Raw genomic sequence first — 288358 nt, forward strand, 5'->3', positions numbered from 1 at the left:
GGTTGAAATAAGCCTGACTGGGAATGAGAGGCAAAAGCACCCTATTGTGACTGGCCCAGAGGCTCCATGTGTTGTTGGCATCGACATCTCAGGGGAGGGTATTTTAAGGACTGAAAAGGGTACCAGTGGGTTTTTGGTATAGCTGCCTTGGAGACAGAGGAAGTTAAGCAATTGTCTACTTTTCTCAGTCTCCTGAAGGACCCTTCTGTTGTGGGGCTGCTGGAGGTCGAAGAACAACAGGTGCCAATTGCTACCACAGTGGTGCACCAGTGGCAATATTGCAACTGAGACTTCCTGATCCCCATCTATAAGCTGATCCATCGACTGGAGAGCCAAGGAGTGATCAATAGGACCTACTCACCCTTTAACAGCCCCATATGGCCAGTGTGAAAGTCTAGTGGAGAACGGAGACTAGCAGTAGACTATCATGGCCTGAGTGAAGTCATGCTGCTGCTGAGCGCTGCCGCACCGGGCATACTAGAGCTTCAAGATGAACTGGACTCAAAAGCAGCCAAATGGTACGCCAGCACTGATAACACTGATGTATTTTTCTCAATCCCTTTGGCAGCAGAGTGCAGGCCATAGTTCGCTTGCACTTGGATGGGTGTCCAATACACCTGGATTTGATTGCCCCACGGTGGAAACAAAGCCCTGCCATCTGCTGTGGACTGATCTAGGCTGCACTGGAACAGTGTGAAGCTCTGGAACACCTGCAATACATTGATGATATCATTCTGTGGGGTAATAGAGCAGAAGAATTTTTTGAGAAAAGGAAGAAAAAAGTCCAAATCCTTCTGAAAGCTGGTTTTGCCATAAAACAAGGTAAGGTCAAGGAACCTGCACAGGAAATCCGATTTTTACAAATAAAATGGCAAGATGGACATTGTGAGATCCCAATGGATGTAATCAGCAAAATAAAAGCTATGCCTCCACCAGCTACTAAGAAAGAAACACAAGCTTTCTTAGGCATTGTGAGTTTTTGGAGAGTGCACATTCCAAATTACAGTCTGATTGTAAGCCTTGTCTACCAAGTGACCTGGAAGAAAAACAATTTCAAGTGGGCCCCTGAGGAACACAAGCCTCTGAATAAAGTAAACAGGAGACAGTTCATGCAGTAACCCTTGGGCCAGTCCAGGCAGGGCAAGATGCAAAAAATGTGCTCTACACTGCAGCCAGGGAGAATGGTCCTACCTAGAACCTCTGGCAGAAAGCGCCAGGGGAGACTTGAGGTCAACCCTGAGGCTTTTGGAGTCGAGGGTACAGAGGATCTGAGGCCCACTATATTCCAACTGAAAAAGAGATAGTGGCAGCTTATGAAGGTGATTGAGTTGCTTCAGAAGTGGTTGGGACTGAAGTGCAGCTCCTCCAGGCACCCTAACTGCTGGTGCTGGGCTCTTCAAAGGGAGAGTCTCCTCTACACGTCATGCAACTGATGTTACATGGAGTAACTGGGATGCACTCATCACACAACAAGCTCGAATAGGAAACCCCAAACATCCAGGAATCTTGAAAGTGATCATGGACTGGTGGAAGGCAAAGATTTCAGAATGTCATCAGAGGAGGAGATGACACGTGCTGAAGAAGCTTCATTGTAAAATAAATTACCAGAAAATGAGAAGCAGTATGCCCTGTTTACTGATGAGATCTGTCATATTGTAGGAAAGCATTGGAGGTAGAAGGTGGCTGTATGGAGTCCCCTGAGAAAAAGACTGTTGTGGTTTAACTCCAGCCAGCAACTAGGTACCAGGCAGCTGCTCACTCATTCCCACCACCACACAGTGGGATAGGGAGAAGAATCAGAAAAAGGTAAAACTTGTGGGTTGATATAACAACAGTTTAATAATTCAAATAAAGTAAAATATAATACTAATACCAATTGTAATTAAAAGGGAGATAAAAAGAGAAAGAAAAGTAAAGCTCAAGGAAAAGAAACCCACAGAAGTGGTACACAATGTAATTGCTCACCACTCACTGACTGATGCCCAGACAGTCCCCAAGCAGCAATCTGCTCCCCCCAGCCAACTCCCCCCAGCTTATATACTGAGCATGATGTTGTATGGTAAGGAATATCCCTTTGGCTGGTTTGGGTCAGCTGTCCTGGCTGGTCCCCTCCCAACTCCTTGTGCACCCCCAGCCTGCTCGCTGGCAGGACCTGAGAAACTGAAAATTCCTTGACTTAGTGTAAGCAACAGCTAAAATGTCAGCGTGTTATCAACACTATTCTTATCCTAAACCCAAAACACGCACTCTACCAGCTGCTAGGAAGAAAATTAACTCTATCCCAGCTGAAAACAGGACAACCCTCAAACCACAGCACCTTGAGATCTGTGTGTGTGTGTAGGGGGACTGCCATGCATTGTCTTCTCCTGGTTGTGTGGAAGGGAGTACATACAAATTGTTTCAGTGGAAGAAGGAAGAACAGGCAACTGGTCATTTTCTGAGACTCCTTACTGGTGCTAAGGATGTTATTATTTGTTAGGCTTTACAGAACAGACTAAAAGTTTTCCTTTGGTAGCAGTCCCTTACTGCAGTGCAAAGCAAGTGGCATTAAGTGTAAAATGCACTGCTTCGAGCCAGGAGCCCAACATACCCACCTGGTAAAGGCTTAAAAGCACAAGGCTGTGACCAAAGTTCTGGCTTGCATTGCAGAGTCCTGCCCATGGAAACCTGATCAAGACCCCCCAGCTGCCATCTTTGACTCTGAGGATAAGGGAAATAATTGTGAGTTGGAGTAACCAAGTATTCTCATGGCTATGTGAGGAAGAAATGGAGCAGCTGGGACTTGATGCATATGCAAAAGAGGCCAGACAAGTGTGCACCTGAGGGACTGGATGGGTGTGTGAATGGCTACATTACAGAGCGGGACCTGGAGGTTAAACAAATCCAGACTGTAGCTCCATCCCCTGTTGTACTGCACACCAGGAGTTCTGCAAAGAGCTTTACATTATTTATCTTCCAGACACTTCTAGTCAGCACCGAGAGGCAGCCACCCTGCAGTGAAGTACATCAACATGACCGCAATGACTTTCCTCCAAATCTGCCAAGAAAACCCACCTTGCTAACAGCACGCTAAGAATGCTCAACAGCCTTTGCTGCCATGAAGGGAGCAGAATCTGTGAAGGTGATTGAGTTGCTTCAGAAGTGGTTGGGACTAACCCAAATCTGGCTATTAATCAGATCTATAACAGAAACGCAGACTGTTTATTTAGTGAAGTGATGGAAATTAAAAATGTGTAATGCAAAAATATGTTTTCAGAAGGTAGGGGGATTTTTCAGGCACAAATGTTTCATAGCTATTCACCCAGTTTGCATTTATGTATCGACCCAGAGAGCTGCTGCTGCGGTGAGAAATGAGCCTGGAGCTCTCAAAGCATCAACTGAGCACATCTTCAGCTGAAAGAAAGAGCTGAGAGATGCAAATTTGGAATGAGGGTGTAAACAGCTATATGTAAGCCCAGCTAGTGCTATAGGAGGGCAGGGTACTATTCTAAGAGACGTAAATTCTCCTTTAGGTTACCAGTCAGATAACTGCACATGCACTGCTTGCAGCTGGCCAGTGATGTTGCTTTATTGTGGTTTACATGCACACCCCCTCAGTGACTGCATGGGCAAAGAAGAATACCCTCATGCTTGCATTTAGCATGTGCACAGATGTATTATTCATGCACAAATATACAGGCTTTTGCAAATGAAACAAGTACCAGGATTTTCTCTTTGAAGTGAGAAAAAATAAAACTGAACCCCCCTCAGTCTGGGGGTGGTACGTGGCTGACTTTGCAGAACCACATCTGTGCCTCCTTGTTGCTGATGAACAAGGAAGTGGCTGCCCCATTTTTGAGGCCTTCTGGTGGAGGGTTAGGTTATCTGAGAAATCAGATACACTCTGTGGTGCCTTTAAACAAATGTATGTATCGTAGGAAAAGAACAGAAGAGGCCAGATTTCTCTGTTTTATTATGTCTGAAGTTGGAAGTATCACAGTATCACGATATTACAGTATGGTCAGGGTTGGAAGGGACCTCTGGAGATCATCTAGTCCAACCCCCCTGCTAAAGCAGGTTTGCCTGAGCAGGTTGCACAGAGTCATGTCCAGGTGGCTTTTAAATGTCTCCAGAGAAGAAGACTCCACAGCCTCTCTGGGCAGCCTGTGCCAGTGATCTGTCACCCTCAAGGTAAAGATGTTTTTCCTCACATCCAGGTGGAACCTTCTGAGCTGCAGTTTGTGCCCGTTGCCCCTTGTCCTGTTGCTGGGCACCACTGAAAAGAGCCCGGCCCTGTCCTCTTGGCACTCACCCTTAAGATATCTGTAGACACTGACGATATCCCCTCCCAGCCTTCTCTTCTCCAGGCTGAACAGGCCCAGCTCTCTCAGCCTTTCCTCAGAAGGGAGATGCTCCAGTCCCCTCATCATCTTCGTAACCCTCCACTGGACCCTCCCCAGCAGTTCCCTGTCTCTCTGGAACTGGGGAGCCCAGCACTGGACACAGCGCTCCAGATGTGGCCTCACCAGGGCAGAGCAGAGGGGCAGGATCACCTCCCTCACCTGCTGGCCACAGTCCTCCCAGTGCCCCCCAGGATCCCATTGGCCTTCTGGGTCACAGGGACACACTGCTGGCTCATGGCCAGCTTGCTGCCCACCAGCACTCCCAGGTCCCTTCCCCACAGAGCTGCCTTTGAGGAGATCAGCCCCCAGCCTGTGCTGGTGCGTGGGGCTGTTCCTCCCCAGGTGCAGGACCCTACACTTGCCTTTGTTGAACTTCATGAGGTTCCTCTCTGCCCAGCCCTCCAGCCTGCCCAGGTCTTGCTGAATGGCAGCGCAGCCTGCTGGTGTGTCAGCCACTCCTCCCAGTTTGGTGTCATCAGCAAACTTGCTGAGGGTGCACTCGGTCCCTTCTTCCAGGTCACTGATGAATAAATTGAACAGGACTGGGCCCAGCACTGACCCTGGGGAACACCGCTGGCTACAGGCCTCCAGCCAGACTCTGCATCGCTGATCACAACCCTCTGAGCTCTGCCATTCAGCCAGTTCTCGACCCACCTCACTGTCCATTCATCTGACCCACACTGCCCGAGCTTACCTATGGGGATGTTACGGGAGACAGTGTCAAAAGCCTTGCTGAAGTCAAGGTAGACAACATCCACCACTTTCCCCTCATCTACCCAGCCAGTCATTCCATTGTAGAAGGCTATTAGGTTGGTCAGGCGTGATTTCCTCTTGGTGAACCCATGTTGACTGCTCCTGATAACCTTCTTTTCCTGCATGTGCTTAGAGATGACATCCAGGATGAGCTGTTGCACCTCTGTTCCAGGGGTGGAGGTGAGGCTGACTGGCGTGTAGTTTCCTGGGTCCTCCCTCTTGCCCTGTTTGAAGACTGGAGTGACACTGGTTTTCCTCCAGCCCTCAGGCACCTCTCCTGTTCTCCATGACCTTTGAAAGGTGATAGAGAGTGGCTTTGCAGTAACATCTGTCAGCTTCCTCAGCACTTGGAGGTGCATCCCATCAGGGCCCATGGATCTGTGTGTGCTAGGTTTGCCTAAATGATCTCCCGTTCTTTCTTGACCAAAGGAAAGTCTTCCTTTCTCCAGACTTTTTCTCTTGCCTTCAGGGTCTGGTATTCCTGAGGGATGGCCTTAGTAGTAAAGACTGAAGCATATAAGGCAAGCTATAAAGGCTGAAGCAAAGAGGTCATTCAGTAACTGTGTTCTCTGTGTCCTTTGTCAACACAGCACCCACCTTATTCAGCGGTGGGCCCACATTTTCTGTAGTCTTCCTTTTCCTGCTGATGTACTTGTTGTCCTTGAACCTTCCTCACCAGATTTAATTCCAAACAGACCTTAGCCTGCCTTGTCGCATCCCTGCATGCTCTAACAACATCCATATATTCCTCCAAGTGGCCTGTCCTTTTTTCCATATCCCATAAAGTTCCTTCTTCTGTTTGAGGTTTACTAGAAGCTCCTTGCTCATCCATGCAGGCCTCCTGCCCCCTTTGCTTGATTTCTTAGCCATGGGAATGCACCTGTCTTCAGCTTGGATTAAGTGATGCTTGAATATTAGCCAGCTTTCTTGGAACCCCCTTACCTTCTAAAGCCCTGACCAATACAATTCTTCCAAGCAGGTCCTTGAAGAGGTCAAATTTAGCTCTCCTGAAGTCCAGGGTTGCAATCCTACTTACTGCCCTGCCTCCTCCACGCAGAATCCTGAACTCCACACTCCACCATCTCTCATGGTCACTGCAGCCCAGGCTGCCTCCAACCTTCACATCGCCAACCAGCCCTCCTTTGTTTGTTAGTAAAAGGTCCCACAGCACACCTGGCTTTGTTGGCTCCTTCAACACCTGCATCAAAAAGTTATTATCGGTGCTCTGCAGGAACCTTCTGGACTGTGTGTGGCTGGCTGTGTGGTCTTTCCAGCAGATGTAAGTGTGGTTGAAGTCCCCCATGAGAACCAGGGCCTGTGATCATGAGGCGCTCTCCAATTGTCTGTGGAAGGTCTCATTGACTTCTTCTTCCTGATCAGGTGGCCTGTAGCAAACACCCACAACAGTGTCACCCATGTTAACCTGCCCCTTAATCTTTACCCATAAGCTCTCGACTCACTCTTCACTAACCCCTAGGCAGAGCTCGATACATCTGTGCCCATGTGAAAGAGCAGCAGTGGATAGTAATCTGTCCTCTTGGCAAGCTGTGCCACCCTCTCAGCAACACCTTGGACCTTAAGTATGGTCTGCCTTCTTTGGGGAAAATTCAAGGCAGGATTTTTGCAAGGAGTTTCAAAGTGAGCTTTGTAAGACCAGGTAGGAACTATGCTAAGAGATGTAATGCAGCTGGCTTTGCAACAGTCTGAAGGAAAAACTAACATACATGAGTTATATCTGATTTGTGCATCTTGTATGTTGGAAATATATTTCTATGGGAGATTGTGATGGAACTGCCTACTGGCTGGGTAAAGGCAGCAGGGAGTAAACATGGTTACTAGTAAAAGATTAATGAGATGGACGAATATTTAATCTCAGTGTTCACACTCTAATTTGTTGCTCTTATTTTCACTTCACATTCACATAGCTCAGTGAAATGCCTTGCCAATGAAAGCAGCTATATGCTTAGAAGCTTGAAACAAAGAATTGATTCTCTTCAAGAGGCTAGATGCTACACTATCAAGAAACTGTGGGGCTTGACTTTTTGTTTGAAAAACAGAGAATGAAAAAATGTCTACTGAGGGAATTTAAAGGCTGGAGTTCTATGTCTTGTGTTATGCAAGGGAGCAGGCTTTTGCAATAGTCTTTTTCTGCTTATAAAATCCATAAACAATTTGCAGCAGGTTTAGTTAATTGTGGCATTGCCTTTTTTCTCCCTTGTAACCTTTTAATTGGACTCCTATATATTTCTTCTGGCTCCAGTTCTGCTTTTTTTTGGTCTGCTTCTAGCAAATTATAAATAATCTTTTTGTTTTGGTTTACCAGTAATGAAGTGGACCTGGTAATACCTAATCATCTCACAAGAGCATACTGAAAGTTAACTACAATTTGAAAAGCAATCTTAGATCCCCTGGTTCTTAATTACTATGTAGTAACTGCACAGCACTGCAGACTTAAAAGTGATTTAGTAATGAGTTACTGAAGACATGACCTCATTTCATTCCTAGCATCAATTTTTAGAACATGAAAATGTTACATTTAGTCCATTTTCTGGAATAGAGTATTTGTGACTAAACTAATTAGCAGCAGGTAGTTGACACAGATGCAGTTTAGCGAAAGCTTTATCTACAGTATATTTACTACAGCAATAAAGGTACCCACTGCAGATGGTAAAGCATGTGACAAAGAAAGGACTGTGCTCCCCAATCAATATATTTCTGTCATAACTGGAAACAGCTTGGAGTCTTGAGAATACTTTATCACATCATTCGAGGAGCTATAATTGAGCAAATGTTATTAAAGGAAGTTGTGGTACAAAAGTGAGTAAGTATTGAGAAGTTAGAAACATTTCTTCTGCTTACAAGATGTAGTAAAGAGTGGGGGTGGGAAAAGGAGAAATACAAAGTATTCCTAGATATACATGCAGTTTAGTAACTCTGCAAAGGAGAAAAGTAGTGACATTAACATCAAATTAATAGTTGCATTATACCATTGTCTTTCATGTGATGAAGTTTACAGCAGTCGCTGCATCTGTGTGCTGAATTTCTTGTATCTCATGCAAAATAAGCCCTGTTACGAGTTTTGGTGTCTTAATTGAGATAAGCACTTAGGTACTCTTCCTTCATTGCAAAATGATGAAATAACCAGGGGACAAAATCTAAACCCATAGGGTGCTCTAGCTCTCCCCCTAGTGCCCCTGCCGCAGATTTAACAAGGGGTTTGAATTTCTATTTATTTTTTTATTTATTTATTTTTACACCACACCACATACACCCCAGTTTGTTTATCCCACACTTGCTACAGGTAACAGGCTTTTGCATGCACCCAGCCAGATTAGTTACAGGAAACGAGCTTCATTTGAAACCATCTCCAACAACCCTAAATGTATCGACACCCAAATGATTAAAAACTGAAGGGTAATTCTCTTCTAAAGCACTTAACCATTCAGAAAAGTGGCCTTGGACTTCAAGACACTCAGGCATTCAAAGAGGTAGAAAGGCATCCGCAGATATTTTTGGCAACATACTGTAGCTTGTGGTGAGGTGGGAGCCTACGGGATTTTAAAGTCCCACTGGGCATCTGCTTATGCAGATACAGATATGCACACACAGGTATGATCTTGACCCTTAGACCCAAAGAAGTGTGAAGGCTTTATTTTCCACAAAAGGCTTTTAGCAGGAAATACACAAGTCAAAACCATAGACTCTTTGACTCGCTAGGCAGCTGATATCCAGCCTTCAAGAGGCACTTACATGTTCAGTGTCTCTTTTTGACGGCACAGTTAATTTGGCACAGGCAATTCTGCTTCTAGGGATTTCTAATGCTGCCTCAGGTGGGCCATATTGCATAGGATTTCTGATCCAACATATGCCCCTCTCTGGCTGCCAGGACTTTGATCTATTAAGTGCTTTAGAGGGAGGGAGTGTGCTTGCTTGTCTCTTTTTTCTTTCTTTTTTTTTTTTCTTCCCTAATATCCCAGGGATATTCACTTAGAATATGGCAAATATAGGGTTGTTGAATAGCTACAGTTTTTATTTGTCTGTGATACTGGTGGTTCAGTATGTACTTGTTTCCCCCGCCCGCCCCCCTGAAGGGGTTTTGAACTTGCACTTTGCAGGAGAGTGGCCTAAGCCAGCAGGCTGCGAGGAATGGGCTACCAGTTGAACCAGAGAGCAATATGGATACTGCTTTGACATCAGGACTGTCATGTGGGGAGGGAAAAAACCCTCTCTGTCTTTAGCTACATCACACAATATTTAATGAAGTCCTTAGTAGAATGCAGCTGAGTGACCAAACTTTTCTCTTGCTAAAAGTTAATATCAGACTCCTTTGATCCTGTGAACATTTTTTTCATATGCAGTGGAACAACAGTTTCCATTGGAGCATTATTTCCATTGGAACATCATCCTAACCTCCAGCAAGGTGCTTTCCCCTGAGCTTGGGACAGATTTATGGGAGATAAGAGCTTAATTCCTTGCCTAGAAGAGGTAGCTGAACTCAGGTTTAGGTTAACAAAATCCTTCTAGGCACTGACTTACAAAGAAGCTAAGCTGATGGTGCTCTTTTGCTGCATTTTGAAACAAAACATTGGACATGTTCCGCTTAGGATGGATTTCTCCCAGATTACTCAAGGCTGTGAATGAATGGAGGACATTTTGTGCCAAGTAAAGTACTACAACCCTGGCAAGGCAAAGGATTTGGGACAGATATCTTTAGCACTTTCTAGTGCTTAGATTATGTGATCTCCGTGATTCAGGTCTAAAATGTTTTGGGACATAGCTCTCTCAGTAGACGCAGCCCACCCAGCACCCTTATAGCTGTACAGCCTTGTTTGTGTATGCCATTAGATGAGCATAACAACTATCCTGAACCAGTGTAACATCCTCATCTGGTTCAGCTCTCTGTCCATAGGAAGGTATCTGTTCAGAGGGAATTGCATTTGTAACTATGGCAGGAAAGCTAAAGGTCGCCAAGGTTCTTTGAAAACTAATTAGTTCTCTTAAATCTGGATTCTTCAATGAATTTGGCAGTATTAATTCTTTGAAACCTTGGCCTTAATTCACTTTGGAATGCCTTGCCTGTTATTTTCAATAAACAGCTGATCTAGGGGGAACATACCGAAAAACTGGGCTCTGACTCCACAGCAGGAGACCTAACCTATCTGTACGGCAGAGCACTGGCAATGCTCGTATGTTGTGAGTGTGAAATGAAATGTGACGTACAGCTATAATGTGAGCTGCTTCTGCATTTGCTGCTCTATGTCTATTCACACATAATACACGTCCCTTGTACAGGACAGGCCCAGTCTCACTTAGGACAAAGTATTTTGAAGTCCTGTATTTAGGTGGGCAGTCCAAGTACAAATAGGCTTGCCTTCTACACAGGTATGTGTTTGGCTGTTTTTTTGATAACTGACTGGAGGAAACAACAAATCACAGGCACAAAGCTCAGTAGTTCAGTACACCCCTAGTCCCATTGTCCTTCAATTTTGTCCTTTGTAGTAAAGACTACAAGACCTTCAGGGCAGACTCAGTCTTTTCTTCTCAGTTCATGTCTTTGTATCCTATTATCATAACTGGAGCTCATAGGCAATATTTGTACTACTTTTAATAGGCATCGGTTTGAGTAACAGATGCTTATTTACAATGATTCCTTCTCCTCACTAGTCAGGGCTATGTGTAAAAAGGGAATTCATCATTATATTTGGAGATGGTGGGTTTTGAGTGTCTCTCTTCTGGACAGTACAGTTGGGAACCTGGTTGGGATCCAGTCCCACAGGTAGCCCCATTGCAACTTTGTGTGGGCCACAGTTGTTAGGGAACGTGCACTGCAGAATGCCTAAGGGGACTGGGAAGGGGGGATTTCTAAACTTAAGAGACTGTGTTCAGCAAAACACGGTGCAAGACCGCTTATGTTAAGGTTACACTTGCATCGAACAGGGCATGCCTCAGCCAGGCAGGTGGTGAGCCAGCAGTGGTCCACTCAGACTCAGATGGGATGGTGGGAGTGTCACTGGCAGAGGGCACTAAATCAGCTCTCTGGGTAATACCTGATCACTAGCTCTTGCTGTTTGGGATGTGCTGGTGAAATATCCCTGCCCCTAAAAGAAGCAGTGTGATGCTAGCAGTTTCACAGCTCCACAGGTTGGTTCCTGACAGGCATTTCAGCACTGCCAGGGCTGCTGCTGCTAGTGTGAAGTAGCTGCAAAGGAGGGCAAATTTTAATGCTGCTGATATTCTTCCACTGTGATTACAAATCATGTATCACATATCAGCTTCTCAGTGGGGAACCTTGGGACTTCAGCTGGAGTAGTGTGGGAAAAAATCTATTATTTTCTTTAAAAATAAAAAGGTAAATGTACCATCTCAAATATCCATTTGAGTTTATTTTTTGAAAGTCATAAAACAGATGTGTGGGATGAGCTTGTGGTGAGAATCGTATGTATAAGCAAATTAATTTCTGTGCTACAAGATGAAACAAGTTATAAACATGTAGGGATATATTTTGGTCTACTTGTTATTTTTATGGCACCATCAACACAACCTCCTGCTGCAGCTGTGCAGATCCTAGAATATAAGCAAGCGTTCTTTTCCCTACCAAATCTCATGTTCCGCAGCTGCCTTGTCGATTGAAAAATACCTGGATTTGCTGCTGCTGTTTGTTATCCAAAGCAAGGACATCCTGAGTTGGCACCTCCTGGCTCTCTATTGTGCTCTGCTCTGGCATGTGACCGCGCATGCTGGCCGCTGGTGACAATTTAGCCATTCACACAGCCCCATGCCGCGGAGGCCTTGCCACTTGTTCTGTGCAAACATTGATCTGTTGGAACAATCAAATCCATAGACGTCAAGGCCGGGGATTTGAAAAGGTGGAGTAAAAAGATCTATTTGGTAGCTTAGTATTCTCGGTAGTCTTGTAAAGCAAACTTGCTGGGCAAACTATGTAATGCAAACTTTTCTGCACTTAATGTTATTTTAGTAGAAAGAGCTCAGATTGCAGCTAGGACAGTTGCTGGGTTTCTCTTCAGCTGTTACAAGTCTGTTTAACCCGGCCACCACGCGTCGGCTTGCACGGTGTAGGTGCTCGGGAGTCCCGCAGGGGTTATTTCCCGTAGCGCCGCGCCACCGGTGAGGGTGCGCACGCCCCGCCAGCCAGCGCCCCGCACGGCGGAGGGAGCGGGGCCGGCAGCGCGGCCCGCACGGCGGCACGGCTGGTGTCTCCGGGGCGCAGCCTCCCCGAGCGCGTTACGGCAGCAGGTTGTTCGGGTCGCTCCTCAGCCCCTGCAGAGCCGGGCCAGCAAACGCAAACGGCAGCGTCGCGCTGGTTGCAGCGAGGGGCAGCAACGCTGCCGAGCGCCAGGCGCCGCCCCGCAGTGAAAGCTGCAGCGGCGTGACCGAGGGGGAGCCCTGCGGCCGCAGAGACGCTGGCTGCGCTGGGGCGGGCCCCGAAGCCCAGGTTTAGGGCGCCCGGTACCGGACTGAAAGCGCTGCGGGCGCCTAATGCGAGGACCCGATACACTACAGGCTCGCCGGGCCAGGCGGCAGCGGCTGCGGGCCCGGGTGGGGGCTGGCCCCGCCCCGCCCCGCCCCGCCCCGGCTGCGGGGCTGAGCCCCCGGCGCTGCCCGGCCGCCCTCACCTGGGCGGGGCGGGGCCGCCGCACGTCAGTCAGAGGCGCGCCCCGCCCCCGCGAGCACGGGCGGCGCCTCCGCTGCCAACCAGCGGCGGGAGGCGGCGGCTGCCGAGCCGGGCTGAGGCGAGCTGGGGCCGGCGCCGGGGCCGCCATGGAGCCCCCGAGGGACCAAGGTAGAGTGGCGGGGGGCTGCCGCCGCGCCTCCGGCGGCTCTGCGCGGCGGGTGGCGGTGCCTGGCGCTGCCGTGCGGCGGGGGGGGGACGGGGGCTCCTCTCGCAGCCCTTCTGCCAGGGGCACGCTCGGCCCGGACCTGCCCCGCCTTGCCCTGCCCAGCCCCGGCGGCGGGCCCGGCGCGGCCCGTGTAGCCCTCCGCGCCCCGGGGCTGGGCGAGGGGCTGAAGGCACCCCCGGGGTAACTCCCGTGGCGGGCTTGGGTCCCCCGCAGGAGCCGAGCGCGCCCGGCTGAGGGAGCTGCGCTGGAGCCCGGGGTCGGTGCCGGAGAGGGTCCCCGGCCTGTGGCGGGGCTGCGCCTGCAGTCACGCCGTCGGCTCGGGAAATGCGGAACCGGGGGCGGGTGCTAGCTTCGTGCCGGGCGGGCGGCGGAGCACGGGGCGGCTGCGGCCACCCCGCCTCCGCCGGCGGTGCCGCCGGGCCGCGGGCGCGGGCAGTAAACCCCGACTCTTCCACCGGCGTTGTGGAGGAGAATAAACTTTCTGTTTTCCCTCTGGAGTAAGGGCGGACCGCTTTCGTTTTACGAGCGTGCGACTTTTGATTAACCAGCACTGTTGGTAGGGTTTGCTCCCTCCGAATTCCCTGCGTGTCAGGGCTGCTCAGCAGCTGGCGTGGCCGTTTCGGCGGCCCCCCCGCCCCCCCACCCTCCAGCTGCCGAGCGTGGCCGGGGTGGCACCTCGGGCGGGCGGCCGCCTGTGTGGCCCCGCCGGCGCGGCAGGCGACGGTGCTGGGCTGGCGCCCTCGTGCTGGGGGAGGCTGCTGCCCTGGCCCCCGCGGTGGCAGCACGCTCCTAAACTTCATGGTTTATTTAAAACCCTGACCTTGGGGCTGCAGCCTGAGAGAGTAGTTGGTGCCTTGATGAGGGCTGACCTGAATGTGGGCCAAGCAGGATCTCTGGCTGTAAAAGCTTCTCCCACAAAAGTGTGTGACGTATGTCCTACCGATCTGTGTATCCACCGGGAGTCTTTTGTAGGGGTGTAGTACTGAACTAGACACCGGCTGCTTTCCACCGGATGAAGCAAGGCTGGCTGGGGTCAACGAGCTACTTTGTTCGAGTAAGCTGGTAGGGCTGCTCGGCCCGGCTAGGCATCCGCACCCTTGGACTGATTGCGTTCAGCATTTTCCCACTGAGCATGCTTGGGGTGGTAGGAGGTGTTCACTCGCAGCGGCAGTGGTGTTGGAGGCGTACAAGGTGCTGGAACCCCTGACTCTGTGTGGTCCAGCTTTCTGCTCTGCCAGCTGAGCTGCTTCAGGCAGCAGCCTCGAGCTGTCCATGCTTTTGTTTTAAGTGCTTGGAGGCAGCTGTAGTACACTTGTACAATTATCAATTACTTCTGTGTTTCTCTATATAAGAAAAAAGGGCAAGTTATCTTTGCCAGAGCAAAAGATAATCTGGTGAGGGGCTGAACCTCCTCAGGGTGATTCCTTCAACCATTCTGAAGTCCTGCGTCTACCGTCAATATATATAAATTAAAAAAAAAAAAAAAACAACACACCCCAAACCAGCAACAGAAAAAGCCAACCAAACCAAATCCCCAAACCCTATTCTTAGGGACTGACAAACAGAACCGTTCAGCCAGAAAACAGCACAGCTGTCGGTTTGATCTGTATTTTAATTCCAATTGCAGGAGCGTTAACAGATTTCAGTGTTTTTCTTGAAGTTTGTTCTTTGTATTTGAGCCTATTAAAAGGCAAACACTGTTACTGCAACTGCAGGCTCGGTTTTGAACAGCTTCTATTGGAAAAGGAAAGTAAAATACTGTGATCTTTTGAAAAGCTTTAGTGACAATGCTGACACTTTCTAGAGGCTTGTTTTGCTGTTAAACTAATTTTTATATAAATACTGCTTTGTATTAAGAGGGAACCACACCTCAGGCTGTGTATCAGAATAGTGTATGTAGTGTGACGTAAGTGACTGTTATGGAGCAAACATGGTGCAACACCTTCTTCCTCTATTGCCTTTTTGGATGAGGTGGAGACCTGTGGGTACAGCAGGAAAATCTAGAATAGCCAACACACTTGTGCCTGTTCAACTAATGGCTTCTAATACCCTGCTATTTAACCCATTTCCCTGTAGTACTTGTATTGGAAATTGTGCTTGATGAGATGGTATTACATACCAAAGCCATGTACATGGCTAAAATCCAAGCTGCCAGGTCCTGTCTCTGGGGCTGGCTTAAACATCCTGGATTGCTGCCTCTAACCAGAAATTAATTTGTTTAAAAGTGTGAGTCAGAGGTTTTACTTTCCATTGTTATGATGACAGCTTTCTCAGATAGCTAAAGTTAGGAGGTGGGAAGAAAATCTAGATTATAGTTAAGACTGCAGCCAAACTAGACAAGGCTAATGCTATAGGTGTATAATGTGTTTAAGTCTTCACTCTCTCGTGAGTGGTCAGGTACAGCAGCATTCCTTAAATAGTTGTTACTAGCCTACTATCATCAGCATCAGAACCGCTGAGCAATTTTTCATTTGAAGTGTCTTTGTTTTCAGCAAAGAGATGTAAATCTGGTCTTCCACTGTGTGGACTCAGTTGCAGAATGGACAAATAACTGCAGGTGTGTTTTCTGTTTTCACAAAGATTCTGGCTTCCCACCCCTGCTGCGCCATCCACACACCCCCCCCCCCCCCCAAAAAAAAAAAAAAGAAAACCAAACTAACACACCCCCACTAGTATACCTGTGGTATACCTGGTTTTGCTTGCAAAAAGAGTTTCTCTCTGGCTTGCCGCCACTATTACTGTTAGCACTGGTACAGTTCGTCACTCACTGGAGAAATAAGGATGAAGCTGCCCCAACAGTAGAAGCAGTGTGCTGATGTGTTCTGAATAGGGAGATGGTGCCACTGAGCAGTCCCATGAAGACATGCAGCATAGCACAAACAGTTATCTAGTCATACTGCATTTCTGACATTGTGCTTAGGGGGTTCCTCTTAAGCTTCAGCAGCTCTTCGCTTATGTAATCCAGTGTCTTTCAAAATCTTCTGGCTTTGTGGGACTTAAGAGTCCCAAAACACTACACATGATTGTTTGAGAGAGTATGTAAGCATTTCTTTTCCTAGAGCCTTGACTTGCATTTCTGCTGACAGAATGAACTTTAATGCTCCCGTTGTGTAGAAATTACTTGTTGCAGGCAGTAGGACAAGATTTCCCCCATTGTTCTGATGGGTGAAGCTGCACCTTTTTCTACAGCTTTGTTTTCTTTATCACTAGGTACTTGCAGTACTGTAGATAAGAATTGTTTTTTCCTTAATGTACAATTGTGAAATCAAGCACTTGTAAGTAAATACAAGTGGACAGCTGTTGTCGGACCTGCAAAGAATTTCACTGAACTGAGTGTCTGTAGCAGTGACTTGAAAGAGGAAAAAAACAGAACAGTTACATCAGAAGTCCCTTGATCAGCAGCAAGTCTTCCCCTCTCTTGCATGTAAAATTCTGGGGGTGTGGGCGGGAGAGTCTTGTTCTAACTCAGGCTGAGGGCCCTGGCTTGATAGGGTGGTGTTACTGGCATTGCTATCCTCCCCCATCAGCTGGTGCGTGAATGAGGTACTGGAATGGCGTGGGGTGGGCAGCTGGAGGCTAGAGCAGTGTCAGCTGTTCCTGCCCTCTCCAGTGCTTGGGCATTGAAAGATAGCTTAAACTCTTCATTCATGCTTGCAAACACACTTCAGGAAGAGGTGGAGGAGGGAGCCTGCCCAGCTTTCCAGCAGTGGAAAGAATCTGTTGCTTGTGGCATGTGTGGATCTTCTGTCCCGGTTCCCTATAACCGGTGCTGTCACATGCAGACAAGACAATCCTTCACCCAGCTAGAGTAAAGGCTGCTTTCAGGCCTTTTGGGGTAGGGAAGGCTTAGCTAAGGATCTGCTTCCTTTGATCCTCTGATGAGGCCAAGCTGTAACTGCTCAGGGCTTTTAAAATCCCAGTGACATGAAATTGATGCAAGTCCTGCTTGTTCCGGTTTCCCACACTTTGAAGCCCTGTGGAACAGCCCCTATGTTCCCCTTTCACCCACTGCAAACAACCATCTAAGCAATGGGAGACCTTGGAGGCTGGGTCTGACCTTGCTGGCTTAAAACAAAGCGCTGTGCCTTGGCTCTGGTTTAAGAACTGTGCTGGTGCAGCCTGGGCAAGTGCCTTGCTCTGCTTGATCTGGGTGCTTTGTGGGTGAAGTGGGAACAGCTGATTTTTATGGCTGAAGTTGGCTGCCATCTGTTAACACCTCTCCTGAAGCTGGCCTGGGTATGAGTGCTATTGAACTGCTTTCAGCTGTGCCTGGAGACTTCTGAGCACAGCCCTTTCCATCTGGAGGGGCTGGCAGTAACCACGTACTGCACTAGTCTGCCTTGGGAATTTTATTTCTATTCATCATCTTGCTCCTGTCTATCTTGTACATGCATTTCTTTTTTTCTTGGCTTCTACAGTTGCTAAATACAGTACCCCTTGACTAACAGCCTCTGCTTCATGAGCCAGATTTAGCGTAGTCCTGGGAGGAGCGGGGTGATGGGGAAACACATGTAGGGGCTTCTGATGCTTTGTGTCACATGCTGACCATGCTGGGTGAGGGCACCCCAAAAGCTACTTTGGCTGCCTTGAGTGCTGTAAAGACTGGGGTGTTGGGTAGGCTTTGTCCTCTTCAGTCACAACAATTTGCTCCTTTAATAGGAAGGGGTCTGGACAATTTTCATGGGGAGAGAACCCCTCAGCCAGCACCAAGAAGTCTTGTGTTAAGTCAGGAGACTAATTTGCGACATAAAATCAGGGAGCAGTTTGTGGATTGCTGATTTCTGAGGGTGCTGGACATTACTGCAGGTAAGGGAGGATATCAGCTGTATCTCTTAAAGTGATGTTTCCATGGCAGCAGATCCAGTACAGGGAGTCTTCTTGAAAGCCAATGTTTGCTTGACCAGCTTTCAAAAGGAAAAAAAAAAAAAAACAAACCCAAAAAACTTCATCTTTAGTTTAATAGAAAAGAACAACGGTGTAGGTTGCTGAACCCTGTGTAGCAGATATCTGATGTGTATGGGGATTTTCATGTTTTTAAGAGAAGCTCACCTCCAGGTAGGATGATGATGACCACACTGAAGTCTTTGCAATATGGGCACTTCTGTTTTGAGATTTGCTGGATGGAGGAAGGGAGGTGTTTACCCTTGTCCTTTTAATATCCTGCAGTGAATAAGCAGAAAAATATCAAACAAAGGGTGCCTGAAAGGGAAAGCAAGCATTAAGTGAGATTAAGCACTAAATTGAAATGCTCTTGTTCAGCCAAAACTGTCACTCTGTGTCAGCTTCAATTTAAGACTCCAGAGGGACAGCTTTCTCTGCTGTTAAAGGTAACAAGCATCTTCAAAGTCCCTTGTATCTGAGTGTGTATTAGCCAGAAAGATTAGGAGCCTTCACTCAAAAACTTTGTATTGGAGGGCAGGCTTTCAACCACAAGCCTTCTCTTTTGAAAAGGGCTGCAGTAACAGACCAGCTGCACATAACTTTGTAATCTGGATCTCTCCTGAAGGTTCAGTGTCACTTCTGCTATTTCCTCTTGCTCGTCTTCCTCCTCAGCCTGTGGTGAAGGGAGGTGAAAGAACATGCAGCAGTGTGTTGACTTTGGCAGTTTGGGAGTGGTACCACGAGCTAGGGTAACTGAATACTGCTGAATGCTGGTGCCTGCTGTGAAAACACTTCTCTCTTGCAGAGGTGTAGACAGATTTTTCTGCTATTGCAACTACAAGTGGTGGCAGTTGTCTGCATGAGTCTGCAGCCATTGTCCTGGCAGGGGAACGGTGCAGTGGAGGGGACACTGGCTGCCAGTGAATGGTGGTGTGTGGAAAAATGCTTATTGTGCTGTTACTTGCTTCCGAACAGAAAGGGGGTAGATTGAAGCTATCTAGCAAGAAACCAGCGCTACTATTGTGGTGTGAATGCTGTCACTGAAAGAGGCAGCTTTCCCATTTCACAAGCAGACTTCTCTATTGCAGAGTGTGAGAGCAGAGCAATAAATGTCCTGGATTCTCACTGACAGTGGAGTGCTGCAGCAAATGTGTACCCTGCCTTAGCTGACCCTGGGACACTCAGTTTCTGCAGAGCTGAGGTCTGTAGGAACATGCTGTGCCACACATGGATTAGAGTGATAGGCTTCTGAACTGCCCCCCTCCTGCTTGTAGCCTACCAGCAGCACAAAAGTGTGTGCTATGCTTAAAAACTTCATAGGCAGAGAGGAAGCATGCTTTGTGTGTGTGTGTATATATATAAAGCCAGTAATTTATTGTTTGTGTAACTGGAATTTTAGCAATCTAATTCAAGAATGATTATTAGTTTAGCTCTTGCTATGGATAAAGACTATGCAGATGAAGTCTTGGTAATAATAAAGGTAATGTTGTATGCACTTAGTTTTTACACCTTTTCCTGGTGTTATTCTCATGGCCACTGAGGCTGCTAGCAACATTTTGGTGTATTATAGCAAGTTGTCAGTGTTATCACTACTTTGCTGGGAAGAACAGGATGTTTATGGCTGCTTCTTCCTCACTGTATGATCCACTGGGGTACCTCTTTCACATTTGCTTTTTACACATTTGCTCTTTCTTTTATTGTCCTGTAAGCTCCATGTTGTGTCCAGATCTACTATAGAAAGTGCCTTTAAATGTAATGTTAGATGTTATTTCTTTGCTGTCTTTGTTACCTCTAAAATAGTTTTGTTCAGCTGCAGATCTCCATTGCTAATTGATTACTTTCTTATAGCTGTAAGGTCACCAGTGTTGACCCTGTGCCCTGTTACTTATACCACTCCTTTGTCACATCCCATGTTCTACTTTCTGAGGTACACCAAGTAAAACAAAGCTGCAGGCAAGTCAAGAATAGTTCAGACAGAGTAAACCTGACAAACCTCTGGTCCTGAGGCCTTGTAAACTTGGTTCAAAGCTTAAGGCCTCTTACTAGTGATTGGCAATATGGTATTGTGGGATAACAAAGAGTCTGGTCAGCATCTGTAGCTTGTTGGGAGTGGTGGGAGAGGCTAGCAGAGGCAGAGCAGCATTTTTTTTTTCCTGTTTTGCTTTCCTTTCTCTAGCAGTTAGAGGGGAACGGAGTTTCATGAGCCCACTGAGCCCAGGATATAGATGAAAAGATGTGCCAAGGGAGGCAGCCTGGGCTGGAGTAATTGGTTTTAGTCAGGTGTGTCCCCTGTGCTTTGCTAGGATCAGAGCCCATGCTTGGCAGTGATCTCGGTTCATGAGAAAAAAAGTAAAAAAAGGTGAAAAAGAAGCTTTGTGAGTAATGCTGCTTAGCTGCTCTTTAGCATGGTAAAACTGTTTCAGCTGTGCACCCTGGGGGTGTTGCTCATGCCTGTTTTGCTTTGTTTACTTTAGAAAAAAGTACTTTAATTAAACTGCTAGCAGGAGTCCCAAGATAAGCAAAAAGCAATCCTATCATTCCTCTCTCTTTGGCTGTTCTCTGCCTAAACATATATCACATCATGGCATTAGAAAGTTGATTAACTTGATTAGGATAGCAGAATTTAAAAGAAAGGAGTTATCAGTGTCTGATGATCGTTGCAGTGCTCTACAGCAATCCAGTCCCTGGGAATACTCATATAATAGTGGACATCTGCAGACGCTGGTGGGAAGGGCTGCGTTTGAAGAAGGCCATTTCTATAAACTTGCATCTTCTGGTCCCCTGTAGTCTCTGCCGAGTAGTTTAGGGTCCTGATATGTCGCCTGCTTTTCCTCACACAGGCTTCCGAGAATGGAGCTGTACAAGGACTTTCCTATAAGCATCTTTAAAGAAGCTGTCCTGTAGGTAGGACCAACCAAAAAGAAGGGTCAGGGGTATGAAATGGGCACAGCTTGCACTTGCTGAAGTGCATCTTGGTCTCTAGTCACTGTATTGGTCTGTAGAAGACAAATCCCTTCAGCACAGTTCAAAAGTGTTTTGCCTGCATCTGAGGAGTTTCGAGAAGCAGGCTGAAGGCAGAGCAGAAGCCCCCAAATCAATTGCTGTTTTTAACTAGACTGCTGACTCTTCTGTGGGCTTTGATTACTGTTTGCGAAGCTTAGTTTTATGCCTGAACATAGACAGGCTTCAGTCTGCATGAGTGGATCACGTGCTACTGCATGCTGTTTCCATAAAACCACTCGAATCTGTGCTAGGCAGCCTCTAAAGAGGCTTGCTGAGCAGCTGATGTGTGCTCAGGGATGAGGAGCATCAGGAGTAGTACCAGCCTAGTGCACTGGGTGGGGAAGGAGCCTTATTTAAATATTGACTTTCCTTTTGCCAGATGTCACTGTCTTGGCAGAAGGAAAACAGGCCATTTTACTGCAATGTGCTTTGCTTGGAGCCATGAGCTCTTAAAGGCACCGTTCATGCTGTGTGTTTCATCTCCTTGACAAGCTGCTTGCAACGCTGGGCTCCAAACCCTTTTTTCGAGAGGACACTTGATCTTGAGTAAAAGGATAGACCTGCAGTGAGTCTTTCTCTTCTCCCAGGACTGCTCCGGTGCTTGCCTAGCAGGTATTTGTTTTACCTTCTTGTATTCTGGACTGTGACAGCCTTTGTGTCCGCTGCCTGAGCAGACTCTTCAGGTGCTGCGCAGCTATAGTGCCCGGAGTAGGTAATGTACGGATCCTTGAGCAAGGGATGCATCCTGGATGTGTCCACCTGCCGTATGCAGAGTGTTGGCATGTGGTCTGTCACTACCTCCAGAGGCACTTGAAGGAACAGGGAGCAGATGTTACTGCAGAGATAATTTGTCTGGACATCTGAAGAAGGGTGGGTGATGAGTCTGAAATGGCAAGCTGGGGTTGTGCTGCTGCCTGCCAAGCAGTTGCTCATCCCGGATCTTACTGAGCACAGCATGGATCTGGCGTTGTACGTCTCCCAGGTCCTGGGCCATGTTTGGACCCCTGCATTCTATCTTTCCCACCAGCTCCTGCTCCAGGGTGTGTGGGGACCTCGGCCCAAAGCTTGGGCTGGGGACGCACACCCCAAACCCAAGTTAAGGATGTGTGTGTGGGGATCCAGTGCTCCATAGAAGTTGGCCTTTAGTTTATGTAGCTTAACTGCTGAAAACTCTAGTGTGGCTTCTAGCTGGCTACTGCTGTTGTATGATTTAAGTGCAGTAATTTGGAAGGAGGGGAAGACTTTAAAGCTTTACTGCTGTTTTCTCCAATAAGGCAATACTTAACTGCAGTGAAGGTGTCTTCAGGACACCCATGTTAAACCTCCTCATCTGAAGACTGAGGAAGGAATAAACAGTCCCTGCTACCATTCAAATAACTGTTTTTAGGAATCAGTGTTAAATACTAGTCTTTTCTGAAGTACATTTGCATTTCTTAATGCACGTCTAGCAAATGCTGAGGTACAGTGGTGAGACCTGTCTATCTTGTGAACCGCTCCTTGAGTTTTGTCTACTGATCTTGATGCTCTGCCAGGGCTGCAGCTCAGTCTAAATAATGGTCCTTTCTGGGTTTGGTGCCTTGCTAAAACATGTTTAGCACTTTACTCAGTCTAGCAGAACGAGTGTGAATACTCAGGATGTAGTAGTAAACTTCCTTGGAAAAGTAAAATGCAGTGGCTGCATGTCTTTTTTTGAATAAGATCTTGATTTCTAGACACAAACAAGTCCTGCTTTCCTGCTCTTCATGTGAATATCTAAATACTCAGTCAACTGTGTTTTTCTGAAGGCATCTCTGATTATGTAATAATAGGGGCAGAATTCAGTTTTGGACTGCATTGTTTCCAACGGTTAATTTGTTCAGAGAAGTGTGTCCACTGCAAATGCATCCTTTATTACTTAGTTCCAGCAACCAGTGCTGCTGTTCGATATAAACTTGTTTAGTGGTGTTTCCCATCAAGGGAGGAAAACCCCAGAAGTTCACAAGGCAGGTAACAGCTGCTAGAGATGCCGCATATGTTGCAAGGCCCTGCCACCATGTGCAGTGCCGCACAAACTGCCCTCTGGTTAGGTTGGTTAGGTAGTACAGGGTGATTCTGTAAAGAAGCAAGAGTTTCATGGCTTTGCTGGAGTGTGTATGGGGGTACTTGTTCAGTATGTTTCTCCATGAGTCGTGGTTCTGAAGACTTGGTTTTAACAGTCCAGCAGTCCCGCAGGAAAGGCAGTTGGTGCTTTGAGAGCATGACTGGAACAGCAGGGGTGACCTTTTTGCTTAATGCATCTCTCTGGGTGCATTGCTTAATATCAGCTTCTGAGCTGTAAGTTGTTTGCATTGTTAAGTGTATAATTTGTTCCTGCAAATTGTTCTGGGTCGGGCAACCCCTAGTATCAGTACAGGCTGGGAGATGAACGGGTTAAGAGCAGCCCCGAGAAGGACTTGGGGTACTGGTGGATGAAAAGCAGGGTGTGAGCCGGCACCCGGCAATGTGCACCCACAGCCCAGAAAGCCACCCATCTCCAGGGTCACATCAAAAGAATCCTGGCCGGCGGGTTGAGGGAGGTGATTCTGCCCCTCTACTCCACTCTGGTGAGACCCCACCTGGAGTGCTGCGTTCAGCTCTGGAGTCCTCATCAGAGGAAAGACCTGGACCTGTTGGAGCGGGTTAGGAGGAGGGCCACAAATATGATCAGAGGGCTGGAACACCTCTGCTTTGAGGAAAGACTGAGAGAGTTGGGGTGGTTCAGTGTGGAGAAGGGAAGGCTCTGGGGAGACCTTGTTGTGGCCTTCCAATATTTCAATGTTTTTAAAAAAAAAAAAAAAGAAAGTTGAGGACAGACTTTTTAGTATGGCCTGTTGCTGTAGGACAAGGAGGGGTATTGGTTTTAAACTAAAAGAGGGTAGATTCAGACTTAGATACAAGGAAGACACCTTTTATGATGAGGGTGTTGAAGTACTGGAGGAGGCTGTCCAGAGGGGTGGTAGATGCTCCATCCCTGGAAACATTCAAGGTCAGATTGGATGGGGCTCTGGGCAACGTGTTGTAGTTGAAGCTGTCCCTGCTCGTTGCAGGGGGTTGGAACTAGACGACCTTTAAAGGTCCCTTCCAACCCAAACCATTCTATGATAAATCACAGACACTTTCTGGATCTTTAATTGAGAAACTTATGTTAGCCTTGAAGAGTATTTTCGGACATCCTGCTTTGATACCTTTCTGTGTGGATTGCAGATGAATGCTATGGTTGACAAGAGCAGTGGTGAGCAGAGAGATTTAGTTTCTGCATATTTCTAAATGAGAGCAAGTGAAAACTGTTGGAATTAGTGCTCTGAAGCTGAAAGGTTTTAGTTGGCTTGCATGCCTGTCACTGAGCATGTTTTCTGGCATGGAAGATTTTTGAAGATTATATAAGAAAGCAAGCAACTTAAATGTCAGTGGAATCATCAGAGCAACCTGTTGAGTGTTTCTTGTAGAGATGAGGAAGTGTTTTTTGAGTAAACAGCAAAAGGGAGAGCTTTACCAGAATAAATTTACCATCATCTTAAATTCCATTCTAGCATGCTGGTACACGAGGTCTTTAATATGATTCTGTTTTTTATTTACAACTCGAGAACAAACTTTACTTTGGTGAATCACAGAAATGTACTTCCCTCCCATCCCTAATGAAAAGTACTTGCCTATTCAAGAAGCATCTTTTGAGAAAGTGAAAATATGGAATGGCAAGAGGGGATACCGAAGTCAAAGGAAGACCTCTGCATGTCATGAAGAGGAGGTGAGAAGACTTTTTAAGCTCTTAGGGAGGGAGAACTGATAAGTTGAGGACAAAACAAGTTTCGGGTGAAATGACTAAACTTTTATAATCTGCCTGTTTTAAGGCAGTGTCACTAGAGAGGTCTTGTTTCGCCTTCATGCAAGGTGGTGGCAGCAGCATTTCTGAGGGGTGTGATGGCTCCTTAATAATAATGCCATATCACAGCTTCCTAGCTAATGTGCATGCTAGAGGATTGACAGCTGGGAACAAGCAGTATGCAAGTCAGTGCTTGGACTTTCACCTCTTCAGTATCCTGGTCCAGTTTTTATATGACAATGCAGAATTAAAAAAATTGTGAATTACATTATTAGTAACTGTTTAAGCTCTGAATTATTCAGAGTGTTTTCTGTGCTGATGGATGAGCTATGATGTGCCAAATGTGATGTAACAGTAACCTGCTGGGTTTCAGCTAGACCAATCCTTACGCATCAAACCTGAAAAGTTTACCAGGCTAATCCATTAGACTGGAACATGTCCAGGACTTACAGTGGCTATGAATGTATGATTTTGGTTTGGTGGGGTTTTTTTGTTGTTTGTTTGATGTTTACAGTTGTGAAATGGGGTGTATGATGGGTTAGCTTGTGCAATAGAGAATGATGCTGAACTTAGCAGTGCAAAGCTTTATTCTTAGAGTTAGCAGTGATGTTCAGTTCTTGGTCAAATACTGTGAGGAGGCAACTTGTAGAAACAGTGCAGTGCAGTTTTGGACCAACTGCTCACTAAAAGCAGTGAAGGTGTGCTTTCTTTAAAAAAACCAAACATAAAAAACCAAACCCAAACCACACAGAGCCAAACACATCCCCCCCCCCCCCCTTTTCTCCCCTGCCCAACTTCTAGAGCTGAAGCAGTTTCCTTCAAGACACACTGTTCAAATTTCAGTCCTTCAAACCCACTGCACTTCTTCCCTCTCCCTGTAGTTTCCATCATGCTGGCTGTACCAGAATCAGGAAAAACGTCTACCTGACTTTATGTTCATCTAGATGTGTCTTTACAATTTGTCTACTCATATACTTCAGTAAAATGTTTTAACTTGCTCTATTTACACCACTGTGAAACGTGAGGAGTCTGGAAATCAGTTTATCCAAGCATAATGGTGATAGGAAAATTTACCTTTGTATAGAATGGACTGGGACACAATTAGATCATGAACAAATATATGACTACTGCTTGGAAATCTGGAGAGATTAGTACTTTTCTGATCTGAACCTGTGTAGGCTGTAGAAAAGCAAATACAGATTGTCTGTAGTGTCACCCAGAGGCAGAACGTGATGCCTTGTGTCCAAAGTCTGATCTGATGGAAAGAGGTATGCTCAAGTTCTTCTAGGACCTGGAGATCTTTGAAAGCTTTATCTCTTTGTAGGGAAAAATCTCTGGACAAACTTTCTTGACCCTTTTCCTTGCTTTCCTCTGGTTTTGGAGTGATTAGTGTTCTGTGACTGTCTGTTGCTTTTGTGTGACAGCAGTATCTCTCCAGGCTAACAGTTTAATTTACTGCCCTAGTCTGACTTGGAGTAGGAGCAAATGTCTCTTAACAGGATTTACTCAGCTCAAGCAGCATTAAAAGTCATTCGAGGACATACCAATCAGATAAAATCTCAGAGTACTTATTAATATAATGGAAACTTCAGTGGTCATAATACCTTAAAGGTAGTGCATTATCTGCTTTATATTAGAAAAAAATAAGCCAGTAGTGCAGTTGGCTTGTTAATGAATTGCCTGTGGTTCATTGCGTGCACAGTTGCAGAATTCTCCCTTTTATCTTTTAAATGAGATTTAAGAGCAGTTTGCAGAAATGTTCAAGCCCCATGTCTTGAGTTTGACCAATTTGCAGCCCCGGCAGAATGCGGTTCAAGGTCCCTTTGCTAGTGACAGCCATTGCTCCAGATCAGTTTGGAAGCACTGCAGGAGTTAGTGCTGCCCAGCTGGGCATGCCCTGTAGCAGTATGGGCAAGTAGCAGCCAAACCCCATCTGGAATAGGGCAATTCAAGCACTGCGTGGTTGGATGGGTGACTGGTAAATGCTGGACTGTAGAGGAATAGGTAATGTATCTTGTTTGATGCTGCAGAGAAAACAACACAACTTTGTGTTTTCAAATGAGAGATACCCAGTAATAGTGAACCGCTGCATCAATGTGCAAGAGTTCTTCATACCAGCAATCTGTTGGTGTGCCATTAGTACTCCTGTGTTGGGCCTTTCTTATGTTTAGGCGAGCTCACCAAAATGCTGCAGTGGGTGAGAAATGTAAATGAGTAATACAGGCTTGTCTTTGTTATGGGCTCATCTGCTCAGATAAGGTATGTAACTGCCTCAGTGTCTATTGTTGGCTTTGAAGTACCTCATGGACAGGCTGGTTCTCTGAAGGGTTTGTGGCAAAAAGCATTGCTAGTCTAAAGGTGTGATTTGACTGGTTGAGGAAGGGAGGATCAGTAGTGTGTTCTTATGACTTGAGAGATTTCTGGGGCACGTATGATTGCATATTTATTGTACCAGTGCACTTCAAGTTAAGCGAGGTTTTGCGGTTTCATGGACATTTTGCACTATGTTCTCAGATAAGGAAAGTGCAAAAACGTTAATAGGGTTTCTACACAGCTTACTACTTGTGATTGCTTGTGTTGGAGAAATTATACTTTAAGTGTTATGCAATTACACTTATTTGAAAGCACCAGTTTAAGATTTAAACTTGGTTAGTCAAGGCCTCAGAAGAGAAGAGAATATCAACCTGATGGTTGCCGTCGACATGTTACATTATTAAGCCAAAAGTTTGTCTGTCACACATAACTGAATAACTACATGTAGCTTAAGCAACGCATGTTTGGAACGTTTTGTGCCAGCTTTTGTCTGGACTGAAGAGCTTTGCTAGGAGAACCTGAGAGCAAGCACTAGGGAAAGTTGCTGGAGGAGTAAAGGATGCTGCACTGGAGTGGTGAGGAATAAATTGAGGAGACTGAGAAGGAAATTAAAAGACTTCAGACTAGTTTCCCCAGGCTCTGTTTAACTGATAATTGAAGGGTAAGAGGAAGAGAGGTTCCTGATATAAGGTAGCTTTAGTGTAATGACACTGATGCCTAATTAGTCTGCTTCAAGCTTTTCTTTGTATACAAGGGTGAACTCTTCCTGATGCAGAGGCATACTTTTCATGTTCCTCTGGGGGAAGGCAGGGTCAAGCAGTAGCGGATGGCTTTATAAAACGTATTTTCTAAGAGCTTCTTCTGTGTTAAAGGTTTGGAATCATGTGTGGTGCCCAAGAAGTTGCTTGCTCATTCCTCTTGTGAGCAAAATGTAAGCCAGTCCCTCCTACGCAAATACAGGACTTTCCCCCCTCAGAATCTGGCCCAGTTGATCACTACCTTTTCCCTGCAGACTTCTAACTGCAATCAAAATAGTCTCTGCCGTTGTAAATCCATTTGCCTTGCTTGTCAGCTGTCATAATACTCCTGTACACTGGGGAGATGTGTGGAAGTGCAAAGTCTCTTGCGAAGTCTCTGCCCATACCTCAGTTTAGAAAGGATAGGAGAAAACTGAACTTCATTCTGTCAATAGACAGGTATTTGCAAATCTAACTCATAAGATGAAGGGCTGGCCACAGACCTCCTATGGGGCAGGACACCAGGACTCGCTTGTGTTCCTGAACTGTCTCTTTCAGGGTTGCAGACCTTGGAGGATCTGGGTGAGCAGCCTGTGACTTTGTACAGCTGTTGTCTTAATCACAGAATGGTTGAGGTGGGAGGGGACCTCTGGAGGTCATCTGGTCCAACCCCCCCTGCTCAAGCAGGGCCACCTAGAGCCGGTTGTCCAGGACCATGTCCAGATGGCTTTTGAATATCTCCAAGGATGGATCTTGTGAAGTACATACTCTAAGCCATGTTGCTTCCATCAAATTTTGTGCTGCTTAGGTGCTTCTGTACTCTGTACTTCTGTCCTCAATAGTAAGTGGTGCAAATTCTGTGCTACACCAAATCCAGGCACGACCTTGGTAATTATGTGGTGGGAGCTAGTGTGTACTTCAGCCATTGGAGAGTGCTTGCTGGTATTACTAAGGTGCTTTGGGTCATATTACTAAGTGCTTGCTAAGATTACAGATGATGCTTTTATTTAGTGATTATCCTTTCAGATACCACAGTACATGATTCAGCCTAATACATAATTACAGCCTAATCAAATCTGCTGTGTTTTTAAAACTGCAGTATCATTGTCATGGTGGGACCTGATACAGTGGTGTGGGAATGGTGGACTTTTCTGGAGCTGCTTTTCAGAAATAGAAGCTCTGAGGTACAGTGTTGAAGAGGAAGGTTTGCTTTAAGGGTGCAAAAGAGCAGACTTGTCTTCCAAGGTAGGTTGGGAGTTACTCCAATCAGTCACTCAAGTAAAACTTTTAATTAGATTGCAATGTTACATACTAAAACTTTGTTTAAAACAATCCCTTTCTGCAGTACTGCCTTTTCTTTCTAATCCTTTTCCAACTGTCATCTGGCTGCAGCTCAGCACTGTTTCTTCAGCATTTTTGACAAGTTCAGTCTCTGGCCAGGGATCAGACGCTAGAGAATGGCAGTGTAACTGGGGTAAGTGGCTGAGTCAAATAAATACGTTCCTCTAAAATCTACCTGACTGTTCTAACACTCTTATCTCACTGGGAAATGTTTCTGTGTATTTGCAGAGTTTGGCTTGACTTCTTGGAAGTCAATGCAGTGCCCTTCCTGATCACTGGTTTTGGAGTGCTGGGTACTGTGTCCTTTGTCCTGGACTCTTCCCACAGTCTGGAAACACTTTTCACCTGCTGTTGCTGGAGCTGACAGATGTGGCTGCTTTGGCTGCTGTTTGAGACACAGAACTTTGCCATAAGTCTGGGATTTCTGCCTAATGAAAACCTTGTCAGTGCTGGAGCAGATATCTGGTGGTGGAGAACCTGTGCAAATGCAGAGACTTTTGTCTGATATGAATGGGTTGAGTCTTACTGTGGTATCGGCTTGTCCAGTGGCAAAATATGCTGGAGTGTGGATCTATTCCCTCACAAGACTGCAGGAAATGAGCCTGAGTTTATAATTGGATTGGGAGGAGAAGAGAGCAGAACTGCTGCCTTTGCTAAGATGTACATCAGCTGTCTGAAAGGCTGTGGGCTGAGACTTCGGTTTAAGAAAAGAGCAGTACTAGCAACCCTGTAATCCTTAACTGTAACGCTCAAAAGTGTTTGTCTTGCAGGGTGATACATCTTGGGATAGTACTGATCATTCTAAGAAGGTTTTGTTTGTTTGGGCTTTTTGGTTGTTGGGTTTTTGTTGGTGGTTTGGGGTTTTTTTTGAGTAAGTGAAGGCAGCATTTAGTCAAGAAAATGCTGGAGAAGATATTTCTATATGAAGAATCATACTGGACAATGCTGTTGCATCATGGAGAGCTAGTCTAGAGGAAGCATGTCGGGGGAGGCTGAAGAAAGGAGGTTAATATGGTGGTGTTGAGTTGGACTCTCCTAGAAGATGGCAAATGCCTAAACCCTTAAACCACAGTGTGCTGACTATTACTAACAGGGCTGCAGAAGCCTGTACGCTTACTGTTCAGGAACTGGTATAGCTGTGTGGCTCCATTCATGTAATGCATAAATCTCGGGGCCTGAAAGCATTATCTGCTGTTAAAAGGGAGCAGAGAGAGCACAATATGGGAATAGGAGCATGAATGTACTAATTTAAGGCTTGCTTAGTGTTTGGGCTTCTGTCCTATTGCTACCTGGCTTCTTTCTCTCTTAATGCAGTTTTAAGGCCTTGGATCAGGTGCTGAAAGGCTTTAGTTGTCTGTAAATTGGTAAGACTTTGAAGATCAAAATGATGCTACACAGAACCTAGATTGGCTTAAGATGCTTAAGTAGCTTTATAGCTCTTAAAATGGCTTATGCCCTGTAAAACTCGGTTGGAACGGGGAGAGGACCCTGACTGTTGCTGCCTGATTGGGACCTACCTGGGAAAGATGGGGTGGGGGAAGACCTGGCTGGAAATCTTTACCCCAGCTGCAGTTACTGGAAGGCCTCCAGTCAGTCTTGCTTGTTAGCAGACTGTAGAATATTCAAATTCAGACCATGTACAGGCTGAGCAGGCAACTGAATCTTAACAGTCAACCTTGAAACGAGAGAGTGAATCTTTTTGCTATGCCTCCCAAAAAGAGCAAGTGTCTCTTCCCCCTCTTTGGCAACAAACTTTTCCCCTCATCTTCCCCCATCCTCTTTTGCTTGCTGAATTAAGTGCTGGATAATGGTAGCCATTCCAAAAGTATGGGCAGTGGCACACAAGTTTGGTCTCTCTGTGCTTAAACAGGACACAAACACAGGATGTCCAGGATGGTGAAGGTGGTGTCTGTGTAGCAGCAGAACTCTGATTTAATTATGCACAGATCTTGTGGATTCGTTCAGGTAGCTTTATCCAAAGTATTGTTTGGATCTTGTGCTAGGGTAGTCTCTGCACTCCTCTAATTCTGAGGCATTAGTAGTAGCCTTTGTATTGTGAGTTTAACTCTTTGTATGAAACACTACTGGATACATAGCTTAGTTTCTTCAAAGCCCAGAGGTGGTATTTAGTCACACTTGAACTGGATTTGGTTTCTTTAGGGTAAGAGTGATATAACTTTTTCATGTATAAACTATTGTTCTGCTAGACCTAAATGTGGGAAAAGCTTCCTTCTCTCCAAGGCTGCCATAACATCTTATCCTTGCTTAGCTACCAACAGGGTAGAAATGCTCTAATACTATATTATTTTACTTAAATTGCTGCTAGGACCTTGGACTAAGGTGGAAGCTGCTGACCTGGATAGCAGGTGGTATCTGAAGAAAGAACAGTGTCTGAGACTAGAAGGCAAATACCTGCTTAACAGTGTTTGCTCAAACTTAACGTCTTTTCTAGCTGTGCAGTAAGGTCCCTCCCTTTTGATTCGGGACATGCACAATCTGTGTTGGCTGTTGGTGCTAAATAGTTACCTGGGAAAGCTTTAAGCACACTCTAACCTTAACAGAGGAGATTACAACATGATTAATGATAGGAGTTGTAATGGTAACACTTTGCTGAGGCTTGCTCAGCCTTCCTGAGCCACTTTGTGACATTCAGTTGAACTTGTCAGTAATTGGTTCAAGCATCCTTGACAGAAGTTATCTACCTCAATGCCAGTCTTTCAAACACTAGCTTCTAAAATGGCATAGATGACTTCAGTACCAATCTCTTAGTTATCCCAAGTTGTTAAGGCCAAATGAGTACTTGTTCTGGAACAGAAAAATCTTTAGTTTTAATCTCTTACATAGTAAGCACAATCTCACTGCTCCTTGTCTGTGGAGCAGGTGCATCTTTGGGCTTCAGGTACTGACTTGCAGCTGATACCTGCAGTAACTACTAAGGTACACCTCTAACAATTGAATTTAGTATGCAGGGCAAAGATCAAAGATACTTGAGCATCACAGTAAGTACTCTAAGCCACGTAACAGAAGTCTAAACTTAAGCTACAGCTCTAAAATGTATGTTTTGCACTGGGAAGGCAGAGTACATCTAGGAAGGTATGGCTCTACAGCCTCAGTTTTACCTCAGGCCAGCTGCATGTGTTCTGATTTACCATGAGCAGTGAGGAGGAATGCCATGCAGTGGGATATTTGGGTCCTGGGAGGGCCCTTTAGGAAGGCCTCATAATGAGCCTGTTTTCATAGTGCAGACATAGCTTGGTTCCTGCCATTGCCTAGCTACGTTCAGACTGAGAGCTGTAAAACTCGTCAAAAAGCTTCACGCTGCAGAGCAAAAACTCTTTTCAGTTCCATGTGGTTGCCATGTGTCATCCCCATCCTGCTTTGTTCCCTTGGGGCCATCACTTTAATCTGGAAAGTCCTTTGGAGAGATTAATTCCTCCTCCAAATGTGCCACACTAACAGCTAGCAGGACCTATCTTCTTCTGTCCGCCTTTAGGCAGTATAGGAGAAATTCTGCCTTGCTCTGCCCGGGATGCCTGCGTGTGCTAAGCTGCTACTGGGGAAGAAGCAGATAAACTGTTACAGCTACTAAGGCAGTACTTGTCTTGCCTGAAGTGGATGAGGTAGGAATGACAGGTAGCCTAGAAGTTGTCCTACAGCAGGTTTGGTAGGGTAGACTGCAGTCCTTTTTCTTACAGCTAGGTTGGCTTGTACTTGAGTGTGAAGACCATCAAACTTCCGTAGGTGATAAAGAAGAAAGTTGTTCTGCATGACAGCTTCCTTTATAACCAGGTAGGATGTGTAGCTGAGAGTAAGTGAGGAGCTATGCTCCTGTAAACTCCTGCAAGTAAGAGAGCCGAGGCTGATGTGTTTAGGCAGCTTGTTTGGGAGGTGCTATAACAACCCAGCTGTATGGCCACTATAAGGTAGATTAACCTGAGCAAAGAGGGCAGTTTGAAGCAAGGAGTGCTTGCAAAGGCCCTCTCTTGGGAGGGATCTTAGGACAGTAATATTTCTAAAAAACAGAGAATCGTCTTGCATGACTTCTGGGCTCATGCTCAGGTTATGCGTAAGCCAGGGCAAAAGCAGAATTCAGCTTCTCATGTGGAGTCTTGGGCTTGTAACTCAGCAGACTTTCCCTGTAAGCCGAAGTTATGTTCTAGTGTTGGGCAACGTCCTGTACTTGTGTCTGCAACTACACTGAAGATGTGTCAGAGAGTTTGGCCCATATGCGCTTCCTGTGGTGATGACAGACCAGGTCAGCGGTCTCAGATTTGCAATCCAGATGTTTCTAGGGAGATAAAACCAACTTTTGCACAATAAAGATGCAAAAGAGTACTAATTTCTTTGAAGGGATGGTATGAGGTAAAATTGAATGCAGAGAGTTTCCTGTAAATCACAAGAACATACGTGTTGACTCCAGTAAGTGCCCTTGGCCAGGAGATGGTAGTGCTGATTGTTAGCAGGGATGAGCAAATCTTTGTAAGGGCTCTTTTTCCTATGGTAGCTACTTTCAGGCATTGTAGCCTGCTAGCATTGACTGGTGTTACATTGAATGATTCTCTGGGGTTGGGAAAAGTTGTAGGGGGTAGCTTTACTTTCACACTTTTTCTGTGTTGGGAGAGTGTCAGTAGAACACACCCAGCTCTTCCAGTGTGCCACATCTGATAAGTTGTCATTTTGTCTAATCCAGTTAGTACAATTACTGCCCAAGCCTTTTGCAGGGAATGCAGTCCCCGCCTGCTGAGTTACAGGAGGGAAGGCTGCAAACCAGAATCAGTAGCTATTCTTACTAGTGCGTGTGGTTGATAGAGAGTATATTAACCCTGTAGCCATGTTAGTTCTCTGCTGCCTCTGGATGCTTTAACTAGAATCTGTGACCAAAGCTTTGACCTTTGTCAGGTGAACTTTGTAGTATTTCTGGCAGATGCCACAGTCATGTGTCGGAAATGCAGAGGGGCATTGCATTTTCCTCTTTTCAGTGGGTTCGGAAAATGGCAGAGACCTGTGTTTCTGGTTCTGGCACTCTCATTGTCATGAGACTGCAGGGAATCTGGACCAGAAGCCAGTGTAGGTCGGCAGCCTAAAGGAAGTGTTCTTTAATTAGCTGGAAGGTCAGTGAGCACAGGAACAGACTGCAGTGGCAATGGGAAGTTAAAACTTCAGAAGTGGTATGCTTTCTTCCAGGGAACACATTGTCTAGGCTTGACATGGGGTATGCTGCAAGGCTCCTTCACTTTCGCAGCACTGAACAGAGGGTGGTGTGATGCCGCTGACTGTCTCTGTCTTAAAACATCACTCTTATGGTGGAGAAAAAGATTAACTTCCATTTGGTTATGCTTTTCTGTGTGCAGGCTGAAGTGAAGAGCCGAGGTGGAGGTGTGAGGCTGAGAGGAAATTGTTGCTCAGCTGTAAGGGCAATCTACTTACTGCTAGTAAGGTTGTTTCTCAGTGAAAGAAGCTGGCCTTGGGGAAAAAAGAAAATAGCGAAGCACTGCAAAACTGTGCTGAGTGCCTCTTTTAGGTAAGAAGCACTTCCGTTTCCCAGAGCTAAATCCTGTACCCCCAGCATGAAGTCAGATGGTTTACATAAGTTGATCTTTCTTCATGGTATACGTGTCAAAACATGAATACATTTCATCAGGACAATGCATTCCAGTGTTAATGGTTCATGGCGTAACTGGCTGCTCTGAATGACGCTGGCTGAAGCACCAGGGATATAGGGCAGTGCACTTCAGTAATCTTTTTTGGAAAAAAACCCAATAAAACAAAAAATAAAACCAACCCACAAAAACCCCAAAACCTCTCGCATATGTTTAGCCTCATGGGCAAAAATCATAGTGCACATTAGCATGTTCATTACAAAACCTAGACAGTGGTTATAGCATAGCCTTCAGAGATGAGCGCTGCTTTCCTCTATTTTGAGCTCACACTAAAGCGTGATACCTGGGCAGCAGAGACTGGGTTCTGGCTACTGATAATTACACTGGCAGAAGCAGCTGGAGAAGTAGTTACGCACACAGAATTTTCCATTAATCAGAGGAAAAAGTCCTACACAGATGGTATATAGGATAGATTACGGCTAGTAATCCTTTTGTGTCCTAGAAGATTAAGAATATCCTGGTGTAGCTGCAGTCAGCTGACCTTTTTTTACTTAAATCATTGAAAATTCTTGATGCAGTTCTGCAGAGGACCAAGGCTTTCCCAGAAGCCACAAACGGTGTACTGTGAATGTTTGTTAAAGGAACGGTCTGTTCAAGTCCAGCGCCGGATTTACAGGAACTTAACTTTGTGCCGTGTAAACAGCAGCAGCTACAAGATGGCTAAGAAATCACTTGCTAGATGGCTCTATCAAATCTAACAGAGGCATAAGAGAGCTCAGTTTTACAAGGAGGTATAGCGAGTGGTCATGTGAAGGAACAGAGGGTTTCTGAATCCTGCTGTCTGGGTCACCCAGAAAGCGAAGATGAGCGTTTCAGTGGAAGAAGAGGATGGCTGCGCGTTCTGAATTTTCTGGCATGGATCTGTATGAGGATTACAAATCACCCTTCGATTTCAATGCTGGAGTGAACCGAAACTATCTTTACCTGTCGCCTAGCATAAACCTTTCTCCACCTGGATCGCCTACACTGGTGAAGTCTGGTAACTTCCTTCTTTTTTTTTTTTTTTTTTTAAAAAACCTCTAGATGGAAAACTTAGATTAATATCTGTAAAAAGGAACTTTTCAAATTAAGAATCTATAAAATTTGGCTGAAACACCAGTGTAAATGAAGGTGAAAGCTGATCTGCTGTAACTCTGGTAGTTTATTAGCTTTGGTGTGTCATGTAGGTAGTATCTCATGCTATGCATTTACCAGCTTTACCTTATTTGATACTTCTTAATTCAGTAGAAAGGCAGAAAGGAAAACAAGGTGACCCAAAAAATTAGGAACAAAAGCACAGCTTCTGCAAGATTGAACTATTTGGCTTAGTTTGACTATTAGCTTTTTTGTGGAGAGGTTAGGAATTGCATACTTAGTATGACTTCAGAGCACTGAATAGTCTAACGTCTGCTCTTGCCTTAGTACTGAAAATACACTGATTAATTAAAATGCCCTCTAAAACATTTACTATGTTCCACCTAGTATTTAAAATGCTGTAAATCTTGTGCCTGCAGATACTAACTGTACTTGCACTCCCCTGAGGAAGTGGCTGTTGTGTGTTGTGCTGGAGCAGCGTCCGTCTAGTGCTTAACCCTACTAGTTTCTAGCTAGTAAATTGTACAGAACACTTATGGCTGTGCCCTCCAATGCATCCTAGTCTGGTTTTACCACCTTTCCTTTCCATCATGTGCTGCCAGACATGATCTTCCAGAGTAATTAAAAATATAGAAAGCTTAGTCCTACTTCAGGTGTGACAAGGCAAAGCAAAATTACGTTTATTTAATGGGCTTGTTCTTTAAAATCTTAAAGAAAGGTGCATCCCTTGGGGAACTAAAGGAAACCTCTGAATTTGTGAACTGGGGCCTCTGGGAAACAGTGGTCAGCTTTCACTTCTGCAATTACTGTATCTCCCATCTCTTCTAAAGCAGGGGGGAGCAGTCCTTTGTATCTGGTGGTGATGCATCACCAGAAGCACTAACCTTTGCTGAGCTTTTTTTTTTTTTTCCTTTTTCATTCACTTTGAATGAATGTATGATTAGCGTTTGGGAGAAGCCCAAGAACTTTTTCCCCTGAGCTGAAGAAGTATGTCTCACTTTGCCTTTTTCACTGAGATAAATGTGAAGCACTTCAATTTGATCTTTCTTATATGTTGCAAAATAAATATCCTCTGTAGCACTGTATGTTACTCAAATGTTGGAGTGATCTTAAACCTTGTAACAGCTTGTTCTCCTGAACTCTGAAGTGCCTTTTTTCTTTGGCTTTGCCAACTGTATAGTGATAGCCAAAATACTCATTCTGAGTGTCTCACAGAGAATGTGTCTGAAGATAAACCTTTGTGAAGGCTAACCCTCCCCCACCCCAAAGGCTGCTCATCTGAAATGACCACTACTTCCTTAAACTGCTAATGTTTACTGCTGATCTCTGAATTCAGGCCAGAAAGAGGTAGGAACCTCTGGTCAAAATAGGGCACGAACTTTGGTTGAAACTAACCAAAGCAAATGCCAAACCAGGAATGACTCCAATGCTTTGCCTACCCTGGAAGAATAATAGGCATTTAAGTGCCGTCTCCCTAAACGTAGTCTATGGAGTCCTAATCAACTAACCTTTTCATGTCTTTATTTGGTTCATATAAGTAGATCTAATAAACTGCTGGGATAATATGTTAGTATTAGAAATACAGACACCTAAAAACTGACCTTAAAACTAGTTACATTTTCATAATACTAGATAAGTCTTCCCATTTTTCCCCCCCAATGACATTTTTACTCTGTTTAAGAGTTTGAGATGCAAAATGTTCAGCTAAACTTGGTTATAGCAATCAGAGTACCAAATGACTGAATTTTGAGTCCTTTGCAACCCTGAAAATGCAAAAGAACTAATGTAATGAAAGGTAACAAGTTGGAAGCCAATAACAACAGTTCTGCTGGTGAGCAGAAGACCACAATTGAGAAATGCTCTCTCAATAACAGACTGAGTTGAAGTATTTCCATCTGTTGGCTGACTGCTGTTTCCCTTTGTGGTTTCTTGCCCCAAACCCCACAAAAATGTCTAAGGTAAGCTGTGTACCTTTCCTTATGAAGCTTGCTTAAAGCCAGGATCTTACTGTCTGTCAGCCCTAGCTGATGGGTTGCAGCCACACCATTGTGGAGGTCTGTGGGTTGTTACCTTCTTGGTCAGGCTGCCTAACACTGCCTTCCTGTAGCACAGATGAGCTCTGTGTTCTGCAAGTATTGAAATGAACAGAGGAATGGGAGCAAAGCAAGCAGAGAGGTGAACAGTTACAGGGGAAGAGAAGGGAGATGACAGAATAAAGATTTATGGAAGGTGTTTGCATACTTCAAGTGCAGCTAAAGGAAAAGTAATAAATGGAAGGGTGGCGGAAGGCAAAGAGGAGAGGAAGGCATGGTCAGATGTACAGAGTGAGGTATGGAGGACTCTTGAGTAGCAGTGATTTCCTGTATTCCTGAAAGATCTAGAAATGGGAAGGGGAGGAGAGTTCATTCCCTTGCTTCTTACCATTGTGTCCTAAGTTCAGTGTAGGCAACAAGCAGCACAGACTCCCTTAGAACAATAGTTTTACAAAGGGAAGAAGGTGCATTCCCCAAACAGAAGCTATTGCTGCAGGAGACAATCCAGCATGTTTTCCTACTGCTGGATTGACTTGATCTATTTTTGGTAAGATAATCCAGATGACTTCATAACCAGATTTAACAGGCTCAGCTGGATGTGCTAATGCTCTTGGAGTCAGCATGGGCTTTTGTACTTGCAGACTTTCTGAAATGGCTTTTGCAATGGCAAGCTCTGTAGTCCTTGAAGGGCCTGCAGATGGACAATAAGGTCAGGAGTCAGAGGCCAGCCTCCTGGGGGTCATACAGAGTGTCAGGGGAAAATGCAGTTTAAATGGTTAGTGTTCCTTCAGTATAGGCATGTGTAACTAATAGGATAAATAGCAATTTGACTAAAAGGTATGGCATTCTTAACCATTTGATGTATAAAACAAAAATTATCTGATTGTGAGACATAAGCTGTAATCCTCTTTTTGGTGCTGTAGTGCTGTGTTTTGGTTTGGGCATTAAACTTGAACTTTTCTTCTGCCCTAGATTTCTGCCAGAAAAATAATGTATTTGGAAACCTGTAGGAAAGATGTCATGTTTGTGTAGAAGACAGACATAAATCTCTGGGGAAATGTGGCATAGATTTTACATATAATTGCAGAATGGGGTTTCATTTGCTTTCTGTACACTTCCTTCTTGGTGTGCTCTGTGGTAACTTAACATTTGCAAGTGTTCTGCCCATGTAGCGGTGTGCTTCTAGAGGATGAATGTTCTGGACACAAAGGCAGAAAACATACTGTTTCAGAAAGAACTTGTGGAATTGAGTTTTAACTGAGTTCAGTAACTTGATCGAGAACTTCTTTTCTTAGGCTTCACCTGCCGCTAGGAGCATGTTTCTTAGAATACCTACAACTAATTGCAGACTTACAGAATTGTTTTTTCCCTAACTCTTCAGTTGATTGTTATGCAGCTATTTGATGTCAAGCCTCATAATGAAATCATAGTGGTGGTCTCATTGCACGTTAATGAGTTTTTGGATTCCCAGACCAAATGGTAGTATGGAGTGCCATCAGAAGCTGCTGAAATGAGAATGGAATTTTATCTGGTTAATTACTATAGTGATTAGTAAGGGAACATTACTTAATATGTCCTCAACTTGTCTGAATTATAAATTTATATACATATACACACACTCACCCTCTCTTACAAACAATCAATCCTCCTGGGTTTTTTTTCTTCTATTTTAAGATTTTCTTTTTTACTATCTATAAAGCTATTTTACTTCTTGAACAGAGAATTAGTTCTAGGAATCCGTAACTATTCCACCACGCAGTCTCTCTGCAAATTAGAACAGAATTCCTTAATTCTGGCAAACCATGTTTAAGTCAGCTACAAGGATTCAAAATGGGGAGTCTTTTGCTGGAATATCTGTTTGTTGCATTAGAAGATGTTTAAAGTGATCTTACTGCAACCACTGAGGACTAGCAATAAATGAATCTTTAAAGCAAGCACATCATAGTAATACAAATAGTATTGTTCTCTCTCCTTTCCCTGAAGCTGTGAAGCTGAAATTTGAGGAAGACCATAGGGATGTTTGGGATTCATACAGAGTTTGGCAGTGTTTTAGTTTCTGGATTTGGAAGGGGAAGAGGCAGCAGTGTGAGTGGATGCACATCCCCATCAGTCCCTTCCCAGCACTCCACTGCTTTGTCTGAAGTGACAGCCTTTTGTTCCCAGGCTCCTTCTCTGGGCTTCTCACCTGTCTCAATGTCCAGGTGCAAAACCAGCAGCTGACTTCTAGTTCCGTGGTATCTGCAACTTTCTAGCCACAGTGGTCCCAGTTACTAGGGTCAGAGAGATTGTGCAGGGTATGGGGGAATAGGGGAATAGTTCGTACTTGCAGTGCAACCCTCTGCTGTTGCTGAGCTTGCTTGTCACCATGACTGTTCCCAGTGTGCTCAGAAAGGGCATTTTTTTTTTTATCTGATCCGAAGAGCAGTGAGGGAGGGAGCCTCAGCTTTGGTCTTGAGCGCTTCCAGAGTTTCTGTGCCACATGAGCAAGACCGAGCAGAGTGTGTAAGGACTCCTGGGCAGAGGTTGTATAGGAACCATTGGTTGGGACGTTGTGTTCTGCACCTTGCTTTCTATGGTAGTGGGCTGCATTGTTCTCAACGTGTCTCCAGTCTCCTATTATAGCAGCAGCTGCAATTATATTGAGCCTTAATACAACCTGATGGAACGAAACAGCCAGTAAAATGCCTCTGGTTTCCTGTACGCTGTAGTACTTGGGGAATGTGACTCTGGTGTCACATCAGGTTTTTTTGTCCACTGGCACAAAAGGGCTGCGTATTAACATTACCTGCTATCTGGCAGACTCGTGATGATCTGACTCTTAATGGTTTATTCACCTCAAGGGCTGCTGAGAAGTGACTCTATACCTGAGGTTGGAGAGGATGCTGCTGCTACAGTCGGTATGGCAGAAACACTCTCAGAAGAAGAACAGGATGAACTAAGAAAAGAGCTTGCTAAGGTAAACCTCTTGCAAATAGCTCTTAAACTGGTTTTGAGAATGAAAATCTGGGGTAACGCTGTCTCTGAACATAGAGTTAATGCTTTGCATATTTATTCTGTGAATGTCTAAAGCTAGATATGGCACTCCTGTGTATTGTGGGGAGGGAAAGGGAAGGTGTCAAGGAGGAAAGAACAGCCAGTTCTGGCTGTGGGGAATTAAGCTAGAAGTACTGAGCGTGCAGATCTTAAACCAAGATGTGTAAATGCCTAACCCTTTTTTTTCCTCAGGTGAGAAGGGAGTAAATAAGCTGTCACACAGAACATGGTTGGCAGCCAAAACCAAGTGTGGTCTCAACTGGTGTGGAGTAACTAAAGCTGTTGTTTTCATGAAGGATATTTTGTAATAATATTGATGTAGATACTGTTATGCTAATATCTAACCATGTAACTATTCTTGTCGGTAGTTCATGTAACAGAAATTTTTTGAGAGGGTTAAAGTAGTAGTCTTTGAAGGACAGTCAAATATTCAAGCCTGATACATGCATTTCAGAAGTTGTCAAAGTCAACCTTTGAGTCAGTCCCTTTTCTTTTGTAGTTTTGTGTGGCTTTAGGACCCTAATAGAAGACACTGACTTAAGACCAAGATTGGTAAATGAAAGTTAGCTGTGAAATAAACGCATTTAATGCAGTCATGGTTTTGGTAGTCCTGAGTATTATTTCATGCCAAAAAAATCAGCGGAAGATGAGGGAAATCTAGTCCTGCTAGGGTTTGTCACACTGGATGTTGAACAGGTATCCGAAAGAAAGGTGCATTGAAAATACTGGTATTTCCTCAAAGGAGCTTGAATGAGTGGGCAGCCTGATACTCTAAAGTAGGGTGGTCCAGTCTGGTTGAGGAAGTAGGATTGATGTATGCCCTTCACCTTTGTACTTACGACCTTAGTGCCTCTGTAACATCTGTATAGCCCACAGAATGGCATCCTAAAACTATTTTTGACATGTCTGGACGTGATCTGGTCATGCTTCTTTGAGAGACTGAAGTAACCATATGTGTAAGGAAGGAAGTATATAAACAATAACATGTTTTCTAGTTGCTGAGCAGGTGCTGTGTTTTTGTTGTTGTGTTTTTTTGGTTAGGTTTTTTGTTTGTTTTTGTGCTTTGTTCTGAGTTTTTTTGGGGGTGGGTGGTTTTTTTTCTTGCTCTTGTTGTTTTGGGAGGTGTTTTGTTTTTTTATAATTGCTCAGTCTGCCACCATTTTCACCCCTGCTCTGGGGAAGGCATTCCTGTAGTTGGATGCAGCCTGCAGTTGTTGGCTTAAGCCACAAAAGAACCTTTCTGTTCAAGCAAGGAAGCAAAACTTGTGTGTGGATCAGACATGCTCTGAGCTTCCTGATACTTGTCATACATTGGTATCTCTTCTGACGTGGAAGGAGAATACAGGCTTGGCAATTGTCCCAGGCTTGACTAATCTTCAAGCTTCACATAGGCTAATGTTGTCTGAAGGTAATGACTTCTAACTATATAATCTTTTAGTTACCAACTTCCTTGTGCATATCCCAGTAACAGAGCTAGCTGCTTGTAGATTGCTTTTTCACTGGCTCTTGTTGTAGACTATATTGGATTTTCCTTTTAGTGTTTAGAAACAACTGTGAGGCAATGTTAAAAATGTTAGCCCTCTCATTACTGATGCCTGGTAGATGTTTTAAAAAATACATTGTTAAATAGCTGGGTATATCGCTTGTTAACTGATCTCTCATCAACTCTGCTGGCACAGGTGGAAGAAGAAATCCAGACACTCTCACAAGTGCTAGCTGCCAAAGAGAAGCATCTAGCAGAAATCAAGAGAAAGCTGGGAATTAACTCACTACAGGAGCTAAGGCAGAACATTACCAAAAGCTGGCAAGATGTGACATCAACCACAGCGTATGTACCAGTTTGTGATGATCGTCTCAGCTGTTGGGGTGAAAACTATGTAGTTCTTGTGTGATGTCTAAACCCTCTGTTCTTGTGAAATCAGATGAGTGTAAATAACAAAGTTAAGTTGCACTAAAACTTACCTGGATAAATCATTATCGATTACTTTAAAGAAGGCCACTATTAGCTATATCATCTCATGCAAGATAAGAATGATTGACCGTAATATTCTATTACACTTTTTGGCTGACGGATCTGAGATACAGAGGTGTCCAAAGTCCAGCAGAACACCCTTCTTCTCCAGCCTGCAAAATTGTTGTAAACTGAGCTCGTGCAGGAAGAGTGCAAAGTCACAGTTAATGCTCTTGCCAAACACAGCTGTTAGCTTAAGGTCTAGAGTGAAACACCTTCTGCAAGTAATGACTACACAGAATGTAAGAGGATGTACCTCAAACTTTTTATGGTGAAGTTTCTTGACAAAACCGTTTGGTACAAGATTTTATATGCCTGGCACAAAAACCAGACCTTTTCTCTTTTTTGTGTGTGTTTTTGTTAATGTCCTACAATAGCAGATCGCATCTTTTCTGCAGGTGGGGTAGTAGTACATGTTGATAAACCTGATATGAAGTCTAAGGTGGCAGAGATACTGTAGCCAGAAGGGACTGCAATGGCTCAAAATAATCTCTTAAGTAGCTTGTCCATTTGACCCCAAAGCTGAAGTACACATCTGGGTTTGATGTGAATTTGCGTACACTAAAAGGTTCCTTATGTTTTCTATTAAAATATCTACAGACTTAATTTTGTTTGAACACAGATACAAGAAAACATCAGAAACCCTGTCTCAGGCTGGTCAGAAGGCTTCTGCTGCTTTTTCATCTGTTGGTTCAGTCATAACCAAAAAGTTTGAAGATGTCAGGTAGGTTTCTTCAGCTTTTCCCAAGTATTTGCACTTTTGATTTAAGCAGGTGATCCCTGAAATTTATGCTGTTAATGTATCTAGCACTTCTAAGAGTTAATCTACCAAGAGCCCTTAGCATCTCGTTTAGCAGAGCTGAGCAACTTGCTGCAAAATCTCCTTATATGTCCTCACTGATGCAGAAGAGTTCTGTGGTGTGTACTTTATATAAGCATGAGAAGCAACTCCACTGCTACTCTTATTTTTCTGATAGGGTTACAGGTGGCAGTGTGTCTGCCTGCCTCTGTGTGATGCATGTAGCATTGCCATTTCTGTTCTCTGACTTTCTCAGCATGTGGAATACTACATTTAAACAACTAATGTCTTTCACTCTTTGTGGTTTGGTTTGTTTGGTTGTTGTTTGGGTTTTTTTTTCCTGTCTTGTGTGTGGATTCCTTTCAGGTGTGTTTTATTTCTTTGTAAGCTGTTTTACCTCATAGCAGGGGCTTGATTTTATTACCTTTTTACTAGACTATTGGCACATTAAAATTCTTAAATATGGGCATACAATGTATTTTGACTTGTGTCAAGTGACACAGCCCTTCATGCAAATTGGGTAAGTGTGGTGGTCATTTTTAGCACTATTGTGAGCTGCATGCAAAACTCTATCTGGATGCAATCCAATCATATGCTTAGCTTACAACTATTTCTTTGATGATTTAATTCTTACTTTAAGTTTTTACTTTTTTATTTTTACTTTTTATTTTAATGGAACATACAGAAACATTCATCTCTGCTTGTAATTTGTTGCGAGTAGTGAATCAAACATATTTTTAAATTATTGGACAAATAAAAATTCATGCATTCTAACAGAATGTTGATGCATTGGAAAGCAGTGTAATAAAATCAGCCCTCTGTTTTAAAGTGCTGCCATTAACCTCTTTCTTGCTTTTGAGGTCTAGTGAGAAAACACTTTGAGGTGCAGCTACATAGTTACATATTTTTCTTCAGATTTATCAGAACTTCCTTTCTCTCTTTAATGCTTACTCTGGCATTGTGCAGACTACAGGCATTTTCACATTCCTTTAGGTAAGGTGGGCGCAAGAATTGTTTCTGAAACTAAGCATATAGTCAGACTGTCTCCATTAAAATCTTTAAATAAGTTTTGTCTGTAAAAGGTAATTTCTTTTTTTCTCCAGTGTTAATGTAAAACTGAAGCTCTCAATGTCAGGGAAGATGTTTCATGTTCTCGTGGTAACTATCTCAGAACATGAAATCATGAGAATACATAATAATAATTAGTCTCTCGTCCTTGTAAGAAAGGAATCTGTTTAAATGCTACTGCATGGTTTTTTGTAATGAGACAGAATATGGTTTTGAGGTCAATGGCATGCAGCATTCCTCTTTCTCTTTGTTTGTACACTGTTTGTGCTTTGACAGAGTAGAAATTTTCCCTTTTTTTGTGTCTGTTACAGTGGCTGTTTACCATTGTGATTCTAATCAAATCACTAGAGTCTAAATGTAAAATAATTTATGCATTCTCTGTTCATAGTTTGTCTAGTGCAACAGTAGTTATCTTTGAGTTGATTACTCGGTGTCTGGAGCTGCTGAAGTATTTTAGTTACCTTGTCTGCATTGCCCTTTATCTGCCTAGTCTAAGCAAATACTCAGTGTTAAGTTTTCAGTAGTTAAATTTCCTGTGGCAACTTCTGTCCATTGCCTCTCATCCCCTCTGTGCACACCTCTGAGTCTGGCTTCATCTTTTCTGTACTCTCCCACTAAGTAGCTAAAGACAGTGGGATCTCTAAAAAGATGTAGGGATCTGGCTTCTAGAATGCTAACTAGGAGCTGTAGCCTCAGGAGCGGTGCCTGGGGAGGAGACGGGCAGGGACCAGGGACGGGATGCTGTCAGAACTCAGACTCTGAAGTGAGCTGTTTGCTCAAGTACAAGAATAGCAGCCTGTCTGAAACACTTCCCCTTTAGCATCAGTGAGACAAACGGAGCCTGAAAGATGTCTTCTGTAACTTTTGGATGCAGAGCTTGACTGCTCACTTAACAGGGTTCACCTTAACAGGGTTCACCTTTCTTCCTTAAGGCTATGGTGTTCCGCTACTAGTATTAACTATTGCATTTGGCAAGGACAAGCACAGACTTATAACCCACTTCTGGAATTTAATACTTCAAAAGAAGAGTGTCCCAATTTCGCAAGTTAGTAGCTAGGTGGGTGTTGAGAACTCTTAATCAGAAACTGGGCCACTGGGAGGGAGTCCACACTGTTGGTGTGCTTCTTGGGAAGAATCTTGGCAATGGAAATTCAAGGTATTTTATAAATTCAGGAGCAGCTGAGTTTAAAACAAAGCAAAAAAAAAAAAAAAGTGGGAAGAATTAGTGCTGTTCAAGATCTAGTTGCACTTAAACAAGAGATTTAAAACCCTTGAGTATTTTTGCTTTCATGATGACCAAGTTCATCTGGGATTCAGTCAGTGAATTCAGTGTTGTGTTGACCACTCAAGTGGCATCTATCTTTAAGACTGCACAAGTCTGAACTTCAGAAAAGTTTATATGCCCGAGTTCTTTCCTGGAAATGAGAATCGATGGGCCTGATACTTACTTGAATAAATACTGAATATCCAGGTGAATATTTATTCTTAAACTCTTATGTAGCTTCTTCAACATGGCTTTTCTTTTCTTCTACTGTTTTAGCTTAGGGACTTCTCAGCTTTAATGGCATGACTTCTTCTGTGTTCAGCTACTTCCGCATGTTCCATGCAGTAAACATCACATGCAGGTCTTAATTACTTTGCACTGCAAGAATGATGTTGGAGGGAGTTGCGAAAGGGAGTAAGGCAGCTGGTGGAGCTGTGAATTTGGAAAGTACTGAAACAGAAAGGAAGAGAGAGGACTGGTGGTGTGAAGTCTGTGCATTATTGCTTCCTCTGTGTGTGTTTCTTCTGCTTTTTGTTGTGCTGAAAATGCACTTTGTTCCTTCTTAGGTTTCTCTTAATACCTTCATTCTTCTTTATAAGAATATCTTGAACTTGTGATGAGCTAGCTTTCCTTATATAGGCAACATGAGTATTATGTGCAAAACAGCAGTAGTACCAAGATTGTAGAATCACAGACTATCTGAAGTTGGAAGGGACCTGTAAGGATCATCAAGTCAAAATCCCTGCTCCTTGCAGGACTACCTAAAACGAGATCATATGACTGAGAGCGTCATCCAGATGTTCCTTCAACTCTGACAGGCTTGGTGCCCTGAATACTTCCCTTAGGGAGCCTGTTCCAATGACCGACTACCCTCTCAGTGGAGAGCCTTTTTGTAATGTCCCATCTGAAGTTCCCCTGGTGCAGCTTCATTCCATTTCTTTGTGTCCTAAGTCAACTAGGCAGTCACTAGCATCATCTAGTGGAATGCTAGTCCTTATGGAAATATATGCATCAAATAGCAATTAAAATGATGTAAATTGTTGGTACCTCTCAGACTGATTTTGAGAAACTGTAAGTTATAGTGGATCAAGATAAAAACTAAATTCTGCAGATCTTTTGCAGTTGCTTTCAAATCACCTTTGGGTCTTTCCTCTAGCAATCTGCAAACTTCCTGAGCAATGACTTTGTAATTAGCTCTTCTTGCACTGCATCCATACTATGGAACAGAAATCCATCTTTGCTGTGCTCTGAGATTGCAGAATAACTTTCTTTGCTTGCTTTGGAAATCTGTGAACTGCTGAATATTATCATTTATCAGCGTATCAGCTGAAAACCTATCTGTGAACAAAAGCAAATAACTGGGGCTTACACAGTCTTTAAGCCCCTGTTTTCCAGGCAGGGACTCTGGTATACCTCCTTGTGCATTTTCAAAATGTGAGGCAATGTAGTAGCTATAAAAAGTAATTGTATAAAGGATAGGAAAACTTTCAATGCAACACAAAATACATGGAAGGCTGGAGAGCAACTTTTTGGGGTTTATATATATATATATTAAAGCTAGGGGCTTGCTCATGAGCACTGTAAAAAGGGCTTCTCTTTTCCAGACTGCCCAACTTGATAGCTTACTTGAGTAAGTGCTTTGATGTGGCATTCTGTCATTTATGAAAAGAAATTAAATACAGGTTCTCTTCTTAAGGCTTTTAAAGGTTTAACTGTGCTTCTTTGCACTACTTGAACAGGTGATTTGATGTTTAAAAAAGATCAACTGCATTTATCTAATCCAATTCTCTTGCAAACCAGATCATTCTGTGATAAAACTATATACTATCTTATGGTGACATTTTACAAGATGGATATGGAGTGTATGTAAGTGTACTGTACAACAGCAAGTAAATCCTTCACAATGTATTAATGGTTCTTCAATTAAATAATCTCTATGAGATTAAATTTCCCTAGACACCTGTTAAAAGATCTGCAATACACCACAGGTTGTTGCTTTGCAGTGTAAGCATGCCTCCAGGTTGTAAATATATATGGGGAAAAGAAGGTCATTTTCACCCTCTTTAGCCTTAAACTTATTCTGGTGGGGAGGCCCTTCTTGCAGGGTGAGGGGAAGCAGCTGATCACAAATGGACAGAGAACTGTTAGTATCAGCCTAATGCTGTACTAAAACTTCGCATGTAGCAAGACCAGAACTTGTAGTAATCGGCAACACAGTGAGGAATACAAATTACATTCCGAAAGACAGTCAGTTTCTACGTGTTCTGGAAAAGCTTGTGGAAGCCAAAGCATCTGTGAAGATGAAACAGCAGAAAAGGGGTTGGGGAAGTGGAGGAAACACGGACATGCATTACTGGCGAGTGTCAGGACAGCATCTGGCCTTTGCGTATCTGATCCCCAATACACTACCTACAAACCAGCCTTCAGTTGTGCACCTGCCGTAAGGGATCCCAACCTGAAGGGATCTTTTTATGTGTATAGTTTTTTTTCTGTCACTGTATTCTACTGATGAGCTTCCTGAAAGCATCTCTTAAAGCTCATTTTGCAATGAACACAGAACCTTTTTGCATGTGTGAATGTATCTTCCGTTATGCTGAAATACGAACTGGAGTTTTGGAGGTGCAGCAAATGTGAGTGTTGGGGTTGGATTTTTGCGCCGCCCCCCCCGAAAGTATTCTCTTGAAAGACATCATAAAGCCCACTCGAAATTTCATTCCAAGTATATTTATGAAAAATTGTGATCAACAGTTTTTCTAACATACTATTGTGGAATTTGACAAGAAACATTTAACGTGTAAGAATAATTTGTATCAAGAGCAAACAGGGATTTTCTAGAATATGAAAAAGAAATTAAATTCCAGGTGGTCTTGCAGTTATTTGGGAGCTTCTTAATCCATATCCAGTCACCTTCCAGGAGTAGGTGTGTGTTGTCGCTAAGCAAACGGTAACTGTACAGCCGCTAGCAGGTTACAGAAATCCTCAATGAATTTCAGAACAAGGTTGAGACAAGGACTTTCTCCCTGCCCCCTGCATAAACCTGGCCTTGAATACAGATTGAGGTGACTGCTGTTGCTAAATAATTTATATTGACGAGTAGGTAATTTTTATTGATGAGTATGGAAATATTACACTGAATTGAAATGGAAGCCTTCTGAATGGAGGAATAATTCTTTCAGTAGGAAGACTAGTTGATTGGTAAGACTCTTGAATGTTGACTTTCTACTTGATATTGTCAAAACTGTAAATGCATCATGACTCTCATTGCTTGATAAACTTAATGAGTAGGCAAACTGTTGCAGCTAAGCAGAATGCGTACTAACAAGCATGGCACTTGAATCCTTCTAAAAAGAAAAAAGTTGTTGCAGCTTTTGCTCTGATGTACTTGTGTGTGTGCATGGCTAAGCAATTTTAAAAAAGCAAACCCAAGCAGTTACTATAGAAGACTGTAAGACTGTTCAGCTATTTACCAAAGATAGTATTCAGAAGTCAGCTCTCTAAGACAATTTCTTCTCAGTCTGTCTCTCAAACTAACTTCTCGCTTTCTTTTTTCTTAATGCTGGCATTTAGTATACGCTCCATACAGCATTCAATTAGTATGCCTATTATGAGGTAATGTATGCGTAATCCAGCTGTTTTGTTTGTTTATTTTCATGTGTGGAACCAAATCGTATTGAACTTAAGTCAACTACTGTAGATTTAAAACAAAACCGAAAAAACCTACCCAACTTTGTAATGGTTTTCCTGTACGGGATAAAATTTGTTTTATTTCTGCTTAATGATGGTGGTTATCACGCATCTGGAATGTGACCAAGTGCACTTCCCTGCTGTTTGGAGAACTATGACAACTTTTCCCTGCCTGTTAGAAACGTAATGCTACTAAATGATACCAAGTTTAAAAGGCAATATCTTGGCATCTGTTTTAGAACAATGAAAGTGGACAAAAACATACTGTGGTTTCACAAAAAGTCTCTTGCTGACTTGAAGTGCTTGCCTTTTTCTCTCCTCTTGCTTGGCACTGTGTCCCTCCCTCTCCTGAGAGAGTCTGGTTTGAGAGAGAGATAGATATGTCACTGTGTGCTTTCCCAAATGAAAGAGTTCTGCTAAGTGTGGGTGACTTGCATAAATACCAAGCAAAGGGGTAAGGGAAGCTTAAGACCTCTTCTGAAATAAACCTCTCATCTTTACGTAATAATTTTTTTAGTCTGCTATGAATCCCTAGTCCTGGTCCACTGAAGGCAAGCATCTTCCATCCTGCATAAAGGCAGAAAACGCGCACAAGCTGTTGCACAACTTGCAAATGGCAGTGACAGAGCAGAAAGCTGCTCTTCTGACCCTACTAAATAATAAACTGGCCCTCAGAATTGAAGATCCCAAGCTGTCGTGCTCTTCATATGCAGAATTTACCATTTGTCATCACAGCTATCTCCAGCACTTAAAAGGCAAGGGGGAGTCTCCCTGAAATTTAACGTTAGCAAAAAATGCCACTGCGAACCATGTTTTGTTAATTGAACACATACCCTATTAAACTAAACTGATTTTCCTCTAACAAGTGAAAAGCCTCCAATTACAAGGCTTTCTTCAGCAATAATGTACTAGGCTATCCAGAAGTGGTGACTAAGCTTTTCCAAACAAATCCTTTAAGCCAGAAACCTGTTTGAAAACATGGGAATAAGTTCTCCCTTCCACGGGGTGATGAAAGATCCTATTGCTGAGCTTGGCAATGCTTAGTTGCCAAAGACACAAATGAGCTGCAACTTGAGTGTGTTTGAATTTTAGTTTTGTAGTACTTTGGGCGATCCAGATCTAAATTATTTTTAGGCTACTCTTAAAATAAGGAAAGACCCCCAAATAAACAAAACTCATGTTGACACTGGGAAAAGTAACTGCTTGTTTTCTGATGTTCATAGACTAATCAGATACATTTTTAATTTTGTGGTTCCTTTTATTATTTTCCTAGAAATTCTCCTACTTTCAAATCCTTTGAGGAAAAAGTTGAAAGCTTAAAGGTAAGCATTACTAAAAAGCTTTGGGGATTATGGAGCTGTGGATGTGGAGAGAAGACTGAAGTGGACTCTGGGTATCCTGTTTTTTAGTTACTGGTAAACTGCTGAAGGTGCTTAGATGATGTCATTTTAAGTACTATGGAAATGGTTTCTCTGCCTAATGATTTGAGAATAAAAATGGGCTTCCTGCACCTCTTACAGGAGGATGCTTTTAACTAGAAGGACTAAGAGCTAGCTAACCTGCACAGCCAGTATAACATATGTAGTAGTATGTATCTAAAATGGTCTAGGCTTTTATTTCTGTGCCTTCCTAAGGACTAGTTTCCTACACAGGAGAGTAGCTTGGGATATTTCTCTTATTTCTGGCATAAAATACGCAAGGACTTTGTACCTTAATTTAAAATTTACTCACAAAAGCCTCAAGTGCCAGAAGCAACCATTAATAGCTTCTCCAGGTAAAAAAATCATGGTAAAATAACTAATACATCTAACTGGACCAGATTTGACTGTTCTTGTGTACACACTGGGTTGGATGAGAAGGATGCAAGTGATAGCATGGGCAACTAGACATTCCACAGGGTATATACCATAGAAGGAAGCGGAAAGGCAAACCCATTACCTGGAGAAAGTAAAATAGTTGCTGTGCTCCACTAAAAATCTTGGGAATTGCTGTTGAGACTGCAAACTGTTCAAGGCTATTTCTTGAGCAATACAGAAGCGAGTTATAACTGAATCTTTCAAAGGCTGCATACCTGTCTCCATTTTTAACTGCGGGTGTGTCAATCTGCAGACTCCCTGGAATCAGGGCTGCTTCATGTTTTGTGTATCTTGAAGTCAGAGGGAGGCTGCTATGTTGATCTGGTGCTTGTTTTCTGCATGATACGTAAAGACTTGTCTGTAGAGTATAATAGAGGTAGCTCAGTCCTGAAAAAAGCCGTTCTGCTGAAGGGAGTTACTAAACTTACTCATGCACAGGTACTGATTTTATGCAGGTGTGTGTGTTTGGCATGTCAAGTAACTGCAATTTTATGTTGAGGTGCTCTCTGTGTTCCAGTCTAAAGTTGGAGGAAGCAAACCTGCTGGGGGAGACTTTGGAGAAGTTCTTAATTCTGCTGCCAATGCCAGTGCCACAGAAACTACTGCAGAACAGACACAGGAGGAGACCCACTGAGATTCCTGCCTCTGTCCTGCTACCCACTGCCAGATGCTGCAAGCAAAAACTAAGCACACTTGTAACATTCTTTGCGCTCTTTCCACCAGATGTGCTTTTATTTAGCACGTAGCTATTTTACCAGATTAACTGATACCAAGCTTGTTTGTTGGGTTCAAACTATTTTTGAAACTAAAATCCATTGTTTGGGGTTTTGTGTGGGAAGGGGAATTTTTATGCCTTTCAAGCGTTTAAAGGACTTATCTGTAATTTGAAGGCAACCTTTAAAATATAGCAATGAAAAAACCCTCTTTTGAGAAGTTAATTATACTGTACATATACTGTGGATACATAATTTCTTTTGAATCTGTAACTACTGCTCAACTTAATCATTATGAATCTACTGCCACTGCCAAACTGAAGCTTGTTACTTCACTCCCTTGTGATTTTTTCAGTTAAGTGTTGCCTGCACAGGACACCGAACTAGAAGGATCACTCCCAGCTAAAGAAAGGACTTCTGCTTCAGCAGGCTTTAAACAAGTTATTCACAGCAGGATTACACATGGGTAGGAGTGTACTGTCTTATGAGCGTGTTCCTCATACAACAGATGCGGATAGGATAACACATAACATCTAGAACTTACTGATTTGTCTGTGGCTTATCCACCTAGGAAACTTCTGACCATCACAAATGGAAGCAAGATGCCTAATAGTACTGGTTTGGTTCAGTTACAATAACATTTTTAGTCTTGCTTTTTGTACATGATGATAATGTGGCAAGAGACACTCTTCTGAACTTTTGATCAGTCTTGAATAGATTCATCTTAGTTCACACATGGTGGCATCACATTTGCACCAAACAAAGCATGGACTGTAAAAATAAGCCTGAACACAAAAGTGGTTCTTTCTTGGGCATCAAGGGAATTGCTCTCAAATGCTAATGTTGTTTCCCTTGTAGGCTGATCATTGAAAACATCTGCTACACAGTTTTGGGGTTTTTTTTTCATGTGTTAAAGGCTTGTACCACTAGCACCCCAATCCCTGGTTAAGACCCCAGAAATCTGTTTCAAGAGGTGCACAGTGTCATACCGCAGCATAGCTCTTACAAGATCTGTTCTCCTACCTGTTGCTTTATCTGATGTACTTTTCCAGGTTCTTGCATTTTGTATCTTTCTGGCACATGGCATCAGTATAGTTAGAACTCCCAGCAAGTGTTTTATCACTGTGCTTAGAACTGGAACCAAGTTTTGAAACGTTTGTGTGAAATCCATGGAGCTTCAACTGCCACAAATGTCTGGAGGGAAAAACGTTGGCTCCTGACAACCATATTAGCATGTCAGATGTAGTATATATGTTTAATCAAGTATGAGAAGCTTAATAAAAACCTGTATGTGAGGAATGTATTGTGTTGTGAATATGGAGGCTTATATAAATAAGTTGGTTTTATTTCTAGTTGAAACAGTCCTTTTGAGTTTGGTTTCAAAGTAGTGCTGTACCAGGGGGAATGTGCATGGATGAGCTTGGCATTTCTGGAAGAGACTAGGCCTAGGTTGACTTCTAGTAGTTTACAGAAAATTAAACTGCCCTGATTACACTGGGAAGTTCAGAAAATGGTTTGAGATATACCCTCAGCCTCTGACAGATACACCTTGACAAAGCAATGGAGAATGGAATGACACAGTGAGTGGCGCTCTTCCTCCATAGGGCAGGTCCTTCTGGAACATGGGCCTTGTTCTATGGGTTCCTACTTATCTGATTAATTAGGGTCATCTCATCCAGAGTTGGGCTTTCAGAGTTGTGGAGTAATTGATTAATTATTTTTTTTTTTAAGGCCAGGTGCCTGTATCGTTGGATCTGTAATGTAATTCACTCAGCTTTGCAGCTGCGGCCTCGTGTAACCTTCGGCTGCATCTTCCTCTGCCTGCACCTTCCCCTGGAGTGCAAGCAGCCTTCGGGTGGCTGTTGCAACTGAAGTTTTTCCAGGCTGTGCGTGTTAATGTCGCAGCCGCCACCTACTCCCTGCTCCCCGAGGCAGGCCTGTCGCCGCCTCTGCCTCTCGGCCTGCCGGGCCGGCTCCTCAGGCGGCTGAGGGGCGGCGGGGCTCGCTCCTTCCCCTCACCCGCAGCCCTGCGGGCGGGAGCGGGCACGCGGCCGGCAGCGCCTGGAGCGGCACGGGGCGGAGCGGGCAGCCGGGTGCGCCTTTCCCGGCGCTGTGCGCGTTCCCCCGCAGGCCGGTGGGGGGCGCCGCGGGCAGACGGGCCTGGCCGTGCCGTGCCACCGCCGCAGGGCGGAGCCCAGCGCCCCTCAGCCAAGATGGCGGCCGCCCGCCTCAGCAGAGCCCGGTGCGCTTGCGCCCGCCGCGTGCCCCTGACCCGGGCGTGACGCGGGGTCAGAGTTCACGCTCCGCCCTCCACGCGGACAGCCATGGCGGCGCCGAGATGGGGCCTCGCCGCTGTGCGGGCCGGGGTCCGGCCGTGGCGGCTGCGGCTGCCGGCGGTGAGGTGGTGCGGCGGCGCCCCGCCGGCGGGAGCGCCGGGTGCCGGGACCCTCCCGCAGCAGACGGAGGAGCGGTCGGGCACCGGGACCGCGGCCCCCGGCCGCCGGCAGGTGAGGGCGTGGCGTGTGGGCCGGGCCGGTGTCCGCGGGCGGGCCTGGCCCGGCCGCCCCGGCAGTGCCCGCCGCGGGCCTGCCGCCGCCGTCTGCCGCCGCCCCCTCTGCCCGCTGGCCGGCGCGGGCGGCCCGCTTCCCCGCCGCTGCGCTTCCCCCTGCTGCGGCCCTTCTGCCCGCGTGCCCGGCTGATTTCGCGTGGTTTTCTCTCCTCCCTGCTTCACCCTGCGTAGTAAACATCCTATGGATGCGCGGAGAGTTTTTATGCTTTGTTTTTAACGTACTCCTACAAAAATCCGGTCTAGAAAGCATGCAAGTACTTCTGGTTGTTTAGGAAGCAAGGTACAGCTCCGTGGGCAAAACTGCGTTGTGACTGCTAAAGTCGGGCAGGGAGGATGTGGGAAATCTTTAATTAAACAGTTTCAGCAGGCCAAATCAAAGAACTGGTAAACCGGTACTCGACGGATTTGTGGTGGAAATATGAAGGCTGATGTGAATGAAACACCTGTGGAAATGCATACGTGTGAAGGTATCAAAGAAACAGCAGGCCAGGGGTTGAAACAGTAGCGTGTATTGGAGGCCACAGTTCTCCGGGAACTTGTTCATGGGAGTAAAATTGAGGCTCATGATGTTTTTGCCAAGGCCTGTGCTGTGAGTCTGCAGCACAGATGATTTGTCAAGAGCAGACCCTGCTTCCAAACAACAACAGGAGGGCAGTAGGCTTGTCACATATCTTATGTGCCATTTGCTTTCCTCCATTTGCTCCAGCGTGAAGACAGGGAGAGACACAGTGAGCAGCAGCCTGCTGTTATTGAGGCTGCAGTGAGATTCTGGAGCAAAGGGCCACCCTGTAAACAACTGTTGGCACCTGAAGGGTGTGAAGGGTTTGTCCAAAACCTAATTCATCATTGCCAAACAGGAAGAATCTTGGAGCTGTGGTGGGGCCTTGATAGCTGGCATTCTTTGTCCGTGGTGCCAAGTGGTCTTGCCCCAGACCACTTTGGTTATACACTTCTGGTTGTGAGTCAGTGGGTATGAGAATATGAGCTAATGAAAGTTGGGAATGAATTAGCCGAGTGGTAAGATGAATGTAGAGATTTTGTGAATAACCATCACTTTCTCTGGCTGTTGACTTGGTTTTCATCGTGCTGATTTTTCCAGTGCCTGTTGTGACAGTGGCCGTTAGCAGATGTCTAGGGAAACAGAAAAAAGCTCTGTGTGTTTGTGTACTAGCACATCGCAGAATATCTCTTCCAGGGTGAAAAATCCTGAGCTCTGACTTTTCCTCAAGTGGAAGTGATTCCATGCTGCTCTTGATCCTTGTCACATCTTTTTCTAACTTTTCCATTTCTGTTTGACGACGTCAGGGGCTGGGGTTACTTGTACTGTGCCCAGTAGGGTATGGAGATTAGTGTTGTGAATTAATATTGCTGGAGTAGTTTAGTGCTGGGAGTATAGAACTAGAAATGTCTGTGTCACTGAATCCAGGACCTGATAACCCGAAATTACTGCATAAACTGTGACACTTTTACAAGGGCGTGTAGTGATCAACAAGAGATAATGACTTTAAACTGAAAGAGGGTAGATGTAGTTCAGCTATACGGAAGAAAGTCTTCACTATGAGGGTGGTGAGGCACTGGAATGGGTTTCCCAGAGGAGCTGTGCATGCCCCATCCCATCAAGGCTAGGCTGGCCAGGCTGGGTGGGGCTTTGAGCAACCTGATCTAGTGGAAGGTGTCCCTGCCCATGGTAGGGGGGTTGGAACTGGATGATCTTTAAGGCCCCTTCTGACCCAAACCATTCTATGATCCTGTTTTTCATTGAATATCCACGCTAGCAAGGCTGGCTGTGCAAAGACAAAAGGTTTGCCTGAGCAAAGGTGCTGGCTCAGGTGGTGTCCAAGGCAGATGTCCACAGAAGAGTTTAGGAAGGGATTCATTTGATCTAGGCGTGGAAGAAACTGAATGCTACTTTGGGGATTTGGGGAGTAATTTTTTTGTTTTCCTTTTTTTTCCCCTTTCTTTCTTTTGAAGTAAGAAGCTAGGAATGTATTCTATTCTGTTTCTATCTATAAATAAATTGTCATTAAGCCTTTAAAGGTTCTTAACTGACTTGAATGCTACATAGTGTTTACAGCATCTTTTCCAAGTGGAATTATATACACAAATATAAATAATTCACACAAATATAAATAATTCAATACACAAATCAAACTAGGAAAGTAAAATGAAGAGCTGGACTACAACTCTGCATTGCTCTACACTTTGCTGCATTATTTTCTTACTCAAACAAGAGGAAGACCAGTAGCTTGCTTTACAGTGTCGTGGTGATGTTAAAAGCATAACAGTGAGATGAAGAAGATTGTTATGAATCCACTTTCGTGCTGTTCTTAAGCCAGTTAGCAAAGTGCTCAGTGAGCCCAAGTGTGATTGATGTTATTCACTGTTTGCTCTTTTAAGAGTGTGCAGGAGAGGGAGTGGGGTTTGGTGAGAATGAGTTAGCAGTGGAAGATGACGTACTGAAACGAAGAAAATGAAAGGGGTCTGATTTGGAGTGTAATCTGTTGGTTCTGTGTATTTTTCTTGAAATCACCTTTTCACCAATTTTAACTGTTTTTTTGATTGCTAGGGGTGTACTAAATAAACTTTCCACATCTGGGAGCAATCCTGATACTAATGTGGCATAAAGCTGAGCAATACTTACGGGAGGATGTACTGGATGCTGCTGGAAAAACTGAAAGCATTAGAAGACCTTTTGAGAAAATCCTTCTGAGGGGAGCAACTTGCTCTCCTCAGGAGAGGGTGCGGTGGCTCTAGCTACAGTCCCTTTCGGGTGCCACGCAGCTGCAGGATCTTCTTTTTCAAGCAGGAGAAAAGTGGTTGTGCTCATCCCTTATCTGAGCTGCAGCCAGAGGAAGGTTTGTGCTCCTTATCTCTGCAGGCAAGTAGACGGGTACAAAATGCTGCCTGGATTTTGGTGTACTTACACCCTTCAAGAGCGCAGAGATGTTATTTGGGTCCTTAGTGTTTCTGTTTCATTTTGGGACGAGGGGGGAGGCTTAATGTTTTGGTACTGATGTCCTGTGTCAGATGTTTTTCCCTCATTTTTGAAATGGAATGAATACTATGATACTTGGTAGGCAGTGGCTTATTTTAGGCAAATGTCAGGAAACTTCATAAATGGGTGTGTTGAGATGTGTTCGTCTAAGATGATTCAGAAAGCATGATGATGTTTTCCCTAGGTAGCTTAGTAAGTTTTTTGGGCACAGCAGCAAATGCGTACTGCGGATAATGCTTCATAGTTGCCTGGTGGTATTTTCTGCTGTGTTGGTAATTTTTTAGGGTTTTGTGTTTTATTTTTCACCTTCAGTTTACAGTTCTGTTGTTATGTTTTGCAAACAGAGCAGGCGCTTAAATATTGATTGAAATTGTTAAAAATGAACTTGGTAGGCAAAATATTCTGATAACATCCACATGATGTTCAACTGTCTACAGCAGGCAGCTTACTTCTTACTGCTTTTTCCTTCTGCATTTTTATAATGGCTAAATTTTGTATTCTAAACTGAACAAAAAAAGGGCAAGTTTAAAGTTCTTTTCTTCACTGTGGAATTGTTTACAGAAATCTTTTAGAAGGACTGGAAATGCTTTAGGTGTTACCTGTATTTGCAGATTGAAGCTGCCTGCCTAGCAAAATGGGAAACCTTGACTTTTAAAAGGAAGGATGTGATGATTTTTGTTGATACAGGTAGAGAAATGGTGGTTGAGCTACTTTCTTAGCTAGGTTACCAACATTTGAAGAAAATGTTAGACTTAAATAACTAATTAAGAATAAATTGCACATTTTCGAGTACTGTGAACTAAATAGTCTAAAAATGTTTTGAAGAACGAGTGGGGAAGTTTGTCACATAGATTTTTAGGTAGAAATGGGTTATCCCTATGTTACCTTGCTGCTGGTCTGCCATGTGTTACAATGTGCTAAAACTCTGTTGGTACCTTTTTACTTTACAGTAACAGGGTACAAACCATCAGGTGCGTGTCAGAGATCAGTGATGTGAGCAGAATCAGTGTCTTTGTTTCAGAAGCAGAGATCTTCAGCCTCTCCACCAGGCTGCGGGTCCCACCGAGGCAGGGATGCTGCGCTAGGGTTTTGGTGAAACTCCACACCCGGCACAGCAGAGGGCATTGCTTGTTTCTGGATCTCAAAGAAGTAGCATGTTTGAGGAATTTCCTATTTAGTTCCTTGAATACCGTGTTTTAAGGAAAGCATTTATTAAGAAGGAACATAACTGGCTTTGTCTAAAGTTCAGATGGAAGGGACAGGGTTGGTATCAATACATGATAATAACTAATTTCTGAAATAGGTAAAGTATTCTTGCAGAAACATAAGTATTTTTAAATTTACTTGTGTCAGCTACAGGTTCTTTCCTGAAAGGATTCAGAAATCTGAGGAGGGTGTCTATTTTAATTTCTTGTTACTATTAAAAAAAATCAATGTTCATAAAGAGAAGAAAGTAAAAACTATTTTAATAGGTGATATAAAGAATTATCATATCTATTTATGTTTTAGGGGAGAGATTAAAAGCTAAAATACAAGTGAGAATTTTAAAGAAGTGTTCTGTTCTGAATATTCTGGATATTCTTTATAAGTGATGTGTATCTGCCTTGCTTATGCAGAATCTTGGCAACCTTGGTTTAAAATAATGTATAACACTGGATGTTTTGAAATCAAACATTAAAAAAAATAAGAATTATTTTTAATGTAATTATAGATGGGAGGTATTTCTTTCAATCTATCTTCCCACTTAAGTTAACATTTAGAAGATTATTTTACTGAAGTTGCAGTTATTTGAGAACAAAAATACTTAGTTACACTTGGTGCAATTTTCGCTTGTAATTTTCACAGTGTAATATGTCTTAGGACACCCATAATCTTTGTGTAGATGGAGTGCATTTCTAGTGTTAATGAATAACTTAAAAACATTTTTTGATTGATTACAAATATGTATGTCAAGCACAAGGTTACTCTTTCTGGCTAGCATTCAAATATTGGAAACTGCTGACTAACTGAGAGTGAGTCCTGCCAGTTGTGGGAACTGGAATGAGTTTTCATTACCTGGAAGTTTCTCTTGGCTTACTTTGCCAGCTTATACAGCTGTGCTTGAGAAACTTGGGTTATGTCTGCCCCTGCTATGCTGTGAACGCATCCTGGTGCCTTCAGGTTCATGCTAAATAAGGACTGCATCGCAGGCTTCTTGCATTGTCTCAGCTAGATCTGCCTGAAATGCTGGTTTGCATTACAGTGGGAATGAGCCTGTTTGTCCTTCTTTTGACCTCTAGGAAGGAGCAGTTCTAGCTTGTGAATGCTCTAGCTGAGGCACCAAAACTTGGCTGTTCTGACTTGGGTTTGGCCCAGCTGTGGGTGCAGCTGAGTCTGTCGGATGACCGCCTTTGCATATGACAGAAATGCCTGCACAACAGAATTTTGTAAAACTCAACATGGTGTTGGAGCAACAGTCTCTGAAATGAAGTAGACAGACTTCTAATGTTGTTGGACAGCAGAGGAATGGTGCACGTGGCTTCTTTGGAGAATGTAATTATACTACAGTGAAATTGTACACAGTTGCGATAGGCAGCAGTGACTCAGGAACACAAATCCACATGGGCAGGCCCTGAGCACCTGGCACTGTTCTGGCCTTGGTTGGCATAAGGAAGACCACAGCGCTGGAGAAGCAGCGGATGCAGTTGTCTTCTGGAACTAAGTCCAGATAGCTCTGGGTTGGCAAGTGATCACTTTGGCATGGCTGGAGGTCAGTGAGTGGTAGGCACGTGTGATATGCCTTGGATGACTGGCTGGCAGAGTGGAATCCGAAAATTCAAACTGTCTTGGCACTGTCAGAGTCATGGAGAAAAGCAAGTGAATGCCAGCAGCCTCTTTTTTATCATGTGAGATATCTAGAAGAAGGTGTATGGAAGCATAATGTAAAGGTTAAATGGGCACTGAAATCTGTCCTAGTGCTTGTTATCAACAGGATATTTACATCCACTGTTGCTGTGGGAGATCCCAATTATTCTCCTACTGTGACTATTGAAACAGTATCCTGCCCCCCAGGAGACTGGAAAAAAAGAGCCTGGAAGGGCAGGATTGAGATAAATGGAGAAACTGTCAGGCTGAAGATAAGAAAGTGCTGTTGTGTGGCGTTGCCAGTGTCCTGTTTCAGCATGGCAGCCCTGTAGAGCAGCCTAAAATGCGAGGACACAGATACCATTGCTCAGAGACGTGATGCAGAGTTATGTCTAAGCAATCTAGCTGCACAGGCAGATGTTGGGCCCAAAACACTGTGGGCTGTTCATAGGACTGTGTGTGCTGGCATGATTTTGTTTTTGCTGTAATCCATGCAGTAGGTTCACCTGCTTTCCCTGATAGAGAGACTAGGTGATTTCTGTTCAGAGTTGCACTGGAGGAGAGTTAGACGCTTTGGGTGTTCCGCAGGCTGTGAGTTTTGGTAAGCGCACACTGGCAGGTGTCTGTGTGCTCCTCAGCGTGGGTGGGAATCATGCTGTTGAGATAGCTGATCCCAGCTCATTTAGGAACTGGTGCAGGCGTAGGGGAGGAGTATGTGTAAATTGGAGGTAGGTGGGAGGAATGTGAAAAGCCATGGACATACAGGTTCTGGGCATTGTAGGAATCACCTCCTGGTTCCTGTTTTTTTTCATCTCTTTCCATATACATAAAGTAGTAAAAATACTTAAATAAGTATAAATTAACTGAATTTGTTTCCTTTCCTGTTACTAATAAAGAAATTGTAATAAGACTCAGCTCTTCTTTTATTCCTTAAAGCAGAACATCAATAAATTTTTGTCTGTACTGTTGTCTTCACCTCTGTGTTTTCATCCGTTCTTTCTTTCCACCTTTGTGAAACCTTCATGTTTCATTAATCTTGTATTGATACCATTGCAATGTTCCGATTTTTTGCTATAAAGTAATCCTTGAAAGAAAGACATAAATACTTTTTGTTTTAAGTTATGGGTAGAAGTTATTTAAATTCAAGAAAAATAAGCAGCTCTATTGTGACCAGATTATGTACTATTTTGTGTTATGAAATAAATCCCTAGCTTAGCATTGTTTAGTAGATGATCCTTCTGGCTAGCCAACAGCATATTTGCAAAGCTGCATTTGAAATTCTTTATGGAAGTCTTGGTTTGCAGATTCTGCACTGTGTACCCAATCAAAATGTGAAGGTAATTGGAAAAGCCTTCGTTTTACTACAAACACAAATAAGTTGGTATTGAGTCAACTAGTGCAGCAGATTGTACATTTATAAGATTTGTGGGTAAGCAGTGGTGATTTGGGTAACATGATAGTGTGTTAGCTATATGACTTTGCTGCTTTCTAGTATTTTAAATGGGCAATTGATTGATGAAGAAGCTTTAAAAAAGGGTCTAGAAGCAGCTGTAGATGGTTAACTTTCTTGATACAGCTGTGGTATCTTTCCCCTCCCCAGATGTACCCTATTGTTTTATGCTATTCCTCCTAAGGACAGTTGCATAAAGTCACAGGAAAAAGTAGTAAAGTTTTAAATTTTAGTCACGTGTGGTGGTGTATGTAATACCACAAAATTCAGACTCAAACAAAATAGAGTGTATCTTTGACTCTTCTGATAAGGGGCAGGTATAGCCATGATTGACTAAAAAAAATCACCTGTCTTCAGATTTACTATTATACTGCAGTATGTTGTAGGACATACAAGGTTAGTTTATTAATTCTATTAAAAGCAATGTATGTTTTTTGTATTGTGAACAGTCTTGATTTAGCAGCCTGTAATAAGACACTGGTGACTCGTCATTTTACGAAGTATTCTGAATAATTATGCTCTTTCATGAGTTTGAAGAGCAGTTAATAGACTTATCATCTAGATGCAGTACAAGAAATATCCATCTTCAAGTAGAAAGAAGGTGCGGAGAGCCTTAACAAGAACTTAAAGAGATTTCTAGACAGCAAAGAAGTTTGGATACAAAAGTGCAGTTCAGGAAAACCTGTTAAATATTATGCATGGTGTACAAATCCCCTTTCTGTGACTTTTTTACTTTTGAGATCTGCATGATCCTACTTGAAGAATGTAATTGAGAGACAAAGGTTGTTTTCATCATGGGTATTTTATTGGTTAATGTGCTCCATGTATTTGGTTAATTGTTATTTACATCTCTTTGAAAAATGTGCTTAGTTCACAAGATTACATTGTTCATTATTATGAGGACAATATATATACAAATATATACATACAAGTATACTGTGTGCTCTCTGCACAGCTGAAATACTTTTAATTAGAAGTTATTCTGTATGCAAAAATAAAATTAGGTTTGGAATATGCTGTATTCATTGGTCAGCATTGCAATGCGTATCAAAAGTTGGAACTTGATGGAAGGGTGTGGACGAACATAAACTGGTATCAAATAGAATATGATGAATCTTGCATTGTTTTTAAAATACAGGTGTAAAGGAGAGTAGGTTTAGGTTGGACAAAAGGGAGAATGGTGAGGGTGGTTGGACACTGGAACAGGTTGCCCAGGGAAGTTGTAGAACCCCCATCACTGGAAGTGTTCAAGGTCACATTAGATGGGGCTTTAAGCAACCTGTCCTAGTGAAAGATGTCCCTGCCCATGACAGAGGTGGTTGGACTAGCTGATCTTCAAAGGTTCCTTCCAACCCAAACCATTCTAAGAAAAAAGCATCAATTGTAATGCATGCATGTAAGAAAGAAGCATCAGAGTTCCTATTCCAGTATTACTTTTGATGTTTTTGACTTCTAAAGACAACTTGGGTACCCACTTAATATAACTGTCTAAATGGGATTTCCTAGAGGCTCTTTTTTTTTCAGTAGTATTATAGTTTACTTAGGACTATACTGAAACATAAAGTAAGATACTCTTCATTTTGCCGGGCTTGTAGCTCAGCTGGTTTCAGATAGATCGGCAAGAGCAGCTTTAAGTTCTCTGGTTTACAGCTAAGGTTTAAAATATTGCCAGATTGTTTTGTCCAAGGCAAGCTGCACAGAGGGCTTACGGAGTAGATCATGCTCTCTCAAATGTTCCACAAGGGGAGAGGGTGCTCTTCTCCAGAACTTCAGGTGTGTTCCCAAGTTGCACTGGGACACAGACTTCTTTCTAGCACATTGCATGCAGGAAGGTCACTGCCAGATTTTACCTTCAAGTTAGCAGTGAGTGTTGAGATAGCTTAACTTCTGTACCTATGCTCCTTAAAGTCTAATCCTGCAGCATTTAAAAAAATGAGCCAGAGTTTTAATGAACAGGTCTTTACAAAATGCTGTTAGACTTGCACGGTAAATTAGTCATCAGAAAACCTAATATCTACAGTGAAGTTTACATGACGCTTTGCCAAAACACTTAGTCACTGCTTTTCACCAAGAGATGCTTAAATGCCTAATTTCAGCTTTTTGCTTCCAGCCTTTTTGGCTGAAGAGTTTTGATTTGCTTTCTAAGATAAAACCATGTTTCTTTGCTGCGCTGAGGAGAATGTATGGATGTTCCTCTTGATTGAAACAGCAGAAGTTTGCTTTGCTTTGTGGTAGTTCTTTGGGGATACTTGTAGTTTTAAGATTGTGATGGGAAATAACTCTGGACAGTTAAAACCCTAAGTATGCAAGGGTTTTGAAGTTAATAAAGATTTAATAACGGTAAGAATGAAAACATAGCAGTCAATTTCCCTCATCCTCTTCTAGGCAAAAAGAGCTGTTTTCCTTTGCTTTTTTCCAATCATAAAGTCTGAGGTTTTTTCCCCTCTAAACTTTGAAGTTTTGGAGGAAAAACTTTCAGTGCTCACATGCTGCTCTTGAGTACTGGTTTTGTAGTACCATATTGTATTAAAAAGTGGTTCTGTTTTCTTCTCCCCTCTCCTGCTTTTTTCATAACTTTCCTTTAAAAAGATGGTTATAGACACTGTTTATGTTTATTCCAAAATGATGTAATTTGGGGTTTGCTGCCATTGAGGGTGCAATTCAAATCTCTACTCAAGTATGGGCGGAAATTAATGAATATGGCATCTGCTAGAATTTTTAGTTGCACTGATATTTCTTCTATTAGATTGTAGATATTAAATAATCAATATTAGTATATATTAGAATCCTTATAACTACAATAATTCCCTTAAAGGGTTCAGGTCATCATAGTGTAAATTGGTGTGCAAGTGCTGTCTTTACAGAAACTGAGCCTTGTAACAGTCTTCGCGTAGGAAGTGATTCATATGAAGCTTTTTATAAATATCTTGCTTACTAGCAGGGAAGCTTCTGGTTTTCTCCTTGACTGCTTTCAGAGCTCTTCTTTGTGCCTTTGCAGTCATTAATCTTAGATTTTTCCTTAAATCACTGCATTTTTTTCTGGTTTGAGTCATGGATCCTCCTTTTATGCTTTCTCTTCGGACTATTTTCCTTCAGTAGGTTTAATAAATAACACAAATCTTGGTTTTGTTTCAGCTTTGTATAGTAGTTAATCTTCAAGACCTTTTGTTAGCAAGAAGTTTACTTAGTTCTTTACTTTTATCTGTTTGTATAGAATAAAATGGAGAAATCTCTTGTTCAAAGGAAGCTGAAGAGAGCTTCCTCATCTTTGTGGTTGCCCCATTTGGGTTGTAAGTCGAATCTATTGGGCAACAGTATGAATGTCAGTTGTTTGGGTTTTGGTTTGTTTTTTTTTTTTTTATAAGGCAAAACCTCAGGCCACTAATCGGGGAGGAAAAAGCTAGATTATGGTGGGGAAAAAACGCAAACCAGTGGACTTTAAAAGAACAAGCTGAGTTCATGCTGTCTTTGATTGTAACTGTGTGCTGTAAGTGGGATGATGTGCTGTCACTTACGAGCCTTGGGTGAATTTTATGGCAGTTGTATTTGATGACTTGTATACTAGTTAAAACTTGTGTCCTAGTTTGCATTATGCAGAGTTGTATAAGAATAACCTACATGTTTTCTGTTACATGCATAGTTTCATGTCTGCTTTATCCATGAACATTTGGGTTTTTTAAACAACAGCATTTTAATACTTGCCTTAGTATATACTGCAGAGTTAAACATCAGGCTTCAAAAAAGGCTAAATAGCCTTATACACCTCTTGGACACTGGAGCATCAAGATGGTGTCTGTGGTGTGTATTCTGCATGTGTGCATAATGTATATTGTGCTAGCGATTTGCAAATTGTCCTTTTTAATACTACTTGAGACAAATGCTTTTTGCAAATAAGAGGATAACAGGTAATTTTGTATTTTCTGCGAATGTCTCTTTTTCAAAGGGTGGAATGGAGATGGAGAAGAGGAGGTGCATGTCATACTGAAGAGATGATTCCTGTCTTTGTATAACTGTTCACATGAAACTCCAAGTGATGCTCCAGAGTTCTATTTTGTCTTAGACTTCTGATTTCTCCCAATACTACAAAATATAAGCGAGTCATGTACTGTATATGGCAAGTACAAGTATTTTTCAGATTTTGTTTCCTGAATTGATTTGGTTGAGGGGAGACTGAGAGCTGTACATCTCTGAGATAAGGGCCTGAGGCCTAAAATTTGAATAATTATATTCTGAGACCAGAATAAGATGTATTTGACTTCTCAATAAAGAGTCATCAGCATTAGACCAAATAGTTTAATGTATGAAAAGGTGGCGGCACCCAGAGAAATTACTTTGAGCTGTAATTGCTTGTATGTTGAAATTTCAGTCACTGTAATCATGTGTCAGTCCTCTCAGTGCTCCTCCTGAAGGCTTCGCCCTCATTTCTTGCAACAACTTCAGTGTGCAGGGAAACCATGGTCGTGAAAACAAAGCTTGATGCTTGTTCTTTGATAAATTTAGGAGAACATTTGAGCTGGCAATGCTTGTTATGCTGCTTCTGGATGGAAGGCTGTTGACTGTTGGATGTCAGATTTTTGCAGTATACTGAGTTGGTCCTGTTGCCTTTAAGGTGATATCCTTCTGCACAGTGGAGTTTTGACTTGAATGCAACAAGCCCCCTGAGTAAAAAAGTATTAAAAGTACACCCAAGAGGAGTTTGGTAAATGAACTGCATGAATCACTGTGACCTGTTACCCTAGTAATGCCTACAACAACTTTTTTAAAAAATCCTGGGATTTAGGTGCGCAACATCTAACATCTAAGCAACTGCACACTTTTAGTAGTTACAAGGTATGGAAAACTGAGGTCTGGTAGGCTCGTAGATTGTGAAATTTCTTTAGGTTGCTTGGTTGAATTAAGTGCCTTATCAGTATATACTTGGTCAGAGAGTAGCTTAATGTATTGGGTTTTGTTTTAATATTCTTTATAGCAGGCTCCCAGTCTTCCTAAATTAAATAAGTTGAAAGTGATCTCAGGAGGTCATCTGTTCAGACCCATTGCTCCAAGCAGGGCAGACTTGGTTCAAGTGGCTCAAGGCCTTTTCCAGTCAAGTTTTGAGTATCTCAAATCCATTGGGCCTCTACCTATTGTGGCATTGTACTAACTTGTTGCTGCAAATCAGTTTTCCCATTTTGTTGTTTTGTGTAACTAGTTTTGGACAGAAAAATCTTTCTAGCTATGGATGACAGTGCTGAGGAACACAAATTTGCTAATTATGGAGGGTTGTGTTCTTTGCATGCTGTTTGATGTCATTCACCCATTAACTGTAGCAGTCAGATTACCAATCTCCCATCCTACTTCCCCATGTTTATCCTTATCTCTCACATTCCAACATACATGATACTTGCCTTTGCAAGCAAACATAAAACGTGTAGCTAGGGTTTTAAAAACTTATTGCTTAGTGGGTGGGATAGGACCACCCTGTTCGTATAGTCATAGGTTTTGCTCCAGAAATAGTATGTTACATCCTCCATTGGAGTAACTTCTTTCATTTGGATCTTACTGGGGTTTAGATCTATGACTTTTTCCACTCTCTGGTTAATATATATCATCTTGCAGAGTATTCTGTTATTGAAAGGGTTACTGGTTTTTACTGCACTATGCACACAGAAAGTGAATGGCATCCAAGTATTTGTGAAAAAACTTAAACCCGAGAAATTGGATGGAAAATCAAGCAAGTTAGGCATTTAAGAAGGAGTAGGGGGAAAATGCCTTTATACTTAAGGTTCTTTAGAAGAATGTGCCCTTTGTGTGTCTGAATTTTGTAATATTCTTCAATTTTTGCAACTTGACATGTTGTTGATGCATTATCTATCACAGCTGTGTGCCTAACGCTCCTTGAGAATCAGAAGAGTGCTTAATAAAGTATGTTGCCCTGTTATCTTAAAGTCTTCTTTTTCTGTAGTGCTAATGTGGGAAGCCAGTTAAGGAGATTTAGAAATCATGGAGGAAAGTACTCAAAATGTCATTAAATCTCTTTAAATGCTTGAGGTAATTACTGTTTAATGAGATCTCCTTGAGGTTATGTAGAAAACTGTAGAAGACACTGTGTTTTAGCTCACTCTATTTCTAGACTGTCCACAAAAGAATCCTTGATGGCAGTAGCCAGTGGAGTTTCTTGAGAATTCTTGTGTATGTAAATCAGATACTTCTGCTATTGAGAATTTCCTCTCCAGGTGGTGGAATGGAGAATGCTGCAGACTTGTAGAGCTGTGTTAGAATTCAAACAGATTCCAGGTGGCTTCTTGGAAAACTGTCCACAGTGAAGAATGACCAAGGATTTATTTGTACATAACATCTGTATCTTAGTGAGTTTAATCTCTGTTCTAATAAGGAATGACCACATCTGTCAGTGTGTAAAGATGGCCCTTGTGGGTTGTGTACAGAGATTATTTCATAGGCAAGTTTGCAAATGGGAAGAATTTTGTATCTGTATTTTTTCCTGCCAGAGAGATAAAGGAGAGGGATGTTGTTAACTAGAATGGACCATTTATAGGTGATAAAACCAGGAAATCCATAGGATGTTGGTGTAACCGTCTTCAGGATGTGGAGATAAAAATTTCACAAGCAACATTTTTTTAGGGTACGGAGCCTACTGTGTGTGCCACTGTATGAAGGCAACAAGAATGAGGTGAATGCCATTTAACAAGTATAATTGCCGAGAGATGAAGGAATTTACTGTATATTGTTCTGTTGGTTAAAAAAAGCCTCACTATTGCTCAGCATGTTCAATGGCCATTACTAATGTCATCTTTCTAGATAACTTAGGAAAATCTTCAAACTAAAATCAGAAGTTCTCTTGATCCTCTCTACTAGCTCACTGTTTGTTTGTTGGGTTTTTTTTTTCCAGTTGATCTACATATAAGAAAAAGCAGTTCAGTTAATGGAAATTGATCATCTAGCGTAGTGTGTGATTCTGCTAGCATTCATTAAATTAATCCAAACCATGGGTGGACCTCCTCACATCCTGTTGAAATATGAAAAGAAAGACTTGAACTTAGTGGGGAGTATATATGCATTAGCCTACAATGGTAACATCTGCCTTTTTTGGTGTTTTTTTTATAATTATTAGTAGTAGGATTTTGGTGTGTTTTTTTCCCTAAACCAATTTTCTTATTAGTTTGCCTTGCTATGAAGGATAGCTGAAAATATTCTGGGATGAAATTATAGTAGTCTGTATCATCCTGAGTTTGTATGTTGCTGCCTTGTTCTTAACTTTGTACTTGTTTGTGGGCACTCTCACACTCTTGTTTGTTCATTCTGATACTCGCTTGGTCCTTTGGTGATCTAGTTTGGAACTGAGACCAACAGAAAACCGTCCTTACAAGAAAGTAAATAGCTTCTCTTTGTTACATTCCTGAAACAGGCTTACTCTGGGGTAGTACAAGTTTCAGTGGTGGCATAAGGGGACAGGAGTTGTCTTGGAGGGAGTAGAGAGGGCAAGAGAGGGCATGGTGGTGGTGCCTGCTTGGTTGGTTTAAACACATAGACTTGTATTCTAAATTTAGAAGACTTAACAGAGATTTTGGAGGACTGCAGAAAGATTTTTGTCAGATGTTTGGTCTCATAGATGGAGCAGCAAAAGTATTTGGAAAGATGATTTATTCTGAAACACTGGTTCCTGAAAAGCCAGCATCTCTGCCAGCTGATGATACTGTGCTTGTGTGCATCTCTTCAGTATCGTATATGCTGCCCTTCTGCATTTACATATGTGTATTTCTTAAGTCCCTGCAGGCATCTCCCTTTGATAATGTTAACTCTTAATTGGGAAGTTGTTTTTGTTTGTAGCACTCAGCTACATCCATCTGAGAGACAGAGCATCTACTAGAAATCCTCTGCTATGAGCATTCCTGCTATCACTTTCTGGATGATTGTTTTCATTGGCATCATCTTCCCTAGACAAATTGACTTAAGTCAGGTGTGAAAGACAGAGAAATGCGGTAACACTGGTTAGGGAAGTGGGGAATTGAACAATCAATTCAATGGATAAAGTAGTTGACCATCGAGTTTTGTTGTATTTGACTGCAGTAACTTGGTGTTGAGTGGCAAGGCATAGTCAAGATGAGATGTATCATTTTTGAAAACAATGATTATGTGCGTACAGGATAGTGGAAAAGTGTTCTGTTACTTTACAGGAGCAAACAGTTGAGTTCCAAACCAATCGGATGATTCTGCAAACTCACTAGAGTTCATAGTGAAAAAGCTGGTGGAAGACTATTACATTTTGCACTTTGTTGTACCTCAGTTTCCTTTAAAACAGGTTTTGGCATTTCAGTATGAGGATTGATTTATGATCTCGTGCCCAGATGGAGTAATTTTTAGGGGGTGTTAATTTTGAAATGTTTACTTTTAGCTTATGGCTTATACATGGATTTAAAGTTGCATCTAGACTGCTGCTGCCCCCTCAATTCATATCATGAATCTCATTTAAATACTTCCTTTTATTGCTTCCACTGTTTTGCATGTATTCTTGGAGCACTTACAAATGCATCCTGTAAAATTAATTTTCATCTATTTGAATTTAAACTGCATTGTGAAATTCAAACAAACCTATGTTTGGAACCTTATCTGATACTAGCTTTTCTGTTTAAAATCCTATTGCTCTGTTTGTGTTCTACTGTCACCCTTGGTTTTGTGGTGTGTGTGCATACACCTGTGCAGACGTTGCACTTTGTCCAGCCCTTGTCCTTGGGACGCTACATTTAATAGTTCCTGTTTCTAAAGCAGCAGATTTATCAGGTGTCAGATCTCTAGCTTGTAATTCCTGAGGCTATGTCATGTCAGAACAACCCATGCTGTTTGTGCCTTCCAGCAGAGGTGTAATTCAAAACTGTCTCTTGTTTTGACTTCCCCAAGAACAAAAGCTTCCAAATGTACAAGTGGAAAACAATGGCATTATTCTCTGTTCACACAGAATATAGATGGATTTTCAGCATTCACTTGAAGTGGTCAATGGGAAAGTGTGTCATGGAAGCCAACAGATCTTTAAACGTTCAATTGCTTGATTATTTTTTTTCTTATTAGCTCTTCTGCTGGCTTGAAATTAGTCTGAAATTTTGCATGAAGTAATTATTGGATCAGTTAATTACCACCAGATGCGGGGGGAAATTAATTTCATTTTTTAATCTGTTTATCCATCTATGGAATTATTTCCTTAGTTTCACTTTCAGATTTCAGGTACGTGTTGCTTCCAAAATGTGTTGACCCTTTCATTTGTTACTGGCAAGAAGGTTTTTCTTACTAATTGAATTTCACATCTTAAAAAGTGGTCAAATTTAGTCTGTCAGGGAAGGTGTATCTGAGAATGAGTCTCACTTAGATACAACTGGGTATTTTCACCTAACATACAATGCGTAGCCTGTGATAGTCAGGTTTTTCAGATCACAGGACAGAGATGTCTCCATGAGAAAGAGCAGGAGGATTTATGTTCTTCCATTTTCCAAAAGCTCTCTTAAGAAGAAACTGGCATTTTATTTAGTTAGTTAATGAATTAAAATATTTACTTTGATATTGTAGGTGAAAAATGAGAGAATCACAGAATGGTTTGGATTGAAAGGGACCTTTAAAGGTCATCTAGTTCCTACCCTCCTGCCATGGGCAGGGACACCTTCCACTGGACCAGGTTGCTCAAGGCCCCATCCAGCCAATTCCAGGGATGGGGCATCCACAGCTTCTCTGGGCAACCTGTGCCAGTGCCTCACCACCCTCACAGTAAAGAATTTCTTCCTAATATCTAATCTAAATCTACCCTCTTCTAGTTTAAAGCTATTACCCCATTTTCTGTTGCTACAGGCCCTACTAAAAGGTGATGGTTTAGAATTTTTTAATGTGTTGTATCAGTCCTGTGCATGCCTTCTACTTTTGCTGCTTTGCCAAAATGGTTTTGTTCTTTAAAACAAAGATTTAAGTATTATTCATTATTAAACAGCTGCATGAATAGCTGCAAGGTACTAATTCTGTTTTGGTTTTCACCAAAGACATGACAGATGTTCTTTTTCAGGAGCATCTCCTAACATTGGGAATGCATTTTCAAATCAACTTATGTAATCAATAGTAGAACTGGCAGATGTTTTCAGGAGATCCAAATTATGTTTTTGTGTGACTGAATTAATGAAAGCTTTACCTTTAATGGGTAAAATGTTTGGGGCTGGAGAAATGTATCAGGTGCCTTCTTAGAAGTCTTTACTAAAAATGTGCCAGACACTTGAAATCTTTGCTTGTAATTTAGTGAATAAATTTTGTGTGTTAAGTTTAATTTACTTCCTCCTTCTGAGAGTATGTTTTCTGAAATGTTTTTTTATTATTATTTATTTGTAGGTTCCTTCAGAGAAATCGGAATCCTTTGCATCTATGTTGAGACGCTCTCCTTTAATTCAGATGGGACCTGCCAAAGATAAAATTGCCATTGGTCGAATATTTCATGTTGTGGAAGATGATCTTTATATAGATTTTGGTGGCAAGTTTCACTGTGTGTGCAAAAGACCAGGAGTGGATGGGAAGTAAGTAATAAACTTATGGTAAGCAATTAACATATGTGAATGACATACTGAAATTCTTAGTTAATGGGATTTGACCATCTTCTGGACTGAGCTTGGGTAGTTCATATGAATTTTGTGGTTTAAACCGTAGAAGTTAACATGTTGTGCAGAATAAAAGTATGGTCACAGACAAATCTGGATAGCTCAGACATCATCTTGAATGCAGATTCCTTTGCAAGTTTGCATTGTTGCTATCTACATTTTTCCAGCTTATGATGACCAAGGGAAGTTACTGGGTGTTTTGTCACTGAGGAGAGGGGACATCACTATCATCTGAGTTGTTAAAACAAGCACTAACTATTGAAATACTTGAGAGTTTTGTGGATGTGGAAATTTAATCCCATGTAAATGGTAAGCCTCCTTAGGCAAGAACTTTCTGTGCTAAATGTATATACGTGAGGTGATGTACTAGGGAGTTTACACATTATTTGTGATAATACTGTTTATAAGAGATGATCAGTGCTAATGTGGTCAAATATATTGTAGAAGAAGATTTTGTATAGACTTTGGTGGCAGGTTCCACTGTGTGTCCTGAACTAGAACAGCTGTGGTGGAACTAGAACAGGTGTGCTGGGGAATGCAGTAGTTAGAGCTAAAAGGTAAGAAAGCAACAAATTCTAGTGGAAACGGCATTTGTAAGGTTACTAAACTGTCTTTAGCGCCTCATGATTATGTACTATTCAAGAATATCTTGTCTATTTAATTTGTCTCCAGGTTGCTTTAATGCTTAGTTTTTAATATGTAGGCAAAATACCATGTGTTCGAATTCATAACATCACTATTATTGGTCCATCTCTTTTTCCCTCTTTCTTTTTTTCCTTGAGAGAGGAGGAATATCATTGTTAATCAGCAAGGTCACTGTGTCTAAATCGTGTTCCTGTGATAAGCAGTTCTGAAATAGTTGGGTTTTTTTTTAAAAAAACAAGATTTAACAGAAATAATCACGTTACTGTGCAAGTTTGTGATAGTATTTTATCAGAGCATTGTATACTCAACTTCCTTTTTTGGATAGGTCTGTGACTTTTAAAGCATATGTGATTGATGGCCCAGGATGAGCAGTGTCCTTTATGCCTGTCACATTTGGCATCAGCAGAAGATTTTCTGTCTTTTGCTGCTGCTGTAGTGGTAAAATCCTTGTTGCTCTTTGTATCTCTTGCTATTCTAAATCTAGATAAGCTTTGCCTTTCCCAGTCCATTCTTGCACGTCTGAGGAATGCTTCTGCATTCATCTCAGTCTGTGGCCATTCATTTTGTTTTTATGGTAGAGTTCAGACTGAAGCTCCCTGTTCAGCTGAGCTGTCCTTCTGCCAGGCCAGCTCAACTTTTGAACGTTGGGGAAGACCACTGTAGAGCATTGATGAATTTATCAGTTCCTTATGGATCAATGGCCTCTCTCTGGGCACCTTTTCAAGTCGGGAGAGCTTCTTGTCATGGTTTAACCCTAGCTGGCGACAAAGCTCCACATGCTTCTTCGCTCTCCCCACAGCGGGATGGGGGAGACAAGGAGAAGAATAAAAGTGAGAAAACCTGTGGATTGAGGTAAAGACAGTTGAATAGGTAAAGTAAAAGCTGCACATGCAAGCAAAGCAAAGCAAGGAATTCATTCACTGCTTCCCATGGGCAGGCAGGTGTTCAGCCATCCCCAGGAAAGCGGGGCTCCATCACGTGTAACCGTTATTTGGGAAGACAAATGCCATAATTCTGGATGTCCCCCCCTTACTTCTTCTAACCCCAGCTTTTATTGCTGAGTATGACATCCCATGGTATGGAATATCCCTTTGGCTAGTTTGGGTCGCCTGTCCTGGCTGTGTCCCCTCCCAATGTCCTGTGCCCCTCCAGCCCTCTCGCTGGCAGGGCCCGGGAAACTGAAAAGTCCTTGACTGAGTATAAACATCACCCAGCAACAGCTTAAAAGGTAAGTGTGTTACCAACATTGTTCTCACACCAAATCCAAAACACAGCACTGCACCAGCTACTAAGAAGAAAATTATCTCTGTCCCAACTGAAGCCAGGACACTTGTCTACCCTGAATAAACCAAAGTAATGTCCTGGAGCCCAGATCTCTCTTCTGCCACTTGTCTTTCTCACTTTCCTTCAGTTTGTAAGCTCTTGGCATTGGTGGTCACTGCAGCTGAGGCTGCCATCAGCTACCATGTTCCCAGACAGTGTTCTCCTGCCCTGAGTAACGTGTCTGGCGGGAGACCTGCCCTGGCTGGGCTGTCTGGCACTTGTGGCAAAGGATGATGCCAGGGCACTCACTCTGGATTGCTTGTTCTGCTCTGTGTTTGTTTCTGCTTGAGCAGACATCAGGACATCTGAAGTCCCCTGTGAGAATCAGGGCCTGCAGTCATGAGATGGCTTCTGGTTGTTTGAATGAGGCTTCATCCACTTGCTCTTTCTGATCAGGCAGCCCATAGCAGACATCCACTGTGACGCTGTCTGTCTTGGTCTCCTCTCTGATTGTGACCCATAGCTCTCAACTGCTTCCTGGCATGGTTCATAGCAAGGCTCCATGCACTCATGCCCCATCCTTGCTTCCAGTGCTGCCCCCTTTGCCTTGTCCCATGTTTGCTTGCGTGCTTCCTCCCAGGTTTGGGGAGCAGGCAACTTTGTACGTTCTCTTCAAATCCCTAACTACGATTCATGCTGAGCCTGCTGCTTACTTGTTTCCTTGTGTGGTGTTAATAGCTCATTTTGTCATGGTGCTCTGGGATACTTGGGTGGCAAGACAAATTGGGGGCCAGTGACGAAATAGGTCTTCCTAAAAAAGCTCCCAGGCAGACAAGTGTCTGTCAACTCCTTCCCTGCTCTCATCTTCTTCCTAATTAGTGTTGTATGTCTTTTTTTTTGTGGTGCATGTTGGAGGGTACAGGGGAAAATGAGGCCTGGGAAAACTGCTGTTGGAGCAGATGCCTCAGTCAGTTGTCCATTGATGCTGGGAGCGTAATAAGGCTGGGGCTGAGACTGTCTTAGGCCAGTTACATTTTTGGCCGCCTGTTACAATGATGAAAACAAGCAGATCCACCTAAGGCTTGTTTCTACTTCCTTCTCACTGCTTTTGAGCGGGAGTGGAGAGAGGGTAATTAATAGCCTGAGCATTTTTTTTCTTATGAAATAAAATTTGGAACTAAAGGTGGTAGTTCACAAAACAATACAGACAGCATTTACAACATTGAGAATGTAGTGGCAGTGGAAGTGGTAGTGATGATGCTTTGGGTTTGATGGACTTAGAGCATTCATTTGAGATGTAGGTGACTGATTCAAATCCCTTTTCTCCTCATTTCAGTCCAGGAACCTGAATTTGTCTCTGACTAATTAAGTGTTTAAATGCTATATGGACTTAATCCTCTAAATAAAAATATTTGTGTAAGAAAATAGATAAATAAAACTTGCCACCTTTTCCAATTCATTGTGTTTGTGGAATTGCAATTTCTAAAATTTACCTGGATTTGCAAAAAATTGCAGTCACGTGCAATCTTTTGTTCTGTTGTTTATCTTTAGCTTGTCATAAGGTGCTGTGTCATAAACACGGTTGTACCAGTTCCTTTCTAACTGGGATTTGTAACACAATATTTGCAAACTACTCATGGAATCAAAAATAAACACAGAAAACTGCTGTCTTGGCTAGCTGTGTATGTCATCAATAGCATTCAGGTGCTGCTGAGTTTGGGTCTCCTGCTTATTAAAAAGTAGTGGGAAGACTTATGCCTTTGCTTGTACAATTGCTTTGATCTGCTTATAAAGGCAGCAGCTCATGGATTTACAGAGTAAAGTTTGTCTAATCAAAACAAATACAGTCTTTTCATATGCCAGTGTCTTAGTAAGCGTGAAGGCTTAGAGTCTTTTGATGGACACTGGCTTCTCTTTGGAAGGCAGTAACTGCATTTGATCATCAGAATAAAGGTCAAACTAGTGCTAGAATATCTTCTACCAAAGCTTGAAAGTAACTGGGTGGAATTTGCAGTGTGTATTTAGATCTATACCAGCTTAAATTGGTGACTGCAGTAAGACTTTGTTACTGTTATTTTAGTTAATTCACTTGCTGACAAAAGTGACCTTATCACCATATTGTATGTGATGTAATCAGAACTGTTCACTGGTTTATTTGCAAAGTGTTTATTGTTCGTGTCAAGGAGAAGAGTGGGCATTTTAATTTACAGATAACAGATGATTTCTTGAAGGCCATCAGTTCAGGACAGAAGAACCAGATTTAATCTTCAGACACAGAACTTCATGATATCATTTTTATGAAGTCAGTTTTGAGAGCATGGCTCTTCGAGAACCTGTATTCTGATGCTGATCTTTGGGTTTACTGTGTTGTCTTTTCAGGTATTTGGCAACTCCTTCAAAATACTAGTTTATCATCTTTAAAGGAAAAAAAACTCTTGCATTTATGTAAAAAGGTATCTTTACAAGGACATGTGCTGTTGATATTTCCTAGGTTGTTTAGCTTTTTCTCACCAGAACTCAACTACTTTCACGATACTATAATACAGTTTTCTTTTTGTTGTATAATGTCCTTCACTCTTTGACTAGAAGTTACTTGAAAATAAACAAAAAACCTACAAGAGGTTCTTGTTTGTAAAACTTGTTCTCTTAAACTGCTGCGTCCTGATCCTGACAGTTGTGATTTCTTGGAATGTCTAAGTGAAAGACCCTGTAGCATTACCACCATGTGGCCATAAGAAAGGATTCTTTCTTTCTCAAGACTGTCTTGTGTAAAAGAGCAACTACAAAAAAAGGTGTCCCTCACTTGGAAGATTTGAAGTAACTACATAATTTTTTTTTCCCCATCAGTTCTTCTAAACTTCAGCCTTTAAAAAAAACCAAACCAACACAAAAACAGACAAAAGAAAACACCACAAACTATTAAGTATAAGAAACCTTAGAACAATAATAATAGAAAATTCAAATCGTATAAACATTTGAAGAACCTGCTATTTCCTTTTGGGTTTCACTGTTTGTTTCCTTCTTCCTATCCTCTCTGGGAAAGCTGTTTTCACAGGATGGCAAAGAATATATTTCATTATCAACATTGATGGTATTGAGATAGGAAGCATGCATCAGTTTGCTTAGATAAAAGATACTGGCAAAATCTCACAGGGTTGGACAAGGGTGCATTTGATTATAAATATCAATGGCATTTTGTTATTTATTTAATGTGACAAGAATATTTATTACCCTTATGATTTCAAGGTTTTATTTAATATGTGCTGTACTAAATATACTGTAATTAGTACAAACATGCTTCTTTAATACACTTTGACTTAAATGCTGTATTAAGTTTGCATTTTATGCCATCAACATACAGCAATTCTGTAAAGCATCCAGAGTGTATACAAATGAGAAAGGGTCTGTAGGAAGTAAGGGTGAAGTAACTTTTCAGCTATAGGAAGAAAGTGGTGTATTTTCTTTTTTCTTTTAACATGCAGAGGAAATGAAGTCCTAAAGAGGAAAGTGTCTGCCTTAGATCTCCAATTGAGCAACAACTTAATCCATGGCAAAAAGGTGCTGTTACAGCCTGCTTCTGCCATTATCAGATGGAATTCTTAAGAACCAGAAAATGTGGGAAGGGGTTGTGCTGACACTGCCTGTTGCATGGTCTGCACCTGTACTGTTAATGACCAGTTCCCATCAAAAGCACAATGGCTTTCAGCAATTTTCTGAAATGTAGGATTGCAGGACCAGCTTCCAAAGGATTAAACTGCACCTCTCCATGCCAATGTAATGAAGCTTTATTTTCAAAGACTGCTGTAACCCTCCAGCAACTCCAGTATTATCAGGCTGTAGGATCAGAAAGACACTTCCTTTATGTTTTGAGTATGCAGCTGGTGCAGGGATTTCCAGTATATCCTGTGGCAATTTTACTTGACACCTTTTATACAGTGCGTATTTGCCAAACTTAAGTAGTAGAGGAGGGAAGAAATCATTTGATGCCAGTTGTGATTTAGAACATGACAGCTTAATGAGCGTCATAAAACATTACCTAATGCTGTTTCTGTAAATTATATCAAAATATTTACGCGGTTTGAATGGCTGCCAGGGTTAATTTTATTTGGGAAACGTTTTAAATTCTTCTCTTTTTCTTCTATTTTTAAAATATTTTATAGATAAGGCAGAATGGAATCCAATTAAAACAATGTTTCTTTTTAGACTGGGTAATGTGAATAAGGCTGCCTGTTTTCCAGCACATTTGTTTGATTAAGACAGTCTTTAAATTTATTAGTGATAGTTGAAACTGTTTAAAAGATCTTGTAAGATTAAAAAAAAATCAATTTCTGAAAAAAACCCAGAGGTGCATGGAGGGAGATTTTGTGCAGGAGGGAGGCACAAGAAGGCACCATTTGGTTTAGTTCCAGTTTGCGTATTAAATAAAGTCACGGCATGTTAGGCCGGAGGGTGACTTTGGAGCCAACTATCCCATTTTGATGCCATGTGAATATGCTTCTGGAACAATTAGTGCATCTTTCAACCAGAAGGAGCTACCTCGCACAAAGCACCAAGTAAACTACTCTCATGTGCAGCAAAGATACTTGCACATGGGAAGATGTTGGTGTGTGGTAAATTCACCCTTTGCCTGCTGGACCCTAGTTTTCCTGACTTTTGTGTAGATAATGGTGCAAGATTATTATGGAAAGGTTTAGAGAGACAATGTTAAAGACATAACCTTTCTAACTCTTTCTTTTAAAATTAAGTAAAGACCAGACAACTGGCAGGAGGCTGGCTGATAGAGAGACCCGGCACCCTGCTCCCTTCCTCAGGGCCTTTGCCAGAGGAATCACAAGCATCAAATTTACGCTTTAACCTGGCGTCTGTGACTAATTGGGAGAAAAGTCTTTGAGTAGCAGTATGGGCCATCTGCAGGATACAGACCTGGTGGCAGTGGAGAGATTTAGTGATGTTTTCCTTAGAATATGTATTTCTTCCCTATCCTATACTTACTGGAGTGTTGCTGTTCTGGCAGGCTGGTACATGCGACAGCTTTCATGTAAAACTTTAAATGTTGATGGAACTATTACTGCTTAAAAAGAAAAGTAATTACTGTGATAGATACAGGAGACATTTCTTGCTGCAGTAATGCTGATTTTGGTTTTACATGTTTGTTTTTACAGTGGTCTACTTCCTTTTTACTGTCTGTTGCCAGCAAAATAGCATCTATCTGTTATGTGTAATTCTCAAGGGGAAAGAGGAAATTGCTAACCAGCAGTACAAGTTATACAATAAACGATGCTTTTGCAAGTACAATTTTCAGACTCATGCAGATGCAGAAAAAACATGTCATATGAGACTGAAAACCTGTTGAAACTTAGTATTTTTTTTACATTAATGCATGTTGAAAGTACTGATGAAGTGCACATCATGCTGGGTTGGTGTGCAAAATTGCTTCTGATTTCCATTGTGTAGTCTTGCTTAGAAGAGGCTCAAGGTCTGCTGAGGAAAATTATTTTTAACTCCCACTTTTGGTAAGTGAGAAGAATGAACACAGTAACTGTACTAGCAGTATTTTCTGGTTTTATTTATGTGTACAAATTGTTGCTGTTAGCTCATCAGTATTAAATCGGTTGTTTCCTCCTTCATTGCTTTCCTTCTGTTGCAGTTTTCATTCCCAACAGATTGGTCTTTTTTTCTCACAAGCCTTTCTAGTAGTAACCACACTGTAGAAAAAATCTTGTAAGGTGATGGAGAAAATGTGTAACCAGTCTCTTACAGGGAATACATTATCTTCCTTCCTTCCATCATCTTTTGCTGCCATTGCCTCGTTCATGTGCTCTGTTGTTTACTACTTGTACCCCTTCCAGGCTTGTTCTCTGCATTCTTTTTTCCAATACCGATTGCTAATATATATTTCAAATATAAATATGATTTTACATTTATAATTAAAGTTTTATATTATTATATCTATTCAGTATTATATAAGTTAGTAAGCCTTTTTAGCTTACATATTACTGCTCAGCTTTTTACCACCGTTTCTCTACTGAACTGTTAGAATTTGCAGATTTGTTGTGTGTTTTTAAGCAGTTGCCATGTTTTAGAGGTGGCCGTGTTATAGCAGTATGTGGTATGTTTCTTCTCATAATGCTGTTGGAAAGCTTTATAAGTAATTGTCCTGAGATTTGTTCATTTATATACATAATTAAAGCAGAAATGATTACTAAAATACCTATTAACATAATCTTATTTAGTCAACATGAACACTTACCTGACCAGGAAAGCAGCCTGGGAGAATCTGGTCGGTTTATATAACAGGGATTGCCTTTGTGCCTATAACTTCAAACAGTTTACATCCATCAGTGTCATGTTGCTAACATGTTTTTGATACTGCCTTGCTCCTCCCTCACCCTCCTTTGGTTCCAAATTATCCTGCCTACTAGAGGGCAAAATTCCTCTGCATTTTGAAAGATGAACTTAAATATTGTTTTTGAATTGTTGAATAATTATGACCTGGTAAAATTTGCTGAAGTATAATACGAAGTGTGCACATGCTTTCCTGAATCTCTTCCAGTTTGTATCTTCTGTGGAATACATAACCAGACAGCCAGTCTCCACACTGTGAAAACCAGTCTCTTTCTGTGATGAAAATCACCAGAATGTTATGTTGAAATTCTCTAAGGACCAAGGTGGTTTGCACTAGTCATCAGCAAACTTGGGCTTTGGCATTCTGGTCAGCCTTTGGTCTCAAACTGTGCCCAAATTCCAGGGAGAAATAGTAAACAGGACTGATCTTGTTGTCCTGTTCCCACATACCAACATTGCAACTTAAAAAGGAAGCCTTATTGTTTATCTTGAAGAGGGCTAAATGCAGGGAGGTGGGATGAACTCCCTTTTCTACAAAGCTTCTATATAGTGCAATTCGCCATTGCTCCGAGCCCAAACAATACACACGGTGCCACTCTGTCTGCTGTCAGAACAATTTCAGCTCTCTTTATTTTTTTAAAACAGGCATGCAGAATAGCCATGTGATTGCAAACTTCATCTGTGTACTTCAGCAAATAACCTCTAACTTATTTATAGCAGCATGAATTTTGGAAATTATAGCATTTTTATCCCCTATGGACATAGCTTGGTTATTATTATTTGCTTGGTTACTTTACAATTGTGACTGTTTTTGCCACCCACTGTACATCATTCTTCAGTGGTTATTTTCAGCCACAGATGGAGGTATTGGCTTTGTGTGGTTCTGTAATGCACAAGACTGTGCTTCCAGAGTTCCTGGAGCCCAAAGTCTGTAAACATTTTTTTTACTATACTGTAAATTTTTCATCCCAGATAGATACTTTAGAGTTTAGTTAATGTAATAATACCGCAGGTTAGGTGTTGGGTATCGAAAGTACAGTTAATCCATATTAATGAGGCACCCTACACAGCATGTGGTATGGAATAAACAGCATAGACCTGGGATTATGGCCACAGCAGTGCATGCGAGCCTGCCAGTCACTTTTTCATCTGTATTTTCACTTCTATAATAAGTTTAAAGTAGCAGAGAGTTATGGGATTTAATTGCCTTTGGAGGAAAAAAAATCTCACAAAACTCGTAGCATTTACTGGTGAAAATTTTGTGCCAGCTTTGTCTTCCCAGGGCATAATGATAAATGGGATATGGAATATGCTGTATAAGACATCTTGGGAGAACAAAGCAGTCCATAGGTGGCCCGGAGCTTTTCTGGCAGTGTCAAAGTCTGTAAATACTCTTTAAGCCACACTTCTTCTCATATGTGGACGTGCACTCATAATAGGGAAGAAAAGGCTTGAGAAACTTATTACTGCATTGGAAGGCTTGAGTGTTGTCTGTAAAAGTTGAGGTAGGTTAAACTCTCTCTTTTTGCCTAATCCAGCTATTGGCTGTCAAGAACCATAGAAACTAGGATTATAAAGTCATGTTTTGGCAGAAGAATTGAAATTGTTTCTAGTATTTTGTTTTGAAATCGGTGAGTATAAATGACTTGAATCTCTATATGCAGCATATTTGGAAATTCTTTTTTCTTTTGCCCCACACTTTAAGAAAGCCTTGCCATTTGCATGCAGGAAGATCTGTCCCTTAAATACTTCCAGTAAAGTATATTAATTGCCTCAATAGCTAGACAAGGCTCGAGGAATCTCAGCCATTCTAGATGCAGAAGAACATGAATTTTAGTGAAAACCCTAATGGTCCCCAACATGTTTCACTGACCAGTGACTCTGGGTGACAACAGATGAGGTAGGGACATGGTAGTTATATAGGTGTGTGGTACTTTTCAGGCGTACAGGGAACTGTACTTTATTAAACTGTGGAGCAATGTGCAGATGTTTCTGGCTTAGTCTGGTCACTTTGACCTGTTACTGTAACAGATGTAAGGGCTAAATGTGTAGGTTACTGAGGCAGTATAACTGCTTTATTAGGTTGGGTGTAATTGTGTGCTAAACCCTCTTCTGAGGATAATCAGTTGAGCTGCAGTGTTGCGCTAATGTGGCCTTTGATTTCAGTTTGGGAGCCAGCTTGGTCTAAACTAGCTCATGGCAATCCACTGAGGTGTAAACTTGCCCAAAGACAGAAGCTATTTAGTTTCTGGGTTGAGAAACCATATTAATGATGGTTTGGACCAAATGTGAATTATAAGTCTTCATATAAAATAGATCTTACCCAGGAAAATTAATGCTATCATATAACCATGGTGGTAATTAATTATTCATCCCTCTGGAGCAGTTTCAGTAAGCAAGTCTGAGAAGGGAATTAACACAGCTAGGGAAACACTCTGCAGGTAATACATCAACCTTGAGCTCTTCAGAAGGCATGAGTCAAGCCTCTCACAAATCATGACGTTAAAGTTGGTTTTATGTTTTGTTTTATTACTTTTGGGGTTCTCTAGTCTTTGAGTTCACATCACTTCTTTTTTGACTTGGCAGAATAGGAATTTTTAATTAAACCAACTTTTTTAAAAAGGCAATTGAACTTCTTGTGTAGCTGTACAACTGCAAGAGCCAAGACTTTAGGACACTCAATAGCAGAAAGATAGGATAAAGTTGTTAATATTGGCAAAACTAGAGATGATGTACAGAATTATTTTACTGATAATTCTTCTCAGTCTGCTATGTAATACTAAGATTACTCGAGCTGGAGGTCGGTAACTAGCAGTGTACGGCAGGGCTCGATACTGGCTCCAGTCCTGTTTAACATCTTCATTAGCGACCTCGCTGATGGGATGGAATGTACCGTCAGCAAGTTTGCCTAGAGTACAGAACTCAGAGGAGTTGTTACAAAGGGTGGTTGTGCTATCATCCAGAGGGACTTTGACGGGCTGGAGAGATGGGCGGACAGGAGCCTTGTGAAGTTCAACAAAAAGAATTGCAAAGTCCTTTCTCTGGGGAGGAAAAACCCCAGGCACCAGTACGTGCTGGGGCTACCAGACTGGAAAGCAGCTTGGCAAAAAAGGCCCTGGTGGTCCTGGTGGACACAAAGTTGAACATGAGCTAGCAGTGTGCCCTTCTGACAAAGACGATGAGTGGTGTCCTGGGCTGCATTAGGTAAAGCATTGCCCGTGAGTGGAGGGAGATAATCCTTCTCCTCCACTCAGTCCTGGTGAGGCCAGACCGGGAGTGCTGGGGCCAGTTTTGGGCTCCCCAGTTCAGGAGACCGTCCAGTGAAGGACCCTAAGATGATGGACTGGAACATCTTTCCAATGAGGAGAGGCTGAGAGAGCTGGGACTCTTCAGCCTGGAGAAGAGAAGGCTCAGGGGGGATCTCATCAATGTCTACAAATACGTGAAGGCAGGGTACAAAGAAGACTGAGCCAGGCTCTTTTCAGTGGTGCCCAGTGACAGGACCAGAGGCACTGGGCACACGCTGAAACACAGGAGGTTCCCTCTGAACACTTTTTTACTGTGAAAGTGACTGAGACTGGCATGAGTTACCCAGAGAGGTTGTGGAGTCTCCATCCTTGAAGATACTTAAAAGCTGCCTGTGGCCATTGGGGATTTAGTCATGCATTTGTATTTGCATCAGCTGTCTGTACAGAGGGATGGTTCATCAAGGGAGAAGTGGGTGTTGACTGCCACTTGGAATAGGCCCAAAAGGCTGATAAAATCAATTCTGTTACTCCTACACACCAAACCCCTGACATGGTTTTGTTCCCCTGATGCTTTCTGTAACTCCTTGTCAGCCTATTTAGATGCCATTATCCAACTAGGGCACAAAGGCAGGTAAATTCCTACAAAGGAAGGTAAGAATTTTAAGGCTGAGTGTTTCCAAGCTGTGTAGGGGATTCAGCCGCTTTGCCAGGCAGCTCAGCAAACCTGAATAAAAAGGAAAAGTGGTGTTTAGAGGCAGAACACCCCTCTTAACATTTTATTGCATGTCTGATATTTAAGAGAAATTTATTTTTCTTTTCTGCTTACTAATATGCTAATAAAAGCAACACAGTCCTTGCTGCTTCTCTTTTCACATGTGCTTGTGTGGAACAAGGATGGAAATAGCAATTTATTATAATTTTTATATCAAATGTTTTGGAGGAAGAAGCAGAGGCAATAGAAGAACTAAAGCAACAGTTAGGTTGTACGTAGTTGCCCTTACTATGTAAAGAGTGTGTGATAACACAGTCCCTGCTATTGTATTTGCTTGCCTGATTTTTCTTAAGTTGTCAAGATTAAATTTAAAAACCTAGGCAGGTATGCTGTTGTGCTGAAGGAATTGCGGTGTATGTAAAGACTGATATATTGGGGAGAAAAAAAAAAGTGTTACTCTTCTAAGAGTATGCAGTAGCTGTTAAAACTTGCCTTAGTAGATTTTTGAGTCTGTGTGTGGTCACTGCTGCCATGGCTCTGTCAGCATTTCAGGCATGATAGCAGCCAAGCAGGGATGCAGATGTCTGCTGCTTTGTGAACTTGCTGAACATAGTCATGATTTATGGACGCTGAAATAGGAGGTATGATGATAGTCAATCATGGAGCATTTTTGTAAAAAATCCCAAAGCTCTTTACTTTTTCCTTTTGTGATAGCTGTCAAGAGGCAAATTTTGTGTTTTCCTGTCTTAGCATTTACAACAATTTATTTTTTTGTCTAAAGAACTCAAAATCCAGCTGCCCAGCTTGGGTGAGAAATAATATGCACACATGCATGCACACAGCCCCCAGTCCTCCAAATCCTAAAGGGATTGTTCTGAAGAATACTGAAGGTGTATTTTAAATTATCTGGTTTGAGACTTGACAGGCTCTGATCACATGGAAAAGTGCACATAATGTGGTCACAGTGCATGAGCACGTACCCACTTAGCTGAGAAATTGCGATACGACTCTGAAGGCAGGGAAATAACCACTGGGTACAATGAAAAATGCCTATCATTTACTAGTGTTTGGTGACTTCCCATTAGTAGGGTAAGAGAAAAAGGGCTTAAGCAATTTTTCTTTGATTAATTATTTTTCTAGAAGGAATGAAGGATTGCTTACTTGTTTTCTGTGAAACCTCGTGTTCTTTATTTTCATAGTAGGTAGTGGGCTCTTCCAAAGGCAATGAGATCTTATGAACCAGTTTCACAGTTCATACAAACCTATATAAAGCATGTCATTATAGAAATGCACAGTGCACATTTATCCCTTCTGAAATCTTCTGGAAGTAATGGAGTGTTGATTTTTTTTAAAAAAATAAATATTTAAACTATAATCTCCTACAACCTGAAATCCCAATCAGACTTTCCAGGTCTAAAGTTCATACTTATGAGGAGATGTACGTAGTATACAAGTTTGATTTATTTGTAATTTGTACTCATTAACTTCAAATATTCAGGCAGAGATCTTAATCTGAGTGGTAATTCTAAATTGATTGCTAATCTGTCCTTCTACTTAAGGAGTTCAGTCATGTCTTTTCCTATGACTTTATAGAAGTTACCTAAAAGTGTTTTAGTCTTTCAGATCAGGTAGTGCCTGCTGCCCTTCACTCATCTTCGGGTCCTTGGTGCCAGACTAGTCTACTTGCTGCCTAAGTACTAGATTTTGCTCTCTCCAAAGCCTTTCAGGACTGTTCTTGGCAGCTGACTTGACAGGGCTGCTGCAGACGAGACTGAAATGTGCTCTGCTTCCTCCAGACAGGGCTCAGTAAACAAGCTGTGATCCTCTGCTTGACAGGAGGCAGAGCTGCCACGGCTGCCAGCCCTGGCGCGGGGGGGATGGAGCAGCGGTAATGCGTGGCAGCAAATACAGTATCCCATTCTGGGTCTTTTGGTGACTTGAATCACATGTTGCTGTAAAGTGAAGGTTTGAAATACTACTCTGCTTCTACAAGATTCGTTAAGACGCTAAGCTTTGGCCTGCTCTACACACCGTTGCATTTAGCTAAAACTAAATTATAGTAAGCCAGTGGAAGGGAATAGCATTGCTGGAGTAGGTTAGGCTAGGTTTAGCTTGCTAAGCAGTCATTTAAGCTTAGAAAAAAATGAAAAGGAGTTTTGCAGCGATTTATCATAGCATCATAAAATGGTTTGGGTTCGAAGTGACCTTAAAGAACCTCTAGTTCCAACCCTCCTGCTATGGGCAGGGACATCTTCCACTAAACCATGTTGCTCAAAGCCCCGTCCAACCTGGCCATGAACACTTCCAGGGATGGGCCATCCACAGCTTCTCTGGGCAACATGTTCCAGTGCCTCATCACCCTCATAGTGAAAAATTTCTTCCTAATATCTAATCTAAATCTGCCATTTTTCAGTTTAAGCCATTCCCCCATGTCCTATCGCTACATGCCCTATAAAAAGTCCCTCTCCAGCTTTCTTGGAGGCTCCCTTTAGCTACTGAAAGGCTGCTCTAAAGGCTCCCTGGAGCCTTCTCTTCTGCAGGCTGAACTACCCCAACTCTCTCAGCCCGTCCTCATAGGGGAGGTGCTCCAGCCCTCTCATCATCTTCATGGCCCCCTCTGGACTTCCTCCAACAGATCCATGACCTTCTTATGTTGGGGGCCCTGGAGCTGAATGCAGTACTCCAGATTTGGTCTCATGAGAGAGGAGCAGCGGGGGAGAATCACTTCCCTCAACCTGCTGGTCATGCTTCTGTTGATGCAGCCCAGGATATGGTTGGCTTTCTGGGCTGCAAGTGCACATTGCTGGGTCATGTTGATTGAGCTTCTTGTCCATCAACACATCCAAGTCTTTCTCCTTGAGGCTGCTCTTAATCTGTTCTCCACCCAGCCCGTATCTGTGCTTGGGGTTGCCCTGACCCATGTGCACGACCTTGTTGAACTTCGTGAGGTTTGCACAAGCCCACCTCTCAAGCCTTTCAGGGTCCCTCTGGATGGCATCCCTTCCCTCCAGTGTGTTGGCTGTACCACACAGCTTGTGCTGAGGGTGCACTCGACCCAGTGTCCGTGTTGCCGACAAAGATGTTAAACAGCGCTGGTGCCAGCACTGAACCCTGAGGAATGCCGCTCATCACTGGTCTCTGCTTGGACACTTAGCCGTTGAAGCAACTCCTTGAGTGCCACCATCCAGCCAATTCCTTATCCACCAAGTGGTCTATCCATCAAATCCATGTCTCTCCAGTTTAAGAGACAAGCATGTCATGTGGAATAGTGTCAAATTCTTTGCACAAGTCCACGTAGATGACATCAGTTGCTCTTCCCTCACCCACCGACACTGTTACCTTGCTGTAGAAAGCCATCAAATCTGTCAGGCATAAATTGCCCTTAGTGAAGCCATGTTGGCTGCTGGTTGTCACCAGTCACCTGCTCATTTTCCATGTGCATTAGCATTGTTACCAGCAGGATCTACTCCTTGATCTTTCTGGGCACAGAAGTGAGACTGAGCAGTCTGCAGTTCCTGGGTCTTCTTTTTTCCCTTTTGTAAAAATGGGGGGTATGTTTCCCCTTTTCCAGTCAGTGGGAACTTCACCAGGCTGCCATGATGTCTCAAATACAATGAATAGTGGCTTAGCCACTTCATCTATCAGTTCCCTCAGGACCTGTGGATGCCTCTCATCAGGTCCCATGGACTTGTGCATATTCAGATGCCATAGATGGTCCCGAACTTTATCTTCTCCTGCAGTGGGTGGTTCTTCATTCTCCCAGTCCCTGCCTTTGCCTTCTGTGACTTGGGCGGTGTGGCTGGGGTACTTGCCACTGAAGACCAAGGCAAAAAAGTCTTTGAGTACCTCAGTCTTCTTCATGTACAGGGTAACCAGGTCTTCCATTCCTTCCAGAGAGGGCCCACATTTCCCCTGGTCGTCCTTTTATCGCTGATGTACCTATAGAAGCTTTTCTTGTTGCTGTTAATGTCCCTGGTCAGATTTAATTCTGTCAGGCTTTAGCTTTCCTAAACTGATCCCTGGCTGCTTGGACAATTTCTGTGTTCCTCACAGGCTACCTGTCCTTGCTTCCATCCTCTGTAGCTTTCTTTTTCATGCTTGAGTTTGTCCAGGAGCTCCTTGTTCACCCTGCAGGTTTTCTGGCATTTTTGCCCACCTTCCTATTTGTTGGGACGCATCACTCCTGAGCTTGGAGGATGTGATCCTTGAATATTAACCAAGTTTCTTGGGGTACCTGCTCCCTCCAGGGCTTTACCCCACGGTACTCTACCAAGCAGATCACTGAAGAGGCCAAAGTCTGCTCTCCTGAAGGCCAGGGCAGCAAGCTTGCTGTGCACCCTCCTTGCTGCGCCAAGGATCTTGAACTCCGCCATTTCATGGTCGCTGCAGCCAAGGCTGCCCTTGAGCTTCACATTCTCCTCCAGCCCCTCCTTGTTGGTGAGAAGAAGGTCCAGCATAGCACCTCTCCTTGTTGGCTCCTCTGTCACTTGGAGTAGGAATTTATCTCCAACGCATTTCAGGAACCTCCTGGACTGTTTATGCCCTGCTGTGTTGTCTCTCCAACAGATACTGGTGTGGTTGAAATCCCCCATGAGGACCAGGGCTTGTGAACATGAGGCTTTTCCTCTCTATCTACAGAGGGGACGCATCCCCTCAGTCTTTCTGGTCAGGCAGCCTGTAGCAGACCACCACTATAGTGTCACCTGCCCCTGTCCACCCTTGATCCTGACATGTAAGTTCTTGGTCTGCTTCTTATCCATCCCCATCTAGAATCACTCTTTTGAAAGATTGGGTGAAACAGTTTATGTTTCCATTTTCCTCTTCTGTCGTCATAGGGCAAACTTGGAAGGTCTTTCTCTGCTGGGAATTTCCCGTTTATTATAAAAAAAATAAATAAATGTGCTAGATGTTAATTCTTCTAGCTTTGCTGCTCAGCCTTTAGATCTGTGAGTATTACTGTGGCAGGGTATGTTATAACCCTGATAGTAGTTGAAAAGTGAGGATTTTTGACCTTTAAAGTGAACTCAAAATGTCCATTCAGGATTGTGATTGATCAGATCCTTGGTAGGCTTGCAGGCATGCTTTGGCATTTGTACAAAGGGTTGGCCTGTTCTACATACATAGTGCTAGTGTGCTCAAGTGCAGTCATATGTCTTATAGCTAGTGTTCAGAGCAGGTAGGCCTGCTTTCTTTAAGGAAGGCCATATGTAGATACAAAGCGTAGAAATTCTTGTGCTGTTTTAAAATAAAATATCTGAGAATAAGGTGATGGTCTTCACGTATCTTTCAGGTTACTAGCACAAGTCGTTTGCCAAGAGTGAAAGTCATGGCTTCAGACTCCCCAAATCCTTATGACTAGTTCATACATAACGAAACTTTCGATTTGTGGGATTTATTTTTTTTCTGACATTAGACAGATCGATTTCTTTAACCACCTATAGAAGAAAGCCCCCAAATACTAATGTGATAACATTCCAGCATTTCGAGCTTAAAAAATAGAATTGAAAGGGCAGTAGAAAGCATGCTCGTACAGTCTTGGCTATTAGTGGTAAAATGAACAATGTTCTTTGTGTTCCATTTATGGAAATCCAGGGATTTGTTTAATTTAAAATGCAGTTTTCTTCTTCCCACCCCACCCCTTTTTTTTTTTTTTTAAAGCAATTCCCAGTCTTAAAACATGTTAAACAATTTTTTCACTCCAACTTTATCATGTATGACTTTATCTGCAGTATAGTCTGCATGAGTTAAAGTGTAGTTGCTATCTCCCTTATTAGCTTCATGCTAATCATTCAAAAGTCTAGTTACCTTTTGCAAGCAAAGACTTCACTCCTTAGAATAAAGTATGTGTCTTTTGTTTTATACTCTACTGTATGAAGCAGGTGAAGGTAACAGTTTTGACGTTGTGCTAGAGGGCTACTTCTGTTTCTTAAACTTGCTTATAAGGATGGTAATGTAAATAATAGGAGTACGGTTTCCATGAAGGGAAAGTTGACCAAAATAATTATTTGAAGAGTAGCAGTAATCTCTGTGAAGTGGTTTTCTTCTCTGCTAATAGTTAACTAATGTACAGGTGCATATGCAATGATATGTAATCATATGTCTATGATAAATTTTCCCTGACCCTGTATTTGCGCAGTCTTTGCGTTGTGTGAAATACAGATGCATAACTATGGTTGTTTTTTGCTGCTCTCTCAGTTCCTTTAAAAGTCTTTGCAGTGGAGATTTAAAAGGACGCCTGCATTGTTACCATCTTTGATGCACCTTTTGAAGGGTTGTAGGACTGTTGTAATTCCATATCCGACGCGCAGTTTTTCTTCTTGGTCGTTGCATGTTGACGCAGAAGGCTCAGACACAACTTATACGACCAATGTGATCAAGTTAGTGCCATTTTATTGAAAGACTTGCAGCAATTTATACTCTCAGCAAAAGATACACACGCTACGTAGGCTTTGTTATGTAAAAAGTGATAGGTTAAAACTACTCGTTCACACGCTTCCACCTCCCTTATGATTGGTCCCGGTGTGGTGCCCACATGCTGCTCCCCCCTTGTGCAGGCATCCTGTTTTTTCTCATCTTTCCATCCAACTCCCCCATCTCTCCGAGAACACACAGCCTCCCTATCTCCCTTGGCCTTGCACATGTCCTTCACAACGCCTGCAGCTTGTTAGGGCTGTGGCCTGTTATTACAACCAAGTTATTCGGTCTGGATTGCTCATAATATGCCCGTTTTCTTCCAGCCACTCCACAGTTGCAGCCACAAATTGGGTCATGGTGGGCGTGGGGCGGTATGTTGCTGTGTTCTTGTTTTTGAGGGAGTTACAGTATGTTCCTCAAAACCCCGGCACGGCGCGGCGGCTTTGCCCGCGGTCGGGAGCCAGCAGCGCACTGCCGTGCACCGGGAGCCGCGGCTGCAGCTCCGGGCTTCCCGGCGGAGCTGCCCTGCGCAGGGGGATCGGATCGGATCGGCCGCTGGCTGCCGGGGCGAGTGTGGAGCCATTCTTCCGCCCTCACTTCCTCGGCTCTTTAGCCCCCATTGAGCGGCAAACAGTGGCGGGGGACAAAAGCTGTATACACTGTACAAACAGAGCACTAAAGCGGCAGTACACTGACTCATTCTTCGCTCTGTGTGAGAACTGAGGGGGACTCTATTCACTGCCTTTGTGCCGGTGTCTGTCAACAGCGCTGTTTGAGGCCAGCCCCATTGTGCCGGCCAGTGTTTCTTATTGACCCGAGTCTGTGCCCGCAATGTTCCCAGGGTCGAAGTTGCGAGCGAGAGAATGTTTGAAAAGGGGTAATCGTGGGCTAAATGCGTTTTGCTGCATTGTCGTCTGACCTATTAAATCTAAACTGCGGTCCGCGTTCATGCAAACAGGTAATTATGTAGTCACAGCTGCGGCCATTGACATCTGGTTACCGCCCCATGGAAAAAGGGGATGGGGCGCTCGGCTCTCCCTCCAGGCTCTCAAGCGCTGAACTTTAATGATATTAACTGAAAATAGAGGGTGGATTAGTGAGACTGACAGGTCAACAAGGTGGATACTTTATCCATGTAGGCAGGAATAAGTGTGAGCGTGGTTGCTTGGGTATTTCTGTTACCTTATGCATCAGATTTTTCCCATAGCTGTGAGCTTGGCTGGGCTCTAGATCCAGGTAATATTTAGCAGTTTTAGATCAGGAGAAGCTGCAAAATACTTTTGTCTTCCTGTCTTGCAGAATAGCTCTGGAAACAGCCACTACGTTAACTAATTTAATTTTATTTTTTTTCTAAACCAAGAGACTTACAGTGGCTCTGATCCTAGAGGCTGGGTTGCCAGGATTTCCAGATGACAAACCTTCATTATCAATAGGCCAGCATTTCAAAACTTAGTTGGTAAGTGTACAAGGGTAATAAAACATTGCAGGCCATAAATTGTTTTAGGGCAACTGCTTTTTCTTTTAATGTACTTTGGAACTGAGGCGTAGTATTTGCATGTAAATTAGTCTGACACATCCTCTCTCTCATCCCCCTCTGCTCCCTCCTTCTCCCGGGAGGGAAGAGGTCTCTGCTTAACATACATAATTATTAAAACAGTGTGCTTTTCTGTCCTGTGCAACTTTCAGTGACAGGGTAGACAGCAACCACTATGGAAATTAGGGGAGAGGGTTACATGGCCCTGGGTGACTTTCATGGCACATCAACGCTGGGAGCACACTCAGTGTTGGGCAGCTCTGTCTGCAGGGCAGGAGGGGAGTGCAGCCAGCTGATAAACCCCTGCTTTAAGGGATCTCTTGCAGGAATGAATGGTTAGCTGCTTCTCCTTGCATTTGCATCCCAGTGCTGCTCCTTAGGAGGCAATTATTCTGAAGAGCTATTGCAACATGGAGTGTAACGCAACAGGGAGTGTAGGTGCTACATGTTATGGCAAATATATATTATATATATGTGTGTGTGTGTGTATGTATAATACTTCATAGTTATGGGAGGACTGTAATTGCTAAAAGTGCGAAACTTGCTTCTGCAAAGGCATGTCTGCTGTTTCAGAGTGGAGGGCTGGCTCCATACTCGTGGAGCAGGGAGGGAGGAAAGCTGGTCTGCTCAGACTTGTGGGAATCTGCTTGTATTGTGGATCTCTACAATTGTCTTGTACAAGCATCGGTTATGTAATTAGCTTTTTCTTTTTTCTTGTTTTTTTACTTGATTTCTACGGTTTTCTGCTCCTTATTCTATAGAACTTACTGACTATTATGCAAGAAGCAAGTGTAAAAAAGCAAAAACCAAAAAGATTTCAAATGTTTCCAGAAATGTGTTAGCATTAGCATCTTTTTCAGGCAGTAGACAGTAAGGAAAGACTAAGTCACTGTACCAGCAAAAGTCAGTTAAAGTGTATCTTCACAATTATCTGATTCTGTGGCGCTCTGATCTTACTGCTGTAGGAAGGAATAAATTTCCTTAGAGACTTTTCTAGGATATACCAGGGTTATACACAGTCTCTCTGCCAGTCTGTCAAGACAAATTTTTCCAAATGTGCAGAAAATTCTATCTATGCATTCCCCATCAGATTCATGAACTTCATAAAAATACTAGATAGTCTTAGGGGTTTGTTGTTTCTCATCTATGTATCTTTGTCTCCTAAACAATTTGCTCATTTCTCTGCTTAAAAACAGAAAATAGTCAAAACAGTATTTCTCCTTTAGCACCTGCTGGTTTTGGTACCCTAAAGGGAATACCAAATAATTATATGTATCTAAAGGACTCAATTGTCTAAACCAATGTCTTCCTCAGGTGTGTTACCTGTAGAGGAGATAAATAAGACTGAAGATTTATCCTGTAGAAGTCTGTAAATGCCTTACACTCTTTAAAATGCTTCTATAACTAAGAAGACCTTTTTTACTCCAAATCTGAAAAGCAGGAAGAACTTGAAATGAGAATTCATATCAGAGAGCAAGAAGCTTCCTGGCTAAATTGTTTTGACCCCTGACTTACTTAATAGTACAACTTGAGCAAACTTTTAACTGGGGTGCTCCAGTTTTGACGCCATGTGCATCCTGTGATGTCTGAGCTGTAATTCTGAGTGTTTTTAGGTAATTCAAAAGGAGTTATAAGAATACATTTTCCAAGAGGCAAGGTCTTTAGTATGTCATCTGACTTATTGAAGTAAGTATTAACCACTGTAGCATTCTCTTATGTTTGGAAGGTAGTGCTGTATAATGAAAGGAAAGTTGAAAACTAGGTGTAGAAATAATTATGTTCTCCGTGGTTTGGAGCATTAAGGTAGTAGCATCAATGTAATCGGGGGGGGGGGGGGGGGGGGGGCAGGGAAGCTTGCATGGTATGTGCACTTGTATATGTACTTTAGTTTCATACTTCAGCAAACAAGGTATTATAGACAAATTTCTTGCAGTTCTAGAGAAAATAAGAGAGCAGAGAATGTAGACTTCTTGGATATGCACTGAAAACTGCTTACCTGCGCATGCAATATGCGTACTCAACATCCTGGCCTGCACTTCACAGAGAACAACTTCAGTGTGGGCTTCTAGGTTTTTCCAGAATGAAAAATTCATAATGACTTTGTTGGTCTAATTAATTTTAATGAAAAAGCAGTAACTTACAGAATTAAAATGCAAATAAGCATAAAGAATTTCAGTTAAAATGAATAATGAGGGGATTTGTTTGGGGGTTTTTTCTTGGAGGTGATAGTACTTGAAATGCTTGCTATTAAATGGGAAACAAGATTATCTCTGATCAACATTTAACAGCTTTTCCATTGTCTTTCATAGCAGCAGCATGTATCACATGAAAAACAGCTATTTATTATACCTTCTACAAAGAATTCTGCTTGATTTTTTTTTAAGATTTATGTAGTGGATTAGATAATGATTAAGTTTTAATGTATATCTTTTCCTATTTTAGTTTAGTATGAGTTAGCCTATGTGAGACTATTCACAATGCAACAATATTATCTATCAGTCAGTATCGTATCTTTATGCGTTGGAAGTGGAAATGAATAATATTCTTCCTGAAATTAGTATACTTACTGGTAAAGTCAGTCCTAAATGTGATGCATATGTAGCCATGATCTAAATGGGCATAGTTCATGTACCTTTCTTAGAAGGAGAGTGAAGTGTGAGTCAAAAAAAAGAAAAAAGATTTCTAAGATAAATTAGTTGGCTTGTTTCAACAAAAGGCCCCAGGATACCATAACCTACGTGTAAAAACAACAGTATGCTTGGCATGCATTGCCCCTGCGAGTTCAAAAGAACTCCGTGGAAACTGAAACAACCTTTCTAAAAATATATTCGACGGCATACCCTTGTGAGTACAGGAAATAATGTTCTGATAGCACAGTGCAGGACAACCCTTTTCTGATACATAGCGTCTGTGGGTTACAGCTATAAAGAAAATTAAGCATAGGAATGGACAGTACGGATAGATGAAGGCTTACCTGTCACCACTGCTCCTTTTAGGCTTTGTCTTTGTACAGCCTGTGGGAAAGGAATCATGGTCCTATGAACTTGCAACACAGCTGAATGTTAACCTTTTTCCTTATAAAGATTTTTTTTCAGATTTTACAAAAGTACGTTTATTTCAGCACTAGATCTTGTTAGCTAGAATAGTTAATATATAGCTATTCTATATATTATATATATAGCTAGAATAATAGAAAAGCTAGAATAGCACAAAACATTTGAAATTAATCTTACTAAATTTTTAAAACATTTAATAACTCTTAAGCCCACTAGATAGTTTATTTATTTTGGTTTAAAAATGTGCAATACCATTTAATACTGAGACAACGTTATGAGCACGTTCATGTAGCATGTAGTTTTCTGGATGTGTCAAAATGAAGGGCTCGGATGCTGCTTTTACAGAAACACAGCTACAGGGAGGATCAGGTATTTTAGTTGCTAACATACTGTCTAAAGGAGAGAATTTCACTGCAAAAAGGAAAAAATTGTTCACAACCAAGATCAGATCAGTAACAGCTTTGGAAGACAGCTCCGTTTTTCCTGCCATGGGAGCTAATGCACAGTTAAGAGCAAAGAAATGGGATTGGTTTACAAATTACCTCATTTAGACTGTGTAAAATTCAGATTTATTGCCCCAAAGTAATCAAAGCCTCCATTATGAAATACCTTGTTATACTGTGCAATATGTGGGCAGTTGGCTAGTCAACTACATTTGCTGGTTTTGTAACTCTTTAAAAGTTGAAACAGTTTGCTTTTTCCTATTGGTTTTATTGCATGTAGACATTTCTCAATTCAAGTTAAGACATCCCCCTGCCCCCGTTTACTAGAATGAAATTAACTTAGTTCATCTCTCAGTCGCATTGTGGCTTATATTGCTTTTCATGGGGGAAGATTTCTGTGTATAGACAGGATGCAGTGGTTAAACGGGGTTTTGGAACAAGAAAATACAGATAACAGTCGATGCAAGTCATCCTCGACATGGGCTTCCATTTACCCTCTCTGACTATTGTCACAGCTTCCCCTCATTCAGGTCAGTGGTGGTTATTCTTCTTGAGACCAATAGATAGTACTGATAGATCAGCAGATGTTGCATCTATATTTGATGTGTTGTAAAATAAAATGCAGCTCTCGATCCTTCAGAGTTCCTCATTTCCCTTACAACAGTGTTGCTGCTCTGCAGCCCTCAAGAATGAAACAAAAAACTACTTGGAGAGTAAAGAATTTTCAACAGTTTTGTTTTTTTAAAGGAATTCTGCTCTGTGATAATTTGTGACCCGTCTGTTTTTCTTTGAAGGAAAATGGACAACAGCAGTACACACCAAATTCATGCAGGAGGAATACTTACTGGCTTTTAGAAATGCTGCTAAAAGTCATAGTGCCAACTACCTGCTTAATTCATCTTCATTTGTAGAATTGGTGAGCTAAAAATGTGGAGGGCTTGGAGCCCTCAAAGTGCCAGTAACGGGAAAGTTGCTCTGGTATTTCTAGAAGGAAGATGCTTATACCTTGATTGCTTCTGGAGAAGGTGGGTGCAGCAGAGGGTTAACTCTCTGACATACTGAAGTGTCTTAATTAGAGCTTGGCAAAGAGCCATGGTCAATAGAAAATACGCTGAGCCTGAAACGGCAGCAGTAACTAGTGGTTTGAGCCTCTGGCGAGGTCTCCTGCATTCAGCAGTACTCTCTGCCTGTGCCTACCTGTTGTGGGAAAGCAAGATGCTGCCCAGATCAGACACAAAGCAGCTGAGCACTTTCCAGTCCTGCTTCACCACTGTAGCCTTAAAAAGAAAGGACCTGGGGATGCAGAGGGGAAAATGCCTGTCAATAAAAAAAAATACATTATTTTTGCAGTGATGCCCTGCACATCGTGGCCTGCAGTTGAAGGGGTGGGGGGGGCGGGCTAGTTAAAACTGTGAAGGAAATGTGGGTTTGCGCACTGTAAAGAATGAGTACAGTATTTCCCTTACAATGGGAAAATGGGAGATTCTGAAATTTGAGGCTGAGAAGATTTTAAAATATTGATGACCTGTGGTGATGCTTTTCAAATTGGGAATTACTGGTTTGGTTTTTTTAAGAATTAGGATGATTTACTTCTAAGAATTATTAATAGATACTGCTTTCCCAAGGTTATGGCCTATTTATGGTTCTGGTGGGAAAAATATACTATCAAGTTGCCCAATTAATCTTATATTGTCACAGGATGGATGATACAGATTAAACGTAAAATGAAACACCAAACTTGTTATTTAAGAATGAAACAATAAGGCTGCTTATAATTTCAGGACTAGGTTACTGGATCTTACAATAAGAAATACAGGTACAGATTGTGATAAAATTGAGCTGATAACATTGTGTATGTAGAGGCCCATATTCAGAGACACAGTAGGGTAGGTACTCCTCAAGCTGGTACGTTTATATAGTGTGTGTAGAAAGGCATGTATTTTTACAGGTTTTTTAAAAAAAAAGAATTTGTAAGACTGCTTCTTGGGGTCTGTGTGAATGTTGAGATGCCCCATACCTGTATGTGAAGGGAAGAAAAATGTGTTGTAAGTTTGAGAGAGTTTCCAGAGGTACCAACAGTAGTTGAGCTTTTCTGTGTCTTGCTGAATTTCAGTAGAAACTAAACACCTAAATCCAGTCTGTGAAGGCCTGAAAGTCATCTCCTTTTAGGTACAACAACATTAATAATGCATTGCAGTCTGACTCTACAAAGCCACACTACCAAAAATAGTCTTTACTGGTATTAATATTTAATAATAAGTAACAAGATCAAATAAAAAACATACTTGTGTACCTTTAGATCTCCAGGTAGACCCTATTCACTTCAGTGGGACTCTGCGTTATATAGTAAATCCTATCAGGAGCCTTGCAGGTCACAACAGGGTAGAAGTCCTGCTAATTAGTTAGGCACTGAATAGTCATTTAATCCATGCCAGTTGTGTGCATAACAATAATCTGTTATTTCAGCACCTCGCTGGAGCATTTCTCAACTTTATAACTCTACCCTTGCCTGTTGAGCGATGGCAGAGTGGCAATGCTAGCGCTGGCGTTTTGTGTGCCAGGCTGGTGGGTACCATTATGGACCTGTTTCGCGCTGTTTGATTAGATTTTGGCTATATGGAGAGAAATCTAAAAAGTCAGCTGGGAATTACAGTCTGCACTTTCCTTTGATAAAAACCCACTTGGAGTAAGGTGTTAATGGCCCTGGAAAGATTACCTCCCATCTTATGCTTTCTACTCACAAATTTGACTTTTTGCCTGGGATCAGGCATCACTTCAGAGGAACCCATCAGAACCTTCCAACAGTGAAAGTTCACCCTGCAAAGCAAGAAAAAGACCTGTTTCCATAACATTCAATCATAGTACAGGCAGCTTCAGAAGAGAAGGACCTTCGTGGAGGACACCACCTGCTTAGGTCTTATTGCATGAAGAAGGGTTACCTTCTGCTTGGAAAAGGTGATGTCTTTTCATTTATAGAAAGCACAGATAGTAAAGAATTCCAGGTCCAGTGGAAGGCTTCCAAGTACATGTATGTAATTGGAGTATAAATTGAACTTCTTGGGTTTATTCACGGGCATTATGCTTCTGAGACAGCCAGCTCTTCCTGTGTGGGCACTCTAGTTGTATGCCATGGATGGTTAAGTGTCTCTTCCCTGCCTAGTGAAGACATGGGTTATTCCTTCCAAAGGAACCACATGGGAAAACAGACAGTGGCCTTGAGGATGGAGATGTTTTCTTCTGACCAAACTGGTCTTGGAAGCATGCAGCTACTGCCAAGTTAATTTTACTGCAGAAGTTATGTGTTTACATTTTCTGTGTGTTTTCTAGGAGAAATATTTGGACAGTCAGTGATCTGCTCTGCTTTTCCAAATGTCTGTGCAATTATATTAAATAGAAATATAAGAGCAAAGCCAATCCTTAAATGTATTACTGTAAACAGTTTGCATGCATGTTTGTTTATTTTAAGGAATGTAACAAGTCTGTGTAAATTTGTATTTAGACACTTGTAAACATAACAGCTTGACCCAGTTATTTGAGAACAGTTGTTTTATGAAAGAACTGTTGAGGATCAGTTAAGATCTACCATGAGAAAATACATATTGGAATGCATAATTAATATTTACAGTGAAAAATTCCATAGCTAAATTATTTGAAAATTAGGTATATAGCACATACGTTCCACTGATACTTTCAGTGTTTAATGTCACTCTCTTTAATAAAACCCTTTTACTTGTAATTCTTGTAAACCAAGAAGAAAGGTTCATATTTGAGCCTTAGCTTGTAAAATATATTAAGGAATGAGGCTGAAATTTAAGAAGTCCTAAAGAGAAAAGTAAGTATTTGGAAAACTGTTTGCTTTTTAGATATACTTGTCAGGGAAATGTTTTGCTCATTTTATTATATTGATTGTGGGGAAATTGTTTTGTAGTATTAGAATCAGGAAATCGTTTGTGTAGCATTAGAATCACAATTAAGTTGCTCAGAATTGTATGTGTGCATATATAAATTTATATGTAAATGTATTCTGCTCAGATATTATTTCTTGGATTATGTGTTTTATTTCAATCTCTATTGAACAGAGGATAGTGGTAACTGAACTATTGCCAGGTAAGGGAACGAGTCAGTTATACTATTAAATCGTAATGGACGTTGCATATTTTCATATTTCTTGTTCTGCAGCAGTGTAGTCATACGAGTTTGTAAAACTTGATGGTGAGTGAGAAACACATCTTATTGCTGTTTTCACCTGCTTTTGACATGGTAAAATGGGGCACAACAGGTTGCAAGAATGAAATAGGGATCAAGATCCTATGTGCAGTGTAGGTGTTCAGCATCAGCAGACATTTCTGCAGCGTGCCTTTGCATTTTAGGGTTCCTCTCTGTGTTGTGTTTTATTATATGCTGTTCAGAGACTGGTGGAATAAATTTATCTGGATGTGTAACTGAGCATGGGACCATTATGGGCCAAAATTGAGTACTTGAAACACTGTCTTGGTATTGAGATTGAAATGTTGTTTCGCTTCAGTGAGGCTTCACAACACATAAACTCGGGCCAATCTGGCCCTCACAGAGGGCTGTGGGTTTTGAGGTAGTATTGTATTCGGGTGACTTCAGTTAACATTAAGGGGAAGTGAATTCGTAGGTTAAAAATTCAATACTTGATCTTTGGATTTGTTGTGTGATTGCACAGTATTTTATACAGCACTGTTGCTGCAAGTTTTCGCTCCACTAAGAAAATTAATTCTTCCCTGTCCAGAGCATTTTCTGTTTAAAATCGTATATGTAAAGCAAGGACAGCAAAATTAGGAGGACTGCAGTTTGAAAGGATAAGTAAATCTCTCTACATTTAATCAATTCACTTTTAAATCTAGTAGAATCTCATTCAGCCTGTCATAGGTGACTGTAAACTTTTAGAAGTGGAATGTAATTTACTGTATGATAGTTGTAATTTTTTTAATTTAGGAAATGAAATAATTTCCTTGTTTGCATTATATCTTGCAAAACCCCAGAAGACAAGGAGGTGAGTAACAATCTCTTTGGATTTGTTACAAATTGTGTAAAATGAATTTAGTTTTCTTTAAAAAATTAGTCATTGGGGTCAACAGGTTTTGTGGACAGAAGGGAAACAGTACATGTCAGAAGCTTGACATTAGTTAGTATTTTTATGCCATCTTGGTGGCCGCCTGATAGCAAACTAGGAAGGTAGGAACTAAACAGTACATGCAAAACCGTAGTGCATCAGTATCAGCAAATGGTTCATTGTCTGAAGAAAAAGATACATTGAGTTTGCTTCCATAGGACACTGCCTTGGATTAATGGTAGCTACCGGCATTTTCATTAATGATCAGAGTGATGGAATACTGAGTGTGCCCATTAAACATGTAGGTGATACCAAGCTGAGAGAAGCTGCTTATCCAGTTTCAGATTCCTTTAAATGTAATATGGCCTTAGGTTTCAAAATTAAGTTGACAAGTTGGAGAAGGGGTCTGAAAAAAATAATACTGGCAATTAGAAGGTGTGGTTACAAAGTGTTGGACATCTGCATACATCAGTTATGCAAATGGGGATCAAATGGTAGGCAGTAGTTATGCAGTATATAATTTTGATGTTACTGTAGATATGAAGCTAAATATGAAGCAAGAAAGTAATGCCCCGGCCCCCCAAAAAGAAAAAAAAAACAACAACTAAACTACCCAAAGTAATAAGGAATAACTTTTCCAGATGCATAAAAGGTGGTCCTTTTTGTTAGTGTTATTATTTTGATCCATTGTGACTTTTTCACCCTTCCTATGTTGGTGATCTGTACAGCTCCCTTTTTTCCATCCTCCCTGCCCACCTCTGGTCATCTGAGAAGCCAGTGAGTCTATTCTTTTGTTGAGATGGTTTCTTAGGCCTGGTGATAGGACAAATCCTTAGGTGTGATAGAACATGTTGGATTAGGAAGGTGGCATCACCCTGCCTTCGTTTTGTTGGGGAGAGCCCCATAGCTGCCATCATTGTGGTGTATCTGTGATGCCCTGTGGTCGGGACAGAGAGTCACTGGTCAAGAGACACTTTTGTGGCCTCTCAGGGCACTCTGTGAGCACGATTTTAATTCACTGAAGCACTGACACTATGCATGACCTCCTCCCATACCAGATGAAAGTCAGTCACAATGTGTTTTCAGTGAATAAAGTATGTTATCGAGGGTTTCCCTCAGTATAAAAGGATTAACTCTGTTTTTTCTACAGCTATTCAGTGACAGAAAAGGTACATTTTTAATGTAGGAACTCTTGGTTTTGATTATGTTGAAAGAAGTGTTGAGTCAGATGCGTGCATTTTAAAAGGTATAAATACATGAAAGGAATGAGTTTGGCTTGCAGTTTTCAGTCACTTCTTAGGTTTTCATTACCTCAAATGAAAGAGGCTATACAGGCATTAAAAAATCTAAACAATTTAAAAAAAATAAAGCAAATTAAAGCAAGGTTGCATTCCTTGTGAGAAGCATGAACAACTTTTTGCTGAATTACCTTCAGTTTAGATTCAGGCTTATTTTTTGCATTGTTATTTTTAAACCAATTATTTTAAAAACTTTTTCATGTTTGTTTGAACAACAGAAAGTTTCCAGGACATCTGTATTTTCCTTTTTCAGTGACTAAGTTTTGCTTCCAGGTAAGTGATGAGATTCCTGGTCTTTGGGTATTTTGGTTTAAGTGTAGCTTTTAGAGACTCTGCATTCCTCTAATCACAGCTATTTAACTCACGTCTGGGGATATTTGAAAATATTTGAGGTTTCTAAGGTATTTTGAATGGATGCAGAACACAGAACTGAGAGGAAGGGAAGGACTTTCCAGCTGGCTGAGGACTCCAGGCTTTTGTTGGATTTGCCTCCCTCCAGCCTGCCTACCACCTGATCTCCTTCCCCCAAAGCCTGTGGCTGTGGTTGCCTGTGGCTTCTGGTGGCAGAAACAAGAAAGTAAAACCAGCTTTTTGGGGTAAGGCAGCAGTACCTCTTGCAGGACGTGGTCTGCAGCAGTAGCCAGTGCCTGGGGAAGCTTTATGGGCGTGGCAATAGCAGAACGGGGCTTTTGTTCAGCTTCCAGCCACCTGTGGGTGGAGGGACTTCCTGAGCAAGAGGTAGTGTCTGCATGGTTAACAGCCCTTCAGCGATCTCTCCTGCCCTAGCAAAACACTCCTGGAACCTCTGTCAACTGCTTCAGCGTCTGCAGTAACTAATGACAGAATATCCCCACCTGTGTGATAAATGAAGGGTTTTTTTTCTTTGCTTATCATGCCGGTTGTATTTAATGCCCACTTATTCCTGCATTAGAAGCAACAACGAAGCATTTTATCCGCTCACTGCTTTCCGTGACTCAAGACTCATATGTATTCCTGTTTGTCACACAAAATTGAAGTTTACCAGGGGTCAGGAGCAGGGAGCACTGGTCACACCATTCAGTCCTTTCTTTTTGAGGCTGAACTGTCCCAGCTATTTTTTCCACTGTTTTCTGAACACTTGGAAGATAACTATATCCTTTCACAGGGAAGAGGATAAATGAAAGGGACACTTTTTAAGGCCATTAATTTGTACAGCAGCAAAAAATATTTTTGGTTTAGTTCTCTTTTTTCTTATGTAAAGCCAAATACTCAATTTGCTTTTTGACTGAAGCAGAGTCCAAAGCAGGTGTTTTCTTTAAAATCATCTCTTGTAACTCCACATTCCTGCGCAATAGAAAGTAGTTTAGCATGAATGTAAATTTTGGCTATTTTCCCCTTGATGTGCAGCGCTTCACACTTACCTGCATTGGATTTCATTTGTCACTTCATATTCCATTCACACTACTCAGTGAGGTCCTTATGAATCTGTGACTAGCTTTATTTTTACTAACATAAATAGTTGTAACCCCCTTTCTGATTTTAGGCGGAGACTGCATACAGGTTGCAGTATTAGTTTGCTGTGGGACTCGACTGATGATTTCCCTGTATTGAAAAAATATCAACCACTTCATTCCTCATTTTATTTCCTGTCTTTCCCATTCCTCAGTGTGATGATTATCCTTATTCCATGACAGCTTAGTGTGGTGTTCTGTGTGGGGTGGGTTTTTTTATGGTCTCCTTTGAAGGGACCTTCTGGAAATCTCTGGAAATCTAAGTTAACTGTTTTGGAGTGATACAGATCTATAGTTTGGCTCCTTTCAGCCTTGCACCAAACCATCTGATCCCAGTTACGTAGTCTCTCTTAGTTTTCCCACTGAAAAGCGAGGCAGGAGGCCATCTGAGAACTGCCTCTCCTTCCCTGTAGCAGCTGGAGTAGCTGTCAGTACGCCATCTGGACTAGATTGTGATAGTCTGACAAGGTAACCAGTGCTCTGGGCTAGGGGAAGAGGTAAATGAAATTTGAGGTCAATCCAGTGAGTGGGAAATGAGACACGTGAAAATTTAGAAGGATGTAAATGGGATGCTGGCAATCGTCGCTAGCATTCTATAGAAGTAGCCTTTTTCTTGGCACCTGGGCCATTCTTGTCCACATTTTAAGCAATGTTGCGTGATACAGGACTGTTTGGGGAAGCTGGAGCAGCAGAGTCTTTGGAGTAGTCCCAGTGACTCCACTGGAAGTTTGATCATGCCGCACATCAGAGGTTGCTGGATGAGTGAACCCACCTTGTTTAACTGCTGGCTGCTGTTTTAGGCTAGCCTGTCTGGGCGTCCGTCTTCTACAGCATCCTGCTCCATGCTAGCCTCTGTGCTGGGAGTGTCTCTGTCTCTCGTATACTTGCAAGGGTGAAAATGTGTATCTACAACTTTTGCTATCAGCTTTTAAAAAACTTAATTACTGCTTATTAGAAACTGTCAGTAAGAGGCGGGAGGGATACAGGCACGCACGATAGGCTCCGTGTGCGGGATTATTTTGAAGGTGACTGTTAAATTAACACTTGGATCAAGTAGAACTCCAGGGTATGGCACAATATAAGCTGTGAGATCACTAATGTCATATCAGTGATACAAAACAATGATGATCATAATTCTCATGTTGTAGTAAATAAAAGTAAATATCATTCTTAACAGATAGCCGGTCTGAAGTAAAGGTACTCAGAAGAAATGAGTATGATTAAAGCAGTGAATTCTTTGCAGTCATAAAGCCCAGGTCATCACCTTCATATTTTCTGTCTGATTAGTTCTGGGATTATTTCTGGTTCTGTTATGTCTGCTTTCATTTCATTACAGACACAGCTTCATCAAATATTAATAGTAAGGGGTGTAGGATAAAGTCTTTCTGTCTGGTTCCTTGCTGCCTTGTCAGCAATGGGAGTGTTCTGGAAATCATGGTCAACTGCTGCTGCAGAGCCAGCAGATGGAGAACAAGAACGCTACTCTGTTTCTATGTGAATATGAAATAAGAAGTCGCTATTGCTTGATGAGGAAGAGGGTTAAAATCTAATTAGACAGTCAATACCATGAATAGAAAATCAGCTTTCAGAAGGTTAGATTTTGGAAATTTGACCCCCCCAAATTCTGCCTCCCCACCCTCCTCAGTCAGTTATTTTCCCCATTAAAACAGTAAATGTACTCAAAACTTTCTGGCTGGGCAGACAGACAATTAATGTAACATGCAGTCTAGCAGCGTGGCTAGCTGCTACCTGAATAGTTTATTTTAGCTTTTTGCATCCTGCAGCTGATAGAAGGATATGATTGCAGAAGTACTGCTGGTAAGAATGGTTTTGTTTTAACTGGGCTTGAAATTGGCACCTGTCAGGTATACATTGGGAAATGATTGTACTTATGTGAATAGTGGTACAGCCTCTCTCTGAAGGCAAACACCACGACCAGCTGGCAATATAGTAGATACACCATTTTATCAATCAGTAATTTCCCCAGTGGAGTATCTCCTGTTCTGGTGGTACTCCTTTCTTGATTTGAAAGTTCAACTTTTAGTCATTTTGCAGGAGGTTGCTTTGTAGCCAACTCAAATCATAGCAGAAAGCATTAATTATATAGTGAACTACGTGACATATACTGACAAAAGTATAAAATCTTTCCCCAATATTCTTATCAATAAATCAGGTAACTTCTAGGATAATAAAAAAATGTGTATTTACAGTCAAAATTTTGATTAATGAGAAAGGCATCTTTTAATTCAGGTAATAATGAGGCTGTTAAAAATTCCTGGTTGGAAACAAACAGTCTACAAACTTCCTCGGGATTCCTACTTATGACCAGATTATTTTTTTATTTAAAAGAGCTCATCTGTGGTCACTCTCTTTATCAAGCCTAAAACTTCTCAGATGGAGTTTTAATAAGTATTTTGTGGGCTGTTCATAGCAGTGAGCCTTATCTTTTATAGTCAGTGTATCCAGGCTCAATCTCTCATAGTTTATAAACCTATATTCCCTTAAGGTTTTAATCACTTTGAATATTAATTAGGTATGATGGGATAATGATCCCAACTGCACTTTGAAGATTAAAAGCAAAGTTTTGCCCATGTCCTTCTGTAGATCGAGTTTTATTCTGGTTAGGTCCCATCTCCTGCACCCATTGCCATGTACACATGCACATTCCAACAACACCATGAGAGACGTGGCTAACATCTGTCGCATGCAATCTGCTCTTTGTTTCTCTTTCCTTTTCCCAGGGGTAAAGTTTCATATGGAATTTTGTTTTTACAGATTTTAATTTGTATCTTATTTAAGTTTGCTTCCTAGAAGGAGCCTCAGCTGAAGGAATGCAACTTGTATTTGAAACACAAAGGTATGCTGTGAGGTGGTTCTCACGTAGGCAGGCACTCTTTGGAGCCTGTGTCTTGAAGACTTAAGTTTTGTGAATAAATACTTCCTTTGCTTCAGCTTCAAAAATACCTTTAAATAATAGAAATCTGCCTACTAGAAAGTCTTTTATATATCCAGGCCCCGTGTCTTGAAATACCTCTAAGCCCAAAGGATGAAGATCTTTTAATACAGTGCTATGTTTTATAAGTCAGTGTGCTGATCAGAGGAGAGGCTTGATATGCTCCTGGTAACCTCTTTTGCGAAGGAACTTCTAGCTGTTGATTCCTCAGGAGTGGCTTGACGCCTGGAGGAGTGATGATACTGTTGTCCAAATGCCTGTTACTCACCTCTCTCCTATTGCCTTGACGGCTGGGAAACTGAGACTTCAGGTGGTTTGATGCAGTCCCAGAAATTAGCAGGAAAATGCTGTTCACAGGAGAAGGCAGAATTCAAATGCTCTTCTCAATTCCCACCACTTAGAGGAGATCTAACTATTTCGTCATCTAAGCACTGGTACCTTTGAGAAACAGTAAGAAGGCAGTGTCTGAAAGTTACTTAAGAAAAAGGCAGTAACCCTGCTTTCCTAGTTTAAGATGTATTTATTTCTGAGGTCAGACCAGGATCGATGATCACGTGACTTTTTTTTCAATATTTGGTTATAGATATCACTAAGTATTATTTGAAATTTTATGTGAGACTTCAGTGGAGGTGAGACTTTATCTGTAATCAAGATCTTCTTCAAACCAGTATCCATTCTTCCAGTCAGGAAATGCCCTGCTTGTACAAAACCAGGAAACACATGTGCCAAATTTGTAAAAGTTGGGTTGAACTGGAGGAAGCTTGCCAAGTTGTTTAATTGGTGGTGGAAGGATGGGGTCATGGCACCAAAGGAAAATTTTGGATTGTGTGTGATGAGAACAGGTCTTTGCAGTGCATTGGGCTAGACCCTGCAGTGAACTGTAATCAGAACTGATGAGGAGTGCTGAGTAATGCTGAGGTGCTGAGCAATTCTTTAAACTCTGTTTTAGTAACTCATAAAAAAAAAAAAAAGGTGTCCTTTTCCAGTCTCTCGGTTTCAGAATGACCTTTCCATAAACAGTGATTACATTTGCATTCTTTTTTATTTTAGAAAATTAGGCTGCTCCAAGGTGCTGTGAGGAGATCGCTTGGATGAGAAGCATGGTGGCTAGAGTATTGTCACCACGGATATACCAACTTCTTTACTGATCTGCAGACAATACTGCTGTTGTCCAGTCAATTTAGGAGTTTGAGTCTTTATGGACAGATCATACCTAGTTGAATTGCTGAGAATTGTGGTTTTTTGAACGAATGCCTAAATCAAAGGCATTATTCAGGTTTTCCTTCTCTGTTGAGTCTGTTGTTTGTCAGGTTTTTCACTGTGAGTTGATATTGCATCTGCATTGCATCTTGGTTAAAACATAAAAATAAGTTTGCTTACTCTCTGCCTTCTACCTTGTATTTTAAAAAAATCACACCTTCAGATTAAAGATAGGTTAGATATTCAGCCAGATATTTATGCTTTAATGACTAATTTAGTATGATTAAATAAGTTTCTTTTTTGCTTATTGATGTACTTTTCAAATTAATTTTCTTTATTTTCAAGGGAAGAAAAAGCTTAATACTTTCATTAATTACATTGTCAAATACCTGCATTTAATTGGATTTGGAAATACCTTTACATACATCTTTCATGCTTCTTATCCCATGCACAGGGTGGGTGCAGGTTTTTGGCCTGCAATTTGACTAGAGGACATTGGGTTTCGTCCTGGGCTTGAGCAGCTTTTGAGCTTGTGAAAAACTGAGCTCAGAGACAGCTCCTTCTCACCAGGAACGAGGATGATGTACAAGTGTTGTGCAGTGTGTATCCAAAGTGACAGTAAAAAAAAACAACAACCAAAACCCCAAAAAACATAAAAACAAAGGAGGGGAAAAAAAAGAAAATAAACAAACAAACAAAAAAAACCCAAAAAAAGGCCTGGCTGCAGCCTGCTGAGCATAAGCAGCTGCTGCTCGCTGTCTTGTGCTGTGAGAGCACCTTTCTGACAGGTTCTCAGGCTCGGCTCCGAGGTCAGTGTGGGATTAGGATGGGAACCCACTTTGCCTCTCCTGACAGCTGCAGTGTTTAGTCACTGCACAGTGACTTCAGCCCTGTGGCTTCTAAAGAATGTTTAATTAGTTTGCCCGCTATCAAAAATTATCTCAAGCAGAGACACAAACATATGCTGGAATTGGAGAAGGCATAGTAGGGGGCTGGTGAAGGATGGCATCCAAAATAGTAAGAATAATTTTTTATATAGGTTGATAAACTTCAGTTCTGATCTTGTGATTGCGTGTTTTAGTGATCTATTTATTTACTAATTTTCAGTTTATTTGAGATTAAAGTCTGCAGCAAACCAGTGCTGTTTTCACAGATGTAGGTTTAATTTTCATGATTTGAATCGTAATCTAAGTGTTGTAATCTGGTATTACCGTGTTCTGCATGGTCTTTGTTGTGGAAGTAAAATTTAAAGTTTTCATAGGTAGTAATCCCAAACGGAAGAGGTGCTTTTGTTCGACGTAATTATTTTTGAAATGACCCCTGAAATCAACATTTCTTCTCTAATGAAAAAGTACGCTGAAGTGAACAAGTATGCTGCTGTTCTCTCCCGCGGAGCAAGAGGTTGGTGGGAACTTGAGGAGCCTTGAGAAGACACAAGTGCCGTTGTGCGAGGAGAGCCAGCCCGCCCCGCCAGCGCACTGTGAGCACAAGCCAAGTCGAACAAGTTTGTTGTAGATAAGTGTTGGATCTCTCCTGCTTTCCCCTGGGACTAGCAGTGTCTTGCTGTAAATTGTACTCCATTGCACCCTGAAATACTTCCTAAAAACCTGATTATTTTCTGAACAGCTTTTCAAACTGCACAAAATGTATTGGCAACCCCTCCTTTGGATGTTTTCTGTAAGAAAACAAACGGCATTTGGAGAGTAAAAACCTTTTCACTTGCTTAAATGTTTAGCTGCGTGGCTTGCGGTGGGAGCAGGGATGTGAGAGGCAAAACATGGCAGCACTCGGCAGGTTTCACGACCGTGTATGAGATGCAGCCTGCAGCCACTGCTTCCACTCAGCAAACCCCCAGAGAGTGATGCTCCTGTCCAAGGGTGTTCTCCCACCAGGAGATTAAGAGGAGACTAAGGAGAGCTCATTGGCCTGCGGGGTGAGTTGCTGAATATTTGGGTCACATTAGACCAGCAGTGATTGCAGTACAGAAATATATGGATACACATTCACAGGAACCCTAAAGACATATGCCCAGCTACTCTGACTGCAGAACAAATTTGGGTTTTTTTTTCTATCTTTATCTCTTTTAACTTTTTTTCTACCTTTCTTTTATTGACTGATCTTAAGAATGGGGTTTTTTTTCCTATCATTTTAATTGTAGTCTCCTTGTGGTGTGGATAATCCCTACAATGAACCTCAGTCTATATTTATCTTTTTTAAAATTGTTCTGAATTACCATGATCTATATTTTTAAAAATAAGTCCTGAGAAACCTCGTGGCTGGTTTGTCATCTTCACTTGTCCTTCCCTCCTGTTTTAAGCTCAATTAATTTTTCATTAAAAATATGTTTGTAGGCTTTCAGGGTAGGAATTGTATCTTCTTGCCTGTTTTGTGCATCCCTGTAATGAAATGCCTGCTGCTATTCATGATCTTGAGCTTGTATGAAGGCTTGATGACGTTCTAGGGGAAGCAGTAGTTACGTGTACGTACTCTAGCTTGTATGAGTAAATGTCAATAAGATGTGTCTCTGTACGGCTTGTTATATCACATTACTAATTTCTGTTGCTGACTTTGGAATCCTCAAGTAGAATGTTGTAAATATTAACGAAGTATGTTTTTCTGCTATAATAAATTATTATTCCCATTTTATGAAAGAAAAAAAATCACAGCACGGAAACTGTAAGGTACCCATGAATACAGGCTTTTTTGGGCAGGAGTAGGAAGTAAATGAATTTATTATTTCTGTTTTTTAGCCAGGAGACATTATTCTTCCTGGCTGAAATTTGTTGACACACATCATAATTGAAAAGGACTCTACTGATAAATGGCATAAATGTTGCTATGGCTTCCCAGTATCTGTTTTCTGGCAGTCAAGACTGCGAAGCAGCTTGGAAGCTAGTGAAGCATCTACATCTGCTTGTGCCAATTTGCAGAACTGTGCTGTAATGGAGGGTGTCAAGAAAAATTCAACACTACCTTGTTCCTTAGTGTTCAGATTCTTACCTTGCTTAGTTGAGACTTGTAAGAATAAATTAAGATGTAATATATTAATTAATAATTTATGCGTAACATACTACATAAAAGTATGTAGTTATATCATACCTCAGCCAGTTGCTGGAGTTAAATGTTGACTGATGTTTTGCTTAATATAACAAATATTTCTGAATGCTAAGATAAAATTGCTGCGTCTAATCCTGTATACAGATGTTTTCTTATGTTTTGAATAAAGATGTACAGAGAATTGCATTTTGTAAAAAAAGTGTAGATTTCATTATTAATCCCAGTATTTATTGGCCATTGTCTACTGCAACTGTTTAGTGGGCTTTTTCTGTTTAAGACTTGTTCGGAAAGGTTCCTGTTAAAACCTTAATTGCTTTAATTTCAGAAAAGTAAAAGCTGAATAAGAGTACTGAACTCCTCTGAGATATATAGAAACACACAGTACCTAGGGAAAGAAAATAGAGGAAGTCAAATTGTTCTCCCAGTTTGTGTACAGATTGGAGTTGCCACTTGTAGAATATAATGAAAACAACCTGTATGAAGCTGTATAGTAATTATGCTATGAATAGAGGAGTAATAGCTTAAGACTGTTCTCTTCTCGACAGTGCATGTTGCTTGTGTGCATAGTTGTTGGGGATTGGCCCATCTCTGCAGCGCATCTGGGAATATTTCTTATGTGAGATTTTACTATGTAGGGCTGCATATTCTGCTGACAGTCGTTTCAGAGACAGGCAGAAGAGTTTTGTTCTTATTTTTTTCTCTATCCTGTACATCCTCCAGTTCCACATCATCTATACTGTAGATATGATAGTCCACTACCTGTCTGATGGCACTCAAAGGGAGAGTCTTCAGGAAAGTAGGAGAGTACCTAACAGCAGGATATTCTAGCCATTATTTCTTTAAACCTAACTAAACTAAATAAAACCCTAAAATGTGCTAAAAATCTCCAGATCCTTCACTGGTGTTTTGAGTGTATGATGGAAGTAATCCTTTTTGTAACACTTGTGTGTGTTGGCTGTCATGTTAGGAATCTGGTCTGCAGCTAGGAGAATCATACAGTTGTAGTCTGGTTTGGGTTGGAAGAGACCTTCAAAGATCCTCTAGTTCCAACCCCCCTGCCATGGGCAGGGACACCTTCCACTAGACCAGGTTGCTCAAAGCCCCATCCAGCCTGGCCTTGAGCACTTCCAGGGATGGGGCACCCACAGCTGCTCTGGGCAACCTGGGCCAGTGTCCTGCCATACTTGTCATAAAAATTTCCTCGTTATGTTCAATCTAAATCTACATTCTTTTAACTTATCCCCTCGTCCTGTCACTACTGGCCTTGGCAAAAAGTCTGTGCTTATCTTTCTAAGAAGACCCCTTTATACATTGAAAGCTGCAATAAGGTCTCCCCAGAGCCTTCTCCAGGCTGAACAATCCCAACTTTCAGAGCCTTTCTTCATAGGAGAGGTGTTCCATCCCCCAGTCATTTTCAAGGGCCTCCCCTGGACCTGGTCTGACAGATCCGTGTTTCTTGTGCTGGAGGCCTCAGAGCTGAACGCAGCACTCCAGGTGGGCTGTCACCAGAGTGGAGTAGAGGGGGTGAATCACCTCCCTCGACCTGCTGGCCACCATTGATGTTGTCTTTTAGCTTGTGCAGCTTGCCATTCTTCTTCTGCTCTAAATCTTTGGATTTGGAGATATTTTGAAAGTGTCTGCTTGATTTCCTCAGACATTTCAGTCTACATTCGCATTCAATACAACAGATGTATCGCAGAAAGAGGGAAATGCCATCACCATTTTGGGAAAAAATTACAAGAATCTCTTCATTTACTAGAGTCTTGGGTAGGGGGCAAGGAAGTTCTTGACTAATAGAGCAGTGGAGGATAACATTATTGGTAGTGAATTAATTTTACCTTTGTATATAGGGTATTGATAAAATGCAGCATGTCACACACCAACGTATTCGCTTTCATTAGAGGTTTTGTGTGAATGACAGGGAATTGAGTAGGAAGCACTAATTATCAGCCAGGGTTTTAGGTATAATTGAGCCTATCATGAGGTGTGTGAGTGGTTTGTTTACCGTGTGCTTCAGTTCTGAAACATAGAAACACATCCAGCAGCACAACAAAGAGCTGTCTTCATAAGTTCACTCAATTTGATACCAATATTAAAATTTATTTGGTATTGAAACAGTACGTTGCAGGCATCCATAATGGTACCAGTCATTTAAATGTATGCATTTTATTGCAATTTTATGCAGTATATGATCTTCAAACTTTGCCAAAAGCCTAGAGAAATTGAGGAGGGGTAATTAGGAACACTGTGAGATTTCATTTTCTTTTATCTTCTGCTTGTCTTCTTTAATAAAGTGGTTGAATAAAAACATTTGTAAGACTTCTTTATCTAAAAGACTTCTTGATCAATTTATTTTTTCTTAATAATGCTGTGTGGAATAACCCAACAGGATATGGAGTATTTCTGATGATTTTGATGTAGATGGTTTTCACTGTGTATCAGGTATTTCTTTCTTATGGGAACTTTTGAAAGGCTCGGTTTCTAGTAAATACACAAGTATTGGCTGTTACTGTGTTCTGTCAGCAGTTACAGTAGCTGTTAAATTGCATTTATACCATTGCATAGCCAGGAACTGGCTAGTTGAGAACAGATACGGCAATTTCTATATGGTTGAGGTTGTTGATTTTTCTTTCCCCAGACATTTGCTTAGCAATTCAGCCAGAATTAGGGCATCTCAGCTTAAGTTAAATAAAGTCTGAAATGTTCTAGAGAGCAAGGGGAGACATGGTGTCAGTACTGTGGAGTACGCTGTGGGCCTGAGTCAGAGGTACCTGGCTGCATGGAGACCTACTAGTTGTGCCAGCCCAGTGCTGGTTCCCACAGAGGCACTGGAGGTTCTTTGCACCTGATTCAGAGCTTTCTAACCCAGGAGCAACCCCTTGGTCTCACTCTGGAGATGAGACCCAAAGTTAAGAGTTGGCACGAGATGAAGAGCTGGTGCTGCATGAAGCTCTTCATGCCATCTTCTGCCCCTAGATTTCCCTCCACTTCTGATTCTTGTCCTGTGTTTGGTTCCTCCCTTGTGCCTCATATACTGAAGCCCACTGCAGCAGAGATCCTGTGTTTCTGAGAGATACTGCTATTTTCCACTTCTGTTCTCTTTTTACCACTTCTTCCCTGCTCCCAACTGAAAGAGTCTGGTCAGTTCTGCTGGCCCTGTAGTTGCCCTTTCAACAAAGAAGGGGATCTGAAAGCCCCTTGTGCTAGTAATTGCATGCAGGTTCTGTACCACTTTGAGAATACAGCTTATTCAGTGTTTGTCGTCAGCTGCAGCATATCGATGGAGATTGCTTTTTCCAAAAGCGATATAAGCTGCTTACGGTATTTATGCTATGCAGTGAAGTACAGACTGCTACATATGCCTACTGAGTCAGAGCAGGGAAACCAGGGCATGTTTCTCTAGTATGTGTGTGTGGTGTACAAAGTCTAGCTAGCACTCAGAAGTTGAAGAGTGCTTAATTTGCCTATCCGTGCTTAATTTTCATCTTAATTTTTTCTGAGTCTTTAATATTATTTAATGTATAGAACGAATGGTATTTATGTAATGAACAACTATGCCGTGCTTTGAATAGTTCACAAAGAAGATAGAATTCCCTATTTCTTCTTGGCATTGGTGGGATATCATTATATTAATATGCTTCACAGTCACAAATGAATTTAATTTTTCAGGATCCTATGAGCAGGCAGGCATAGTTATCCTATATTTATCTCAGTTCACAAATGGGTAGCTGAGGATCAGAGATTAAGGATGCAAGTATCTGTTATAAATTCTGGGAATTAGATTACACAGCTTGAGCCATTTCATCTTCCATTTCTCCTCTGATTTTGATACCTAGCACTCTTCCTGCAGCTGTATGAACCGAGCAGCTGCCTTTGCAATCAGTGCCAGTATTAGATACTGGCCTGTGCCTCCAGCACTTTTCCTTCAGCTGCATAGGCAGGCAGGCAGCTGCTTTTATGTATTAATATGTGGAGTTGGCATTGGTTATTAAGGCAGCTGCTCAACTGTCCTTACAGCTGGAGGAAGGGTGTTTCCTGCTAGGAACAGCTCATGAGTAGAGAGACTTCAAAACAAGGAGGGTATGGCCAGCTTTTTCATCGCTAAGCTATATTGCTTAGAGCTGTGAAACTATTTGATTTCATTAGGAAGTGTAAACAATTAATGGAAGTAATTGAGTACATTGAACTTACCTACCGTTTTTTTCTTCTCCATTTTATGGGTTTAGACTGGTGACAGAGTCACCATGTGACTTGATTTTTAAGCAGAAATGTTTTTATTGCTTAATTCTAACCAATTGAGTTGAAGTTTTGTACCGAATTTAAAATCTTGTAACACCATCTCTTTTAGTTGTACAATGATACAAGAAATGGGATCTCTTCACAAAAGGTTTAACATTTTTTTGATGATTTTCCTACACAGAGAGGTAAAACGGAAAGTAGTGCGTGGCTGTCCTTGCTTGTAGCACTTGGCTCTTTGTTCAGAGAACTTCTGTGGGGTTTAAAGACTCAAATGAGTTTGAACCTTGAGCTTTTACTTCTGCCCTTGTTTGGAGAAAAAGAGTAAGAGCTTGCATTATGGTTTGTGCAGCCTTTGACAGATGAAAGCTCTACTGTGCTGTATTTCATCTGGTCAACAACCAGTGGCAGCTTGGTTTTGGAAGGCCTTGTCCATATGAAACTTCCTCCTGTCAAATTCTCAAGTAACATAAGGCTTAGAAGAAAAGAATGGGGATTAGTGAAAAGCCTGAAAGTGCTGTGTGTGACATAAAGCCATGCCATCATCAGTAAATGACATAAAGCCCACCACTAAGCTACTTCAGACTTTGTAGATGGTGTTGAATGAAGTAGCAAAATTCTGCAGAGAGCACGAAAGTGTTTCTTGAAAGAGGAGAGCAGCAGGGAGAGAGCAGAGCGATATTTAATATTCTGCTGCGAGTGGGCAAAGCAGGCTTCAGTGGCGCAGCACTGTGTGCCTCTTGAGTCTCTAGCAAGCTTTCATATAGGGCTAGTGGAATAAAGGAGGTGTTTGAGGAGTAAATAGGAAAGTGTGAGAGGATCTTGGTACTGGTGGGAGCACATTCCTCCATGCAATTGGGAGTCCTACGCACCATAAACTACTCTGGGAGCGTAAACAAACACCTCTTGGAAGAATGTGGCATGCTTGCCTTTGATGTTGCTGAGAGGTTTTGGAGTATGTGTAAGAAGTAGTCTTCCTTTTTTTCACACCCACCTACTCATACCGCATAGTTAAAATTAGTTTCTGTTCTTTCCTATGATATTTGCAGTATGCAGCGTGTGTTTTCTTTTTCTTTTTTTTTTTTTTGGGGTTGGGGGTGGGGGGAGCTGTTACGGAAATCTCTTCTCCCTTCAAAAGTCTTCAGACCAAAAGTTAGGTTTGTCCTATACTGTTTTTAGGTGACAATTCAAAAAAACCCTTATTATTGAGTGTAATTTCTCCTTTGATATACAAATTAAGTTCTTTTGATGTGGGGTGGTTGTTCCCATAGTAAAGCAGCTCTTCAATGCAGTTCATTATTAGCAAGCAATTGTTTAATGTGCACATCTGTTTATACTACGTAGGCAAAACTGATTGTGGTGCTCCCTAAGGGAGCTTGCCTCATACACTGTGTTTTATATCTGCTGTTACTTGTAATGGTGAATTCTGCAAGGTTTTGAATGCTTGGAATTAAATTATCCGTCATCATTTTTCCTTGACTCTGCTGTTTGTTTATTTTACTTTCTGTATTGCAGAGAAGTTTCAAGCATTTCTGAAAGTGCGTTGCTGTGGGTGTTTTTTCATGGAGTGTTACCTGCCCTGCTTCTGGGCAAAACCTTGAAGTTTGGCAGGGGTAGCCTTCATTGGGGGGGTGCCTCATGCTGCTTGCTTGACAATCCACATAGACTGAGCTAAGATAGTGGGTATTTGGACACGCAAAGAGATTTCATAGGTGCTTATGGTGAGGGCCTTCAAATGCGTCAGCTTCTCTAAGCAATGCTCATCTCCAGACAGCTCTCCATTATTTTAGTATCTTTCAGTGTCTACTGGTTCTTCTCCTAGACCAAAGGCAACGTGAATGCTGACAGCAGAAAGACATGTCCTGCAGCCTGGTGAGGGAGGACTGATAGTAGTCAGGAAGAAACAGTGATTTCTGGACTTCTTATTGTTTTATTTCTCCTGGACAGAAAAATGGATTTGCATTTCACAGTCCTTCGATCACTGTGCCAGTCATCAGTCTTATGATTAGAGAATCAAGTGTCTTTTTTTGTGTTGGGTAATAGTTTGCTTTGCATGGAGTGATTTCTGGTAGTGCCAAGAATAACAGCTATTGGTAGTGCTGATTTTCTCAGGGGAGGAAGAGAAAACTGAAAACTGAACTGCAATTTTAAAAAGTTAGGCTCTTTTTTCTGCTCTATGATATGCTTCCCATAGCAGTACAGCCAGTGATGTTGATCAAACTTGAATGTATACCTAAGGGACTGAATTGCAAATTGGAGCAACCTCATCTTTAGCTTTTCAAAAGCTTATTTTTGCCACTTTCTTACAGCTTTCCTTCATGTCATAAATACCAGAATTAACAAAGTATTAAAGAAAGTCTTGTATTTCATCATTTTTTTAATTATTTCAGTATGAAAATAATTAGTGCCTGTATTTGAAACCTATTTCCAGTATAGAAAATTATTCAGTCATATCTTTTGATCTTTGCTGGAGGAAGAACAAAAAAAAATTGGCATGGTTTAGACAATTAGCTTAAACAATTAGCTTAGATATTAGGTGAACAAGTTCAACTGTTAGGATGGTGAAACTCTGAAAGGGCTTACCTAGGGGCTGTTTAAAAAAAACTTTCCTTTGTGGATGTTTCTTAAAAACAAGTTTGATAAATATTTGTCAGGGGTAGACTCCTTTAGTGTAAAAGGTAAGACTGGAAGTCTCCTCCCACCTTTAATTTTTCTGATTTTGGTCAAGCGTTTAAAAAGTGGCTGATCATTAAGGAAGACTTGCTTTTGAGACACTTCAAGACAAGTACTGTAGAAAAGCCAGCTTTCCAGTACAGTAGGTGCCAATAAACACTTCAAAGTTCCTGAAATAAATACTTATGTGTGCTGCATATAAAATACTGGGGTTTTTTTAAGCTTCTTATGTTCCCTTATAAGTCACCCAGATGGATGAGAAATACTCATAAATACAATCTCAAAGTAATTTGCTCAACTTCTTTTGTAAATGGCCATGAAATAATGGGGAGTGACATGGGAAGCTTTTGGCTGAAATACTGATACAGCTATTACCCAGAATTGATTCTGCCACCTCAGTCACAGTTTATGCATTTCATTCAGCTCTCATTCCTTTCTATATGCTTGATAATTGTTGGAAGAAGCTGAGGTGGTCAGTCATATGACCTTACCTCTAAAACAATTTACTAGCAGGCTTTGCTGAACTGTAACTTGAGTAAATATATATTTTCTGGCTCACCAAGAGCTTGCACTGTTTAACAATAACCTCATGATGTGCCTTCTCAACATCTGGCCCTGTAATTTCCTATTTTTTCTCATCTGTGCTATGAGGAAAAGTGGGTTTTATTGAAGAATGAACTGTAAGTAACAGCTTTGTACCTGGGTTGTTTTCTGTTCAAGCTAGAAAATGGTAGGGGGGAAAAAAAGAAAAACATGTGAACATCCAGTATCACCATCATATGGGAGTATTTGGTATGAGCCTACACACACATTATAGTTTAATTAAAATCTGTTATTGCTTGACTGCTTCTGTGTGCACATATGCACAAAAAAGTTGACTCCTGAAAGGGAAGCTCTTTAAGAAGGTATCTTGTTATTGCCAGATATATCAATTAGTCATTTCATAGAAGTTATTTAGATATCAAAATCAGGAAATAAGTGTTGAAAACGCAAAAGATTATTAGCTCAGAGTTACTTTCTGTCCATCACTTGCTATGGCATACTCTAGCACGTTGAGTTACAGCACTGTCACTTCTATGTGTTGAAGGATGGCATCTTTAAGACTAACATACTGCTACACTGAAAAATCTAAATATTTTTAGTCTTTTGGGGCATGCAGTTTAGTTACCAGTATTTGATACCAAACTGCTAAGCTGTGTATTACTGTGCAATTACTGTGCAAAGCAGTTTGCTGTGAAACATTTATTGTGAAACATCCAAGGCATGAACTAAGGATAAAATCCAGGTGTTTGAATATTAAATTCTTTATTTGTGTTAGTCCTCACCTTTTTTTTTTTTTTTACTTTAACCAGATTTCTACAAAATATCAGTATTATAAGACGTTTTTAGTCCAGTGTTACCTTCAGACTTGCTATGTTTTAATATAAACATAGGTTGTAGTAGGAGTGGTGCTTGTACTGTGATACCAAATGACGCAAGTGTTATAAATTGTTATTTTTCCATCACAAAGATGGATGAGCATGTATTTGACATGCCGACTATGATGATGGTGTTCCAAGAACATTCAGTAAACAATTACTTGGTCTCTTCTCCAAACCCTCCAGCAAAATTAATTTTGTTTCTTAAGTAAGGCTGAAACATTGGAATTACGCCTGATAAAGCTGAAAGAAAACCACTGAAATAATTATTTGGAGGTAAATCTGTTCTCTATATCATTATGTAACAAGAGTGTGAGCTACTAACTGTTCATATAGTGAAAGGGATCCCGTGGAGTTCCCTGAGCCACTTCACTAACACTGTTGCAGCAGTGAGGTCACGGTAGCTGCTGCCTTACCATTACCCCAGCTCTGCAGGGGTGAGCCTGACTGCCAGTCCCCCACTGCCGTTCAGAAATGATGCTGCTGCATCTCTTGGCCACAAAAATTGCTCTTGGGGCAGAGAATCAAATGCACAGACAAATCTAGGTCCCCTTCCAGGGATTTCCAGATCCCATCTAACAGTAATTGCAGTGCTAGCTGAACTGTAGAACTTACGTGGTTTCTTTCTGATTTTTGCTGCAGTTGATGAAGCAAAGCCATTGTTCTGGCATTTATTTGCTGTTTTATTGGGTGTTAAGTGTGGCATGTTGCTAAAATCCTATATGAAATAAATCTGACTTTTTATATATTAAACTTTATGTATATTTATGTAAGTTTTATTTATATATTCCAAACAACATGACTTTTCATATACTAAAATGATTCCTATGCAAAAAGTGATACTTGAAAGTTTAGTTAATTACTCCTATTTTGTCACGTCTTATTATTGAGATGATTTGATTTGATCAAATCTGTTCTGCCCATAGATGAAAGGCTAAACAAATAGATCACGTATTGTAAAAAGAAAGTTAATTCAAGTGTTTAAACATTTTGTTTTAAGACTTTAATTACAGTGTGGAACAAATAGTTTTTAACTGACATGGTTTTCTTTGTGTGTTACTGGCGCACATCCATCAGTACGGAGTTTGAATAACTTCACCTTAACTAGCACGCTTTCTTCTAATAGTTCATTTATTCCTAAGTGTGGTTAATGCTGAAATGGGAAAGCATGAGATGTGGCTAAGATGGGGTCTGAAAGGGTGCAGCTGCAACGTGCTTAAAGAACTTGGTGGATCACAAGGATTCAGCATTACTGGAGCTGAATTTAAGGTTTCAGTCCATAAGCACTGCGGCACAGTGGTGGTAACGGTGCTGAACTTACATCTGTCCATGGGAGGACGTACGCTGTGCGTCCTGGTTGCAGGTTAAATTTCTACAGGTGATGAACAGCCAAGCAGGTACTGGGGATCAGTCTTGTAACGATGTAAACTTGTACCTGCCTCCTGGTGTTCAGCCATGCTTTGGGCACTGTGGGTGTTTTATCACTCACGTAATCCGAGTTTATTCCCAAGTATAAGAGAAACTGAATTTGACCTGGGTGACTGAATGCCTGGTTTTGCCTTGTATAGTCATTATTGTGATAACTAACACCATTAGCTTCAAAAGTGTGGTACTGCAGGCATAATCTTTTAAAATGCATAAGTGAATTCTTTCAGAGTAGATGAAATTTTTCAGTGGAATTGACCCATCAATAGGTAAAATCATTTATGTGTATTTTTTTTTCCCTTTTCCTTGTGTGAGAAAACTTTCAGAATAATTCTTTCCACCTCCAGGGTATTACAGATTACTTGGACCATCAATACTTTCCTTAAATCTTTTGTGGAGTACAATAAACCTCCCTGTCCTTTTTATAGAGAGAGTGATAGAATTTCACACACACACCCCCACACACACCCCCTTTAAAATGCAGATAATACATTGTTTGGAGAAGTTTGTTTGAAAAGGTAGGTTAAGCTGGAATGAGTCGTCACCTAGGCACCCTCTGTGTGTGTGCATGTATCGGGAACTTGATACTGTGGGAAAGCTGCAAGGCACCTTCTGAGGTGATGGAAAAGAAATACTGTACTACAATTAGTTTTACTCACAAACAAGAATAGGATTTTGTTATCATGATTAATTGTGTCTTACTGTATTCCACCAGAAGGTAAGCAATAGCAGGAGCTGAAATTCTTGAACGATAGAAAGAAAAGACTAACAAGTGAAAGGTATGGAAGCAGTCTTGAGGTCTCTGTCACTTTTGCTAACTAATATAACCACAAACTGGCTTCTGAGATAGGCAGAAGTGATAAGCAGGTCCCTTTTCAATGACCAAGCTTATTTGAACATTGATTGGGACAAAACCGTTCTTTGTTTTGTTGGTATTACTAAATCTTTAGTACAAAGTTGGCATTTAAACCAAGGGCTGCCTTTATTTACTCAAGGCAAATACGAACATTTTGGGTGCCCCTTTTCTTCTAGGCTTATAAACTGAATTTTCCATTGGCTTTCATATGCTTTAATGAAACGCCTCCAATATGATGCACTGGCAAGCCTGTTGTCTTTTATCCTATTTCTCCATCTAACTAGTTCCTCTTGATGTCAGTTACCAGTGGACAGAGGGATGGAGGGAGTCCCAAATTGTTTTTGTGGCCTCATTTTCTGCTGTGAGCAGACGCAGGCAGGGCCCACGCTGGCGTTCCCTCAGCCGCTTGCACTGGCCATCTCCCTTGTGCAGCCGCCTGTAGAGCTGGGGCAGGGAGCTGATGCAGAGGAAAACTGACTTTTTTTTTCTTTTATTAGTTTTCACATGAATCCAGTTCCGGATCTGGTTGGCAGCCATACAGCTTGCCCTGTCACAAGGACACAATCAGGAGTGGTCAGGTGCGGGTTAAGGAAGAAGGCTCAGTCTGCCCTTTCAGCAGCTCAGGTTTGTGCTGGGCAGGCAGTCCCAGCCTCATGGGCTCCAACATTCCTGCCACATGCAGGGCAGAACAAAAATTAGAAGTGCAAGTGAGTCCTTGAGCTCTGTTGAGATAATTCACCACAGCAAAGCCCGTGCATGCACAGCCTCTACCACAGCTCTCCACAGTGCAGTGCCTAGGAGTCTGAGGGTGGTAAGTTAAGCAGTCAAGGTTTTCAAGGCAGCTTAGGGGAAAAAAAAGAGAGTAAATGATTAAAAATGGAGAACAAAAAGGTGCATGACCTGGAGAAGTGTGTGGAAGGGTGATGGGTGCATATGCTGGGCTTCTTTGCAAGTATTTCCAGAACCGCTCTGTGATGTTCATGTGTGCCACCGCTCATAAGTCTGCAGTAATTCACTGGCAGAATGTATTTGGTTTTCTATTCCTGAACAGCTTCAAAACCTATTAAAATACAAAACGCATTCTTACTTGTCAGAAACTAAAGGTGAGGATACCAAGCATCTGATCACAATTTGCTTAGAATGGTTTTCTGCGTTTATAGAAAGGTGTAATGCATTTTACAAGTGTTTGGAATCTTTGGAGTCTTGAAATATCTTTCCAGTGTTTTTAAGAGTATAAATGTAAATATTCAGTAGAGTATTCTGCAAATGAACAATATTTTTTATTCTGCAAATTAAAAAAAAGAAAAACGGGGAAGGGGCTTGAAGTCTGTTTCTGTCATTTTGCAGATAATTTGGGAGAAACCTTTCAAAGCTACAGCGCAAACAAATTGTGATTGAACAAGTGAAGACCCTTGCAGAATTACTGCACACAAAGGAGATGTGGACTGTTTTCTTAAGTAGCGAGCAGTTTTACAGTAGGGCTTTAAAATCAGGACTTAGAGGCAGTACAGAGTAACTGCAGTGGTGAATTAAGGAGATTGTGATACAAGGTTTTAATATTTTTTGCATATTGTCAAGGGTCGGGTGTAGAATGTACAGCAGTAGTAGGTAACAGAGAGAAAATGAGACAGGATCTTAACAGCTTCACTTTTTCACTCCTATAATACAGGATATAGGCCAAGGTGCTGGGTCTTCTAGGAGTTGGTGGAAGCATTAGCTAGGAGCAAATGTTTTCATGGAATGCTTGTATCCTATGACACCAGCTAGAGAAACTTTTGGTGCCTTTTTTAAAATCAAATGAACGCTAATAAGGAGAAGGAGGGCAGAGAAGTTACCTGGGGAGCTTCTGTTTAACTACCTAAAGTTTGGAGGAAAACAGGAAAAGTAGAGTAGAAATGTGTTACATTTGTAAAGAAGAGTTACTGTTCTGAAAAAGTCCAGCAAATGAGAGATGTTGTCTCCTTGTTTTGTTCTATCTGTTCTTCATTATGTTGTTGGTTGGGGGTTTTTTAGCCCCAGTTCAGCAGCCACTTGTGCAGGCATATTGCACAGCTGTACATGTAGTCCCACAGAAATTAGTAAGCTTATCTATGTCAATGACATGGACCAGAACTCTTGAATGCAAGCACTAGTTCACAAATATTTCAGGATTTGCACAGTCATGCTCTGAAACTGGGTCGAGGATTTGGCAATAGCAATGAGGGGAAAAAGAAAAAATCTCCAAAAATTGTGTTTCTTATCTTTGATTGAATTCAACATTTTAATCTTGTTTTCATGAGCATTTATATCAACGTACTTTCACTGGAAACTGCAAAATAAGAAAATATATTGTCTGTATGTGCACAGATGTTGTATTAAGCAATTATCTTTATTTTCTGGTGATTTTTATTCATGCATACAACAGGTGAGTTATTTTTCTTTCACGCAGTACTAAGCTTAAGTAAATACTCAAACTCTATTCAAGTATTTAGTTGTGTTTTAGGGAAATGAGTCCTAGTTTGGACTTAATTCTTTGCAGTCGCCTCTTCTACAAGGTGATTGGGCTGTTTAGTCCATTTGCCAGGATCTCAGGGCTATCACAGGATGCACTAGGAAGGTCATCCAGGTGGTTTCATGCAGGAGGTGTTGCTACCCAGCCACCTCAAGCCCCTTCATATGTGGGCTGGTTTCTTGCAGCGCTGTGTCATAGCCTTTCATGTCCTGAGTTCCAGCTGGACATACGAGCTTAAGTGCAACGCCGAACTAGAGCCGACTCTTCCTATTCAGGCAGCATTAGACCTGGGTCAATAAGAGCTTCTGGAAGTTGGAGCCCAATGCAGAAAGGTGTAATCAGTCTTGATTTGGCAGGATCAGGGCTAAACAAGAGGTAAAAAAAAATTCCTTGTCCTTAGCTGGCTCTCTGAAAAGCCACTTTCACTGTGCCCCTTGGTGCCTCTGATACTGGGAGTCTAGCGCAGCTGAATCAGATCTGGCACCGTGGAGAAACAGTTTAGGTCTGCATGGTGTGTAAGTCAAGATGTGCCCAGTAAAGGTGCTTGGACTGCTTCCACACCCAGGGAGCTCTGCTAGACCTGAACTCTGCATGCCTGAGTTCAGCCGTCCCTGCACTGAGCTTCCTGAAGTGGAAGTGCTGGTCTGGTGTCTCCACATCCAGAGTAAAATGCCATGGATCGCTCTCCTACATGACAGAGCTGTTTTATTCCCTTTCCATGTGGACAGGAGTTGTAGGAGGTCCTGTAACTCAGTTTCCTCTGGAGAAGGCACACTAAGATAACACTGCACACCGTGAACAGAAAATACCATATTCTTTGTCTAATATGTAACAGGTATATCAAAACCTGCCTGCTTTGCTCAAGCGCGTTCCTCTCAGCTCTTTGAGAGGCTTTTAAAGGCAGAGCTCTGTTCCAGATTTACATCTCCTGGCTCCTTTTTCCCCAAAGGGATGGGGATGTAATTTCAGACCCTTGGTTAAAGAGTTACAGGTATTTGGGAAAACAGATAATTTGCTGCTAATTGATTCCCTGGGCTGCTTGTTCCCAGTTTTGGAGGTACTGCAGGCATTAAAGATGAAGCATGGAGCAGTCTGAGTTAATGGTCTCTGTCAGATGATGAGTTTGTACCACACAGGTTGGGAAGGAGCAGCTGGAGAATGGGAAGGAAGAAAAGGAGAGTATGGCATGAGTAAGCATAGCTCCAGGGAAAAAAAATTACAGTTTCTTCTGATTTTTGCATGTAGCCACGAACTTGAACATAGTTAAATGTCACTGGGCCAGGGCAATCCCACCACCAGAAAGTACCTTCTGAAGTGGAGAATACAGCAGCATTTTTCAATCCATCAGTAAAGAATTGTTGGATTATTTAAATAGTTGATTGAGTAGGTCTTATAAAAACAAAATATAAATGCTCATCAGTAAGCAATGGTCTTTGCCCTCTGTAGAGGGTCTTTCTATAATCACTTGCGTCCACTGGGCTGGTTTCCATTGCTTTACAGTTCTAATTTCACGGTGGTGCAAGTTCCTGGTTCACATTGTCTTACACTGCTCTCCAAATGATTGACCCAACATTCAAAGGCAGCAGTATCTGTACTTCTTTTGTCTGATTTTCCCCCCTCCTTTTTAAACTTCGCTTTGTTCATAACCAAAGCTCACAAATGCATCCGTCCTGTAGGAGACATTTTATGATCTGTAGTTCAGAATTTCAGGAATGAGGTTTACATTACAGTCATAATAATTTGTGCTAAAGGGACAAGTAGACCCAGAATCCTCAGATTAGTTGATGAAAAGTAGATATAAGTGTTTTAACACCTAAATAAATCCTTTCTGGTTAAAATAAATCGAGGCTAAAACTAGTAACATGGGAGCAACTTAACTCTTTTCACTGGGCTTGGAGAAGTAGTTGATAACTGCTGCGGCTGTTTGACTCCCTTGTTCGGATTAAAAAATAAATTAAAGGAAGGAGGAAGGGAATGAAAGAGCATTTCCTTACCAGGCAGTCACACAAGCTATTGTCCGTGAGCTCCCCGCCCCCACTCTTTCACCCAGGCGCGCGCGCACACACACACACACGCACACAAAAAGCCAGTTTTGTGTCCTTCTGAGCACACAGATGTTCCTCTTGGCATCCCTACAGTATGGATAGGTTTTTTTGCAGGCGCAGAATGTGAGGCTTCTTTGTTGGAGACAAAGTGTTGCCTGTGGTGGGAATTGCTGCAGTGATGGGAAAGTATCGTAATGTATTGTTGGATTACTGTGGCTTTTTCCCCAGTGGAGACAGTACATTAAAGTAGCTTTGTGGGCAGGGAATTGTTTGAGCCAAGCCTGGCTAATAACACTCTCCCCTTGGCAAGCAGTCGTTCAAGGTATGGTTGGCATAGTTTGGACAGTCACGAGGTTTGTCCCAGGCATGTGCAGCGGTTTTGCTGCGTTGAGTAGAGGTCTTACCAGCCGTCTTTGGTGAGCTAGCAGAAGCGGTCTGGCTGTGAAGACAGAGCTGTCGTACTTTCAGCCCTTAGTTTTTTAGTTGTATGAAGGTCTGATATGATACGTGCCTTCTTTGAATAATTGTTAGGACATCTGTTCTGGGTTTTCTATATAATGGTTCAAAGAAAACAGCTTAAAAGTAGAAACTGATAACATTAGGTGTTTTCCTGAGCTTTCATACAGAAAAGGATATAGCCCTTTAAAATTGTTTCTTGTACAACAGAATCTCTCTGCCAGAGAACATGGTGCTTCTTTGGGCACAGTTGATGACAACTTTGCCCAACCCAAAGCTCCGAATCCAGTTCTTCTGTTGTTGATGGTACCGAGCAAGAGAAATACAGACTTGTCAGCTGGGGTCTAGATGAAGTTCCTTTTGTCCATATTGTGTTATTTTTTTTATCTCCATTCCTGAAATACACACAGATTTTGTCATGACTTGAACTCTTTGGTTGACAGTTTTATACCCCCTTTATAAATATATTCGGATATGAAAGGTCTGCCTATGTAAATTCAGTTGAAAGATTGCACAGTTTAAGACGGAGAAAATGAGTTATGGCTCCATTTCAAAATGGCTCAAGAAATAGCTTACAGATGAAAAATTCCTTGAAGAAGCTGCTTCTAGGGAGAATTTGGAGGGGAGGCTATAGAGGAGAAAGTTACTTGACTCTGTGTAAGAACTATTGTTTTGTTTCCTGGTTTGCTCCTCTAATGACAGAAGCTCTATTCCTTCACTTTTTCTCCAGATATTTTTATCTATCTCTAGTTCCCTCACTGTGGACAAAGATGGAGTGATTTAATTTTCTGTAGAGCTTTCATCTTTCCGCATCTAGAAATAAAAGAACCACAGCTTTATTTGGTGTGTTTTCTCAGTCCATGTTTGTGTATTGTATTTAATGAGAACTTACCAGTGATTCTCTATTGACCAGAAGACAACAAAAGTTACAAAAGAGTGCATAAGCCGACCAAGTAGATCAGGAAGATGGTTGTTCTCCTCGTAGGTGGCAGTTGTTGCTAGTTCATTTCCAGGTGTACTCTGCATACTGGATGCAGTTCTGCTGTCATGAATACACCTACTTTTTACTATTCTTAAATAAGCTTTCTTCATCCCTGAGACCTACTTCTTGTTTGTCTCTCCAGTTTCACTGAATTGCTTAGATTGTACTGACTCTAAGCCTTTCCCTCTTCTTTCAGTCCCCCTTTTAAAACTATAAGCATGCTCCTTTTTCTGTGTCAGTGTCCCCTGAACAGAATCCCCTTTGGAAACCCATCCTACCCTTCTGCTGCCTGTGGTTTCAGAAACCCAGGACACATTCTGCTGCTGTAGCCAGCAACACGGTTTCTTTCTTAGCTTTCCTTGGAGGTACCTCCTTGTCGACTTGCAACCTGCAACTGCTGGATTTTGTCTGCATGTCTCTTTTGATATATCCAGCTGTTCATTTCTTCTGCATTGCCTCCAAAACAAAATTTTCTGATGTTCCTTCTAAATTCCTTTTGATAGTTATGTTCAGGGATAATCTGTATTTTCTTAACCTCAAGCATTACAGCATTAGGTTAACCTTTGTCATTTCTAATATCTTAATGGTGTCTGGTAGTACCTTGTTTCATGCTATTTTGTATGCTTTTTCCCTCCCTTTAGTATTTCTAAAAGCTGCCCTTAGCAGTCTGAGCTCACTTCTGGCATCACTGCAACAGGTGAGTGGCTTGCTAGCTGAGCTGTCTTACTGTTAACTCCTTGCCTAGAGCCACCATGTTCTTCATGGATATTTTTAATATGTTTTCCTCTTTTGTTTCATAAAAACACATTTTTTAAAAAAACTGAAATACACCTTTTGCAAATCTGTCCCTCTCCAGACTCCAGTTAAGATCTCTTAATATTAGTTATTTTTAGCAGAAAGTGGAACCATCAAATATTGGGTTTCTCAGACAGGCGCATGGCATTCTGCAGAGGAGTGAGCCTTCCCCATGCTTCACACTCTTCCTTGCCAGTTTTTGAAAATCAAACTGACAATGTCAAACTGGTTTTATTTTTAAGGTGCCACTCCCCAGTAGGATTTTCATGTTGTCTCTGAATAGGCTTTTATTAACTGTGAAAGCCATTTGAATGAATAATGCAAGTGTTAGCTTACAAAGAAACGTTCCTGACCAAATCTGAAAATGACCCTTTTACAGGAGCTCCATGACCTCTTTTTCATCAGAAAGTCAGTTCAGCATTAGTCGCTATTGTTCGTTCATAATGTAAATAGATGAGGTTGTTCTTGGGACATTCAGATTAAATGGACACTAACAAGGAATTGACACTTAAAGTAAGTATTACTTGACATACCTTAAAATGGTGGGTAATATTCTGTGCTATTTATATGCAGGCATATATTCTAGATTTGTGCGTTCAGTGATGCTTCAAGATGATTTGCATGTACTGGAAATAGTTAGGTCTGTAATCTATAAGAAACGTTACAGTGGTGCTTTTTCCCTACAAGATCCCATTTCATCCTCTTGTAGCTTTGTCAGACCATAGTGTTGATGCTGTCAGATATTGTTAGCTAAAATCTTCAATTACTTCTTCACTGCGTGTCTTGCAGTTGTCTGAGCAATCTGCATATGCTTCATTTTATAGACTTAACTGCTACATAAATGTGACTTTACTTTTGCCACAGGGGAGCAGTAAGAGTGACTGAGCACACCAGAGGGCAGGTGTTACAGGCAGTGCTTTTGTGTTGGCACCAACAGTCGAAAGGAGAATTGGGAAAAGACATAGGAATAGGGAGGTCAACTGAAGAGGCTGGTACTTCTCAGCAGTCCTTTGGGAAGGAGCAGCCCTCCTGTGGCCTTAGCTGATTGATAAAGGGGAACCACATGGGTCCTCCAGCTCCTCTTGGCTTAGAGTCCCATCCAGTTCTTCCTCTTCGCTTAAGCCCACCAAGTCTTACCAACCCAGTATTCCCCACAAACCTCACCCACATTCTCCAAAGTTGTATTCCTCAACCTACATCTCTTCTAGACCCCCTTCCCACCTCCCAGGCTTCCTCTGAGACCCCAGATCATTAGCATCCAGCCTTCCCTCATCATCAGCATCTTTCCCATCTCTCCTGTTGGAGTCATGTGCAACTGAGAATCCAGCTCTTCAGCAGCTCATCTTCTGTCTGTCTTGTCTATGCCAGCTCTTAACATGAACATGGTTACCAGCACTCAGTGCCCCTGGAATAGCCTCCCCACTCATCTTCTGTATCCAGCTCTCCCAAGAGAAGAATAAATCTAATATATAGCTATGATGGGGTTTAAAGGCAAAGGACATGGGCAGTACTTGCTATCAGTGCAGATGGGAGTGTCAGAGCAGGGTTAGAAGACATGTCTGCAAAAACCTGCTGACAGTATGTGAATTATCCTGGTTTGCTGAAGTTTTTCCTGTATGACAACTTCTCCAAGCTGTACAGACCTTGAGGGCTGAGCACCAAGGCTGGGCAGGTTTTTAAATTCATTGTCGTTGTTCCCTTAGCTAGTGTCATTACCCAGTCAGGAGGAGAAACGGTCTGATTTGAATGTTGATAACAACCATGTTTGGATTTTCAAAACCTACTATTTTAATCCCTTGTAAGAGACTTGCCAGGATGGCTGGTGCAAGGGGACTGGAATCAGCTGAGGGAGAAAACTGAGAAGCACTGCAAGAAAAAGAAGACAGTTGAGCTTAGTGGTGAAAGAGAAAACTTGTGATGGGGTAAGAAATGGACTGGGACTAGGATCAGTGAGGAGGCAGTAAGTAAGAGAGGACAAGAAAAAATGTCTTTAATAGTTTTTCCTGGGGTAGAAAAAGAACACCGGAAATCCCTGGTCAGACACCCCAGGGAGAGGGCGAGAGATTAGGGAAGTTATGATTAGGAAAATGGACTAAGTATAGAAAGAGAGTAAGATTGAGACCACGTGTATCAAGAGGAAAACTAGAACAGTATTGTGGTAACTGCATTTGAAATTTGGAGGGCTGAAGGTTTAGGGCTGTGTCCATGAAAAGTGTCTGACTGAGACAAGGTCCCAGTGTGAGAAAGGGAAGGAGCAGGAACTGCAATAGAGATCACTTGCAGAAAGATGGACAGAAGAGTGTGAGCTAGGGCGTGCTTCACATGAGTTTGTTCATTTTTCTTTCATCTTTTAATCAATTTTCCTGGCTTCTGGTGCCCATAAGCATGAAGAGCTATGAGGTCTTGTTGATGTTTTGTAGTATAATTGAATACATTTTGCATATATTTAAGTATATAGTCTTTATTTGTGAGCATTTTGTATATAAATTACAAAGCAATATTTTAATCAAAATAGTTCACTGAATAAACAGCAGAAAAATATAACGATTTAGATTAAATGCTCAGATTTCTTTTATTTTAGAGTTATGTTTCCTCTCAATATGTTATGGACTGAGAAAGCAACTGGCATAAATTACTGTGTGATGACATAACTATATCTGATACAAGTTCTTAGATGACAGGAGCCACCTATGGCAAGTTTCGTTTGTCAAGGCTTACCTCACCATCCCATAGAGAAAAGGTTATAGTGTTCATCTTTGATGGGATATGAAGTAAATTTCAAAATCTAGATTATTCTGAGGATTCCTTCTCTGAAGAAGGAATGATCCTGTCCCAAAAGTTTTAGTGAATGCAAATTGATTCTTGCAGAAACTGTAGCAAAAATTACAGCAAGATTTTTTTGGTCTGTTCTAGTAAGTATTGGAACTTTGTTTTTTGTCTGAATCGAAGGCAAATGTGTTACTTCTTAGAAGTTTTTCACAACTAAGAAGCTCCACTGAGAGTTTTGACTGTCCATACTGAGTAGAACAGAATTAGATTTAAATATCTTGATTATTGACATCATTGTAACAGCAGAGCTTGGTAATGTCTTCACAGTGGTTTGCTCAGGGCTTTTCCATGAGAACCATAAAACAATGCTTGTCAGGCTTTGCATTTACCTTCTCTTTAGCTATAGGAATGAAAACTTCCATGTTTCATTCACCTACGTCTGTGCCATTTTCAAGGGGCCACCAGTTGTCTCAATGGCCAACAGTGGAGATGCAGGAAACAGTGACAAGGCCCCTGAACTTGGGTCCCACAGAATGAAGATGCCAGGGTTTGACCAATATGTACAGTTTTGGGCAACTCCTTAAGCATAAGCACCCTAATGATGGGGTGACCCCCAAATTCTGCTGCTGTCACCAGTCTGGTAAGTTACCTGCCCACCAAGTGTCAGTATGTGCAGTAGTGTTAATGTGTGTGCTTGCTTCTGTAAGCTCCAGTTGACCAGGGGTATATTAAAGTGGTTCAAGGGTGTTCTTCACATCAGGATGTAGGTAATATCCCCAAATTCTTTCTGGCATTCATTTCAAATTTCTGCTTTAGCAGTGGTCAGACTAAAGTGGGGTTCGGCTTTGGACTTCCTCAAGGTGCATAAAAGCACCTTTTGGTTTTAGGGATGCTTGCTATAGGCTCTGCTTATGCACTGTTGTTCAAAAACACAAGGTGACAGTGGCTGTTGTTTAAGCTTATGGTTTCACACAGGCTTAGAGCATTCTGTTAAATGCTTCCGTGGATATGAGAGGCTTTTATCTGCTTTTATCTAGTAAAGTATCTAGATCTGTGCTTGTATCTAGCAGAGTAGAGCCTTCTTGCTTGTGGAAGGATGGCTTTGACACAAGGAGCAAAAATATTCCGAAAAAATACTAGGCAGGAGTCATAAATGGTAAATGTTCAGAAGAAATGAGTGCATATTTGCTTGCTTAGCTCATGGAAAGAGGAAAACAAGCTGAGTAGGAAACAAATAAAGCTGAAGTGGCAGTGGGTTGATGAGTCACGAGCAGAAAGACTGAATTTTCCCATGGAATATAACCAGCAACTTTGGAGCATTTTTTGTGAACGGTTTGATTGCAGAGAACAGAGGTGCTTTGAAAATCCTAATTTGAATATCCATCCTTTATTTGAGTGACGGGGTACTGTGATAATAAATAATGGTTGAATAAAATTTAAGCCAAAAGGGATCTTCAGGTCACCTCTCAGGACTTCACTGTTTCACGAGACATGACATTTCAGCACGTAATTCTGAACTGAACTAACACACCTGTTTTGACATCTCTTCACTTGAGGCCGTCAATGGCTGGAAAGTCTCAGTGCTTGGAGATTTTTTCTAGTGGTTCATCAATATTATTGGCAAAATTGTGAGTCCCATTTGCATTTGATGGACTTTGTTTTCCTGCTGTTACATGCTTTTCCCAGATAGATTTAAGCACCTTTTAATACCAGTATTTTCTTTCTGTAAAGGTATAGACAGCTCAGTCTTTTTAATAACATAACAGATCAAGATCTTCACATGGTTATTCAGTGTTATGCATGTTCTTTGTCCTCTCTTTAATAGCCTTTAAAGGAAGGTAGGCAGCAGGATACTACAGTCTCCTAGTATCTCTTGCCATCCCCTGTTCTGCTTTGTGCAGAATTCACACTGCCTTTCTACCACCACTTTCTGCTGTCTTGCTCATACATGCAAAGCTGGAATTTGGTCTTTTTGCCCCAGCATTGCTTAAGAGCTCATACTGAGGGCGGTGGTGGTGTTACATTATGATTGCTGATCCAGCTGCTGGAAGCAGGATTGCCATTGCTAGATGCACGGTGTGTACCTGGCTAGAAAAAGCCACTTGAGCAAGATGTAGATTGCTGCACAGAACTGCGCTGCCTTCAACTTGACAGCAATCTGCTGATCTAATCCGTGTTTCTTCTGAACAAGAATTTTATATATACTGGCAGTGAGTGAGGGGTTGCAGGGAATTGGTGTGCTCTTGTTGAGCTCCTTCCCTGTAAGGCATCAGAGGGTGACCTATACAGAAATCCTATAGATCTGTGCCAGGGTAGCTCCCTAACCAGCTCTATGGCCTCTCTTTGCTCATGAAATTGAGACCAGTGTGGGCTCGGGCAGCATCTGTGAATGCTTGAAAATGTTTTTGAGGTACAAGATTCAAGTGTTCCACACACAGCTTTGTTCCACCCCAGCTGCACTGCTTTGCTGCTGGCTGGGGTCAGGTAGACGTGGACCTGCTTCTGGAGGTGCATCGTAGTTTTGGTATGACTAATGGGGAGCTGCAGGGTGATTTTGAGTGGATTTGAACAGTGGTAGGAAGAGCGAACAAAAAATCTGGAGAAAAAGTGATGGTCAAATGTATTCCGTTACCTTTGTTGTTGTATTTTTTCTGAGGTTGATAATGTGATGCCTTCCACATAATAAAAAAAAAAAAGAGAAAATGAAAAAATTAAGAATTTATAAACTGTTCTGTACTGGACTCTGTTAAGGCACTGAAACAAACCCTCCTGAATAATAGGTCTGAAAACCACATTTTGAAATTCTCATGGTACAAAAGTGAAAGACATCAAGACTTCTCATAGCATTCTCTGAGAGTACCATGGCTCAACTCTAACCCTGTCTTTGGAATGTTTTATATATTAATCTATTTTGTATGGGAGATAATCCAGGGGTTCCTTTTATTGCAGTTTTCGAAAGCCATCGTTAGAATGTGTTGGGAGATGTCAAAACATAATGTTGCAAAAAACGTAAAAAATTAGAATTAAATGTCACCCTCGGTATAAGAATTAAAAAACAGATTTAATAGTTGCCTTCCTGCTCCATTCAGAAATGCATGTTTATGAGAGGTGGGACAGGTGGCATGGAAGAATGAGCGGTGGGTGAGAGTGGTCATGGCCAGCCCTTGCTAGTTTGTTCAGCTTTGCATTGCACAAGTTGCCATTCCAAAAGCAGTAACAAAATAGAGGGACTGTAAGCTAAAATATTCCATTTGTCTCAAAATAGAAGTCCTGTATTTTTATAGTATGGAATAGGGGATATCTGTGGATGCTTTAAAATCCACTTTTAAAATGAGTGGGAAATACTAGCCAAGACCTAGTGAGACTCAACCATTTCTGTAATTGCGCTGTTATTTTTGTAGCACTGTTTCCAAGACCAGAAGGTTTGTTACTTTAAATTTTAAACTAATAACTTGAGTAGTTTTAATAGAAAAAGGACTGCTTGCTAATTTGTGATCACATGTAGTTTTAAATATTACATAGTTTAACAAAATCCTTTAATGCCTACACCTATAATTTAAAGTTTGAATAAAAATTTTAATGCTGTGTAGTAACGAGGATACTTCCTCTACATGTGAAATTGCACACCTGCAAAAACTACTGTTCCATTTTGGTAGCAAATGGTATAATTAGGATCAAAACCCCATTTTTAGTTACAGCCTCCTTGTTTTTACATGCTCATTGCTTTCCAAGTTAACTCCCTTTGTAAACCTTCTGCTGTAGCCTGGAATGACTTTTAAATTAAAAAAAATTAAAAAAAAATTACCCCCCAGCATTCTTTAAAGTTAGCAAAAGCTGAAATATGTCATTCCATATCTTCCCCCTCCAATTTTATTATGTAAAAATATTAGGGGTTTTTTGTTTATTCATATATTTTAAGGGAAAATAGTAAAGTGACTTACTTTTTAAAAATCACAAGTTTAAAATCCTGACTAAAGAGTTTTGGGGGTTTTGGCTGTTTCCTTTAATTTATCATCAGGATTTTAAGAGCTTTAAAACTTCTGTGAAAAAGGGAAAGGATCAGGAGGGGCCAAGTTGCAATAAAAGGGATATAGTCAGTCAGAAGGAAGCTTCCAAGCTGCTTAGGTGTGGAAGTATATGCTGTGCTATTTATGTGTTCAGCAAAGAGAAAACCTACTTGATGTAAGTTAGGACACAGTAGTTTGATATTTGTGTGCAAAGATAAAAGACCCTACTTCTAATGTAGTGAGAGGACATAAACGCTCATTTTTTTGTTTGCTCTTAAAGGTTCTTTAAGCGGCATTTGCAAGGCTGTACTGTATGCTTTCTCTGTGCTCTTACATGCAGTATGATGTTGCTGATGTATGGTTGTACAGACTTACGGTTCAAATAAGAAAAAGGATTTTCATCTTGATTTTTTTCAAATTCTTTTCTGTGGCAGTCCAGAAATTACAAAGAGCAATTATTTAGGTTGCCTCCAACATAACTTAAAGTCATCTTCTGGAAGTGGATGTTTGAGGAAAGGTGCACCTGTACCCAGTGCTTTGCCCACTCCAGAAGAGATGGAGAGAAGCCTGCAGCAGCACTCATTCACAGCAGAGAGAGTTTTTTGGAGCACACTGATCCTTGACTGAAGTTCAGGCAGAGGTTTCTGGTGGGTGTTTCAGTGGGTGCTCCGCCGACACTGGCCTGAGATGGGGTCACGTCTCAGCAACAGCAGCCGGTGGAGTCCCACCTCTGAAGCTGTGTGTAAGACAGAGTCCTCCCATGCAAAACTGGTGTTCCCAAAGGGTTAAAATTGGTAGCTCTTGTCAATAAATTCTATAGAAGTGGAGAAAGCTTTGACTCTGCTTGCAAAATAGTTTTTTTAGGTTCTGTAGAATATTCCTATACTTTCACTTATATATGAAACTAAACTACCTTTGTCTACTTCAAAGTGAATTTAATACTCTTACCTGGCAATAGGAAGCAGTAGGAGGAAAATGTGCATCTTCAATGGACACAGTGCTTGGGAGTTGGGTGAAGGTTAATGGTTCCTACTGATGGTCATGAGATAGGATGATCTTGAATACCAGCATTGTTACTTAAAAATAAAGCAAGTCCTTTTGCAAAATGGGGTAGATGGTTTCTTTCCTTTTACATTGGTGTCCTGTGTCTCCTAGGACACCGTTGCTGAAAATAATAAAATGCCTGCTTTGTTTCTGGGTCCTGCTTCAAGCTTCTGCCATAACCATAGGATAGTTTTATCTGTTGAAAGGATAAATACCTTCGTGGATAAGAGTATGCTTACTATGCATAGAGCAACCTATAATTTCCTCTTGTTCTAAAGGTGTTGAGTAGACCACCACTGCATGCTGTGCTCATCTTGCTACATTTTCTACATCTTCCACTTCTCATTTATTGTAAAGTGTTCTAGCTGAACAGAACATCTGCCACAAAACTAAATGTTTATATCCATACAGGTTGGCAGTTGTGGCAGCTCCATAAAGTGATGTTCTTCAGGATCTCTTTGTAAGCAGATATGCTGTGCCTGGAAGACCTTCTTTAATAATTAAGTACGATTAAAGTATCTGGAATCAGAATAACTGAAGCAGCAATGAAGGTTGTGGTGCTTTCTATGAAAATACAATTGCTTGGATTTTGCATTACAAGTGTATGCTGAAGTCGTGTCTGGAAATTTGAGCAGAGTTCTCTGCAGACTGTACAATGAGCAAAGTCTTCATAATGCTAAAACAGGAGGAGTCATGCTTAAGATTATTAATTTATTATTAGATTAGATTAGATTAATCATGAGAAGCACAGTTTCTTCACAAATTTTCCTCAGATTTTCCAGGCTCTAAATAGCACTTTAAAGGTTTTATTAGAAAAATAGCGGTTTCATCTATGCACTTGCAAAACACCTACCACTCTAGTCTAGCAATCAGCCCAAAAGGAACTGTTGCATGATGATAATGGTTTTTATTTTGGTTATAAAGATGGAGCTCAATCTCTTTCCCACTCTGTGCTGTCAAATAGAGAGAGGACTTCTAATTCAATTTAAAACTTATTCAGTTCAATCTTCAGCAGAAAAGTGTTGGACCCTGAAGCCAGTTTTCACAATAGCGTCCTGCTTTCTGTTACCAGTAAGATACTTTTCCTCTAGGAGGAAGGAGAGAAGAAAAAGGCAGAGGCGTGGATGGTCTTTAATATTTGTCACAGAACCGCTAGTTTTAGTATTAATTTTTATTAGGTTAAAAGCATGTCCATCTTCTTAAAAGCAGCACAGAATGTTGTTGTTCACAGGTCCGAGTTTAGTGTGACTCAAGCTTTAATAGTTTTATGCAGTCTTTACTTTTCAGTGACTTTTTTCCTCTTCTGTGGCTCTACTTTGTATATAGTTTCCTTCATTTCTACACTGTTCGCCTGCAGTCTTTTCAGTGCTTTTTCTCACCTGCTTTATCAGTTATCCCCTCTTTCAAATCTTTTAAGCATGTTTTTTTTCTCATTATAAGGTATCGGAATCATAGAACCATAGAATGGTTTGGGTTGGAAGGGACCTTAAAGATCATCTAGTTCCAACCCCTGCCATGGGCAGGGACACCTTCTGCTGGACCAGGGTGCTCCAAGCCCCATCCAGCCTGGCTCCCTTTTTCCTGTTTCCACAGACCATTTCTTCCTTTCAGATTTCCTTCTCTCCCTCTTATTTTGCCTTCTCTCAAAACCTACTCTTTCTCTCTCTCTTTTTTTTTAAAAAGTCTTTTCTCATGCCCCATGAACTCCTCACACTCATTGATGAAGGCAAAAAGGTCTGAGAATTTATGCCAAAGATAGTGTTAGGGATCAGGATAACTTAATGGTTGGACGCAAAGGCAACCCATCTAGCCAGTAGCTCTTGGAAAGGTAAAGGTTTGGTTCATGCTAGAGAATTTTCTGGAGATTTCTCCTATATACCCAAATGGCTAAAATCATGAGTCAACTGGTGTCTTCATTTAAGATTTGTCAGTGAGAAGCTTTCCTCTTCATTCCCCTTCTTATCTCAAAACGTCCTGACTCCTTTGGGGAACTTTCTCTTTTAAATAAGTCTAACAAATCCCAGAAGGTACCGTCCATTTTTAAGGTCTTACACATTGTCTTTTAATTTTGTTTTGCCCTTGTCTTACTCCTCTGAAATGTTGCATATTAGCTTTCGTGAATAATTATCGTCAGTTGTGAAACTGTTCTGGTTTGAAATGTAAGTATTTCACAGAGAAAGGGGCAGAATTGATCCTTTCCAGCTATTTAGGAACAACCAAACATAAACTGTTCTCTGTCTTTGGTAGCTGTGCCATGCTCTTTGCTGCAGCAGTGGTTACTTGCATGTTGGACAGATGAAGGACTTCACATTTATGTTTTTAAGAAAATGTGTGGTGTTTCAACTGTGTTGATTCATGCAGATCGTCATAATGTTCATTGGCAGAAATCTTGCTGGCTGAAGTACCCTATGTTAGCTACTTGTTCAGAGTGGAGGTATCAAATGATCTTCCTTTGCACTTTTAACATAACAGTATATTATCTGGGATTAACCAAGAGCCACAGGAAATTAATGTAAAATAGAATTGACAGGGGAAAAAAAAGATAAATGCAAGGCCAGCATCTTTTCTTAAGATGTTTAGTTTTCCAAAAGGATCTTGGTTTGATGTGCCAAAGGCAGTTGAAACCCAATTCAGTTTTGCTCCATGCTAGAAAACAACTGTCAGACAGTAAAGACTGCCCAAGCTGAAGGTGAAAGTGAGCAAGATGGAATTGCATGCAACCAGGCTTCCCTGTTACACTTTCCCCAGTCAGGAATGGGAGAATGTTTCAAGCTTTCTCTTGCTTTTCCTCATGATGGTCAAGCTTGATGCATTTTCAGCTCTTCATGCTTTGACTACGGAAAAAAAGTGTGGCTTGAACTTTGAAAAGCATATTTCTCAGTTTTATTTCTGGACTTTGATCAGTAGCTCTCCGGTAAAAAAGATGCTAGTATTTAAAAAATCTTCACTAATCTGGCATGGACATCTTGACACAGGGTCTGTTCTTAAAACACATTGAATGCGCGCATCTTCTGACTTGAAAGGAAAAAGGAAGAAAGAAGAAAAAGTGTAAAACAGTAGAACTCAACCCCATAGGCAGAATGTTTCTTCACAGCAGTTGTGGGGTTTCTCTTTAATTATATGTAATAAAAAACTTGCAGATGATACCCACTCTTCAGAGGAGGGGATAAGACAAGAAAAGTCCCCTTGCCTGAGGCCCAGAACTGGAAATAAAAACCATAGTTAGCTGGCATTATGCTTTTTGATTATAGCAATGTCACCAGTGATCTAATGATGACTTGTCATCCCCTTTAATGATATATCATCCCACAGATCATTGTGTGCATGATAGCAGATGATACAGTAAAATATTTTGATGGAAGACACGAACAGTTTCCTATAGAGTAAACTGCTTTTCTGTAGAGCCTGCGTTCCCTCAGCAGGATCTGGTGGTGCCTGCTTTTCCATGGGCAGGACTGTATCAACAGAGACTGGCTCTGTGGTGTTACAGAGTGTGTCCCAGCAGTTCCAGTGCTGAGGCATCACAACAGTGTTGGGCTTCCATTGCAGCACGTTGTTTTCTGTGGGGCTGCTGCTTTGGTCTGCAGACAGGAGAGCAGCCTTAGGAGATGCAAAACCGTTGCCTAACAAAACTTACCTTCTTCTCCCCTTTGCTTTACAGAAAGTATCAGAGAGGAACGCGAGTACGCCTGAGACTGCTGGATCTTGAACTCACATCTAGGTTCTTGGGCGCAAAAACTGATACAACATTGCTGGAAGCCGATGCGGTGCTTTTAGGGCTTGCAGAAAGCAAGCAAACAAAGCAAAAGGAGTGAATTTCATGTAAATAAATGCGCTTTGTGCTCTATAGCAAATTACACAAATGTTTCCTCAGGAATTTAAAAGTGTCTGTCTGCCTGGTTATATAAATAACGAGATCAATAAAAGAATAAGCACATTGTACCTGATTCTTGCTCCGTTTATATTCACTCATCTTTCTCACTTTTTCAGTTTAGATTTCAATGTGAAAGGTTGATTGAGCTTCCATGGGTATTATTAATTGAATGTTTACATATTTTTGTGTAAAGAATTCCAGAGTTCAGCTTCCCATCCCAAAAGGGTGTTGATCTAAGGCATTGTACTTCCATGGAGGAAATCCGAAGCTTGCTGTTGTGCTCCTTCCAGTATGGTGTTTCCTACAGAACTATATCAAGGGTTCCTGATTTCCAAGTTGCAGTGCAGAATGTTTTACTGCAGATACTGGTTTTAATCTCTGTTATAATACATCATGCTTTTCTCTGTATCTGCATGAAGAACTAGAGGTAATTCTTTGCTTTGACTGGAGCACTCATTTCCAATGCATGTTAGTAAATTTTCTCTGGATGTTAATATAAACAAAAAGAAACTATTGCAATGTAGTAGGCCAAGCGTAGGTCTTAGGTTTCTGTAAGTGTATTTAAGATAAATTTAATGGGTATCTGAATGCACAACAAAAGAATCATGCTATGCTATTTCCAAATCTTTCAGAGCTTTTGCTATCAAGAGACCATTTCTTTTGATTTCTAGTATACCCACAGCTGAATTCTGCACAGTCACTTGGCGATCTGCATAGCGCCTAGCAGGTGTGCTGAGGGCAAGTGAAATTTGCCATTTATACCACTTACAAAAGAAAGCCTGATTAATCTTCAAGTATTTTGCCCAGATATTGGAATAAAATGAAATTTTCTAAGGTGGTATTGCCTTGTTTGTCCGTAGTGACTATGAAATGACAACACGTTTCTCGCTGTATGTACTAACTCAGCAAAATGTACACTGGCTTAAGTGTGTATTACACAAATCCACAGACACCTCATCTTTCTGCTGGAGCAGGCCATGTGAGCAGTGATGGAGCCACTAAAGGATGGTGGCTTCTGCCTCTCACGACTGAGTATATTGCTGTTTCAGCCACATGAGGGAAGAGGAGATAAGGGATTCCTAAACAAGCAGGGTACCAGGGAGCCAGCTCCAGGCTAACATGGCTCACACCCCCCTTTCCTTGCCTGCATCTGAGAGATACTTGGATGAGATGGCATCAGAGAGCAGAAACTGTGAGCAATTCTGCTAGATTGTAGCTGGCCTGTGGGTCAGATCGCCACCCAAACTCTGCAAGTCTTCATATGGCCCCAAAAAAATCACTCAGAACAGGATGCAAAAGCTTTAATCATTTTAGAATTCTTTTCCTAAAGCATTGTCATTTCTCTTTTAAGGGTACCTGCTGTGGGTAATTTCCAAAATACGTCTCATGCATGATCTGTCAAGGAGAATATTTCTGATATATATTTCTGATATAAGGTATTTATTTGCCCAAAAGATGAGGAGGACTCATCATGGATAATGCCTAATCATTCTGAAGGGAATGGGCATGTTTTAGCAGATCCTGTTATAGTTTTGCAGACTGAAGTTCTGTTTCTGAAATCAGTAAGGATCCAAACAAGAGAGAGGAAACAAGCAATGTGAGTTTGTTTTGTTGCTTTAATTTGCTCATTCATCTCAGTGATCTTGGGGGAGTTTGAACATGAATTTCATTGGGTGTTAGCCTCCAGGTGAAGAGTTATCCTAGCACTGGAGTAGGAAAAGAAGGCCTTTTTAAGAAGTCGGAAGGGATTTAAAGTATCAAAGAGAAATCCTGTCTGTTGAACGTAAACTCATCCTACATGCTTGATCAACCCTAAATAAGAGTGATTTGGGAGGAAATACATACATTAATGTTTTGGGGGCAGTCTAAGAGTTATTTCACAGTGGGTATCAAATAGTGGTTTTATCAACTCTTCCTTGGCTAACATTTAGAGAAGTGACTTTTAGAGACTGTAGAAGTTGCTGTTTCAGATCCAGCTTAATGTTTTATTTGGAAACTCGCAAGTTCACATAAACTGATCATCTTACATATTGTGTGGTTGAACCTTCAATGGCTTGAGGCTGCTGCTAGCCTTTCTGGCCTTTGGAGAACCAGCCGTTCTCCCAACTCATCTTTGGTGACCTTCAAGGCCATTGTTTATTGGACCTCTAAGCTGTTCAGACAAGAGTTGTCCCAGGGAGTCATCTCTGGGGTAGCCTAAGCCCACCACACATTTCCTCAATTCTGTACAACTCCCAAATGCAGAACTGCAATGACAGAGCAGGGAATTCTGCAATGTCTTTGTGGTGTGCAGCTGGGGTTGTGTTTCATACTTGTAATACCTGCATATGCCAAGAATATGTGTAGACCAGAGGTCCTTAATGCAACGTAAGGAACAACCAACATTTGTTACTGAACAACTACAATGGCACAACTGCATGGTCCTGTGCCTATTGAGACTATTATCATTTTTCACTCCACTTTTTTACCAGAGTAGAAGTTGATAATGCAAACAGGTATTTCTAGGGCCATCCATACAGAAGAATGAAAAATGCAGACACTTTTCTGCTGGTTGCCACCTGTCCCCCGGAGTTCACTCTTTCTTTATGACTGCATGCCTTTTTGCTCCTTCTCTGTATTTTCTGCTGCCAGGTGCACACAAGCATATGTACAACCCATTCCTCTAAGTCTCCTTGTCCACATAGTTCGGATTCCTGAGTGGCCTTGCATGTGTCTTGGTTTGGGCAGTCACATGCATCTTTTTGTTTGGAGGTCATTCTTATCTCATGTGTGAAGACAGTAATTTCTGCTAACATAAAGGGGGGGTAAAGCCACACCAGCAGCTCCTGTGGCACTGTGCCTAGCCTGCACCACCACCTGGAATACTCCTGTCACTTAAGTATACTACATGTATTACTAGTATTAACCAAATGAGTGCTGCTGAGTCAACGTACTGAGTCAAGTGTAAATCCGTCGTTTTGCTGAGAATCCTGAGGCCAGTATAAGCCGAGTTCTGCAACTACATTCATCAGACTGCCAAAATTGGGAATTTTTCTATATATCATGCTATGTTTTATTCTAAATTTTGTTATTTTTGTCTCACTCTGAAGCACTGACCAGATGAGCAAAGATAATTACTAAAATCACATGGATTTAACCTCACACAATTGATTTTTTTATTATGGAGCTGAGAAGACATTTGGTGTTAGCAGGTCGCTGTTTCTTGATCTGTCAGAAGAGGTTTTTTCCTATAACAGTCTTGATATTTGAAAGTGTTGAAGGTGGTTCTGCTCTGAAAATTTTCAGCTCTGAAAACAGCACAGATCCCACTTCATTAGCAGATACTCAATTCCTCATCTTCCTGTATCGGGTACTGCTTTGCATGATGCCCACATCTCTTAAAATTTCCCACTGAAATTTGGATGAATGTGTCAGATTCGCTTCAAGTAGTTGTAATTCATGCTTGATATGAGGTAAAATTTATGCTCGGAGATGTGATGGTGAGTGCTCAGTGAACAGCCTGGAAAGCATCCTGAGCAGAGGGGCCGGCTACTATCCCAGTCTTGCCATCCCCACTCGGTCGGCTGCTGGGTGATTAGTCGCAAGTAGCTGTGGGCAGCTACAGATCTTAACTTCTACACAAGCGAGAAATGTTTCCACCCATTCTGCTAGGACACTTTTTTTAGGCCTGTAACTGAAGTGTCCGTGAACTTCACCCTACCCCACATCCACTTCTTACTCCACCCAAGTCTCACACCTGAATGTCTGTAGTGCTTTCTGGTTTTACAGGTGTGCTTGTAAGCAAAGTTAGCTTTAATAAATACAGAATCCAAGCTGTTTGGGGTTTTAGCTGAGTTTTAGCTGGGGTTTTAGTTTAGTTTGTGTTACTCGAGTCCTGTTTTGAAGGTTTTAATAAGTTTTCCTGAAATTCTACCATTTATTTTATGAACAGAACATTAAAACAGTTCATACATACTTGGAAAGCAAAACAGCTTGATCGTGATGGGGAGCTGGAAGAAAAATGGAAATAGTTCAGTGTTCTTTTGGTGACTGATGTGCTATAACAAGACCTGGTAAATCCCCCTGGGCTTGTCTGCGCTTTCATATTCCAGGCCTTTAGGTGATGAGATGGGGAAAAAGGGAAATGCTCAAGAAATCAGGCCTGCCTATTGAAAGCGAATCAGCATCTTGCCACCAAAGCTTTGGCACGGAGCTCATTTCTAAGGAAAAGAATACTTCACATTTTGCTTTTCTTTAGGGCATTCTGGAAAGTTTGGGTTCCTCCTCATTTCTTAATACTGCCACATTTATAAATCAGGCAAATGATTGTTCGTGCTTTTTTTCTGACAGCATTATTCCCTCGTGCTCAGAAAGCTTTTCAAGTCGTCTGTTTTGGCTAGAGAGCATTTCTGCTAGATACAGCATGCACTCTGCATGTATTTTTTAGGGAATTATGCATTCTGGGGAAGGGTTTATCACATATGAAGGGTCTAGACTGCCCAAATGAGGCTATTACATTGTCAGCTGGCCATAACCCAAAATAAATATTATCCTCGGTATGACTGCATTAGACTAACATCAGTAAATACGCTTCAGTATTCTTATTTCCTTCTGGGTTGTGTCTTGTTCAATCAAAGTTGAGCAGGCTGGTGCGCTGGCTCTGTATGGCGGCTGTGAGGAGGACACGGGCCGTTTGTTACCGCTGCAGCCTGTCTGCAGCAGGCTGGGTGCCAAGTGCAGCCGAGAGGGACACTTCTCAAATGGGTTAATCGATCCAAGGCAGCCTTGGGGTGGATGCTGTAGTCACTCTGCAGCTTTGGGTTAACTGCTGAAAGTGGCAGCATATTTAAATTACTGAAAAATGTTGACATTTAGAGTAAAAAGGGTCTTTTTTTTTTTTCTTTCTCCTGTCTTGTATGAGAAATCAAAGAACTACTGAAAGAATCAACTCTGTTGTTAACTGCCTTTCACAAAACAGCAGCTCAGCCAGTTGAATCTTTGCTCATCTTCTCAGCCTCAAACCTCGCTGATGTATAAGACATAACGCATATGGGAATGTGGTATTGCACGGTCTCAGTCCAGTAGCATGGGGGAGAAAGGTAAGGGCTTAATACTTCTCTTCCCAGGGACAGGAGTTGCCATTTTCATGTCAAAATGACTAAATTGAATACAAATAAAACACAGAACTAAATGAAGTTGAAGGCCACAATCTAATGTGCCAATTACCAAAACGTACAGAGACGTCAGAGAAGAGAGTTCAGGGTACATCCCGACCTGCCTCGCAAATGGGTGTATGGGTGTCTTGCTGGTCATGGTGACCAAGAGAGGTGCCTGAGGACTGGAGGAAAACAAATGTCACTCCTATCTTCAGAAAGAGGCCAAAGGAGGACTCCAGTGGTGGCCAGTGACAGGAGCAGAGGCACTGGGCACACACTGAAACACAGGAGGCTCCCTCAAACATCAGGAAACACTTTTTTACTGTGGGGGTGGCCGAGCACTGGCACAGGTTGCCCAGAGAGGTTGTGGAGTCTCCATCCTTGGCAATATTCAAAAACCACCAGGACACAGTCCTAGGCAGCCAGCTCTAGGTGGTCCTGCTTGAGTAGGGGAGCTGGACCAGATGACCTCCAGAGGTCTCTTCCCACCTCAACCGACCTGTGATTATGTGATCTGTTGGCATCTTATTTCAGATGCCGCTCTGAACACTTTCTTTTCATTTCTCTAAGATTGTAAAAGCTTAGAGCTTCTTCTGTATGCCCTGGCATGGAGGTGATCAACTCCTGAGCTAGGAGGGTATGGTCTTCACTTTGGGATCCAATTGCTAAAGGACCGCAGGAAATCAGGGACCTCCAGAAGTGGCAAAGGTGGAAACTGGTACCTTCTGCATATCCTTGAGGCTGTCTTGCTGTTTGTTCAGCATGGCTTTCCCTGCAGTGGAAGAAATACTGTGGCTACTTCACGTGGCTACTGCCATCTCCCACCAAAGGTATCATTCTTCCCGCTTTATTCCTGCTGCATGCATGGACAAACTGGGAATAGGTTCAGTCAGACTTAGATTTCCTTAGGTTCAGGCCTGCGTGCAGTGTGGTAAGGGTGTCCATCAGCTCAGAGCTCGGTGCCAGCCCCACCAAGTTAAAGGACAGTTTTGTCGATTTGACTGCCAGCAGCATCTTGCAGCTGGCAGGGCTGTTCTTCAAGGGTGGTTTTTCAGAGCAGCAGTGATCCGTGGACTCTTATGTTTAAATGTCCTCTCCTGCCCTGTCACTGCTCACTCCTGCCTTCCCTGTCTGCCAAAGCCCTTATGTGAGCTCCCCTGGCTTGTTGCAGGCTAGCACGGATCTAGCTGTTAAATAGCCTGACCCGGAGAAGGAGGCACAAAGAGGCCTGCTGTGGTTTGCTCAGGATCACGTAGCTGCCAGCAGGCGCTGGCATGTCGTTTCATCGTCCCTTGAGGGCCAGGCTTTGCTGCCTGTGAGGGAGGGTCTCACACGCTGGTTTGGGTTCCTGTTGGCTCCCAGCAGACCACCACTGAGTTCACAGCAGCATTTGGGGTGGCAGAGTCTTCAGCAAGCTTGGGAGCGATGCGCTGCCCCGGCGCCCGGGTTTCCCTCGCCCGGGCGAGCAGGGGAGGCGAGGGCAGGAGCCCAGGGAGGCGGGCGGCTGCCTGGCAGCTGGAGCTGTGAAAGAGCAGCGTCGGCTCGAAATCTTTCTGCCGTGCCCTTTGCACCTCGGGCTGTGGCTTCTTTGCACACGCTGCATCACCGGGGAGCTGAAGTTTCATTTACCGACTCTGATAAAAGGTCCCCCCAATCCCAATTAGCGTTGCCGGTCATCCGCCTCAATGGCGGGTTAAACGGAGGTGCCCGCTGGAGCGGTGGGCGCGGGGCTGGGCGGGGGGCAGGCAGGGGAGCCGCCGGGCGGGCAGGAGAGCCAGCAGCGCCAGGGGGGCTGGGGGCACCCGCCCCTCTCCGGGGCGCTGGACCCTTTCAAGCGAGCTGTGGCGCGCCGGGTTCTTGTGTGAAAAACAAGGGGCACAATGCTGGAGTCGTAACCTCCTCACCCCTGACGGCATGGGAAAGTGCACTCCTCAGCTGTTGGGTATAGAAAGGCTGCTGCAGGCATGAGAAATGTTCATAAAAATGCCGTTTAGAGCCTGCCCTTCTACTCTGCACATGTCATCTTGCCTATCAAGCTGCCTAATTGGAAAATTAGGCTGGCCTTAATTTAGAGCCTTGAAAGCTCATGCCAATAATTTCCCAGAGACTTTTTTTTTTTCCCAATTATTATTATTAACGATTTCAGCACATTGGAAATCTTTATTTGGGGGGAAAAAAAAAAAAAAGAAGTACAGGCGGGAAGAGCAGATCTTTCATTTCAGAAAGACTCTCTGATTTCTGTGTGTGAGATTGTATTGTTGTGCATCCCGTGAATGATCATCCGGAGATGAATGCGAACCTCTGCTGTTTTCCATGCATCATTCCTTATTTGACTGTACGCAGATTGCTGGGCACGTTTTAATTTACAGCCTGTTATACTCTTCTTTTGGAGCTTAATGCACCTGCTATTTTCTATCTGCTGAGGCTCTGAAAACAGCAGTGAGCTGAAGCTGCCTTGCAGCTGTGAATGCTTGCCCCCCAGGGTCTTTTGTCTGCTGGCACTGCTGATCCCGAGTCACCTAAGGAGACCTGAGGCGATGTGCAGGATCAGGCCAGCTAGCTGAATCCTTCCGGACTTGGATTAGGGCTCAGCCCTGCAGTTGGCCACATCCAGATAGCTGCAGTCTATCTCAGAGACCTCAATTTCAGACTCCGTTTAGATGACGTGGTGAAGATCTCTCTGTGCCTGGGTACTGTCCACCTGAGACACCCCATGGGGTGAAGGCAGCGGTGACCATGCACACCAGGCTGTCTTGTTTATCTTCGGCTGTTGGGACAAGGAAGAAGGATTTCAGCTGACTCCCACTTATCCTCTGTGACAGGAGCTGTGCTCCATGGCCAGCTGGTCAGGGGCTGGTGGCAGCAGCATGGCAGGGCACTTTTGTCGCTCCCTCCACGCGCGTCAGCAGTTGGCCGCATCGGAAGCTGGATGGGCTGACAAACCCTCTTGCCATGTCTCTTGGCAGCAATAGGAGCAGCCGACGTACTGTGGGGACTAAAGCACAACTTGATAAACTTGTTAGCCCTCCGTTTTTTTATCCTGTTGCTGGAAGCTGCACGCATGAAGCATGGGAGTGGGAGAGGTCTATATCTAAGATGGTTTCCAAGGTATTTCCACTGGATACCTTAAGATAGATGCAGTGTGCTAAGGCCATGGACACATCCTCCCTAGGTCCTGCTGAGCCATCTGGAGAGGCCGCTGCTCTTGCACAACTGCTGTGCTACTTCACACCCCAGAAACTCCCTCCTGAGTGAGTTTCCAACCAACTTTGACCCTGCTGTTTGTACAATTTAAGGCTAGTTATCGTTCTAGTTGCTTGTTTTGGAAGATATACTTCCATGGACAGGGGCAGGAAATGGAAGGCAGTTGCCTCTCCATCTCCAGAATAGTGCTGCTGAGCTCTGGGGCAAGAAGGTGCCTGTGGGTGAGGCCACCAGGCAAATCTTAAAGGCAGGATGCAACCCCAGGGTTAGGGTTTGGCAGGTTCAGCCCTTCTCTTAGTGAAGCGAAGACTCCAAGCCTTCATATTCCACTAAAACTGTCACCACACACAGACTGGGGCTGAGAAACAACGTTGATGCAGAAAGAAGAGTTCAGCTAATGAATAGCCACCACCAATTATGAGGATGATTTTCCTTGAACTGTCCTATCCATCCAAGCTGTGACAGCCCCGTCAGCCTTGGTTAGGCTCTGGCAAGGCCATGGAATTAAATTTTCTGTGAGTTATACTAATGTCAATACAGCTTTCTACATTGCTGTGACTGACCCACAAATCAGAGGGGAAGCAAAGGTTGGGTTCTTATGGGTGAAACCCAAAATATTAGGGTAAAGAAAATACAGAGAACAAAGGGAAAACAAATGAAACTCCTGCTCATCTTGGTCTCTATCAACCCTCCCTGCAGGCATATAGCTTTGCACTGGAAGTCTCCCTGCGATAAAGTACCTGTGTGTCCCTGAAAGAATCACTGCCGTTTCACTCCTGCTGGAGGGCAAAGCCAAGCCCAGATGGGACACACAGAGCACGTGGTCCTGTCTTCATGAGAAATAAGTGTCATTATAGTTCCACCTTTATTGAGTGGTTTTGAAAGGGCAGAAGGTCTTCCTGGAGCAGAATTGAGTCTCAGGTGCATGGACCTGGGCAGATCAAAAGCATGGTCCTTTGTGCAACCCAGAGAGGTCTGTAGCGTACAGTATAGAATACAACTGTGCGTGGGTACTGGGTGGAGAAAATCGGATGTAAAAGGCATTTTTTCTTCAATTTACACAGAAAGATAAAAGTATGCGGCTAGCTATCTGTAGCAGTGCCTCTGGCAGCACCTTGCTTGTGTCTCCCTTCAACGCTGTGGTAGGACCCTGAGCTCAGCCGAGTCCCTCCTGTAAAAGGGCCAGTTGCAACGTCTCTGACCTTATTTTGGATGCCTTGTTTGATGGTAGCAGTGGGAGCGCCAGGCTGGAAGAGCTGCAGCTAAGCACCTGATGCAAACCACAGTAGCACCCTGTGAGCTCTGAAGATGGGCAGCTGGGGAGGACCTTTTGCCACTTGTTAGCCCCAGTTTATCGCTATTTATACAAAAGCACAGTTATATGTACATGTTACCCTATTTGAGCTCCTTGACACAAGACTTGGTGGCCGTCCCTGCCAGGGATGTGCCCCCTCTGCTGCCCTTCCTCTGGGCAGTTTTGCACTTCACCAGTGTGCAGTTAGCAGGAGTTATCCTCCCTGCCTTCCGCCACTTACAATGGAAATTAGTTCAGCAGGATGAAAGGTTGATGGTGGGAAAGCATGTCAGAAAATACAATGCAGAGAACACAACTCTTGGGAGAGAGCCGTTTGTTTTGTTATTTGAAAGGGCTCAGGATTTAGCCAAGGGGGCGTAGTTATAATTTACTTTAAGGGATGCTGACAACTGCATTTGTCAAGTTAGATTATGGTCATGCTGTCATAAAGGATCACTCTGTTGTTTTACTGCTGGTGTATATATGCATAACTACCTTGGGCCTCAATGAGGATAAAAATATGGCTCTGATGTGCGAAAACCCATACTGCTGCCTGATTTCCATGCTGCTTCATGGCCCTTTGGCCACAGTGGGACTATTCAGTGCATACGTTTGAGCACTTGAATGGATTTTAAGTCTTTGTAGATCTGAAATAGCTTGACCTTCTGACAATCACACTCTCTTAATTACTTGTCCTAAATACAGGCGGGATGAATGGAACATGCCCAGACATTTTCAGACAGATGTGAGCTCAGTGCTGAAAAGACTGGGCTGACACAGGCACCTTGATCTGCCCGTACGCATGTTCAGAGGTAGGTACTTGTTCAGCAAAGTGACCTCGTGCCTTTAAACTTACGTTTTGCTATTCATTACCATGATTTTCCTACCATGATTATGCTACTGTGCTTATACAGAATATTACTATTTGCCACCCCCCTTCTTTTCATTTTTAATTTCAAACTCTAAAAGTCTGAGGATCGATCAACATTTTTTCTTTTCATTTCCTCAGAAGAATGCCTGTCACTATTTATATTTCTTAATCAGATGCTTTCTTTCTACTAAAAGACATGCATATTTGAAAAAGCCAAGTACTCCCAAGAAATCTGCCAGTACTGCAGCCCAATACATTTGCTGGGGGGATGATGCTTAGCAAGGTGCTTCTGGGGCACTGAGCCATATGGGACAACTCTGAACCATTTCAAGCTCCTAACGTGAAACGCAGCCCCTCTCAGTCTGCGCACCAGGCCAGTGAATGCGGGCACACGGCTGAATACAGCAAGTCTGATTTGAATGTAAATGACAGGATTTAGCTACAGTTGTCCACACTGAGGTGCTAGTGAAGAAACAGCTTGGTCCTTCCGAGTCTGGTGTTGTGCTTGTGCCAGATCTCTCACTGTCCCTTCTCTTCATGGGAAACAAGGGATGAAGAACTGGATCGATGCACGGGTAGACAACTTCCTGTGCTATTTTTTTCCCATTACTTCCCAAATAATTCTGTCCCTTCTGCCCCATGTTTGTTATTCTTCATGCTGTGCCGCTGAAAAGCAGTAATTCAGCTTAGGATAGTTAAGTCTTTCCACCCTAAAGGGTTATGCTAAAAGAATTATTTCTGCATAAGGGTGGGTACATTCAAACACACCTCTCACAGCTGGATAGGCAGAATGGGATGTTGGCAGTGCACACCTTGTTCACCCGGAGTGGTCTGTGGATGCTCATGTCAGGTACCCACTGCGTACTCTCCTGAACTGAGGCCCTTCTGGAACACTACCTTTGGACTTTCAAAATCAGGTTTAGTTGATGAACCCTGAGGTTGTTATATGATGCTACATTTTTAGTATAGGGATACTCCAATTTTGAGTCCGGCCATGCATTTGATCCCTGTGGAACACTTGGCCATGGCTGCAAGCACAGGTAGGTTTAATCACTGGAGCTTGCTCGCTGGCATCCAGCATTCCCCATCTTCTCAACTTCGTGGTCCCTTGAAACTTAAGCTAAATGAGAAGGTGTTGGGCTTTTCCTGGCTTTTTGCTACCAGAAGGACATGTCATTAGCTGAGCACAGGCTGACAGGCGGGGTCTGGCCAGGGTGGCGCGGGGCCTGCTGGGGCTGTGCCGGTGGCACAGCTGTGCCCCTGCCCCAGCACAGAGCCAATTCTCCCCGGTACGGGGGCTGGTGGGAACACCTCAAATTAGCCATGTGGCCAGTGTTTAACCGCAACATTACCGATTCGCATCCGAACAGCTGACAGCCTGAATTATTTACTGCATGCAAATGGCAGGACCTGCTGTCTCTGTTAGTGCCGGGATCCGATTGCCACAGCCCATTAATCGTAATTGCTAGTTTGTGCTGACAGGAGCAGGGCCGTCACCCTGTGAGTGATTAGGCAGCTACTGGGGAGACCGTCCACCTCCTCACCCCCCCAGAAGGGGGCTACAGCTTTTTTCTTTCTTTTTTTTTTTTTTTTTAAATTTAATTGAACTGCAAGGCCAAACCCAGTGACTGCCATATGCTGTGGCCCCCAGACAGCACAGAGGAAGCCCCCTCCCAGGGGAATGCGGTTGCTTCGGGGCCTTATTGTCACCTGGGGTTTTTGTGAGGGCCACCCTGGAGGTGGACAGGACACTGTGTGCTCATGGGAGAAGAGGTTCCCCGGCACAAGTCCCACTGCAGGGAATCAAGGCCATCTGGCTTGCAGGGGACTGTCCCCCAGGGCATCCGTGCCTCTGCAGTGCCGCATCTAGCGTGACCGTAGATCCAGTTTTAAATGGCTAAAGCGAAGGAGCATCCACTCCCTGTCCTGTCTCTTAGATCTCTTCACCAAGAAGCTTCTTCATGACAGTCCAGCTTCTCTTTTCCATTTTTTCTTTGCCATTTCCAACCTAACTTTCCCACCCTTAGCTGGACCATCCCATACAACTGCTCAGACATCCTCTCTGCATTGCTCAGGTACATCTCTATAAACCCCTCAGGCTCTTCTGCAAAGCACATTTGGTTCTCACCCTTTTATGTTGATCAATCAGCCCTTTGTGAACGCACTAACTTTCAGGTTTGGGTGCTTTTGCAATGGGGAAATAGCAGGTTTAACTCCCAAAACACAGAAGTTATGTTGTCTTGGGGTATTTGTAGCTGCTGCTCAGCTATCACAGCCGTCGTGAGTGCCTGGGAGGATGGATTGCCAGCAAACACCGTTGGAGCAAGGGGGAGATGCAAATAAGAGGGGGGAAAAAGCCTGTAAAAGCCTGGCAGAGTGGGCTAGAAGGAAAGGAGGGAGGGAGGCAAGACTGTACAATGGTGGGTGCAGGGAACATGGAATGAGGCAGGAAGAGAAGGAGGAGGACAAATCAGAGGGACCAGGTAGTGGAGCAAGAGCACTTGAGCCTGGAGCAAGCCCAGGCCTGGGGAAGCTCCTCATCAGAGCTGGGCATGAAGGAGTAGGCCTGCTCGTTTTGGCTTGCAATGACAAATGACAGTTTTTCAAGTCATCGCCTTCTAATTGATGACTGCGTGAGAGTGCAAGCCCACATGAACAACTGTTGTTTGAATGGCTGGGGGATGAGGAGAGCAGGGGAAAAAAACCTCTGGAAATGGTGTAAGGAGCCTGTTTGGCATCTCTTAAGTATGTGAGCTATTTCAGGTATGCTTGTTAAACTTCTCCATTACTTGCCAGCACATGATACAACTATGCCTGTGTGCATGTGCATACAGTTTGTAAGAGGACATGTATCCTGGTGCAATGGTATGCAGGTTTCCTTTAAATCTATCATGTCAGGCCCCCATGTATAGCAGATGAAAACGAGATGTGCTGGTGGTTTGCTGCTCTTGTTGATACAAACTGTATTTAGTCTTGACCAGCTCTTGGACATTTGAGAGGTAGGAATTCTTTTTCTTGGTCCTTTTCTTTATGTACTCTCTAGCACAAATCACAAATAGCACAAGCTCTTTGTTACCCACCTCCCCTCCCTGTCAATCCATGTGCTTAGAATATGCAGATGAATCCAGGTTAAAATCTTGGAAAATCTCTGCTGGGGGGAAGACATCATCTGATCCCTTCCTTGGAGCACAGGCTTGATTTGTCTATCTCAAAATATGAAAGGCATTTGTATGTTAAGCAAATACTTAGCAAATGCTTATTCCAACCCTACACAAACATATGCAGCTCTCCTACCTGCTCAGTTTTCCCGGGTATATGAGCATTAAGGTTGAGATGCAATTGGTTTGTTTCCTTCTGGTGCTGAGAAAATGAGATGGCTGAGGGCAGGTGTGACTGATAGAGGTCTGTAACATTGCTTTATGGTAGGGAGTGATGGTTCTTCCAGTGCAAGGAATAGGGGCATCCAATAAAGCCAGCAAGCGGCAAGTTCAGAGTGAGCAGAAGCAAAACCCTTCTCCAGGTGATGTGTAGTCGGCTCCTTGCTGCAGGATGCTGGGGAGGCTGAAAACATGCACAAATTGAAGGGCAGACTCCAGAAACTGAAGGAGAGCAAAGCTGTCAAGGGTTGCTAAATGCACAGAGGCTGCTGCTGGCTGAGGCAGATCTGCCAACAGTTGGAAGCTGGGCAGTACTGGTCTGACCCAGTACAGCTGTCCTTGTCTCAGTCATCCACCCCAAACAGGGGACCTGATCTCAGATGAGGCGCCTGGGCCTCATCCTATGTGCTGCATCAACCAGCTCCGGTTGGCTAAAACTGAGCTTCATCCATGACATTCATCTAACTCCACCGTTCCTCTGGGTGGGCTTCAAGAGCACTGCATCCTCCAAGGCATTTATCAATGCCTATCTGTGTTTAACCTAGGTAGGAGCAGTGACTGGCCTGAAAAATTACTTTGCCTGAGCTGACTGATGGAGGAGAATGGGCATCTCATCTTCCTGAAGAAAAAAATAATGAGGAGGAAAAAAAGAGGTCACAACATATTGAATTTGATGTCCTCTTTACCTAGACCTCCCACCTCTCTGAGGCCTGGCACAGACACTCCTGAGCAATCTTCCTTCAGTCAAAGCTGCTCTGATGTCTGCGGGTATTTCCATGGCTGAGGTGATCACTTTGCCCTCATGTGGAGGAGGAGTTTGTCCCCAAAGCCCTGCTGCTCGTGATGCCTGTGGGACTGCTCTGGCTCAGAGGAGCTGTTTCCATCACACATAAACACTGGTCATGGAGCACCAAACTGCAGATGCCACCTTGTACACCTAGGTCTCCTCAGAAAGCACCATCAAAATTGCTCTAAAATAGGTATGAAAACCTACTTGGGAAAAACAAACCAACAACAACGAAACCAAGCAACTTTTTCAATTCAGTTATCAGATTTCATGATTTTTCATTGTTTTGATCTCACACAGCTTATTTCTGAATGATGGACATGGCGTAGACACTCTAGAAATCTCATTTGAAATGCTAGAAAAGTCTAATTCTCCTGAAGCTATTCCAGCTTCATCTTCCACATTGGTGTTGTGCTGGGACCTATTGTACTGGCCAAGGCATAGAAAGCTCCTCAGCAGCTCTGCAGGTGCACAGGCTGCTAAACAAAAATGTTTTTACAAGGACAAATTCACTAAACAATTTTAATTTGGATATTTTTCTCTCTTTACATGAGTGACCTTGTGGTACGACCTTCTGAAATGTAGCTCTGTGGTGGTGGCATGCCCCATGCTCCTGCCAGCTCTGCAACGTGCCATTTTTTTGCACTTTTCAGCACTTTGCTTCTCCTTTATGCTTGGCTTTTATAAGGAGCTATGCAGCAGAACAGCCTGGGAGGCGGGCAGGAAGAAGTGACACTTTGATTGACCATTTTACATAACCTTTGACAACAGAAAGGTTTTAGTGACTTGGTACAGCCTGTACTCAACATAAAACCCAGTCTGTTATCTAGAAGTGCTTCGATGGTGAGATAAGCTGTTAATGCTAGTGGAGGAACATTACTGAATAAGAACACAATGATGATTATTTGTTTCCACTTCCACTCTTTTTTCTTTATTTAAAACGTTCCCTTGAGCATTACCTGATAGACTTGAGTCCTGCATCAAGTCATTGTTTTGGTTGGACAGGCTAAGATCTTTTCCTCATTTTAGCTGATGCTAAAATCGCATTTTTTTCCTTCTTTTTTAAGTAACTCAACATATAAGCTAACCAAGACACAGAAGTGTTCCAATCTGATAGAAAGAAGCTTTTACATCCTAAGAAGTAGGCCTTTGTTCCAGATTACAGGGATATGTATTAACTAGAGATATTAATACTTAAGTAAGAGAAAACTTTATATAATGAAAATTTCCCTTTTTTTTTTTTTTCTGAAACTCTTGCTGAACTAGCAGCTGGTGTACTCCATGCCAGGATGTACGCTGATGGCTATCTAAATAACGTTCACATTATGTACATCACAGACGAGAATGATACTAAGGCATAAATCTATCACCAGGGCCATCTTTTGGGGCTTATCATGGAGGAATTAGAAAGAAACCTATCTGTAGTCACCCCAGAGGTGCCCACATTTTCTGACTGAGTGGTGGGAGAGCAGGGAGCAGGGCTTTTAGCTTCCTTGTATCCAAAGGTGAGGGGAATGGAGTCAGGCTCCAGCATCTGTCCTTTGCATGTGCACCTTAGTTCCCAAGTCTGCTGGTTGTCCTCAGCTCTGCAGAAGGAGGATGTTCTGCAAGACAGTGCTTCTGCTTTGGCATCAATGGAGGGATTGGTGCCCTCATGAAACTGGCCCTTCCCAAAGAGGCCCTCCATGAAGTCAGGGATGCTTGTCTACATGAAGGACATCTCAGCAGGTCTGTCACACCACACATGCATCACCTTTGTGTCAGCTTCATCCTGCCCTGCCAGGAGGGGAATGTGGGGTCTGGAGGGCACCAGGGGGGACTTCTGCAGAGGGGGCTGGTCTGGGTGGGAATTTCATTTTTTCAGGGGAGAGGGAGGTGTCCGTGATGCAAGACGATGTGTGGAGAGATATCTGGGTTGGGGAAGGACTGGTGAGAAGAGGCTGGCCCTCAGGAGCAGCAGGTTTGAAGGAGTGCTGCCCAAAACCTCAGTGCTACAGAGGAGCAGTTGTGAAGCCCCTGGGCCCAGTGGCTCTCCAAACTTGTGATGCAATGAAGTGCAGCTATAGAGGAGGCAACAGTTCTGCCAAAATGGCATTGCAGAGGGTAGCAATTCAGCATTGTCATGTTGTGGCAGGGAAGACAAGTGTCCTACTGGGACGTGTAAAAGGAGAATAGCTTGGCAGGATCTACAACCTCATCCCTCCACTATGCTCACACTTGTGTGGCCTCCACTGGGGCAACCAGTTCCAGGGGGGTCAGTTGTTGGGAATGCAGAAGAAAACAGTGCTCAGGGGCCTGGGGTATGTTTCTGAGGAAACACTGAGAGATCAGCATTGTTTGGATTAATGAAAATGTGGAGGTCTTCAACTACATATGCGTCAGCTGTGGGGACCAGCATTCTCCATGTCCATGGAAAGCAGGAAAGAAAAGTGATGGTTTAAATTGCAGTAGGGGAGGACTGTGTTAAGACTTCATAAAATAATTTCTATTGGTAAGGAAACTGAAGGAGTAGGATAAATTGCCTGAGGGAATTTGTGCAGCTTTTGTTACTGGAAATCTTTAAGGACAGCTCAGACACATTTACCTGGCGGCTCTCCTGCCCTGAGCAGGGGAGTAAGAGAGATGACTTCTTGAACTCTCTCCTTTTCTAGGACCTATTCAGTGGAGGGTGTTAAACATGTGCTTGAATCAGACTGGAGTCGTTGGCTTTGTCTTGGCTAGGATACAAGTGTTATAAAAAGTGTTAAAATTGATCCATATTCAGGAAAGCATTAAAACATACGAATCATTTCAGTCACGTTTATCACCCGGTGGGTTTTGTCTTGCGTAGGAAGGAAAGGGCTGGTAACAGAATGTCTTAATTAACACATTTCAGAACTCCAGTGTGGATGCAGTCGTGTAGCTTTCAACATCTCCTCGCCAGCCAAGTTGAAAGCAACGCTGCCAAAACTTTCCGACACATCTTTAAATTCGGTTGAGGACCAACCCGGAGGGGTTTAAGCATGCACTTAAAATGAAGCGTTTGCTTAGTTTATGTGCTGCCTGCAAGGGTGCCAGGTGGGGAGTTTTGCATCTGGGGCCGGTGCTCACGCGTGCGGGATGCGCCCAGCCTTTGCCGGCTGCCCGTGGCCCCGCAGCAGCTCTGCAGCTGGGACACGCAGCTCTGGGCAGGGGCTGCTCTCCCTGAATCTGCAGTGGCCCGGAGTTTCTGCCCAGGAGGATCAGCATGTCCAGCACCCATCAGAGCAAGTGGTGTGATTGCTGGTCTCAGCAGAGCGCAGTGACCCTGGCAAAGTGGCAGCCCTGACGGTGGTGAAAGTTTTATCTATCCTCCATCTGCCCAGGGACCACCAGGATGTGCAGGACTTTGACAGCAGCTCTGCTGGATGCTGGGTGCTGAGTCCTGCCTGCCCCAGCCCTCAGCCTCAGTAAGTGGGGTGCCTCTGCTTCATCTGCTCACATTGCTCCATTCATCGCTCCAAGTAAACTCTACTGTATTTTTTGTTTACCTCCAATTTTTTAATTTGTCCAATTTATTAAACAACTCACTGCAGAGGATAAAATTTAATATTGAAAGTAAGGCACAGACGTTATCCAGGAAATGCCTAATGAATGATGAAATGTGAATTAATTAATATTTTCTTTTGAAAGGTGTTTTGTTTTTTTTTTTATGTGAAAGTCCTTCTCTAGATCCTTCATGGTTGGATATTTTCCGCTTACTTTTTTGTGGTGTGAAGTTAGTGGAAGAATATAAATGACATACTTTTATATTTTAAAACACAGTATTTACAGGATAGAGACACTGTGAAATGCTTGACCACCTTCATTCAAAAAGGAGATACATTCAATAGACATGAAAATGTTTTCCTCCACCTGTGGAATGAATAAGAGCAATTGCTTCACACAGCTCACACTGGTACTTCTCATTTCCCTGTCAGAATATGATTTGTATCAAACAGTTGTTGTGTTTGTGTCCTATCTGATTTACCACTTTTCATACATTTTTTCCATGCTGGAGACTGTCTTCTCTCTTGCTTAATTTAAAACCACCCACTTTTTTTCATACTGTAGCTTGTGTGCCAGAGTTTTATGTGTGCCCCTAGTATCTTTGCTGACCTCCTAGGTTCCACAGGATATATTAATTTCCTCTGAGCGACTGCAAAACCTTACTGTTTTTTTGGCAGAACTTTAGCATGACTTGAAATGTGTGTCCAACCCAAACAAATGTGATTTTTTTTAAATACCTGGTGGGTTTGCTTTTTTAAGCTATTTATGGGGGTGCTAGGTGGTAACTTGTGCAGCATCGGGCAGATGCTCCCAATGGTAATGCTCAGAGTACAGCCTGTTTTCAGTCTAGCGATTGCCCTGCACTCTGGGAAACATTTAGCTACGACCTTTGCCAGCAAGAGGTCCCGTTTTATGGTAGATAGGTGTCAGCCAACTTCACCACAGATTGTGGGGGTTTCTGTGCGCACAGGGCTTTGCCTTCTGCCATCTGATCACAGAATGAGGACCTGAAGGACCATGTCCTTCTGGATCCACAAAGCCACTGAGCAAGTCCCTGCTCTGCTGTTGTAATGAGTGGCAAAAACTGTATTAAAATCAACAGGACTGGTATTTTTCCCTGAGTGTTTCCTATGATACAGGCAGCCAGGGAAACCATAGGTAATACTGTAAACACTGGAGCAGCCTGGTGTAAAGAAAGGCTGGCAAGACTCTGGGGATGAGTCAAAACTCAATTCATTTTTAATCCCAGGGCTGGTTGGCGGTTGCTATTCTGTTATCAACCTTTCTTCTCCCCCCAATATTTTGATCCCAAAAAAAGAGACTAAAAACAATAACTGCTTGGTTAGCAGAGGTTTCTTTTTAAACAATATAAATAGATGAGTACTGCACTGCCCTACACGGAGAGTTTGAAAAGGGTATTTAGAAGGCTCCTTAAGTTAAATGAAGTATAAGAACTTTATTGGTTTGTGGGTTGTAAGTGCCTGTGGCAATCCAGAGACAAACCAAGACCAACAGAAAAAAAAAAAAAAAAGTACCCTTTGATAAATAACCTTTCTGTATTAAATGCACATCAATCTGACATCAACAATTAGCTGTCAGGTGCTTGGCTTTGCTAGCAAAGGCCAATTTTCAGATTAGTGCTAATTGCAGGGCGGGCTGACACATCAACTCAGAGCCCCAGTAGCTAACGGCCAGGGTAGGAGTGGACTTCAATAGTGGGAGCAGGGGAGGGCTGAGGCTGCCCGTCTCCAGCTTGCTGGCAGTTTGACTGTAGACTAAAGTAATGGAGCTGGCAGGGTGGAATCAATTACTGGCCAATGAAGATTTTCCCACAGGTTGAGGCTTGGGAAAAAAAGGACGTTCCTGCTGCCGAGACAGCTGGCATGGACTGTCCACTGGGAAAGGAGCCTGGAGAATGAGAAAAAGAGGGACAGTTCTCAGTGATAAACTGGTGACAGACTATAAATTATGAAAAGGGGATTTGGCAGAGGATTTAGAGCTTGCTACCTCTGCTTTTCCCTCCCCCAAGATATTAATGCCAGCCATGTTCACTGAGTCATTCAATTATCTTAGTTAGAAAATAAGAAGTGTTAAGAGAAAAGGCTCAGAATATATTTTGCTGAGCAGGATGCGCACACATGTGACCTGAGCTTTTAAAAACCTTTAAACCAGCACTTTCCCCTCCAAGCAAACCTTCAGACTCAGCCCCTTAATGCAAAGCTTTCTAATGCTGCTGTGTCTGGCGCTCACTCGTGAGGCAGCTGGATTTCTGCAGTGCTCTTTCAAAGGTCACAAAAAGTTTTTCCTCTTTGACCAATCTGAAATTTCTTTCCCTGCTTCTTTTCTATAGCAGTTCACTTCAGTGCCAAAAAAAACCTGTAGCAGTGCAGGAGTGCATCACCTGCCTCTGCATTTTGCTGCACCTGGGCAGCAAAGTCAGTGATGTACTTGCTCTGAAGAATGCTGTCCTTCACTGGCAGAAAGAAATCACCAAAGCATTCGTGGCTGGGAACAACCAGCTCTTTTCGTACTGAAAATAGTATGTTTATGTTCTCAAATTAAAATATAACAGTTTAAGCATGCACTCAAGTGAAATCTGTATATAAAAGACTGACAGAGATGCCAAGCTAAAGACGCAGGTCCTATTTTCCCTGCTCTTTTTGAATGTGTTTCTGTATTAGGATAAGGATCAAATTGTTTCTTTCAGTCTCCTGTTACTGTACTCAGAGGAGTTTAGTTAGAGAAATCAGCAGGCGACATGCAAGCACTTGTTTTTTGTTCTGTAACATTTATTCCCAATATTGTAATCAGAAAACTAAGAATCTTCAGGTTCTTTTTGTAGCCTCATTATAACTGAAAAATACCTGCAGTGGGTCTCTTGTGAGGCTGATGAATTTGTCTGGGTTTTATGTCTCTGTAACTGCAATGATGACTGTGTCTACACCAGCAAACCTGATACTGGAGGTGGGTATGTGCCTGCATGCCTGTGTGCACACCTGGACTGGTGAATATCTTTCTACCTCTATGCACTCCAAAATAGAACATAGTGAAGGCATCCAATCGCCCAACAACTACCAAACAAAAGTTTATAGACCTTTATTTTGCAGTGTGTGGTGGCACAGGGCAGTTCACCCGAGAACAAAGTCAATGACCCTGCAGTGATGGCTCCTGCTGCCCCAGACCAGGAGTTGTGTTGAGCTGTGGGCATGGTAGTTTCCATGGGCTTCTTTTGATTTTTCTTCTGTTTTCTAAGCCAGTACGATTCGCTTGATTCACAATTTTGAGCTTTCTTTCATGGCCCTGAGGGATACAAATCTACTTTTTAATGAAAGCCGAGATTCTCACATAATGATTTCCACTCAGGAGCTGTGGCTTTAGGAAAAACACCCGTTATCACAAGACATCAAGAAAAATCTCAGGAGAGTTGGCAATGCTAAGTTTAGGTTAGGCTTGAAAGACTTTGTGGGAGGTTTGTAGAAAACATGACTTTGTGGTTTACATCAAGTTTAACTGGATCTTTCTGAAACTTTCCAACTGTATGTATCAACAGACAGATGGAAAGGAGCTTGATAGGTAAGTCAACTTTCAGGGTCTGAAGGATTTCTCTTGGCTGTGCCCAAGAGTTGGGAGAAAATACAGAACAATCCAGCAGGCACCTGGCTCAGCCAGAGCCCCTTTCTCATTCCCATTCCTTGATGTGGCTGATCCTCCCCTCACCTCTCTGCCTTTCTCTTTTCCTCTTTACAGACACCAGAACAACTCCCATTGCCACCTCTCAACCATGGCAGGGGAGACCAGCTCTCCTGGGGGCTTTTCTGGTTGCTTCCTTCTTGGCTGCAACTTTGGCATTTGTGCCAACCCTGATCTTCCCATCAGAGCACCTGGGATCCCACTGTACCCAGGCTCAGGCAACCCTGCACCGTGGCCAGGGTGGCCACCACCACGGCCACTGCCACCATCACCACCACCACCAGAGTCTACTACACAATAGTTCAGCAGGAGCTAAAGTCCACCCGCTGCTTTTTACCCCAAGCTCCAGCATTGGCTGATGGTCTCTTCCCTCATTCAAAGGGTGTGTTTAAGGGTGAAGAATGAGGTATTGCTGCTAAGGCAGGTGAGATGTGATGGTAGTGTCAGTTTAGGTGATACCACAGGGAGAAGATTGCTCTTGGTCCTGCCCTGCCTTCCATGGCCTCTCCTGGCTCTCTGTTTCCCTCCCTTTCTCTCTCACAGCTGTACCCACGTGCAGGCTGGGGCAGATGTAAAGGTACACATGGGAAGTACATGTTGCTCTTGGAAGAAAGGTCACGTAGCATCTACTGCTGTTTTCTTTGTGAAGGATGACAGAAATCCTTGAGTCTCCATGGAAGGAAATCTGGACCTGATCATTGGGGTTAAATAAGAGGCACAGTGACAGTCCTGCTTTAGGAAACCCAGCGTGCTGGTTTCATGGCAGGGTTATTCTTGAGACAAAACACAAGGACTCCAATTTTCAGAGGTACCAACTGAGAAGAGTTCAAACTGCTAAATTTCTAGAGTGGAGCTGATCCAGCTGCATCAATATCTGTTTCAAAGGGTTTTTTTAGCAAGGGGAAAAACAAAAAATGATGTATGGATGGACTCAGATCAGAAGATATGTTTCCTTAGCATAAATAAAAGTTTATTATTTATCTGGGCATGCTGCTGTGTGCCCAGCCTACTCTGAGCCTCATTGGTGGCATGGTGAGACAAGCAGGGGGACGGTCTGAGAATGGGCAAGTCCCTCCACAGGATTGTGCAATGGCCCAAGATGCAAGGGGTGGCATTTGTGGCCTGAGGTCATGGCTTGCACAGACATTTTCATGCATCTTTCTGAAAAAGGCATTTGAGGGAGTTGGGTCAGAAACTACTAGCGCTGCTGAGGAACCATCAGTTGCCCAAAGCATGCTGGGCTGTTCCTAAAACCTGATGGTGTCCTGGCCTCACTACTGCTTTTTCTCTTCTCAAATTTCTGGCAAATCTGTTCACCATATTGTATTAGAAAAGTTTGTTTTCTGAGATAATTTAGAGACTTACCTGACCCTGCTGACAGGTACAGAGGCTGAGCAATTTATTCGCCAAGAGAGGTAGATGGGGCAGTGTTCCTCATTGACTGCAGCCACAGGAGATGCCAGTTTGAAATGCAATTTACTTCCTGGAGTCAGACATTCCTCATGGGGGATCCCACGGGATGAGCAGCCCTGGTGCTTGTTTTGGGGTTAGCCTGACAGGTGGGAATGGTGACTGTGGTAATGGCAATTAAATACCAGCAGAGCTGGGGCATGCCATAACTTTATAAACTCAGGAACAACAGTTCCTGACTTCCTAATGATTTAGGGCATGCAATCGAAGGGGGTTTAAGTGTGTCACATGCATGTTGGCCTGGCAGCAAATCGGTTTGATTGAACGGAGCAAAAATGCACCCTCAGAGGTTTCCCTCTTGGCTGCGCTGAGCCCTGCAGGGTACCTGCAGCTCCTTGCCAGTGCCTAATGGCAGGGAGACGGTGGACTTAGTTAAATCAGGTGATCTCACGGCTGCAAAGCAATGCAGTGAGATAAAAAGAGACAAATTCAGATCTGATGGTGTCTTGGCTATGATTTTTCATTATGATTGCTGAGGACTGTCTTCTGCTGGCTGCATCCTGTGGCCATTGCTTGTTAAGGGAATCTCTGTGGCTTTTTCAGCTTGGTCTTGACTGTTTTGTGACTCACCTTATAATAGATTCACCTTCCTCATGTGACAGGTAACATTCAGAATAGGAGAGAGGCTCATTAATGGATGTGAATATGTGGTAGACAGGGCACCAAGATGTCAGGAACAAATCCAGCCATAGGCTGGTGGCTGCAATGAGAGAAAGGTGTCTGAGCGACAGGACAGCCTCCCCCCATCATTTCCATGGTGGAAATCTCTCATTAGCTGCATTCGAAGTGCACTGGAAGGTGAATAGATGGGACAAAGCTGATTTTAGTATCAAACAGGCAATGCGGGGCTATTGTACTGAATGTGTAATTTATTTTTATATGTAGTTCAATAAAATCCTCAGGGATAGGCTTGCTTCAACATTAGGCCTGGCTTACAGCAAACTGCCAGAAGTTTTAATGACTCTTATTCAGCCTTGGAAGAGGCCAAATAGGCCAAAGGGGAGATGCAAAGCTCTTCCACTGGGTAAGGGAATTATTTTCATCATCCAAAGTGCTCTCTCCAGAGTTTTGCTTGAAAATCCCCACTCTCCCCAGAATAATTCAGAGCAACTCCAATTGCAGAATGAAAGCCACTTGCAGCAGGTTCTCTGTGGGGGCTTCTCCATGCCTCAGGCATGGCTCCTACTGATAAAAGAGAAACACATGAAGTGGTCCAGAAACCCTGTAACAAGAGCTGTGGCAGATATCCATGCTCCTGGAGGTTCTTCCCATATCCCTTGCCTCTCCCAGGGAGATGGATGGGGAAGTATGTCTGGTTGGTGGAAAGTCAGCCAGGAGGGCTACAAAGCCTCCCATCGCTTCTGTTTTCTTCCGTGCCCCCAAGCCCTTCAGACTGGAATCGGGCAATGTAACATCCCTGACAGCTGTAGAGGCACTTGCACAGCGCCGGGAGTCCTGCCGGGCATCCCAGCAAACACAGCTGACGGGGGTTGGGGGGGGGGGGGGGACGGGACGGGGGGGGGGGGTGGGGACGGGACTGACGGACCAGGCAACAATACCCTGGCCCAGAGGATATCTCCACCCAGAGACCTGAGCTGATTCCAATCTTGAAATGCTGAGGAAACAATTGGAGCTTTCAGGCTTAGGTACAAGGACTGAAAAAGGCTCTGGAAATGTGGAATGGTATGAATTAACTGTGAGCATCCTGAACAGATCCTGTTTAAATGCTGGCACAAAAGACTTCCCTGACAGGAGCCACCCTTGCCATCCCTAGGGATGTTTTCTAGACAAAAGCACAACATAAGCTAAAAACCCCACATAAACACCCCAAAACTGGTTGCTAGCACCAGTTAGGCTCCACCTCCACAGGCAGGGTCGCATGTCCCTGCTCACATCTGAAAGCCATATTGCTTTGATGTGATCCAAACAGGCTTGCGTGCACATGTTGAAGCTCCCATGGTGGCAGTGGCTGTGGGGTCACCAGTGCCACCAACAGCCAGTGACCTGGGACAGGGTCTGCAACGGTGGAATCGCACTGTTTCCCTAGCTCATATACCTCCTTTGAGTGACTTTAAGAAACTTGACTTCTGACAGTCTTTCCATGTCCAGAGCCAAAATGTGAGGCATTTTAAAGGACTTACTCAAACCAGCTATGACTCACGCGAAAATAAAGCACTTCTGGATATGAAAAGACCATTTATCCCCTCTACACACAAAACCATTTTTTCCCCCTCTCCACATTGTAAGCATTTTGGGAAAGGGGACTTGTTATCGTTCTCAGTTCAGGGCTTTATGACCATGTGGCATGTGATTTTTTTTCCAAAGGGAAATAATGACAAAGCATCTTTCTCCCTTTTTTTTTCTCTGCAGAAGTTCGGGCTATAAGAAGATTAAAATTATCAGGATTTTCTGCTTCTTGTTTCCTTATGTAAATATATAAAGTATCATGACTGGGAGGGATGAAAAGTTGTCTATGAAACACTGGTAGCTGACAGATTAAAACTTCATATCCTGGCTCGTCATCTGTTAACCTGTTCATCAGCTCAGTTTCAAAATATTAATAAAATGTAGAGTAAACCCAGCTTATCTCTTTTTCCTATTTCACTATTTGCCAATATTCACTATTTAATTCAGATTAAATCAAAATCTGACTGCCCAGGAAGCTCCTCTGACCTGTCCTATCCGTCTTTAGCCAAATGTTTCTAGTATTTATTCCTTAAGAGCTCACGCAACCTCTGGCATCTGCAGAAATGAGATCCAAACCTCAGCCTGCTCTATAGGGATGCTAGCATATGGCCTTGCTCGTTGGCCAGGATCGGCACAGACAGGTATGCAGAGGGGCGACGTGACTTTCTCTGAACACCTGATGTCACATGACGATGCTGCTGCAAAGCACTCTCGGAAGGGCTCTATACAAGATTTATTTTTGCTCCTCTAAGTATCTTTTAAAGTCACTTCTGCTTATTTGTTCAGCTTTCCCAGAGTCCTCTTTTCCCAGCTTGTTTACAGTTGGAAGGCCTTTTGCTTATTGCTCGCCCTAATCTCTTGCATCTTTACTGAGCAATGCTGAACCTACTGCCCTCATCCCTGTCTCCACTTTACTACAATTGATTTAGCTTTCTTTATGGATCACCTCTCTGTGTGTTTAGCTTTTCTGTCTATTCACAATGTGTTTGCAGTTTCCAGGATCACAAACGTGCTTCCAGGGAGTTCTTCCCTTGCAGAAGGATCCTTTTTCCTAAGACTAGCTCCAAAGACCGAGCTGTCTCTAGCTACTCCCCCATCAGCCTTATGCCTGAGGCAGGCATCCTCTGGTTTGCTCCTGATTAAGGGCAATGTTCCTTTTCTTCAGCCTGTGAGGAGACCACGATGGCATTGGTCCCTGGGAACCAAGTTTCCATTCCTAGCCCACCCATGACCCAAGGGGTTCATAAGCTGTGGCACTGCTTTTCACCATGAAGCTTCCCTTCTCACTTCCTCCCTCTGCTCCCTCCAGCCATGGCAGTTTGCCTGAACCCCTTTTTTGAACCCATTTTTGGCTTTTTCTAGAAGCCCTTTTGAGCCACTGATACATGTTTTCATAAAGACTGGCACTGTGACATTCTTGGCATATATGAAACCCATATCATAATTGCTCTCTTCTGCATCTTTGGAGGTCTATATAGCATCCATCTTTACTTTTCTTGACCACAATGTTTTCCTAATCTCTATGCTTCCTTGGCTTAGTCAAAGTATTTGCTTCCGATTTCAACCCTAAAAAAAATCTGTTGCTCCCCTATTTGTTTAATTTCATAAAAGAGAGGCAAACACAAGCTCTCTAGCTCCTTATATTCAAAATTCCCACTTTCCCGCTTCAGTAAAGTTTATATATATGTATATCTCTATAAACACTTCATCCATTTATGTCACCTGCACAGTATAGGTATCTTAATGAAGACAATAATGCTAGCTCAGCTTTTTATAGATATATATATATTCAGGTAACATGCAGTAAAGCATGTTGCTAGTCTTCATTCTCCATTACAAGGTATTTTCTTTCTCTGCCAACTGCTAATTGGGGAGTGCTTGCCCTATCATTATTTTTTTCATTCCTTACAAGTATCTAAGGTGCTAACCAGGTTGCTTTTCTGTAGTAGCAGGTAATTTATTTGTCTCCATGGAGATAAACCATTGGCACTTCTATTCACGCTGTTTCATCATTTCAAAATACTAATTATCTCAGAAATCCTGAGGTTCATGCCTGATTCCCCATCCTGCCCAAAATCCTTATTAAACCCTCTCAACTTAAAAACCTAAAAACCGATTTTAGATTTTTAAAGAAGGAAGAACACTTACACATGTTTGGTGAGGGTTACTTATGAAGAATATCTTGCAGAATACAATCATGTAGTATGTATTTATATTGTGTCTTTCCTCAGAAAGTGCTTTTGAACCTTTAAAATGGCCACAATAGGTAGAAAAGGATGTCATATATATGACTGAAATGCATAGCCCCAGACATAAAAACACTGCACTTTTGAACAGCTTATCATTGTAGGCTTCCTTTTTAATGAACGGACAAGTAAGATGAGCACATAAAATTAACCTCCTGTCGGTATCTCGCTATTTTCCAAAGAAAATGATCTGAGCTCTAGATCTACCCAAGGAACTTATATCATTCCTCCAAGTTGAAACCAATGAGGTGTAGCATCCTGATGTGATCTTTGCCTACCTGGACAGCACAGACAGCCTGAATTCAATGACTCTTATGGTGTCTGTGCAAAGAGGGGAAAATTGTCTATAAAAAGAAGGAAAGAAGAAAAGGCACTTCCACAAATCCAGCCCTATCATTCAGTATGTTAATTCCTGCCTGCACTTTGAGATGGAGCTGTATCTCAGCCTTACAAAAGGAAAGAAATTACAGCCTGGTTTGCAAATTTGGTTGTTTTCTGTTAAGTTAGCTCCTGAGCTTTCTGACTCCTGCTAACTTTGACTCAAGCCTGGCTTGGCACTCTCTAAAACCAGGGATTGTCTCCAGTGACTTCTGGGGATATTTGCTCCATCCTGAATTCTTCACCCTCACCACAGATGCTTTCAGAAACATACTACAGAGCATCATGACTCTAATTTTTTCCCCCTAGAATCAACATCCTTTTTTTTCCCCCATGGCTGAAGGAAACTCTGGCTCAAAGTGGCTTGGAGGACAACATTGAAAGGAACATGCTGTATTTTCTTCTTTCTCTTCTTTGGAGTAAAATATTCTCAGGGGCTTTTGGATGGTCTTCCTTTTCACTCCCATTGCTGAATGACGTTGGGCAGAGGCAGCTCAGCTCTGTTGTGCTCTGCTCCACAGTCCCGTGAGTAACCAGTGCAGTGACTGATACTGCAGCCTCTCCTTATGTGCACAGACCCTTTGAAGTCACTTCAAAGGGGGTGTTTGCAAAGGGGCTGCAGGTACAAGGCAGTTAAATATGGCCAATACCATCTCTACTGTTTAATGATTCAAACATTATTTCTTATGAGCAAACAGAGGCATTTTTTTATATTGTTGACACTTAGCAAAGGGCACTCGTGCAACATTTTCTGACTCAATTTATCATGTGCCCTAGGCATTCGTTGCACTTTGCTCATCATTAGGGAAGAAATAAAAGCCATTCGCTAATCCCCAAACCACTTTGTTCCTCTATGGTCCTTCAAAGAGCAGGGCCCCTAAATGGTGATTAAGGACTCTGGAGACCTTTCTCAAGAGAGATTCCTTTCCTTCCCCCTATCAGGCCAAAGGAATCAAATTCTCAAGCTGGGTAATGTTTTTTTAATTAATACCACGGGACTGAAAATAAAATAAAATAAGATAATTATATGGGGCTTTTAACCTTTATAATAGTCTTTTTATGTTGCCTTTAAATAAAAAAAAAACCTCTCTCTGCTCATCTTTTGAATTTAGGGTGATGGTGTTAGGCTGAGGCAGAGATGACAGGAGCAGGGAGTTAGACTAAGCTCTACCTGGTCTCAGGCTGAAGGAGCGGGAAGATGTCCTCGTGCCCTCTTGCTCTTGGCCCTGGAACGTTGTCTGCACAAAGCCAGAGGAACTTCAGTTCCTCCAGCAACACGGGGACAGGAGAGGCTGAGACTTGGGCTGAGCCCCAGCCCCACAGCGGCGGCAGGACGTGGGGCTTTGTGGTGCACACGCTGCCTCTCTGGGAGCAGCTGCCCACGTGTGGAGCCTCCTCTCCCCAGCTCTGGGTGTTTGCTGATGGACATGAACCCACGGCACAGGCAGCTGTGGCAAATACTTGGTTTTCTGCCTCCTTGGTGCAAGTTGAATTCTCTCATATATGCACAAAATGTGGGGAAAAATACAGGCATCTCTGGTCATTTGCACGGGTGTGAGTCAGGTGCTGGGCAGAAGGTCAGCAGAAAGTACTCACCCCAAAAGTGAGAAAATTTAAAGGCCTCCAATTCTGTTTTATGAGTCTTCTGTTTTTTATCTTTATGCTCTTTCTTCTTCTCTTGGAGCCCTTACCAGTAGCATGTGCCCTATGAATACAGACTCGAGACATGACCTCTAGTTAGAAGTTTTCTCTCCTTCCCAGGCAGGATGGTCACATTTCTTATTTTCCTTTGAGCAAGCAAAGCTTTATTTAGCTCTGTTGCTGTTAGAGGCTTGGGGACACAGGTGCATGTGTGGGAGGGCGGAGGCACAGCCACAAGTTGAACACTCTAATTCGCTGTCAGAGGACTTTCCTCCTTTACCTCCATCTCCGACCAGAGAAAACAAGGGGGTTCAGAAGAAGCCCTGTATGACAAAATGAAATATGTTTCACTTCTTACAGCTGGCTTCAAAAACTCAGTGTACTTACTAGAAAACTGTAATGAGTCAGTAATATCCATGAAAGGAAAATAATTGACACGGTCCTTCTTATTTTAGTTTTTCTAGGTCTGCTTTGTTTCAAGTCTCCATTTTAGGAGAACAGTGGGAAAAGCACATTCTTACAAGCCCCCTCCTGATATCAGTGAAACTCTGATACTCATGTTAAAAAAAAAATAACTGGGTCACCTCCCAGGTAAGGGCAATGGGACTGGAGTTGTAAGGGGGCTGCAGAGCTGTCACCACTTCCTTTGGGCAGTGCAGGAGCTGGAAGCCTCCAGCTGAAGGCTCAGCCCAGCGATGCTGGCTGGTGATTCCCAAAATGCAGCCCAGGGACCAGCACTGCCCTGCCCCAGCTCAGCCAGCATCCCAGCCCGAGGATGCAACATGCAGAATGGGTCTTTTACTGGGGGCTCCAGTTTTGGTATAGCCCCTCCAGAAATGACCCCCGGGATCTTCTAGAACTTGGTGCTGTTGGTGCCCGTGGGAGGGGGGAGGAGGAGGAGGAGGAGGGCAGTTCTGCAGCAGTAAGTGAGCAGAAAAGCTTTGCTGTTACCTGCAGTGATTATCACGGCACTTTGCCAAACCTGCAAGGAAGACTGGTTTGTCCCCTTTCTACAAACCACTGGCCAAACTACTACTAAGCTATATTCCTCTCTCAGTTCAGGCCCTCTGGTGTAACTCTGGAGTAAACTGGTGCAAGTCAACAGAGGCTTAGCCGTGCTAACCGAGCAGAATCTTTCCCTTTGGTTTTTCTCGCCCCTGGCGGGTTCATCTGTCATTGGGAAGAAGCAGAAACTTATAATTAACGGAGAAGCAGGAAGGGAAAAGCAGAGTTCAAAGCCGCCTGCCAAAAGAAACTGATCCCAACCGAGTCTCCCATGATTGTGTCTGGGATGACAATCGCAGCCCAGCACTTCCAAGGACAGCTTATTGTTGTGCTGTGCTCCCGTCCGCTATTGTCCGCCTGCCTTGCCTGCCTTGCTGGGCTGTAAGCTGCCAGCCCAAAATCAGGACTCTCCGGGGGCCAAAGGTCAGCCGGCAGCTTGGCACTCCGCCGGGATGTGTGTGCACAGCGCTCACACGCGGAGCGGCACAGCGGCCCAACGGGTTGGAGCAAACCTGGGGGCTGATCCCTTCCTCTGGGTGCGTTTTTGCACAAGTGCCGGTCTCATTTCGTCCGCATCAAACGAGCCCAGTTTAACCTGTTCAAAATGGGGTTAAAAGGGGTCATAAATCTCTGCGGGAGTGGAGGATCCGCAGAAAACTCGATCTGATCTCTTTTACATCTGTTTCAGGTTCTCAGCCTTATCTGCTTCAGCTGCCTTTGCTCTTTGTGGTCGCACACAAATGCCATTAAACAAAAGTCCTTTTGCCGGGGCTGAGTGGCAGGTATAGGGTGACCGTGCTGCGGGCCCGGCGGCGGCGGGGGGGCGGCAGCGGCGGGGGTCGGTGCCGCAGTCAGCCCCCGCAGCCCGCCTGATTGACATTGTAAATCTATACAGAGGGGTTGTTTGAGGGGAGCCTGTCAGATTGACAGTGTAAATGTGTAACACACACACAGCCTGGGAGAGAGGAGCCTGCCGGCGGGTGGGAGAGCGCCGGCGGAGTGTCGGTCACACGGAGATTGAATTACAGCTGCATTAGATCAGAGCTGTGGGAAACGGCACCTCCTAAACACACACGGCCCCGGCGGGCGGGCAGCTGCGGGGCCGGGCGCAGGGCAGCGCCGGGCGGAGCTGCCGCCGCTCCGGGAGCGCTCCCCGCCGCGCTCCGCCCGCACGGCCCCGCCGCCCGCACGGCCCGCTCCGCTCCGCCGCGGCCGGCGGGTGGGGAGAAGAGCCATAAAAAAAAAAAAAAAAAAAAAAAAGAAAGGGAAAAAAAAGAATGAAAAAAAAAAAAAGTCCGGGGTGGGAAAGGCGGGACGGCAGCCCCGCAGCTGGAGGGGTTAGACTCCAAAGGGGATTTTGCTGGCTTTAACCCATAGCTTTTCAGATTTGCGGGTTTATAGCGTTTCACTGCCGCTGTGGGGAAGAATCTTAAGACCGCCCCGGCCCCTCAGATACCCATCGCCGCCTAATCCTCGCGATGGCCGTATACTGCGCTGGCATGTCACAAACCCGCGGTATTAATGCCTGCGAGTGCAGCGCCGGGGGCGGGGGGAGGCGGCTGGAGAGCAGAAACATTTTAAGCTCTATTAGAAAGGGCAAAAAGTCAGCTGGCTTTGAAATGAACTCGCTCAGCGGGAGCGGTGGAAGCATTTCCAGGAGACAGCGGGAAGGCATTTGTTTTCGCGGCTGGCACCGGAGCGCCGGCTCGCCGTGCCGCGCACAATGCGTGGCCGCCCGCGGGGCCACCGCACCCCGGCGCCCGTCCGCCCGCCCCGCCCGCCGCTGCGGCCGCCCCGCTCCGCCGGACCCCCCCACCCGCCGGTCCCTGCGCATCTCCCCGAGGGCTGCGGGAGCAGGGGTCAGAACATGACCAGAAAGGCTCCTATCCATAGACCAGATTGCTTTGCTTGCTTGCTTTCTTCTTTTAATTGTTATTTTTATTATGCAACCCGCCTTGCAGGACAGTATTTTTGATTTGATTTTCCAGTGTCTCCTGCTTTGCATAATCCCTTCTCTGCCCAACTCTACTTGCAAACATCGCCCAGTCCATTTGTGATTTCTCAACCTCCAGGCTAATTCTCATAAATAAAAAGCAAACCAAAGAGCAAGACAATGCCTGACAGTGGAGCCAAGGCTCCACAGACTCTGCAGATCCAGAGGGCAGCTTGCCCTCAGCTACAGGGCAGGATCAGACCTACACTTTGCAGCTCTTGAAGTCTCAGAGACTTACTGCCAGGCTGATCTGCGCAGCTTGGCTGAAAACCAGAGCAGCTGGCAGCGGGGAGAGGCTGTCGCCGATCTCATGCAGTTGTGGGTCACAAACTGGGAAAGATGTAGAGGTACGCTATGACTTGTAGCGAGTGACCCTGCAATATAACAGAGGCATTATTTCCCGCTCTTCCCAGGCACTTACAGACTGGACCGGAGTCCTACCCTCTCCACTGGTAGGATGCTCCCAGTAAAGGCAGACACCTGGGCACCATCACATTTTGTCACACTGAGCTGCGGAATGAAGCGACCAGCGAATGACTTGTGCTCAGTGTGAAGGCCACACAGAGGGCCACCATTCATTCCTTGCCTCCACATCAGCCAGAACAAGACTTCCCCGGCCTGAAGTCGTTTCACCTCCTACAGACATTGCAGCTGATCACAAAATCAGTCCTTAATTGCCATGTCTCTGAATGACTCAGGTCCTTGAAGAACCTTGTACCAAACCCACTTAAACTCAGCCAGGTTTGGCTGAGCTGGCTTGGATGACTAATTCCCACAGGTCTGGTGGCAGATCTGCTGAGGTGGGTGAGATGGGGGGACAATGAACACTTTGAACGGCAACTGCTTCAGCTGTATCAGCTGCAGCCAGACCAGCTTCAGGATCCCTGTTCACAGCAGGACGTCCCTTGTCACCAAGACTTCAAGCTGGCAGGCAGTGGGCTTTGCCAGTCTTCCACGATTATCCAGGTTGTCAGTTTGTTCACCAGCATGGCTCTAGTCCAGTCCCCAATAAGCAGAAGGGATGAGGCCAGTCTCTCCTGAGGGGAAAGAAAGTTTAGTTGTGTGGGTATAAGCTGGGTTGTGGCACTTGGCCTCATGAGCCCTGGACTGTTTATTTAAGAATATAGACGTAATCCAGGTAGAGTAAGCCCAGAGTTTTTACAGCAAGGGTTTGCTACTCCCAGCTTACAGACAACCTGACACATGCCTCACGCTGCTTTGGGTCACAGGAAACTAAATCTCAAGACAGAGCCTGGCAGACTCTGCAAGGAAAGTTTCCCCTGCAGTGCATCTTTCGTTCAGTCCCCTTGGTCACAGGCCAGCCAAGGTCAGGGAAAGACACACAGAGATGGACAGATCTTTATGCCTCCTGTAAGAAATGTCAGTGTTACTCATCGTAAGGGGAGCTTTGAGCCCTGACTGCTTGCAAGCCTCATCCACACAGGGTTTCTTACTGCTTATCCAGGGTTCCTGACAGTGCTGTCTGCTGCAGTACTTGGGGAGGATGTAACATTCAATTTCATGGTTGTTCATAGTTTGCTCACTTTTGGAAAGAGCATAAGGATTGTTCCGGAAGTTGTTGGTAGGCAGCAAACCGCAAATGCATGTTGTTTAGATATTCATATTCTATGAGAACTGGAAAGATGCATGGGGCAGCATCCCCCAGTTCTCTGCCTTCAAGCTCCGGTAGCCTGATCTTGCCATTTTGCCAGTGTCTCCTGGTTTGCATAATCCCCTCTCTGCCCAACTCTACTCTCAAACACCGCCCAATCCTTGCTGGAGGAGATCAACCCAACTTTCCGGGGAAGCTGACACAGCCCTGTGGGAGAACAATAGGATCCAGGTGCCCCATTCTCTGGCTAGCGACTGGGCCTCCTCCAGCTAGCACCAACCATAGGCAGATGTTTCTTCTTGCACATAGACGTTTTTTGTTGAAGTCTCCCAGCTCAGCCTAGGACTTCCAGGAGGGAAGGCATTACTCCCTCAGGTTAAGGACTAGGAAAGCTTGTTCAGTGCTAAATCACTGAAAAGCCTTGACTGCAAGGAAGAGAGGAGGTGCTTCTCCAGCTTGTTGACAGATTTGGGGTTTGTCACAGCTCACCTGCTGGATAACTCACTGATTCTGCTCCCTGCTGCTGTCACTCAGGGGTAACCATACACTAGCAGTCAATCCACCCCTGTGCAAGAGCAGCAGGGCGACAAGGCATTGCTTCCACTGCCTCACAGGATGCAGCTAAGCAGTTGGTTGTCCTGAAAAGAGAGAAACGAATTCTTCTGAAGAATCTGATAGTTGACAGCAAAGCATTACAGAAGACAGTTTCTTGTACAAAACAAAGAGTATGAAAAAGTAGAGGCTTTTGTACTGTGCAAGTTTTAGAGTCGGAAAACTTTTCATGGCTTTATGAGACTTTTTCATGGCCTTAATGAGAAGTGACCATCAAATGAGGTAGGAAGTTAGAGCTACAGGTGCATTTGAGACTCAGATGTTTTAGCAGGTTTGGCCTTTGGGTGCGAAGGTGCTGACGCAGCGCGGCAGGGCAGGAGGCAGCACAGGGTCCATTTGCAGTTCTGCAGGTGATGGTCAAGGCACACAATGCAAATAACTCACCTTTGAATTTCCAGTGCCATCAGGACTGAATCAGTGTAAATCCACAAACTCTGGCCATCACAAGCTTTCTGTGGAGTGTTTTGCAACAGTAAATAACAATTCCTCAAAGCAGAACTCTCTCCAGAATAGGATTTTGGAGTGAGAAGTGCTTCAATTTGTGCAAATTTTGAAATGAACATGCTGTGTCAAAGTCACTGAAATATAATTGAGTTTTGATATTTGAGTTAGTCTAAAGCATCATTTAAATAAAATCAGTGTTAAATAAAATATTGTGAATCTTTCCTGCTTTATGAACTTGCAAACATTTTTGAGGATTCAGTTTAGAGTCTGAATGCTTAGTATGAGGGGTCCTCCAAAGCTTACCCTGTAACTTCAGATAATAACCACCAAAAAGGGATATCAAGAAATAGGATGATGTTGTCCTTCAGGCAATTTGAATTTATTATGTCTTGATGAGTTCCTGACTGTTCATTTACCTGGAACAGGTAACTTTTCTCCTTGTTTACTGCCTGCTTGCAATATGATTTCTCTTCTCATTCTCATGATATGTTAAGGATCGATAATTCTGTTTCGTGTTGGGGCTGCTCCAGTTTTCTTAAGAGATGCAGCAGTTCAGCTAGGGAACAACCCAGTCCTGTGACTTCTCTGCAGGACTCTCCTATCTCACATAACCACTAATCCCTTTCTCAGCTGAAAGCAAACCTCCGTGTGAAACGCATTGGTTCAGCCACCTCAGCACACCCCTTTCTTTCTTTTTTTTTTTTTTTTAACCTGAATTCCTGCTGGCTTCCAATGCAAATCGTTTCAGTCCTGGTTCATAATGGAGCAGGAAGGCTTTACACTGCAACAGCATTTGGTTTTAAAAGTGCTTGCAGCGCTGAGGAAGCTCACGGGTTGCAGCCAAACAGAGCAAGATCACACTTCCAGGAAAGTATGACTAACCCAATTTCCACATTGACTTAGCACACAAAGTGCCCTGATAAATATAGCACCTCGGAGGTCATAGGGATGGGGTGCTGGGGGTAGAGTTCACTTAATTTATGGCGGGGCAGTGCAAATCAGGGGATTCAGCCATTCAACGTCAACTCTGTTATCGGCACCGAGTCACTGTGTGTGTGAGGTTAGCTAGTATGCATTATAAGGTTGCAGAGCTGGATGTTGTTTCTTAGGCGGGCGAAAAGAGATGCTACAAAAATGGGGCGGTGTGCCCATCAGAGCTGGTGGGCTGCTGATGGAAGAGAGCAGGTCTCAGAGGGGCGCTGAGGAGAATGACACCAATGAAACAGCTTCTCAAGGTGGACATCTGTGAATGCATGCTCCATGAGCTGTTTAGCCCACTTTGAACTTCAGGTGCCAGCAACAGCTACGGCAGCAATAGCCTATGGTCCTCAACACCCATTCCTCTAGAAGTCATTCAGGATGTTGTATGGCCAAACAAGATAAACACCTCTCTTCTTGTGTGTGCACATGCCACCCAAACAAGGGGTCCTGTGAAGATGACCCTAAGGGACCTGAAAGAGAAGCCAGTACTGTTGCTTTCACCTACTTAAAGCTCCTCTGATCAGTCTCAGACAGCTGCTCTCTCCTCTTTCATTGCCCCTTTCCTCCTAACAACCCGCCTGGTACTTCCTTGAAAAACAGTTTCCCTGTACAAGAGCTAGTAATGAAACATCTCAGTATTTTCAGATAAAACCAAACACGTTTTCTTGAAAATATACGGTGTTTGCAGAACGCAGAGGTGGGCAGTGTCTTGGCACTGCCCCTCCCTGTTGAACCTACCCAACCTCTCTGTAGCATCTCCACTGGTGATGAATGAGGACACTTCTGCCATGCACTAGGCGCTGCCTGGTGCACCACTAAGCACCTGTGGGATCTCTCCTTCAGTGACTGCAGCGTGTAACATGGGAGATAGCGCATCACTGTCATGTACACTTCTCTGTAGCTTTAATTAAAAGAGGAAAGATTTACAGGAGCATTGAAAGCATTGTAAGAGAAGTTTTGCTTTGTACACTTCTGAATTTTGATTCCTTTCAAAGAAAAGACTACAGGAATTTGTATCTGAAAGTGTTCACGTACACCTAAAAGAAACAAACAGCAGCCTTGTTATTTACCATGTCCGAAACCCACTGGAAACTGGAGAGCAGCCCACTAAAAATACCAAAAAAGAAGAAATCCTGTGTAACGAGTGAAGCAAAGGAAGTGCAATCTAGTGATTAAGGCAGGGGCAGGACTGCCAGGAGGTCCTTCTGGCAACAGTTTTATTCCTGGCTTTACCACAGGCTTCCTGTGCAACTGGGCAGGGGCTGAAGGGCCGGGCAGTGTAAGCACATCTCAGCGTGCACTGGGAGCAATGCCAGGTCAGGGAGCCTGGGGTCAGGACTTTGCTCTTGGAGCAGCTTATGAGCTGCTCTCAAAATCCAAGCCAAGGAATGCAAGGCTGTTGCATGGCCCAGTCTGGGGCAAGGGTCTGGGGAAGAGCCACTACGGGAAGGCTGTCCTGTGCTGAAGAGAAGATGGGCATCGTTTCGGCCACGGCATCACAGCCTCTGGGCAGGCTGGCTGGCCCCGCTGGAACAAAGCAGGGTTTTGAGTTATCACTTTCTGAGCCCAAATCTGTGCTGCTCAGGGGCAGCTGAGCAGGGTCTGGCCTCCTCCTCTGCACTCACAGTCCCTCCTCATGTGGTCATGGTGGGGACTGCTGGACTTGGGAGACTTTGTAAGGCTGCCCTCATTGAAGCACAATTTCTTAGGGGAAAAAAGAAAATGGGATTGAAATGCAGAGGATCATTTGTGGTCTAATCAAAGGGGCTTCGCCTTCTGCTCTCATCGCCTTCCAGCTCAGTTTCCCCTCCGCAGGCTGAGTGAGCCAAGTGGGAGAGGGACGGACACGGATTCAGAGGCACCAGCCACCCTATTTATGCCCATTGCACGTTAAAGGTGGCTGCCCTGGGGTGTCCGTGTCCCTGCCACCAGCCACCTCACCAGGCTCAGATAACAAACACAGCCCCGGCTGCACAGCAGATCTGTCGCGGGGATTATCTGCTCGTTTGAAGTGAAATTTAGCTGGTCTTAATCAGAAATCTAACCGCATCAGGTTTGCATTAGCTTGTGCGGAGGTAGTAGTTTCACACGCTGACATGGTAGCAATTAAGCGAGTCGCTACTGGTTCTTACCCCAGGGTACAACTTTTTTTTTTTTCCTTGCAGATTAGTGGGGCTGTGTGAGTTTCCACATAGTTTTCTTTCCTGTAGACCCTGGCTATTTCATGTTGAACCCTCTGGGACCATTTATTAGACCACACAAATGGTAATTATTTCCCAAAGAGGTGGACAGTGTTCCAGACCTCTAGCACGGCCAGTTATAAAAAATGTTATTAATCTGAACAAGGGAAGGGACTTCACTAAAGCCAAAGAAGCCTTAAAACTACACAAACACAGGGAATGAAAAATTTTTTGAACAGCAGAACCAGAAGATAAATATTAATTTCAAAATGCACCATTATGCCTTTCTTGGCATGGGAGGTGAGAGCAAGGGAGAGCTCCTCTTGGGTCCCCCTTTATTTCCTACCTCAGCTCCTTGGCTTGGACAAAGCCACAAACCTCATCTCCTCTTCACGTAAAACCCTCCCAGGGGACTCAATTATAGCCTGGTTACCCCTCACGTGATCCCACCGGGAGAACTCACGTTTATTTTAAGACTGAGGCTGAAGGCCTGACATGCGGGAAGGGGTTGGATGTGTCCCACCCTTGGAGACAGCACTTTGTATGTAAGGAAGAACTCTGCACGGAAAAAAAAGGTGAGATCCTTAAGTTACAGCCAACCAAGATGAACAGACACACAATCAATTACCTGAGCTGAAACTGAGCCCCTTGCCATTATGAGAGCAAATGCTTTTCACAAGACACGCTGCTCTCAGATGAATTTTCAGCATGTGACAGGTTTTCATCTTGAGGACCACATGCCTCTGTGTGGTAACTATCTTTTCCTAAACAACCCTGTGTCTTGTAGATGCTGTAATGAAAGGACTGCTGTCCATTACTTTCTAGAGTTCCCTCCTACAATATTCTGAGGCATTCATGCAGGGGAGTATCTTATTCCAAACCCATTGTGTTTCTCTTGGCATTTGTTTAGTCAGGAGTGAATTATTTTCCTGTGAATTGAGGGACAAAATTCACATCTGTTACCTCAGAAGTGTGAAATTCCATATTCAAAATTTCTTCCACCTTCTAGACCAAACCATAAAAATACAGGAAGAATAAAAATTACTAAAACAGTAATTTGCTGCCTGGTGAAAGGCAATACACGATCATGTTACCCCGATGTTACCTTGTTAATGTACAGTAACTTAATCTTATTAAGTCATTTCATACCAGGCTGACATTTATTGATCCCAAACATATAGAGAGTCACTTATTGCAAGAGAGGATGGACCTGAGCTAACGTTGCTGTTGGATGACTTGGGCAACTCCTCTGTTTGAGTCCCCTGAAAGCTGTTTGAAGAGCTGTCATCGCTCATGCACAGGACTGGCCGCAGCAAAGCTTCCAGATGGGGATCTGCCTACCTGAGACGCTAAGCGCTACCACAGGCACAGCGAAGCCGAGGGAGAGGGCAGATGCAGGAAGGCTGGTATGGGTTTTCTCAGCTCTGATAGCAACGTTTCGGAGAGGCTACAACATACAAATAGAAATAATGCATGAAGCAAGGAGGCCAGCATTTCTAATAAGCTCAGTTTGTATCTTCGCAGCAATGGCCACAACAGCTGTTAAGTCCGTAGAGCTTTTGAAAGGCAAACATTAATGCTGGCGAGCACAGGTAATGGCAAATCCAGCTGGAAGCCACCAGATGAGGATTTTCTTGAGATAGCAAATGGCCTGCTGTAAAGACCTGACTCCTGTCACGTTTGTGGGCTCAGTGAGTGTCTCCACTGCTGCTCCTGCCTTCCGATGCAGCTGGCAGGTGAAAGGCAGCCCAGGGCCATGTAGGTCTCCTTTTGCTGCTACATGCTCTTAACACTCGGTCTTTGGCACCACTTGGAAGAGATGTTCATGTCAAGGCTGGATTTCCAGATCAGAGACGCAATTTGGCTCCACTAACACCTGTGTCATCTGGAATGAGGGCTGAGCTCCAGGTCCGCAAGGTCTCAGCTCCAGCAGCTACAAGATATACCTGGCTAGGGATCAAGTCCATGGGCTTCTTATCTAAGAAGGTGTATTTTAGCTAGCCTGCATCAAACTCATCCTGCTACCTGCAGCGATGTGGTGGCATGAATGAGGCCTCTGGGAGACCAGCCATAGCCCTTGGTAGTCTTTTCCAGCTGGTGGCTGGTTCTTCTCAGCTGGGGTTACCTGTCAGCACCTTTTGCATGCTGTTACATCTAGGCTCTGTTCTGGGGAGCACTCCTCCTCTTCCAGCTCCATGGGATCCTGCGGGCTGTCTATCTCTGTAATTAATAGGACTATCTCTGACATTAGCAGTGTAATGGCTGTTTTTATATTCTTGTAGCAGTCTGACTGGGAATGTGTTGTATGTTGCCTCAAGGAAGATGGTGCGTGTGCGTATGTGCCGAGAGATTTAATAGAAAACATAATAGTTATGGATTTTAATGCCTCCTCCATGATTTTGCCAACTGAGTGAAAAGCAACATAGCATTTTCCACGTTAGCGGCCCCAAATCCAAACAGACTCCCTGTCTTCCTCTTGGCTTAAGTTTGGATGCTGTGTTTCTTTACAGAGACACAAGTGACAAAGACTCCGATAAGCACAATTTCAAAGGCTTTCTAAACTTGCCCCGTAACAGAGCAGGGGTGTTGTATTTTGTAGGGCTTACAGAGTATTAAGACAAAATCAACTAACAGTTCAAAGGAGGCTGGGAACAGAAATTCTTGTTCCGTATGTTATACCATTCCTGATGGCAGCTACCGCTTACATTTCTTGCTGTTTACTTTTCAAGAGGTCAACAACCAGTGTCTGCAGGGAGGGCTTACCTGGAAGTTACAATATTCCAACTGTGTTGTTCCTTTCAGCATCTCCCATCTTTTACTGGTCCAAGGTTATAACTCTCTTTCCATATTTTCTTTTTTTTCCCCCACTGCATCAGAACTACTCTCTTAAATTATGTACATATATGGTTCCCATTAGCCACAGCCCCCCCCCTAGTATTTACGAAAAAGTATAACAATGAAGATATTGACTTCCAGTTTTGAGCCACAAGATTTATATTCCTCCAAAGTAAATACTGTCCTTGGCTGTGCCACAGTCAATATTTACCTTGAGCAAAATAAATCTTGCTGACAACCAAAACCTGAAGTCAATATTGGCTTGCTGTAATCCAGCTGGTATAAAGTAATCAGTTTCCTTTATATTACCCGAATGCTTTATGCAAATATTTTCAAGTTAAAGGTAGGCTCTACATTCCTGTATTTGTAAATGCAGTACTGAAACCATCCCCCCATTTTCAGTCATCACAAACCCAAGAACTCTCCATGAGAGCATATGAAAGCTCTCCTATCTCAGAAACAATCTGTGAGTGACTGATTAACTATCTAATCTGTGTACCTATTCTGAGGCCCATTACTCTAGTGTCTAAGAGTCTTCCAAATCCTTAAGAGAGGCAAAGTTTACAAAGGAAGGGAATATCTTTTACTAGACCAGGTGATATAGCTGAGAAAGTGGATAAACTGGGCACACAAACCTTAGATCTGAAGATATTGACTCTTCCTAAAAAAACTGTGTCTCATTTATTTAGAACATCAGGTCTACAGCAATACCATTGTTACTACTACCTGTAAGGACAGAAATAATTTCTTCCTCCTAATCCACCGGGAAACATTTTAGTACTTGAAAGAGGCTCTTTTTAAATTGATTTCCTCTGGTAACCAAGCTTTGGCAACCATGTCATTTACCTGCCTTGCTGTTTACCCGTCTATCAAGCAGACATTTTCCACTCAGTAACGCTGAAGGCTGTTGGCCAACACTCACAGCCTGTGACAAATGGGAGGTTCAAACTAATGAAAACCCTACAGGTTTTATGCAAGACTGATGAAGAGGGACCTAGATTAGTCTTCCACTGGCCATGCCAGAAGAGTCGATCTGGGTAGTCAGCACGCCCAAGCCCTCATGCCCGCAGCAGCACTCTGCCTCCTGCCCATGTGCCAGCCTGTGGGCGCAGGCAGCAGCACTGTGGAGTGAATGAGCAGGTACAGATATTGGGCCAGTATCAGGATAGAGAGCATCACTGCATAGGAAACAAGGTTTATAAATTCTGCTGACCATGGGAAAGCACCATTTAAAACATTTTTGTGTGTAACCAAGCGTACTGTACCAGTACACACACACACAGAAAGTTGAAATGAGGTCATTCACTTACTTTGTTGTTCCAAAAGGGGTGGGCATCTTCACAGAGTGTTTTGCAATGGACCCAGAATCCTCTCTTTTAGCTGGAGCTATGTTGTTTCACTGCAGTGGCTGTTGTAGGCAACTGTGGCCACGAAGTCTGAGTGGAGCTCCCTCAGGCAGCTAAACCATTCTCAAATAGGCCTTGCATATCAGGACAGAATCACGAGCCACTTTCCATATTCAGTGAGAAAACAGGAAAAAGAACAGAGAGCTTTTGAATGACTCACTGATGGGCTGGGCTTGTTTTGTCGTTCTTGCTGGAGCTTTTTAATTTCTAAATATAAAAAATGAGTTGCAAGAACTAAAAAATAATTTACTAGATTAATTCCTGATGAAGTTTTGTAATTGCTACAGTGCACAGAGTTGCTTTGCTAGATTATTTTTCCTTTGGTTCAGGTTACTTGTGCAAAGATGTTGGTGGTCCTTAGAAATCCTTAAAAGATATCTGAACACAGCACTCACCACTCCCTGCAGTGTAATTTTGCCTGATTAGCAATCTCTCTGGGAGGTCAGTGGCTAGAACGGTTCATGAGTTGTATTATAAAAGAAATAAATAATAATACATTATAATGTTTAAAGCCAGTAGAAGACCACAGGTGCAAAAGGCTGCAGACTCTACGGACCGTTAGTGCTACGTTAAAGCCTAGTTTTCCCCTCAGTAGCCATTGCCAAGGAGAGGCATGCTTTCCACCAGGAAAAGGAGGATCTGACGGGACACTGCTGAAGACTATTTGCTTGTCATGGTTGTCAAAGATACAAACCCGGGACCAAGTCAGGGGTTATTTAATGGAAATAATGAAGTTAACAATGCACATGCAAATGCCCTCCATATTTCTATAGGGTGCCTTCCTCGCCAGCCACCTGTTTCCTCAGTAAAGCAGGCTGCGATGCAGGGTGGACTCTGCAGGTCTTAGCCTCATTAAGCCTCTACACATTCACAGTGGGTGAGCCTGGCTCCAAGGCAGACCGTGCTTTGCCACCCACTGGAGCACCAGAAGTGCTTGCCCATCTGCAGAGGGCTGGGTCACCAGCTACTTGGTCACATCTCTCCTGAAATTCTAGCTCCTTATCTCATCAAAAGTTAGACTGCAAATATTTTCCCAATTTACCTACCAAAGCAACTGGAACTACTCTGTGGATGTGAAGTCCTTGTAAATGGCAAAAGTGGTTGTGAACAGAAGGCTGGCTGTGCATGATGGTATGAAGATGGCAGCTCTGAAGCCTTGCAGAGGGACTGTAGAACACTTTTTTTCCATGGCAAAAAAATTACCCAGCCTTGCTCTGGGCCAGCCAGCCAGCCTGTACCCTCCGTAATTCAAAGTATTTTCCTGTACCCTGAGCTGAAGAGGGTATCACAAGACAGGTAACCCAGAAAGGGGGCCCAGTTTCTAAGAAAAAAACAGGGTTGGGGGATGGCATAAATGACGACATCCAATATAATAATCAAAGAGGTGCCATTTAAAGCTGAGCTGACTCACAGGGAAGTGTTTCACTTTCCAAAACTTAGGACTTACGTTCCCCACAGAAAGGACAGGAAAACCCCAAACCAAACAGGCTTAAGATACTTCAATTCTCCCTGCCCCAAGTGAAAACAAAACAAAATTTTAGAAATACTGGAATTTCCCAGAGGATGGAAATTCAGGTTTTTACCTAGCTGCAACCCCACAATGGCGGGGCAGACTCAGCCATTTCTTTGGGCTTTTCCTTAGAAGTTACCAGAGCTGTATAGGAAAGCACAGGCTATACTTGGACTACGGTTATTAGCAGCAAACCTTTGCTCTCACAAGCTTGCACCTGGTGAAAGAGAAGCAAATGCAGCCTTAGACCTTCTCCTGTTTCTGGGTGAGCGCTTGGCTCTCCCCCTGCAATGTGCTAGGTTAGGACCTGGCTCCTTCTGAGCACGCCCGTGTCTTCACCAAGCCCGATTGCAGTGGTAACGCAGGCATTAGGGCATTATGCACTCAAGCCAGCTGCCCAGGGCTGAAATGAGCAGAGCCCCAGCTACGACTGTCCCTACAGGGGATCACTAGCCGCAGGAACCCCCTCCCCTGGTGCAGCTGTGGCTCTTGCCCGCACGCTTTCAGCCCCCCGCTTTTTAACTCAGCGTGTGAAACCGGAGAACACGGAGGGTCACTCTAGACCGGTGGGACAAGGATTATTAATGCCAGAGGAGCACAGCCCCAGGGCTTGCTGCCTGAACTAGAAAGACGGGTTTCAGCCAAGGCCACTGACATGACACCAGGGGTCGGTGGGACCCTGGTAGCTCCCACCGAAGAGGCTCCAGCCCGGTGCCTGTGTGGGCTGCATGCTGCCTGCACAATCTGAGCGGGGTTTCAGCATTTGAAAAGCACCAAGGTTATGGGTAGGGGGATTTAGCTGGAGATTTAAAAGAAAAAATGCCTAAACCAAATCAAATGTTGAATCTAAAACCTGATCCATGCACAGGTATTTGGTCTCCCCATGTGACTTGGCCTTGCTGTCAGACGCCTGCACTAATAAGCAAATGCATGACTCAGGTAATTCTTCCTCTCTCTCTCCAGGTCTCATTTTGTTTTGCAAGCCATGGCATGATCTAGCTTTAGCCTTGCCATAAGAATCTGACTCACTTCCTAAGAGGGCAGGCTAAAATAACCTGAGGATTTTTTTTTAAAGTGCTGCTTTTACCTTCTTAGCCACAACAGAAAGATACTGGGGATTTCTAGAGGAAAAAAAAATATTTAAAAATCGTTTGTTAAACACAGACGAGGTGTTCTTTCCAGCCCGATTTTCTTTGACTCGGTGCGTTGCTCCTTTTCAGAAGAGAAAATCTCTGCTGCTCCTGTGGCTAGCGTTTGACAATCAGCACTTCTCTCTTCCCTGAGTGGTAAAGCCAGGGGGAGGGAGAGGGCTGAAAGTAAAGCAAAGAATTGTTCAGATTGCCTAGATCCCTCCAGGAAGTGATCTTTCTGCTTTTACTCCAGACACACGCCTCCCAGCTAGCCAGCAGCTCCAACTAATTAGCACACGTGATGGGAATAGGAAACAAAGCCACAAACAATAGTAGCGTGGGAACGCAGTGTAAACTGCAATTACATAGACCCCCCCCTCCTCCCCCCACCCGCCCCCCACTCTGCCCTTCTCCAAATAAATAAATAAAGGCATAAATAAATAAATAAGCGTATAAATCTGAAAAAGCTGCCAACAATACAGCAGATAAGCGTGGGAGGCAGCGCAAACTGTGCTGGGCAGGAGGTGAAGATCAGCTTTTGCAGGACGAGCAAGAGCCAGCTATTATTTTCATTCCATACCTCAAGTATATCGAGGCTGCTTCGTTTCCTTTTGTTCAGCATCGGGGCACAACAGAAAAATGTGTTTGGGGAATTTCAGCACTTGCCAGGTCATGGGGGAGGTCACTCCACTTTTGTTGGGAGAGAGGCAGAAGAAGAAAGAGGGCAATCAAATATCCTCCTTGAGACAGCTTACAAGCACATGTCTCATGCTGTCAGGGGGCTAGGCTCCAGTGTGACACTTCCAGCTTCTTGTCTTCCTGCCAAGCTGAATATGTTTGGTATACATTATATATGTGAGAAGTGGTCACCACTTCCCTGGCCGACCACAGATTTAAGACATGTTACAACGAAGTAATTGTGTGGGAATAAACACATTTGCTGTGGTTTAAGCATTAAGAGTGTGTGACTGTTTGCACTTGCTTTAGAGCACCGTCATTAATACTGGCTGTGGAGGTGTTCATACAGAACTCATCATCATGGCATCGCAGTGCTCTGACAGTTATGTATCCAGAGGCATGTCCTAGCGATTTGGTTCTGTGACAAGTATGCACAAGGGATTTTTATTGCGGCTACAGCACTACGAATCAAAAGAGAGGCCTGGGTATGCATGGGAAGTTACTGCTATAGCTGACCTGGGATGCTGCTTTGGTAGCTCCTGTTCCCATGTGACTCAGTTTATTTGGAATAGATCTTTTAGGTGGGCCTATTTCAAAAGAAAACTATTTCTCCTGGAATAATTTTTCTTCCTTAAAAGCAGATGAAATGAAGGTCACTCTGAGAACAGTGGATCCACGCAGGATGTTGGTTTTGCCCTGCTATATTGGTCAGCTCTGCAGGTTCTACAAGTCCTGGCTTTTCTGAAAGTTGTAGGAATGCTGGAGTCTTTAAGTATCGTGAACAAGTCTGAAATGAGGCACCCTGCAGGAAAATACCCTCAGTGTCAGTGCAGGTCACTTCCATTTTGTTATTATGTTTTTGTGGCACTTCAAAATTGGCTTGAATCTCAGAATTAGCTGCTTTATGACCCCTCCGTTTGGAGTCAAAAACTCTCAGGTCACATGCTGATACACATGTAGATTATTTAGGAAATAAAGGTTTCTCTAACAAAAAGTAGGTTCGGTATCTAACTTTGTACTGGCAAAATCAGAGCGGCACTTCTGTTGTTTATTTTTATCCTGGTATTCCATAACGTAATGGAAGAGACAACTGATGATAGGATTTGATTTTGATATCCTCCCATGTCCAAATACTCTGCCTGCCTGGAATAAGCTTTCACATTCAGACCAGTCAAGCTTAGTCTTTATTTTACCTAAAGTAGGCAAATCAGGTTACTTTGCCAGGATCTCCACGATGAAACCCTAGCCAAAATCCTGAGCACCTTGTGGCAATTAAAAATCTCTGGCACTTTCTCACTCTTGTCACACATACTGAACGTCCCCTCACAGTTCATTACTCTGTGACCGGGGGGTGTCTTATGTAGTGGTTGTTTCCCCAGGTCTAACTTTTGCTCAGGTGGCTGATCACTGCGGGACAGCAGGTGTCTAGTACATGCTATGGCAGAAAGGTGGGACATGAATACAGGTTATCATCTGGGAGAAAATAAAAAGACTCTTTTCCAGGAGTTAGTGCTTACCATGTCAGATAGATAATATCCACCGTTTTCATTTAACTTGTCTGTGCAATGGTCATCGGAGCCTTTAATAGCTGGTACCTTCAAAAGCAATAAACTATTACTTTGGTTTGCTTTATTCCAAACTGTACTTACCAACAGCTACAGGGCATGCTCAACTTTCATTTTTATTTTTGCATGATGAAATTTAGATCTAGGAAACTTGTATAGGAAAAATGATTATTTCTATTTGCCAGAAACTCAGGGTTTCCCCTTGAAAGTGTGTGCTTTTAAATAACTGTTTGCATCGTGCCACAGATGGTCTGGGAGTTGTTTTCTATTCTATGCTTCCTAGCAAGAATGTATAGCACACACATTTTTCTCAAAGCTGCATCTTACTGGCAAAGAAAACTCAAAGTAGGTCTCAAAGTAAACTCTCTGGAGCAGGGACTTCCATACATCACTGTGTAACACAAAGCATGGTCTGAATACTGCTCTTAAAACACTGAAGTTGCAAAATTGCACAGAAAAAATGGCTAGTCAGGCTGTTCCTTGATGGACTGCAAGGACTTCAACAGCAGGAAACCAGAGCAGGTTTCTGTATGATTATTTCTCAGTCCAATTATGAGAAAAGTACTGCAGGAACAGAAGAAAACTGTTTCAGCAAACTACAGAGAGCTTGATTGAAAAAAGGTCAGCAAAAACAAAAACACATTTTTACTCTGTGATACCTGGTGCAAACTGCACTCTGATGCCGAGGAATGAACAGGGGGATAAATAAACTGCCCAGCTATAGTGAAATTGTCACCTTGGCAGGATGCTGTCTGCAGGTGACACACATCTGTGGCCATTTTGCCCTCCAGCATTTGGCAATGATGACAGAGGCTGTCCCATCAATAACGTGTTAGTGAATTTCTTGTGTGATTTTACACACAAGGTACACTCTTACACACGTGGACATTACGTCATATTCCTGTAATTAAGAGCAAAGGTGGATGCAAATCAAACCAGAATTTTCCACCCTACGCCACCCCAAGTCAGCCCCCTTTTGCATCTGTTACCAGACAGCCATTACTTGACATGACCTGGTGTCATTCCTCATGTTGGGTCTTGGCCTCCTTCAGTGCACAGGGCAGGCTGTACTTTAGGAATGGGAGACGTGATGTCTACTGGAAGAAGCTGCTGTCTGTAAGAGCCTTGGCTCAGAGGGAAGCTTGCATAAAAAGAAAAAAAGGAGTTGAATTGATTGGAAAGGAAACCAGGTGATAAAATAGCCGATCTGGCTGTTCCTCCCTCAGTCAGAGGGCTGACTGAGTATGAGGTACCTTTGCCTGTCAGCGGCTTGGATGTGTATTCACAGATTAGCCTTTTACACAGTTGTAGCCCAGGTCTGGGCTTGGAGGTGAGCTGAAGCCTAATCAGGTAAATGCAAAGACTGTCTACTTTGTTTGGAGCCATCCAGAAGGGAAATCTGCACTGCTGCTGTTAGTATGCTGACAGTGCTAGTCTTGCTTATTTATAGCTACACACTACTTGCAGAAAATGAGAGCTGAAACCTACGCTGCAGCAGAAGTGTTGCCGCTGGGCCATTCTGCTTACAGTAGGGACTTTCATGTAAAAATTATCCCCATCCTTGGCCGGCTTGAAGACAGAAACATCTTGATGACCTGGACATCACTACAGATGCACATGAGTGTGTATAATGTTGATTGCTGTCCTGCTGCAGTGGCTGCTCACCAGCACAGCGGCACACAGTATCTGCAGGGCAGAGCTTGGGGCCAGCAGGCTCAGAGAGCACCCCAGCCTGACTTCCAAACTGGGTACCTGGACCTCGGCGACACGCAGACATGAATTTCAGTGTTCAGCTCCTGAGAAAACACATTTACGGTTGTAGTACTGCTAACAGGTCGTGCAAGAAGTTTAAAAGCCTCCTCCGTGGCTCCCGTGCACTTCTCAGGCGCTTCCATTCGATCTGTGCTAACTTGTTCTGAACCGTGTCAGTGGCACCAATGATCCACACGTTCAGCCAGGAGGCAGTAAGGAAAAATACAGGATCTGGAGCAGCAGCAACTTCTTGCTTGCAGAGCTGATGCTGCAGCTCGATATACGCGGGGGGGGGGGGGGGAGGGGGTGTCGCGGGGGGCATCGATGCTCTCGCCTGGCTGCAGTGCGAGTGCCAGAGCCACCGGTTGAATTGGGCACAGTAACCATGGTAACGGCGAGTTTCCGGGACTTGGGGTGACAGGTTGATAGGATTACTCTTCAAAGCACTTGCTCCCTTGGGAGAGAAGACGGAAAGGAAGGGGATGGGAGTTAATTTATCGCGCACACTAGAGCAAGGGTCAGCAGTGGCAGGTCTCCGCTGGAGGAAAGCCTGCAGCAGCAATAACCACCCCCTTTCAGTGGGACCCTGGCCACCACCGGCATCGCTGCAGGAGGCACTCAGCAAGGACAAACGGGAGGCGCGCACAAAAGACGACTCTGCTCCCTTCCAAGGGACTGACTAACAGTCGCTGCATGTCTCAAACTTGAGTCTGCTTTGCCGGGACGGCTTTGCCCTGTCCTGCCACTCCTGCTTTCAGCACTGGGACAGCCAGAAGTGGCTGCAGAGCCTGGAGCTGGAAACGCTGAGTTGTGCCAGACCTGGAAGCCAAAGGGGAAACAGGCGGGGGCAGCGGGGGAGGCAGGCACACTGGCATGTGTGATAGGAAGGGGTGTGGGACAAAATCCTTGGATGGTGGGGTGACTGAGAGACAGGGATGGCTGTAGTAAAAGGCGAGCGTGAGAAGGCAAGAGGGTGGTTGTGCTGCAGTGTGAAGCAGGGAGATGGGAGGCACCGTGGCAGTGTAGGGGACAGGAGAGAAGGCTGTCATCTCCTAAGGTTCATTGCCTCATTGCTGTGAAGGTATCAATGGGGTCTGAAGTTAAGCTCTTTATAGAAGTGCCACCACCTTCTACACTGTCATTTTAATTTCCTTTGACTTTGGCAAGCAAAGGGCTGCTCTCCCATCTGCCCTGCCCTCCTGGCGAGAGAGGTGCACGACAGCGCTGTCTCAACATGTTCATAATTTCTGGCTAATAAAACTTCCCTTTGGGCCACACTTAACAATTAGACCAATGCTGAGGACCAGGCCCTGCCTAGTACCAGAAAAGCACAAGAGTAATTTAAAGCTGGTTTTGTTGTCTGTTCCTCCTAATGCTGGATGGGAAGACTGAAACCACACACATTTCTTATCTTCCCACGGCAGCTGATCGCCAACTGAAGTTGCTTACACTGAGACCCAGCTACACTCTACCTGCCCATTCCTGTAAATTACTGGGAGAAGTCGGTGTCTCCACAAGGTCTGAAGGCATCTTTGGAGGCTGCCTGGCACCAGTGGTTCACGGAGCTAAGGATGGGGGGGCAGCTCCAGGATCTGACTGCTGGAATGTGGGTGGCCAGAGCTCTACTCACAAGTAATGAATGCCTAATGCCAGTAACCTCTTTTACAATGTTTTTTTCCCCCCTAGTAGGAAGAAGACATATACATGCCTGGATGGGAAAAGCCAGATATGTCATTTGCAGGCCAAAAATGCATAAACGTCACTGCGCCTTCTAGTGACCTGGCTTTTGGTCCTGTAAAAGCAAGTGGTGCAGACAGAGGTGTTTCACAACAAAAATACAGAGGCTGGCAAGGTGGATTCAGTAATGTGGTGCTGACACAAGCTTAATTATAGCACTGCAGAAAGGATATATTTATGAAAACTGTATTGTGGGAACATTTCTATCGCCCTCAGCTCCCTAGAGGTGGCTGCGGAACTGCTTCCATCTTAAATGCAACCCTTCTACTGCCTTTAGCCTGGTCCTTGCTCCCATTTCCCTTCCCAGCAGAGATGCTTTGCAAAAACACGGGCAACTGCATGAAATCTGGAGCAACTCCGTGCCAGGAACTTTCACCCAAACAACTGGGAGGCTGAAGGCAGCTGTTCCAGGATCCTGAAAAGGGGAAACCTGGGTTTGTCGATTCTTTGCACCTCACACTACGCACAGCTTGGTTATCCTCCAGCCCCTCCAATTTCAAAATGCGAAGAGTCCACTTGGAAGAGAGGTGCCTTAGTTGAAAGGCTTCATGTAAATGAAAACTTAATTATTATGAAACCACCTCAAAGAGTACACCCTCATTTCACCTGTCCCATTTTGCCAGCACCTCCGCCCGAGAACGCTGGCAGAACGAAGAGGCCTTGTGCTGGGGCACACGGCACGCAGGCTCGGGGCCCCGCTCAGCGCCGGGCAGCATGTGCTCACCGCGAGCAGGGCCTGGGCTCGGCAGCCCGGCATGCAGCGCTGGCCTTCCCCGCCGCCCCGTCCTCCCGGCCAGCACCGGCACAGCAAAGCGCATTTGCTTTCGACTTCTTAAAAACCGCTGCTGCTTCTCCCCACCTCCAAAACACAGGAGACACCGGGAGCGGCTCTGCCCGGCAGGTCTGCAGTTCAGAAAAGCGCAGTGGGGCGCCTCCCCTGCGCTGCCCGAAAAGCTGCCCCCCCCCGAGCTCCAGCGCCCCCCCGGCTCCGGGCCGTGGCCGACCATGTCACCCGGCTTCCGAAGGAGCGCAAGCGGCTGCCGCTAGGGCTTCCTCCCCGCCTCACGCGGCGCCCGGGGCCTCGCTGCCTCGGGGAGGCGCCCCGAAGCCACGCCGGCCTCGGAGGCGGCAGCTGGCCCCGCGGGGCGCAGGCGGCCCGCAGGGATGGGGCTACCGGGAACCGCGCCGCCACGGCCGCGGGACACCCCGGGGCGCCCCGCCGCGCAGCCGCCCCGCGCCGTGCCCCCCCGCGCCGCCCCGCCGCCGGCTCGCCCAGCCGGGGGTCCGCCCCGCCCCCCGCCGGCGCCCGCACGCGGCGGCCGCCGCTGCTGCGCGCCGCCCCGCGCCGCAGCGCCGCCGCCCGCCGCGCCCCGCGCGGCTTTCCCACGGCCGGCGGCGCGCGGCCGCGCCTCCCCCGCCGCCCCGTTCCCAGCCGAGGGGGCGGGGCCCGGCGGCCGGCCGGCGGCGGCAATTGGCCGAGGCCAGGCCGGCGGCGGCCAATGGGGGCGGCGGGGGCCCGCGCGTGGCGGTGCTGAGCGGCGGGCGGTGGCGGGCGTGCGCTGCCCGGCTGTCTGCTCGCTTGCCCGCCGCCCGCTGCCCGCTGCCCGCCCGCTGCCCGCCCGCTGCCCGCCCGCTGCCCGCCCGCTGCCCGCCCGCTGCCCGCGGCGGGTAAGAGACGAGGCGTGGGAACGCGATGGGGGAGACGGGCGCGGGGCGAGGCGCGGGGCGCGCGCTGGGCGCCCTCCTCCCGCGCGCCCCCCGCCGCCTGCCCGACGGCCGCCCGCGCCCCGCCGCCGCCATGAAGCGGGCGCACCCCGAGTACAGCTCGTCGGACAGCGAGGAGCTGGACGAGGCCGTCGAGGTGGAGAAGGAGAGCGCGGACGAGAACGGGTGAGCGCCGGCGGGGTGGGCGCCGCGGTTCCCTCCCCTCAGCCCCGCGGAGCCCCGGCACCCCCGCTCCCCGCGGGTGGCGGTGCCTGTGGTGACCGGTGTCCCGCTGCTCCCCGCAGGAACTTGAGCTCGGCCGCGGGCTCCGTGTCTCCCTCCACCAGCTCGCAGATCCTGGCCAGGAAGAGGCGCCGAGGGGTGAGTGCCTGCGGCCGGCCGCGGCTCCGCGCAGCCCGGCCCGCCCGCCCCTGACCCCCCGCTTTCTGCCCCCCCAGATCATCGAGAAGCGTCGCCGCGATCGCATCAACAACAGCCTGTCCGAGCTGAGGAGGCTGGTGCCCAGCGCCTTTGAGAAGCAGGTAGCGCCCGGTGGCCCTCCGCGCTGCCTCCCCCTCTTGCCGGGGTGGAGGGTCACCCCTCTTAACGTCTCTGGCGCTGCCTGCAAGGTTCCGTGCTTCCCTTTCTCTCCTAGGGATCAGCCAAGCTGGAAAAAGCAGAGATTCTGCAGATGACTGTCGATCACCTGAAAATGTTGCATACAGCAGGAGGGAAAGGTAAAGTTTGGTGCCTGACAGCGGGTCAGTGGCTCCGCAGAGGGGCTGCTGCCAGAGGAGCGCGTTCCCTAGCATTTGGTGTGCAGTGTGCTGTGGGAGTGCCTGGAGAAAGTGAATGGGAACTCTCTTATGTTTTGTCAGGAATTTGGGACTTTCTTCTACTTGACAAGATTTGCAGCATCGCTGGCACTGTAACATTTTACAGTGCTAGCTCCGGGTTGTTCTAGGGGAGAGTGATTACGAGTCTCTCTAGTGATGTGTCAGCACTGTGAAGTGAAGCGGCTTTTGGCAACTTGGAAAACACGAGGTTTTTGTTGTGGTCAATTATTTGCTTCTCTAACTTTATGAAAAGTTCAGAACGCAAACTAGGAAAATATACAGGATGAAATGGGTAGTGAAGAGAACTAGCAGCAATGGTGAAATGCACTTTTAGGGAAAAAGCGTGTTGCCTGCAGAATTCCCCTCTGATAAGCTAGGACTAGTGTTTCTGATGAGTTTCACTGCACTGTGGTTTTGCTTGGACTGGGGAGTCGTGGAAAAAACAAAAGTACTTTCCTCCAGTGATAGTGTCCAATTCCAGTTTAAAAATGGCAGCCTGTGACTGGTCTTGGGACTTGCAGCATCACAGCACAGATAGAAAAGAAAAGCTTGTTGGACAAAAAAGAAGGAGGAAAAAAAAAGGAGATTGGCAGCTAATCTATGGTTGGGAATACTAACCACATCCAAGCGAAGTATGCTTATAGGGGAGGGTGGAGTGGGGAGGCTACATGTAGGCAATGACTAGAAAACAACGTCTTAAGAGTCCATTTTTTGTTCTTTTCTCTTAGGCTATTTTGATGCTCATGCTTTGGCTATGGACTATCGGAGTCTAGGGTTTCGAGAGTGCCTGGCTGAAGTTGCTCGATACCTTAGTATTATAGAGGGTCTGGACGCCTCCGATCCTCTGCGAGTTCGACTTGTGTCTCATCTCAATAACTACGCCTCTCAACGGGAAGCAGCAAGTAGCGCACACACTGGCATTGGACACATTCCTTGGGGCAGTGCCTTTGGACATCACCCTCACATATCTCACCCGTTGCTGCTGGCTCAAAATGGGCACGGTAATACCAGTACTACAGCTTCCTCCACGGAACCGCATCACCAGACCAGAATTGCTGCCCCACATGCTGAAACTTCCTCACTCAGAGTGCCCCCAAATGGCAGCGTTGGACCAGTGCTCCCGGTGGTCACATCGACTACCAAACTGTCTCCTCCTCTCCTCTCCTCCATGGCATCTCTGTCTGCATTCCCCTTTTCGTTTGGCTCCTTCCATCTGCTCTCCCCCAATGTGCTGAGCCCGGCTACACCGACGCAGTCAGCAACCCTTAGCAAACCATACAGACCCTGGGGGACTGAGATTGGAGCCTTCTAAGAACTAACTCTTTAGTAAGGGTGGGGAAACCTACAAACCTAGCTGAGCTGGGTTATGCAACGCTTAAAGTTGAAGTTCTTAATAACTGGGACAAAGGTACAGCTTCACCTTAACTAAGTTTGTCTAAAAACTGTCTCTTTGGATTTTTCTTTTTGTTTTCTACATTTTTGTATTAGGAGTTTGTTTGTTTGTTGGTTTTTTTTAAATAGTTGCTGAAGTTGTCCAAAAATAAAATTACAATAGTCGTTAACGCTTGTGTTAGATTTGTGCTGAGCATTTAAATCACTTTTGTAAACAGTTTGTTTCAAATGTTTCATTATTCTTGAGTGTGTCAGACTGCCTTTTTATGAAGAGATATCACCTATTATTGTTAGCAACAGCCTAGTTTAGATATTAATTTTTCCAAGACCTCTTTTCTCAGCATTAACAAGCTGTGGGTTTGTTAGTATTGTGACATTGAGATGTCCTATAAAGAATTACTCCTTTTGTAAACTATATTTGAGTCTTATACTTCTGAACAAAGCGTTGACAAATCAGATGGACCAGCTTGACCAGGTTTTTCTATAGAGCTCAATTTCTATTTCTTCTGCAGTGGTTTGGTATATTTGGTGGTCTTATTCTAGTCCCTAGTGGACATTTACTCACATCTCAGAACTGCAACACTATTTCTTCCATGGAAAGGAGCAGTACATGCTTTAGAGCAAACTCTAGAGTGAGGATGGTGCAAAAGCCAAATTATATTGGTGGTGGGTTTAGTTGCTGGGGAAGTGAAGGGAAAAAAAAAAGTTGTCACCTGTAGTAGTCTTCCAGCCAGAGCTAGTCATATGCGCATCCATTTCATAGAGCCAGATTCTGCTCTGAGTTACAGTGGAGTAGTTGTTCTGTGACCCTGTGTTCTTGGGTAACTGAGGTCAGACTCTGTCCCTCTGCGAGCTTCAAATTTGCACCTGGAATGAATGATGCTGGTATTTAAAGAGCCGATGGAATGGCACAGTGGGGAACTGTTCAGTGCACAGCCTTCTTGCTCTACAGATGTATCCTAAACGGTTGATTTTTTCTGTCATGTTTTAGGTGCAGTTCAGGACCACTCCTTGTTCTGTAAGGGCTCTGCTGAATTCTTGTGTGAGTGAGAGTGTGTGCATGTACATACATTTTGGTTGTTTTCATGAGAATTTTAATCTGAACAGGTTTTACCTAGTGAGATTCACTGGACGGGGTTTGACTGCTCTTGTATTTGTGTTGTGGCTAAATAAAGGAGAAAGAACAAAGTATTTTAAATGACATGATTGTTTGATATATATCAGTGGAGAATTCTGTGCCTCTGGGTGTTACGGGAGATGTCAAACAATTGCTACTTAGTCCTGCTGTGGGCATTTGTATTTACTTTTTTCTCAAATATTATGGCATACTTAGCTACAGTAGCTGTGTACATGAGGAACTGCAGTGCCTCAGGCTAACAGTGGAGGGAAGGATAACGTAGGAGTCATTTTGTGTGTCACTTCTACTTGCCTGGCAGTGTGTGGGCGACAGCAAAGGCACCAGGGTTACTGCTAAAGGAGAGGTTAAAGCTGCACTACACCTGAATATTCTTACTGTTTTGTATAAATATTAAAAAGTGATCATCTTTGCAGAGGCCTTTTCTAACTCGTGTCATATAGCTCTGTAACAAAGTCTTGTGCCTAGCAGTTGGGTTTAGCTTAATGTTCAGTGCATTAGTGCAGAGTCTACCCAGGGTCTCTTGACTGATCCTCTGTTTGTTATTGAGTGGTACTACCAGTGTCTTACACGTTTTCTTGAACTAACAACCTGTCAGGCTTACACGTAGATAGATTTTTCTCCAGATGTGGTCTGTTAGAACATCAACAACTTCTGGAAGTACCTTGCTTCTTTCCTGTACATTTGAATTTATAGTACACTTGTGTTGGTAAATGGCACATCCTTGTCTGGATTTAGCTCTGCCAGAATAGCAGAAAGAGCTCGGCCCTGTGGGAGACGAGACCTTTTTTTAAAGACGGGCTCCAGGGCCAATTAAGGAGTGGCATTGATGAGAGGCTTTCTCGGAAGAAGGATTGCCGTGAGGCTGGAAAGAGTGGGAGAGCATTCAAGTGCGTAACCTTGTTTTACCTTCCTCCCTAGGCTGTAGGAGACCACTGCTAGAAACGAAATGCAAAACGCTGTGGGAGCTAGAAATATATAGGTGTTATTAAGGAGAGATTATAGAGCACAGTATTTCATGTAGAAACATGAAATAAGAGGCTGTAAAATTCCAAATCCAGTTTCCTTTTCACAGTGTGTATTGTCTCCTGTTTAATTATGCTCTGCCCTGTCCCTAATAGGTTTTTATACCAAATTAACAACTCCTACCTAGAAGATTGCTATAGTGCATGCAACTATTCTTTAGATCTTTTAATAAATGGCAATGCTTCTCAGCCTTTTAATGGTTATTTCATTGACATTCAAATGACTTTGCCTGCCTCTAAATAGCTGGCTCTTTTGTGTAGAAAGACCCCTATAATTATTTTCGTCCCACTGTCCTACTCTTGAATGGACTTCAGAAGCAGAGAGTGCAATAAAAGTTTAGCTGCTGGTGTTTGTCTCTATACCCACTGTCTTCTCTTTCCATTACCAGTGGCAAAGGTATTAATGAGAAGTACTAATTTTATTCAACTGTTGCACTAAGTCTATATTAATTTTTAGGGACTCAAAATCTACTGATTGTTATTGTAGAAAGAGATGAATGGATTCTAGCAACTGACAAAACCTAGTAATTCAAATGGGGAAGTGCAGGACTCTATTGCTACTTGTGCTGCTAACTTACTAAATTATGCTTGGCAATCACTTAATCCATGTCTGTGTTGTCAGCTGTGAAAAAGGGATGGCAGTGCTTGTTTTCCCTTCATCAAGACACAGTGGTGGTTAGAAATTTTCTATACGAATGACAATGCTGTTGTTTCTCAAAAACTACGGTTCTGAGATGTGTGGCTATTCTTCTTTCCTGTAGGATGCTAGGTTTCTATGGACAAAGTGAGAAAGGCAAAATAAGCTTGCTTCTACAGACAACAGATATCTCCTGAACCCAAAACATTTATTTGTTTACCCTATTGCAAAAGAGCAATTCAGGAGCACAGGCTTAACCAGAGGGATGCCGGAGAAGAAAGGAAATGCATATGTGACTTGATCCCATGACCCCCTGAACTACCTTCAATTGCTTTGGATGAACTATGTCTGTCCGGAAATCCTCAGGCTAAAGCTTTGTGTGGGATTTAAGATGATGTGTATTTCTTATAAGCTAATATTATCTTCCTTTATCAAGGAAGCTGGATTTGAGTGCAGAATAAATTTAAGAGGCTGGTGAGTGCTGCATAAAAGCAGATAGAAACCTTTGGAAATCATTCTGCGCTGTGGCGTAAAGGCACAGCTCATGAAAGTGACATTTTTTAGCTTTTGGAAAGAAGCTGTCAGTAGTTCTTAAGACAGTTTCTGTTCAGTGCTCCTGTCTTAACACTAGTAAGTATGACAGGGTTTATTAGGATCATGCTGAAAACCCCATGAATCCTGGCTATTGCTCTCTTCACTCACACATCAGCATGTGAGTCCCCAGGTGACAGGAGCCTTCCTAGACTATTGCATAGTGGTGGGAAGCCTGCCAGGTTTTTTTTTGCCTCAGCAACAAACAAGCCCAAGTGAGCACTGATAAACTGAAATCCTTCTTCCTGTTTTATATTGTGTGCATATTCACAAGTGCTGCTTGCCAGAAACTCCCAGTTTGGATTGTAACATACTCTGTATGGAGCTGGAAGTCTGCAGTGAATAGTGTGGAGGTCATGGGCTTTCTGCTGGAAGGCAACAAAAATGATTTACAAAGCCTGTTTCTGAGGCCATACATGAAAGGTTGTGGAGATGGGTTGTGGTACTTGTGACTCAGTACACCAAGGCATGAATATGTCCATGTATTAACCAGCCTGCCCTGCCTCATGCACTACATGGGGCAGTGTGTGCGCTGCCGGTAATTGAATGCCACTCTCTCTCCATTTGCCCAGCTTATAAATAAAAATTAGAGCAGTCCCTTTCTTCTGGAGTCAGAAGATGCAGGCATTGACTCATGCTTGCAATATAGTAGCTTGACTGCGGAAATAAATGTTGAAATGCCAATGCTTAGTAAGATACAGATACTTGAAGGTGTCTTTTGGGAGTCTGAAGTGTTCATTTGGTGAAAGCTTTTATTAAGGAAGTGCTTGAGTATTATATGTTGTTCTCTCATATTCCAGCTAGTCCCACGCAATTTTTCTCTAGCAAATTCTGCTCATCATTCTTGCAGCTTGAAGCAGTGGACCAAACTGCCTTGCTTTGACCTGTGCTGTGTACAGCTTGCCCAAGCCCTCCCAGCAAAGTAAAGTTCATAGGCAGTTGTTTTTTCATTTTTCTTGATTGCACCATGTAACACAACTGTATAATGCGGGGGGTGGTGGGGTGGTGGTGGTGGGGTATCTATGTGCTCAAAAGAGCTAAGCACTGGGGGCGTTCTGCCCTGCTTATAGAGCCCTTAACCACATTACGCTGCTTGGACCGTTTCAGACCAGGCCCCTTTCTTCAGGTGAAGCCTCCTGGAAAGGAAGAGGGGGTTGCTGGAGCCAGCTGTGCACATCTGCATTGCTGCTCGTCGAGGCAGCCTCAGCACAAGGAGATCTCTGCAGATGACTTGCTTCTCTCCGCATTGGAAAGGCTTCTTGGAGCTTCCAGATAGCTTGTCTCTCTCCAAGGTAAGCTGTAAAATCTAGGCACAGACAGTGGCAACAGGTTAAATGCTGACAGTACGTGCATTTCTCTGTTTTGCACTGCTTTCACAGAATAAGGGTGCTGGGAGTAGAAGAGTTGGTGAAACAGCTCTGTGAGAGAATGGCAGGGAGCAGGAAGGAAGGCTGATGTGCAGGATCAGAGGAAAACTGAGGCTGTGAACAGATGGATGAAGACTTGCATTGTTTGCATTGCCTGTTGCAAAGATATGGAAATGAGTGACATCAGATGACAAAATAAGCTGCATGAAGGTTTGTAAAGGATTCAGAGTAGGGAAGGCAATACTCTTGGTATTCATAATTCTGCTCAACAAGCCAGAATCAGATGAGCAACATAGAAAGACTGAGGCACATAATTTAAAACCAGTAAGGTGCTGAAACAAATGTGTGTGAATTTCTTCATTGTATTTGATGGGTCATCTTACTGGCTAGGGAGGAACCAGGGCTCAGATGGACTGTCGCTGGCTGTAAGAATGCATCACAGGATAATTTACTGATTGCATTTGTACGATCTGGTCAAGTGAGTGTAAGGAGTTCAAGGAATTAAAGCATGGTCCATGCATGAGAGGGGGCTTGTGACCCAACTTGACAGAGAATTTGATACATCAGGATAACTGATACAAGCACCTAATGACTGGCAGCCACTTCCACAAATCTCTCAGCCTTCATCAGTGGCTACCACCTAGCTGCTGGTGCAGCCACTTAGCTCCTGGATTTTGGGGTGGTGTTTCTGGGCATGTGTTAGCTGTCTACATAGTTATGAGGTCTCCTCCATCAGGTGAGTAGGGCAGCTGCACATTCAGTCCAGTAGTGGAAAACTGGCTCTTCTAGTGAAAGTGAGTATGGAACCTGCTTTTGAGATAAGGAACATCTGGTAGAGAGAATGCGGGGTTGTTAACTCGCTTTGTATTATATATCTACTATTGATAGTGCAGATAGTAACTTAGTAATACTGCTTCTTATTATCATCAAGCCTGTCTCCTTTAACAGAGGCCATTTCAGAGCCTGAATTTCAGTATCAAAAGATGAAATGAGAATAATCATAATCTGTTGTTGTTGTTCAGCAATGGTTTTGTAAAAGTTTGTGGGATTGGATAATGATTAAAAATGTAGAAAAAGGAACTGAAGTGTGTGCTGTAGGAACTCTTTTACATGGTACACAGCAGGTAGATCTATTTTTTACTTCATCAGGAAAACATCAATGTGATTGAAGAATGTTCCCTGTGTAATGCAGATGCCTAACTGTCTGTAGATTGCTCCTTTGAATTTCTCTGGGATCCATTGCGTCTTCTGTTAAGAGGAAATTATCAACAACAAGAGGAAATCCTGTACTAGTACTGAATAGTCCTTATTTTAAAGGTACTTCCCTTCTTGTGGGAATTGTATATAATCAGAACAACACTCCATAAAACAGACAAATTATTTTAGAAGGAGACAGGTCAGCCTTTTATTTAAAAGGTCTGACGTTATTGTACATAAGAAAACCAATTGTTAGAGTGGATGACATTCTTCCACGAGCTGCCTGTGCTTCCCAAAGGTGGGACAAAGTTTAAGGCACTGGTAACAGGAAGCTTGGGCTCCTTAGAGACTTTCATGCTTTCTGGAGCACGCAATGACAAAAATACTCTTTTTCTTCCCAAAAATAGCATCAGGAATAAGAATGATTGTACTTTACCCTGTTAAGGACTGGAATAGGTGGAGATGCAAATGATGCACATACATGTTGGACAAAAATAAATATCCATTCAGCTGGGGTGGGCACGAGTAAGGTGCATTAGCCAGCGGTGTGTTGGAAAGGCCATGCAAGGAGAAAGAGCAGCTCTTTTGAGGACAAACCCTTCCCTTCTATTAGGTTTCCAAGATCTGACCCTCTGTATTTCAGCTTCAGCTGCACACACCCTTGTCATCACACAAACCAGTACGGGCTGAGCAAGGGGCAGGCGCAGCTCCCACCTGAAGCCAGGGGCTGAGCTGCCACATGGCCACAACTGTCCCCCAAGATTTGGGGCATGAAATCAACAAAGCACACTGAGAGGTGTGATTATAGATCTAAAGCTAAGTGGTTGTCACTTCTGTTAAATCTGTGCCTGTTTCAAAGGAGAGGGTTGAAATCCCTGAAATCCCACCTACCTGCGGCGCCCCCCCCCCCCCCCCCCCCCAAGCCCAACCAGCCATGAAGCTGTGAGAGCCCTGAATGAACCACTCACTGAAATAAATTAAAGGAAAATCTGTTACGGGGCTTTAAAAATCTTTGGGCTGTTGTTGTTTTAGGCAGAGCTTGTCTAACTTTTATCTCCTCTCTGGGAAGTAGGGAGGCTCCCTGCTTTGTGGTGCTGACAGAGGTCTGCAGGACTCTACACAGCCCCCCCCGGCCCGACCTCATCCTGCCAGTCACCAGACTGAAGCCTCATTTTCTGCCCCTGCAGCACAGCAACATCCCAGGCTGAAAACACAGCTTCAATGGCAGGGCTGGCTGAGAGCCACAGGGGCCCAAGGCTGGGAATTCCCATGGTCTGCCCCCAGGGACAAAGCTGAAGGAGTGACGCATCAGGTTTCCGGGTAGAAAAATCTCTGCTTTTTTTTTTTACAGCATCAATATTCTCATAATGTGCTAGCCAGACAGTCTGACTTTATGCATTTTTTAAGCAAAGAGGGAGCAATAGTGAAATTATTCTTTAGCTTTCATTTTGGCTGTATACTTTCTAATGCGAAAGAAAAAAAAGGTTCAAAATCCTTTCCTGCTGCCAAGTCCTCTGCTAGGAAGCGCAGCCTTCCCTCCGCACGATTTTCATTGCCTTGCGTGAGATAGAAACCCAGCCTGTACCAAACGGCTGCTGAGAAAGCTGTGATTCAAGCTTTATATAATGAAATACTTTTTATACCAGAGTCTGTTGGGAAACAGCCTGTTCAGCTCCAGCTATCTGCATTGCATTAACTTTTATAACCCAAAACTCCCATCAGAAAGGAGATTGTTACGAGATTGTATTTGACACATCCCAAACAAGGTTCCTTCAACAACTGCGCCTGACTGGCAGAAAAAGGCTAGAGAAGACTTTGCCAGGGGCTAGTGCCACCTCAGATTTAATTCTTTGGCGGCAGTGCCTGCTCCTCACTCGTTTGTACTAGAAGAACTGTTGCACCATTGCTGCTAATCCTATGGGACAGTGAGAGGTGATGAAGACAAATTTGTACACCTAACTTGTACCCAGCACCTATCCCCACCTTGTTCCAAGATGGCAGAAGCTGCAGAATGAAATGTGTTCCAGGGGAGTGGGTAGGGCACAGGGGAAAAGCTGAGACCCCTTTTATGTTGAAACCTGACTCTAAAGAGGAGGTTTTGATTAATAAGCCTCCTTCTCCCTATCCCTAGGGCTTTTTAGTCTCAGCAGTATGACATTTGCCACCCCACCCCCCACCCCCAGTTATGTGATATTTGCAGTGTCCTGTGGAGGTGTAGCACTACGTTCTGCATAGGGAGTTTGGACTCAGAAAGTTGAAAACCAAATAGCTGAGTTGCTTAGCTGAGGGGTTTCAGGCTGGGTTGGTTTATTTCTGCAGGACTTCAGCAGTTCCTGGATTCAAAGCACAGCTGCTCCTGACTTTCTGGAAGACATAGAGTGAGTTCTTCTTCAGATCAGACGGAGCTACTTCCCGCGTCAGAGTTTCAGGCAATGAGGAGCACAGGGAACATTTAGGAAGCTTTTCCTAGTCTCCTACACTTAAGCAAATGTAAGCAAAAAAAAAAAAAAAAAAAAAAAAAAAAAGAATCCAGTTCCCACAGTACCCTTCAGTACCCTTAACTTTAAGACTCTATTTCACACTCCAGAGTCTCCTAACACATTCAGCTATTTCAGCAACAACTGGAGTCCTTCACTATTCCCTGATGAGAAGAAATCCAGCCAGTGGTTGGAATGAAACAGATTTCTTAGGCAAAATTAATACTTCCCTTAGATGTGTTTTGTGTGTTTGATTTCACAACTCAACACTGTATTTTTAACACAGTCTTTTGTATATAATGTAGTAGGTCTCAAATAAATTATATGAAAGCACAGCTTCCTTTATGATGTCTCAGATAATCATATGTATGGTTCATCAGTAGGGCTGAAGGCCTTGGACTTGCTACTTAAAGCCCTCCAACTGAGAGGGATAGTTGGTGACACGTAGGTTATCTTCATGTGGACCGGTTCTAGAGAAGAGTGGGTTTAAGGGGGAGAAAAGTATCCATCTGAGGAGCTCTGTGTGGGGGTGATGGTGGAGGATGCACAGCTGAAGGCTCTGTTCAGATGGCACAAATTGCAAGTGTGGCACTGGGTCATGGTAGGGGTATGGGGAGGTGCAAGCTGGGATCCCAGTGGAAACTTGCAGTGACAAAAATATCTTTTTTTCTGTGAAAATGTGAAAATTGGCAGTTAGAATGCAGATTTGTGAGAAGTTACAGGCATGAAAGGAAACTGGCTGGGACTGTGTAATTGAGGAAGGGCTCGTGTGTGAAGGGAGAGGATACTCTCTCTCCTCAGTCTTCCTCGTTTTCCAGAGATGCCATGGTGGTTACCAAGACTGCATGACTCAGTAGTAACTTGGACACCAGAGGTAGGATCGCCACCAGCTGGGCTGCACCTTTACTCAGACTGAAGTTGCCTCCATTCATGAAATGAACGTAGTTACTTGGATGAGAAGCTGGCAGTAAAACATTTTTCCTTTTGCACAAGGTGACCCAGAACCTGAATTGCTGCAGACACAGCTGTGCTCTTACAGTCTTCCTTGGGCACAAGCAGTACTGTAGTAGATTATTTTTCCCCTGACTAATTGCTTGTTTCCCTCCTGTTACCTCTCTAGTTCTACTGCCTGATACCAGGAACAATCACAGATGTGTAGCCCTACACGCGGCTCGGTTGCTTCAAATAGCTGATCTGTACCTTGGAGTGATGGCGAGAACCTATACAAGAAATGAACAAAGAGCCCTTTTAACCTTGGATGAGTAGTCTCTTCATGATGTGTCAGGAAAAAAAACCATATTTTGGACAGGAGGCTTGTTTAGGGGTCCCTTGTAAGAGAAGAAAGACTAAACCACCTTAGAGCAGGTAGGAAAATTTTTCCGGAGGACATGCAAAAATATGTCAGTTATGTCTCTTCTTAGGGAGTGTACAGAAAACACATTACAAATTAATGTCTCTGGAACAATTTCATTTTATGCTCTGGCTTTCACAAGACAGAGGAGGAAGGCTGTGAGGCAGCAGAGCAATCAGTGTATTCAGTGGCATGGCCCATGGGACCAAAGGAGTGCTGTTTGGGGCGGGGGTGTTGGCTACACAATAGCAATGGAGCTATTTGGGAAACGCTTTCATACAATTTTATGAGAGAGAGAAAATAGACGCCTATAGAAATAAATTTTACAACTCTGTTGGTTTAAAAGAGAATGAGAGTGCAATGCGGGTGCTTTTGTTCCAGCAGAGGACTTTATAGCATGTATTGTCTCCTGACGTCTCTGGCTTTCTGCAGGTTGGGGTACAGTGGGCTGACTCCCTTTGGTTTTCTTTCCCTCTAAGGCCAGCAACTGTGTCTGGGCTCAGTTCTAACATGTGGGGCACAAGGGAAAGAGGATTTCCTTAAAATAAACAAAACGAACCCAAAAACCTGTGCAGAGGCTTGGCACCATGGGTAATAATTGAAGTTTCACCCTGCTGTCTTCATGGGGATGAGATCACTGTTGCAGTCCAAGAGTGCCATTTCTTCCTGGGACCTGCGGGATCAAGTGTTGAAAATGGTCAAAACTTCAAAATAATAATTTCAGTACCACTGAGTACTGAGAGATCCCTTACAGAAAATAATCTAGTGTCAGGAAATAACTTTCTGCTCTGGAGCTGTACTGGCATCTTGATGGAGCTAGAGCATTACACTTCTGCAAATACCTATTCCAGATGAGAAGTCATGCTTATGGTCTTAATAGGTTTGAATGAACTGTTATTAAAAAATGAGAAAATAGTACCGGGAAGCCCAGTCCAAAAAGTGGAATGCAGTGCACCCACTGGACTATCGGAGTCCTGCAGGCTCACAGACAAGCACGCCTAGAAAGTAACAGCAGTTGTGGGCGTCACTGCAGATCCTCCTTCCCGGACCCTGAACTTCCTTCTACAATCTTAGAGGTAACCTGGCCTGTGCATCACATGCAAGGGCTGGCATGGCGTGACCTTAACAACGTGCGCACCAATAAGGCATCCAGTTGAGCAGGGAAGGATCAGTGTTAACAATTTTTTTCCTAACAGATGCTTAATTCTAGACAATTTGTCGAACAAGTGCTGGTATCAAAACCGAACCAGGTCGCTTTGACTTTTAAGAGGCAGTGATGCCTTGGCTAGGGAGGGAACCTGATGATGGCAAAGCACAGGGTTTGCCTCTCATGTTGCTGAAGTGCCAGAAAGGAAGCCCAGGCTTCTGGGAGGGAATGTTTGCCATCTACTTCCCTCTGTTGACTGAGTTACTGAAGTACACTAAACTTGGGTAAACTGAAGGAAAACCCGACAGACAATAAAGCGGGGTTGAAAAGCAGACAATAGGCCAGATTCCTGGCATTTGTGAGCCGGTGGAGGTTTGCTCAAACTACTGCAATGGCTGAGGACTGACCCACTTTGCTCTTAGTTTAAGCAGCCTCCTTTATACAAGACCATGCACTCAAAAAGAAAAGACGTCTGATGTGTACACACTTTTGCAGGTGCTTCATCTTTTTAATGTCTAAATAATAACACTCCAACCTCAACTTTTCTTTGCATCAAACTGTCAGTCATTGCTGGCACTTGGCATAAAATCAGGGAGGAAAGCGAAGCAGAACTACAGTATTCTTGTTCCAATGCTGTTCTTAAAACAGCAACTTCGTATTAGTCACCACAGCTACCAAATGTGGGCAGTAGTTCGGGAGAGCTTTCCAAGAGTATTGCTTTCTGTCACTGAAATGTTGGTAAATGCACACTGTCGGGAAGGCTCAGTTTCCAGTCCTTCATGGAGTGCGATAGAAATGTAATATACATTACGGAGAGATACTTTTCTTAAACCCTAACAGGTCATTTGCACTGGAATCAAACAGCATAATATCCATCATCCTGTCCTGCTCTGCCTTGACCGCAGAGTATACATTTCCCTCTTCTGGGCAGGGAGAAATGGCAGCAGTGACTCATGTTTGATGCTTATGTCATTTGACATGAAAACCATTTCCACTGGAGACTTGCAAGACCCTGGCTTGCAGTTTCTTTTGTTTTCTCACTACTTCTTTTGCACCCTCCTACGTGACATTGTGTTTGAAAATGCTGAAAGAGATGCTCAGTTGGCATAATATCCACATGATGTATTTTCTGCTGACAGAAGAGTGTTACTCAAAGGGGCTTCACCTCTCTATAAAGCACCCCTCAAATCTGAACAGATTTATGTTTGTGCTGGTTGCCTGAGGTGCACTGCAAAACAGCACGTCTGTGCCCAGGAACAGACTTCACCCGTGACAAAGGCACCTCCATGGCCTCGACACAACCCTTCTTCTGGGCGTACGGGTGGCTTTGAGATGTCCCCTGAATTGGCTGAAAGAGCACCACAAGCTCTGCACCGTCTTTTGACAAGTGAGCTGAAGTGCCCCATGACCTGCTGTACACTTTGCTGCAGCTCACCCTCTGCTGAGATGCTCCTGCCTGGGAAAGAACTTAGAAATACTGTGGATTTCTTTAAGAGAGTAAATTTCATAAAGCTTTTTGGCAACAAGATGCGATCATCTGCCCATCTGCAGAATATATTGGCTGGCCACCACATGGTAGTTGTCAAAAATAGCCATGGGATCTCCTGAACGTGCCAAGGAATGCTGCAGCTCTTTATTGGTGGCCTTTGATCAGAGGCACAAGCTCATGATTTTCTTGGCTCTGTTTAGCAGATATATGTTTTAGGACTCTGGTTTTAGCTGTCATCACCAGGCATCGTTTGTTGTTGTCTTTACTTCGAGCCTGCTCTGGTACATACAACTACCAGTGGATTTTTTCAAAGGTCAGTCATTTTTTAACACTGGGATGAACGAGGTTCTTCCCTCATTCAGCTCCTACATGATGCTGTGCTCACTTGGGGTACCCTGCCAGAATCCTAAATAATTCTAAATGACATGGAATCACTATTGTGCTCTCCTACTCCCAGCAGTTCCTTCTGGTTCCCTCAGATGTTCTGAGTGATGGACCACTGGGGCCACACCCAAAACCATTTATCATTAAATCAAGTGAGTATAAATGTTCTGTCATTTACATCTCTCTCCAAAAGGGCTGATAAATAAACTCCTCTTTGGGATGGATTAAAATAGATATAAGTAATCTTTGCAGTTACCTTCACAGATGCCTAGCTACAACCTATACAACATGTCCTTGACTTTGGTTTTAGCTGTCAACACAATGGAAGATTCAGATAGGATGCACAGGGCTGTGGCCTGACTTTCTGCTTTGAGGATAGGTTCGTTTGTGACTGGGAGTTATGGTAAAGCAGGCAAGCTCCTCCGTGCATTTCTTCTTGCTGTTGACATGAGACCAATGTTGCCTTGCATTCAACACATGACGTCTTGCTCTTAATACATACTACTGCTTAGATACTTTGTTGAGATGTAGAGTCTGTTATTGTCTGTATGTATTGTACCAAACCTACTGTTCTGACGGCTTCATTAATAATGTAACAAAGACTGATAAACTCGTGAGAGCTCTGGCAAGCTGGAAGGTAGCTCACCCAGAAAGTTCATCTGTGTCAGAGAGTGAAGAGATGCAGCTCCTGAGCTGAGTCCCACACAGAGTCACACACAGATATTTAATCAGGTAAATTCTTTCTTTGTAGGAAGCCAAAGACGGTATTTCGTTTGCTGATACTGCTTTTTTTTTCAATTTGCAGTCAGATACAGCTACTGTTTGGCTGCATGTGATGAATGAAAGAATGATTGCCATAGTTCCAGATCAACAGCAATGTGCTTTCCACTTCAGGGAAAATTATGCCATGGTATCCAGATAAAAAGAGGATGTTGTCTGAAGGGCTGTAGTGTGCGCCTTTTCTTATTTATTCAAGTGACTCTAAATGTTTCCTTTTTACAGTGACTCAGCTTTTCAGCTATGAGGTTATGAATGACCTGTTTGGAGCTTGATTCAACATTTACTGACACTGTAGTACACATTTCTGTTGGTATTAGTGAATATTCACATCAAATCCTCCATTAGCTGTGCAAAGATCAAATGAATGACCACATCTCTTAAATGTTATCTTGTCCTTTTCTATGAAGTTTACAATTAATTTTCAATTGTGTGGTTTTTAACATGCAAAGGTTTAAATGTATAACTGAAAAGATTTTACTTTGAGGATGAATTTATTGTGACTGTTATAGCACCATCAGTTTTTCTTTAGAATAATAAAAACTGAGATAAAGTTTCAACATCAAAAATTGATTCAGTATTTCCTTAGGGATGAAAACGTAAATATCAAAACCAATTAAATCCTAATATAATACAAAACATTTGCAGCACTTACTAGCAATGTCCAGTTAAAGAATTCCATATATGCTCAGAATACCACAGCGATTTCATTTAGGATAGGATAGGATGGGATGGGATGGGATAGGATAGGAATTGGACTGGTTCAATTGGAAGGGACATACAACAGTCATCTAGTCCAACTGCTTGTCCAATTCAGGGCTGACCAAAATTAAAGCATGTTATTAAGGGCACTATCCAAATACCTCTTAAACACTGACAGGCTTGGGACATCGACCACCTCTCTAGGAAGCCTGTTCCAGTGTTTGACCACCCTCTCAGTAAACAAATACTTCCTAACACCCAGTCTAAACACCCGCATTCTCTTTTAAGAATTCATGAAAATGGTCTTGGCTTAAATAGATTAAGTAAGTCAGATTGTGATTAATGGGAAAGGGAAAGAAACTTATCCTTAAGTAATTTTGCAGATCCACATCTGGTTTTTGAGAGGCAAAGTGGATTATTCGCAAATTAAACACTTCTTCAGTTTGACAACAAGTTTAGATTCTATGCAAGTCCTTGTGTGTGACTTAAACAGTTTTCCATAGGGTAAGCATTGCACTCTTTCAAGAAGCACCTATGAATTGATGAGGTCCAAACACCCAAAATGATGTGTTACCTTGTTATTTATGTTACTTTACCCCCTTATGCAAATCCCAAAGAATGACCTGCATTTGCCATGAAACACTTTTACCAGGACCTGTGAGTATTTTCTTGTTTTATAGCATGATGGAAAAAATACAGAAGATGGGGTAACCAGGCATATTTTGGAAATTGTCTGCTGTCTCCTTTACATATTTTTCTCTACCGTGGTCTCTGAGACCTCTTTTGTTGGAAAATATTAAGCAGTTTGTAGTAAGGGTGGTGGTGTCCTTCCTAAGATGTTCAATAGCACCTGAGAAGTTATTGAATTCACATTTTCTTATGACTGCTGTACCAAACGATCCCCAGTGCCATGCACAGGCTTACTCAGAGGATGGTAACTTGTAAGGGTACCTAAGGCACTTGTTTGGGAACTTGGACCATCAGAGAGGCCCACTTAACTAAGGTAGGTATCATGTGAGTCCTCCAAAATGTGAGTGAGAAGACAAAATCAGAAAAGCTTTACTTTCTGCTTTGAGTTGCCTTGAATTTAATGCCATGTATAGGAACAGTATCTGTGCTTCCAGCGACTTTTCGAAGGCATCTTAAAATCTGTTAGTGGTGGCCAGATAATTGCAGCCAGCTGAATGCAGGACATTTTCACCAGAACCATGTACATATCTGGCCTGCTCTTTGCATGGGAGTGGCCATTCTGTGCCGTGCAGGTGGCCTCTGGTTCCTGAGGAGGCTGTTTCTGTGCTTGGCTATAGACTATTTCTCTTCTTGTACATGACAAATCCTCCTTGCTGGCCCCTTTGTCAGAGGGTGGGTTTTTTTCTGCAGTGTTTTCAATAGTTATGTGAAAATAATTTTATAATTCCATATGGTGTGGTTAATGCTTCATAGATTATATTGCTTTAGGGACATATCATACCCAATGCCTATGAAGACACGCAGGTAACAGTTTCTCCAGTAGCAGGCTGATTGCTACCCTTGCTATTGAAGGTGCCACATCCTTAATTTTATAGTGGACTTGTTCCTCAGATTTAAATTTAATAAAATATCTGTGATTACTGACATGGTTACCTCTGTGGTGTAGCAGCTATCTCATGCAATGCAATAAATAGCATGAATATTCATGGTATCACCCACATACCCACTTGCTTTTGTCTTCCTAAAGCCTGTCACTTCATTGATGCAACTTATCTCCATCTCAGACATTTTCTCAGAAATAACCCTCAAGATGGTAAGATTCAAGAGCATTACCTAATTTTGAGAAAATTGTGGAGTTGTTCTGACTCTTCTGTAGGCATTTTGATATTTCAAATTTATAGTTTTTCTTTAAGAACAGCTGCTGAATAAAACTGCAACTGCTCTAGCTACTTGCAGCTGTATTTTCAGCCAGCCCTTGTCTGGCTGAGTGTAATGGAGATAATTTCATATTCAATTTCTGTTTGCTTTCTTTTAAGACCGGTGTAAACATAGAGGTCAGCTGAAGAACAATACTGTCTTCATAGTGATGCAAAGATGCGAAAGCATGTTCTAAGCCTTTTTCTTAGTGAGATAATATGCACTGTGCAAAGGCTTTTCTGTGCTTTCAGTCAGCTACAGCTTCTACTAAAAGGCTAGTGGAAAGAAAATAAGTCATTGTTAACACCAGAATAACGAATAAATCACTGAATGAGAAAGATCATGTTTTCCCGTGTTACACAAACCAAGAAAGATTAAGTTTACGGGTATAGCCATGCTGGGAATCAGCATCAGATTATTTGTGTTTGATTTCCACTGCAGGGAGAGAAAGATCAATACTACATTCCGCAGAGATCAATATACTGCTTAGAAGCATGGTGTGTTTCTTTTTTAATTATTCATTTTTGTTTACACTCCAGATCTGTACATCATCCTATGCTGGGCATAGGACTTTAAAGCTACAAAATGCATACAGAGCTCTGTCAAGATGGGATACTTAGTTGAATTCTTGGTTTTGTCCTGCCTTTAAGTCCATTGGAAAATAGTCTGAAGTGTGGTGGAAAAAAGGAGAGGTACAGGCTATACCTATGTGCTTTATTCCCTTGGGAAGCAATTATCTTTGATTTAGAAACCTCTTGCCTTTCTCCTTTTTCCTGGAGAATCCGTAGAGCATTACAGGTAAAATAGTATCTGGCTGCATGGTGGTCCCCCTGTGTTACAGGACAGGGGAAAGCAGGGATCCCCTTCCAGCGAAGTGAATTATTTTCCTCCAAACTAAGAAAAATCTAATTTCTCTCAGAAACGAGTAAAATAGGAAGATGAAAAAACATTCCCTATGTTTTATTGGCCCAAATAAAAAGAGAGGAATTTTTCTAGTATTAAAACATAGAAAAAAATCCAGTTTTCCATATGAACTGGGACAGTGCTCCATGCTTACAGCAGTAAGCAGTAGCATCTCTGGGTGACCTGTGCTACCTAGGAGGGTTTTTGTGTGGCAGCTGTTCGCCCCAGGCCAGAAGCTTTGAAAATTGGAAATGAGCATGGGTATCCATGAGTCAGGAGAAGAACCATCCCACTCCTGAGACACTGGGTGGAGGGAGGCTCCCTCCTCAGGGGAAGGACTACGCTTTGGCTGGTGACTGCCAGGAACAGGAGCTGGCTTGTGCAGGCCAGGGAGGCACATCTGTACCTCCGTGTGTGACACCGTGGAGCATGGCTGTTGAAACAGAGCAAGCCTCAAGAGTTGCACTGCTTAAATGGGGAAGAAGTACAATAATTTGGCAATGTATAGACAAGCAAACTGTACCTTTGAGGGATGACTCTGCTTTCGTGCTGGTGTTAGAGTAGGGGTGGGTGACTAGGGTTCAGAGTGTTGGGGAGCTGCTGGTCTGGAGGAACAGAAGATGTTTATCCAGGAAATTTCCCTTGTTTCACAACAACTTCAGAGTTTCTTGCCTGCCTGTCTTTTTTTGAAAGAACTGATGAGCTTCTTGAAGACACAGCAGATAGCAGACACCACTACCAGGTAAAATCAAACACCTGTGGGGCTTACAGTCATGAGATGCTACAGATACCAGAAGTTTTGCATTGGCCTGAAAAAGTGATTAGACGTCTTAATAAAAGAAAATATCCATCAGGGATATTAATGTACTATGTAATTATTGCTCAAGCAGCTTTAGAAGTGCATATTGTTGGAGCCTGGAGGAGCATTGCCATGTGTCTGTACTGTTGCTATACTCATCTTTGAGCATCTGTAACTGGCACCGGTAGTGGCTGAGTACTGGGCCAAATGACTGCTTGGTCTCAGACCCAGTGCTGCTGCACTTGTAAGTGAAGGTTCTAAAGATGCAAAACCTTCAAGACATCATTCTTGCAGTTAGGGACTTGTCTAATCCAGAGGAAAACAGTAGGAAAAGAAAAAAGAGTCTGGAAAAGCTTAAAAAAATCAGTCAACCTGTTGGGGAGCCCTGCTCAGAGCTACAGGACAAACCCACAAGTCCTGCCCACACTCTTCCCATCCCACCCACCTCTGGCAGAGGTCTTGGCAGGGAGGTGCAGCGAGGGAAGTGGCTGAGTGGCTTTGGAAGTCAGCCTCAGCATCACAGCAGACAGCTGGACTGACCAAATGCCTCCTGGAGGAGAGAGGGAATTAGATTCACTTTAATACCCACAAAACTCACAGAACACCCAACGACTAACTGGGCTTTAATAGAAAAATACAGCAGCAGCCAGCCTGGCTGCAGGAAGAGTGAGGAACCATGATATGGGAAGCCTTGACCAGAGGAACCTGCTGCACTGGAGGAAAAAGAGCTGGAGTCTGGTTGAGGACAAAGTGCCAGCTCTGCCTTGACTCCAGGGTCTGCAGAGACCTGCGCAGCCGGGGTGGCTCTGCCTGCCCACTGCACCAGCCGAGCCAAGCCAGCGGTGAGCCGGAGCCCACCAGCTGTGCTACAGCAGCTGGGAGCTTGCGTTTGTGTGTGCTGGGACTCCCAGCATGGAGTTGCTTGACTGGGGAGATCCTGTTTTCAAACTGGCTGAGCTCAGCCAGCTCTAAGCCCAGGCCAGGGAGCTTAGGGCTGTTTGAATACGTCCTTGCATATGGGACACAAGAGCCAGCAGATGTTTTGGGCAATGCAAAGGACTTTGTATGGCCAAGACTGCTTGCTACATCTATGAACATTAAAGATGCTTTGGCCTGGAGGCCAAATGGTGCAAACAGCCTGGGTAAACAATCACAGCATCCAAACAGTGCAGCTGTGTGCAGGCTGCCTGGTGGGAGCGTGGGACTCCCCAGCCCTGCCTGGGACCTGCCAGGCACAGCAGCAGCTTGTACTGACCAAAAGTGTGCCTGGCAACACTGTAAACACCGTGTGTTCCAGAGCTCTGGAAGAAGATGTCTGGCTTATCAACTTCTTGGTAAAATGACTAAGTAGGGAAAACGGTATTAGGTGGGTTTTTTGTTTTTCACTGCCTCCTAGTCCTCCACAACTATGTAGCTCTGAAAGAAAAAATATCTGTCTTTGGCCTTGATATGGAGAGACTGAGCACCCTGGATAACCATAAAAATAATGGGAAATAATAAGGAAGAATCTCTGTTATTTCAATGTTGTAAATTCCAGCTTGGTTTGCTGATGAGCTGTATCAAAGTATAGAGGTACCCTCCTAAGAAAACACATATGCCTGCCTGCCTTCAAAAGTCATAATGGATCCTTTCATAGAAAATTACTAACTTTTTAAAACTAGTCCAAGCATTTGATTATTGCATAAAGCACGAGGGTGAAAATGCACTGAAAAATACAAAAGTATTGTAATTTCTACAGTCAGCTCTGATACAGAGCCAACAGCTGGCCAGGACCTGCAGGTAATGCCCAAAGCTGATGACCCGCTGTGAGCTGGGGAGTGCAGGGGCATGCACCCATGCAGTGGTGTCAGTGCTGAAGGGCATCTTGGATGGCTCCAGAGTGCAGCTCCCAGGATGCCCTGTGATCCCACTGTCCTGGTTTCAGCTGGGTTAGAGTTAATTTTAATCCTAGTAACTGGTACAATGCTGTGCTTTGGATTTAGGATGAGAACAATGTTGATGACACGCTGATGTTTTAGCTGTTGCTGAGCAGTGCTTACACTAAGTCAAGGACTTTTCTGCTTCTCACACCACCCCAGCAGTGAGTAGACTGGGGGGCCCAAGAAGCTGGGAGGAGACACATCCAGGACAGATGACCCAAACTGGCCAAAGGGATATTCCATACCATACGATGTCATGCTTTGTGCATAAACTAGGCAGTAAGCTGGCAGGGGGCCACTGGGTGGGAACTGGCTGGGCATTGGTCAATGGGTGGTGAGCAACTGCATTGTGCATGTGTAATCTATTATTATCATCATCATCATCTTTATCATAATTGTTATCATTCCTATAATTATTATTATCAGACTTTGTTTCTCTTCTATTAAACTATCTTTATCTCAACCCACAAATTTACTTTTTTACCCCATTTCTCTCCCTGATCCCACCTAGGGGGACAGGGGAGTGAGTGAGCGGCTGTGTGGTGTTTGCCTGCCTACCAGGTCAAACCATGACACCTGCACACATATCACCTTCCCACAGGACTCTCCTGACATCCCAGGGATGGGGGCGAGCTCAAAGCAGAAGTGACATCCCCACCTTTGCCCTTGTCCTCCCCCAGCCCGGCTGCTGCTGTCAATTTTCTGCTGTCTCCCAGTGGCAGTTGGCAGCCTCCTCCTTCTCAGCAGTTCCTAAGGGATGTCTTCTTCCCCTACAGCTCTGCCGCAGGCTGTGGCTGCACGGGCAGGCACCCAAGCTGACACACCGGGCTGGGTTGAGTCACACCAGGCTGGGCTGAGTCAGGCTCCCTCCAGCTCTGGTAGGGTGTCCTAGGGCCACGGCACAAGGAAGGCTGAGCTGGCCCTTCAGGGGGACATCTAAAGGTCTAGCAGAAACTGTTAATTCAGGCACAGGCTGTGTTTTGTCCCAAACCTGTACCTGAAGGCAGAAGACACGCATTTATCCAGTGCTGCTCCCAACCTAATGCCTATGTCAGGAATCATATGCAATCTGGGTAACCCGTTCTTGGTTAATTGAGAACTGTTCATATGCCACTGCGCTCCACTGTTTTTTTCATCATTTGCAAATGTGTAAGTGTAAAACAGTGCAGGAAGAAATGAGTTGTTGAGTCCGGTTGCTTCTGCTGTGAGCATCACCCTTTCCTAGCCTCCCTGAAGTCCAGCTGAAAAGCAGTGAGGTTTTCCTGCTTCCATCCAGCACTCAGGAGAGCTGGTTCAGACTTACTAGGAGTAGGAACCAGCTCCTGAACTCCAGACTAACAGAACACCTAATTTTAACCTGTTTATTTAGATGACTATCTTATCCTTTGGCTTACATACAATACCTGCCCGGTGCTGTATTCTTAAGGAAATGTAGCAAAAGCAACGAATTTTGCCCAAGGAAAAAGTTCTATCTTTTATGTTTTATATAAACCCAAATCCAGATTTTAGGGCAAATGTAGAGCACCATCTCCACGAAGCAGGTTTCAGGATAGTGCACAGCTTGACAGGCTTTTCAAAATAAAACCGTCAGTACTTGCCTGTTAAATAATCAGAGCTTGCCCTCTTCTGGTCACGGGCAGTTGTACACGGGGATTTTTTATGAACGTGTGGAAATTATTATCTAAAAGACTCATTGGAAAACTGCACATTTTGAGAGTTAATCTTATTGAAATCTATTTTATTATATTTTACTTGTTTTCCAAAAATTGTTTAAAAAACTGTTGCAACTATAATAGTTAAAAGAAATTTGAGGTGTAGCTCATTTCTTTTCTTATATCATACTTGTCCAGGCTGTATCTTGGATAATGCCTTTCATGTCCTCTATCTTCAGGAGCTGCCCAGAGGCTTCCTTTTCTGCTGCTTTCCTTTCAGACCCATCTGATGAAAGGCAGCCTGTTACAGCAGGAAGGCGTTTTGCAGCAGCTATTTACTGCCCCCCAGAAGAAAGGACCATGGCATCACATGGTAAACTTGAAGGAGGTAAATGTTTCCCTAAGTAAATTATCAGTTAGGTGCATTCTTGGACATATGAATAGAAAAAGGAACCTCCATTTATTTCCCCAGAGGAAAAGTTAAAGCTCACACGCTATCAGAGCATCAGTGTAACACTGCAGTTATCAGTGGCTTACACACAGACATTTTATTGTACATTGGAGAACCCCCTAATCTATTGGGAGTGCAGAGCATATTCCAGTTTCTGTTGCACATGCAGCTGTGGGTTACATTTACTCATATACTGTAGGTTGGATTTTAGCCCCCCTCTGCCTTGTGCCCCAGTTCCAAGTATTAGAGGGGGAGTGGAGAAAGTTCAGTGTTTTGAAGAGAGGCAGCTTCACAGGTGACCATCCTCCCTCCTCTGCTGGGAGATGAAGTCCACTTTTCAAATGTGAGAATAGTTTCATGGTTCATTTAGCCCCTGATCTGCTGATGGTTTTTGATGCTAGCTTTTCTTGCGCTTCCCTATACTTCTGACTGCTTTTATCATGTCCGTGGTCTTTCTTCTGAGCTGGCTGCTATGTGTTATCTGTTGCTTTCTAGGCATGTTTGAAACGTCAGTAATACAGATATTCCCCTAGTCACGAGAGTTTCTGATGATGGTGTTGCAACTCCTGGCTACTCCTTGTTCCACACAAGAATATCAGCCTTTGTTGGTCTTAACAGCTATCCATGCTTGTGTCACTCATATTACAGTGGAGTTAAAGCTGAAAACGTCGGGACTCAGACTTCAGATTTCAAAGTCACCACCTACCTTATATAAAGTCCTAGGGTAAACTGCGCAGCAGACATGATGGATATCCTTCAGAGGAAATCCTTGAGATCCCTGATGTTTTTAGAGATGATACCCATTATTAAGACAGACCACTGCATGGCACTATTGCACCAGCATCGCTGCAGCACCGGCCCTGAGGCCGGGGAAAGATTATCTGAAATTGTCCCATTACCTGCCTCCCAGTATCCCTTCTGCTGAGTGAATGGCTGCCTCCTTCCACCACTGAAATATGACCAGAATGGGACATGTGCTGCAAGATGGAAGTAAACCCTGCCTCTTCCCATGCAATCCTCTCTTCCTTCCACCATATACCTGATGAGAGGGTTTGATTCAACATGGTGATCTAACAACAGCTGGATAAGAAAGAAGATGTTCATGCTGCCCTAAATGGAGGTTTTAAACCATGTCCCTCTCCTTCTGGGAAACAAGAGACAAGTACTTCTCTTCTCTGTATGGTTTAAGGTGCTGGAAGTAAAACCCTTTTCCTCACTGGTCTCAGAGCCCATCCGTCTGACAGGACTGGTAACAGGCAGACAGCTCTGTGCACGTGTGCATAAGGTGTTGCTGTACAACAGTGATGTGTTTGGGAATTCTGGACTGAAGGAACGGCTAGACATTGCTATTTGGCTCTACAAAGGTTAGGATTTTGTTCCAGTCATCAAAAAAAACAACCATCCTTCACATGACAAGAGGCGTGATAATGCTTATCAATGTCTACAGGTATCTTAAGGGTGGGTGCCAAGAGGACAGGGCCGGGCTCTTTTCAGTGGTGCCCAGCGACAGGACAAGGGGCAATGGGAACAAACTGCAACTCAGGAAGCTCCACCTGAGTGTGAGGAAGAACTTCTTTACTCTGAGGGTGACAGATCACTGGCACAGGCTGCCCAGGGAGGCTGTGGCGTCTCCTTCTCTGGAGACATTCAAAACCCACCTGGATGCTCTAGGTGCACCTGCTCTAGAGGAACCTGCTTTAGCAGGGGGTGGGACTAGATGATCTCCAGAGGTCCCTTCCAACCCAGCCATTCTGTGACTCTGTGATAGTAAAGGGGAGAAAAAAGGCATTGATTTCAAGTTCTGGATCAGTGATGGGTTTAAACTCTACATCCAAACCTCCCGACCTTGGAAATGTTTGACTTGCTTTGGGCACACATTTTGTGGCTTCAGTTGAACCATGTGAAGTGTGACAGGTCTGAATCATTCCAGTTTGATTACTCAAGCAGTCTCCTCATGGCAGCCTTGACATAAGTGATGAACTAACTAATAGGAAATGGAGCCCTACCCATATTCCGAGGCGTAGTCCTGGGCTCTGCACAGACCACAGGTCAGAAGTGCCTTTCTACATGTGCTACACATCTCTGCCCTGCTGCTGAGCCATCATATATTTCAATGAGAGGAGGGAGCATCGGTGTGGCACAACACCAGCGCTCCAGGCTCCCACCTGTCCTGCGGGAGGTTTCAGGCAGCCTATGGAAAATGCTCTGCATGTCAGCATCAGCCACTCATGGCTCATAGCATGTAGTTTGGCATCTACAGTTAATCAAAGAAGCAGCCTATTTTATTTTTTTTTATTTAAAAGTCCTGAGCACTCCACTTGCTATGGAATTGAAAAATAAACTGAGATTATTTCAAGTAGCCAGAATGGTAATACTTTAAAAGTGGATGTTTTGAATGTTTTCTTTCTTTTCAAGGACATCCTTAATCTGTAACTCCACGTGAAAGACCCATGGCACCAACATGCTTTTGGTACCACAAGCAGTGAGGAGCTAGGAAGGCAGCACTAAAGCAAAGTACAAAGGAAATAATGTAAAGAAACAGGAGTAATAGAAGGCAACAGCAGCTCTCCAGTTACTTCTTTTTACTATTATAGATTAAATATGCAGTGTCTTGGCAAACTGGCTTTCAAAATATAGTTGTACACAAATAAAATGAACTCTAGACCCACAACTGTTAAAAGATCCAAGTGAACATGAGCAGAGCGTGGGCTCTGAGATGGGTCTATGGTGCTCACACTGCCTTGCTCTTCCCTCGTTTCCCTGGTGCAGCCTTGGTACCTGTTGAGCATCATTCCCCAGGCAATGCCCAGGTCTGGGGTGAGCGTGTGCTGGGGACCATCCCAAGGGGCACTTTGGGTGTGGACACCCTCGTTTGTGGGAGAAAAGAGTTTAGCCCCATGGGGGCGATGCAGGCTGCCCTGCTTGGCCTCAGCAGCAGAGATTTGTCCTTGGCCTGTTTTCAGGGCAAGCATAGCCAGGAGAAACAGGAAAAGGGATTGAGGCATGACCAGAGCTTGTTATATCAGTAGACAGGAAAAACTGTAAGTGACTTGCCATTGGGAAATGTAACTAAAATACAGGAGCCCTCAAACCAAGATTATAGACTTCAAATTGGAATATAAGCTTGACTGAATGACCTTTTTTACCGGGGCTTAAAGCAATGTACAAACTTTAGAGGCTTGGCAACTTTGAAGCTCATGACATCCAGATTCAAAGTTTGCTATTTGGCCTTTCTGCCAGGTTACTTCTTGCCAGAAAGACAAGGAATTTAGGCAAGGAAACGCAGCTGCCGTAACAAGTTGGAGTACTGCTCTCATTCTGCGGTACATAGCTCGCTGCACACAGAGCTGAGCTTGCAGCCTTGCACCTGCATCAGCTTCTGCTGCTTTTTGACTGCAGGCCGAGTCTGCCAGGGGCATAACTTGGCTCTGAAATAAAACAGGTTGCATGGGTCAGAAACCGACTGTTACAGATCTGGAGCTTTTGGCCCATCCCACCAAAAGAGCAAGTAAATGGTGCCACTTTTGTGACTTTAAATCAGAAAACTAATCTTAGAGGTAATTCTTGATCACCTGTCCAGTTCTAAATGGGGTCCAATTCAATTTTATATCTCAGTTCTGCAGCCCAGCAGCTTCCCTAGCAATTCTGTGTTTTTCAGTGAGTCCTGTAAATGAATCCCTTTTACCCTGAAAATCAGTGTGTTAACAGCCAGAATCTTGCTGCAGCTATTGATGTATGCACCCAGAGCTACCTTATTCACTTTTCTTTCCCCAGATTCCCTTTTTTTCCCCCAATATTGAGTCAAGATTAAGAGGTGCATGTGCATGTGTGTGTAGTTTGTTCTCTTTTTTAATAATCTCAGTGCTAGAGGTTACATTTATAGGCTCAGTTTATGGGGTAATGTTTCAAAACAACCAGCCTAAGCACTGGAAAACACATAGCAGGGGTTAATCCCACATTAGCAAAGAAATAGGCTTGTTTTATTCATAGGTCTTATTTAAGTCTCATTTCCATGCTTTTATGACTACATTAGGTTTTCATCTCACATGGGCACATGTCAGAGAAGTAATGGAGCGAGAGAAGAGACAAGCCCTTTTTCAGTTCACAGAACCCCAATTCTTTATTAATCACAGCTTGCTCACAATGACATACAGGAAAATAGCACTAATGAAGAGTAGAATATGCAGGCAGCAACCTCCAGGGGGGTAGGGACAACTTCAAAACTGCAGCTATTTTGGGGATGGTGTAAAAGGTTTAGTGATATTGTACTTGGCACAAGCACCCTGTCTAGTCATTCGTCCTGCTTCAGCCCTCTTAGTCCTAGATGTCTGTCACTAGGTAGGGTTGGCTAACACTGAAGAGTAAAGGTCATGATGAATGGAAGTCAGCAGTGTCAAAAAAAAAGGTAACGACTGGCTCATGGGTTTCAGGTGAAATATTTGGTAGCCTCTTGTACTATTACGCATAATGTGGTAGCATCAGATAAGTATCATAGATCATGGCACCTACAGATAAAGCCACTTGATGCTATCTATTAGTTGCTCCATTGATAAATTTTCAAGTGGTGAATTAAGCTTGGTTTACAATTAGCATTTATATGGCAGTTTGGCATCATTCAAAATTTGTCACAGCTTGATGGGTTACAATGTGTCTCTTAAATTTGCCCCAAACTGATCCCACTTGGTTTCATTCTGTTGCACAGCCGTATTTGTTGCCTCTCACTTCAAAATCAGAAGCAACACATACTCTGCACGGCAATTTAACCTCAATTATACAGCACACTACAGAGTCCTGCAGCATAAGCTGTGTTTAAAGAAACTACATTTTAAGAGCCTTTTGTCTTGGACAGCTGAATGTGAAGTCACGATACCTGTGAACTAGTCACTGTTTCAACAAAGCTTATCGATGGCAAAGCATTCTAGGTTATTAGGCAATGACTGGTCTCTAGCACCATAGAACTACTACTGACCTCGTGGTGGTTTGGAATGAAAGTCGCAGGGAATGGAATTAGACATGAGGTGCTTCATATGAACAGACCCAGCAAATTCAACTGAGTGGAAATAGACAACATCAGAAGCCTGTTACAGGACATGTAAGATTATGAAATAACTTGCATAATGCAATACTTGTATTTTTTAACAAAAATGTAAGTATTTACAAAATAAGATCCAAGTTTTTTAAACATCAAGCAAATCATTCTGCAAAGAGACCGCATTGTTTTTGTTTTTATTTTTGTTTCTTTTTTAAAGTTTTTTTATTGAGTTCTTGATTTTTATTTTTTTTTTTAAACCATGTCATACATTTCCCATACTGATATCGCATGATCCATAATAATATAGGCAGGGGGAGTTTACTAATGGTGGGGATGGGTCACATCCACCATCGCTGTTTTCAGCCAGACAGTTCCACCTGGAGCTCCTTGTTTCTACGGACCTCTGCAGCATGCCTCTCCTGGAAAACATCAAGAAGGGAAAAATCAAACCTCTTTCTCATTCCATCTGCCCAGGGAAGCTCCTGATGACAACCTGTTTAGGTTGTGCATTTGATGCTTGTGCAAAACTTGTTTCACAGCACAACCATCTTTAAAGGATGCAACTCCAGAGAGGTGTCATCCACCAGACCCGCCTGAGGCACGTTTGATGTTTAACATTCTACTTATGCTGTGGAGCTCAGTCCTTTATCTGATACGACCTTATAATCCTCAGCACCTCACAGAGTTAAATTTTAAAGGCCCACATAGAGAGCTGCTGCATGCAGCGTAAAACGTGCCATGTACTCGTATTTGCCCTTTGAATTCCCAGATGTTGAAATACAGGAAAGGATGAGTGGGCTTGAATTAATTGCTTGAACACTGTATGCAGAAGTGTTGATGACTGTGTTATCTGTAGCATTTAGGAAGTATAAATAAATTTAGTATCACCAAGAGGGGTCAATCTGAACCTCTCAAACATCCCTTTAGACCGTATGATGAAACTAGTTGTCCTCTCCATTTTTTCTCTGGCTGTGATGGAGAAAGGATGCAGTTACCAAAAAACAGTGCTAGACCCTTCTGTCCACTTTCAGCCATGTTTTTTTCCTTTTACAAAAGCAGTCATAATTAATTAAGACTTATTTGAACCACTGTATATTCAGACACTTCTGTGGAAATGGATCTGTGGTCAGGAACAACAGCTGTCAAATGAATTTAGGAATGTTCTGCTTGAGATGTTTATAGAACTATGATTTTTGGCAGCTTCTGGGTTTTTGGTTTATGCTTCTGTCCTTTCAACTATCAGACTATCAGACTTCTACCTCTTGTGTCTGATCACTGGGAAAAAAACACCCCAGACATCCAAAGGACAAGCACAAGATGCCTACAGAAGTAGTCACTTAGCTGACCTTGGTTTAAGGTACTCCCTAGACTCCATGCTTTAGAGTCTTTTATGGTAAAAAATGCACAGGAGGCAACAGTTACATTTGTATTGTTTGAGTTGGACTATGGATCACAGGCCAAGGCAGCTTATTGCATCGATTGATCTTGTAAATCAGTTCTTAAAAGATCCATAATTCTGAATGCTAGAGTTTATAAGAGTTGTTCCTTGAGGCTCCTATTAACTGCAGTATACAGAAGTTATTTTTGATTGCAGGAACTTCTAGGCACCAGTACCTTGTGGCATCCACAGTTCTGTATAACTTTTGAAGATTTGGACCCAGATATCTCACTTCTTTTCCTGCATATTCAAGGGCTGCTTTTATGTTGGCAAAACTGTATAGTTACGCAATTCTTAATTACTGATCTGTACAAACATTCCAAAATGAGTTACTGTCATCTTTGTCCAGAAGCCTTCTTTGGATTTCATGCACGTATGCTGTCATACTGCTGTGGAAATGGGGTTTAACAGTCTGTTAATATTAACCTAGGACAGAGAGATGCTTCAGCTGTCCTTCCTATTTCCTTTTGGACCTCAAGGATGACTAATTGGCTTTTGCCTTTGTTTTCATGAACTTTGGAATATGTGCCTGCAAACTAATCTAATGCAAAAATGTCAAGTAATCTGGATAGAGTTCTTAAGCTCAAGAACCAGCCCATTTGTGTAGTTACTTGTACCACCATCCTTTGGTTTCTGTTGTTTCTTTCGTACTCTCTGAGACTTTGGTCTCCACCAAAGAAGCAGAGGTGCTTGTGGAGAAGATCTCATTGAAAACCCCTGAGAGCTATTTTCTTTCTGTTAGTCAATTTACTCACATATTAGAAAGTTCATCACTGGGAGAAACAAGTGATCACTCATGCAGAACTAATTTTTTTTTCTTAATACTTCTAAATCTTTATTTGCATGTTTCCCTCTGGTGTGTGGCAGGGTTGCTTTGGAGAAGGGCCCTCTTTGTCCTGCATGGTGGGGTTTGTGATTTACCTATTTCCTCTGGCTGTACCAAAGATCTCCAAAAGAAAATTCACACTCTTTTTATTGCAAGTTTTATGGAAGAACAGACCCCTTTTGATATATAGGGAAGATTTTTCCCCCACGTGTTTTCATCTTCCTCCTCTGAGAAACCAAGAACTACAGACACAGGACAATTGTTTGATTTGACCAATGAGTTTTCTTAAAAGCCCAAATCTAAACACAAGTGACCTTTCATTTGTTCACAGCACTTTTTAAAAGCTAGAAAATCAACCTTTCTCTGGAAAAAGTCCAGCCAAGGCCATGGAGATTAGGAAACTGGAGCATCTCAGTCTCTCCTACAAGGAAAAGCTGAGAGAGCTGGGCATGTTCAGCCTGGAAAAGAGAAGGCTCGGGGGGATCTCATCAATGTGTAGAAATACCTGAATGGAGGGTGCACAGAGCCTGGCTCTTTTCAGTGGTTCCCAGTGACAAGACCAGAGGCACTGGGCACACACTGAAACACAGGAGGTTCCCTCTGAACATCAGGAAACACTTTTCCACTGTGAGGGTCACTGAGCACTGGCACAGGTTGCCCAGGGAGGTTGTGGAGTCTCCATCCTTGGAGATATTCAAAAGCCACTTGGACATGGTCCTGGGCAGCCAGCTCTAGGTGGCCCTGCTTGAGCAGGGGGGTTGGACCAGATGACCTCCAGAGGTCCCCTCCCACCTCAACCATCCTATGATTGTGTGGTTATAAAAGTTCAGTCTTTTTCAAAAGTGAGTGGTGGTTTAGATAGGCATCAGGTGCTCTTAAAATTCATGGAAGTGTAGCAACTGAGATAAGAGCTACCCACAACATCCCTTTGAAATGTTCATAGGTTTTCCTTTCTAGTCTAAGGTGAGGAGTGATGGTGTGGTTACCTTCTCTTGGAGACGTTCAATAAGAGCAGCTAAATTAGCTTCACGGTTTTCTTTGATCTGTTCCATTTTCAGTATCAGCTTTTCCTCTGCCATTTTGCTGAAGTTATTGTTCTCCTCCAAAGCTTTTTGAAGCACTTCTCGCTCGTGTTCCCTCTTCTCTGCCAGATGTTTCAGCACCTGGGCCTCCTGGGACTGAAAACAGAGAGACAGAAATACTGATACGGAGCAAAGTAACCCCCATAGGGCAACAGTTCACTGCTTACGGAAACCGTGAAAAGTTTGTTGCTTGGTTGTTCCATGCACTGTTTGGAAAGATCACTTCTGGGTATAAACCAGATTAGATTTAGTAACAGGGGCTGAGAAGCACTAGCTAAATGTGGGGTATGTGCCTGAGGTGGCAGCAGCAAAGAAGTGTCCATAGCACTTCTGTTAATAAGAAATGCTGTCGTGTTACTGCTCGGGGTCGTCTGGGTTACTGCAGTAGTTGCTCAACCTCTGACAGCTGCAGTCTTTCAGCTATGAGCATTTTAGTTGTAGGGACAGGGGTCTGGGGGCTGAAGGCATGTACAGTGTTAAAAGGGAGGTTGCCGACACAGGAGAGAGGTACATTTTCACCTAGGCTGGATCATCCTTTAATGTGCCTGAATAGTTAGTAACAGGCTTTGAAGTTTACTGTCCTGAAAGAGACAGAATCAATCCAGACAATGTGTTTCTTTTCCTGTGATATTTATGTTTGGCTTCGCCTCACTGATCAGGAAGGGAAAAAAAGTGGTTTTTTTTTTCTCTATAGAAAATAACAAAGAAGCTATTTTTAGTTAAAAGTTCAAATTTTGCAAGGAAGATGAAAACTGCAGGTAGGAATGAAATAGATGCAGCCCATGCACAATACTGTCATTCTTCTTTATAAACGCATTGCTCAGAACCATAAGCTTTGTAATTTATTTAAAATCAAATTACTAATATGAAACCACTAATCCTAGAAAAGAAGCCAAAGAACTTGCAGCATTGGGCCCATCCTCCAGGGAAGTCTAGTCAAAAAGACAATATATTTCAGAGCAGTTATTTGCAAATGATAAACAACATTGTAAGCTTTTGGATAAAATTAATTAGAGGGAGCATGAGAAGGAAACAGAAAACAGGGAATGGAATATGTCTCCAGGAAGCTAAGGGCGTATTTCAGTGCAGATCACAATGCACTGTTGCCATTGTTATCCGTAAAAATGAATTAGTCTAAGGCCTAAAATAAGGGCTTTAACCAATAATTACAATTAGCAGTAATGAATCCTATTAAATTCTATCATGTGGCTTTAAATGGAGTGCAAAAAGCTGCAATTCTTTTACACGAGTGAGATCCAACTAGGAGGAGAAAGTGAATATTTTAATGAAGGTAAGAGATACATAACGCCAAATGCACTGATGAGGCAAATTGAGCAAATTCTAGAAAAGGCAGAAAAACCCAGGCAGAACATCTTGCAGCAAGACACTGGAGTAAAATATATCTGGCTTTGAAAGGCTGTAATGGCTTGCCTGAGATCAGAGGAAAGCGCTGCTTTCATCCATCTTGGCCACTTAATATATTTGCTTTTTCCTCTGGCCTGGTTGCCATTAAGGGCTCATTTCTCAGCCTGTGATCCCTGGAGCACTTGTTAATGGGAATGGCCTAATGAAATGGATGGTAGCTTCCAAAGGCTCTTCCTGGCTCTTACCCCCATTATAGTATATGCTGAACAGAGAGTAATAGAGCAAGCATGTTTCAGATCTTTGACTCAGAGAAAATAACTGCTGTGCAGGCCAAAAGATGTTGCAAAGAGAAACAAAAAGTCCCCAGACAGGTGCAGCCAAAAGCAGAGGGAGTTTCACTGGTAGAGAATACAAGGAGGATGAGCCAAAGGGCAAAAGAATTGGGCAAAGAGGGAGTTTTGTAGACTAATTGAAAAATCATAAAAGCCCCATAAGTCTAACAAAAACATAAATAATTTTAATAATCATATAATAAAAGTAGGTTAGTTTGGACCAAAATACTTCATTTCAGATACCTGGCATTCAACATTTCTTTAACTGTAGGCTATTTCAAAATGTAAAAAAGTTATTTTGAAAGACTTGGTACAATGTAAAGCTGAAACAATTGAACATCTTCATATTGCTTTACCACTTTTGGACCAAATTGAGTGGCTCAGTTTGACCAGCACTTGTGAAGTTATTCTGCATTTTCTGTTTAATTCAGTATTCAATGGCAACCTTTCATCTACTTTTGGAAAAGTTACTGTCATTAAATTTTGGTTGCTGATAGGAATTCTGTGAACCCTTTGCTTAAGTGATCTAAAAGCAACTTTGATAATCTAAGAATCTATTTCCCTTCCTGTTGGGAGTTTGCATAGAAAAGGTGCCATGATAGTAATTGTAATGTTCTCTCCCGTGAAGAGTTTAAGAAATGACTTGTTAATCTCAAAGGCTAACATTTCATGGTGTTTGTATGTATATGTAATATACATTGTAAAATCAAACCTTTTCAGATTTGGAAAACAGACATTTCCAAGGACATATTCAGGGCCCGCGGAGATACTATAATAAAAAGTAAGGTTTGGACTGTGCCTTTAGACACCATTTTTGAAAAAAGCATTGGCTTTCAGTGGGAAGTAGCAAAATGCCTTTGAGACTTTGGGGCACTTGCCCATTTTTCAGGATTTATTTTCTCCCATTCAATTGCTTTGCCTTCTGGAACTACTTCTTATTATCGTAAATTCAGGCAAATAGTGAAAAATTAGAGTTCCATATCAAAGTACACACAGTTCTGGAGGCTATGCTGACAGACAACACGTTCAAAAGTAATTTGTCCAATAATGCATGATAATGATGAAAATCCTTATACTCGCATTCAGTATTTACTGGATGCAAATTGTGCTTGGCACCAGTAAGAGTCTAAATAAAAGCTAAACCAAGCCTTGGGAACAGACTGCACACCCATTAATGTGATTTTCATTTACAATATGCCTTAGATGGCATCCCTTTTCCTCGTTTAAAATCTTCAAAGTAACCACCGCTGGTTCAAAATAAAGGGACCCCCCTCCGCACCACAAAACACCCATGCGGTAAAGTCTCATTTATGCTCACGTCCCCTTTCTAACTCCATTGTACCCCTGCTGTGAGCCTGCCTGTTTCCCTGGTGTTCAGACCAGTTTTGAAATCCCCTTATGACGATTTTGGAAGGCAGCTGGTATGTTTTTGTACTGGATTGTCAACCTATTTTCTGTTTCCAACATATCTGGCAAAAGAACTTGGCCACCCTGTCCGTTCAAAGTCTACTACATATGCAGAAATGGGTAAATGAATGACCCCAGATACCCAATAGGGCTGGGATTAATAGACTCCCTTGGTTGTTTGTGTTGGCTTTTATCTGCTGTGTTTGGACTCCCACAGTCTCAATACAGGATTCCAACATATGTAGGAATTTTTATTCCAAGTTTATTTTCAGCATTGTACTGACTGAAGTGCTGGAAAAGATCTTTTCAAATCCTTGATAGTCCATGTTCTAACACACTTGTAAATGGCTTACGATAAGAGCTTCTTGCACAGCTATTGTGAGAAAACGAGTGAAAAAAGGCTGGAAATGGGATGATAGATAAAGAAAATTAATCAGGAAAGAAAAGTATGAAATGGTGGAGAAAGAAAAAAGCAATATTCAAGGTGGAATATCCAGAAGACTTTTTAAATATAACAAGACATAATCAATGTAGCTGTAGCTACAGCATCTAATAATAGATGTGGAGGAATAAAAATGCTGGTACAGATACCTTTGCTCCTAGACATGTACTGCTGTGTTAAAAAGGTGGCTCATGAAGGCAAACTCCTTTGATATTCATGTCATATCTGTAAAATATCATGGGCACCCTGAGTTTTCAGAGATGTGTGCTTCAAAAGGTAATGCACATCTCATATTTAGCTGGCCAGAGATAGATGCAGAGAACTAAACACTCACTTTGTGAGCAAAATTATTTACTGAAACTGGCTTTGGAGATACATATATATTTTAGTTATTACTCACAGGAAGAAAATTCTACTTATCTGAGTAACAGGTCCTTTATTTCCTTACATTTATCTATTTTTCTTTGACATGTATATCCAAATATTGAAGCCATTGACGCAGAGATAAAATGAAAGGATTACTTTTAAGCAAGAAATGTGCTCAGACAACTGCTTTTAAACTAGGAATTTCAGTTAAAATGCATTCACTTTAGATACTAGGATCCATAGTTACCAGGATGTATGAGGCATGCTGCCAGTAATGAGCACTTCACTTTCATAACACATTCATTCACTGGCTGGATTTTTTAAAAATTCAGTTGTTCAGTAGAAGCTGCATTACCCTTGGTATTCTTCAGTGCATTGTGTATTTAAGGGATACTATTAATGAAGCAGAATGTGAACACAGAATTAAAGGCTCCTACTGCAATGTAAATGCCAAAGCGAAGCCTAGGTATTAATCAGAAAGAAATGGTGACTTGAAGTAGTGATGTTTGCAGGGGAAGGAATTGAAGTGGGGATTTTTCCATGTAAAAGCAAGGGAATGGGCTCAAGTTAGACCTCACTCATGGCACTGGCTTCTAATAATCTCTGCACGATTACATCTTATTCCTCACTGGGAATACTATTATTTCTGTTACAATAGCACCTGTTCTGGATGTTTTGAGGACTCACTGTCCCAAGCAGCATGCAAATACACAGGGAAAGCAGTTTCTCTCCCAAAGCAAAGAAGGTCTAAAGAGACACCAAGAAGAGGGGGATGCTCCTGCTCAATGGGATCACAGAGCAGAGAAGTGAAATGGCCATATGGCAGGAAAGTCAGAGACATCTGAGCTGGAACTGTAGGTGAGGTCCTGCTTCTACTGAAACTAGATCGTGTAAAAGTTTGCTTGAATTTAAATGAAGATTTTTTTTTTTTTTTTGTCCAGTCTGCCAAGGGATCTTTGGGTCAGGGCTACTTAGAACATGGAGTAACAAAAAACAAAGAGTCCATCCACAATGTGATTCAGGAAAATTCACTTTCTCTTCCTCAGCTGGCATACAATTGCTGCTTTCAGGGTTGTGACCTGTGAGAGTGAACAAGGCATGTCAGAGGGATGCAAGAGGTACCACCTGAGCCCTCTGTCTGATGCTCACCCACCTGCTCAAGAGGTGTTTCATGATCTCCTGCTGTCTGAGGCCTGGCATTTTAAAGGTAATGAAGATCAATTTCAGTTTGTCTTATGACTGTTCATTAGCAGCAAAGCCCAGGGCAGGGGGAAGCTTTGCCAGCACTGGGACGTATGCTCTCTCTGCTCATGACTACATGTGCTCTGAGACAGACCCTGTGGCACCTAACATCAAAGCCTCTCCTAGCTGGTAGCAAACATTCTCCTGCAGGCACGTACTCTACGGGCTTATGCTTTTTGGAGGAGCAGCTGCGAAGTGGCTTGTGGTTTTGGCTTTTGCAAATGTTGGAAGTGAAGCACCATGCATGGAAATGCTGCAGTGTAAATCAAAATGCAGCAGAAACACCCGGTTCCAGTGCTGATTCCGCAAGTATTACTGGGACCTTTACATGGAAAAGCACTTCATGCTGTATTCCTTCCCCACAGCCAAGGGCCAGCAGTAACTGAAAGGGAGGTCAGTACATGGGCAACACAGGAGGCAAATGTCTTGGAAAATGTCTCAGCGAGCGCTTGTCCTCCTGCCCAGCCTGCTCGTATACAGATTTGGTGGGAAACCAAGGAGGGGAGCAGGAATGAGTTGAACGAAGAAAGCAAGCTCCATTTTTTGCCAGGGAAGGTGCCCATCCCTTCTCTGCGGGAAGTTTCGCAGGCCCCATGCAATGTCTAGGAGGAAGCATATGTCCCTCAGCACTGCTGCCCTCCGTGCCTTAGTGAAGCCTTTTCCCCCAGTAGCCTGCTGCACTGTGAGGTAAGGCACAGGTGTCTTTTTTGATGCCAAAGGAGAGATGGGTCAAGAGTGCTAAGAAGTGCCTCTGGGCAGGCTGTGGGGCTGGCTCAAAGGGCAGGGGACTGGGTGCTGAAGCCTGACACAGAGTGCAGCCACGATGCTGGCAGAGATGCCCTGGGCTGCCTGCCTGCGTCAGGAAGCACAGCCAACCTTGCCCGGGCTAGGCTGCATGGGTGCTTATCCTGCAGCGTTGCACAGTAATGGTATTAAAACCTCATGTAGCTATAAGTCTATACCCAACAGCATGAAAGTTAAAAAATATGACTGTTCTCCTGCGTTGTTCATAGCACTAAGCACTAGGGATAAGCCTGATTCAATTTCATCCCAATACAAAGATATTAAAAGGATTTAATTGCATTCAATTTTTCTCCCATAATCCAAAGTCTAGTAGAAATTTGTGCCCCTTTAGTGTTTAATTTGTATGCTAGTAAGTTGAACATGGGCAGTAAAGATATATAATTTGACATATGGCATTTAAAGTCAGGGGTAATAATAGCTGAACGTTCAAGGCCAATGGGTAAAAATTGATAAATGTTAAAGACTCTGTAAGAAATAAACTTCTGCTGCATAAAATGACACTGTGTTCTAATTTCTTAAGTGGGAAGGATGAAAAGATCTTTCTGATTATCCACCAAGGTGGGAAAATATAGCACACATATGCCAAAAAAATAATGGGATAATAATGACATGCTGTAAAGAGGATTCTATAAATGGAAAGGACAAATCTATAACTAGCCCAAATGGGTCTCACAGTGTGGTGCAAAAGGAAAAAAATGCCTTAGGTGAAACTCTTGGTTTGGTCATGAAACCAAGAGAGTGTGAGGTCATGACTGTCAAGTGCAGTAGAAAATAAGAGGGAGAAAAAGAAAGAGCCCTGTAAAAGCCTATAAGGGAATACACAAGAATGATAAACATGAAACAGCATAAGCAGGGTGCTGCTGAAGTGCATGTATTGCTGTAGACATTCTCATGAGTTTGAAAATTTGTTAATGAATACTGTCTAATTAACAGAGCACAACCTAATTCCTAAACAGTGTGAAATCAATTAGTATTTTTTCCAAAAAGGCAATTCTCATCCATTAGTTACACTTGATTTTAATTAGAACTGTGCTGGAAGGACACTATCTAGAATGGTCATGCCTGACAGCTGCTGTACATAGATTGAAAGGTATGATAACAGCTGCCATGCGGGATGTCAGGGAAAGTCTGTATGGTTTGTCTAGCAGCAGAAAGTGGAAGATGCTTAGGGAAAATGTAGATGAAGTTTGCAAACCTGCCTGGTCCTTTCCTTTATATATATATATATGTATATATATATCTCTCTCTTAACAGAGAGACAGATAGATACAGCTTCCTAGCTTTTAGCAGTCAACAAGTTACATATTTTCTGACCCAGAGGCTGCATGCATATAATCTTTTCTTACAAGGTAGCACTCTATCAATTTTGCTATTACTTTTTTGAAATAAATAATACTTTAATGATCTATAAATATTCTGTGATAAAAAATATAGCTTGATTTTATAGTACATGAAAAGGTCATCCCCCCTCTCTGTTTTGAAATTGCTGTCTGATGATTTCAGTGAGGGTTTCTTCCCTTTGGATTGCATGAAACAGAATATAACTGTTCTTATTCATCTTCTCATTACCATTCATGACTTTGTAGACTTCTACCTCATCTTTCATTTGTTGTCTCTTTCCAAGCTGAAAAGTGAACCATTTCATTTATCTTTTTATGGAAGATTTTCCATTCCTCTGATTGCTTTTTTATCCTTCTCTGCATTATACACTTTCAGGACAAAAATGAAGGCAATAGTTAAGATAGGAGAGCACCAGGGATTTTAACAGTGATGTAATGAAGTTTTTTGCTCTGTTCTTTGTTCCTTTCCCAGCAATTTCTGCTGCAATGCTAATGTGGAGGAATTTGTCTATTAACATAACCAGTTATATGTTCATTCAAAATGAATATAGGTCCAAGGGGAAGAAATGGCAGGTGTCTGTATTGCTATCACTGATGACCAGTTTATTGCACAACGACTTTTATTTTAGGAAGAAATGAATAGTAATGAAATAATTGAAATGAAATCTCTGGGACATTCAATTTATATTTCCCACTAAGCGTATGCATAATATCAAGCTTCTTAATTGCTGCCATTTCATTCTGTGTCCATATCTTTGCTTGAGTATTTGTATGCAGCACAGAGGCACTTTGAGTCTTTGGGGCATACCATCACTTCGGTCTATGAAAGCTCATATTTCTGGTCAGGTGCTAGTGCAAATGCATATTCCTTTCACATACAGTCATGTCTTTTTACTGAAATTAATACTCTGACAGAAGTATTTCTTCAAAAGAAGCAATAGTGATATTGTGTGTGCATTAGAAGCACAGTCGTGTTAGCAAGGCAGCAGAAATGGCAAATGTGGCAACACTTTGGTATTTATCTAAATTAATTGTTCACATTAGTGAGATCCAGAATAGCCAGGTTTCACTGCAAATCAAAACTGAGGGTGAGGTTTTAAGGACCTGTCAGTAATCCAGATCTACTGATTTCAGGGGACTCACATTGCCACCATACACCATTGTTAACCACTGAGTTTCCTGGAACCGACCCTGATCTGGTCAGACAGGTGTGAAAGAAGAGAATGGAGCTGCTTTTGTTGGAGCTGTTCCATGTGCTGTCTGTGGCATATCTGCTGTCCCTGGACTTCTGCATACATTTTTGTCCATATCTGGAAAAGATTCTGTAAATGTCAGCTTTAATAATAAATCACATTGTTTAAAAGATAAATGAAAGGCTTAGAGACCTCAAAGCTCATTTCATTTTCAGATACCTGCTACAAGGGACTCCATGGGCAAGTGGAAGGGGTTTCTAACTCCAGTTTAACTGGTGCAGGCAGATTTACTACAAAATAGCATTGATCACCTGGTTGAAGGACACAGAAAGTCCTTCTGTGGCTCTTGAGGCTTCTCTCACTTCTGTGGCTCTCCTTTTGTGCCATAGCAAAAGGAGATATGGATTAACCAGGACAATATTACCACAGCTTGAGTTTTCTGTGGCCATTGCAGCCAGCCGTGACTTTCCTGAAATGGTGCAACACAGCATAAACACTGGGCCCATACAGAACACTGCTATTTTTCAGACTGGCAATTCGTTCTGGCTATGGTGAGCGTCTCATTGGCTTTGCCTGTCACTGCCTGACTTATCTGATATAGAATTTGGCCTTTTACCTTCCAAAAAAAACCCCAACCCCAAACATAAAGCAATCTGAGCTAGCTCTGACTTAGAACAAATAAAGACCTCTTCAACACATCGGTCATGATCAAAGCCAAATAAACAGTTAAGACTTCCTGCTGCATGCACCCTGCATTTGCACTAACCTTTGCGAAGACAGTGTAACAACCCTTCCAAACCCTGTGTGACAAACACTGATTATGAAACAGGGTTTTACCATTATGGGTAAAGTCATAAAAAAAGTGAAGACTTAGTCTGTATACAATCTTACAAGGGCTATGCATGCTTGCATCTGCATTCGAGTGTGTGGTGGATCCACAACACTCTTTATTCAGGGCTGACATGCCTCCATGCTGCATAAGTAAGACATTTTAGCTGCCTCAGGAAGGGCTTGTGAGTAATTTCCATGGGTGTTACAAGGAGTCAAGATCCGGTAGCCAAGACAGTAGCTGTCTGAATTGCACATCAGTCTTATAAACTTAGACACCAGAAGAATTGTGCTGTTTTCAGCAACTATTATAGATGCTCTATGAGCCACTTATATTCACACAGTCAGCATGTGTATTTGAAACTACTTGGGCCTCCTGCCCAAAGTGATCTGTATTTTGTGGTGCATACTTCCCAGGCATCAAAAACAGTGAGGTTTGTTTGCAAACTGCTGAAAAAAAGTGAACCCATTTGCTTCTTTAAACATGTTAGCATTTTTTGTCCATGCAGACCACTGTGAGTCAGTGATGGTAATGGAAAACACAGAAATGGACAGGAATCTTGGCTGTTATTCTGTACACTAAGTCAGGTCTAATTACAAGAATTTTTTTAAGGAAAGATACCTTTCTCCTCTCCTCTGCAGCCTCCAGCTTTTTCTGGATCTCCTCAAGAGAGAGCTCTTTCTTCTTTGGAGAAGCTAAAGTTCGTGGTGCTTCTGAGACCGGAGATGGCGGCTTGAGGATCAGTTCAAAGGCCTGGCCTGAGGCACGTTTGTTGATTTGTTTCACCTCCATGTCTGCACAATGAAGTGAGAAATGGTAAGCCCTTCAATACCTCAGGAGTACTGAGGAGACAAGTAGCACAGATATTAGTGCAGGATCAGAAGTACAGACAAATGACTTAGCATCTTCTCCTTGGGCGTTTTAAATGCTGTGGCAGATTATGGACTGAAAATGGTTCTCAGGAGAAGTACATTCCATTTTATCTGTAATAGCTTAATTATACCTTAATCTCATAAACATAAAAACTTACAGCGGTTTTGGAAGCTTATTGGGGTTCTGTGCTGTTTCACACCCCCTGCGAGCAGTGCCCAAGCTGATTAATTTTTTAAGCATGCTTTCACCTTCTCTTAGTTTCCTTGGGAATTATGTCAGCTGTGAAGAGCTGTAATTCTCAGATGGGTAGTAGGAAAAGTACAGCTCGGTATGAGAGAGCTAGCTTTAAGAGTTTAGTTAGCTGCTATTAGGAACAATAGCCAGCATCACAGGTACTACACGATCAGTTGAAAGTAACAGCCCAAACCAGCAAATAATTTGTTAAATCAGCAAAATACTCCCTGACTAACACTATGGACTAGGATAGTGAACTGAGTCATTTCCCAGCACTAGCACATTGCCTGACCTGCAGGACGATTTCCAGTGAAAATCACTCACCATCATATTTATAGATGTTCATGTTGCGAGGTTCTGGGTAAAAACAGGAGCAGATCAGAGAGAGCATGGACAGCTCCTTCATCTTTTCCTTGTAAGCTGAAATGAGAGATCTTGTTAGCATGCTTCACTTCCCTGGCTCCTCCTTGGTGAATCTCTACCTGAGGTGACTGGCTGGGAACCAGCAAATCTGCTCTATCACCCACCTGGCAGATTTCTCTAGAATATTTACTTTCAACTATTTTTTCTGAACATTGAGTCTTTATCAAATCACATGTGAAATGCTCAATACTGCAGTCTGCTACTGATCTATACGACCTCAGCCTTGGGTGTAATGCAGACAGTCCTCTCTGGTTTATAGTATGTGAATGTGGCTACCAGGAAATGTATTTAGCATTAGAAGAGTGCTATGGCTCCAGCCTCTCCTGGCAGGTGGAGAGACATGAAGCTCTAACAAATTCTCTGACATATCTGAATGCAACTGAGAACAGCTCTGAAACGCTGCCCATGTGTTGCCATAGGCAGATGCTAAAGACATTATCTGTTACAAATGAAAATGTCATACAGATAATTAAAAATAAAGCCAGCAATGAGCACACATTTACCAAATCCTTTGCATAATGTCCTTAATATGTGTAACTACTTGAAACAAAGCTTTTTCCTTCATCACTTACTGGCCAAAACATATTGCTTCCATCTTCAGGTCTAGTGTATATCAGCTGAAGCAACAAATACACTTGCCATTTACCTTTACAGTTACCTTTACTGACTTTGTAATGCCTACAGGTGCCAGTCACGGGCTGAGGAGGAGGTGGTCTAGAAATGGTGATACCAATACATAATCATTATACAATGTTCTCCTCTTGCTCTTTCTAATTGCTGTCATCCCAGCTTATAAGTAGGAAAATAGTCTTCTATCTGCTCACTTGGCCAGCCAATGACAAAGCCCAGGCACGAGCCAGCTCTCCTGGGTCCTGGGGCAACACCCTTACCACTGCCCATGCTGCATAAAGTATATATATCTCGAGGGGGGGTGTTGCTTAAGAATTCATCTTGGCACACACAAATCCCTGCTACTATCAAAATTGTATCTACAGAGGCAGGCACACATTTGCTGCCAGCATGCAAATACATGGCTTTAAGTATAACTGTGGCTGAAAGTATTGTACTTAACAGATCAGACCAAATTAATCCTTGATGTTGCTAAAGGAAAACCGGGCAGGCCTTTGATCTTCAGGTTGTGGATACATATGAAGCTGTCATTCAGCCTTTCTCATGGACACTTTTATGCTTTTTGAATTTGTTTCTCCTACTCAGAAAGGCCCCTGAGGTTGATGAGGGCTTGAGAGCCTTTGAGTGCTGCTCAGTATAGTGATATTTGAATGATCCATCAGTTCAGGAATGGATTTCTAGTTGCCAGTGGATAATCAATTAACCTAATTAAACTTTGCATGGGGGCTTCTGATCATGGGTACTAAAAAACCCATCTAAAGGACATCCAGCTTTTTGGAAACCACTGGTGAAAGTCAGCATCTCAGGTCAAGGGTGTACTGAAGATTTTGCTTTCTGTGAACTGAGGTTGTCAAGGAAGGTTGGACTTGACAAGTTTTTTGTTTTGAAACTAAGTACCAATTTGCAAGGAATAACTAAAAAATCCTCTGAAGAGACAAATCATGTCCAACTAATGTCTGTTGATAGTCAAACATATTGAATGATATGTTCATTTAGGCCTCCATCCAACAAAGCATTTAACCGCATGCATAATTCTGAGCACACAGGTGTGGCTGTCCAGACTGTCCATTGAGGACAGCTGGCCCAGCAGGCTGCCCACACCACCAAAACTGCATCTTTTTTAGCAGGGCAGTTGTGGAGTGGGTGCACATGAGACCCCGCATGCTGCTTGGGTGTCTGCTACACATACAGAAAAAGGACACTGGGCTGCGTGTTAAAGACATAGGATCATAGAATCATAGAATGGTTTGGGCCGGAAGGGACCTTAAATATCATCTAGTTTCAACCCCCCTGCCATGGGCAGGGACAACTAGACCAGGTTGCTCAAAGCCCCATCCAGCCTGGCCTTGAACGCTTCCAGGGATGGGGCACCCACAGCTTCTCTGGGCAACCTGTGCCAGGGGCTCACCACCCTCACAATGGCCATTGATGCCACAGGCTGAAAGCTAAACATTCTTGTACAAGGTCTGCTCTATCACTCCTACAATGCATACCTTGAAATATCTTTGTAGACAGAGGCATGCAAAGCAGCATCCTAGGAATCCTGCCTTTTGGGGCCTTTGTTACTATTTTTTATCTTTGCTTGACACTGAATATGTCTTGTTCTCTAACAGCATTTAAAACAATTGGGAAAAGGTGTTTGTTCTCCCAGCTTGTCATCTGCAAAACATGGCTGGAGAAAGATACGAATGCACTCAGCTCTCCTTCCTTTCAGCACAATAGCTGCACTGAAAGCATGCTGGCAGAATCATTGTCCTATTTCATTCTGGCCACTGACAGAATTAGGATGACTTTCCATGCTTTACAAGCATTACATTTTCTTTTTTCATGGTATTCATTTAGTCTCCATTTGCCCTAGAAAGTCCTTCAACCATAGTGGGAACTTGGCTTGACTTCTGCAGAAAGTTCTGGAGGCTGCTGCAACCCTGGGCACCAAACAACCTGCTGTGTTGACAAGTACCCTTTTTCCTGTTGGAGACTTAAGGGCTGAGGGCTACAAAGGAACTGAAGAGCTGCCTCCTCAGGCATCCAACATCAGCATTGTGATGACTTTTCCCCCTTGACCAGGCAAAGAACAGCTTATGTGGCAGCACTGAGTAGCAGAGGCCCTGCTTTGATCACCAGTCCTTTCCCTAAAGTGCCGTAAATTATAAATAGAATAAAATAAAAGCAGTAATGTTAGCCCAGTTAGTCGTCTGATTAGAGTGGCTGGCCCATGTCACACAGGTTGAACAGGGAGATAACTGTGCTTTCCCAAATCCCGAGGTGTCAGTGTCCTAGTCATGGAAGCCTGTTGCCTCAGAAAGAAACATTTTTCTATTAAAAAAGCAGCACACTTAGGCCAGAAAGCCAGCAGCACAGCATTTAGGCAATCTTCACAGGACCTCTTGTGTTAACTGAAATAGGCACAAATATTATAGTGGAGCTTTTAAAAACACTTGAAGACAAGCAGTGATTGCAAAGTTTACTTTCCAAAGGTGTTTCAACTGGCTTGCTAATTATATAGCTCCTTGTGCAGTCATGTGGGGCACACATAATTCCATTAGCTGTGCAAGTTAAATGAAGGAAAGTAAATGATGGTAACCGTAATACTACAAAAGCATTGATAAGGAAATTGCTAGAAAATAACAGATGTTGACAAAAGACAGCAACAGAATCTTCTTAGTTATATGCAGCAAGATTTAAATGTTTATGTACATTAAAAGCTTCAAAGTTGGGCAAGAATAGAACACTGGTTTTTGTTAAAACCAGAAAGGATTTCAGTATTAGCAATTCTTGCAGTTTTGCTGTGAATATCCTAGTATTTACGAGTCTTCTTAAATTCTGAAACTGTGTGATTATTTCAGAACCTCATCTATTTTTTCAAAAATAAATTCCTCACATTCAGAGTTGCAGAGAAAGCCCTAGAAATATTACCTAATGCTGCTAAAAGTTTTGACAGCTTCAGAGAAGAAATTCAGAGAGCTCTGAAAATCAAGAATGTATGATTTTTTTGGTTAATAAGTCTCAAATGCACCTTAATATCATTGTTTTAAGCCAATCTCATCATTTTCTCAAACCTCAGGCATTATTTTAATAGCTAATTTATAAAATGTGAAAGCACTGCCTGTGTTGGGTGAACATTTCCATGCTCTTTGTGAGCTCTTTACTTGCTGGTCCAGGTAAAATTTCTGGGAGACTTTCAAGGGTGCCAGCACGATGTCTGCATGAACAAGCAGGGAAGCCCAGCAGGACTGGATATCCAGAGGGAAGCAATTCCAAGGACTCCATGCCCATGCTGTATATATTTTGGGGGTCTTTTCTTTAGACTAGTTCCACCCCATGGTTTGAACAACCATTAGTGCCTGAGGCATAGTAGATAAACTAATACACATCTCCCAGTTTCATTACCTATCAAGTAAACCTGTTTGTGCCCTCTGAGGCTGCTCTGTGGTGTGAACTAAAGCATGGTCAGCTGGGGTATTTTGATGATTCTCTTTGAACATGGTTTTCTGATCTCAGATAATGTGCTTATTCAGATACATCCCATATTCCTCCACTAATGAGAGAAAAGTAGTCCCGTTGCCAGTCCTGCAGCTCTCTTGCCCTTTAGTGAAGCTAAGAAGAAAGGGTGCTATGGCTGCCATTAGAAGTCAGCAACCACTTATTTGTGGCTGGGAGAGATAGGACGATTAGGAAAAGCACTGGTAAAACCACCCTGTCTGTTCTCATCTGTTATCCAGTAGCTATAAGGAATTTTTTACCGTTTACACTGTAAAATGAAAATCTGTCCTGACTGACAGGCCATGGGCAATTTGGGTCACATTTTGTTCCTTGGCAAAGCACAGCTAGGACAGATTGCTGTGTCACAGCAGAGACCATTATTCATAAGCAAGACTATTTTTAACACATGAAAGCAGAGAGATAAGTGTAAATGTTACTTATAATTAACATCTGATGAAGGCAAATCTGTTGATTCCTTTTGCCTTACTGAATCCAGTCCACCTATAATAAAGTGTTACTGATCTTTGACACTTCAAATTCCACTTGCCAACTAGTCTTGAAGCTCTGCACACCTGAAAGGAAACTGCAACTGGCACGTTGCCCATAGTCAAAATGTGCAACCTGTAACACAGCTCAGCTCCTTGCCAGGCACCTATGAGACAGTCAGCTGAGTGAACTGAAACCCTGCTTTGTTTTCTGCTTTGGAAGAGACTGCAGAAGTAAGAAGTTAAAAGAGTAAGTAAAGCATGAAATACAAGGTAGAGAAGACCTACCACACCCATCCTTTAAATCAGTTTCTCACAGATGTTATTGACAAAGCAGTTTGTTACAAATTTCACTTTGTTAATGCTCCCTTTGAGGTGCTAGAGTTTTTGATTTGTCAAGACAATGCTTTAAGTTACAAAAAGCCACGCCATTTTGTGAACACCAACAGGCACACTCTGTTGGCTAGTAATTATTTTTTTTTATAATCCATTTCAAGTGTGCTGCATCCTTTTCTGTCAAACAAAATGGTGTTATATGATCATAACTGTAGTTTTTTCCCCATAGCTGGTGGTGTATTTGAAGAAAGCTGCATGATGAGTGCTGGTAAAGTGGTGAAAGAGCACATGGGACTGGGATAAGTAAAATTCAAGATGGGGCACGAGTGATAGGTATTCTACATATCATTTAATTTTTGGCACTCGTCTGAAATGTGTGAGTCTGGGATTCACTTTAATTAATGCTGGACATCTAATATTTAAGACAGCTAGTTTGCAGCAGTCATAAAAGCTTTGTTTTTAGTCAATGGAGAGAGAAGCACCACCAGAGAGGAACTGTTCCCATTCCAAGAGAGATGTCTAAGATAAACGAATTAGGTTGTGTTAAAGCCAATGTATCTCTCTCTGCTGTCAGAAACCCTAAGGATTTATAAGCTTATGGAGTCACTAGTGATGGAGGGAATGAAAGCAAAAGCCCCTGCAAGGAATACATGGAATCACAGAACCATAGAATTGTTTAGGTTGGAAATGACCTTTGAGATCATCCCTCATGCTCAGTCATGAGTGACATCTCATTTTGGTCGTTCACATAGGTGTGATTACTGTTTATGTGATCAATGTTACACATTACTGCCTCTCTGAATGCAAAGCACTGCTCAACAGAGAATTTGGTGTGAGTCCATCTCACAACCTTATGTATATGTGTGCTTTTCCAGTTTCCCCCTCCAAAATAGAGGTTCCTTTAAATTGTACTAACAGTTTATGGGCTCTGTAATGCCCTACAGTGCTCACCTGTTTCACTGGTGAGAAAGATGGCATGGGACCCTCAGTCACCCGAGGCCATTCTTTGGTGGCTAAGTCTTTAAAATTGCACTGTTCGTGTACTGCAATGTAGTTTAACATAGAGACAGGTACAGAGCTTTGGTCATGTCCCCTGCCCTTGAATTTTTTGATGTTTCTGTATCTAAGCCATAGAGTAAGCAGGTACTATGAAAAGGAAACAAGAAACAGAAAAAATAAGGAAAAGAAACTGGGAATTACTGAGTTTCCTCTGTCAACAGTGACTCTAGTGTTTCCTGCCATATGTCCAGAAAATGAAAAAGAAAGAACTTGGACAGATCTAACATGCTTTTATGACAACTGAGAGTTTTAAAAAGCAGTTTTAGGCATTGATTTCTGTAACCCTCATGACTGTTCTGAGTGACTAAAGCTACACAGGTTTTGGCAGAAGTATTAGCAATTTTATTCTCTCCAACAAGAGAACATTTTAACAAACAGCTTTAAAACAGTTTGGGGTAGAATCAAGAGTTAGTGTCATTCATAAAACCACAGGATGGCAGTGAAATCAGGGAGCACTGTAGCACCGGTTCTTCAAAATTAAAAAAAAGATGCAAGTGACAGATTTGACCCTTCAGCTTCCTATTAAGACTGTGTCAAATTGCGCCAATGAACCCTGTCCTCCAGTGCAAGTCCTTGCATACCACTTCTATAGCATAGTTCAGGTAGCATAGGATCTGGCTGGAAAACCCATCCCAAGGAATACACAAGCAGCTGTTTGCATATGCAAAGACTGCCCAATAATGACTGTCTTGTATCTACGGAGTGTCAGTGCAAACACATGCAAACATGCAAATTGGAGGGTGGCACAAGTCTGACTGATAATTGCCCCTAAATTTACAGCTTCATCGCTGATCATGGCTATGGATTTTTGGACTAAAATGCATTACTCTGGATGCCGTGGTCAGTGATTTTTACTTAATGTGTGTATGACTGGATTCAAATGGGTTTGTTCACTTTGTCTTCTGATGTCAAAAGGTAAATACCTAAGGTTACTATTTTGTATTATTCAGATTTATGTAATTTGCACTGCTGAAGCAATGAGAAAAATAATTTACTGAGCCCTGACTGTTATGGTCATCTGTGACATGAATTAATGGGGTTATTTTGTTGGGCTAATGCAGCCACATTGTAAAAATGATATTTCAATAGAAGTTTTTTTTTGGCTTTGGGGAAAAAATATCTTGTCATGGTTACATGAAACAAATTGTGATGCAAATGCTTTGCCATAGTCACTATTAGAGAGTCTTGGGTCAGACTGTAGTGCCTGTTTAAAGAAATGAAAACGCATACACTTCCTTGCAGTGTGCAGGGAATACAGACATGTGCCTGTCCAGAGCCTGTTGGTGCACTCAGGGCCCCGACAGCCTCACCACACTGCATGCTGGTGGAAACATGGGAAGAACAGACGAGAAAGCTGTGGGTAAGCTTCTCCAGCTCTGCAGAAACTTGTCTGTAGCAGTGGCAGAAACAGATGCTGCTCTTTTTCTTCTGGGCCACCCCTTTGGAGAGCCAGTGCATCACACTGGCATGAGGAATCCCTTAGCAGTTCAGTTCCAACAGCCCTCTGGGACTGAGGAGGAGGCAACATTGCCCAATGCTAATACAGAGGTCTGTGGCCCTCCTGAAATCCATTTGAACTTCAGGAAACTTCAGCCAGGGTGAAATTCCACATTTTTTTCTCCCAAGGGGAGAAGGCCTCCTTCTTTAAGGTGTGCTTTGCCTTTGCAATTTTTTCAAGTAATATCCCACCCTATTTCTCTCCCTTCCTCCACACCACTTCTCTCTTCCTCCAGTTCTCTTCCCATTGAGCTTTTTACGGAGGAAAGGATCTGAGCTACCAAAACAGACTTTGAAGGCAATGGAGAGGATGAACAGCAAGGAGTAAACTCAAAGGCTACAGTACTCCTAAGACAGCTTTACTTCCTGCTGGTTAACCAAAAATAACTGTTTAATTTTTTTGCAGAGAAGTTCAGCCCCTGTTCTTCAGATGCTTTAGCAGGATGCTGATGTTTAAGCTGCTGGACTTACGCCTACCTTCGTAAGAGGCCACCACAGCCATAGATAATTCCTGATACACTATTATCACCCAAGTGTGAGAGGCAGCCTCGTACAGTAACCATTCCACTATCTGCTGTCATGTGTAAAGCACAGAAGACTGCAGGAATTCAGCTATGGGGTGATGTGAACCAAAAAGACTTTCCTGAATGTGGACTAGATGGAAAAAGATCAAGGGAATAGGCTGTGGCAGCTGCACCAGGAGGAAACTGCCCTCCTAACTTGACTCATCTGACCTGTTTGAGGACTGTTGGTTTTGTTACATACCTGCACACAGGGGAAAACAGTCTCTTTTGACTGGTATTGTAGCAAGCTTGGCTCTGTCTTGTTGTACAGAAAAATCTTCAGTTTTACTTCTAGTTTAGGACTAGTGATAGAGTAGTAGCAATGGTTCTGCATATATCATTCTGGGTCTGATCCTATCATTAGTTTTCCTGTTCTCAAGAAAAATCCCTATCCCCTGAGACATCACCAGAGTCTTATGTGAATGATTTAAGAATCAAAACCTTAAGCCCTGGAATTTCTGAATGGGCAGATTTCCTTTCCAGGATTTAATACTCATTGTGTGTAACGTATCTCCTTCTCATCATATGCTTGAAGTGTTGTGACAAATCCTTTTGCCAGTGCACAAAGCTGTTAAAACTCTTCTACTTCTGAGACAGGTTACATATCAAACAGCTTAAAAAGACAGATATTTCACTCCAAAACTTCCACTAACATGGCTTTGAAGATCCCGCCTGGTAAGCAGCACTGAACCAGAAACTCAGCCTTCATTCAGGCTAAAAGCAGTGTTTTCAGGCCTGCTAACATTCATGTGTGAAGGCCAGAGAAACAGAAGGCTTCTCAAAGGCTCTCCCCCATGCACCCATCCCAGCCCTGCTGTACACAGCTTATCTTGCCTCAGCATTTCTGAGATCTGGGGCTACCACCTGTACTAGCCTGCTGTAACAGCAGCCTAGTAGAGTTTGCTTCAGGACTCCCCTGCAGCAGGACAACCCCCAGATTCATGATCCTTCCCTCAGAAGTGGCTGTGTAGTGCTCAGGACCCCCCCGAGCCATGCTGTCTCCTGGCTGCAAAACAGTGGTGCTTGGCTTGGTCCTGGGGCCACGCTGGTGGTTGAGGCACCAGGAAAGGACTTGCAAAGGAGGTGGTACTTCTTCGGTGTCTTTGTAAGTGTGGTGTGGGGTAGACTAGGTTACAGCTTGGAAGCTGCAGAGCCTGCAGGAAGCCTGCTTTGCCCTGGCAGCCCTGGCGTGCAGGTGTCAGCCACCACAATGGCAGCATGCCTAAAGCTTGCTGCTGATCCCAGCACTACGTGGGAAGTGCAATTCTGAGTCCTCATGTGGAGCTCACCAGCTTCCCCTGGAGCACCCAGCAGTCAGGGTCTAGGCTATCAGAGACGGCTGCTGTCTGCTGGAACTCTTTTAAGATCATCTCATTATTGTGTTGTGGGAACATATGGAGGCCCAGCTGAGATCTGCACTACTTTCTGCACAAACATGTCTGATATGAACACCCTAGGACAAAGAGCTTATGGCATAAATGAGAAAGACAGGCATGGGATGCTGGGGAGAAATGACCCAGAGGTGAAAAAAAACCTGCCTCAGGTCACAGAACCGCTCTGTAGGGAAGCTTCATGGAGAACACAGGTCTTCTGATTTCTGGATGAGTGACACCTCACAGGCAGTCTTTCTGAGAGTGCTGCAGGCAAAATGGGTGCTGGCTGGTGAAGCCCCTAGACTGAGGATGCAAATCTAGTATGATGAAATAGAACAGCAATGGTTTAGTTATGCAGCCTACTATGATCAAACAGCATCTTCCCAAGGTACAAATCATGCTGTGGGTTCTGTTGTAGCACAGTAAGACTGGGTTACTAGAGCACAGTGTGATGGAGCTAGCTGCCAGCATTTCTTTTATTTTTCTGAATCTCACCCTCAGCCATGTATGTTTGGAAGAGTGGCATTTATTCATTTTTTTCCAATGATCTCTTCAGAGGCTTCCACTGACTTAATTTTGCATCACCCTGACAATCCCTTTATGTAGGCTCAGCAAACTCTTCCCGGTCTTGCATGACCTGGCCATGCATCACCCACTGACATGATGTCATTTTATTCCATGGCGGCTGTATATTATAATGCCCAGAGAGAATGGCAGTTCTGTTACTGTTCCTTTTCACCTGGACACAGTAGATCCTTTCTGGATTTGTACTAATATTATTTCAATTAGGTTATGAAATCCCTCCCCCGTCTTTGGACTGAGATTACAGTCAAATTGTTCTAAGAGCCATACTAAGCTTCTTGAGAGAGCAAATTTTTTGCACAATTACCCACATGTTCTAAAAGCAAGCCATTAATACAGCATCAAGCAAAGGAATGGCCCAAGATGCTTTAGCAAAGCAGGCAGTTAAAAAAGAATGGGTAAAACCCCCAACTTTTTCTGTTTTCATGATTTAGGGAGCCTCAGCTGTTGTGGAGTACCTCAGTCAAGGGAACAGAGATGCATTGCTATGGTGCCAGTTCTCAGTGGCAGGCTGGTCCTTGCTATTCTTCTGGGATCAGATATACATGTGATTTTAATAGAACTGTAAGTCAGATATAAAATGTGTCTTCCTTTTATAACTCATGTGAGGGTTGTAACCACAACCCTCAGTAATACACAGCCTCTGCCACTCCAAAGTGCAGGTATCTTTGACATCTTCCAGTATTTAAAAAATTGTGCTTTGAACTGATCAAAATATTAGTCTTAATTTAAGACTCAGAAAACAATAAGAAAATTAAATTGCAAGGTGCATTTTTTTTGCTTTAGGCAAAGAAAATACTGAGGGCAGTCAGCTAAGTAAAAATTTTTGTTTATATTGTATGGGATAAATGCAATTATAATTTGCAATAGGGTTGGACTCTTGATCTTTACATTCCAGTAATTAAAGGTATTCCTTGCTTGCTGAGTCATTTCATTGAGTGCAGAACATATTGCAATTATTTTCACATCATAATTACCAGGAGAATCCATTTTACAGACAATATGCTACTGTGAGGGCCGTGGAAGGTACCCCTCAAACTAAGCATTTCATATCGACTAGAGACCCATTTTATAGTGTCTGAATAGCAAACGCATAGAAACAATCATTATTTGGTTTATATATATATGTATACATAAATGTGTATCTATATAAAGCTTTTTTCACAAACATTTACTGGTTGATTTTGAGCAATCCACGTATATTTGATGTACTTAACCCAAAGCCAAATATGTGTAACTGCATCTTTATACTACACAATCACTCTTAGTGGCTGCCATGACTACCGACTAAATGTCAAAATGCAAAAGACAATGAAAGGAGACAGTTTGAAAAATCCAAATTTCTTCTGGGTTTTGAATAGAATTTTAATGTTGTGGGACATTTTAGAAATAAGGATGTCTCATCAGTTTGAATAAAGGCATTAGTTTGCTTTCTATACACAGTTGCAAATGACATATGTAAGTAGATTACTTAAAAATGAAGGATTCCTACCCTTGCAATAATACAGACAATGGTATACACATTGTAATTGCGTTAATTAACAACAATATTTTAAATTTGAATGCCAGAACAAAATAAGCTCTTAGTAAATGACTTTTAAATTTCTGTATAATAAATCTGATATTAGAGTTTGCCTGTTGATGTAACTCGTATTTGTGGAGGATTTTGCTTTAAACCCATGGAGTTGTGATAATGGAACCTGTGTTGCAGATGCCCTGATACTCTGTTTTATACTTGGGTGCATTATACTGTATAGCTTAACTCCCTTTTTTTATAATGAAGGTTATAGAAATTTAAATGCTTTTATACAAATTTGAGAGTATATGTTAGAGCAAGGGGCTGCATTTATGTAATTAAAAGTTATTCCAAAGGACTGAATTTCTGGGTTTAGGGAAATTTTGTCCTTAATTTAAGAAAGTCTCCCTACGCAGGACGCCTGTCAAAGGGGTGTTTATCTTTGGAGAAATCCTTTGGTTCAAAAATAATGACTTTAGGTTTTGAAGGACTTTGAAAGCACTGCACAGAGTAAGCAAAGATGACAGCAACTCCCTGATCAACCATGTTGAAAGCGGATTCTGTAAAATTCATCTTTTCATTTGGCATTATCTCCTTGGAAAAGCATCTTTTGGCTAGTCCCCAAATCTAGAAACTGGGGCTACTTCTAGACATTTCAGTGTTCAACACGTTCACCATGAAAATCTATTTTCATAGCATTTAAAGACATAAGATAATTTTCTGTTAGTCTTCTACACAGTCCCAAAGAGAGTACAGATGCCCAAGTGAAAATTCAGATGATGTTTCAGTGTGATGCTATGTAAACTCCTGATTGTCAGTGCTGAAAGATGAAGCCTAAGCACCAAAACAAGAATGGATACTGGGCAGTGATTTTTTTAAAAAAGTAAATTTACAGAAATAAATTCAGCATAAGTAGGTTGGCTCTGAAAGTCTCACAAGGAAGAGTTTTTTTGCTATTTCTTCCATCTTTCTTTTAAAGGGGTCAGATGGGGAAAATGGAGAAAGGAAGCAGGCCAGAACCAGCAGCGTGTGCGAATCAACAGGAGGGGACATTGGGTTCACCAGTGGTTGAAAGTGTTAGCTGCTGTGGAGCTGCACCTGAGGTACTGCACCCAGTTTTGGGACCCACAATTTCAGAGGGACATGGAGGAACAGGTGAAGGTCTAGTGGAGAGCTACCAGGAAGGTGAGGGACCTGAAGCATGTGGCCTGTAAAGGGGTGGTGGAGGCAGCCAGGTTTGTTCAGTTTGGCAAAGAGGTGGCTAAGGGACAATATACTAGCTGCTCGCAACTATTTGGAGGAAAGATCCGTGAAATGACAGACCCAAACTCTTCCAGATAACAGAAGGAACAACAGCTACAAATTGTGGCTTGGGAAGTTGTGAGATCATCCATTCAGGAGCTGGCTAAACAAAGTGATGATGGTCCCTCCTCAAACAGGATAGGCTAGATAATTTCTAGACGTCCTTCCAACCAGTTTCTCCATAGTTCGATTCCCAAAGTGAGCTCAATTTTATGTGTGCCATTGCAGGAGGGAGGGCTTACTAGCAACTTAGAGCCCCAGCTGTACTCCTCTTCGTTATTCACATCTTTTAGTGTTTGCTGTCCTAACAAAAATCCATCCCATCTCACTGGACCTCTGCACCATGGCTATCATTCAGGATTTGTACATTAGCTGCAGACTTTTGGTGAGCTCATCCCCATCACATTACAGAACCAAATCCCTCAGGATCCCTTCCTGGCTCTTCCCCCAACCACTCATTCACTTGCTGCCCTCCATCCTACTTCTTCTCTTGCAAAAGAACCTCACGGTTTCCTTTTGCCACATTCCAAGAGCACCTCATTGGGCTGTCACTAGGAAGAAACTGCAGATGTTCAGCTCTTGGACTTCAGATGTGGCCATCACCATAGGCCATTTCTCCAGTCATCCTGCCTCTTTCTGAAATGCAGTCTTCCAAGTAACCTTTCAGATCTGGTAAAAATTCTCTCAGCATTTAAGCTTGCTTGGAAAGCAAGCAATAAACCATATAGAATAGACACAGGCAATACAAAAGATACATAAAAGCAAATAAAAAGGGTTGAAATTATTCTTTTACATTTTGGCTTTGCCTCATTGGGAAGATTTTGTATAGCTTGTGGAGTCTAAATGATCATTCCATTCTTGGAACCGTTGCAAACAAAATAGCAGCCTGGTCATCAGTGAGTATTAACTCAAGTAACACAACAAATCTGGTGTCTCTGCAAGTTTTGTTATTGAGCAAAACTGTAAAATCATATTGGAAATAGAGTATGTGGATATAAATGTGCCTATTTTAACCAGAAATTGGCACAATTGAAAACCTTTATATACGTCAAACTTAGGACCTAATCCAGACCATAAAATAAATCTGAGACATTTATTTAATGGGACATTATGGGAAAAAGCACATGCAAAGCATGTATGTTTCAATAAACTTCAGCTTGAGCACCCATTGAGCTGTGGCCATTTATCAGTGGTCCCCTAGAAGCCCATCTAGAAGATATGGCCCATGTCCTGCATCATTCAACTGTCATGAACTTCTCCTAACTCCCAGTAAAACTAATTACAATAGTTGGACGTTTTTGCCAGTCCTGATCTTGAGCTGATTAATACTGTTTTACTAGCAATCAGATCATTCACAGATGAAATACTAGCCTTGTTTTAAGTCAAACAAAAAGTCCTCTTTGACTTTGGTGCATTTAAGTTTTATCCAATAGATGCTTTCTGGGGGGCTTTCTAAGATGAAATTTTTGCATTATTCGTCACATATATGTTATTCTGTGGCTTTTAGATTTTTCTGCATGATCTTTCACTGAACCATCTATGCAGGCATTATTACTAATCACCTGATTCATATTTCTGCTATTGTATCCTGCCATGTCTTTATGCATATATTAAAACATTTGATTGCCTCCATTAAGAAAATAATGATACCACTCAGCAGCATATTGTTAAAATTTATCATAGTTAAGCACAGATTATAAATATTATTGAGTACTTTAATCAGAAGATGTGTAAAATGAATGAGAAAAGAAAAATAAAGAATGATGGCCTCTTCTTTGAAACCATGCTGATGGTGCAAAGAAATTAGTATATTATTCAGAATTTATTAAATTGGATGAAAGAGAACATTTGCTGATGGGATATTTTTGTTACAGTTGATGCTACGATAAAACTAGAACAGGAACCATTGTTCAGAGAAAGTGAACTCTGTTTTAAGTAGCTTTGCTCAGGTTTGCATGATAGAAATACATTGATTTTTGAAGATGTAGAATAAATGTCTATGTTATAACAATTTATGTGGACTTCCAGTAATGAGACTGCTCCCAATTAAATCTTTCATGGTCCACCTCTGTTCTTCATCTTTCTCTTCTCCTTCCTTCTTTTACATTGTTTTTCAATTTAGTGATTTTTACCCTGTTCTGAAATATTACTGAAGATTTCTAGAATTCATTTGTTCTGTCACTTTATTTACCTCTCTGTATCTATATATCTATCTGTTTCTCTGTTTTTCTGCAGTACTGGCCTTCACTTACACAGAAGAGGATCTTGATAAACCCAGAGACACCACTCTGTTACTAAATTAACCACATGAGGAGCTGATCCCTGCAGAGATGCTTCATTGATTTCTGTGGGGCTCTGCTGTGAGGGTGCTTGGCTCATTTAGAATAAAAAAGGTGCGTTGTGCACCAGCATATCTCAGCATCAACGGTCTGTCATTAAAGGCAAATCAGAACTTCTTCTGTGTTGTTCAGGCGGTTCTTTATAACAAACTTATCAAACTTCCAGGACTGGTGTGCCCATCCTATTTTTCATTATCTTCTAAAAGTAGCAGGAGCTGGAGTTACACAAATGTCAACTCATAACGGCTTGCTTTTTCTTTTTTGTTGTATAATCAAATTCTTTTTCCCGTATAAAAAAGCCTCTTTTCCTGCATAATCAAATTCTCCTTAATTAGTGTATCTGGCTTTTATATGACTTTTCAAAATAATAAAGGAAATGTTTCCTTCCTAAGCTGATCCTTCAGGAGATTTAAAAGGGGGAAAAATAGGTTAATCAGCTGTAAATCGACATGGGTCTACTACCATAGGTTTCCACTGGTTTAGGATCTAATTCTAGCCAGACTGGTGTTCCTGGCCTTTGCATATCTTAGCCACTTAAATGCCTGACCACACACCACAGTGAGCCATTGCTATTTCCACTTTTATTTCTTCCACTGCATTAGAAAATACGGGCGTCCTCCTTCCACTGAACATCACTTTGTTAAATTACAATGATCTGCCCTACAGTTTTCTTGGCTGGAGGGCTGCCTCTTGGTGAATTTTGGAGAAGCTTTTAGCAAAAATCATTTCACTGTTTCTGGGAAGTTGACTAGGGTGAACTAAATAAGCACTTACTCTATTTGTCTGAAAGGCTCTATCACTTTGTGCCAGGAAATCATTCCTCATTTGAAAAACCTGCCCAGGCCTGGCTGTAGAATAAGTATTTGAAGTATGTGATTTCAGGATTCAGCCATGGCTGGGAGAGACATGTCCAAGCTTTACAGCCAATTTCTCTGAAGACACTTTGTGCTGGACATGACTAATTCCCATGGGCTGAGAGCGATGCTTCAAGGACTGCTCCTCCTGTTTGCTGTGGACCAGAGGAATGGTGGAAACTGGAAAAAGAAGAGGAAACAACTATCCTGTGGGCTTAATTCCTCCTCTTCTGGCCCCACAGAAGTGTGAAGGATTATCAGAAGGGCTGCATGAAGGAACAATAGCTGAATTTGCCTGATAGAAGAAACTGCCGAGAGCAGATGATTTAAAAAACAAATAAATAATTAAAAAAAAAGAAGGTAAAGTCAGTCAGGAGATGAGGGGGTGGGATGATTGAAACTGGACCAGGAATGAGGGTGACACAATGACTGACTGGATAATGAGACTGGGTTGAGAAAATGAGGGGATGGGTACCAAGGAAACAGATTGGGGCTGGAAATCAGTAGGTGGTGGGGAAGAAGCAGATGGAAAACTCTGATTAGGATAGCAGATTGTTCACAAGAAAGTTCAGAGTCATCTGGAAAAGAAACCTTCCTGACTGCTAGCTCAGACTTTCCTTTAATATGTAAATGACACTAAAAGACTAGAAAAATATTAGAGTAGCAGTTCAGGGACAGACTAAGGTCCATCTGATATAATATTCTGTTTCCAGGGTACTTTTTCTTAATGTTTTATTTTAATCTAGAAAATCATATCTGTGTATCTACATAGAAATGTACTATATGTAAATTTGTAATCTTTGTGTTGTAGATAACTCCTATTTGCTTCTCTAAATGCCTTGAATTTTCTACCAGGGTTCAGTATTTATTCTCAATATTGCAATTTTTTACCCTTGACAGTGCCGTTCACATCCTTTTTGCAGAAATCAGGATGCCAGCAGAGCCAAGACCTCTGGAACAGCATTGCCAAGCTACGCAAACTGATAATTACAATTCTGCAGAACGCTTAAAAGTACTTCTGTCATGTTTAAACCTGCTTTTCAGGCCTCCCACCACTAAAAGGTAAAATTCTTTACACTGTTAATCTAATGCAGTATGATTCCCTAAGTAAGATATTTCCCTTAATGTTTCACTGCAAAAAATGTGAATGCACTTCAGAATGGAATAACTTGAATCCTCAATGCAGATTAAAATAAATATCTTACTATTATTTTTCTTAAGAAGTTATTATTTATATTTTACTGGGAAAATAATGTTTAGAGGTAGATCATAGTTTCCACAGCAGGAAGCTATTTGCTTTGAGAACAAGTGTTCTGTTGACAAAGATTAAACATTTCTGTTTTTAAACCACAGTGAGCATGAGCTTCTTTCCTATCTACAACCTATAGTATTGAAAGCTCCTTGACTGCAGTTTTGACAGCATCAAAAAATATCTAAAAATTTCAAAAATATATTAGCTTAGAAGTAGTCTTTTATATTACATATACATAAATTGAATAAATGCCAGTACCTAGAGACAAAGACTGTATATTCAAGTGACTATAAACATGAATGCTGAGTGACATCGGTTGCTCTTTCTTTTCACATGAATGATGTAAGAAACAAATATACCAAAACAGTTAAATTTGATATTTAGTAAAGACTAATAAAATGGGTTACAGAAGTGAATTTCTCTTCCAAAAAAAATCTTTGAAAAATTATACAGCTTGATTCATGCATTCATTTTGAATTAAAAGATTTCCTAGGAGCACATGTTTCTTACAGTTTCATTCAGGTAACTGAAGGATTGGCAGTACAAAAATACTAGTAACCCCAAAAATTTAATTTTTGCTGCACTTTTAGATACAAATGTAGGCAAAAAATTTTTTGCACGTTTAACCTGGCTGTGGTCTCTACAGTCTTTTGAAAAGGAAAAAATAATAATAACAGTAATAACATTACACACTTCAGGGAGCCTTGCCAATGAAATCACATCGGGAGATCATCCTAGTGGAAACCAGAGGATGAATTTGAACAGGTGTATATCAGAAATCTTAAGCCAAAAGGACAATTTATGTTTTCAATAACTTTAGAAAGGGTCAAAGACAGTATCAACATCAAAATTTATAGCTACCTAGACACTTACTGACTAATGAATATATTTAAATGTAAAAAAGCATCTAAGGGTACTTTAGCCAGCTTCAGATAAAGTATACTTTAGTTTAAGGTAAATTCTCAATTTGTAGACTTCTACACCAATAAGTAGTATAAAATATACACAGTTTGTTACTTTTTCTTTACCTAAAAGATTCCCTAAGGATTATGAGAACTGCCTGAAAAGCACGGAATGCTAATACAGCTTTAGAAGGTAAATTGCTCTGTTTCCTAATCTGATGAGCATGAATTTTTGCAGCTTCTCATATGTGAGAGCATTGCTACACATTTCCATGCAGTATGGAACACAACCTTGAACCACAACTCTGAGGTTAGTATGTGAGAGTACCCCCATCTTAATGTAGAGAAAGTCAGGTCATAAAATGATTAAGGGACAAATCCAATAAAGGAGCTATATACCTAAAATTATATTTAGAAAAAATCAGGCTTCTACATTCAAAATACAGATTTTGCAAATTCCCACATGGCTGCAGAGAGAGCATGAAAATCCATAAATACCACAAATTGTGCTCTTCAGATTGGTGGTGTGTTATAGGGTGCTACATTTTTGTACGAGCAAGGGTGCCTCAGACTTGATATGTTTAATCCTCTAACACTGGGAAGTGGGTGTTCTTCAAACCCAGACCCTGTCCTCTGAAGAAATCTGTGTAGCCCATTACCTGACAGCATGTGGCACACATAGATAGGACAGGGTCCTTCACAAATGCAGGAACAGCCACTGCTTTCTTTTAAAATGCAGGTGTGGGGAAACATTGCTGGCTGTCTTACTGCTGCCCTTTGGGACAGCTGTCTACAGTGACCCCCTTCGACAGGGAAATGCCAGAGCTGGGTTCTATCTCTTTCAGAAATGAGGGGATCCAAGCTGAAGGGTCTCAACTGCCACCCAAAGAAACTCAAGTTTTACTTTCTGCTCCCGAAACTGTTTCTATTTTGCTGTATCATGCAAAATCCAGTGATGATACCATACACCCAGGGTTTCCAGTTACTAGGAGGAGGTCATCCTTCCTCTTGTGTGCTCTCTTGTCCTCACTCCACCATGACGTTCTTCCTATAGGAGGGTGGAAAGAGGCCACAGCTTGGTGGCTCTGATGTTCTCTGCAGAGGCAGGACAAGCAGAGACAATCCAGCACCACACTCGGACGCTAACCACCAGCTGTTTGACTGAAGGCCAGGAGTGCACCCATTGGCACCTCTTTTTCCTCCCACCATGATGGAGAAGATCGAAGCAGGGCTTCTCTGCAGGCATGGATGAAGCGCCCAAGGGATAGTTGAAGTCCCACAATTCCCCCCTGCATTTCTCTCTGGGTCAGTGAGTGGTGAGTACATTTACTCTGGGTAGACCTCATCAATGTGCTGTTCAACCATAAGCCACAGGTGACTCAGAGCTTTACTGACTCTGTCCTCGGTCACCTCCCTAAACTAAAGACCTGCTTGGGCAAAACTGGTGGAAAAAACCCCACCAAACCCCAGCAATCCTGTTTTGTGATTGTGTGCATGAAGGATCACAGTTTCTCCACACAATAACTGCTACAACATTGATGGGTTTTGTGTATTAGAATGAGTGCATAAATTATAATTTATTTATGACCTTCCTGGATTAGACAGCTATACCTTCAAAAAAATAACATTTCTAAATGTATTCATCAAAGACTAAAGTTTTGTGTAGATGCTGTGCATCAGTTTAAAACTGCACATCTTGGCAGAAAGAGCTTAAATTCACTTCATTTGTTAAATTCTGTATTAGCAGACAGGAAAAAGAAAAACATAATAAATGCAAAAGAAAATGAAATAATTACAGAGCAGCTTTGTATGCTGGTATTGCTTAGATACACAATGTCTTGAATATTTTGTTCCCAGGAGCCAGCATTTCTACATTAGTCCATTTTCTTTTGACTGAGGATGCAGGTCTGTGCAGATTGAGGTCTCCAAAGCAGTTTTTTCTGGTTTTGAAAAGTGCTGAGCAACCAGAGCAACAGATACTGCCTGCACGGCAGTCATGGGTGCTCAGCACCTCGCAGGATTGAGGTATGTGTCCCAGGTAGAATTGCTGGCTGGTGTTCACAGGGGAACTCACATCTCCAAGTGGGATCAAGAGTAAGTATTTTTAAACTGAATGGAAACCAACAACTCAGACTGCATCCACATTATTCATAGCAGGAGGTGTGTAGCCTAGCAAGAACCGTGAATACCAGCTGTACCTCCAAATCAGCTACCAATGTCTGTGTCCCCATGGGCTAAGGATCAGCTGATAGTGTTGAGGCTAGTGGCTGAACTCGGCTGGCTCCAATGAAGCAAGACTCATTTGCAAAGTTGACCCATCTACCATCCATTTTATGGATACTGCTGAAGAAGACACGTTCTCTACTAGCCACCTAATGACAGCAACACTTTTTGTTTATAAAGGTGACTTGCATGGAGAACTAACATTGGATTTTTGAAGGTAGTTACTGAGAATTAGGCAAGCACTGCTGGTTCACGATGTAACATTTGCTCCTTCTTAAAGCACTGGGCAGTACTAGTGAGGGTGCCAGGAAAAGGGCTTTGAAGCCTCACAAGTTGAAAGGTAAAGGTACTCAACATATATACAGCCTGGGGGGAGCACACTCTGTGAGGAGACTTGTTGGAGGACATCACTTCCAGCTACGTTGTTGCCCACTGGTCACAGGGCTAGGAGCCACCCTCAGTCCCTTACGTTTGAACAGTGGCTTTCTTGCCACTTTTAGTGGCAAGCTTTTAGTGAGTTAATTTTCCAACTATGTCAATCATTTGAAGTGACACCATTTTAGGGTGCCTACTTGAAGACACCTAGGGCTTGATATTTTTCAGGAGTGCAGAACCTCTCTTGTTCCTTTTGACTATGCACTAATAAGGTAGTTAAATTAGACCTACATGAAAATGCTGCACAGGTGAAGCATTGCCCAGACCTACCTGTTGTGGGAACCCTCTGATGTCTGTGTTTCAGACTATACAGTAATGTCTACTTGTCACAGAAGGCTTTTAGGAGAATTAATTAGTTAATTTTGTATAGTCTTTGAAGGCTAAAATGCTATCTAAATATACTGCTGGATATGAGTGTCCATCTCTCTTCTGTAATGAGTTTTTTAAAAAATTAATGCTATTAATTTGAAAATGGAGAATTCTTTTCTAAAGAAATGAATATAAATGTCTCCTGAGAAAAAAATATAACCATGAGGTTACATTACACATGTATTTATAGTAAAAAATAGCTGCGCAAAATGTGATCTAGAGAAATGTACTACTGTAGTATAAATACAAAAGAAATTTTTAAAAAATCCAGGCTTCATTAATTAATTGAAGGAAATTAAAATTGACAAAATCAATATGAATGAATTACTGGAATACATTATTAAACAGGGAAGCCTTTAGTATAAATAGACCTTGTATTGGGACAAAGAGATGATGGAGGTGGGTGTGAGAGAACATTTTGGAAGTGTTCAAGCTGCTGAAGTTTGTTTTTATTTCCTCAGCATATTATGGGATCTCTTCCACAAGATGATGGAATAGATGACGCTCCATCCTCCCGCCTGTACACTTCACAGGATAAGTAAGGAACTGCTATGAGGCAATATAAATTCTTAGCCATAGGGACTGTTTTAAAAATTATTACCGCCTCATTTCTCAATAGCAGGAAGAGTACTCTACTCTAAAACCAGGAAAAGAATGTGAAAAGGTGCTAGTCTTTATTTCTCCAGTGAACTGTACTTGCCAGCGACTTTATATTAGCTTAGTAATCAAAATTGTCAGAAAAATAAACTAATTGGAATGTTAGATCTTGACAAAATTTGGAACAACGGTGTCTCAGTCAAATCACATTTCTGCTAACATTATAAGACAATAAACTTTTCTGAATGTCTGCATTCATTCTCATCTTAAAGTAATTTCCTATTTGTCTATTCAGATACATAATCTTCTGACAGTTGAAAACAATTCAGTACTGGCTTGTGTTCATTTATTTATAAAAGTGAAATAATTGTATTTATTTATAAAAGGGAAATGTTAAAACCTTCTGCTAAAAACTGCATAGTATGGAAAGGAGCATGTTCAGACCAAGTTCAGCCTGGTACTTAGCCATATGTTGTTTAACCTGAAGCTTGTTGCTGCCATTGATGTCCAGATGACTACTCATGTGCAGTTGTTGAAGATCAATCAAGTGTTTAAGTGCACTGGCAGATCAGAGGCAGATTGCTTACCCCTTTGCAGTAAAAAAGTCTAGTTAGTAAAATAATTGAACCAGTTAAACTCAACAATCATACACTTACTTATGACTTCATGTGTATGTTTACATACCAGATAAGCCAGTAATGTAGTACTCTGTTAATAGACAGGTTTAGCAGTGACATAACATCCATCAAGCTAAGTATGGAGGTCTGAGCTTGTAACTAATATGCAAATGACAAAGCAGAACAACTCTGAAGTACTTTCACAACAGTTTAATCAGTCTTACTGAGATATGCAAAGAAGGCAGCATGGGGCTGCCTGAATTCCCCATACCCTCATAATCGCAGCCATTTATCAGCTCACAGAAGTCATGACTATCTCAAAAGGAGTCTGAATTAAAATCCTTTTAACACATTATTAACACATATCCCATGTATTTCTGTTAAACAGCTTCCTATAAAATAAGAGCTGTAATTGGGACTTAGACTTTCTGTATGATAATTGTCTGAAGATGTTTTCATAATAAATATTATTTAAATTAAAAGTTTATCCAACCAGGTCCATGGCCTATCAGGTCTGTAGTGACCCCACCTGCAAAAGCTGCTGATTTATGTAACATACATCCTGTATGGCAGGGGGCATTAAGATATGAAGGAGTCCATCCAGACAATCCAGATTTCATTTGGAAGATGGCATCAAGGGGAGGGTGCGATTTAAAAGCCTCCAGAATTTCTGTACAGTCATGTCATATGAAATTTTAAAATAAGATGCACAAATATAGATAATAGGGGGGTGTGTGTGTGTGTGCCTGGTACACATCATTCATATGCTATGTAAACTAAATAGAAAGAACTTCATGAACATCCAGAGTGTCCTGAGCTCCAGAAGTTCTTGTAGCTGTTGAAATTCCTGTGTAAACCAAAGGAGCTTTCCTTGAAAACCTTTTATTTAACAAAGCCTAGGAGAAAATGAGGCTTAATTTTGCCTTCTATGGCAGAATATACACACAGATTTAGCAAGGTATTTAGCATCTGCCTAACCTGAGTTATGTGAAGAACACTGTCCAAAGCCAGTAGGACTATTCACATGCTCAAACTCAAAGACACCTGCTAAGTGCCTTGCTGGACCAGGGCCAGAAACATAACAGTGGGCCAGCTTAAGCTGATTAGAAATGTTCTGTTGGCTTCAGTGGCAGCAGGATCCGGCTTTTATTGCCACTTTGCAAAATACGGTGCTCAACAGGGGAAAAAAATCAGGCACTGTGGTCCTTTCAGTGGTCTATTGGGTTAAGCTTGAGTACAAAACAAATGCAGCTTAGCACTAACTGGAAATGTGTGTGACTGAGAACGCATCTGTTTTTCCGTATGAAATTAAAATTTGTTGCCTTGAAGAAACTCTTGAAATAAAGTGGCTTATTCTAATAGGCTGTGTAGATCCCAATTTTCTCTACAAATAAATATAACAAGGAAGAATAAAGTCGAAAGAAATGGTGAAAAGGATCCTCAGCCTCTGTGAGTTTAAGGAGGGAAGACACTTTTAATAATATATTTTCCATTTTTTAATTGAATGCCATTGTAACTAGTATTTTTAGAACCCCCAGCCAGGTAGTTACATTGCTTTTTATGGTTCGTGTATGTAGCTTGTTAATCAGGTATTAATAGGCAAACTGGTGTGACACAGCCAGTTTGTCTCTGGGCAAACCTAACGATTCCAGGCATCTCTCTGGCTGCAGAAACCTTTATATTTATGTGCTGCGAGATCATTAACTGTAGGCCGATGAGCCCTTTACTTCCCTAGTGACAGAATTCCTACCAGAGCCTTCTGCAGCGATAAGTCTCCGACTGACTACAAATTATCAATACTGATTACCAGATTGCTGCAGTGGGGAGGGGACGGCGTGCTCGGCACTGCAGGGCTGGCCAGGCTCCCACAACCCTTGTCTCCCTCCTCTATTTGCGTCTACAGCTGCCTCATGCCTCCTTCCCAGGGGTGCCATGGCCAGGTTAAAACGCTTGCAATCCATGCCGATTATTCCTCAGGAGTGGAACATCAGCATTCATGGAAATAAATGTATAAAGCAGCAGCAGTTACAGCCAGTGCCGGGAGAATTTGGTGTAACTTTGTGTAACGTGATTAGGAGCGGTAACAGAGTCCGCACGGAATGGGAATCAGAATGGGATTTGCTTCTGGGGGGCGCGTAATAATTGTGTCGGAGCTCTCCATCCTTATTTTGTGGGATTTGTGTGTGCGTGACTTTAATGGTGAATGATTGTGTAAACTAGAATTTGAATGCATCAAGCATAGAACCTGCCTCACTCTCGCCCCCCCCCCCCAAAAAAAAAAAAAAGAAAGAAAATTAAAAAAAAAGAAAAATCAAGGAGCAATATGGTCTGGATGCTTTCAGCAGCCTGACACCACGGCTGTTCTCCTTCTCTCCCTCCCACACCCTTCCAGTGCGATTTTCCGCTCCCCCACCCACCCCGCCAGCCTCCCTCGAACAAAGGGGCCGGGGCCGGGCTGCTGCCGCCCGTCGCGCCGGCCGCCGGCGCCAGGACAAGGGACCCGCGGGCGCGGGGCTCCCCGGGGCCGCGGCTGCGGCGGGTACCGCGCAGCGCCCCCGCCCCGCCCCGCCCCGCCCCGCCCGGCCGCTCCCCGGGGCCCAGGGGGGGGCGGCGAGCCGCGGCGGCGGGGCGTAGGGTGCGGCTGCTGCCCGGGGAAGCGGGGTGGGGGGGCCGCGGGGGGTGGGAGGATGCTTGGCTTGATCTGAAAAACGCACGGTAACAGCAGCCCTGCAAGCTGCCCCCGGGGAGCGAAAACCAGTGGGAACTGGTGGAAAACACCAGCTATGCGCGGTGCGGTGACCTACTTCAGCCGCCCCCCCGGCGGACTGCAGGTGCGGGCAGCGGGCAAGCGGCGGCTCCTTGCGGCCCCCCCGCAGCCCCTTGCGCCGGCTGGGCGCGGCCGGCCCGCAGTGCGCGCCGCCGCAGGTGCCCGCCCCGCCGCAGCCCCCTCGCCGGCACCGCGGCCCCGGTGCCGGCCTGACCCCCCCGGTGCCGGGTCTCCCTAGGTGGTGCCTCCCCGTCTCCCTCGCCTCTTCTCCCCCCTCACCCCCCCGCGGGTCGCGGCTCGTTTCAGAAGCAGCGGGGAGCGCTGGCCCCGGCCAACGGGGGCTACGGGAGCGGCAGGAGGCGTGTGATAGCAGGGGTAACTTTCCAAAATTCGTATCCTTTTTTTTTTTTTTTCTTTTTTCTTTTTTCTTTTCTTCTCCCTTTTAAATGCCGCAATCTATATATTCATATTTAAAATAATGAAAGCCGTTTCAAAATTAGGCTGTGCTTATGTGCCGACAACCCCCACGCCCACCCCCCCCCCCAGCAAATAATTAATCTGATCTCGGGACGTTAAAAAAGCCCCGGGATCCCGCACCCCCTCCCTTTTTTTCTAATCCAAGAAATTAAAAATATGTTTAGCGTTGTCTTGATTTTTTTCCAAAATTCAGGCACACTGAGAAGATCACCCAGTGTAGGCAGCGGTCCTAGGAAATAGTGGCCTTGGTAGTGGCTGAAGAAAAAGAGATGCGGTTTCTTACCCATTGCTGTTTTAGCCATGGTGGGATGTGCAGGCTCTCAGAGGCGGTGAAGGCAAAGGGGTCCAGCTACAGCAGTGGAGAGAGGGAGAGAAGACTGAATAAGGCACTGAGTCAGCAGAGTGGGGCTGTGCGAGAGAAGGAGCAAGAGGCAGGAGCCCATGAATAATTATCGCTCCTCTACCCAAGCAGATTGGCTCTAGAGGTCCCCTGACATGACTCCTGCAGAGCCAGAATCTCCGGGCATTAAATATTGATCCACCAATGGTGCTGGAGTACAAAGTGCCAGAATGCAGTTTGAAATGGAAATCAGTCCTTGAATACCTTTCCCCCCTTGGTCTGGCTTTAATAGTACATTCCATGTCAAATGTTTTATGTCTTACATGAAAAAAGCCTATTGGTGTTGAAGGCTCTGCTGTTGCTACCTGTAAAACATGCACAGATTCATTTTAACACATTTTATCCCAAAGATATGACCAAAAAAAAAAAACAAAGGACACACCCACCTCCCAATGCAGGGGATTTTCTGTACCATTTCAGTAAACCAGCTGCTCATATTATTTTTACCTCAGCATCCCAATTCCTACAAAGGTATACAGATACCACATACAATTGTTTTCTACTCAATGTTTCTGCATTTCAGTGTTAGCATCCCCAGACTCAACCCTGGAAACTTGAACTCCCCTAAAACTTGGGGAATGGCAACAGGACCTGCTCACACTCTTGAAGGGCTCTGGAAAGGCAAAACCAGGACGAATGTGAAAAGAAGTGGACAGCCATTTCCCTGATGGACTATAATGAGAGCCACTGGGAAGCTGTGAGCTTGGTTCACTTGATAAAGTGTGTAGAATGGCACCTGATGGGATTATTACATGAAAGGGGATGGATGCATTCTAAAGATTCTCTCTACATTGATTTTAAGGATTCTCTATCCCCAGCAAGAGGAAAGCCAGTGACATGATCATCAGCCACTGAACAAATGTGGGTGGTTAACCGAAGTTTTTGCTAGAAACATGGCATTGAAGGGACCTGTTTGCACATCTGCTAGGGCTGGAAGCAGTTGGTGGCCTAGAGGAGATGGTATCCAAGATGGTGGTACAAAGAGGAGGACACTCCATCTTTACTTTCTCATCCTTACACTGTCCAGCTGGAGCTTGTGTGCCTCTCCCAGGGGGGAACCAGCCTTATTGTCAAAAGCTTACGGTGATAACAGACTCCCACACTGTTTGCAGACAGACTGGGAATAGGGCAAATGTTCAGCTTGGAATCTGGAAGACATTTGTGGAATTGTTCCATGGTGTGTATGGGTGGGTGAGAAAAGTAGGGGAGCAGGCAGAGGTGGAGCTGTCTTCTCTCTCCCAGAGCAGGCAGGGCATTGGCACTGTTCTCCTTCCTTCAGCACTGCCATTTGCACAGTCCATGCAGTGTGCCATCACTAACTGTGATGCTTTTCTTCTGTGTGTGCTTCTCTAGCACAGGTAACACAGGATTATGCTTTTCAAGCTTCTGCGAGGTAAGCGAACAGCATCTTTGAGTAAAGCAGGGCCCAATGCATGAGTCTGAGGCCAGCTTTCTCTTCTGAGTCACTGATCATTTCTGAATTGGAGGACCTAGTTGTGTTGGGGTTTTTTGTTTGTTTGTGGGTTTTTTGTTTGTTTTGTTTTGCTTTGTTTTTTCCTTCAGATGAGACTAGTAAAGCATGGAAGTGAGTTTGGGGAGAAACATCCCCGAAGCACACAGCCGAGAGGCTCGCGTGGTTCTCCAGCATGTGAGCTGCCGCACGGTGATGCGGGATGGCTCCTTGGGCTCGTCGGGAGGGCATGAGGCAGGGCTGCTGGGATGCAGCGGGGAGCTGCCTTCCTGGAAGGCCCAGCTCGCCCGGAGAGAAGGAAGGCGGCGCCGGGGGCCCTGTAGCCTTTTGGGGTGAAACACTTGTGGGCCTTCAGCTGTGTGGCTGCGTGTGGGGTGGGGTGAGCGGGAGACAGAGGTGTCGTTGTGCCGGGACGCCTGCAGGGAGAGGAGCTTATTCCTGAACGGGAATGGTGAGAAACCACCGAGTGCCGCGCGTGTAAGAGCGCAGGGACAAGGGACACCTCACGGGGCCGGGGAGCCGCGCCCTAACCAGGAGACACCACCCGGCCCCCGGCGCTGCCCCCGCTCAGGCGGGTGCGTGCCGCGGCGGGGGCTGGCCCGGCCCGGCCCGGCTCGGCTCGGCCCTGCAGGGCTGGGCGCGGCCCCGGCGGGGCGGGGCGGGTGCCCGGGCGCTCTCCGTGGTGCTGGAGGCGGTGGCGCTCCCCGGGGCGGGGGCGTCCCGGCCAGGGCGGGTCGGCGGGGTGGGGGATGGGCAGGCAGGGAGGGCGCGGGCAGGGAGCCGGAGTGGGGGCAGGGGGCAGGCGGGGAGGGGGCAGGGAAGGCTGGGAAGGCAGCCGGGGCGGAGCGGAGCGGCTGCTTGTCCCCACGCACCCCCGGGCCCTTGGCCAGCGCGGGTGAAGGGCCGCGGTGCCGCTCCCCGCCGCCCTGCTGGCACCGGGGAAGCGGCTGGGCTGGGCTGGGCTGGGCTGGGCTCAGCTCGGCTCGGCCCTGGGGGGCTCGGTTGCCCGGGGGCGGGGGGGCCACCAAGGCTGCGCTGCCATGCTGCCATGATGCGTCTTGGCTGGGCTCGCCCCCCGCCGCGGCACCCGGCACGCCCAGCAGGCAGCCCGCCCGCCTTGGCATCTGTCTCGTTAATGTAATTCTGCTTTTCCTCTCCGCCCCGCCAGGCCAGCGGCAGCGGGCGGCGAGCAGAGCGGGAGGGAGCCGGCGGTAGCTACCGCCGCAGCGGCGTTTCCTCGCTCCCTTTGGCGGCGCCGCCGCTGCCACCCGCCGTGCCGAGCGGCTCCCATGACCGCCCCCGGGTCCCCAGATCCCCCCCAGCCCCTTCCGAGGCAGCCGGGCGGTGCTGGCGGGGGGTGTCGGGCCGGGGCCGGGGGGCACAGCTCGGCTCTGCCCCCGGAAAGGCGTACCGGGCTCCTGGACCCGGGGCTGCCGGCAAAGCGATGCAAGAGACTGCGTGCAATCACACCCTTGGCACGTAGGGCAGCAGGTATTAGACGCCCCATATATAATTTCTGATCCGCTGCCACTGGTCAGCGTCATGTTTCGCGTAAATTTTAGAGGAGCGTGAATTAAGATCCAGCATGTCCTAGCAAGGCTGCAGCTTGTTTTCTTTCACAGGCCGGGCCTTCTCTTGATTGACATTAAGATGCATTTGCCGCCCAGCCTACCTCCGGATCTGTGGGTGTAGGGGCTGCAGGGATGTGCTGCTGAGCAAAGCGTTCCTCAACAGCTTCTGCATCGCAGTGGGATATAACCGGGCTTTCATCCCACTCTTGTTGGACGCTTCTTCTGTGGCCATGGCCAGATCACTGAAAAGCTTTTGTTCTTTTTTCCTGTTTGTTCTTTTCTTCATTTGTTAGAAAGGATCTCACTTTTTTTTACCCCCTTGCAGACAAGGAAGAAGGGGAGGTGATACTGGAAAGATAAATGTTTATGCAGCACTTTGAAGACTATTGTTGCTAGGTAAATGAACTACATTGGCACTGAAATAATACAAATGGCAGAGATGGGAATGGGTCATGCATCTCTTCCTGTCTGCCTGTGCTTTGTGTCTCTGCTGCATAGGCTGGGAGGCTGTGCAGCCTTGTTTAGCTTTCTTAAATAACTTGAGAAATCTAGCTTTTTCTTATTGACTTTTAGGAGACTTGTTTACACTTAGCCTTTGTCATTAGGAAATGTAATGGACCTTATTTAGAGCAGCTGAGATTTCCCCCACTGCCCCTCCCCCTTTGGTCACTCCTACTTCTTTAGGCCTTCAGGAGCAATTTCTTTTTGTGCCTATGCAGTTTTAGAAAATAAAGCAGTAATTAGTTCATGATTAGATTGTTTTCACCCCTATTGCTTCCAACCCCTCACTAAAAACTATGGTAAAAGGTGTTAGTCAGACTGTGTGATGAGGTCCTCAAAAGTCAGAGAAGAATGGTGCCTGTGCAACCTTAATTACACTTCCTATGCATATATATCATGATACAGTTTTTAATGATATATTCATGTGCAATTTTTTTCCACTAGATTCTCTGTACATGCATAACAAGATGGATGGTACTCCCTTGGTGAGCGCTATTTGGTATTTTATTTTCATTCTGTTCTCATAAAACAGAACCTTGACACAGTCCTCTCTGCCCTTTAAAGCATGGGCACAATGAAGGTTTTCTTGAAGAAGCATCTGCCAGAATGTTTTCCTAACATGGGTGAAAAAACCTTTTGTCTAGCCTTATTCTTCACAGCAGGTTAAGTACAGATTAGAAGATTTTAGCATAGTTTGTATTTCAGTTAGCAACTAAACCCTGTGTGTTTTAATGTGAAATTTAGAGAGACAAGACTACAAATGTGTATGTGATTTTGTAATTTTTGTAATGTTTTGGCTTTTTTTGTAACATTTTCTGAATCTTTCTGCAGAACTCTATAAATACACCAGGCAGATGAAAAGATTAGCTGTGTACTGAAAGCATAGGGAGAAAGAAAGAGCACTCATACATATGCATAACTGTGTCTTCTATCTGAAGCATGGTCACCATTTTCTTCTTGAATTATATTTTTCTTATCCTTTCATTTTACTATGTAACATTTGAGTTATAAAGCAGTAATGTGCTGTTATGTTTCCATTAGCATTTCTCTGCTTCTGAAATTGTGCTTTTTTGCTGGGCATAGCCTATTTAAAAATCATCTTGTTAAAGCTTGATAGTGGCTTGATAATTCAGCTGCAAACAATGTCACCATTAGTGGTTTCAGTTGCTGCTCATTCCACATACGTGTTAGAATAGTGTAGATTTAGTGCTTGCCTGGTTTCATGAAAGGTTTTATACTTGCATGGCTGCACGTGGAGTTCCTTTCAGCAGCATTCAGGACCACTGTGGGGAAGCTGAATAATGGTATTGCAGTATTTGCCTCTATTTCTTTTTCCTAGAAATATGTAAGCAGTGGCTTAATGCTCACACGGGGATTGTACGTAATGAGATCTCCGTCAGCACCCTTGTCCACAAGACATGAGCTACAGCTGTGCAAGGATGTGTGATGGGAGCGACTTGGTTGCACCTAGACTCTGTTCTGTGCTGCAAATACATACACCATAGGCCTTATCATGGAAGATGGGGCAAACTGAGGAGGAAAACAGTTGTGTGATTCCAAATGAGGACAGCATGTTCATGAGATTGTAAGAACTGTTTTGTGGGATCGGACCAAGGGGCCATCTATCCAATAGCCTGTAAATTGTATATCCTCCCCTTCCAAGGCCCCACCAGATAAAAGGATTTTCTAGTCAGTGACATTCTTGCCTTGGGTGAACCTGTCATCAGCAGCTCTTAGAGGAGGCAGCTTGAAGGGGAATGCCAGTGCCTGTGGACTGATTTCGGTTTTCTCATCCTGACCCATCACTGGGTGGGCCACTGCTGGGCAGGCCCCTCCCCCCCCCCCATCTTTGCATACAGTCCAAGTGCCCACAGTGCTATTAGAGATGCTCAGCTTGATGTCCTCCTGTGAATCCCTATTTTCTACATTTTTAGTCCTGTGACTCTCCCCTGCTTTGTTATTTCCACTTCCATATTCTCTTGCATTTGTTTTCCCAAGTTTTTCTCTTTAGTTCACTGTTCGCAGGTAAAGTCTTAGACTTTTTTTTTTTTTTCCTGTAGAAGAGCTGTCTCTGAGATGGGAACCTGTTGTAGGAAAAGTAGCCATAAACACAGGCCTAGGAGTAGCAGCAGAGGGTGAGCATATGTGATAGAGCTCCTGTTATTCCCCAGGTATAGGCAGTTTGAGGCCTTCCTGTGGTCTCTATACATTTAGTAACCCTCTAGTAGTCCAGCCTGTCCCTATTAATACTGGCTGTAGGTGAAGGCAGGAAAGCTGAGTGGAGAAGCAAGTGCTGTGCTCCCTCAGGGCTCCTTCCAGCCACTGACTGCTCTTAGGAAATGCCTGAGCCTGATAACAGTTTTCCTACTCAGTAATCACTGATGGATGTTTCCTTCTGCTACAACATCCACAATGTCCCGTGGCAGCTCGTTCCACAGGGAGGCTCCTGGCTGTGTAAAAAGGCATCTTCTTTTGCTTATTTTAAGCATGTGTCCTCCCAAGACCTATTATGTTTAACTAGATGTGGGATACTAGCTATGCTTTCAGTCCTAGAATCACAGGATTCTTCACTCCCTAAAGTAAAATATAATGGAGAGAAAAATACCAGATCCAATTCTCCTTTTAAAATGGGAGGAGACAAGTAGATGATGCAGAAGGAGTTAATTAGGCTGTTGGGGGGCAATGCCATCTGCTGCACCTCAGAGGTTCACAATTAATTTTTCGTAGAAAAACAAAGGTGGCAATATTCAACATATCTAAATCACAAGTCATTCCAAGACCAGGAGGCTTAGTTTGAAAGTGTCCTCCCAAGTGTCCTCTTGAAATGAGGTATATACTGGCATGTTTCTGATCTGGTTTCCTGACTGTAGTTTTCTGAACAGAAAAATGCCTTGTGTAACAAGAAATCAACAATAAAATTATGCTGTCAAGTGACTAACTAGCTTTGCTCTGTCTCCCTTACTGTTTGCAGTGAGAAAGTATACAAATAGTTTAACTTTCTTTTGCTTTTTTGTTCTTCTTCAGATTGACTAGATTTCTTGTGACTGTTGGCTGGTTATCAACTGTTTCATCATGGCTTTTGTCTCACACCCCTTGGAGAAGACCAACAGACTATTTGATGCTCCAAGTATGTTCTAGAACACTTTTTTCTATGTAGTCAGGCATATCTATAAATATGTGTGCTTTAGGACAATAAGTATTATGTTATTACTGGCTGTCAAACAAGGATCCAGTTCTTGATATCAGGCTCAACATCTATTCTTTTTGCAACTAAAATTTACTTTGACTTGGTGATTTACCACAGTAAAGATAACAGATGATGATTAAGGAAAAACATTCTAAAGATAGTTAAAACAGACTTTGAAGATAGTAGTTGCATTTGGGTGAAATTCACACTTAGAGGGAAACAGTAGCAGAAACCCACTCTGAGAATGAAGTGTAGGAGAACTTTTTTATTTCTAGTGTTGCCCTTAGCCCATTAAAAAGTTTACAGGAAATTTCATTAAACAACTGTTTTTGCTTACAGCTTTGCCAGACTTCATTATCTTCACCTGACATTTTCAGTGGAACATGCCCATTGATTATTGTTTGTGTTTGAAAAAAAGTCAGCTGAGATGTCTCAGCTGGTTCTGAGGAGAAATTTTATGCTATATGACAATGTTTTGCTCATTTCTAGTGATTTTTTTCTTGGAAATGCAGTAGCATGCCCTATTCTGCAATAGATAATTGAAATCTGGCAGGCAGTTGTTTTGGTAGCAGAGGGATGGACTGCCTTTCCACTGTAAAAATCCACTTAAGCTTGGCAACATTTTAATGACTTAGAAAAAACTGTGCTTTATATTGCTTTTGGAGACACTTGCTAAAATCTTTACAGCTAAAATGTCTATAGTTCCTGTCTTCACTGAGAATGCTTTTTTTGTTGTTGTTTGTTTTGGGGGGGGGGGTTGGTTGTTTTGTTTTGTTTTTTAATAGTATCAGTCTCATGTTTTGGGACTGAACTGGTCAGGGAAATAGAAACTGGGGCGGACCAAATGCTAATTATGAAGAACACAAAGACAGAATAACAACTGGAGTGATGAGGGAAAGCAGGTACTGGCTGGACAAAGAAACTGCAATGAAGAAGCCTTTGGGAACAAGGGTAATTAGGGTTGCAGAAGCAGACAAGGGAAAGAGTAGGGTTGTGAGACAGGGCCTGGCATTTGTTTGCTGAAGAGATGAAGGACAAGGATTTGTGGCATAATGTGGGGAGGTGGTTGCCTGGCAACCTTAATTCGGTCCCCTTATGATACATGTGTGATCACATATTGGTTTTATGCAGGATTTCTGGCTCAAGCGTTGTGCAGGGTAGACCTGCTCTAGGGATGTGCTAGGGCTGTGCAGGAGAGAAGTGGTGCTCGCATGGCTCTTGCCTCATTTATTGCTTGAGGTGGGAAGTCATTAATGAATGAAGCAAGGGAGGGTAAAGGAAAGTCGTGTGACTGAAATAATTCACTGTTGTACTGGTCTTTTCCTATCTACTGCTAATATAGCCACTTAAACCAGTTCTGTGACCTCTGTATGTGGGACCTCTAATAGCTTCTAATTACCTAATTTTTAATGACCACCTTTAGAGTCCTAAATCCAATTTGCTTAGCAGTCACACCTGTGACTAATGCTGCAACCTCTGTGTTTGAAATATTGGTAAATACTTTTAAGTTGCATCTACGATGTCTCAGAGAGGACATCTAAAATCACTGCATACCTCTGCCTCTAATTTTTCTGTGCCTCCACACCCTTTATTTTAGACAGCAGTAGTACCTCTTCTTTGCCACTGTGGATTTTTGTGAAGCTAAATTAATTTGCATTTGTGCAGCACTTGGATATTGAAGTGATGAGCACCATTGAGAAGCCCTGGAGGAAAATAATAATTCTGCCATCATAACACAATTGAATAATGGGCAGTAAACAAAGCATGGGCCACACAGTAAGTTATGAGGTGAAAGCAAGATATTGATTAGCTGTTTGGTGAATGAAGCAGTGGTCCTATGCAAAAAACAGTGATTAAGGACTGTCAAAATACATAGATACAAGATGTTATTATCACCCTTGTGCAGAAGAGATTTCCAAGAGGAGGATTAAACAATGTACTGATGCCCCACGTGCCGCCTCCTGTCTCTAGGGCAGGGTTGTTTGGATGGTATGGAGTTTCAGGCTTGTGGTGAGTACTTTAATGGCTATCCTATTTTAAATGTGTAGGGTTCATGAGCACACTTTGTACTGAGAGGAGGAGGTGATGGAGGTTTTGGAGGTTGTTGTCCTTTGTGGGAATTTGCTCCATACTGTGCCCCATATAGTCACTGCCTCCAAGTAGCATGGTTGGTTACACTAGTGCTTAGGTAGATATTTAATTGGTGCCGTGGAAGATAGTGGCAGTGCATTAACAGCTTGTACCTGGTTGGAGATTAAATAAACATCTTTAATGCTACTGTTTCAAGGAAAAGGGTGTTACAGTAAGAGTTAGAGGTAGGGAGCTACCGGCTTAGTAACTCACAACAAAAGTCATTCAAGGAGAATAAAGGATTATTTCCTTTTGTATTGACTTTTTTGATATACACAAGATGTTTTTTTTTGGTAACATCTGCTCGTGGGTACTGTAGGTGTGGGGCAGAATAGGAGTCTACATTTTGGATCACATAAAATGTCTCCCCTTGTTTGTTGGTGAAGCTCTGAATTTACAAAAGCCCATGTACCACCTGAGTTCTGACTTTGTGGCATGGGTGATGGTTCTGCTGACTGGCATACATCTGACCTTTCCCTTTTTGCCTTTTTTTGTGTTTATTTTTATAGTCACGTCTGCAAAGCCCATAGAGTGCAGTCCCATGTTACAAAGTGCCCCCTCAGTTTTTGTCCTGTGCCATAATTAAAGCAGACCTTTGCATTTGCCGCATGAAGGTGGTAAAACACCAGTGCTACCAGCAACCGATACTATTTATGCTTTTTGCTTTGCATAGCTGTTTCCTTTTTCATGTCTGGAGTTTGAATGTAATCACTATGTCCAGAAGGAATGAATCTTTTCCTGTAAATCTTCAGACAAAGAAGTAAAAGGGAGTCTTATTAAGCCACAGAATGTGAAAAGACCATGAGCTATTATTCATATGAGCTAATTCAACAGCCAATTAAAGCAGTAACTCACTTTTATCTTTTCTAGGGCTGAAAAATTCCTGTCTGACTTCTGATTTCCTATTCAGTCAAGTGCTATTAAATTCAAGCCATGTAAGAACTCTAACTTTAGCAAGAAAATGGGGAAAAAAAAAAAAAAAAAGTGCAAATGTTGCTTGCTTTTGTGAATGGCTCCATGGTACGCATCCATTGTAATAACCAAACATGGAAAATCACATTAGATTAAAACTTCCAGTTCAGCAACTGAATGGGACTGCCTAGGAGTGCGTTTTCATACTGCTTTTTTAAACTTAAATTCAAATTTTTCAAAAGTCCTTTGATGTGTGGGGTTTTGGAGTGGACTACTTTTATTTCTCCAAAGAAGCTGGTAGATAGAGAAGTCTGGGTGGGTCAAAGTGCTGGTAACCTACAGATTACAGCTTCATTCAACACATAAAACCTCTTTTTATCTGGAGGGTGAAAAGCAGGGATGACTGGGGGAAGTTCCTGGGGAACAAATGAGATTATAAATTGAAGAGTGAAGCACTCCCTTTCTAGGGAAGATTGAGGTAGGAATCTACCCTGGCAGATACATACATACTGCTACATATGTACTGTTAGTATTAGCCACAGTTGTATTCTGTGGACTATCATAGAATATCAGCTTCCAAAGGCTGTTCACTTTTAGAGTTAGGTCAATTTTAGGATTGGAAATATTCCATTACCTCAAATTTCAGAATTTAGAATACCACATTTATATGATCGTTTGCAGTAGAAAATCCAGCTTGCTTACCCAAACATTTTTTGCTGTCCTTGGTGTTCTAACACATCTCTAATGTATAAGTAACAATTTGGTGCAGACTGAAGCTCACAAACCCAAGAAAACTAAGTAAACTCATCTCCTTTAGAGGCTGTTCCATCAAAATATTGCAGCTTATATGTGACATGAGATCATGCAATGTGAGGAGGGTACTACAAATGTTAACAGTATGACTTCCAGGAGTACAAATTTAAGGTCTTGGATTTACAGAATGAATAGTTAGGCAAGGTTCAAATTCCATTCTTTTAAGATGTGGATCTTCTGAAATTGCTTGTTAGATGCCTGATTAGCAGTGAAATTCTGGCAACAGGACTCACCGAGCCAGAAAACTTTGAACTCCTTTAGCTGAAATCCTTGCTCCACTGACTGTCTAGAAAGTACCTCTTCAGATAAAGATTCTGTGCTTGCTATTGTTATCTTCAGTCTCTCTGGTCAAGCAACCTTTAGACATTTAATGCTGTTCACATGTATTTAGTGCATTTCCAAAAATCAAAGCATCAAATTAGTTCAAGTTGAAGTGTATCTTACAGAAATGTGTTACATGAACATAATGAACTTGTATCCCTTGTGAGCTTTTTCATGATACTCCTCAAGTACCTTTGTGGATGGACTGAACAGAATAGTAAATCAGAGACTTTCTTTCATTTATTGAAAAAATACACAGTTCCTCTTACACTCAAAAAAGTGTTTGGCAAAATGACATATTAGGCATATTTTCCTAAAACTTATCTAGAAAGGTATCTAGTCTTAACCCAAAGGCACTGAGAGATGAAAAATCCACTAATCTTTGTGAAAAATATCTAGTTTTTAATTTTAATTTGTCTGCCTTCTGAGTCCATCTTCTGGTTTTCTTTGTGTCTTTTTCTTTCCAGTCTCTTCTCGGTTCCTTTCCTGAAAAATTGAGATGATCTAGCCCCTGAAGTTTCTTCCTTTAAGGCATTATCTTAGGCCTGAGCTTTATGGCTGCTCTTAATCCATTTCTGTCCTTTTTCAACATCTTTAAAAAAATGGTGGTAGACAGGGACATATTATTCTAAAATTATTTCATCAACAGGCAAAAAATGCCTCTCTGCTTTTGCTCATTTATTTTCTTTTAACATGTTCAAAAACTGTATTAGCTTTTCTTGCCATAATGTACCTGCTTAAGAGTTCATGCCATTTCTCCACTGGGACCTACAGATCCCTTTCAGATGCTGCTTTCCAGGTTATATGCTAGACAGCCTATTTCTGGATCTATACCTTGGATCGGATTGGAACATATTAAAATGCAAATTTACATTATTTGCAAAACAGATTTCTACAGTAATGATGGTGTCGAAAAATAAATCATTTAAAGTTAACTGGTAAAAGAAGCAAACCAAATATTCTTTTACATCTTATTTTTAATGGTGTCATTTCATCAAGAATCAGATTCTGCAATTTACACGTTTCATGAGTAGCTTTATATTTGTATGTAGGTAAGTAGAAGATATCTGAAGTTAATGAGAAACTCTCCCTGATTTCACTAGGACAAGCAGGAGGCTTCTCAGTAAGCCACTCCATGAGCATGAAAAAGTTTGAATGTGATGTTTGCAAAGAACTGGGGCATAGTGTCATCCTGGTAAGAACTAGGTTTAATTCTGTGAACAGTTTCATTAATTAGGCCTATTGAAGGTGCAGTAAATGCTCCATTCGATAAAATGTCACCAGTTCATAAATTTTTAAGGCTGAAAAGGGTTATTACTTTCTCTGAGTCATTCTGCAAATAATTATTTATGAAGCCACAAATTTTATTAGTATTTTCTTATCTACTATCATCAGTTTAATAGTCTGATTTAGATTACCAACAAATGCTGTTTCACATCTGATTTAAAGTAGGTCCCTTTTTTGAGAATCTGTCTGGAAAATACCTCTTTGGATAAAGATGCTGTGCTTGCTATTTTCTTTGGTCTTTCTGGTTAATCAGCCTTTAGATATTTAATGTAGTCACATGTATTTAGGGCATTTCCAAAAATCAAAACATCAAATTGGTTCAAGTTGAAGTGTATCTTACAGAAATCTGTTATGTGAATATAATGAATTTATATCTCTTGTGAGCTTTTTCGTGATATTGCTCAAGTTCTAATTCCTAAGACTAAGTAAATACAAATTTTTAAATGGGATTCCTGTGTATAATATGGATCAATGAAGTATTCCTGTGTTGCCAAAACAGTTCTGATTCCAGACATTGAGTTTTACTTGCAATCCTTCCTCTGTTAATAGATTTTACAAATGGAAGAAATTCAATTGTCTGAAAGGGTGATAAGAATCCTGAGCAGCGAAAGGAATGCAGCATCCATCACTTCTGAGAAATCATGTATCTCTGTTGCTAAAAAGTAATAATTTCGAAAGTAATTAAGGCACATTTTGGAAAGCTCAAATTTTCAATTCAGTAATGCATTGAAATTGGCATTATTAACCATCAGTTGTGGCAGCAGTGATTCGAAAGTGAGAATTGTCAGTTAAAAGTTTGCAAAATTTAGGAGGTTTGAACTAATATAGTACAGCCCGTTCCCTTTTTCATCTCAGTAGTCTTCTATCTCATCATTGTATCAACAGGATAATAGTTTATCCTATGTCCACAGTGGCTCTAGGGGCTAAGAATTTGCTTTGATGAGCTCCTGGAGAAGAAAGGACTGCTGCATAAAATTAATTTTTTAACATTAAGGTGGCATAGTTGTTTGAAAATTTCGATCGTGATGAAGAATGGAATTGCTATGAGAATAATACAGCAAGCAATTTTTCCTTTTTCCTGGTGTGTCAGGTTAACAAGATTTCATTCCAGTTTTATAGTTATGGAAACTGAGGTCCAGTGGTAACGTGACTTTTGAAAGGCCTCAGATTGACAGTCATCATGTTTCACTGAGAAATTTATTTTCTTTACTGAGGAATCTAGGTGCTCAACTAAAGGCTTGTATATTAAAAAATCCTCTCATATAGTAACTGTCAGTCTTCTAATATGATTTTATTTCATCCAAAGAAATCCAGTTTGCATGCTCCACTCAGTGGTAGGAAGACCATTGATACATGGATTCCTGATAGGAGCATGGAGGTGTCTTACTTCTCTGCACAGAAATGTAATTTTGTATCCAGTTCTTACTCATGTTTTAAAAACCGTTCAAAGATCTGAGAGAACAAGGCAAAGAACTACCAAAATGATTCATGAGCTGTGAGAAATATCTGATCCCATGAGAAATAAAGAAATTGGCGTATTAGTGAATTAAAAACAAGTCTCAGAGGTGACCTCATTAAAATGCATGAGCATATTCACAATAAGAAAATTCTGAGTAATACAGAAGCGATGGCTAGAAGCTGTCACCAGCCAAATTCAAATTAGAAATTCTGTGCCCATTTTTAACAGGAAGAGTAATTAATCATTGAAATACATGATGAAGGGAAGAGATGGATTCCCCATGTCTCATTTTCAAATTAAGACGGGATGTCATTCCGGAAGATGTATTTAAGTCAAACACAAAGTTACTGAGGTGGGTACAAAGGTAATGGCCTGTGATAAGTAGATCAGATTAGGTGATCACAAATGGCACTTCTGGATTTAAGCACTGTGACTCCATGGGATCATGCCTCTGCCAAGAGCTGGGTGAGCAGCTAGTGTTTTTTGCATGGATCATAAATTGTACTGCTTGTAAAATGCAGGTTGCCCAGCCCCTACACTAGTGTCATTCAGGTGTGTGTGGAATGTGATCTAGAGGAACTTCTATGTGATAATCCTAGCAAAATTAACTAGACCAATTCAATGACCAGAGAAGACACTGAAGACTGTTGATTTTCATATATCCTGGATCAGGTGACAAAATTTCATCTATTAACACAGTATAAAAACTTCTATACCAACTGAAGTCACTTGTCCATGTGGCCCTCTAACTTGTCTCTGATACCAGCCGGGTTGTTAACAGTGTAAGAAAAGAGCATCTGTAGAGAGAGATGTAACACAGTTTGGGTTGGAAGGTGCCTCAGAAGGTCTCTGGTCCAACCTGCTGCCCACAGCAAGGCCAGACTCTGAGGAAAGACCGGGTGGCTCAGAGCTTCCCAGCTTCTGGTGATCATTGGTCAAGAGGTTTCATAAGCAGCACCTGGAATGCTGTGTTTGATGCCCTGCTCCCCAAATTTGTCTAGGGCTATATATGTCGTCTGTCCTTGGATAAGATAATAATGGTTTCCACAATTGTACAAAAGCCCTGCCTCACTGTACCTTAAACCTGCTCTTTACCCACAGTTTACCCTGTGAGAAATAATAAATAATCATTTTCCTTTTTTCATGGTCTACATTTTACTAAAGATCTAGTATAGTCCCCTTCTTTTTGCCTGGTGATAAAATGCAAATATATCTTTGTGCTCTACCCACTTTAATATAGGAGATTAAAATGTGATGTTGATAACATTAAAAATAATGGAGCAAACACACATTGTTCCTAAAGGTCTTAGCTGTAATGAATTTTGGCTTCACTCAATAAAAAAATTTCAACAATGCAGAGCCTGTTCAAGACTGAGTAAACTGTGGAAAATCAATTTTCCATGGCTGCTTTGGCCTTGTGCAAAAGCTTAGTGGTTTTTACAGTGAACTAAGCCTTTTGTTTTATTATTTGTTCTGCTTATAAATTGTGAGGATTGAGCTAATAATTTACAAAGGACAAACAAATCTTGTGTGACAGTTTAATCACCTAATTAATATCTTAAGTCAAGAATTTTATTTTATTTTGTTGCATTTGTGGGATTTTGCACATTAACACCTGAGCAGGAACATGTAGTAAAATGTATCATGAATTTTATCAGATGTCAAAACCCATGACACAGCTTAAAACTATAATTTTTACAATGAAATTATGTTTGAATAATTGTCATGTCGTAAAACAGCAGCCCTGTGGAGGCTAATGGAAAACTACATTTCAGTATAATAATGAGCACTGCTCCCAATGCATCAATTGGGAAAATTACCACTAACTTTGCTGAGATGAGGTTGGGGTCCAGTTTCTTGGAATAACAATCTGATTCTGTTGTGCACACTCATGTGCCATAAATCCTCTGCATGTCAGGGTGCCAACTTTCAAGCCAAAGTATTGTACGCTGTGAATAAGCTTGGGCTCAGTCCTACAGGCTGTGGATATTAGTGCAAAGAGGCCTGAGAAGACAGCGTGTATTATTTGCTTAGCAGGAGTGAAGCTGCGTTTCTGCGCTCTGCAGAGCTGGAAACATGCATAGCCCCAACAGGATTCCGTGAGTGAGCAGTGACAGGCAGCAGGGTCTGGGGAGGAGGAGAGACCTGGCCACACCACAGTTCATTCACTGCAGTTGATGAGAACAGCTGGCAGCTCTCAGGACTTGATTTGATCCCCAGTAGGAGGTGGAGGTAGCAACCTCCTTGGCCAAGGCTTGCAAAGCTCATCTCTGAAGAATTTTGGCTTAGAAGGATTTTGGCAACAGTATCCCAAAAAGCTAGCTGCTGAACATCCCAAGGTGGATGCTAGGCTTAGCTTTCACTGGTGTCTTGTGTTTGTTTCCCTCGTCTTATTAAACTGGAAAAAATAATTGTCGTGCTCAGCAGCTCAACTGGTTTCTCAGCAGAGTTTTTATAAATCAGTTTGTTGGCTCCCTGAATGACATAAAGTTATATATGATGGTTCTGACCAGCTGCATTTAGCAGGCATATTTCCGTAGGTTTATTCTGGATTTATACCAAAGATAACACTTTTACAGTGATATGTAATTTTGGGTTAGATCATTGTGATACCAATGACATGAACTGTTTACAGTGATTTCTGAAACTGAAAGCTTGCCTGAACATTGGCTTTTATTACTAACTTCAGTCAGCTTTCCTGAAAGCTTCACTCAAGCTTAGGAAACTCTAGGTTCATGCCTGAAGGTCTTTGCTTCAAAGCAAACCCAAATGAAATTCAGTGCTTCCTCCGGGTATCACTTTGAAATTTAGAGTTCATTTGAAAGTTCCTGCAGATACTTCGGAAATTCTGTAGTGTGGAAGCAATGGGAGCTATCCAGGATCCTTGTAGCCTTGGGTGGGGGGTATTAAACCTTTCAGAAGAGTTAGGAGCAAGCTTTATTTCTCAAAATTAGGCATTCAGGTGCCAGTCCTACTCCCATTACTCCAGTGGTGAATTGATTGATTTTCTAGTGTGTCTCAGAGAAGCGTATGTGCATGAGTGAGGAAGAGAAATAGAGCAAAAAAGAATACTGCTTAAAAAGAATATTGAAGATGTCTGCTTTTACACTATCATATCCCCAGACCTGTACTGCGTTATTCTGTTTGTGGGATAAAAAGAGATTACATCTTTATATACACATATAACCATAACAGTGAAGGAAAATACCAATATTTGGTTCAGTTAGTGTTTTGTCTCAGACGGTTTTGAGTTTAGGATGGAAGGCCATGATGTGTGTTTATACAATCATTTTCCAGGTTTTGCCCCTGAGATTGTCAGTAAATGTGTTCATCCCATTCACATAGCAATGATTGCTGTAAAGCTGTCAGATATTGCAAAAAGAATTGTGGGGCCGTTACCATGGTGTGCCCTGCTTTAGCTGCTGGAGTAATAAGCCAATTCAAGTGAACTGTTATGTAAATGTCCTTGTGGTGAAAACATCAACAGCTGGAAGGACAGGACCCACTTATTAAAAAAATAAGGTCGCCTAATCTATTGAGCTCCCTGAGGAGGAAGAAAAATGGCTTCAGGATAGTTTTACTGAGGAACTAAAGTTTGATAATGGGACCTTCATTTTAGTAAACCCAGGTGTAAAAAAAAGGTAGAGACTGAAAGTTGAAAGAAGGTGATTTCAGCCTGTAAGCATGGTTTACATTTTTAACCATGGAGGTTACTAATAATCTCAATTATTTCTCAAAGGTTGTGATGGTTTTACAGTCACTGGCCTTTTTACAAGTCCAAGTTTTCTTAGAGGTATGTTTTTATCCAAACAGAAATTAATTCAGGAAACATCTATAGTTATAGAAACAATTGTGTTACTTTATCCCAGTACCCTTGGCTTGCTTGGCAATTGCTGAATCACTTGTGTTTTTTGACTACAAAAGGCACAATGACATTATGTGCATTGACTTGTATATGGTTGCTCTAAGCACTGCCGTGACATGAGCATGGGTACTTCACTGAGGTAAAACCAGTCACATAGAGAAGTACATTTCTATGTGCTGCTTTTGTCTATAATAATCATTGTTTGCCGTGTAGCACTTTCATGCGCCAAGGCTGTCTTCCTCTCTTCCTCTGAACTTTCATCTCTTTGGTTGTCCACCAGTGGCACCTGGCTCTGAGGTCACTGCAGCCCCAGGTCGGGTGGCAGGGGAGAAGGAGGTCAAGGTGGTCCCAGTATGTGCTGGGAGACATCTTTCTCTTCATGCTGCTGGTATGAGGGAGCACACCATTGCAGCCTTCAGCTCCACACAGCAGGTCTCTACCCAGTGTATATGGGACTGTGATTTGGATAGCCCAGTGCCGGGACAGATGTCAGGAGATGAAGAACTGAGGTAATCTTGCCTCCTCTCTTCCCCCTTGATCAGTCCATGCCTATGAGGGTTCTGTATTATTGCTTAAGTTCTATGGAAACCCTTGTGCTGTTCTGTGCTGCATCATCTGTAGTGTCTTTTAAGACACTGGGATATATAGAAAAATAACTGTAACTTTAATAATTTCTAACACATTGTCTGAATCTATTTCAGTGAACGTTTGGTGAGTGCTGATGAAACATACTATGTGTCCTGTCTAGGAAATCTTACATCCTTCAAGTCTAGTTACTAGTAAACATTCTAGTTACAAAATGCAATATTACATAGCAAATGTAGGGGCATACACTTTTTCCATGTACAGGAGAAATGGTAAAGTTTCAATGCCCATGTGTTCGACCTTCAGCTAAAAAGATAACATAATAATAGTGATTGAATGTTCAGCCTATTTAAATTAATGACAGCAATGAGAGAGGTGCATTAGTCTACAATTGGCTTGATGGTACCCAGCAGAATATTCTTCCCTCAAAAGTTCTTTTTCATCTGACATGATTGCTTTCCCTTTCTATTCTGTGGGGACTCACCTCCAGACCTGCTGGGTTTAGAATCAGTCCCATTAGTCTATTATTTTTCCTTTCAGCAATGACATCCTTTTTAAAACAGGCCCCTCTTATATAGATTTTAAAGGTTTTTTGTGGCTTTCATCGAAGCCTGACAATTACTAAACCATCTGTAAATTAGCCCTGTTGCTCTTCAAGTCATTGTGGCATTCTTAAGATTTTACCTTGCCTCCAAGGTCTTTCAGGAATGACTTCTGTTGCTCACAGACCCCCGCCCAACCCCTTCAGCCATGCTAAGCATTCCTCATTGCTGTAAACATAACAACATTTTCAGTGCAAATGCTTCATAGGCCCTTGTGCACATAAGGATGTCTCCTCTCACCTGTGAGACCATTGCGACAAGGGATCTTTTGCTGTCAGTCAGAAAGTGCAGTGTAAATATACATTGTTAATGGGCTTTAATAGCAATAAGCCCATAACTACAAAATAAAACCCTTCTGGCAAGGCAGGGATTGAGTAAAAGTTGAGAGTCCTGAGTGCAACATCACCATCAAGTCCTTGTCAGATGGCTTGTAGTTCATCATGTGAGCTGGCTGGTTTTAGCTTGGTTTCTGAGCATTTTCCTCTTTATTAAATCTTTTCTTTATTCTGATTGTGTTTTTAGTCTTCTTCATTATTTTACAGCATGTTGCCCCTTATTCCATTTTGGGAACTTCTTCACTGTGTAATCTGTGCAAATGGCTTTCAAGATTACTTTCAAGCTTCCCTTGAAACATTTTCAAGGGCTTACCAACACTTCTGATTTTCTGTTTTCTTTTTTTTCCCCATCTGATGTCAAAAATATTATAAATTCCGATGGATCGTCACTTTACACTTTCAGCCTCCACCTGTGTTCAGTTTTTCTCCTAATGTTGCAATGGGGTCCTGATTTTTCATTGTATTGTAGGACAGCCCATGCTGTTCTGCCTTCTTCATTTCCCGTTGTAGGGGATGGGCTGTTCTTGTGCTTCCAGGAGGTTGTTCTTGAATAATTTTACAGAATGTGAACATGTGGTGCTGCCAGAAAGTAGGAGGTCAGAACGCTTCTTGCCGATGTCAAATTGAACATAATTTCCCTCACTGATTTGGACCCTTGTTCATTATTCTTCTACTGAGGACCATTATCCTTGTAGCAGTTTAGTTAAAAATGTCTCTGCAGAGGGACATGGGGAGTTAGCCTTCATGTATACTTGTGTAGAGCGGTGAGTGAAGTTAATCTTTCATAGCTAAATAAGAAAACAGGATGAAAAATGTTTAGTTTTTCCAAAACAACACAGAAAACTTTGGATTCATATGTTCCTCTTGGATTCTCATTGGCCATTTGACAAAGGGGAAGGTAAATAGATGTTATCTCTGTCTTGGGGATCTGCAGAAATGTGTGTAGCTATGAGAGTCAGGAAGCTGCAGTTTACAGTTGTAGCTTTACTACTGTATCTGTTGAAATTTTGATCCATTAATCTCCTTTTTTGTATCTTGGATTCATTTTTGATGATAAGATGGAATAAACAAAACCTCACAGAAGTGTTGTAAACATTAATTAGGGACTGTTGACTAAACACTGGCTATTTACCATGTGGACTGATATATAGACATGCCATTTTTTCACTATAACCGTAGAAGTGAATGAACATCCCAAAGGAGAATTTTATGGTAATTTTAAATTATCAGCAAATAGGAATCATGGATTATCAGAAAATCTTGAATGCATTTCTCCAGAACTGTTAATGACAAAGCAGAGTATCTGGAGTTAAAATCTTTAACTTTAGAGTAGTTTAATTTTCTATTTTAAAATCAATAACTCTTGCTACTGCTGGTGGGGTGTGAGACGTTATTCAGGTCATTTATTCACTATTCCTGATGGAGCAAGAGAAGTCAGATACAAAACTAGTATTCTTTATCATACCCAATATGAAATTTTCCAACAAACCTATCAGATGGGATTGGATTTCGTGGAAAATTCCTTCTCAGCATTTCCAGGGAACCAATTCCCTATCAAGGTGGAGCAGAATACATAACTGCTTTAATTTTACTGTAAAAATAAAATTATTGTATCAATTAAAACAAAGATGAGCTTATACAGGTTTTTTTGGAAAGTTTAGTTGGTTCAGTAGTGTTTGATTTCACAGGAGGAAGGTGCCTGTGAAATGAGGGAAGAGAGATTTCTTTTTCTGCCAGTTACAGTAACAGTCTTATGGTTTTTTTCTTCCCACTGAGGATGGTGACCCTTTGTTAAAATATAGTGTGATAGGCTATTATCTTTTTGTCTTGTAAGTCATTTTTATGCTTTTTTGGCAGACTGTCTTCTGATTCAGAAGAATTTGTACTGAATTGTTATATGAAGTCCAGTTTTGTGCCAGTGCTAGGTACAAGGTGCATCTTGTAACCATTGGTGCATCCCTGGAACATTGCCACAGCAGGACGATGTGGTTTTTGATTTGGGCATGTGCTTGAGAAGCATTTCCATTTGGAGGGACAAAATGTTTCATTATTTAGATAGCATGCATCAGATCAGTGAACGCTCCAGAGTCACTCTGCTTAATCAACTAATTATGTTGCCAGCTGTAACCTAAACTAGCATCCTCCGTGAGTCATATTAGAAAGCAAAAGGACATTGTCAGGAATTCCTTCAATTCCTTGTTTCTGAGGGCAGAACAATAGTTAATTTGATCATTAGATAAATAACTGTATATATTTTCAACTGTAGTTTGATAGTGTGTTGTACAGAACAGTCTTTGGATGCATCCCTTGGTGTCTCCCTAAGTTCTACAAAACCCCAGGAAAAAGGAAAGAATCTCTGTAATTAAAATCTATTGTCATGTTTTTAATGGTCTTTTAAGTCTCAACTCTAAGCAAAAAACCAAAAAACCACCAAACCAAAACACGCTCCCCCCCAACCCGAAATAAATCTCATTAGAAGTAATCCATCTTCCTCTGCATCCTTTTTGTAAGATAATCCTGTCAGCCTTTCTCCTAATTTTTAACATGTCAACCACTTGGTAATAGGATCCATTTCCTAAATAGTTTTATATTGCCCATCCCATCTGTGCTATGCTGTCCTCAGTACTTCATGACAGAGAACATATTTCATGGTAACAGCTGAAGTGGGAGACTGCTATGAAAACATTAAAAGCAAGTTTCTATTTGCAGTTGTAATGGAAATTACAATAAAAATTACTTACAGAAATTGCCTGTAGAATACTTTGCAGTTGCAGTTCTGTATACAATAAAGATTGATTGAATTCATTGTAATGAATATTCAGTGCTTTGAAATCTGATTGCAAAATGGCTCAGACACTTATATGAAGCACCTGAGGGACTCTAAGGCTTTCTGTTTCCCTTGACACACCAGCTAACGTGTCTACATTAGCCGGTACTGTGGTCCAGAGGGAGCAAGGTCTGTACGGTGAAATGCCATGAGACCCGATGTCCATACTGAATGCATTTCAAGAATTTTTACTGTGGACTAATTCTTGTTGTAAGCATTGAAATAATGTTTCTGAGAGCTAAACAATAATCAATTTGATTCAGGTTTTTTTCTGGAGTATAGCTTTTTGTTTAGTTAAATTCAGAATCTCAGCTCCAAAACCCTTCTGTGGTGCAAGTCAAAGTGATGTAGGTGGGGGATATCAAGACATTTACTGTTACGTCTTGCACATAATAGCACACTCCTGAACTGAACTAACGAAGGTGTACCATTTCACATAGACCGTCGCTTCCAGAGAGCATGTTGTGCAGAGAGGGTATGTAGCATAGAGGTGGGTGTAACTCTGTAATGGGTTTTGTTCCTTGGTAGTCCTGTGTTGCCATCTTTGCTTTGGATCAATTCCTCGTTACTGTCTATCCCCACTGACCAGGCTGGTTCAGCTTCATGCCTGTCAGAGGACAGAGAAGCCTTCATGAGGTGCAGATGGATATTTGCTCTATTTTTTTCTGAGCTCTCCTGCCTCCTATTGTAGGCTGCAGTTCTTGATGGTATTTTTTTCACCCAGGGCTGGACTGGGTAAATTGAACTGCAGAAATGCCCAGGACTGGGAGAAGCTTGTTAGTGGGGGTGCAGTACTGTATGAGTTTAGATACTTTGCATACAGCCTGAGCTGCCTTCCACGTTGCCAGATAACTTAGGAAAACAGTGACAAAAAATAGGTGTATTAGTAAGGCTCATCTTTACAGTATCTATGTCGCTTTTAATAACATTTTCTAAGTTTGCTAAATGTCAAGATGTCAAATCATATACAGTAAGCTTCACGTTATTGGCATATGTTCCTTGACCAAGTATTCCGGGATGAAACTCCAATCCCAATGAGAATTTTTCACTCTGAAAAAGGGAAAAAGTTAATTTCTGGCATATTATTCTCAACTTTATGCTTATGTTTTCATTTAATCTAAGTGCAAACTTCTATTGATCTCTTCTGGTGATTTTTTAAACCAGATTTCACTTTTTCATGTGCTAAGCATGTTGGAAGGCAAAGTCAGGCTCTTCCTTACTCTGCTCTGCATTAAAGAAAGCTGGATGATAATCCCCCTTCTCTTTGCCTCCTCTCCCGCCCCACACCCTGACCGATGGAAATGGAACCTTTGTAGGAGAGAGGGAAATGAATCTTTGAGGTGAAAGACATGTACCAGGTCAAGCTCAGGGTCCAGCCAGTTAGCTGGAGCTGGAGGAAGAATGTGTCCCCCATTCATACGTGGAGTGGGGCTTTTCCCTCCCAGCTATTGGATGCTACAGGCAGGTTGCTGCCCGCCTTTTGTCTTTATCTCAAAATGTGGGAGCTGTGCCTTCTAGCTTTTTGTGGGCTCTGGCAAGTTTCTGCAAGTAACTGTTCTTTTCTCTGAGTTCAGTTGAATTGAAACAAATAGTGCAGGACGGACCAAGTAATTCAGGTCATCCCTAACCGACAACATTTTAGGGTGCTTTGTTTTTAAACAAATATAAAACACAGTAGGTCAAATAAATCTAACAGAACATTTCAGCAAGGGATTTAGTTTTTAACACTTTTAATCCCCTTTTTAAAATGCTGCAAAAGAATTTTTTGGGGTGGTTTTTTTGTTTGTTTGTTTTGGGGTTGGTTTTTTTTGTTTTGTTTTTTGGTTTTGTTTATGTGAAAAGTCTAAATGATCCCTTTTGGAAAGATTGAGCAAAATGCATTTGGAAAGGTAAAATTATTTATGAAATTAATTCTTAATGTGCAAGTAATTTCACTGTCCCTCATAAAAAACTGTATTAATTGTCTCTCTTTCCACCTATTTTTCTTTCTTTAGTCTCCAGTCCCAGCTATTGTTATAATTGGCAGCTGTCATAATTGTTTAAGCCTTTGTTGAAGGATGTCAAAACTACATATTTAAAATTCATTTGAAATAAATTAGTCACATTTGGCAAATATAGCTTGTTCATCAGTTTACGACATCAGTATCTTAATGTATTTAGAATAAAATTAGGGAATAATTTAGCAAAGATTAAGGTGGCATCTGAAGGACATGGAAAATTTTCCAGTGAGGCTATGTTTAAATAGGTTTGCTCTAACTCAAAATATTTGAATGTTTACCTTGACCTGCTCAGATCTGCTCCAGTAGGTAAACTCCAAAGAAAACGTATTAGAAAAAGCTCCATAGGTGAAGCTGATGGAGGAGCACTGAGTCTCTGAATCCTGCTAAAAAATAAACAGGTGTAAATGTTGGGTATTAAATAATTCAATATTATTGGCATTTAAGTTATCCTAGCCAGAGACAGTCAGGCAACAAGAGAATCTTTCTGTTAGCAAATTGAGCACCCAATGCTGATGTTTTCAAGCTTCACTCTACAGACCTGGGGAATTCTTCCATTATTCTTGGGGTCTTAAAATAAAGCAATTTGACAGTGGCCATACAACAAGTCACACAGTCATGTTTATGATGTTCACTGAAAAATGTCTTGGGCTCCACAAACTAAAAAGATGAAATCTCTTGCAGAAGGAAATTTGGATGCCTCTCTGGTTAGGCGGTAGCTAAGTGCTGAGTGTCCCCCTCAATTTCCACTTTGCATGCAGTGGTTAATAGAAGAATGTAATGTTAGTCCAAAAGATGTCTAGGCAACCGTGTCCTATTCTGAGGCTTTCTCATACTGATCTTAATTTGTAAAGCAGAGCTAATAACCTCCATTACAAATATTGGTTTTATTTGCTTTGAAATGAAATGTAAACATTCTCTTTGAGTTCAGTGTGGAAGGACCAGGCTTAATAGCACTTCTGCTGGCTCTCAGCAGGATCAAGTTGTCCTGAGGATTGCCCATCTGCCTGCTAAACAATAAAATACAAATTATCACCATTCCCTGTTTGGGGTTTTTTATGTGCAAGTTTTCTATTTGGGGGCACAATGGTGGAAAAAAAGATGAAAACAAGAGGTTCTTGAACAGTGTTAAGCTCTTAGTAGTCCTCCCCAGATATTACTCCATATGCTTTACATATGAATTACTCTAATCACCTCTGGGATGGCTTTTAATGCATATTTCTATTTTGCATCAGGAAGGGAAAAAATATAAATAAAACTCCCAAAGGTGGAAAAAGGCTTATCATTTGAACTAAATAATGAAGGAAGGAGCACTGTGGACAAGGAACTAAAAAAATACACCAAAAGGAATATTAAATCAGAGATGATGACTTGATAAAAACATAAAACTTGTACATTTTACTATTCATCACTTAACTGTTATGGAAATGTATGCAGTGGCTCCACTATGATGCATGCAAATCTTTGACCCGTTCTTGTGACATTCTCTATTTGCATGATCTTCATTAACTCAACCTTTTTAGGTCAGTTTCAAGTGCTTCTGTACTTGTATTTAAACTAAAAAAAAAAAAC

The 288358-nt window shown here is 42.9% G+C and overlaps 3 protein-coding genes across 9 annotated transcripts; 2 read left to right on the forward strand and 1 right to left on the reverse strand.

Moving 5' to 3' along the window:
• The first annotated feature begins 12813 nt into the window (after positions 1-12813).
• On the forward strand, positions 12814-140661 carry TPD52 (tumor protein D52). Of its 7 annotated transcripts, none has more exons than XM_037382208.1 (8): positions 12814-12936; positions 40715-40830; positions 42587-42735; positions 43541-43642; positions 44684-44710; positions 49617-49658; positions 51007-51055; positions 52107-53605. In XM_037382208.1, exons 1-8 carry the CDS (start codon positions 12915-12917, stop codon positions 52221-52223), a joined length of 624 nt encoding a protein of 207 aa, XP_037238105.1. In that variant the 5' UTR covers positions 12814-12914; the 3' UTR covers positions 52224-53605. The 7 variants fall into 7 exon arrangements, with proteins under 7 accessions (XP_037238105.1, XP_037238106.1, XP_037238101.1 ...); XM_037382204.1 differs by lacking the exon at positions 12814-12936 and adding an exon at positions 35260-35746; XM_037382210.1 differs by lacking the exon at positions 12814-12936 and adding an exon at positions 35623-35736.
• Positions 140662-193347: 52686 nt separating this feature from the next.
• HEY1 (hes related family bHLH transcription factor with YRPW motif 1) lies at positions 193348-196938 on the forward strand. The gene is made up of 5 exons (XM_037382049.1): positions 193348-193705; positions 193825-193900; positions 193978-194061; positions 194175-194256; positions 195084-196938. Exons 1-5 carry the CDS (start codon positions 193509-193511, stop codon positions 195665-195667), a joined length of 1023 nt encoding a protein of 340 aa, XP_037237946.1. The 5' UTR covers positions 193348-193508; the 3' UTR covers positions 195668-196938.
• Positions 196939-221730: 24792 nt separating this feature from the next.
• Positions 221731-263099, reverse strand: STMN2 (stathmin 2). The gene is made up of 5 exons (XM_037381953.1): positions 262807-263099; positions 236767-236862; positions 235957-236129; positions 225920-226111; positions 221731-223088 (listed from the first exon to the last, which is right to left on the reverse strand). The coding sequence occupies exons 1-5, from the start codon at positions 262823-262825 to the stop codon at positions 223029-223031; spliced, it is 540 nt and encodes a 179-aa protein (XP_037237850.1). The 5' UTR covers positions 262826-263099; the 3' UTR covers positions 221731-223028.
• Positions 263100-288358: the final 25259 nt, after the last annotated feature.

The sequence above is a fragment of the Falco rusticolus genome, chromosome 3 (genome assembly GCF_015220075.1).
Source record: "Falco rusticolus isolate bFalRus1 chromosome 3, bFalRus1.pri, whole genome shotgun sequence".
Classification (NCBI taxonomy): domain Eukaryota; kingdom Metazoa; phylum Chordata; class Aves; order Falconiformes; family Falconidae; genus Falco; species Falco rusticolus.

Excerpts from the sequence above, each read along its gene's own strand:
- TPD52 (XM_037382211.1), top strand. The coding sequence starts at position 35,596 with ATGGCTGCGCGTTCTGAATTTTCTGGCATGGATCTGTATGAGGATTAC. Across the intron at positions 42,736-43,540 it reads GATGTGACATCAACCACAGC|ATACAAGAAAACATCAGAAA; the intron begins GTATGTACCAGT and ends GTTTGAACACAG. Across the intron at positions 72,699-140,375 it reads AGACCAGGAGTGGATGGGAA|AAAGTATCAGAGAGGAACGC; the intron begins GTAAGTAATAAA and ends TTTGCTTTACAG.
- HEY1 (XM_037382049.1), top strand. The coding sequence starts at position 193,509 with ATGGGGGAGACGGGCGCGGGGCGAGGCGCGGGGCGCGCGCTGGGCGCC. Across the intron at positions 193,706-193,824 it reads GAGAGCGCGGACGAGAACGG|GAACTTGAGCTCGGCCGCGG; the intron begins GTGAGCGCCGGC and ends TGCTCCCCGCAG. Across the intron at positions 193,901-193,977 it reads CCAGGAAGAGGCGCCGAGGG|ATCATCGAGAAGCGTCGCCG; the intron begins GTGAGTGCCTGC and ends CTGCCCCCCCAG.
- STMN2 (XM_037381953.1), bottom strand. Across the intron at positions 236,130-236,766 it reads GAACATCTATAAATATGATG|ACATGGAGGTGAAACAAATC; the intron begins GTGAGTGATTTT and ends TTCATTGTGCAG. Across the intron at positions 223,089-225,919 it reads TTGAACGTCTCCAAGAGAAG|GAGAGGCATGCTGCAGAGGT; the intron begins GTAACCACACCA and ends GATGTTTTCCAG.